This window comes from Cydia amplana, chromosome 19, assembly GCF_948474715.1.
Source record: "Cydia amplana chromosome 19, ilCydAmpl1.1, whole genome shotgun sequence".
Lineage (NCBI taxonomy): Eukaryota > Metazoa > Arthropoda > Insecta > Lepidoptera > Tortricidae > Cydia > Cydia amplana.
The window spans coordinates 1,554,319-1,818,499 of NC_086087.1; the positions used below are offsets into that span (position 1 = coordinate 1,554,319).

The following is a 264,181-nucleotide window of genomic DNA, read 5'->3' on the forward strand; positions in this document are numbered from 1 at the left end:
TAGTAGCCTAAGTTTTAATGTTTGAAGTCTGAAGTTTATTTTGAAACAGGGTGCCATTTTGTATTTTTCCTAATAATGCTTTGATCGAAATTTGAACCTTCAAGAAAAGTTCGTACTCCCATCTTAAAGGCCGACAACGCACTTGCAACCCCTCTGGTGTTTCAGGTGTCCATGGGCGACGGCAATTGCTTATCATGAGGCGATTCGTTTGCTTCCTATATCATAAAAAAATTACTGTCTTTTTTTTAATGGAGGCAATTTATATTATATTTTGAGGTTATTTTAATGAAATATCCTTTTATTTTATAATTTCGATGAGAGCATTGTTTCTGTTTATTAGTGTAGAGTGCTCACGTATATTTTATCTGTGATACATTTTGTTTGTAAAATGTTGCAATAACGAGTATTATAGGTGTCTAGTTTATGGCCATAGTTACGTTAAAGTCGAGGTTACGTTGGCGCTAGCTTTCATACAAACCAAACAAAAACACTAAGGGACTAAGGCCTTTAAGCGCCACTTGCACCATCCCACTAACCCGGGGTTAACCGGGTAAACCGTTAACCCAGTGTCAAATTGTACTGGTAACCATGGTAACTCCAGGTTTAACCGGTTAACCCGCGTTAGTGGAATGGTGGACGTGGCGCTTAAAGGCGTTAAGTAGGTACAACATTTGTAGTGGCAGTTTGACAGCTGAAGTAGATGGCACAGCGCCATCAGTATCTAACATTATGCGGTAACTAGGTTGTCAACTGTTACGTTTGATAATGAATTACCACAAAACATATGGTTCTATATTGCGCCATCTACTTCAGTTGTCAGTATTGCGGTTTAAGTATATTCACTATGTTACAGAATATGTAGTGTCTTAATTATTTTCCATCCTATTTTCACCGGAAAATACGAACGTGTCTTGCTATTTCCGTCAGTCTCGGTACAAAAAAAAGTACCTACTGCTGAGGTTGACTGAAGTAGCATGACAAATACGAACGATTCCGAGAAAATACGATGGAAAACAATTATGCAATACATCTATATGTTACGTCTTGATAAATATAAGAAAAAGCCTGTTTTAACCTTTTCCACGCCGTGTCAAACACAAAAGCTGTCACTCGGACGCCACAATCATTGGAGTGTCAAAACTGAAGTTGAACTTTATGTATATGCACGTAGGTCGATGTTGCTCTGTGGTCTGTGTCCGATTAATCGGTCTTTGGCGTTGAATCTACGGTGCGGATATCTCGGTCATTGGCGTCCAAAAGGTTAAAATGTAATATTGGTGAGTCTTGCCAAATATTTGAGGTCCGGTGTATATTATGATTTTTGTTTGTATGAAAGCTAGGTACACTAATTCCTTCCTATGAATATTTTAACTCATTAACAGTGTAACAACGAGGATTTCCGTCTCCTGCATTCCAGATTTTATTGTATTTAGCATCGTTTAAGTACAAAACAATAAAGGATTATATACGATGTGTTGTTTTCTTGATATTAACACCTTACCCATTTCACGTTTTTGTAAAAGGAAGGTAACGCAGCTACACTTAAAAGTGTCATTCTATGGGACTTGCTAACTATGTAAACAAACCGCCATATCACAAATTGTCAAAAAATATGAATTTACTAGTGACTTGTACATAGTTTTTATTTTGTTTTTAGTTTGTCATAGTTTTTGTCTATCTTACTTTATCAGCTTCATCAGAAGATGTGGGTATGAATAAATACAATAAAGAACCATAAAATATATCTTTATTCAAAAACAAATACAAACGGGTCAACCGAGAGGGCACGACTCAACTATTCTTCTAAATTACCTATAAACTAAACTAGAAACACAGTGTTAACACAATCGTTGAAGTGTACGTTAGCCCTCTCCACACTCGCGTTCACGGATTCGCGCACGAGTGTGGAGGGGGACTTTAGAAATCTATGCGTAAATAGGATACAGAGTGCATATTGTCTTCTTTGGACATCGATTTTCGAACATTAGGCCTCTACAGACGACCAAATTTATTGTAAACACTTTTCAAACCACAATGATGGCAAATAAGCGTGTGGTCTACCTGATGCTAAGCTGAGACTGTAGCCTATGGGCGCATGCAACTTCAGCGGTGTCCCAGGCGCGTCGACCCTTTGTGGTCCGTCTAAGCTAACTATGTGCATCGACTTGAAAATAAGACGTTTATGACACTCCCTCACTTTTCTAGAGTTAGACCAAGATAAGTCTGCTACGATTTTGATAGCACACGCAGTGCAAGTGTTATTTATACGTAATAATTTAATAGAAGTTTGACATTTAAAACAACACTTGCACTGCATGTGCTATCAAAATCGAAGCAGACTTATCTTGGTCTAACTTTAGAAAAGTAAGGGAGTGTCATAAACGTCTTATTTTCATAGAAATTTGACATTAATGATGACATAGCCCGACTTTATCATTGCAAATGCCATGTAGAGTCAGCTTGGTCCGTAGCGTGATCCCTAGGACCTAGGACCTTTCTATAGTTTCAAGTTTTACTTGCACATGTCGCTCCTACTTGAACAATAAAATTGGCCGTCTATGGAGGACCCCGCCTTAAATTAATGACACGAGTTATAGAAGGCTGTAAATGGAGTAGACGAGTGTAAAATTGACTCTGAAATAAATAGCTTTTTGTTCAGTTTTGTAAAACTACATCGAAAGCATTCTAAAAATAACTTTGCAATCAAAAATCTAAATATAGTTCTAGTTCAATTTACTGGTCTGTGTGTAGAGTAAATAAATAAATAATCAGTTATTGTAAATAGAAGCATGGCTACATAATATATACAGCAAGAAGATACAAAAGTGCTGGACGTGCTGATATTAAAGTTATTTCAAATATCAATGGCAAAAACCTTGATGTATTATGTATTAACGTTTAGTAGTACAATTACCCAATCCTAAGGTCGTCTGGAAGATATCGTTCTTTAGCGATAAGACCACCAGTTATCTGTTGTCAATTGTTTTTCTTTAGGCTGTATCTGTTACTGAGCTTTGCCAATAAAGAGTTTTCCATCTTAACTCTTGGCACATTTGGACTTTCTTTTTTAGAGCCCCGACTAGCGTCTTTTGAGCGTCGGTGTCTAGTCAGCGCTATGGAAAATGGCGTCGCTGCACAGTTGCGCCAACGTTGCGTCCAGCAGCAGCCATAGAGTTTACTAGACGCCCACGCTCAGGAGACATAGTGTGGGGTGTCTCTTAAGGGTATTCTAGTTTAGTACATACATAATATATCAATGAGAAATATTTTCGAATTACGATCGTATTTTGAAAAGTTTCGAATGATTTAGTGTAGTGTTAGTAAGCGTAATATTAGTAGGTACATATACTAAGGACAATGTCCTCTCTCTAACTATGCTAACATTCGACTTTTATAGATTAAGTCTAAATGTGTCGTTTCCAAGCAAAAAGTCCCACTTTGTCGGTTGCCATAAGGACGCTTTGACAGATTATTCGTATAAAGATACAAGCAAATCTCGTCCTTATGGTAAGCGAGAAAGTGGGACCTTTGACTAGACTTCGACACAATTGTTCATTATGTTTGTATTGTAGCTTTTTGCACTACGATGGTTATAAACAAGCGTAAAGTCCACTTGATGGTAATACATAGCCGTGGGCAACTGGACATAGAGAAATATAGTAAGACAAGAGTGCTCACTCCATACATCAGTTTAGACTATTAATTTCAGTGTCTACATCTAGCATCGAGTAGCGGAACTATCAGTACTGCTACTTGACAATAGATGCTAATAGTCTTTTTGGTACTAAAACTGATGTATGGAGTGAGCACTCTATGTATTTTTTTCTCTATGCCGTGGGGAGCTTGTTAAAGACAAGGGGTGTCACACGCACCTTGTCGAATGATTCGGGAGCTTTTTATTACGAGTATTATTAAGGTTATCTATAATACAAACATATGAGATACAATATAATTAATATAGGTACCGTTTGGAACTTGTAAAACACATCAAAAATCATATAGGAGCTACGTGTATCCTAGTTCTACGCTATAAACGATAATTTAGATTAGACCTTACCTTACACATAGTATCAGACATGTAGTTTCCTTAAACACTACTAGGTGTAGACATTATATGACTACCTTAAGCAGTGTATTGTTTGTTAAATACATAGCTCCCTTGAGACTAATACATATTAAATAAGAACCAGTCACACGAAAATATTCCGACGAGGAATTTTATCTAGAGCCATTCGCATTGGCTAACTGACGCCAACAGTATTCATTCGTGAGTGACTAGTTTTAAGGTCGGTTGCACCAAACCGCCTGTCACCGTTAAAGCGTTCGCTAAATTTTATTGTATGGGAATTTTCATAGTTCTCTGCCGAGTGATGTTGATCAGTCTGTCAAATGTGGTTGGTGCAACTGGACCTTAATATAATATGTATATTATACAGTTATTAGCAGAGACAAATGTAGTCACGTTAATACAATGACTACAATGTGTACTTATATTGGAGTATTTTATTTGGTAGGTATAATGTTCTGGTGATTTGTTTTAATTTGCGCATTTTTGGAATCAATAAACTGCTTAAAGATAATTTATTGCAATTGCAATTTGGATATCGAATAGGCAAATTTAAGTCGGATCATTGACATAAAATTAAAAATTATGGCTGGCTAACAATATCGCGAACAAAGATATTAACATAAAATAAGAAAACCAAATTATTTATAGATTACGTTGTAATATTTAAATCAATAAAAAAACGCGCACAGTTAAAAATTAAAATATTTGAATTTATTTTGTCTTATTCGATATCGATTAAAAATATGTTATAGGTACATAATATAATCATGCAGTGCGTGATATGTGCATAAAGATAAGTGGGACAAAATTATTGCTAGCTCTGATATTATTTCTCTACATTTATCTATCTACAAATAATACATGCTAGTAAATGCAACGTTTTTGGTAACGTCATAAAAAAAAGCTATAACATACATTCCATATAATATACATAAACTAAAAGCATGCATGAACAATTTTTTTAAATAATTACAATTTTTTGCACGATTTGTAGACAGCAGCTGAAGTAGGTAAGCAGGTGAGGTGTTCAAAATGACCTTCACATGCTCTTATTCTCTAAACAATAAAGACGTGCTCAGTTCATTTTGATCACCTCGCCCGCTTAGCAACTTCTACTGTTGACTGTAGGTGTCGCCTTCGGCTCACGTCACACATGTCTGCAAGCGGAAGCAATCACTAACTTACAGTCCTATCTGTAAATCATATACCTACATTAGAATGGCTCCCGCAAATACATGCTACCGTAGGGGAAATAAGAAGTAGAGTTCTCACTCCATACATCCATTTACAATAAGATCTAGATACTAAACCCCTTTAATACGTAAGGATAACCATTAACCTTTTGAACGCCAAGAACACCTAAAGGTGTCGTTACTAGTCGTGCCCACCACGCCAAGAACCACTATAGGTGTTATGGCGGTCGCTGTCAAAGTAAGGGCCACCCCACATCTGGCGTCTTTCGAGCGTCGGAGTCGGTCAGCGCTATGGAAAATGACGTCGCTGCGCAGTTGCGTCGACGTTGCGTCGAGCAGGGCCATAGAGTTGTAGACGCCGACGAGACGCCGACGCTCGAAAGACACTAGATGTGGGGTGGCCCTAACCTTCACACTTACGAGTAGGGTTTACATTAGCTCGCTTGCGCCCGGGGTCTTGGCGTTTGAGTGATGTTTGTGTTTTTGACATAAAGCGTTCAAAGGGTTAAATGGTATATAACATAAATTTTATGGAGTGACCACTCTAAACTTATTTCTCTAGCGTGTGTACAATTTTAAAATAACCGTCCATACCTTAAGATACGTTCGTATTATCTGACATTCCAATATTACAAAATGTTCTACGATATTGGTATCTGGTGATAAAAGGCCTGACGTTCACAAATAATTAACATCACTCATCGTTTTATTTTATCCTATAGCACGCTATGATAAATTCGATCCAACGCATTCACAAATTGACTACACTCAGAGAGGAGATTTATTCAATTGTGTCAAAGATAAAATTGTTCTATTATTGTGGATTTTAACCACTCACCTTTTTTTTTATTGTGTAGGGGAGAAAAACTTGCTATTTACTTTATTTAGTATTTTATAGATACGATGTTGTGTTTATCTAACTTCATTATAATTTATTAATTATTCTCTCTCTCTCTTTTTCTGCTACGACTGACTGACATTCACATCAATAATTTATTGGAATTTCATTTTACAACGACTCTGTCGTCTTATATAATTAGGCTGGCCTTATCACTTTAAAAAAATGTATAAAGTGAACAAAACTCACGTATATGAAGGTTTGGGTAGGTACATGGGGCAATCACGAAAACGATGAAAAATCAACTGAACTTCATATTATAGCAACACTTCCTAAGACTCCTTGATAAGCAATAAGGCCTAAATGCTGCCAAAGCGTATAAAGTGCTTCCAGTTTCATTGATATTTACGATTTTCGAAATTATTCCTTTGTCGAAGTTACCCCAATATACCTACGTACACAGTTACCTACACTTTCCACAATTTCATATATTTAATTTCATTATCAATATAAGACAACACAATACCTATATAAACATTCATCAAACGACATTTAAATATTGCAAAATATACGTAATCTGGGTATGATTTCACTTATTTGGTTTGACATACAACAAAGCTACATTGCACACCACACATCATACCTCAATTTAAATTGAGCAATTATTAATCAACAACACAACTTTCTTTCTTTGATCAACTAATTTTTTTAAAATAAAAAGTAGGTATTTTTTTCGTCACTTGTATGAAAAGTGTCGTGCGTATTGATCTATATGAGTAGAGTATTTGCGCCAACGTGCGTAACACTAGCTAACGAGTAAGTCCTGTTTCATTAAATAATAAGTATTATACAATAATGATATAATCAAGCTTTTAAATCTCGCACCAATTAAGGCCACTCAGCAACGCAATACTCGACTGAAAAGCATTCCATTATATCACGATTGTATAAACTATTAAATACTATTGCGGAAATCATGAGAGTTTCAGGCAAAACAGTAGGCTTTCTACAATATATGATCAAAAAAGGAAAGTTTCACATTGATTCCCTACATTATTTAAACATAATAAACATCAGTCATTTCACTCACTCGTTTGAGATCACCTAATTAATCTATACTCATGATATCTACTCAATCAGGTCTACAATGTGAGCTCTAAGTCTTATCACGTAAGGTACAATTTCGATTGGGGCTCTTTAGTATACTAAGGTGCAGAATTGCAGATGCCCAATTGCCCAAGTGTGAATATTTTAAGTATCATATATCGTCGTACTATTAATTTGCTATTTTAAGTGTGTTCTACACAGTTGTGTTTTAGGAAATGGTTGCTAAATTATGAAAGTTTAAGTAAGTCCTGAGGTATATTGATGAAACGATAATAATTCTACAACCATGCTTGATACTCTAAAACTAAGTTATTGGCACATAGTTCGATTACTAAAGATCAATTTATTGTTCTTAGTTAAAATCTGTGATGGTTTGACTAGTAATAAGTTCATAAGGGTACCCTAGTGGTGGGTCTAGTGTGTACAGTACTCGCTACTCACCAGTATAATACCGTGGCGGGATGTTGGATGAGAATGCAAGGGAACTATTTTGGAAACTCTTAGGGTGGCATGCGATAAGATCTATTGAATCTTGGGAGAACCTTATCTTCGTATATACTTCCTGTTTAGTCTTTAAACTACGTCCCGAGTGCCCTTTCTTTTGGCCCCATATCTACTTGCAGAAAGTCCTAGAGTCGGGGACCTCACCGTGGCCCTCGGGTCAAAAAGCTGGGAGACTCCTACTTTTGTGTACTGTTTTGAACTTGGCTGTACTAGTCTCCTGTGGGTCTATCGCTGATGTGCCTGCATATGCTGGTCAGCGACAGCCAGCCTCTGCCGCAGTTTAGCAAACTTCCCATGGACCAGCCTCAGCTGAGCCCGCAGCCGCGCCGACAGCTCCCTCTGTAGTTGCTGCACCTCGACCAGCTCGCGGCGGAGCGCCGTGTAGTCGGACCGCACCTGGAGAACTCGCTGTCAGCTCGGGCGGGGAAGGGGGGATAGATGCTCTTATGTACTGATTAAAAATAACTCCCTGATACAAGAGTTGCAGTTACATGTAATACTAAAAAGATGTGATACAAATATTTCACCAGCGCTTATGAATGCTGCTTTCTTTATTTTTCTAAAAATGCTATGAAGCTGAGTTTTTTTTCTTAACTCTGTTTTTGTAAGCTAAGCATTTTTAAGAAGTATAAAAAAGAAGCGTTAAGTAAGACACTGGTGGAATTCTCGTAAATATACACATTTTTAGTGGTTTTCTGAAAGTGAAAACTTCTTATTCAAGTCGTTCAATACTTGCCAACACTTGTTATACATAGATTTATTTTTAGAACAGCATCATAGAGTAGTGACATGCTTATTGCTACACAAAATTATTGTCAGTCACATTGCAGCCTTGTATTCAAGACTCTAGGCAAAATTAAATGTAATTTAGAAATCGGCATCAACAATAAAATGCTACCATTGCATACACTGGCCAAAGCATGCCGCTACTCTGAAATAAAAGCATCTTTCCTCGGTGTTTGAATAAGATTTAAAACAAGACACAGATGGCGCCCTCACTGAAGTATAGTGGGCATGAGAACCAAATACATAAAGCTGTCATAGCTGGATTTCAAGATATAGAAAATAAGTTTACCGAAAATGTTTTAGATATGATATGGCTATAAACATTATTCTGTATATTATAATGCACGACTACGCATAATGTATATACTTACCAATAAAACGTTTATGAAAGGGAGCGCCTTTAAGTTTCGATCGTTAGTTTTGTAAATCTTTTTCAGTTGACTTATTTTCCACTTCTATTCAAAAGTCAGATACATTATCAACATATGTATGTATAACGTAATTTAGTTTATTAAAGTATCATTTAGATACATTTTTGATCTGTTGACTAAAAGATAGATGATACCTATAATTATAATTATTCCACACTGACTTTTGAACCTTTTCGTTTAAACGATGACATTATGCTAAAATAAAGTGCATAACACCACCGGTACTCAAGTTAACGGCTCTAGAAGCTCAGACGACCGAGAATGTATACTGCATATTCAATGAACACACCTTTATTTCACCAACTGTATTTGTTTATCCATGCACCTATATTGCGTAGATAAATACTGTAAAATAATTATCGTGAGAGACCTTTACTCTCCACATCCCAGTTTGCTCGATACAAGTAAGAATGTAGTGTAGACCCGTGTTCGTGTCTGTATTTACTGGAGATAAGATGTTGTTGTTGTTGTCTGTCCTAGGGTACCCCGGAGGTGCATAGGGCTTCCACATGGAGATACGCTATGACATTATATTAACGTTTTTAGACCTCCATGAAGTAAAATTGTTAAAATCCCTAATTTCCGGTTTCCACTTAAGTGGTCGTCAATCAGAACGTATTGTTGAGCAGACGCAGTGCCGCTGCTCGCATGGATGCGCTCGATCGAATATGCACTACACCTTGACGAGCAATACAGTGCACTGCCTAGTACGAATGCTTTGATAATGACAATTAATTAATACTCGTATTTATATCAACTTAGTTATTGTATTTAGTACTTAAACTGTTAAGTTAGTAAATTAATCAATTATTACTGCTTGCCCTTAGAGTTGGTCAAAGACACCTAGTCTTAGTAAGATGGCATATAGTCAAGAAATTGGGACGGTTTCCATCGTGGCGGGGTGGCCAAAGGGTTCAAGGCGTTAGCCCGGATTGCTAAAGACACCGGTTCGAATCCGGCCTTCACCACTGGAGGGCTTCGTCACTTTTTCTTTAATATATGACATCCTATTTCAGTTTATGAATTAATCAAGCTAATTTAGCTTAGTTTTCGGGTTGGGAGACTGAAAATCAGCTGTATCTCTGAGTCTCATTTATTTTGCTTAACAAATATTTGTAAATTGGACCTACATTGTTTTTATTTGGTACTTTTTAGGGTTCCGTAGCCAAATGGCAAAAAACGGAACCCTTATAGATTCGTCATGTCTGTCTGTCTGTCCGTCTGTCCGTCTGTCCGTCTGTCCGTCTGTCTGTCCGTCCGTATGTCACAGCCACTTTTCTCCGAAACTATAAGAACTATACTGTTGAAACTTGGTAAGTAGATGTATTCTGTGAAACGCATTAAGATTTTCACACAAAAATAGAAAAAAAACAATAAATTTTTAGGGTTCCCCATACTTCGAACTGAAACTCAAAAATTTTTTTTTCATCAAACCCATACGTGTGGGGTATCTATGGATAGGTCTTCAAAAATGATATTGAGGTTTCTAATATCATTTTTTTCTAAACTGAATAGTTTGCGCGAGAGACACTTCCAAAGTGGTAAAATGTGTGTCCCCCCCCCCCTGTAACTTCTAAAATAAGAGAATGATAAAACTAAAAAAAATATATGATGTACATTTCCATGTAAACTTCCACCGAAAATTGGTTTGAACGAGATCTAGTAAGTAGTTTTTTTTTTATACGTCTTAAATCGCCTAAATACGGAACCCTTCATGGGCGAGTCCGACTCGCACTTGGCCGCTTTTTTTGATTTTAGTATCTACCTATTGTAAACAGTGCACTGTATCGCTGCCTCGGAGCCCTCGCCATAATAATAAGTAAACGTGTGTGCCGACCGAACCGGCCGGTGGTCGTGAAGCGGGCCCGTCTGCGGGCTTTGCCGGCCAACCGTAGCGTTGGGCGGGGCTAATACCGAGAAGCATGAACCTTGCGGCTTGGGACCTCTAGTTACAATCGTAGCTATTACAAATACAAGTTTATACACATTGTATTACATACAAATAATGGACATAGTGGCGCAGTCGGTTGGATCGACTCCAATACGCTTCAATAAACATTTGAAAAAAGTGTTTCCTATAGAAAAAAAACTATTAAAACGGATTATATCGCGTATATTGAATTTATTCTACATCCCGACCCTTTACAGCGTTCGTGGTCAACAGGGTCTTTCCTATAGATTATTATGTTTTTACTATGTCCCCGCCGCGTCTGTCTGTCTGTATGTTCGCGATACACTCAAAAACTACTGAACGGATTTTCATACGGTTTTCACCAATCAATAGAGCGTTTCTTGACTATTTTGGATTTTCGTCAAGTTTATCTTATAGACAGGTTAGGTTAGGTTTGTTTTATGGCAATCCTGAAAAGTGACGCATTTCTGAACCAAATAAATTATGAGTAACGAAAATGCGGGCAAACAATTCATTATGACTTAAAACAATAGAGACCGCTGCTTAAGGCCAGGATAGTAGAATAAAGATAGGAAAACCTTTGATGAACAGTGGAAACCTTGTTCTTAAATAATTAATTCATAAAAAAAACTGTTTGCATTGGAATAGATAAACCTTGTGTATGGGCTGCTAGTGTCACATACACCAATTGTATTCTGTTGGTTGCTTGACATAATGATAACTCACAATATAGCCGAAATTAAACACTTTATTGATAACTAACTATAAAAGCGCGACATTATGAATGATAGTGCAAATGAGAACACGCGTGATAGGTTCTAATGCTGAACGTGTACTGACTCGTATTATATTGCTTTACGCAATTGTAAGTAATTTCGCTGAGATGGCAATGTGCGGTATGTGGACCGTACATGCTGCCCCGCGAGAGAAGCGAGATGAAAATGATACAAAATTAATGATAAAAGCAATTGATACAAAATAAACATTAAAACTTATAAATTTCAAAGTATGATCATTGATGTCTTGGTGCGTAGTTTTAATGCAAGACCGGTGAAGTTCCTCTGTCTTGCTTCGTTGTCTTACGAAGGCTGGAAGTGTTGGGTGGTGTCTTCACTTCTATGTTAATAGGTGACTCGTGTCCAGACGAGTGACTCGGGATTCGATGTTGAATTTGTGGAACGTTAGTTACGACGACGGTTGGTATTCTCTGCTCCTGAAGTTCCGAATTAATGTCGGCGCTTCCGCTACGGCGACGACGCAAGCGGCGCCAGATGATTGCTCCTGCTGCTATGAGCGCAGCGAAGAGTAGTAGGTAAATGATGGAGAATTGATGCACGTCGTGATATGAAATGTCACCTTGTAGTACTGTCTCTGTCTTCATTTGTTTAATTTGAGTTCGAATTTCTTCGAGTTCAACTCTGTTATCCGTGACGTTTAATTCAGATAGTGGGAGTGAAATATTTATAATGTGATTTATTTGTGCGATTTCTGGCGTATAAATGTCCGATGTAGTTTTTATTTCACTCCATTGATCCTTGTGTGAGAATACGGTGAAGTCCTCGCCCTTGATGACGCAGCTCCGGCCGAGTACGATAACCCCGGCCTTTTCTGTCTGTGCTGCAGTAACTTGATCCTCGCATATGATTCGTATAGTGCATTTATCACAACAGTAGTACAAATAAGTATTCAACTTATTTAATTCTGTCCAACTATTTCGGCATCCTGCAATAGTTGTTTCGCACTTGTTTGTTATCTGATCTTTAATGCAGAGACTTTCATCTGGCTTGAAATGAAATACTGGCTTTTTTGTGTAACAAAGTCGAGTAGAGTCCTCATAACGAAGACACTGTTGTATGTCCTTTTCAGACATAATGAGATATATATCCTTGCGTAAATTGATGGCTACGTAATCGGATATAGGTTTAATGCTGATTGTTTTAGTCTGGTATTGTTGCGGGATCGTTATAATCTTGTATAAGTCAAAGCTCTCTCTGTTGACCAGGGGTATTTTAATTTCAAAGATCAAATATCGCTGCGTAACCCTTGCTTTAACTTTGAGTAAATGATATATGTTCGCCATACCAGTTTGTATGTTGTTGATAGGCAATGATAAGTCTTGAGATAGTTGTCCTGAGATGATGCTCAGTTCGTTGCGTAACTGTTCGGGTGATAGCAGGTGGATATTAAACATGCCGTGGTGAATGTCGGTTATTGTGTCCAACAGAGTATCTTGAATCGATTTTAACTTGGTGAGCATGTTGTTAGCGATGATTGTTGAGAGTGCTAATTCATTCATGATTTCGGCATTTTGAACTTCTGTTTGCAGTGTATTGGTTGCGTTAATTAAACTGTTCAAGTGTTGGTTGATGACTTTATGTTGTTTGTTGATTGCCTCTTCTGTTCGTTTTAGCATATTGTACTCTGCTTCGACTACCGATGTTTGATTCTTCCATAGTAGAGCTAGGTGTTTTTGATTGTCCTTGATAATAGAGATATCTTTCTCGTATTGCTCGGCGAATCTTTGATCTAGGACTCCGAAGAGGCTATTAGCGATATAGCCTACGCCGTCGGCAAGGCCGCGACGTCCTCGTACATGTGATTCAAAACGCTGACTAAGTAGCATGCTGTTATAATATTGTAACTCGCTGTGGCTATGATGTAATTGTAACATTATAATGTCACATAAATGCTTGATTTTTGTTTTGGAACAAACATTGTCGATTTGTTTCAGATATTTTTCAAATGTTGCTGAGCCGTCCCAGTAAGGGTCCATGTCGTAATATACGACCAGTTTCCACTCATCGCGTATTACTTGCATGTTTGATACTTTATCTAAATAAAGTGATTTGCTCAATTTCGTTATGTTGTAGTAGCAGTGTCCCGTCGTCATTACGGTCATAAATAAAAATAGCGATAAGGCCATTGATGCGAAGATTGATGTTCTAGGACCTTTTCTCGAAGTATTATTTTTCTTTTCCATTGCGGGCTCGACGTTTAATTGCTGTGCTTGTTGTTTGTCGGCTTCGTCATCACTGCTTGCTTGCTGAGGTGTTGTCATTGATTTGTATGCTGTGCTTAAGGACGTATCTGTTGATAATAACGCCAATTTTACGACCGGCCGTTTGATAGTACCGCTTTTTGTTTTTAGAGTTACAACGCGGACGAGGCCATCGTTCCCTGGGTGTAACTGTACCACTCTGCCCATAGCCCATTTTCCAGATGGAAGATTGGGTTCGTGTATGATAACTATGTCGTTGATTTTAAGGTTTTCTTGTTGTTGTTTCCATTTGCTTCTGACCGACAATTGACAGAGGTACTCTGATTGCCAACGCTTCCACAGGTCTTGATGTATCTTTTGTGTTCTGTGCCATCTTGTTCGCTCGTCCTGTTCCGTATCTAATACAGTTAGCACAGGACCACTGCTAAGGAAGTGTGATGGTGTCAAGTAGTCTAAATCGTCTGGATCTTCGGATATTGCGCAGAGTGGTCTGCTGTTCATGCATCCTTCTATATTTGCTAAAACTGTATAAAACTCTTCATATGTGAGTTTCTGTTCGCCGATTACACGACGTAAATGATACTTAAGCCCTTTCACTTGGGCTTCCCACTCTCCTCCAGCGCTGGGCCAGGCGGGAGCGTTGAAATGCCATTGTATAGACATTTCACTTACTTCAGAGAGTAAGTCGTTGTTGAAGATTTGCTGTATTTCTGCTAATTCTTGCTGGAGTACGTTGTTTGCTCCTGTCAGATTCGTGCCATTATCACTGTACATGTGACTAGGCTTTCCACGACGGGCAGACATCCTCTTCAACGCTGCTATAAAAGCGGATGTGCTCAAATCTGACACCAGTTCGAAGTGCACGGCCTTGGTCGCCATGCAGACGAAGACGGCAACATACCCTTTTGTAGTTTTCACTCCACGACCTTTGTTAAGCTTTATGTCGACATAACCTGTAAAGTCGACGCCGGTGTGGTCAAAGGGTCGCGAGGGGTTGATTCTGGCTTTTGGTAAATCTCCCATAAGTTGGTGCAGCCTTTTTGCTTTTATCTTTTTGCATGTTACGCAAGGCAGTAACTGCTTTTTTACTGCTCTGTTTCCGCCTATTATCCAGAAGTGGTTTCGGGTTTCTGACAAGGTTAGGCGTGCGCCTCCGTGCAACGTAGTGCGATGTGCGTGATCTATGATAAGCTCGGTTAAGCGGCCTTGATGTGGAATTATGTAGGGATGTTTTTTGTCTTTGCTTATATGTGCTTGCTTGATTCTGCCGCCAACTCTTAGTAGTCCCTGTTCGTCTAGAAATGGGTTGAGTTCTAATATCTTGCTACTTTTGTGTATATGCTTCTCTGTTTTTAAATTGTTGATCTCGTCCTTAAATTCGCATTCTTGCACGTATTTAATGATTTTTTGTCTTGCCCGATCTAACTCCGTTGTAGTCAAATAGGGCACTTGATCTGTTTTGCGCGTTATCACTCGTAATATCCAAGCGAGTACGCGCACTGCTCGCGTCATCTTGCTGAATTTGCTTAATATGTATTTTATTACGTCGTCATCGCTGTGACGTATTGTGACGTTGATTTGCTTTGTTGCGCGGACTTCTTGATCAGTGATGTAAGCCGGGTGATCTATCTTTTGTTCTTCGTTGAAAGACGAGAGTAAAGTGGGTCCTTTCCACCATAATAAATGTTGTTGTAGTTGCTCCCCGGAAATCCCTCGGCTAGCACAATCAGCTGGGTTCTCAGCTGATTTTACATATCGCCAGTTGCGCGACGGGATAATTTGTTTTATCTGCTCGACTCGGTTGGCTACAAATGGCTTCCATCTTCCGCTATCTCCTTGAAGCCATCCAAGGACCGCGGTTGAGTCTGTCCACCCAAAAACCTTGATATGTTGACCTGTCAATGCTTGTTGTATTTTGTTCATGAGTTTAGACAATAACAGCCCTCCTGATAATTCCAATCGAGGCAGGGTGAGATTCTTATTCTCAGGGGTTAATCTTGATTTGGCTGCTACAAGTGTTACTTTGTTGTTCACTTTACAGTATACGACACAGGCAAATGCTTTCATTGACGCATCGCAGAATCCGTGTAGTTCAATATGGTCGGACTCGCAGGTCTGGTACCATCTTGGGATCTTGAAATCGTTGATATATTGGAGATCAAGTCGTGTTTTTTCCCACTCCTCTCTGATGTTGTCGGGTAGCTCATCATCCCATTGTATGTTGCTGAGCCAAACTTGTTTGAACAGGAGTTTGAATTTGGTTGTTAATGGTGCGTACCAGCCCACTGGGTCAAATATTTTCGAAATTTCTGAGAGTAATGCTCTTTTTGTAAGTCTTTTTGACGGCGCTGTGGTATCGTTTTTCATTTGAAATGTAAAGTGATCTTCAATTGGATTCCATTTGAGACCCAATGTTTTTGTTGTTGATTGTAAATGCTTGAAGTTGAATTCTTCTTCATTATTTTGTGCTTTGCTGACATCTTCTAAAAGTTCGGCCTTATTTGAAGACCATTTTCGCAGATGAAAACCCCCTGATTTGAGTAGTTGTATTAAATCTGATTGTAATTGTTTTGCTGATTCTAAAGTGAAGCTTCCACTGACAAGGTCGTCCATGTAAAACTCCTCTTGTAATGCTTTTGCTGCTCTGCTATTCGGGTATTTGTGACCTTCGTCTGTTGCTAGCTGTCGCAAGGTCATCATAGCTAGAAATGGCGCACATTTTGTGCCATAAGTGATTGTTAATAACTTGAATTCTCGCAACGGCTCATTCGGAGATGACCGCCAAATTATTTTTTGAAATTGCTGATGCTCAGGGTTCATTAGCACTTGTCTGAACATTTTTGCTATGTCTGCTGTGTATGCGTACTGATATTGTCTCCATTTCAAAATAAGGCTTAAAAGATCTTGTTGTAAATTCGGGCCTCGATACATTAAATCATTCAATGTGTAGCCAGTAGACATTTTTGCTGACGCATTATATACAACTCTTAATGCTGACGTTGTAGATTCCCGTTCGACACAGTGGTGAGGTAGGTAGCAACTGGGTGTCTCGTTGCTAGTACACTCAGCCATATGATTTAATGATAAATATTCTTTGATAAATTCTTTGTATGCTTCTGCTATTTTCGGGTGTCTGATAAATTTGTTTTCGAGTTGTCGAAATTGTGCTACGGCCATTGGTTTTGAGGCTCCTAATTTTTCTTCAAAATCTGGCTTAAAAGGTATGCTCACGATGTAACGACCTTCATCGTTGCGTTTCGTTGTGTTTTGATAATGATGAAGGCAATCAAGATCCTCTTGAGACATATTTGATGTTTCTGATATATCTTCTACCGACCAAAATTTGTGTATGTCATCAATGTTGTTGCAAACAACGTGGCATCTCTGTGGCTGTACATTACCGCTAAAAATCCAACCTAATAGCGTAGCTTGTGCTAACGGATGGCTTTTTTCGCGTCTGATGATACCTTCTTGCATGATATCTGCATAAACGACTGCTCCGAATATTATGTCTATCTGACGACTGATGTTAAAGTCTGGGTCAGCTAGATTAATTTCTTCTAAGAAATCCCATGTTGGTTTCTTGAATGATTTGTTGGGCAAATTATTTGCGACTTTATGCATAATGTGGACATCTGTGTTAAAGGTGTAGTCATTGTGTAGTGAAGCGCAAGTTATGTTCAAGACGCCTCTGCAATTGTTTTCTTGTTGGCAGACGCCAAAGATGACTCCTTTGTATTGTTGACGCGGTAATCCCAAAATTTGTGCTGCTTTCTCAGAAATAAGGTTTGGCTGAGCTCCCGGATCAATTAAGGCTCGTAAAACCACCATTGTATTTTCCTTTGTCATGACCTTGACTAATGCTGTTCCTAAGAGTGTTTCTGGATATTCTTCTTGAGATACGTGGCTGCTGTTGCCTATGTAAGGTTTTTTGCTTTCGGCGATACTGCCTTTGTGACCCGATGTACTTGGACTCGGGTTTCCGTAGGCATCATGAAGTAATGTGTTATGATTTCCATTACAAACGCGGCATCTTTTGTACGAATGACACTCTTTGTCTTTATGATCGAATAAACAATTTTTACATAAATTGTATTTCGCAATGACTTCCCGTTTGTTGTTTGCTTGTAACCCGAGAAATGCCTTGCAAGCGAATAACTTGTGGTCGTTCTGACAATGTGGGCATTTGTAATATTCATTTAAATTGTTTGATGTCTTTTTAAATGAATTATGTTGATATGAATTGGAGTTCGTGTTTTGATTTGTGTTGTATGCTTTATAATAATGATACTTCTTGCTACTTGTTGAAGGTTCATTTTGCTGTTGATGCTGCTGGTATGATTTAGGCTGGTCAGATTTGCGACGAGATGACTCCAATGATGTGAATTTGTTTTCTAAGAAATCTAAAAAGTCGCTCAACGTAGGTAATTCACGTGGCGTTTTCAGTGATTCCACGTAATCATTGTGTGTTTCCACGTCCAATTTTTGCGAAAGGAGGTGGACTATGATAGGGTCCCACGTTGATATGTCTACTCCAAGGTTTTTGATGGCGTGTAGACATTCATTAGTAGTGTCGTGGATTTTCTTGATTGATGCTGCTGAATGTTGCTGTGAGTTGGGGAGGCTTAGCAAAACGTTGAGTTGAGATGAGAAGATCATCTTCTTATTGTTGTATCTATGATTTAAAATATCCCAACTTGTTTGATAGTTGTCAGAACTGATAAGTAAATGCTGGATTAGTTTTTCTGCTTCCCCTTTTACTTTGCTTTTCAGAAATTGCATTTTCTGGGCGTTCGGAATTGATGGATTTGCATGAATTGCTTCAGTAAACAAGTCCTTGAACGAGGTCCAATGTTGATAACTGCCACTGAAGACAGGAATTTCCATTTTGGGTGTCGACTTTTCTCTGTGTGAGACCGACCACATTTTGGTGTTTATTTCTTTCTTCATTTTGTTAAACTGCATCTCGTAAGTGTTGTAGTTCATCTCGTATGTTAGATTTCTTGATTCTAAAATGCTGTCAATTTCCCAGTGAAGGGTATCTATGGCGGTCCACCGTGCTTGAAGAGTCTTAAGAGCATCCTCAAATTCCCATTTTTCGTTGAGATGCTCTAAGGTTGTGTTAGATACAGTTCTGACGAATGCTCTAAAGTTGCTGGCTTGCTTACGTAACATCTCATCTGTTTTGCTGAGGGATCCACGCGATGCTGTATCTGTTGCTTCTGAATTGATGGGGGCGACGTCATTATTGTGAGCAGTTCCCGCTGAATTCGTAATTGGTACCGGGGTTTGCTCCACTGGCGGCAGCCTGGGCGGATCTACGCGATCACGATGACCTGGTAGGGGTGATAGTCCCCTTTTTGATGTTGTTGCTTCTGATAATATATCTGCTGACTTACGTTCCGCCTTCAAGAAGGTGCTAACGTACTGTCTGGTGGTGTGATAAAATTGCTCCGTGATTCCATATTGATTTCCTGAGAAGTAGGGATGCTCAAAGTCTTCCTCTTCACAAAGTTTCTGATGATTTGCTTGGAATTCGGCCCAATACTGGTCAAGAATTTGTAACCTTCTTGGGATCCTCTCGGGCGTCTTGCGATCCGGTCCGTCTTTTTTAAAGTTTTCAAGAAACTTTTTCATACCTTCCATAAGCTGTTGTTGAGTATCCAACAATTCCTGTATAGACCCCATTATGCTAATAACAGCTTACTGCTTTGCTGTGCTCTTGATTTTATGCTGTTAAATATTGATAAAGTGCTGTAAAACTCTGCTGTTGTTGCTCTATGATGCAGCTGCTAGTGCTGCTTTGCTGGTCAAACAGTGTTCCCGTATCTCCGGTGCAGTGTAGACGCCTTCTCAATCTGACTGGTGGGACCCGCTTGTGGGAGGCCAGTCAAACCGATTCGATACTGCACTTTAGACACTCAAGAAACACTAAACGACACGAAGGACCAAATTGATGTATGGGCTGCTAGTGTCACATACACCAATTGTATTCTGTTGGTTGCTTGACATAATGATAACTCACAATATAGCCGAAATTAAACACTTTATTGATAACTAACTATAAAAGCGCGACATTATGAATGATAGTGCAAATGAGAACACGCGTGATAGGTTCTAATGCTGAACGTGTACTGACTCGTATTATATTGCTTTACGCAATTGTAAGTAATTTCGCTGAGATGGCAATGTGCGGTATGTGGACCGTACACCTTGTTTGTAATATCAACTTTGGGTATATGTTGGGGCAATGTTTTTTTATATTTTAAGATGGTAACAGAGATCCCAAGCCGCAGCAGAGACAGAACGCTAGTATTCTCCTGACCTTCTGTCAGCGTAAACGCAACTGGCTGAAAACAAATTAGTGGGTTGCTTAGTTATAGTATTAGTGGGTCTCAACTCTCACTACAAATACACTTTTTGATGATATTTCTATGTTATTATTAATATATATGTATACTAACCGCGTTATTCATAAACGTCTGCTAAGTTAATCAGCTGATGATCGTCGTTTGTCCCTCTCTATGGCATAACGACAGATAGGGACAAACGTCGATCAGGTTAAGTTAGCAGCCGTTTATGAATAACGGCATAAATATTTATATGTATATTTGTTAGCAAATAGTTCAATATTTCATACACAAATACATTTTTATTAGAATTTATTCTAACTAACAGCTTATAGTTGTTTTAGTACACAAATGGGTTAGAATAAGGAAAATTAGTTTTTGGTGCAATTTAATACAATTTAAATGTTAGATCACTCTGTAGGTTTTTAAAAGACGAAAACAAACAAAACCTTTCATACAAAATGTTGGTAAGCTTGGCAGAATAGTCAAGCCACGGGTTATAAATACATAAAAAAAAATAAGCAACATTTTTTTCGACTGTAGACTAACAAGTTATTGGTTATATAACCTGTTATACCTAATCCATCAAAATACAAAAACAGGAATAGTTAACTCAAATTTTTTCTAAATTCCTGCAAATAATTCAGAAATTACTGTATGCTGCATACATTATATTATAATACAAAATAAATAAATATTATAGGACATTCTTACACAGATGTCCCACAGTAAGCTCAAGAAGGCTTGTGTTATGGGTACTCAGACAACAATATATACAGTGTGGAAATATAAGTCGGGCCCTGGAGGGAAACTACCTTAAATCCTTAAGCTGGCTCATTTTACTTAAAGGAGACATTCCTTTATTTTTAAAAAGAAACAAAACTGCATTCAAAGATTTTATAAAACTCGCTTGCCTCGCCCGGGACTCGAACGGATTAAAAATTCCAAAAAATAAAAACTCGCAATTTTATTCTACTAGTCGATACAGTTAATGTTGATGATAACATTTCTCCAAGAAACATCAGGTCTTAAACTCGTCTGTCGTACAAAATATCCATAAAATGTAATATTTAGTACTCAAGATTTTTTTAGACAACCCAAATTGAAGAAAAAAAGAAAAATACTTTGAATGCAGTTTTGTTTCTTTTTAAAAATAAAGGAATGTCTACATTAAGTAAAATGAGCCAGATTAAGGATTTAAGGTAGTTTCCCTCCAGGGCCCGACTTATCTTTCCACACTGTATAATATACAAATACACAGAACACACTCAAGACTCGGGAACAAATATCTGTGCTCATCACAAATAAATGCCCTTACCGCTATAAAAAGCTACGAACCTCCGAGACTGACTTGAGCAGAGTCATGACGCACATGTCCTGGCTGTTCACAGGTACGGCCAGGTCCCTGTCACCTTCCATCTTCCACGCCAGCATGTCTAGCTGCTCCTCAGCTTGTTGGGCCTGTGTTGATACAGTTCTCGATTAGACAATATCCTGTCTGACCTCACCAGCTTTTTCCACTTGGTGGACTGGATTTTGATGTCATACTCAAAGAATTCATATACAGTAGAGTCCGGTTATAACGACGCCCAAGGGACCGCTGATATTACGTCGTACTAACCGGACGTCGCACTAAACGAACTGCCAATTTTAGTATATTTTTTTAATCAAAATAATTACATAATTTTGTATTTATTAATACTTATGCGACAATCAAAGAAGAAAAAACATTTCTATTAAAATATTTATTTACGTTGGTATTACAACACTTTGTCTTAAATGGAGAGACGTGTGTTTAGAAGAAGCCACTTTTAAGGGTACGCGTACTCACTCGTCATCCGAAAATTACTCGAATCCCGTAAAATAAAAAGTCGTAATTCTTGGGGATCTAATCAAAATGACGTTGTTTTATCACACAATTCCTATAGCCACCTCCTGTGTATTATCAGATCAGCTCGAATGTACCTACCAAAATATTGCATTGTCACCCAACTTACATCGTATGTAGGTATGTAAAGTTTAAGCTCAATTGAATAATCGGAATTGGGTTTTATTTAGTTTGCAAGATTACGAAAAATCACAGGACTATTTCATATTGCTGCGTATAGGCAAAGGGGGGACGGGAGTTGGGTGCGCGGTACGAAGTAAGCTTCTTACCAACAATTTATTTGTAAAAACTACGTCTCGCTCGTCGTTGTAACCAGACTTGAGGGACGGATTTTGAGTCAATTTCCGTCGTTAAAAGCGATCGGTCGTTATAAGCGGAGTCGTAATAAACGGTTGTACTTTCATAGTAGCTCATACTAAAACCAAACAAGTGCCTATACTTACGTCGCTATAAGCGGTTGGTTGTTATATGCGAAGTCGTACTAACCGGACTCTACTGTATATGCTGTATATCAAGGCCCTAGATCACGCAGCCGCGGTAGGCCTTAGAAGCACTGGCTGGATGTAGTGATAACGGATATGGAAGAGAACAATCTCACACCTGAGGATGCCGTAGACCAGGTGAAGACTGAGCAGGAAAGTAGACCCTGGCACTAAGCCGGGAAAATGCTAGGTTGAAGAAGAAGACTCAAGGAATTCATACAAATTAGTACCAGCCAAGTATTGGGGACCACAGAATAACTAATAGTACTACCGTACAGAAAATTCACTCCTTCACAAAAGTCAGGTTTAGGTATAAAATTACACCTATATCGCCGCCTGCAAGCAAAATTGAAAATTATAACCGCGCACGAACCGTGAATCTCCTTTGCGCGCCGCAGTTTTATGACCGAGCTGTGAGTGTCTGTCGGCACGGGGTTATCACTTGACAAGTTTTTATACCTATACCCACTGATTGATTGTTTTTAAGATAAATATGTAGGAATTACAAACGTTGATTATGTAAACATACATTTTTTTATCCGAAGATAGCATGTCTGATTCTCGCGGAAGTAAGTTTCGAAGCCATTGTGTATTTTCAATTTTGCGCGAGCGCCGCGTGACACAACTAGAGCGGCAGCCCACTGCTATACGCCTGTCCGTGGGCGCGCCAGCCAAATGTACCTAAACTGCGGAGTGAAACCCCCCTGGTGGGACTAAAAGGGATAAGGCAAATGTATATTGTATATGCCCTAGGCTTAAGAGGATAAGACAGGGCAGCACAAGGCGGCAAATTTGAAAAATGTAGGCGCGAAGGGATATCGTCCCAAAGAAAATTTGAATTTCGCGCCATTTTCTACTGACAAGATTTGCTTGACCGTCTATATTTATTACAAAATTTATGAGTGCCTTGCCCAATGAATTTGCTGCAATAATCGCATAGTTGTGTATAGTTAGCACTATTCAAATATTTGGCAGCGTTTCATGACTAATGGGCGTGTTTACTATCGCACTCTTGAATGAATCACACCTTAAACATGTACAATTTAGACTGTGATCTGACGCAGTTAACATCGGAGACGTAATTTGAATTTAATAAAACAATTTGGCACTTTAATTCTTTACGTAAAGAGGAAAAGTAACGAAAATAATGTATGATCATGTCAGAAGTATAAAAACAATCGGCGTTGCCGCTTTTCTTGAAATAAAGCTCATACGTGATCTTTAAAACTGCGATTTTTCTATAGAAAGCAGCACATAGAAATAACCAATATCCTAGTATCAGTCGCCTTTGCCCTTTCAGCATCCTAGCATTTATAGGCATATACGGGCGGCTGTGTGACCCACTTCCATAATACCGCTACAAACAAACGATACCAACAAGAACAGGACAAGCTACTCACCGATTCCTCCAGGTCTTCCATCGTAATCTCTTTATCAGTCATCTTTAAGCCGTAATTTCGAATTTTTCAGTCAATTAATTAGAAAAAAAATAAGCCAGAAAAAGCGAGGCGACCATTTTCACGAAACTGACGTTTATTATGGACTTACAGATGCAAAAAGCATTTAAATTTGCTAAAAATACCGAAATAAGATTTGCGAATTGCTTCTTTAGTGTAATAGCAATAAGGTCGAATTATGCTTATGATTCACATAGATATTTTTGTAATTATTAGTATAAATTTACCCATAGCAAACGCACCATGAAATTGAAACTTGAAACGTCAAATCAAATAATGCGTTTAGTTATTGCAATATTGAGAATACCACACGCATCAATGCGCATTACGGTTGAAACGCGAAAATGAAAAAAGGACACGAATATACTGGGTCAACTAAATCTTGTCAGTAAATAGGAACAAAAAACTATACTCATCCTTTTCTTTTGAGTGCTAATACTAGTGTAAGACAAAGATAGTATGATTCTCTCTGTCTATGTTTGAAATCAAACAGACGTTTGTTTGGTTTGACCAACTATATTATCATATAAATTATACTTGGTCAACCAGATCTTGACAGTAGAAAAAGGCGGCAAATTTGAAAAATGTAGGCGCGAAGGGATATCGTCCCATAGAAAATTTGAATTTCGCGCCTTATAACCAGCATTTATTTTCATATTTTGCCTGTTGGTAATTGATTCTGATAATTGAAAATCTTTGAAAATTATTGTACCATCCCCCAACCTGAGATGTAGCGATTTCTTTTTATTTATACCGGAATAAGTTACCGGTATAGTAGAGTAGAGATCACAAGTTCTCCCACTTCAGCGGTAGGACCTACTGTAAAACGTAGTGATTATATTCTCTTTGGGACCTACTGCTATTGTTTATACACATTCACTGCCAAGAACACGTAGGTGTGTGTGTGTGTGTGTGTGTTAATTTTGTAAATAAAAAAACCAGATCGTATTTATATACATTTATTTGTCTTTATTCATGAAGACAGACGAGATTTAAAGTGCCATGACTTGAGTACTTTAGGCGCAGAGTAGGGAAAAATACAGATACACAAATCAAACATTACAAAATTTTCACTTCAATCAAAATGGTCCTCATTCCTTGTGCATCTGGTTTAATCCCTACTCTGTGAGCGGATATTGTAATATTTTACATTATTCCTGTATTACTCGCAATCAGTGCGAGAGACTAACCTCGTAAGAAAAACCGTAATGAATTCAACAATTCCAACTAATAGATATAGTGTGTTGCAGATTTATATAGCAATAATAATGTAGTGCATAATTGTAATCATATATGTTCGTATTTGTCATGCTATATCAGTCATCCTCAGTACTTTTTGTACCGAGACCGCTATTTCAATAGCAAGACATAATAATTATGCACTACATCTGTATGTAGGTATGGCAAGAAATGTTTAAAATCTTAAATAAACTCGAATCGCATTAAAAAATACTCTGTTTAAATTAAGATTATTATAATGCCTAATTTCATGTGTTGTTCGTATCATTATCATACATATAGCATAAAAATAAAATTGACAGTTTTTCTACAATACATCAACTATGTAAATCCGCAGCACACCTAGTGTTATAATCAGATATTTCGCAGTATTACAGACAGCTAACAACAATAATCTTTACCATTAGTCGGTGGCGTTAGGGCCAGTTTTATAACCACTTAGCCTTACCTAGCACGTGCTCTTACTATCAAATATTTGGTTGATTCGATTCGATATCACTAATCATTATTATACTCGAAATACATGCGATTTTAATCAGAACCCCTAGTCACAGAATAAATAATAGTACTAGGTACAGAAGATTCACTTTCAAAACGCGTCTATTACGACAGATATGATATGACCGCTAGGTGGCGCAAGCGCGAGCAGGGGCGTCCGTTCCGTAGCGGTGCGCGGCTACTACTATGGCTAGACAGTGTAAACACCAAAATTGGTGCGGGCCGCATGTACTTGTAGGTACTTGTAGCGACGCGACGAAATCGCGGAGTGAGCCACGCCTGCCCTAGTGTAAATTTCATTCGATAGCGTGACGTGCGTTCGCGTTTGCGTTAAGCTTTGGTTTCCACCGAAAGCGGTGCCGTCATATTGCGGCCGTCTCCATACAAATACAACGACATCCATATTTAGCCGTATTATTTAGTATGGAGACGGCCGCTATATGACGGCACCGCTATCCTAGGAAAACCCATCTTTATGTCTATTTTTGTATGGGATTTTGAACAGCGCGCTAAGCGGGACGTTTTGGAAACTCACAACCTGCGGTGTGGATTCACTTTTTGGCTGTGTCATTCTCAAGGAAGAGTGACCAAGGCATTTCATGATTCTGCAAATCAAATTGTATTGGAAATATGTATTATAGAATTTCGTGTATTTCGAGTATAAGTTTTATATAATTGGCCCTAAGCCAACTCGTATGTCACTAATCTAAATACAAAATATACTTCTCATTAAGTCCACGCCGATGGGATACCTACCTTATCACCGCTCAATAGAGTTCATTTTCGTATTGCACGCGCTATATATGTAATCTATACAATTTACGTAGTTATAGGCTATATGCCGCGTCCAAATAATACAATTAAACAATAAAGAAATAATTCATTTCAAATACTTACTAATAGGAGCTTATTTCTTTTAGGCTACTTTTAATATAGACTTTAATATTTCATAAATAAGGTCTAATTTAGATAGCAAAACGGAAATAAGCACTATCTATAGTATCTTCTCGGAAGTATTCTAATACTCAATTAAAAAGACTAGACTTATCTAGTGTTAGCCAAAGCTAGAACTAGATATCCAGACAATCAACGTACATTGGTTAAATATAAGGATAAGGGAACTTTGTCAGTAAAATATCGCATTGATTGGAGTATGTCGATTACCAGAATACTTTAATCAAATAAGATTAAAAAATATAATTAAAACGATAACTTGCTACATTTTGTACAAATTAAACAATGATTTCAGTTCTGACAGACGCCGACGGTTGAACTCTACACCTGCGCGTCACAATTTGTTAGGTCCTATATAAAATTGTCAAAAAACCTACACATCAACTTGATGTCTATTGGTGCGTCCACACCGGCATATCAAATCATTTTTCCACAATTAAAAAAAAATACTGTTTTGGCAACTAAAGTAAGGACGCTATCACGAAGAATTTCGTACATAGGCCTTCCATTTCTTATCTCTCCCGCACGTGCATAATTATATTTCTGTCCCGCTCGCACAGTGTCATTGACCACCTGCATCATCGACGGGACAGCAATATCGCCGGCTGAGAATACGTTTGTGCCATATCCATTTCTGAGCAAAAGCATTTTTTAATGATTTCTAAAATAACAAAAAATATACTATAATTGACGCTAATCGGTTTTTGAAAAACTATATTTTTCGAAAATGTTGTGCCATATCCGCATTTTACTATAGGATAACTACACTCTGTTAACAGAAAATTATCACAAAAGTGTAAAGCCCCGTCTCCATATTGCGCGGCAAGCTATCGAACATTCGCTCGCGCGGCAGCCGCGCGCAATCGATACCGGGCTGGCTCGCGAGCCAACTCGATCATTCGCTCGCTCGAACGCGGCTCGCGACGAACCATTCATTGTCGGTGTTTCGGCGCGCGGCAAAGGAATGTTCGCGCGCAGTTGGGACGGATGTGTACATATTTCAGTTGGCTCGCGAGCGCGGCAGCAGACATGGATAATGAAAAGTGTCGTACTTTAATTAAATTATACGGAACTAAACAGTTTCTACGGAATAGTATATGTAGTGATTATCGCAACAGATCATTAAGAAGTGATGCATGGAATTAATGCTTTTAAAAGTTCCTAATTTTCTGATGTCATTCTTGGGAAATTTTGTAATGTAACATCAACTTCATATCTCATGTCTTCCATAAGTCTCACACCTCCATGTAGTATTCTATTCATAAACATCTTTTTCATCCACCATCGAACTTTCCGTTTAGGTTTCTTGTGAATAATATGATAAATAATTATAAAAGCGGCAGCTGCACGACGACGTACGTCCATGGTTCCCGAGTACAAACTGGTCGATCGTCGGATTCGTCGGATCGCCTGCCGCGCGAGGCCGCCGCGCTATAGTTCAAGATGGCGCCGAACTTGACTCGCCAAAATACAGGTTTGCCGCGGTCGAACATTGCTCGCGCGGCCGCCGCGCGTAATGGAGACGCGGCTTAACATTTACTCATCAAAAACGGATATGGCAATCATAAAAATGCTTCTATTTCATGATTACCACTATATTCACAATATTTGTATGGTACTAGACATAGTAAACATATTTGCCTAAATGATAAATAAGTTCAATATTTCGTAACTGTAAAACTTTTCGTAAAAAAATTTATTTTGCTTCTTTTCGCTCTCCTGTAAACCAATGAAAGTGGCGTATGGCACAAACGTATTCTCACCCTACGATATAATTATGCGCGTGAGACAGAGACAGGAACAGTCAGGTCAATATATGAAATTCTTCATGCTAAGCGTCCTTACTTTATGTTTAACATCGTTTTTCTACGCCGATATGGACGCGCCATTACAAATCTATAAATAATTAAAATTATATAAAACTAATAATCGATGCACACGCATGACATACACTAACAATTAATTACATTATAGGAAACTGAATGCCAGTTACCGTGACTATACCCTGCCCACCGTGGCCGTTGGAAAACGGCCCTTAATACTTGGAAATAAGACACAATGAACAGGGTTTAGTAAGTCATTTACAACTATAGGTAGGTACTAACGCCGTGCGGCGGCTACATAAATAATATCATGTTTCTATATCAAATCTGAAATTGATTAATCAAAATGAGGTATACAGCCAAGTGTAAAAATGTAGGTGCACACATCACACTCAAAAATATGTCCCATAGCTCTTATGTCAGCGAAATAAGATCTATGGGACATATTTTTGAGTAAGTTATACTTATATTTTTACACTTGACTGTACATGGTCAGCCTACAAATAAACCAATTGCCACGTATTGAGTTGACGCCGAAAATGTATAAAAATATTGACAAATTAGGACCATTCTCGTGCCAGCATACGTTTTGTCTCTTTTCAACACAAATGTGACGTTCCGCGTGTAAAGGTACCTTATGGCGGTTGGCGCTTACGTCGCGTAGCACCGCATTAGAATTCAAGGCATATAGAGTTTCCACAGTTTGGACAAAACGGGAGGCTGAATGAGAAACGATCCAAAGAATCCATAATTGACTACCAGAGCCGTGACCATGGTCCTGTACCCAACGAGGTCTGTCGAGTGTCCCTGTCATAATGTACGGAGCATTTGGTATGTAGGCATATGGATGGATGTAACATATCTGGGTGAATCAGCTTTCTCTTGTCACTCGTTGCCATGGTTACATTCTCCTGAGTCACTTTTTACAACCTGATTTTTAATTTAAATTCACCAAACACGCTTTTTTGCGATACTTATAAACCCTTTCCATTGAGGGTCGTCTACTAGGCATGTCAGAAGGTGGTGTACAATATCGTCTAACAAACTATGCTACTATTGTCTCTTGGCTGACCGGACAGAATAACAACAAGAAATAGTTGATCCACCCATCTAGTCTTGCATAAGATATATATTATCTTTACATATAGATCGATCTAATTTAATTGCAGCATAAGCCACTTTGATATTCAACTGGGATGCTGATGTAAACAATGTTTTTGTATCTCTCCAAAAAACTTACATTTTTCTTTGATGTATATCCAGACCATAGTTTAAATTTTTAAAACAGTTACCGCCAGTTGCATCAACCACAATAGGGAATATTACACAACTCTGCCTAGGGGCGCCTACAGAACACTAGTGTTGTCCTCTGGCGGCAGAACATTGCAGTAATACTCCCTATTGACGTACGTTTAGAATAAATTTAAAAGTGGAAAAATTACTGTCTTGGGTGAGACTTGAACTCACGGTCTCTGGATCGTTACTCCAGCGCTCTGCCATCTGAGCCACCAAGACCTCATCCATAGCCAGCAAATTTTTCCACCATATTCTAAGGTCTAGGGGAAACTAGCGACATCTACCGTAAGAGCGTTACACTTAAACGGCTACCGGAGTTCCATGTCATATTGGAAATTTACCAGTTACGATGTGCCCCTACTAATTTAATTTTACGTACGTTTAGTTTAAGAGGGATACCACAATATATGTCCAGTTGAAGAGTACATGAATGAAGTGTTCACCCGCCAGCCCTCGCCCCGAGGGTTCCGCGTCCTCACTTGAGGTCGGTCTGCTCGAACGACTGCTCCGACACGTTGACGGCGTCCGACGAGAGCGTCTCTTTCAGCGGGTCCACGCAGTTCTTTGGGATCACCGTGCCTGGGGGGGTTAAATAAATACGTTTTTGGCATAAAAATATTTTTTGTATATTTTTTATCGCTGACTGTACTTTTCTTTCCACAAGCAACTAATACTCATTGAGACAATTCTAATAACCCCAAACACAATAAGGTTTCGTTGTTTTATCACAGAGTTCGTATGACCACCAATGTGGGGAACATCAGTCTTCATCATCAGATCATGTCCCATGTCATCATAATATTGCATTGTCACCCAACTTACCTTATATGCAAATGTTTTGCTTCATTGGAAACCCGGAAGTGGGTCAACTTGCAAGATTTGATTACAGATAGACACACAGGCAGACAATGGGACCGGTGAAACTAAATAAAAGCTTGTAATAAGTCGTGAATATTTTTTTGGACGATTATAAGATTGCATGGAGGATTGTGTGGCGCATTCCACCAATCTGTCGCTTACGAAATGCCCGTCTTTTAATTATTGTGGGAAAGGTAGAAAACCAGTCAGTGCGACATAAAACAGTAGAAGATAAATGAGGGCGCCACTTTCTACGTCACATTTTTGATGTAAAATGCTTAAACATGGCAACAATTTATATGTAAATTTTCTAGTTCCATTTTATTTGATTTCTACTATTTTATGTCGCATTATCCTCGTGCCGCCCACCATACAAAATTATAGCCAAGGAAGTTTGAATCTTGTTGTATTCATTTGTTCGAAAATTTTACGAGACAAATGAAATGCTACCTACTTTGTGTTTAATTAAGGTTGACATTCCATCGACACTGAGTGTACATCCTAATGTACATTGGGCGGCACGAGGCTATAGTTTAATTACAGAATAAAGCCCTTGCTACACGGTCGCCGACAAGCCTTCTAACCGTCTGACCTTGGTCTGTCCTTGGTCAGTTTTGGTCAAATTTTGTTGGAAACAACTGTCTACACGGTCCGTCCAGACCTAGGCCACGCGGTCTGAGGGGCTTGTCGGCGACCGTGTAGCAAGGGCTTAAGATCAACGTGAATAGCCAGTGACGTCTCGGTCTCTCATTAGGTGGACCTCTAGCTGAGGTCCCCGCTCACCGACAATCTTGAGCCCCTGGTCGGTCTTGATGCGCACGACCTGCATCTTGTTGAGCTGCGAGCGCTGCGCCAGCACGGCCTCCACGCGCGCCCACACCGCCAGCACGGAGCCCGACAGCACGTGGTACGTGCGCCGCCGCAGTCCCACCTGCACACATTATTACATTATATACACAAATGTGTTTTTATAAAATATGCGGCAAATCCCACCACCAAGGTGCCAGCAGTTACTATAAATAACACTTTAAAAATTCAATTCATAGCATTAAATATGCGTTACTTATGCTTCCCTTGTTCGCCCTGCCGCGTCAGAACAGGTTATAATAGCACATTACAATACAGGGTGGATTTTCTTTTTGGGTCAGTGAGGGCAGCTACCAGATCCCGTGCTGCTACGAGAAAACGGTCTAAGAAGACCTTCCCTCGATTTCAAATTAATGAAGATTGGCTTTTACAGATTTTGGAAAAAACATACAGGGTGCGAGAAAAAGGTCATTTTTGACAAACTTTTTTTTTGATGCCAATCGATCCCATTCCTATTAAGGATCAAAAGCTTGTATGGAACCAAAAAAAAATTTCCGGCTAGAAAAGCCACTAATCTTAGTCAAGCCACTAACTAGTATCAATAGTTTCCTAGGGGTCAACTTACGGTAATGTACTAAAAAGCCACAAATTAAAGAAAACCTTTTCCATACATTTACTATGGGGAAAATGTGAAATGTTATTCTCAATTTTCTATCTCGCCCATCAGTCCTACAGCAATGTCTTCATACAGTATTATGGTCCTTAAATGTAACAGGACTGATTGGCCAGATAGAAAAATGTGAATTAAATTTCACATTTTCTCCATAGTAAATGTATGGAAAAAGTTTTCTTTAATTTGTGGCTTTTTAGTACATTACCGTAAGTTGACCCCAAAGAAACTATTGATACTGGATAGGAATGGAATCGATTGGCATACAAAAATAGCATGTGAAAAATAAAAGTTTTCATTTTCATACAAATTGTATGGGAAAAGTTTTCCTCGATTTGTGGCTTTTCTAGCCGGAAATTTTTTTTTGGTTCCATACAAGCTTTTGATCCTTAATAGGAATGGGATCGATTGGCATCAAAAACAAAGTTTGTCAAAAATGACCTTTTTCTCGCACCCTGTATGTTTTTTCCAAAATCTGTAAAAGCCAATCTTCATTAATTTGAAATCGAGGGAAGGTCTTCTTAGACCGTTTTCTCGTAGCAGCACGGGATCTGGTAGCTGCCCTCACTGACCCAAAAAGAAAATCCACCCTGTATAAGGGTGGTCAGACAGACAGGTGCACGAGTGATCGTATAAGGGTTCTATTGAAGCCATTTAAGCCAGGACTACACTGACCTCGCAGCTGGCCGCGTTCCTGCAGGAGGCGCGCCAGTAGGCGTGGCTGCACACCCGCAGCGAGGCCGCGTGCTGAGCTCGCCACGACGTCTCGGCGTCCTCGGCCGCGACCCGCTTGTATTAGTATATAGCAGCTAGTGACGTCACTATCCGTCTGTGACTCGGTACACTGACCTCGCAGCTGGCCGCGTTCCTGCAGGAGGCGCGCCAGTAGGCGTGGCTGCACACCCGCAGCGAGGCCGCGTGCTGAGCTCGCCACGACGTCTCGGCGTCCTCGGCCGCGACCCGCTTGTATTAGTATATAGCAGCTAGTGACGTCACTATCCGTCTGTGACTCGGTACACTGACCTCGCAGCTGGCCGCGTTCCTGCAGGAGGCGCGCCAGTAGGCGTGGCTGCACACCCGCAGCGAGGCCGCGTGCTGAGCTCGCCACGACGTCTCGGCGTCCTCGGCCGCGACCCGCTTGTATTAGTATATAGCAGCTAGTGACGTCACTATCCGTCTGTGACTCGGTACACTGACCTCGCAGCTGGCCGCGTTCCTGCAGGAGGCGCGCCAGTAGGCGTGGCTGCACACCCGCAGCGAGGCCGCGTGCTGAGCTCGCCACGACGTCTCGGCGTCCTCGGCCGCGACCCGCTTGTATTAGTATATAGCAGCTAGTGACGTCACTATCCGTCTGTGACTCGGTACACTGACCTCGCAGCTGGCCGCGTTCCTGCAGGAGGCGCGCCAGTAGGCGTGGCTGCACACCCGCAGCGAGGCCGCGTGCTGAGCTCGCCACGACGTCTCGGCGTCCTCGGCCGCGACCCGCTTGTATTAGTATATAGCAGCTAGTGACGTCACTATCCGTCTGTGACTCGGTACACTGACCTCGCAGCTGGCCGCGTTCCTGCAGGAGGCGCGCCAGTAGGCGTGGCTGCACACCCGCAGCGAGGCCGCGTGCTGAGCTCGCCACGACGTCTCGGCGTCCTCGGCCGCGACCCGCTTGTATTAGTATATAGCAGCTAGTGACGTCACTATCCGTCTGTGACTCGGTACACTGACCTCGCAGCTGGCCGCGTTCCTGCAGGAGGCGCGCCAGTAGGCGTGGCTGCACACCCGCAGCGAGGCCGCGTGCTGAGCTCGCCACGACGTCTCGGCGTCCTCGGCCGCGACCCGCTTGTATTAGTATATAGCAGCTAGTGACGTCACTATCCGTCTGTGACTCGGTACACTGACCTCGCAGCTGGCCGCGTTCCTGCAGGAGGCGCGCCAGTAGGCGTGGCTGCACACCCGCAGCGAGGCCGCGTGCTGAGCTCGCCACGACGTCTCGGCGTCCTCGGCCGCGACCCGCTTGTATTAGTATATAGCAGCTAGTGACGTCACTATCCGTCTGTGACTCGGTACACTGACCTCGCAGCTGGCCGCGTTCCTGCAGGAGGCGCGCCAGTAGGCGTGGCTGCACACCCGCAGCGAGGCCGCGTGCTGAGCTCGCCACGACGTCTCGGCGTCCTCGGCCGCGACCCGCTTGTATTTCTTTTCGATTTCCGCGAGGGATTCTAGGCGAAGCTGGAGACCGGTGTTAGGCCTGCGAAAAGATATTGCAATTTAGAAATTATAATGAAAATACCGTACCGTACCGTACCGAAATTTGCCGTACCGAAACTGTACCGTTCCGTACTTTTTAGTATTTGTTGTTATAGCGGCAACAGAAATACATCATATGTGAAAATGTCAACTGTGACAGACAGACGGACCAGTGGAGTCTTAGTAATAGGGTTCCTATTTTACCCTTTGGGTACGGAACCTTAAAAATGAGGACTGATACTGAGAGCAAATGTCCAAATTTACAGCAATTGTAGCAGTAGACGTGCCATCAGAGCACAGTACCATTAAGAAGCATCGCGGATAACGAAACAGACAATTGGTCAACGTTTTTTAATGGTACTAAACACAACTCTTTTTTTATTAAGTCCCTTGTAGTGTGCGTTTCTGCCACATTTATACACTCCAAGCCGAGCCCTATGTCATCAACATCATATCAATCATATTAAACTGAATAAAATACATCTAAGACTCGATCTAAGTTGTTTCTCTCAACGTCACATGACGACCCTGCCAAAGTGTCAACTTCATTTGACTTTTATTAGCTTAGGGTGAAAACGGTCCTGTTCTCGCATGCCACCTACCTGTATACACAGCAGTATATTTGTCGTTGCCTTGCGGTACTGTTAGAAGTCTTCCATCTCTGCCACTCACCTGTATATCTGATACATCTGCTCCTTCTTGCTGAGCTTGATCTGTGTTCGCGCGTGCTGGTTGCCTACTGCGATACATAACACGGCGGTATATTTGCCGTTGCGTTGCGGTACTGTTAGAAGTCTTCCATCTGTGTCACTCACCTGTATATCTGATACATCTGCTCCTTCTTACTGAGCTTGGTCTGTGTTCGCGCGTGCTGGTTGCCTACTGCGATACATAACACGGCGGTGTATTTGCCGTTGCGTTGCGCCACTGATAGATAAAAGCCTTCTTTGGGCCCGTCGTGTTGCGAGTGCTTTTCTAGCGCCTCCGTCCAGTCCATGCCGCGCTGGGGACAAATATTTAGTTATATTGAGATTATAAACTGAAGTAGATAACATACACTAAATAAAAAAGCGGCCAAGTGCGAGTCGGACTCGCCCATGAAGGGTTCCGTATTTAGGCGATTTATGACGTATAAAAAAAAACTACTTACTAGATCTCGTTCAAACCAATTTTCGGTGGAAGTTTACATGGTAATGTACATCATATATTTTTTTTAGTTTTATCATTCTCTTATTTTAGAAGTTACAGGGGGGGGGGACACACATTTTACCACTTTGGAAGTGTCTCTCGCGCAAACTATTCAGTTTAGAAAAAAATTATATTAGAAACCTCAATATCATTTTTGAAGACCTATCCATAGATACCCCACACGTATGGGTTTGATGAAAAAAAAAGTTTTGAGTTTCAGTTGAGTATGGGGAACCCCAAAAATTTATTGTTTTTTTTTTCTATTTTTGTGTGAAAATCTTAATGTGGTTCACAGAATACATCTACTTACCAAGTTTCAACAGTATAGTTCTTATAGTTTCGGAGAAAAGTGGCTGTGACATACGGACGGACAGACAGACGGACAGACAGACAGACATGACGAATCTATAAGGGTTCCGTTTTTTGCCATTTGGCTACGGAACCCTAAAAATGACCAAGTCCACCGGTGGCCGAGGCGGGAATCGGCAAAAAACACAAATCAAATTATATTGAGATCTTTTTTGGGTAAATTATTAAATTTATGGTATTTTCAATATGTTATAGTTATAGAATTTAATAGAGCATGTAATATAGCCACTTTACACTAACCAAAGTGAAGACAATTTGTAAACTGGTTAAGGGAGATGTATCATGAAACCTTGTGAACGTCAGCTGCCGCCCGTTGGTGGATTGAAAAACAGTAGTATCCAAAAAATATTGTTTACAAAGGACTGTCTTATTTCAAACATAGACAGAGAGAATCATACTATCTTTGTCTTACACTAGTACTAGCACCCAAAAGAAAAGCATGTGTATAGTTTTCCTTGTTCTTACTGACTGACAAATTGGTTTGACCAACTATAGTAAGTGTCTACCTCAGAATGCACGGTGTGTAGTTCGACGGGTGCTGTGCCGGTCGCGTGCCGGCGCAGGAAGCGCACGCAGCGCACGCGGCGCACGCACTCGCCGGCGCTTCCCAGGTCCAAGATGCCGAGGTCGAACCGCCCGCTGCGTTTGGCTGCGAACACATACTATTGTAAACACTGCTGACATTCACACTATGAAGCCCAGTAAGGCAGCACGCAAAGCAGCGGGCTTTTTGGTTCAAGGCCCGTGAAAACTCTGCGCCGGGCCGCACTGCGCGCAGAACCGCAAAACGAAGAAAGACGGTTTTTTTTAGTGCTAATTAAAGTATTTCCTAGTTGCGTAACCTCGAAATTTGTCAATCGTAAGTCGATAGAAAAAAATACTGTGTAAAAAATAATGACGACGACATTTGTTATCTTTCGATTGTCATGTAGACTATATCCTCTGGACTCGCTGGCTTGAAGTGTTTACAGGCACTAAATGGCTTATTTTTCATCTATTTAGCACCTCCTCCCAATTTTTAATTTAGGGCTCTTAATTAAAGTTTTTACTGATTTAAAACCCATGGATATTACCATAACTCATTTAAATGAATGGTTGTATTATATTCTGGCCGAAGGGTGTCGTGTTTCGGAGGTTCCGGGGCAAACTGCCGAATCCGACACAGGAGCAGCCGATGCAACGGAACCACGCCGTTTTGTCGACTAAATAACTAGTGTTTAGTTTTAAGTTTATAAAATACATATGTATGTTAGTCTGTAAGGTATTTGTAATATGGGCCTTGTTGCCTGAATTAAACTTCTAAATAAATAAATAATACACTCGTACTAATAGGTATATATATAGTTTGTCAAAGGACTGTCTCATTTCAAATATAGACAGATATAATCATACTATCTTTGTCTTACACTAGTACTAGCACCCAAAAGAAAAGGATGAGTATAGTTTTTTTTTGTAATTATTTACTGACAAATTGGCTTGACCAACTATAATGAATGCTACCTTGCTCCATGACAGCGTTGAGCGTGTCCGTGAAGTACTTGAAGAGCCTGTTCTGCAGTTCCACCGGCATGCCCAGTATCCTGTTGAGAAACTTCGACATGTTGTTGTAGTCCTGCAACAAATCTAATATTAGTGTTGCACCCATGTGGTTCAATTCAATCAATTAGCCAGCCAATTAGTCGCCTAGTCTATTCATTAAGCGCCGGCACACATTTCACAACGGCCAGCATGAGATTAAGTTGCTTCTATTCTTGCGATTTGCGATAGCGTAATGCCAATTGCTCACTACCGATGGCGCTTGGCGAAATTATTTTCAACTGACAGGTGGTTGTCCCTAGTTTATGATTTTTGTAATCGAAACGACTTTTACAACAGCGATAAAAAATCACTTAGAACCTATTCGCTACAGCGCCATCTGCGTTAAGATTTGCGCGTTTAACCTGTCTTCGTAAAGTGAAACAATGAATACCGGCTACGATGATTAAGTTCCCGATTCCCACCTTCACATGGCGACCCTGCCACGATGTAAATTATTTAGCAAGCTACGTGCAGACGTACCTTGTCAAGCGTGAGCACTCCGGGCGCCGACTCGCTGTTGGTTATTAGCCCTACTCCGACTAGCGCGCTGGCGATATCCTGTCATACAAACAGAAAGTTTCAGAAATTAATAATCATTGCCAAAAAAGATTATACTCGAGACCAACCTCATTATACTCGGGAACATTTTAATTGTCTTTTAACCTGTCGAATCCCACGATATGACGTCACCATAAGCGTTCTGGCTCATATATGAGCCGTGGGAGCTGACAGATAATTATTTTTCACGAATTTAAAAAATAAATGATCCTAGATTTGATGTACTTTCAGAGATCTTTTTCAAAAATTGTGATATTCATTGACAGACATAAAAGAGACAAAAATAACTCTTTGCAAAACGTATCGTAAAAAAAATATACCAGGTAATTTATAGCGATGGCTTTACATAAGTAGTCTTTCTTCTTTTGGCCTCGATAATGAGTGGTAAAATACATCATCTTCATGCCGAGCGTTATCTTATTTTATAAGTTACCTGGAAGAAATCTCCATTGTAATCCCTCGGCGGGGGCACTAGCGGCGTTTCGTACTTCATGATAGCCTTCATTACAGCTTCAAGCGCCGTCCGGCCTGGTAATCAAAATGCGGTTATAATAATTAAATTATTAGTATTAACTACGGTTTCTGTATCTAGGCGACGTACTTATTATGCCAAATGTATATTCTTGGGACATTTTTTGTATGCTACCTTAGTTTCTGTTTAAGTTATTCTGCTAAAAATGTCTGTGAAAGCAGAACATTTTCAAATTATTATATCACTTTTCTCTCTTTCGACCTCTCGAGTCGAGTAAGAAATGCAGATATTGTGGTTCTACCTATGATACTTTTAGTTTCACTAGACTTATATCGACCGGGATATAAGTCTAGTGAAACTAACCGTGAATCATTCAAAACTTTCAGTTTGAGTTGCTCACCGTATTTGTTGTCGATGTTGAACTGGCTAAGGTCCCTGGTCTCGGTGGCCCTCCTGTCTCCGTGTGTTAGGGCTCCGAGGGACTCGAGCCGCTTGGCGACGGTGGAGGCGAAGCGCCGCTCGCCAGCCAGGTCAGAGATTAGAAAGATGTACTCCGGGGCGTTCACTTGGTTAGATCGATGTGTGCGACCTGGATACATAATAAAACGAAGTTAAATGGGGCCCCTTTGGGCATGGAACGCTACAAATTATTGGGATATGTACAGTCAGCTGCAGAGAAAAGGCACCCCCTGCATATAAATTTGTATGCAAAGGTACTAAGCTATTTATTAGCTAAGTATTGCTGACTGTACCATGAAACCTCGTGAACGTCAGCTGCCGCTCCGTTGGTATTGGCTGTCAGCTAAAGTGCAACTGCAGAAAAGGACTCAAGGCTTCAAGAGGCTACAATGTGGGTTCTGAAATGACCAAGGAACTGAAATTTTACACTCGTCGGACGCAGTGAACAGTACAAAATCTATTCAGAAACGAAGACACTTGATTCACAGTTTACAGTGTAAATGTTTGTCAACATAAACGGTTTTCCAGTTTCAGCCAGTTTTCCTTCGGGAGGGTAGATTATGGCATTAAGTTGCCGATTTTCTTCTGTGTAGTTAATGGTGGTATTCCACCTGTCCAATGTGCGTTTTGCTTAGTGAAAGAGTGAGACGCACAATGCACATTGGACCAAGTTATTGTACAGGTGGAATACCAGCCTAAGATAGACTAAGAAACTTACCGAACTGCTGTATAGCTCTGTCGGCGGACCACGGTAGCTCCAGAGTGATGTGTACGCGCCTCCTTTGGTTTCGCGCCCTACACACAACACGAAATAACAATCACAAGGTATTCATTGGATTAAAATCGCACGCTTATCAGATTAATAGGCCTCAGGCGGTGGATAAAGAAGTTGCGAGGTGATTTTCTAGTAGAAAGTAGATAATTTTTGAGACTAAAACTAGTTTGTATATTACAGTTTTACTTATTAGTTAACATAATAAGAATCAGATTTATGCAGCCAAGCCTTCCACCAATAGCTGACCAAAATCCAACTGACTCAGTTAAATGGTAAACCTTTAGAAAGAAGATAACTCCGTATAAGATGAATAAAGACTAAGAAAAAAATGTGCCTAAGAAATCAATAAAAAGTCATTCTCGGATAGATGGCGCACACACCTTTGGCCTATGCTCGGCTAGATGGCATTGATATTTAACAATTTTAAAACATAGGTGTCAGTGAAAGAACACTAGGGTCAAAACTATATAAAAATAATAAAATCATTTATCCATATATATTTATACATTTTTTTGATAGTTGTATACATTTCCATTTTTAGTTTCAATCGTGTGTCGATAGATGGCAGTAAATTTACTGTGACTATGAAAATTACTGACAGTAACCCTCTATACTATCTATTCTCTTTGCCTTTAGTAAGCACATCGAGAAAATGATTCTTCATAAGAGCTTGTTGCAAGGCCTACTCGATCAAAAAATATTTTGAGTTTGACTTCTAACCTCCTGTCACTCTGTAGTGAGATACCACTCGACGCCGCCTCAGAAATGATGGCGACATCCTTCTCGCCGTCCATGAATCGCTGCTTCTCCGTTAGATTGAGCGTTTCTAGGGGCACGTCGGCTTCGGATCTGCTCTCGTAGAGGATCTGACCGTCCTCCGTTTGCACTACGCGCCCTTTGCGGCCTGTCATCTGTGGGCAAGGCAAACTATTAAAATCTATGGATTTAGACGGTTTAGTTATGTGCGCTAAGTCTGCATCGACTTTGGGGTAGTCAATTAATTACATCACACAAATTTCGATTTTTTTTGAAAAATATAGGTCGTGAAAAATATAGCTGGTTGTAGGAGTACCTAGCTGTAGTTGACCTAGGCGTAGCGAAGGTCTACGTTTTGACTCGGGCATTTTGCTTTTGTATGTCCGGATGTTCTTCTCTACAGGTCACAATTCTCAACCGATTCTTATGAAATTATGTGACCAGATTCTATGAGTAAATATTTTTTTTTTGTCGAGCTCGTTTTTGGAAATTTTCAAAAATGGAGGAGTTGTGATACCTCGCGCTTAAACAAATAGTCGTATCGATATTATAAGAGTATTTTCTTTTTGAGACATATTGTACCAGTCGATGAGAGATGTGGGAGAATTAAAAATGCAGCGTTCATGCAGATAGGTAGTGCAAGACTCTTTATTCAAGTAAACAACTATGCTTGATGATTTTTAGGACCCGTAACGCCATCTATTAGAAGTAATGAGTATTATTACATAAGATTGATACGTTCAATGGTTCACATGCAAAATTAGGACTTTAAAATTATTGTGATTACATAGTAGATGGCGTAAACATCAAATCGTATATGAATTAACTTGAACATACTCCCCCGGAAAGGACGGAGTCCTTTACACAAGGTAAAACACATAATTTAGTTACAGATCTTTGCAAAACACCAGAAATTGTACGTATTTCGTAAGTCCGAGTTAAGCCATCAGGGCCGGGATGTTTCCCTATAATACGGCCCATAGGCCAGCTTCCAGGCGGGAGTCGTTGGTCTTTGACCAGTACCAAATCGCCTATGTCCAGATCTTTGGTTACGCGGTTCCACTTAGGACGTTGCTGAAGACGGGTTAAAAACTCCTTCTGCCACTGTCTCCAGAAATCTTGCAACATCTTTTGCGTTAGCTGCCATCTAGATAGCTGGTGAATCTTAGAGTCTGTATAGTCATCATCAGGGATACTAACAATCTGTTCAGTGGTCAAAAAATGACCTGGGGTTAACGGCTGTAAGGAATCCGGATCATCATTGAGAGGGTATAAGGGCCGAGAATTAAGGCACCCTTCAATCTGGGTGAGGAGCGTCGTTAATTCTTCAAAGGTGAGGGTTGAATTTCCTATGACCCTTTTCATATGATATTTGATAGACTTAACGCCGGCCTCCCATATACCACCAAAATTTGGAGCTGCAGGAGGAATATACTTCCATTTAATCCTCATATTGTCCAACAGGGCTGCAAACTCGTCTGGGATTCTTGCTTGACCTTGGCGCCACATGGCTATCAAGTCTTTCTTGGCTCCTATGAAATTTGTGCCATGGTCGCTCCACATCTCTGCGCATCGTCCTCGTCTAGCTACGAATCGTCTTAAAGCTGCTATAAATGCCTCTGTACTTAAACTGCTCACGAGTTCGATGTGAAAAGCTCTGGTCACCATGCAGACAAATAGAGATATGTACGCCTTGGTGGATTTTGCCCCACGACCTTTGCTCATACGCACGTTTATAGGTCCTGCAAAATCTACTCCGCTGATCAAAAAAGGCTTTGCGGGCTTTACTCTTATAGCAGGCAGATCCCCCATGAGCTGACTGCCGGTTTCTCCTCTCTGCCTGATACAAACGATGCAATTGCGTACATATTTCTTTATTTTATTAGTCATGTTGATTAGCCAGTATTTGGATCGAAGATACATCACCATCAATTGCGGACCGCCATGAAGAGTGCTGCTGTGTGCTTCTGCTAGAAGAAGAGGTAACAGAGCATTGTCTTTCGTGATTATAATGGGGTGCTTCTGTTGGGCTTCTAAATCAGCATGGCGTAGTCGGCCGCCTACTCTCAACACACCCTTTGGATCTAAAAAGGGGGCGAGTGACAACAATCGACTTTTTCTTTTCAGCTGTCTCTTACTCTTTAAATCTTCAATTTCTTCTTGAAATTCGATTTCCTGGGATCGTCTTAAGCAAATGGTAAGTGCTTCATCTCTCTCTTCAGTCGTCAGGTAAGTTGGTAAGTGGTCTTTATTTTCTCTCTTTCTTTTCAGGTGCAGCATCCATCTACGACAGTATGCGATTATTCTAACCAGTTTCCCGAGCGACGAGTATTTAGTTATCAAGGTAAGTATTAAATTCTCTTCATTTTCTTTAGTTGTAGTAACTAATGTTTTAATAACCTTTCTGCATTCTAAGTCTGTTTCAGGTACTTCGGTTCCCGGCAGTTCTATGGCTGGCTCCTTGAGAAACGCCGGTCCATTCCACCAGAGTGTATTTGTCAACAGCTTTCTAGGCATCACTCCTCGTGAAACTGGGTCCGCTGGATTGTGTTTAGTATTGACATAATACCACCCGTTTATCTCGTTCATCTTCTTTATTTCAGTAACTCGGTTTTTAACAAAAGGAGTCCATCGACCTGGGTCGCCTTTTATCCATGACAGTACCACTTGTGAATCTGACCAGGCAAATACTTGATGTTTTTGAACTTTTAATATGCTTACTACATGTTTCAGGAGTCTACACAGCAGAACAGCAGCGCACATCTCCAATCTGGGCATGGATATTTGCTTTAAAGGCGCTGTTTTCGTTTTAGCCGTGAGTAGAGATACTTGTACTTGCCCGTCTGTTTCGATGACTCGGACGTATATTACGGCTGCGTACGCACTCATCGAGGCGTCAGAGAATCCATGAACCTCAATCGAGCTTCTGTCTGCGTTGGTATGTATCCAACGATTTATCTTTACTTCTGTCAATGCAGGAATCTCTTTTCTAAACTTCAGCCACTCTTCCTTCACGTCATCTGCGAGTTCTTCGTCCCAACCAACACCTAATTGCCATAATTTCTGCATGAATGTTTTAGCGATTACTACCGCAGGCGCCAGCCAACCCATTGGATCAAATAATGAAGCTATATCGGCTAAAACATTCCTCTTCGTGACAGGTTGTTCAGGTGAGTCTTTCAAATTATTCGTTATTTGTAACTTGTCTTCTTTAGTGTTCCAAATTATACCCAAAGTCTTAATACTGTCTCTTCCATCTACTTCTCTTTGGGCCTTTGGTGATCGTTTTACAGGTTCAATCTCTTGCATGAATGCTTCACTATTTGAACTCCACTTTTGAAGCTCAAACCCACCCTTTTTGAGAATTGCTGTGATTTCTTTCTGATTTATTTTAGCTTGATCTTCTGTCTCATGCCCCGACAGGACGTCGTCCATGTAGAAATCCTCTAGTATTATACGCTGTGCTTCAGGATACTCTTGACCCTCATCTATCGCAACTTGACGTAAGGTTTTGATGGCCAAGTAGGGAGCGCAAGAGGTCCCGGTGACGGTAAGTAGTTTGTAATCTTCTATCGGTTTTTGAGCATCAGTTCTCCAAACAATTCTTTGATAATTTGTATCTTCTTCATTAACTTCAATCTGCCGATACATTTTAATGATATCCGCGACATATGCGATTTTGTGTGTTCTCCATCTCAGCAGTATGTCGCGTAAATCTTCTTGCAGAGTAGGGCCTACGAGTAATGCATCGTTTAAGGTAACCCCGTTAGTTCCAGCACATGAAGCATGAAATACAACTCTAACTCGTGTAGTTTGTTTGTCGTCTCTTACAACAGCATGATGTGGTAGGTATACGCAATTCTCGGTTAGTTCTTTATCATCTACTTTCTTCATGTGTTGCAGATCTATGTACTCTTGTAAGACGTCGTTGTAATCTTGTTTCAATTTTTGATTCTTATCTAATCTTCTTTCTAGCGACATCCATCTCTTCACTGCTATCTCTCGTGAGTCACGTGGTAGCACAGGTGGTTCTTCTCTAAATGGCAACCTGACCACGTAACGACCATCTTCTTTTCTTTTGTGTGTCTTCTCATAAATGTCTTCTGCCTTCTTTTCGTCTGAGGTTAGTGTATTGCTTTCTTCTTCTATGGTTTCTAACTCCCAGAACTTCTTCAGCATGTTGTTAAGATCAACATTGAGATGCATGCTGACGATGTTTTTTGTGGCAGTGTGCTCTGTCCTCACATTTCCGCAAATAATCCACCCCAGGTGACTGTCTTGTGCTATAGGTGTTCCTGAGGGGCCATTGATCACTCCAGGTTTAATAACTTCGCTCCAAACTTCGACTCCTAAAAGCAAGTCGATGTGACCTGGAGTGTGACATGTTGGATCTGCGAGGCACAACTTCTCGACATGTTTCCAGTTTTCCATCTTCACTTTATTCTCCGGCATAATGTCGGTGACGTGTCGTACAACATAAGTAGTTGCCTTCATCTTCATCTTAAGCTCGATTCTTGATGAGAACTCTATTTCCGTTACATACTTGAGTGTAGTCTTCATTTTCTCAACTCCCGTGACATGCCCACTGACTGAGGTACGTCGTAAGCGAAGCCTTTGTGCTGCGGCCTCAGTTATAAAAGACTCTTGTGAACATGGGTCCAACAGCGCTCTCATCAAGTGTTTTTCTCCGTTTTCAGCATATACTTGCACTAATGCAGTTGGCATCAGCCGCGCGCGACTCCCCGTAGTGAGGTGAGATATAATACTCTTTTTATTTTTATCTTCTTTTTCTTCCTTGGTATCTTCTTTATCCTCTAAAAGCTGCGCTGATGCCTCCGGAACCGGCGCAGAGGTCTGAGACTGCGGGCTCCACGTGCTGTGCAACAGAGAGTGGTGTTTTCTCCCACATCGGCGGCAAGAAGATCGATGTTTGCAGAACTTGACTGAATGCCCCGGTACCAGGCAATTAAAACAAAGCCGCCAGCCTTGCACATATTCCACTCTCTTATCTACTTCAAGCTTCGTAAACTCCTTACAAGTGTATAATAGGTGGTCTTGGTTACAAAAAATGCATTTCTGTTCGCTTTTATTTACATGAAAACTTCTTTTATTTACAGGTGCACTCGACGGCGGAGCTTGTATCATTTCCAAAACACGAAATCTTTTTTCCAGGAACTTGTCTAACATGTTTAGTGTTGGTAATTCACTAATCTCTAGGGACCCGAGCTCGAGTTCCCATTCTTTGTGTGATTCGGAGTCTAACTTATTGACAATTAAATGAATTACCAGTGTATCCCATGTATCTACTTTTATGTCTTGATTTTTCAATTTATTCATACATTCACTTGTGGTGTCTAACAAATCTCGTAACCCTTTCGATGTTCCCGTAGTTAATTTTCGTTGATTTACTAATCGTGCCAAAATTGTGTTTACAATAATTCGTTTGTTGTTGTATCTTTTTGATAAAATATTCCATGCAATGTCGTAATTACTCTCGCTGATAGGTATATGCTTAAGTAATTGTTCCGCCTCACCTGATAAACAACTTTTTAAATAATGCATTTTTAGTGCATAGTAGATGGCGTAAACATCAAATCGTATATGAATTAACTTGAACACATATTTACATAGTAAATGGCAAAAAATGCAGAAAAATTGCATTGCTGGTTTAGGCGGTATTTAGATATTTAGTTTGTACTCGAGAATGAGTAGCCGAATTTCGTTAGCTTAGCTAAGAACTATCATGGCGGATTTTGTAAACAATCGCTTTTTTTGTTTGCACACAGAAAATCTGGGTTCGATCCCCAGTATTATCATGCCGCGATCAGAAAGGGATTAGAAATAACAGATTTCCATACACTTACGTCAAAATCAATATGGATTGACAGCTATCTCAATCCCTTTCTAATCGCGATTCAGTAATACGACATAACTTTTTGTATTTTTTTTTTCACTTAAACTTCGTATTTTTTTTTAATAAATTAAAATCTTTGTATTGTTGATTGATCAAACCGCTGTGTGGCGCTGTCATCGTGCACGGTCCCAATAAGCTATGCTCGCGAGGTCTACAGCTCCCAGAGCCACTAGTATAGTATGGTATACCTCGGCCACGTTCTCGGTGCCGCCCAGCTCGTCGACCAGCTGGTCGAGCGTGTTGGGCGGCAGGCGGCGCGCGAGGCGCTCGATGGCGGCGAGGAGCTCCTCCTTCATGCTGCACGCGCGCTCGGGGGCTGGTTGTAGGAGTACCTAGCTGTAGTATAGTATGGTATACCTCGGCCACGTTCTCGGTGCCGCCCAGCTCGTCGACCAGCTGGTCGAGCGTGTTGGGCGGCAGGCGGCGCGCGAGGCGCTCGATGGCGGCGAGGAGCTCCTCCTTCATGCTGCACGCGCGCTCGGGGGCTGGTTGTAGGAGTACCTAGCTGTAGTATAGTATGGTATACCTCGGCCACGTTCTCGGTGCCGCCCAGCTCGTCGACCAGCTGGTCGAGCGTGTTGGGCGGCAGGCGGCGCGCGAGGCGCTCGATGGCGGCGAGGAGCTCCTCCTTCATGCTGCACGCGCGCTCGGGGGCTGGTTGTAGGAGTACCTAGCTGTAGTATAGTATGGTATACCTCGGCCACGTTCTCGGTGCCGCCCAGCTCGTCGACCAGCTGGTCGAGCGTGTTGGGCGGCAGGCGGCGCGCGAGGCGCTCGATGGCGGCGAGGAGCTCCTCCTTCATGCTGCACGCGCGCTCGGGGGCTGGTTGTAGGAGTACCTAGCTGTAGTATAGTATGGTATACCTCGGCCACGTTCTCGGTGCCGCCCAGCTCGTCGACCAGCTGGTCGAGCGTGTTGGGCGGCAGGCGGCGCGCGAGGCGCTCGATGGCGGCGAGGAGCTCCTCCTTCATGCTGCACGCGCGCTCGGGGGCTGGTTGTAGGAGTACCTAGCTGTAGTATAGTATGGTATACCTCGGCCACGTTCTCGGTGCCGCCCAGCTCGTCGACCAGCTGGTCGAGCGTGTTGGGCGGCAGGCGGCGCGCGAGGCGCTCGATGGCGGCGAGGAGCTCCTCCTTCATGCTGCACGCGCGCTCGGGGGCTGGTTGTAGGAGTACCTAGCTGTAGTATAGTATGGTATACCTCGGCCACGTTCTCGGTGCCGCCCAGCTCGTCGACCAGCTGGTCGAGCGTGTTGGGCGGCAGGCGGCGCGCGAGGCGCTCGATGGCGGCGAGGAGCTCCTCCTTCATGCTGCACGCGCGCTCGGGGGCTGGTTGTAGGAGTACCTAGCTGTAGTATAGTATGGTATACCTCGGCCACGTTCTCGGTGCCGCCCAGCTCGTCGACCAGCTGGTCGAGCGTGTTGGGCGGCAGGCGGCGCGCGAGGCGCTCGATGGCGGCGAGGAGCTCCTCCTTCATGCTGCACGCGCGCTCGGGGGCTGGTTGTAGGAGTACCTAGCTGTAGTATAGTATGGTATACCTCGGCCACGTTCTCGGTGCCGCCCAGCTCGTCGACCAGCTGGTCGAGCGTGTTGGGCGGCAGGCGGCGCGCGAGGCGCTCGATGGCGGCGAGGAGCTCCTCCTTCATGCTGCACGCGCGCTCGGGGGCTGGTTGTAGGAGTACCTAGCTGTAGTATAGTATGGTATACCTCGGCCACGTTCTCGGTGCCGCCCAGCTCGTCGACCAGCTGGTCGAGCGTGTTGGGCGGCAGGCGGCGCGCGAGGCGCTCGATGGCGGCGAGGAGCTCCTCCTTCATGCTGCACGCGCGCTCGGGGGCTGGTTGTAGGAGTACCTAGCTGTAGTATAGTATGGTATACCTCGGCCACGTTCTCGGTGCCGCCCAGCTCGTCGACCAGCTGGTCGAGCGTGTTGGGCGGCAGGCGGCGCGCGAGGCGCTCGATGGCGGCGAGGAGCTCCTCCTTCATGCTGCACGCGCGCTCGGGGGCTGGTTGTAGGAGTACCTAGCTGTAGTATAGTATGGTATACCTCGGCCACGTTCTCGGTGCCGCCCAGCTCGTCGACCAGCTGGTCGAGCGTGTTGGGCGGCAGGCGGCGCGCGAGGCGCTCGATGGCGGCGAGGAGCTCCTCCTTCATGCTGCACGCGCGCTCGGGGGCTGGTTGTAGGAGTACCTAGCTGTAGTATAGTATGGTATACCTCGGCCACGTTCTCGGTGCCGCCCAGCTCGTCGACCAGCTGGTCGAGCGTGTTGGGCGGCAGGCGGCGCGCGAGGCGCTCGATGGCGGCGAGGAGCTCCTCCTTCATGCTGCACGCGCGCTCGGGGGCTGGTTGTAGGAGTACCTAGCTGTAGTATAGTATGGTATACCTCGGCCACGTTCTCGGTGCCGCCCAGCTCGTCGACCAGCTGGTCGAGCGTGTTGGGCGGCAGGCGGCGCGCGAGGCGCTCGATGGCGGCGAGGAGCTCCTCCTTCATGCTGCACGCGCGCTCGGGGGCTGGTTGTAGGAGTACCTAGCTGTAGTATAGTATGGTATACCTCGGCCACGTTCTCGGTGCCGCCCAGCTCGTCGACCAGCTGGTCGAGCGTGTTGGGCGGCAGGCGGCGCGCGAGGCGCTCGATGGCGGCGAGGAGCTCCTCCTTCATGCTGCACGCGCGCTCGGGGGCTGGTTGTAGGAGTACCTAGCTGTAGTATAGTATGGTATACCTCGGCCACGTTCTCGGTGCCGCCCAGCTCGTCGACCAGCTGGTCGAGCGTGTTGGGCGGCAGGCGGCGCGCGAGGCGCTCGATGGCGGCGAGGAGCTCCTCCTTCATGCTGCACGCGCGCTCGGGGGCTGGTTGTAGGAGTACCTAGCTGTAGTATAGTATGGTATACCTCGGCCACGTTCTCGGTGCCGCCCAGCTCGTCGACCAGCTGGTCGAGCGTGTTGGGCGGCAGGCGGCGCGCGAGGCGCTCGATGGCGGCGAGGAGCTCCTCCTTCATGCTGCACGCGCGCTCGGGGGCTGGTTGTAGGAGTACCTAGCTGTAGTATAGTATGGTATACCTCGGCCACGTTCTCGGTGCCGCCCAGCTCGTCGACCAGCTGGTCGAGCGTGTTGGGCGGCAGGCGGCGCGCGAGGCGCTCGATGGCGGCGAGGAGCTCCTCCTTCATGCTGCACGCGCGCTCGGGGGCTGGTTGTAGGAGTACCTAGCTGTAGTATAGTATGGTATACCTCGGCCACGTTCTCGGTGCCGCCCAGCTCGTCGACCAGCTGGTCGAGCGTGTTGGGCGGCAGGCGGCGCGCGAGGCGCTCGATGGCGGCGAGGAGCTCCTCCTTCATGCTGCACGCGCGCTCGGGGGCTGGTTGTAGGAGTACCTAGCTGTAGTATAGTATGGTATACCTCGGCCACGTTCTCGGTGCCGCCCAGCTCGTCGACCAGCTGGTCGAGCGTGTTGGGCGGCAGGCGGCGCGCGAGGCGCTCGATGGCGGCGAGGAGCTCCTCCTTCATGCTGCACGCGCGCTCGGGGGCTGGTTGTAGGAGTACCTAGCTGTAGTATAGTATGGTATACCTCGGCCACGTTCTCGGTGCCGCCCAGCTCGTCGACCAGCTGGTCGAGCGTGTTGGGCGGCAGGCGGCGCGCGAGGCGCTCGATGGCGGCGAGGAGCTCCTCCTTCATGCTGCACGCGCGCTCGGGGGCTGGTTGTAGGAGTACCTAGCTGTAGTATAGTATGGTATACCTCGGCCACGTTCTCGGTGCCGCCCAGCTCGTCGACCAGCTGGTCGAGCGTGTTGGGCGGCAGGCGGCGCGCGAGGCGCTCGATGGCGGCGAGGAGCTCCTCCTTCATGCTGCACGCGCGCTCGGGGGCTGGTTGTAGGAGTACCTAGCTGTAGTATAGTATGGTATACCTCGGCCACGTTCTCGGTGCCGCCCAGCTCGTCGACCAGCTGGTCGAGCGTGTTGGGCGGCAGGCGGCGCGCGAGGCGCTCGATGGCGGCGAGGAGCTCCTCCTTCATGCTGCACGCGCGCTCGGGGGCTGGTTGTAGGAGTACCTAGCTGTAGTATAGTATGGTATACCTCGGCCACGTTCTCGGTGCCGCCCAGCTCGTCGACCAGCTGGTCGAGCGTGTTGGGCGGCAGGCGGCGCGCGAGGCGCTCGATGGCGGCGAGGAGCTCCTCCTTCATGCTGCACGCGCGCTCGGGGGCTGGTTGTAGGAGTACCTAGCTGTAGTATAGTATGGTATACCTCGGCCACGTTCTCGGTGCCGCCCAGCTCGTCGACCAGCTGGTCGAGCGTGTTGGGCGGCAGGCGGCGCGCGAGGCGCTCGATGGCGGCGAGGAGCTCCTCCTTCATGCTGCACGCGCGCTCGGGGGCTGGTTGTAGGAGTACCTAGCTGTAGTATAGTATGGTATACCTCGGCCACGTTCTCGGTGCCGCCCAGCTCGTCGACCAGCTGGTCGAGCGTGTTGGGCGGCAGGCGGCGCGCGAGGCGCTCGATGGCGGCGAGGAGCTCCTCCTTCATGCTGCACGCGCGCTAGGGGGCTGGTTGTAGGAGTACCTAGCTGTAGTATAGTATGGTATACCTCGGCCACGTTCTCGGTGCCGCCCAGCTCGTCGACCAGCTGGTCGAGCGTGTTGGGCGGCAGGCGGCGCGCGAGGCGCTCGATGGCGGCGAGGAGCTCCTCCTTCATGCTGCACGCGCGCTCGGGGGCTGGTTGTAGGAGTACCTAGCTGTAGTATAGTATGGTATACCTCGGCCACGTTCTCGGTGCCGCCCAGCTCGTCGACCAGCTGGTCGAGCGTGTTGGGCGGCAGGCGGCGCGCGAGGCGCTCGATGGCGGCGAGGAGCTCCTCCTTCATGCTGCACGCGCGCTCGGGGGCTGGTTGTAGGAGTACCTAGCTGTAGTATAGTATGGTATACCTCGGCCACGTTCTCGGTGCCGCCCAGCTCGTCGACCAGCTGGTCGAGCGTGTTGGGCGGCAGGCGGCGCGCGAGGCGCTCGATGGCGGCGAGGAGCTCCTCCTTCATGCTGCACGCGCGCTCGATGGCCGAGCGTGGCGGCGGCTGGTTGTTGCGTGCTGGACCTGCGACCAATTCATTCAATACAACTTATAGTCTAACAAGTATAAGTCCCGGCTTTATGGCGGCGGTAAAGGTATGGCGCCATCGCTCGAAAAGATTGCACCATACCTTTGGCCTAGTCTCGATTAGATGGAGTAAATTTTTGACATTTAACAAATTGACAGATATAAGTGAAAGAATAAGGATCAAAGTCAAATGGCGTTCTAACAGTTTTAATCTTCTCTCGGTAGATGGCAGTAAATTTACTGTGGCTACATAATTTAATCCACCTCTATTTCAAATCCTCTTTGCTTTTATTCTCGAGTGCCCCCGTGTGTCCGATCCGGTACAGAGCTATAACCGCGAAAATCGAAGTTCGCAAATTGCGGGCATTTTTCTCTGTCACTCTAATTACGCCTTCATTGGAGTAAAAGAGAAAGATCCCCGCAATTTGCGAATTTCGGTTTTCGCGGTAGCGCCTCTGATCCGAAAAATGTGTCCAAACTAGATAACGCCCATTGGTCCCGACGAGCTGCCTGTGGCCTTCCTGAACATAGTTCCGTATGAAAAGATATGCTCACCTAGATAAAGTCCGTTGGTCCCGACGGGCGTTCCCGTCAGCATCCCGCCCGGCGCCGCGACGGTGACGGTCGGCGCGGTGGTCTTCCTGGTGAACATGTTCTCGATCTTGTCCTGTGTGGTGGACGGTTTCTTCTTGGGCGACGCCGCTTTCTTCTTCTTGAGGGGTTTCTTCTTTCTCATCCAGGGCTCTGGGGAAATAATTATACTGTAGAATATTTAGTGTATATGATAAAGCAAAACTTGCTGTGATATTAGAATATAAACACTTATTGGGGCAGCTGGACAGGTATAAAAGACCCTCCCACCTCCGGACCCTAACCAATGAACCATACTTTAAAATACCTAATAGCACCAATGAATATGGGAAAAGGCTCTGGTCAAAATACCTACCTAATATCCTGAACAGCTTACCCAAACAAGTAGTAGAAACTTTAGAAAAATATCCTGATAAAGCAAAGAGTACACTTAAGAAAGCACTGATTAACATGAATTAATGTAAGATATAACTAGTATTAACATGTAAGCACTAACACACTGTAACAAAACAATATAAGTTCACATATAAGGCTAAGCTTAGTTTAAATAATCTCCAAATATAGAGATTGTAACTGAGATTGATTGTACAACTAACCTCTTGATTGAAAATAAACAGATTAAATTTTAAATTTTTTTTTTATCAGATTAAGACACAGTTACATACAAATAAATGTATTCTTATTCGATAACATTTGGAAAATTGTTTGAAACAGTGCCAGAGTCAATGGCATTTGGCGCGGAACGGATTGGACCACAGAGTCGGATTTCCTTCGCTCGTCCCCCTACTCTGCCTTTGCTTCATAAATAAAGGATTTAGTCTAACGTTAAGACCAAAACTTTAGACAAAATCAACTATGATAATGTGTCCCTAAGCAAAAATGTCACTGTCAAATATTTATTTCCCTGGCTCCGCTTTCGCTTCGTTGTCGGGAGCCACGGAAGCATATCTGTAGATGTAAAAAATAGGTTTAAAACTCACCAGTGTCAGAGTCCGTGCCGCCCCGGCGCGGAACGGATCCGAGTCGCTCTCGGAGTCGGACCGCCTGCGCTCGTCACCCGACTCCGCTTCTGCCTCGTCGTCGGATCCACGGATGAATTCCTCGGAAGAGGAACCACCGCGAGCACGCCTCGCCGCTATGTTGGCTTGTTGCCGCAAGCACGGATCTGTAGACGTGGGAACTAGGTCTATTACTCACCAGTGTCCGAGTCCGTGCCGGATCCGGCGCGGAACGGGTTCGAGTCGCTCTCGGAGTCGGACCGCCTGCGCTCGTCACCCGACTCCGCTTCTGCCTCGTCGTCGGATCCACGGATGAATTCGTCGGAAGAGGAACCACCGCGAGCACGCCTCGCCGCTATGTTGGCTTGTTGCCGCAAGCACGGTTCTGAAGACGTGGGAACTAGGTCTATTACTCACCAGTGTCCGAGTCCGTGCCGGATCCGGCGCGGAACGGATTCGAGTCGCTCTCGGAGTCGGACCGCCTGCGCTCGTCACCCGACTCCGCTTCTGCCTCGTCGTCGGATCCACGGATGAATTCGTCGTAAGAGGAACCACCGCGAGCACGCCTCGCCGCTATGTTGGCTTGTTGCCGCAAGCACGGATCTGTAGACGTGGGAACTAGGTCTATTACTCACCAGTGTCCGAGTCCGTGCCGGATCCGGCGCGGAACGGGTTAGAGTCGCTCTCGGAGTCGGACCGCCTGCGCTCGTCACCCGAATCCGCTTCTGCCTCGTCGTCGGATCCACGGATGAATTCGTCGGAAGAGGAACCGCCGCGAGCACGCTTGGCCGCTATGTTGGCTTGTTGTCGTGACGTTACTGGAAAGATAATTAAATTAAAGTATGATGCTAATGACACAGAAAATTAATAGGAAGATATAAACACTAGCTTATTTACAATAGGGTATTTGACTGTATTAAAAATAAATTATTTTACACCATGCATGAAATAAAGCATCAGAAGATTAATAAAGAAACGTAGACAGAAGTTATTTTTAGACACTATTTCTATTTTAAAACCCGTATAAAATTATAAAGAGTAGGTTATTTGATTGTGGCGTCACATGCTAGTTTTTCATATAAATTCCATAGAAACTAAATCGTTTTGTCAAACCGAAAAAAGAAACTGATTTGACTAGTAGTCAAATACCTAGCGTGATATCAAAGAACACAATATTGGTGAAAACTTAACTCGAGGCCCAAAGGCTGATGGGCTAGTTTTCGTACTTACATTTCCTCTTACTGGACTCTCCCGTTAATGCAGTGACAGTAGGGGTAGCGGTGCGTCCATTGGGTGTGGGCGCTGGAAGAGCCTTTTTAGGCCCCTCGAGGCCTAAAAGCCGGTTGATGCGCTCGCGGTCCGGGGCGGGGAAGTGCTTTTCGACCAGGGATTGGAACACGCCCCTAGAGAAAAAAAACAATTGTCAAAAAATTATAATATTTATGTTGTCATCACAATTTAGTTTAGTTTAGTTGCCCACCTTAACTTAAAGTTTAATATTCATAATTATCTTGTAGTATTGTAAATTTATACTATCTTGTACTCGTATTATAGCACCACCTAGTTGTTAATTCGTTTGGCTGTTACTGTCTCACCACAGTCCTCACGACACAGGCTTGACCTAGTGTGAGGGCTACTGTTAATCCTGTAATGTAACGTGTGTATTATACATGTATAATTACCTACTTTTGTCAATCTTGCTAGCTCTACTTGGTTAATAAAGAAATTTTGTATTTTGTATTTTTTGTATTTTAATATATGTATACCTTTCATTACGATAAAAAACTACAAAAATATTTAGGTACAAATTGAAATCATGACATTCATGACAAATAACACAAACTTTAACTACACTAAAAACATTTTCACAGATATCTGCCACTAAATCGGTTGAATATCAACATTACAAGTATTAGTAGAAACACTAGAAACATACGCTATATATTTTTCTATTTAAAAACGGTACTAGATATAACTTTTTTAAGTTAAAAAGATCGGCGCGTGTTTGAATTTCCGCGCCGCCCCGGCAGCGCGCTACCAATCCGCCAGGACAAACCGTACCGCACCGCAGCGCGGTCATTCGCCCCGACCTTGACTTGCGCGGAACGGAACGCATTGATCGCACGTCAATCGACTAGGGTTTGTATCGTGTAATGTAATCATGCTATGAGAGTTTAGTAACACGCGTTATTTACATTTTGTTCAAAGTTACATTGTTCTGTATTTAGTTTATTTAGTAATTCTGAGTGATGTTTCGCATATATTGGAATGAAAGACACTGGAAAGGATGCAATATTGACATCGCAATGTGCGAATAAAAAAGTTTTTCATGTAAAAGTAGAAAGAAGTTTAATAATTGATCGGTTAATGTGTTTTTTGTTACAAGTACATTGAATAAACGGTTATTATACAGGTAAGTTTAGCAAAAATGATGAAATATTTGAAGTATTTGTACTATGAAGTGAAACATAAACATAACCTCAAAACTGTTTACTTGTTATTTTGTTATTAAAAAAAAACTTACTTTTAGTTATTCAAACACGATATACGTGTAACAATCATTAAACAGATAAATCATTAATTTAAGATGTTATTAAGTACGTTTTAGCCTCAAAATATCAAATATCAAATATCAACATTTATTCAGCAAATAGGCCACAAGGGCACTTTTACACGTCAATATGGAATTTACATACAGCAAAAAAAAAAACACATCAATAGGTAATTATAAAATACAACTAAGCCGTAAATATCAAATCAAACTAACATAGAGATGTATAAAGCCTCTAAATGTCGAATTACAGAAAACGCAATAACAATAGTATTGAAAAAAAAAAAACACAAAGATACAAAAACTATAATCTAAAATTATTTAGAGATGTAAATGTCTCTAAGTGTCATCATAACTAAAAGATTAAAATATATAGTAGTTAATCAAATTATCCTTAGAGATGTATAGGGTCTCCAAGAGTCAAAATCCTGTATACCTAATTAAAACATTCATTAAATTAAAGAAAATGATAGTAAAAATAAAATAGCATACGAGAACCGAATGAGGTGTGTCCATGTAATTATACTCAAAAATAAAGTTACTAAATATAATAGCTCGTGTTAGCTTAAATAGACCAGTCTCCACAAACAGCACCCGTTCACGAGTATGACGCGTATCTCAGCCATCGCCTCTCTCAACCTTCATTCGGGAAAGTGGCGACCCGATCAACAACGCCACCGTAAGCAAAGACTTTTAAGCGAGCATGACATATTCAAGCTGCCGGGCCATATTAATATTTAAATTGTAATAACGTATAGCTGTGAGACACAACATTTTGTTCTTGTATGTTACATGAAAAACGGTATATCTTCACATAATTACTAAGCAAAATGCCCTATATTGACTAAGAGATGTATAGGTCTCTCAAGTGTCAGAATCATTAAAAATATAAATATGTACAAACAAATTAAAAATAAAATTAAAACTTAGAGATGTATAAGGTCTCCAAGTGTCAAAAACTAAAATTAAATTAAGCAATATAAACAATATACCTAATTAATCGAGAACATGATGGTCTCATGTGTCAATTCTACTGGAGACTAGCATGATTAATTCACAATGAAAAGAAAAAAAAAGAAAAGAAAAACAATACATATTAACTCTTATTATACTATCGAAATCAAGCTGCCGGCTTAAAGGCATCTCTATCATCTATAAAATCATTTACAGTGTAGTACGCCTTACTCAACAAGGAGCGCTTAATGTGTAAAAGACAATGAATATTAAATAAGTACCTATAGAAAATAGAATTACAAAGAATTTCACTCCTAAAGTCGCCGTCATTAGAACTTGCAAACTATGTAAACAAACCGCCATATTGAAATTGTCTCTGAATGATGAATTTACTAGTGATGGGCAAGACTCTTACTTACTACTTTACTAATGTCAAACCATATCGAATAATAAAATACCAAAATTAAAAAACAAGTAGTTACTTATTTTTAATTTGTTTAACCACGATCAGCGGGCTCAGCACGGTTCCATTTTTATCCACTATCACTAAGCCCGTCACTTTCGCACTTACATACTTGTTAGAACGTGACAGGCATGGTGATAAATGATAAAACTGCGACCGTGCTACTAGGCCTGAAGACAAATTGGTACTTAAGAATGATGTATTGATGTATTTTACAACCGCGTCGGTAGGTACAGAGCGTGAGTTGGGTAGTGTGTAGCGGGTTTAGTATATCACAAACTGTAGTCACAACACTACGCATCATAGACAATTGTAGAATTTAAAAGAAACAAAAACGTCATTCCATCAGGTCCTTAATAACCTAACTTATGAAACCATTTTAAACTTTTAATTAAATATCCAAGATACAGTTATATATTTATGTATTTTACGGAACGGACCGTTTCAATAGTGTATATGTGTATAGTTTGAATTGTGTTTGATGGGGTAGTGTGAATATTCAAGGAGAAACAGTCACAAAACAAAGTTACATTGTTTGTTTACATAGTTTGCAAGTTGTAATGACGGCAACTTTATATGTTTTTCTTTAATCACTATTGTATACAACACAGGTATACAAAAATAAATTACAGTAATGGAAGTACACAGGTGAACTTATCCATATAAAGGATGTCTTCCAGCTAACCTTCTTCTTTCTTTATATTTACTTGACTAACGAAATTTGTTTTAATATTTTTCAGAAAGATGTCTACAAAAAGGGATTTTAAAGTATTTTTAGAGAAGATATCAGCCGGGGCAAAATTTACGAAATTCAACTACACATCAGCGGAAATATTCACCGTTCTCTTAAAATGTAAGGTAGAAGAGGGTGACGCAGAGCATTACAACAACTATGCAAAAGAATGGATAAGAAAATTCTCCGCCTTCACCAATACTACATGGATTGTACACAACTGTTTTCTAAATTTGAAACGGCTGGTGTACAGGAAAACTTTCTGGTGCCATCGGTCAAATCAAAATAAATCTAAAAACTCAGAACGAACAAAGAATCTAAACTGCAGAGCCAAAATCGACTTCAAAATAAAGATTATGAATAGAAATACTACAAGAAAAGATTTAGATTTGAAAATGGGTCTAAATATGAATATTAGCGTCGATTTTAACCATAGTCACTTAATACGCGACCCGGAGTGTCTGAGCCAGTTGAAAACTTCTAGTCAAGCTGATTCTGCATTCTACGAATATTTTAATGACGGCTACACGCCTTCGATGGCTAAATGTTACCATGAACTGCTCCTGACAGAGCAAAATGGACCAGATAGTGGAATTATCGAGAATGCAAGCGTGAATCCTACTCTTCGACACATCGTATACATATTTCAAAAGAAAAGGACTCGTAAAACGATAGATACCAATGATGTGATTAATAGAAAAATTGAGAGTTTACAGAAAAGTGGTCATATGGTTAAATACGATATGAGCAATCAATTTGCGGTTATTATTACCCCGCTGATGGGGCGAGTTGTAACAGAATTTAATATTGAAAGTGTATTAATAGATGTAACACCGATACATTCTGGGCCTTTTGTAATGATGGTTTACGTGCCTACACCACTCGGTTCGCTGCCTATTGCATGTGTTATATTCAATGACAGAAACCTAGGTATCTATGAACAGATATTTTTGGCTATATCATTAGTTATAGAGACAGGTTTCGATAAAAGCTTTGAGCCTAAATTAGTTTCTTTCGGAAATACATTTATAAAGGAAGCTTTAACTTCGATGTTTCCAAGAATAATAGTAAAACCGGATAGATTTGAGATTTGTAGAGAATTCTGGGAGTTTATTTGCGATGATGGCAGTAAAGTAGAAAAAAATAAACGGCATGAAATTATGCAATTGTTCAAATCTTTAATTTATGCCGATAATATAGAAGAAGCTATTACAATCCATTATAGTTTAGTAAACAATGATATAATGCAACCATTTTTGCAAAAAATGGAATCCGTCTGGCAAGATTGGGAGCAATGGATGGGGGTGAAAGACTTCAACGGGAAACATATTGAAGCAACTATAATATTTATAAAAGAGTTCTTCATACAGAAATGTAAGTCGTTTAATTTTTGTGTGATGATGGACATCGTTACTAAAATTCTAGAGAGTCATTTTCAGAAAATGATAATTGCTTATATAAACAATGAAGTTGTTACTTTGCATACAAAGTTCCTATCAAAACTTGAGCTTTCTTCAGAATCTATACACAAAGTGGGACCTAATGATTATACAGTGACTTGTGATGGAAATACCACTTATAATTTGAATACAGATTCTATTTGCTGTGATTGTAAAGTAGGTGTGAAAGGACGAATATGTGAACATTTAACAAGCGTACTGAATACTATAAACTACAAATACAATAACGCTAGCTATGCCATAGATACTGATGTCGTTTATAAAATAGCTGGTGAGGTCAATAAATTAAAAGTTGAAAATGATGATACGGAAGAAATAGAAGATTGTGAGATGCCTTTTGACACAACTGACAGACCTGTGTCAGCTTCATCAAAAGAAAGTGACATTTCCGAAATAAAGCAAGAAATAGATCCATTAGAAGCCAATTACTGCATAGAAAATGTTGTAACATTAGATTTAAAAGCACAGTACGAAGCAACAATGAAGACATTGAATGACGAGTTTAGAAGACTGAACAGATTGTTTAGAGATAACCCAAACAAAGCTAACATGGAGACGATGGCGCGGTTAGCTAAAGAGTTGGCTAAAATAACACCGGTGGAAGAGTTGGATTTTTCCAATATGTTTGTCCAAATGAACTGAATATGTTGAGTTCGCAGGGTTTGTTGTTATTGAATTATAAAATGATATCAGAGCTAAATAAACGATATTAAGAACTAATTACGTTTTACTCTATTATCATTAAACTGGAAGAAAAAAAACTTTAGATTTTAAGTCTTTTGCAAACGATTCAGATGCCTTTATCAGCGTAGCTAGATTCAACTGATAATGAATATAATGATACATAGAGTAGGACATCACTATAACCTAATCTCGTTGCAATAAGGTCACAAACGTGCAGTTACCCATGTCTAACCATGATAAATAGACACTTCAGTGTGTGCACTTGACGACATACATCATTGACCAAGCAAGCGCTAAGCGTCTCCGTCTCAGCTTGGCCAAAAATGCTTCCGTACGCGCCGTTCTTACCTATAAGTCGCATTTCTCAACTGATTCTCGTGAAATTTGGTAAGCAGTAGGCCTACCACATGATTGGCTAGGCCTACTACTACTATATAGACGGTAGACTATCCGTCTTTATCTATGTTAAAGAGGGAAGGGTAGTCTATCTCGCCGCGAGATACTGTCGCACCTATCATGTGCTAGCCCGGCAGGTACGACAATAATTTTTTCATCGATTCAGTTCTAGTAAATTTGGCAAAATTAGTCACAGAGCTACTACTATATACTCACTTGGCGGTGGAGACGAAGTCGCTGAGCTCTCCGTCGTCCCTCTCCAGCTGGTCCAGGGTTCGAGCCTCGCCCGTGCTCTGCAAGCCGATCACGACGCACTTGCCGCACTTGACGGCCTCTCGCGCTGTTACCACTGCGTGATGCACCTATAGAAAACATCATATAATTTATAAACTAAGCTTGCATAAGCTATGTAAGCTATACACAAATTAATCTAGGAGCATAGAATAATATTAGTAGAGCAAATGGTACTCTACTAAACGTAGCTTTTATAAGCTATGTGGACTGCTACGATTGTAAATAGGTTTTGTACTTGTTACTATACTGGCACTTAAGATGATTTGACAATAAACGTCAGTCAGCAATAAACCGGCTTTCAATTACTACATTGGCGACGAGGATTTCGGATTTTATTTGTGTTTTCAGTTAATATATCGTGCTAGTTAGTACTTCAAAATGCCCTTCGGGAAGTTAGAACCGTTTGACTTACTCTACCTTCCATCTTGATTGGTATTAGTAGATTATATATTTTTTCTACTCCAGCACTTAAATGTGTCAATTAAATGACTGACAGTGATATCTAAAGCAATGTCATTTGAATGCTTTGTCTATAGGCTCATAAGATGACTGCTAGCAGTCATCTTATGAGTATAATACAACTGCTTTATTTTTTTTAAAGATACAAGTTCCGATCATCTTGATTGAAAGAGGTATGTTTTCATTTACAATAATAACTCTTTTTTTTTTTAAATAATAACTCATTTTTTTTTAAATAATAACTCAATTTTTTTTAAATAATAACTCTTTTTTTTTAATAATAACTCTTTTTTTTTAATAATAACTTTTTTTTTTTTCTTTTCTTTTTTTTTTTTGCTGCAGCTGTCATAGAAAAAGTAATGTATGCAACAGCTCATAATTGGTTCTTAAAATTCTCGGGTCTTTTTTTACAAAACTCGACTACGTCTCGTTTTGTAACTTCGACCCTTGAATTTTAAGAACCCTTATTATATCACTGTTGCATAAACTACTATATCAATATACACAAAATAATCTAGGAGCATAGAATAATATTAGTAGGGCAAAAAGTGCAATGAAAACTCTTCTTCAGAGTTCTTTAGCTGGTTTGTCCTTGTTTAACCCCGGGCAGGTTTAACTCAACTCCCAACGAAACGATATCGGTCTGCGAAAAATTATCCGATCTGATATCCGGTCCCTTGACGTATTTAACACATTCATTGCCGAAATCTATCGGGTATTTTATGATTTCGTTCCCAGGCCGGAGTACGAGTACTACAGGTTTATGACGAAATTGTTGTGGCCTGGTGCGGCTGTCTTGTTTGGCTGGGTGGCAATGAATGTGTTCAAGAATCAAAAACGTGTGAGACGTAGCCGTAGATTTAAAGTACTAACATTTCGTTATACATAAAAAAAAACTGAAGATACCTTGGCGGCGATACACAGGTACTTGAAGAACCTCTGATGCGCCGACCAGAACTGTCCCCACATCGTCTTCTTCATGCGAGCTTCTGCGTCGATGAGCTCTGCTGCCTCCGTGAACCGCTGCATGGCTTCCACCCACTACGACAAAACATATTACTTGTTACTTTCTTTAAAAAACACAGACAAAAGTGACTTTATCCTCTAGCCGCCCAGAGACCTATAAAAAGGTCTCCTGTGCCATTCTAATTTGAACATTGTGTTGACAGAATAAAATTTCATTTTGCTTAGCAAGGTTTGACGTATGGGCGTCTAGAGACTCTAGAGGATGGACTTATTACATTGCTGGTTATGGAAAAGAAAAGAACGATTTCTGCATGTTTATGGCAGTAACGCCTCACGGATAACCGACATTGGCACTTGCTTTTGAACGGCGCGAAGGCTCTATTCCACGAATGTCGCAGTTCTAACGAAACAAATTGATCAACAATACTCGCCGATGACACAAGCACCGTAAGTTAACCCGTCAGAACCCGGACATTTATAACTATATATCCAAAGAGAAGTCTGTACAATAGAGAGTCACTGTCATCACGGTAAATTATGAAGCCACAGTCCTGCCATCTTTCAACAGAAGATTAAAACTGTTAGAACGCCATTCCTTCGATCCTTATTCTTTCACTGATATGTGTAAATTTTTGTTAAATGTCAAAAATTAACGCATCTACTCGACAGTAGGCCAAAGATAAGGCGCCATCGCTCGAAAAGATTGCACCATACCTTTGGCCTAGTCTTTCAAATTTACACATATCGGTAAAAGAATAAGGATCAAAGTCAAATGTCGTTCTAACAGTTTTAATCTTCTGTCGAAAGAGGGCAGTAAATTTACTGTGGCTATATAATTTACTTTGACAATCCGCCTCTATTTAAAATTCTCTTTGCTATAACTTATAACAACGATATAAGATTAAACACTGGCACCAAGGGGTTTAAACCCTTTTGACGATTTATGTCCTCAAGCACAAAAGCCTCAGCTATGAAAAAGCGCTGGTGGCCTAGCGGTAAGAGCGTGCGACTTGCAATCCGGAAGTCGCGGGTTCGAACCCCGGCTCGTACCAATGAGTTTTTCGGAACTTATGTACGATATATCATTTGATATTTACCAGTCGCTTTTCGGTGAAGGGAAACATCGTGAGGAAACCGGACTAATCCCAATACGGGCCTAGTTTACCCTCTGGGTTGGAAGGTCAGATGGCAGTCGCTTTCGTAAAACCACGCCAATTACTGGGATTAGTTGCCAAGCGGACCCCAGGCCCCCATGAGCCGTGGCAAAATGCCGGGACAACGCGAGGAAGAGGAAGAAGAGTTTGACAATCATCGACAACTTTAAGCGTTTTTTAGGGTTCCGTACCCAGAGGGTAAAAACGGGACCCTATAACTAAGACTTCGCTGTCCGTCCGTCCGTCCGTCTGTCACCAGGCTGTATCTCACGAACCGTGATAGTTAGACAGTTGAAATTTTCACAGATGATGTATTTCTGTTGCCGCTATAACAACAAATACTAAAAACAGAATAAAATAAAGATTTAAGTGGGGTTCCCATACAACAAACGTGATTTTTGACCGAAGTTAAGCAACGTCGGGCGGGGTCAGTACTTGGATGGGTGACCGTTTTTTTGCTTGTTTTTTGTTGATGGCGCGGAACCCTCCGTGCGCGAGTCCGACTCGCACTTGGCCGGTTTTTCTTTTCCTGTTTAACGCCCCAAAAGGTCTTGTAAGTGTAACTCCGACAGCACTCACCAGCGCGACAGACTTGTCGTAAGTCTCCCGGAAGGCGTCGGACAGCGGTACCTCTTCTATCTTGAACGAGACGCCGTGGAACGAGAGCTGCCGGGCGATGTACATGCCCCGGAGCTTCATGTCCATGGCTACTATTTCCATGGCGCCGACACCCCTGCGAACACGATTTAATATTTATTCAAATGTTAAAATCAGGGATGTAAACTCATAACGATACAAAAAATTTATAACGTTATAACATTACAGTACAGATTTTCCTACTACCACAGATAAGGAAGTTCTCATAGTAAAATTGGTTGTAATAAAGCTGGTCATTTCCTACGGTTTCTGAACGCATTATAGAGCACTAATGACATGTGTGTAGATAATAGTACATTATTGTCGAGGTTCGGAAGTAGCTACTTGCAGGCTGAGGATTCGTTTTAAACGGACGACCTTGGGAGTCCGTTTAATTGAATCAGAAGCCAGCAAGTAGCCTTCCAGCCGAGTCATATATAGTGCTTTTCTCAAAAATGGTGCAAGAAATAGAAATATTTTACAGAAGCAACGTTCTAATTTTCACAGAATAAAGTAAAACCATTAAAATATTTGCTTGTCGCCTTTACAAAAAAAAGACGTGTATTTTTCTGCTGAAAATACGCCAACGTATTTGAGACACCTAAATAGTCGCGGTACCAACATGATAATAATAAGTGCTGATCATCTGTTTGGCTATTGAATGGACCTATGCCTTCATTTGATATGGCCATTTAAAGTTTTTAAAAGTTTGGAACTCATTAAATAATGGTATTTGTATGCAACATTGCAGTCCCGAAATCGAGACTGCAATGTTTTTAACTTTTTAATTTTTTGAATGACCATAAATTACGCACTTCGCAACCTATTTTTTAACCGGCAACGTTGACTTTGATTTGTTATAAAACAAAGATGCAAAATACAATGAAGTGAGATGCCTTTTTGTAGGCCTCTGGGCGGCTAGGTTCGATTCACTCGGAAAGGGAGGGGATCAGGAGCGCTTATTTCTAGACATTTACCTTTTTTCTACAGCGTATACAACGCGAGCCTTGGGGAGTTTGTTTTGGAATTATGAACCTAATGTATATACTTACAGAGTTAAATTTGCTTTGTTTCTATTGCTTAAGGGTCTTACCTCTTTTCTACTGCGTTGATAAAGTCCATGAACGTAGGGAAGGGTGTTCCCTCCCCCCATATCCCAAGCCGCACCATGTACGCCATGTTCCTAGGTTCAGACGCTCCCGTGGCCGAAGCGTATACAACGCGAGCCTTGGGGAGTTTGTTTTGGAATTATGAACCTAATGTATATAATAACAGAGTTAAATTTGCTTTGTTTCTACTGTTTAAGGGTCTTACCTCTTTTCTACTGCGTTGATAAAGTCCATGAACGTAGGGAAGGGTGTTCCCTCCCCCAATATCCCAAGCCGCACCATGTACGCCATGTTCCTAGGTTCAGACGCTCCCGTGGCCGAAGCGTATACAACGCGAGCTTTGGGGAGTTTGTTTTGGAGTTTTGAACCTAATGTATATACTTACAGAGTTAAATTTGCTTTGTTTCTACTGTTTAAGGGTCTTACCTCTTTTCTACTGCGTTGATAAAGTCCATAAACGTAGGGAAGGGTGTTCCCTCCCCCCATATCCCAAGCCGCACCATGTACGCCATGTTCCTAGGTTCAGACGCTCCCGTGGCCGAAGCGTATACAACGCGAGCCTTGGGGAGTTTGTTTTGGAATTATGAACCTAATGTATATAATAACAGAGTTAAATTTGCTTTGTTTCTACTGTTTAAGGGTCTTACCTCTTTTCTACTGCGTTGATAAAGTCCATGAACGTAGGGAAGGGTGTTCCCTCCCCCAATATCCCAAGCCGCACCATGTACGCCATGTTCCTAGGTTCAGACGCTCCCGTGGCCGAAGCGTATACAACGCGAGCTTTGGGGAGTTTGTTTTGGAGTTTTGAACCTAATGTATATACTTACAGAGTTAAATTTGCTTTGTTTCTACTGTTTAAGGGTCTTACCTCTTTTCTACTGCGTTGATAAAGTCCATAAACGTAGGGAAGGGTGTTCCCTCCCCCCATATCCCAAGCCGCACCATGTACGCCATGTTCCTAGGTTCAGACGCTCTCGTGGCCGAAGCGTATACAACGCGAGCCTTGGGGAGTTTGTTTTGGAATTATAAACCTAATGTATATACTTACAGGGTTAAATTTCCTTTGTTTCGACTGTTTAAGGGTCTTACCTCTTTTCTACTGCGTTGATAAAGTCCATAAACGTAGGGAAGGGTGTTCCCTCCCCCCATATCCCAAGCCGCACCATGTACGCCATGTTCCTAGGTTCAGACGCTCCCGTGGCCGAAGCGTATACAACGCGGGCCTTGGGGAGTTTGTTTTGTAGCTCTAGGGCGGTAAGGCCGGTCTTTGTGGCCTTGCCCGAGCCGACGGGGCAGAGGTTCTTCGCTTTGTGGCATTCGTCGAATACGATCTGATTTGATGATGTAAGGTTATAAGGAACACTTACAAGGAAGTAATTTTAAAATGTCTCTGTGTAACGTTAATTATAATTACCCTTTTCCAGGCCACACCAATATACAAGGTTTTCCCGAAAAACCCAAATATATTCCAATTAAGCTTTGATGATCATTTGAAGACATGTCACATTTCCCGAAAGTGTAATCTAATTAGAACCTTAAATCGGAATTCTAAAGTTGAAATTCTATTGGCGCTTATGTGGTCGATAAATCGTACTATGCCTGGAATAAGATTTTATCTACACACATGTCATTAGTGCTCTATAATGCGTTCAGAAACCATAGGAAATGACAAGCTTTATTACAACCAATTTTACTATGAGAACTTTCTTATCTGTGGTAGTAGGAAAATTTGTACTTTAATGTACATAACGTTATAGATTTTTGTAAGGTTATGAGTTTACATTTGGAACAGCAGTTAAAACTCAAGTGGGTCTCTATTCTAGTAGTATCCATAGATATTAAAACAGTTATCGATACGAAACGTCAATTTAGTATGTTTTTTTAATATAAACCGCACGATATTTGATCTCGAGTGACATGAGAATAGGGACTTCATTCTTTTGTCTAGGAATTAAAAAAAAACTACGGATGTGTGACATGCGTGAAAAAAGTTTTCATTCACCGCCATTTGACGTACAGTTTATCTTTTAGTTAGTTTTTTAGATAAAGTAGTGTATGTAACTGTACATAATTAGGCATTAAAACACTCGTGTGATCCTTTTAAGAAACTCACTAACGTTCGTTTCTTAAACCCACACTCGTATCTTAATGCCTCTCATTATGTAGCAGTCACATAAACTACTATTAACTGTTTTATATTGTGTTTGTAAAAAAGACTTCTAAAAATTCTCACTGTTCAATGAAATTCAGTTTTAAAATGTCATTTTAGAAGTTTTTGTATGAGTTTGCTCATTTTCTAACCATCCAACTGCATTATACTACACTCGATGTATTTCCAAAAGGATACGCATCCGTCGAAGTCCTCCCCGCACCACTGCAGCAGCTGCTTCAGCCTCGTCCTGTACTTGGTCGTGTTGGACTGCGTCTCGCCGATCAGCGCCGAATACGTGCAGAACACCACGCCCTTTTTCACGTTGCCGTTCACCGCCGACGAGATCTTTGCGTATTTCAACTGGGGACACAAAATAGTACATTATTGTCGAGGTTCGGAAGTAGCTACTTGCTGGCTGAGGATTCGTTTTAAACGGACGACCTTGGGAGTCCGTTTAATTGAATCCGAAGCCAGCAAGTAGCCTTCCAGCCGAGTCATATATAGTGCTTTTCTCAAAAATGGTGCAAGAAATAGAAATATTTTACAGAACTTACAGAAGCAACGTTCTAATTTTCACAGAAAAATACAACCATTAAAAAAATTTGCTTGCCGCCTTTAAAAAAAAATAGAAGTGTATTTTTCTGCTGAAAATACGCCAACCTATTTGAGACACCTAAATAATCGCGGTACCAACATTTAGCCTGTAACAGACGATCGCACCGCACCGCGACCTTGGAGCGGCGCACCCATAAGTGAGAGCGAGAAACAGATATCTTTCTCCCTCTCACTTATGGGTGAAACAAATATCTCTTTCTCGCTTTCACTTATGGGTGAAACAGATATCTCTTTCTCGCTCTCACTTATGGGTGCGACGCTCCAAGGTCGCGGTGCGGTGCGATAGTCTGTTATAGGCTTTATAATAATAAGTGCTGATCATCTGTTTGGCTGTTTAAGGGACCTATGCCTTCATTTGATATGGCCATTTAAAGTTTTAAAAAGTTTGGAACTCGTTAAATAATGGAATTTGTATGCGACATTGCAGTCCCGAAATCGAGACTGCAATGTTTTTAACTTTTTAATTTTTTGAATGACCATAAACTACGCACTTCGCGACCTATTTTTTAACCGGCAACGTCGACTTTGCCGTCCATTTTTGAGAAAAATATCATTATCATCGCGTTGTCTCTGCATCCACGGCTCATGGGAGCCTGGGGCGTGGGCACTAATTTTTAGGGTTCCGTAACCAAAGGGTAAAAACGGGACCCTATTACTAAGACTCCGATGTCCGTCCGTCCGTCCGTCCGTCTGTCACCAGGCTGTATCTCACGAACCGTGATAGCTAGACAGTTGAAATTTTCACAGATGATGTATTTCTGTTGCCGCTATAACAACAAATACTAAAAACAGAATAAAATAAAGATTTCAGTGGGGCTCCCATACAACAAACGTGAATTTTGACCGAAGTTAAGCAACGTCGGGCGGGGTCAGTACTTGGATGGGTGACCGTTTTTTTGCTTGTTTTGCTCTATTTTTCGTTGATGGTGCGGAACCCTTCGTGCGCGAGTCTGACTCGCACTTGACCGGTTTTCTTTAAATTGTTTAATAGAAACTATAAAGCCATGAATCTAGTATATCTGGATCAGGCATGAGGAGTGGGGGGAAATGACCCAACGGGATAGTCTTATGCATCTTTCAATAGGAGTAGCAGCGAAAGCGCTATTATTGTTTGTCCTTGTCACACAGTCTCACATTTTTATTAATTCCCCACCGTAAATTTAGTATGGATTGTGGTCGGCAACAAATAAATTCGACCAATCATAGTGTCGCATTGCCACCAGTCTCCTGGCCGTAGTGGCAGGGAGATGGGATAGTGCATTAGTTGGGCACTGGACCTCCCAAAATCTTAGTTTAGGTACTAACATAGTAATTTAGGTCTATTTGTAAGTTTGTAACACTATGTTTTGTAGAATATGGATTCAATCGTCCGAAATAAATGTTTTATTTTATTTTATTGCATATCTTTTGTCCCTCACGGACGCACGCGTATAGCACATCTATTAGGATCCTACCATCTATGTATAATGGTGAATCAACCTTTTCTTGTCACTCGTTGCCATGGTTACGTTCTCCTGGGTCACTCTTTAAAACCTGATTTTTAGGCATTTAAATTCATTTTTTGTGCTTCTTATAAACCCTGTCCATTGAGGGTCATCTACCAACCGTGTCAGAAGAAGGTGGTGTACAATGTCTTCTAACAAACTATGCTACTATTGTCTCTTGGCTGACCGGACAGAATAACAACAAGAAATAGTTGATCCACCCATAAAGCACATTTAACACCCCTGGTTGACGTAGACCGTGCGCCTGTTTGCCACCGACATGTATATATATATATATATATATATATATATAGCTGCCTTAGTAGCACGGTCGCATTTTTATCATTTATCACCATGCCTGTCACGTTCTAACAAGTACGTAAGTGCGAAAGTGACGGGCTTAGTGATAGTGGATAAAAATGGAACCGTGCTGAGCCCGCTGGTCAACCAAATCTTGTCAGTAAAAAAAGGCGCGAAATTCAAATTTTCTATGGGACGATATCTCTTCGCGTCTACATTTTTCAAATTTGCCGCCTTTTTCTACTGTCAAGATCTGGTTGACCAAGTATATATACATATATTGACCTTATTGAGTGGGTGAACTTCGAGCTTCCCCGCCCCGATGTCCCTGAGGTCCCTCTCCGCGTCGTACTTGAGGTCGTTGGAGACGGACACCCAGATGGCGCGCTTGCGCCCCTTCAGGTAGTTCTCGAAGATTATGCCGGCGATCGTTCGACCTTTGCCCACACCAGCGCCGTCACCTGACAACATAATTCATTTAAGTATAGTTTGTAGCTTTCTAGTAGAGCCCGAAGGCTTATCCTATTGTCTATTGTTCAGTAAAACCGCACGTGCTACTTACCTGCAAAAAAGGGTCCTAATTATTCTATTTGGCACCTGAGCGCGGGCTAGTCCAACGCTCAAAAAACCAGTGTAGGTGCGCTCTCCGATAACGCGCCTTTGTTACGCATCTCGATGACACATTTTAGACTGGTTCTGTAGCGTTCGACTCGCCGGCACTCAGTAACCGAAGTACCGATTTTTTATGCAGGTGGTTGTGGCACGTGGCACGAGCGGTTTTACTTAACAATAGACAATAGGATTAGCCTTCGGGCTCTATTAGAAAGCTACAAACTATAATAGATCTTAATTGTCTCCGGTTACCGCGATAGTTACTCATGAAATAAAACTATTAAAACGGATTATATCGCGTATATTGAATTTATACTACATCCCGACGTTTCGAATCCTTTAAACTAACTAACTTTAAAGGGTTCGAAACGTCGGGATGTAGTTCATGTAGAAATTCAATATACCAAATATCAACATTTATTCAGCAAATAGGCCACAAGGGCACTTTTACACGTCAATATGGAATTTACATACAGCAAAAAAAAAAACACATCAATAATTATAAAATACAACTAAGCCGTAAATATCAAATCAAACTAACATAGAGATGTATAAAGCCTCTAAATGTCGAATTACAAAAAACGCAATAACAATAGTATTGAAAAAAAAACCACAAAGATACAAAAACTATAATCTAACGCGATATAATCCGTTTTACTAGTTTTATTTCATAATAGATGTTAATATAAAAAAATCAGTACTACTTACCCAATACATCACTATGAAAAACTTTCAGTACTATACAACTTTAGACTCTCAGAAAGGCAGACATTGCTTTAAATGTAATCGATCGGCATAAAACTTTCATTGTTAGCTGCAGTCATTATCTTCCTCGAACCTGGAGTCCGCTTGATAACTAACCCCAAGACTTGGCGTAGGCATTAGTTTTTACGAAAGCGACTGCCATCAGACCTTCCAACCCAGAGGGTAAACTATACCTTATTGGGATTAGTCCGGTTTCCTCACGGTGTTTTACTCCACCGAAAAGCGACTGGTAAATATCAAATGATATTTCGTACATATAAGTTCCGAAAAACTCATTGGTACGAGCCGGGGTTTGAACCCGTGACCTCCGGATTGAAAGTCGCAGCTGCTGTAGACTATGCTTACAATATTTAGGTAGATAAAAACGAAGCAATTCACACAACTTTCATCACCGTTTCTTACCTATAAGGAAACCGGCCCTCGTGCCGTCCGGCAGCGTGTGTTCGTGCGCTTGCGCCGCGTACACCACAGCCTCCAACTGCAGCGCGGATAGCAACCCGTTCCTAATATGGGCGATAACTATTGATTAATTGGTTTATTTGGAATGATCTGGAATAGGAATTACATTTCAAATAACGGCTCGGCCACTACATCACGTCTACATAGCGGCAGCAGCGAGCGGCGAATGTTGTGTTATAATGTGACGATGTAGTTACTACACTTATATCGACCGGGATATGAACCGCGATTACCTTTTGTATTGTTTTCGAGCCCCCGATATTACCGATGAGGGTAGACCGAGCGCGGTCTACACAACTTTGACACCCGCCCGCTATCTTCAGTTACCCGTGAACAAGTTGCATGTAACTGCGTCGAAATATCGGGAGCTCGAAAACAACACAAAAGGTAATCACGGTTCATATCCCGGTCGATATAAGTCTAGTGAAACTAACCGTGAATCATTCAAAACTGTCGATGTAGTTACTATACTGGATCAACCAAATCTTGTCAGTAGTAAAAGGCGGCAAATTTGAAAAATCGCGGGTTAGCAACACTGTGCTCGAATAATTCCAAAATCGCGTGTCATCTGTGTGTTATCTGTGGAATGTGGATCGTGAATGACAGCCATCATCTTATTGTTTACATTCTGAATCGTTTCTATTTCAAGAGAAATTTTTGCTGTCACCATTAAATACGAAGATCATGCATGACCTCAAGCAAAGCTAAGGTGCCTACAATGTACAATCACACTCGTTGACGGTAAACATTACTAAAATTTGAGGTTATGATAATTCACTCGAACTGACGTATGAAGGGCGGAAAAATAAACAGTTTTGGTTCGATGTACATTGCTGCTTTTCTTAGCGCAATTCTGCTCTTTGAGTGTTACATGGCGTTATCCTACTTTAATTTGCAGTACATTGCTACTGACAAGATTTACTTGACGCACTATAGTTCGTAAGATTTCAGTATTTCTTTGTCCGTGGATAGTAAATGTAATGTTGTAAATACCGTATCGTCTCGTCGGGTAAGCTGAGGCTGTAGTGCACGTCGATGGGCTCCACGGAGGAGAGGGAGGCCGTCTCTACGACCGGGTCGGGGTGCTTGCGGCCCAGTTTCACTGGGCATCAACATTAATAAGTACCCAAACTTTGCCAAGAAGTGGGAGAATCTTTAAGTATCACGAAAGAACAAAAAACCTATCTATAGGATAACCTTACGAAAATCCTGAAAAGTTAACGGTATCAGTTTTATGACTAATGATAATATGACAAACAATAAATTATGACTTAAAACATTATGGGAAACAAAGGGACCCCTTGTGAAATAAAATCGAAATCTCCAAGCGCTATTTCGTATTTTTTGCAGAAATCCTAAATTATAACTCATAACAACAATAACGCTATATCTGGACAGACTGCTTAGCAAGTGACAATGTAAAGATCACGACATACAAAACGTAGCACTTTCCGTGCAGACATTATGCCGATGAAGTCAAAAACTTACGTTTAGTAGGCATGTAGTCGGCGTACGTCTCTGCCACGCCCATTTCTTCATCATCCACCTCCTCTTCGTCGCCGTGCATCTGCGTTAACAAAAAATATACGTATTAAATATACCTAATAAGAAAGAGTCACTCATGTATTTTAAGTCGAAAAACGCTCTACATGTTTTACTCCGTACCGAGGAGTGTCATCAGGTGTCTCACGGAAGTTTTGTTCTTGAAAAATACACCATTCACAGATACAGTAAGTGACACTCGATTATTTTGGCATTAATGAGAATTTTGAACGAAAACAAACTTAACTTGAAATTTTAAGCTTTTGACCGCCAAGAACATAAACTGACGTGCTCGGCTACATCCCAATATCAACCTTTGTGCATTGGAACAAGGTTCACGATAACCCGCTGCACAAGATATGCGCAGCGTTTAAAGGGTTAACTAAAAGCATATCTATATTCTGGTCACGGCACCAACTTATCAATCTACTCTCAACACGTTTTGTCATAACTCATAATCATAATTGTTTATTGCAGCCATGGTATTACAAGATGTTCTTATGTTAGTTAGTACATACATGGACCCTACTAGGGCGTGGCAACATTTTAAAACCATAATTAATCTAAGTATAACTAAGTTGCACACAAACATAAGATAAAAAATAGCATAATATATAACATATTACAGAACACGAGTATAACATAATATTTCCAACAATACGCATAAAAATTAAAACAATTAAACAGTCTTAAACTAGAGCTTGAGCTAGTTAGCTCATGCCCATGCTAATTATTAGGTAAGATTTTAATTTACGAGCATAGCGCTCCACCCGACGTGCGGCAAAACAAGGCGAGGCGTCAACACAACCCGCTCTTAGTGCATGAAAATAAATCCCGAAACACGTGAAGCAGGTATGAGTGCATGCCCCGGACGCCCGTTAGTTTCCTCGACTTTCTACAAAGACGAATGGTATGGTTTTGTCTTAAAGAGAATTTAAAATCGAACAGGTACTTTAAAATATAGACACTTACCTTGTCTTGCGGAAAGAGGCCAGCTTTAGGCCCCCAATTTGGTGTGGCGAGCTGTGCAAACTGTCCTAGCATGCCTGCCAAAGGCCCACCCATTCCCGACGCCAATATCTGATTCAGGTTCTGAAGCAAGTACGAGTTCATCCCCGGTATGCCCGCCATTTCCACTGCAAGTGAAATTATAGTTAGTTGTATGAATGGATTAGTGGTTGTGAATTTTACAAGGACCAAAAAGTGATGTTCTACCATCTTTGATTTGTATCGCTCGGCGTATTGAGCCGTTTGAGCGGTTTACAAAAGGATGGATGCTTTTCTTTGATTTTTCAGAATTTCTGGAGGATTAAACCCATATTCTATTCTATTCTATTCTAGAGTCTGGCTAATGAAAGTTGAGCCTGAGATTTATTTAAAACTTTTTATATGGCAACTTTTTTTCCTATCAAATAAGCTGTCATTTAATTTCATAGTAATTTTATTGCCAGGTGCGGTTTTTATTGAAATTCCCGCGTTATCTCAGGCTCAACTTTCATTAGCCAGACTCTATTCTATTCAGATTTAATTCCATCAATAAATAATCCAATTTGTTTAAAACCATACAAAAAGGTTACTGTCTCACTATAAAAATCTACCTATGACTGCAGTCAATTTTTTTTATTTAATATCCAGCTAACATTCTTATGAATACAAGGGAAGTATTCACTCAGATGCAGTGGAGTGGATGGAGAGCGAAATAATAAATATTTGGTCCGTGTAAAATCCCATGAAGTAATAGATAAAAGCATAACATAAGGAAGCTGAACTAAATACTACACATGTCACTGCTAAATAAATAAACTAAACACATTAAACTAGGAAAATAACAGAACCTACGAAAATAAACACAACCATAGAGAAGATAGAAAACAAAAATATTCAAATTACATTCAATGCAAAAAATAATAAATAGGAAATTTCAAAAAAATCTTGCAGTGTTTTAGTTGCTTTCATGTTCCTGTTTATGGCATTATCGGTTATTTTGTATTGGTCAAAGACTTCTACCGAATTGAAATGATTTGGAATAACTATAACATTGACACTAAAAGCTGACAGGAAAGTAAAAGCGGCTAAAACACACAAATAACTACCCAGCTACTTCAAACAATCACATTCGTAATTCAAGTAGAAGATACTGTAATTCAAGTAGAAGAGCCCATTGCTTTGCTTTACGTCTTCCGAATAAAGTTCACGAATAAGTTAACTATATGGAACTTTATAGCCCAATATATCACTGGAGATTCGCCATCAGATATGTCGGAACGGTCAAGGTGCTCAAAATATCTGAACATGCATTTAGAGATAACCTATTTAGTAACTCATTTGTTAGCCGGGTCCACACAGAGCGAGCATACGCACGAGGCAATTGCCTCGCGCACAAAACGGCCAGTGTAGACGTACCTCGCCCGAGGCAATGCGGCCGAGGCACGTCTACACTGACCGACTGACCGTTTTGTGCGCGAGAAAATTGCCTCATGCTCGCTTTGTGTAGACCCGGCTGTTTACAATTTCATAATAAAATGTCTCATATCTGCTTCTTGGTATCTTTCTATATGAGCATGGGGTAAGACGTAAAATTCACAACGAAATCTTTGTCACACTCATATTCGGCTCATGACACAAATGCATGCGGTCATCATGTACATATTCTATAGATTATGTCATCTACAAAATAATGCTAAATACAAATAGTCTCTAACAAAAAACTACTTCAAAATCTGATCCGCCACAAGATTTCCACGAAAATATTAAGTACTACTTTATTTTTCAAGTCAGTTTTTTTTTAAGTTGCACAGTTTTGACAACTAAATGGCGATGCACGGCGCTACGAGTTTTGTTGCATTATTTTCCAACTTTAACGCGCAAATCGTGGTTTTTTATCAAATTTGTCTTCGTTTCTACAGTTCGGTTACCCCGAAATTCGAAATTTTAAGAGCTAAATCCTAAAAGCAACATCCTTATTGCCATGTGTGGACATTATGTTTTGTGCAATAAGCTTTACGAATTATGTGGAACACGGTACAGGGTCCATCTCTATCACTCTTGCATTAGACTAGTTACAGGGACACAAATAGACAATTTTCGAATGTAGATGTTCGTGGTAACCGACCAGGTCAGTAAGAAAACTAAGAAATACTACAAGAGAAAGGATTTACTCTAAGATTAGCTATTTTAAAAGTCGCATTCGTAAATTATGATACTTTATTTCATACTTACATATCCGGGGATCAAATCCGGACAAGTCTTTGAAAAACGATATAAACCCAGGTTATTATGGCAATGTGACTCTGTTGTCAATAAGGTCGAATTATAATTGATTCTTCATAGCAATAGTGCCTTATTGACAACCGAAAATAAGTACAAACAGCAATGTTCTTATTTGTCCATCGGTAGACCTTATGCCTTTTGTAATAAGGTTTACGAACTACCAGTTAACAGTGTGGGCGATGGTACGCTTCTATTTGAAAAAGGTTCTATTACTTCCATAATTTTCTTTATACATATAAGAAACTCGGATTTTTTTAAATTCATACTGGTAAGTACAAGAAATAGTGGAAATCTTATGGTGGCTGTCAACGTCATAACCATCTGCACACTGCAAAGGTCACACATACCTACATTGAATTAGGTACCTATAATAATACATTCCTCGTATTCATAATTTTTTTTTTGATAAACGAAAACAGAACTGTTCTTACTATAGGTAAACCAGAACTTTGGGAGTATTGTCAAGAGGGCGCTCGTTTTGAATTTTATATAGCAACAATTTGTATAGTGGGGACAATGGAAATTGCCAGATGATTTTTGTTTTATTCCGACAACTTTAATAAGTGCGAAGTTTGATGTTTGGATATTTCTTCGGTTTTTACGCTTAAATAGCTGACTCGATTTAGATAAAATGAATAGCGTAAAGTCAATAAGTAACGCAAGAGTTAGGTATAAGTAAGAATTTATATAGATAATTTTACAAATAAAATTATTTAACGTACCAAATATGTTCTAATCAGCATAGTTGAAATCGGGATCTAAATATTCTTCAGTCATCAAGGAATTTGACTCGTTCTCAACATTATACTCAAAATCGGGATCTAAATATTCTTCAGTCATTAAGACATCAACCAAATCGTGACGACCTGACTATAGTGACATTTGTCTATAAGTTTGAAACTTACCCGTCAATTCAGATGCTAATTTCGTTATGTTTTCTAATGGAAGAAATTTCTCTCCCGCACGTTTTTTTTCCAATAAATAACTATATACACTATTTACAACTTTTTTCTCTGTAAAATCTAAAACTTTCGGCATGATTATTGCAGTCTAATAATAATTCACACGAAACTAGACAAAGCAATGTTTACATTGTCAATATTGACAACTATCATAGAGGGTAGATGTTGTCTATTATTAAAATTGTTGCCATTGCTAGAAATTAGTACCAACAAATTTCCGTAACATGGCGCACCCTCAATAGATCCTGGTTCACCTATACACCCCTTTGGAAATCATCACTAACTTCTCACACCAATTTCGTTATACGCCATTCGTAACAGGCAATGCGCAAACGATTCGTAGACGGCGTGCGATTTTGCGCATTTCTTATATCCAGACGGTTCTTTTATAGACCAATTCTAAAAAACCACGAAGCCCCGCACGCGGGCCCTATCCACAGATAGTGCATAATTATTTTCCCACGAAAACGTACGAACGCGTCTTGCTATTTCGGTCAGTCTCGGTACAAAAAGGACTGAGGTTGACTGAAGTAGCATGACAAATACGAAGGAAAACAATGCACTACATACTACATCTGTACCAATTAGATTGAGGGTAAATTTGCAGATACATAGCGATAATGGCGTGCGATTTTACGCATTTTCCATATATGGGCGGTCTTTTTATAGACAAATCTAAAAACCACGAAGCCCCGCACGCGGGCCCTATCTACCAATTAGATTGAGGGTAAATGTGCAGACGTATGACGTTGACAGTACTAGTTATGCGCTGGTACTCACTCTGCGCGAGCAGCGAGGCGGCGCTGTACGCGGCCGAGGAGCCCGCCGCGAAGGGCGACGGCGCGGCAGCTATCCACAACCAATCATCATTAGGATGAAGAAGATGTCTCACGACAACGCGTCTCCGTCACGTCTCGCTAACCGTAAATGGGCCCACAGATTACCAGTTCGTCGGATGATATCAGCCTGTCAGTTAGAACAAAAAGTTGACAGTTCCGAACAACTGTTACTCAGTGGGCCCCTTTGGAGATATTATGCGGGCTGTACCCACTCGTCGAGACACTCCGAAACAAGCCGAGAACGAGTGTGTACATGCTGCTCCCTTCTGGTCTCGCTCTTCCTCGTCTCGCGCTTCTCCGATTGGATCGGAGCGGTGCCCAGACCCTCGGCGAGACACTCTCGACGAGTGTATACAGCCAGCATTAGAGTTTAACGCGCCTATTTACAATCTTTTAGAAATGTCTCGTTTTTGCTAAAGTGTCATTCTATGGAACTTGCTATGTAAACAGACCGCCATATTGAAACTGTCAAAAAATATGAATTTAGTAGTGACTTTTGTTTACATAGCTAACTATACTATAACTATATAAGTAAGTTCCATAGAATGACACTTTACCGCGATAAAGATTTTTGGAGATGATCAACTTGCGTATATATACAATACAGATGTTTACGCCACTTGAAAATTACTCCAGGCGGAGACGCAGTGTCACGAGCATACCGAATATACTTACGTATAAAAAATAGTTTACATTAAATATTAATATTAATTATTTTTTACTTTACATCTTTTCATATCTATGTTTTGTCCTATTTGGCTATTCACCTGGCTCACGAGCGAGTGTAGACTTTAGATTTATTTTCTTTTAACATGCCAAAGTGGACATTCAATTTATTTACAGTCGCCATCAGATATATCGGGGCGGCTTAGGCGCTCACAAATATCTGAACACCCCTCTATTGTCACGGCGTTAGAGTGCGTGTTCGGATATTGTGAACACTTTGGCCGCTCCGATATATATGATGGCGACTGTTCAACACACCTCCATAACCACTCTGTAAACCTAAAAGATAATTATATCAAGGTCACGGCGAAATTAATGGGAATCCCAACTAAAAAAATAGACTAGAAATGCACAGTAAAAACAACCATGAATCTAAACATTTAAGGTTGGTTATCCTTTAATTTGGACGTTTTTGTTGACTCGTTCTGTTTGGCATATCACCGGAAATGCGATGGAAATACCGATAAAAGAGATAATATGACATCATAATTAATTTCGGACTGCCGATTTAAAATCGTGACCTACGCAATCATAGGTACAGGTTGATTCAATAAAGCTGGGACAAATGGAATGAACGAGGCTTTCATTGTGTGAGTGACACCTTTTTCTTTTTTTTTGCGAGGAGGCTTGGAAGGCGATATCCTCCTTCAGTGACGAAATAATGAGTGACACCTGTATCCGAATACGAACAGAGCCACCATTTTATTAATGTGACAGACACAGCTATTTTCATTCAATCATTCATTCCATTCATGCCAGCTCTTGTGAATTGACCTGTATTTAGAGACAGAAATAGTCTTTCTTTCTTTACACTTGGGCCATTGAAGGTCTATGGCTCATGAATATTTTACATTGCCAAGCAAATCTGTTTTTTTTTTTCAGACAATAAACAGAGACTATGACATTCATTTTATGTGTGTGCCCCTATAACGTTTTGCCTCTACGAAGCATTTATTTCCGCTACATACCGGGAAACTCATGCTATTGGCTACAACTGTAGCTCAGCGGTGAATGTGTTAAAGTGGAAACAACTTACCACCGCCGCGAGGCAAGGTGCCGAGGTTGATGGGCTTGGACAAGGAACTGGCCGATATCTTGATCGGCTTTACCTGGTTGGCCACCTGACCAAACGCTACTCCTGACGCGGCTGTGGACAAAAACATGTTTTACAAGTCGCCTTACCACCACGGAAGACCAGCGCTATAGCATATATATTATGTTAGAGCATATGCTGAGTGGTGTCCATTTGTAGCCTCTATAGCAGCATCAATACTACGATTATTATTGCATGTTAGTTTAAGCTACTAATAGTTTTAACTGTTTAGTCTATAAGATCTTCTTTCTTAAATTTATATGTGTGGTGCTGTATGTAGATGGTTTTTGCAATAAACGTTTTTCTATTCTATATTCTATTCTATTCCTTACCATAATTGCTTTAGCAATGCCAATCTGATATACTCGATAACGTCTGCGCACAGACAATCCAACCTCTAGACATAGGATAGTCGCGCTACCCCCTCTGCCACACATACGGTAGCGTTACTCCATCTTCGAGTCAATCCCGTGCCGTGATTGGTCCGTGTCTTTGAACGGACCAATCACGGCACGGGATTCGCTCACCTTGTCCCCCCGCACCCCCGTATTTTTGGCAGCATCGGTTTCATGAAAGAATTGGCCTAAGCTCAGTCTAGAGGTTGGATTGTCAGTGCGTCTGCGTAACTTGCTTTCTATACATCGTACACGCATATTAGTAGTAGTTTCTAAATAGATGCTACTTGCTAGTGCTAAAAATGTTAAAACAGAGGGGAAAATTCTCATGTTTTTTGGTAATAACTCGAAAACCATGCAACTTTTACTGAGGTCATGTTCTTCTTCAGTCGGTCCCTCAATACTGAGGATTGTGACATCATGTCCTTCTGTTGAAAACCAGGTTCCTCCTTAGGGTTCTGTTCCCCGCCAAGCGCATGGCCTCGTGCAGTTTTAATTGCATAGGTGCCGTAATTTGAGAACATGTTAGGCTGGTTAGGTTCCTCTTGAGTTGACCTACCTCCGGTGTCACTGACGCGGTAGTTCTGGGACACCCTGTATATCTACATGAGAATAACAGCGCCCTCTTGACAATGGTCATATATTTCTGGTTAGGCTATAAGTGTAACTTACCAGCTAACGGATTTGTAGTAGCTCTGACTGTGACCGGCATCGGTGCCGCTGTGGCTTTGGGTTTGTTCCCCAGCTGAGCTGCGGCTGCCAGTGTTTTGCCGCCACCTGCAGAACAATATATTACTCTTTACTGAGTTAAAATACTAATATCTGGGTGACCGAGCTTCACTCGGAAAACATATAAAAACTCGAAAATGCGCGTTTTCCCAGAGATAAGACCTAGCTAGATCGATTTTTCGCCCCCGAAAACCCCCATATAGCAAATTTCATCGAAATCGTTAGAGCCGTTTCCGAGATCCCCGAAATATATATATAAATAAATAAATAAATATATAAATAAACAAGAATTGCTCGTTTAAAGGTATTAGATTTATAACAATATGTACAAACTTCATGGACTGCTATAAAAAAACCGGCCAAGTGCGAGTCGGACTCGCGCACGGAGGGTTCCGCACCATCAACAAAAAAATAGAGCATAACAAGAAAACAAACGGTCACCCATCCAAGTACTGACCCAGCCCGACGTTGCTTAACTTCGGTCAAAAATCACGTTTGTTGTATGGGAGCCCCACTTAAATCTTTATTTTATTCTGTTTTTAGTATTTGTTGTTATAGCGGCAACAGAAATACATCATCTGTGAAAATTTCAACTGTCTAGCTATCACGGTTCGTGAGATACAGCCTGGTGACAGACGGACGGACGGACAGCGGAGTCTTAGCAATAAATGATTTACTCTCCCCACAGTAATAAAAGGGTGTACTTTCGTTTGGAACAAATGCCTTTCGCCAAATTTCATTTCCCAACAAACTTATCGCAATAGTTTCATTTCCTAAAGGAACCTTTAGCAAAGTTACACTTCGCATATAATTTATTTGGTCAAATTATCATTTGGCATGATTTTACTTTGTCAAATGTTATTAGGACAAAAACTTATTTAGCAAAAATCTCTATTTGAACCTAAATTTGTTCTGTTAGAATTTTGAATTTATATAATATTTCTACTCAGAATCAGTGTAGCTTTCTCCATTCCTACTGAGACAAATATCCCTAAGTTTTTGGTGCATTTGTATGAAATTTTGGGGACACTTTTTTTCTCATATTAACACCATGCATTATTTTGGGACATGTAAGTTATGCTTAATGATATAATGATACATTTGACTAAATAATACTTGGTAAAATGAAACTTGTCCAAGTAATTATTTGCTAAACAATAACTTGCCAAAAAAGACTATTGCGAACTGAAAAATTGTGATAAGTTGTTTTGCCAAACATTTTTTTGGGAAACATAGTTTGGGATGTGATACTTTGGGAAACGTTTTTGGCCCATTCATTAGTAAACCTAATAAAAGTGAAAAACATGACAAGGTTAAATATTTCAAAGTCAAGGTCTTATTAGATTTTTCATAACCCACTGACCAATACACAACAGTCACATTTTTCTAATATGATATGAATCTCACCTGGGACTTCCAAGTTATCTGGGTCTTCATCATCATCAAAGTCCGAGTCATCAGACGGTGTGGGTGGATTGTCTTCATCATCCCCATATGCTGCCCGTTTAGACTAAAAAAAACAACAGTATTATTTTCATTTTCCATAGCATGCTCATTGTGCAATAAGACCATGGTCCCCTTTAAAAAGAAAAAAAAAATGCAACAATGAAAAAATCTCTGGCCATGGGAATGACAGGTATGACAAAGAAACCAAAACATTCATTTTTCTATTTCTGGCTTCATATAATACTGTAGTTTGATTGCATAACCGATAACAATTGTTTACACCGCAATTTTATAGGTTTTATGCGTTTTCATCACAATTTTATGTTGCAAATTTGACATCAATCTCTTACATGCTTTTTAGTGACATTGCAAGAAAACATGTTTCTTTAAATTCACATGCACAGTATTCTGGTGGTCTTCTGCACTTAATAAGCAGAGATATCCGGTCTTTATTAATAATTGATGAGCTACTGAGCACTAAACATCGATCCCGCACGCTCTAACCGCATTGTTCGACTATCCTCTGCATAGGCTAAGTGCAGCTAACAAGACCTATTCTAACGCTATACCTAGAACTTTCCAAGAAAATCAATACAGCCACACCCAAGCTTGCATAATTAAGATCCCAAATCTCCTAAGACATCCCAGGAGTTGGTCAAAAACATCCCAGAACAAGAAACATGTGATATGTTCTTCACCTGATGACAGTTTTTTTTGGTTAGAATGTTGAAAACAAAGAAAAAAAAGGCAAAAAATACACTTTTGGCTCTTGTCTGATAAAAAATTGTAATTTAACTATCCGTATTTATCATTAAAACTGGCAAATTTTGAATGATAATTACTGTAAACACATTTTTCAAGAGACTCAACTTCGTAAAAAAGTATCAAAACAAAAAACTATCATTACCATTTTTATAGAAGAACCAGCTTTTTCAGCGCACTTTTCAAATAATTATTTGTTGAAAAATAACACATAAGCTTCTAATGTTCACTTTTGTATCACATACACGCGAAATTATTGCGATAAAGTGATTCGTAACTGAATAATGAAAAAATCAGACGTCCCGTCGGCGGTCAATGCTTCCGCCATATTAAATAAAAGAAAAAAAAAGTAAGCAGAAAAATTATGTTCGGATACTATTATGAAGGTAACGCAGGAGGTAATGATATGACGAATTGATTCAAAAATCTTCTTGTGCATTCCATGTAATACTGTGATACACAGATATTTAGTAAAAGTTGTAAAATGTAAATTTAATTGAGAAAAATTATAACTTTGATTCTTATCGAATTGTTACCTGATCTTTCATTAAATGTAGAATTAGTATTCGAACGTATGTTTCGTTCTACGCAGTATAAAAAAATCAAGCAGCGCATGCGTATGAACTACTCTTTTCGGAGGAGCTACCGCGAAAACCGAAATCAGCAAATTGTGGGGATCTTTCTCTTTTACTCCAATGAAGGCGTTATTAGAGTGACAGGGAAAGATGCCCGCAATTTGCGAACTACGATTTTCGCGTTTATAGCGGCTCTACTCTACAACAAATCGCATACGATTTAATATACATTGCGGCTTTTGATTGACAATTGAATTCGTTGCACCTACTTCATCGGCAATGTACAAAACATCGCAAGTGTTTTGTCGCGAGGTCTATGGAGCCCTATGTCTAAAATTCATCAGGCCGTGCGATTCTTGGCTGTTCATTAAAACCTACGAAGCGCCGCTGTCCGCCATATTGCCCAGTTCCCATATTGAACGAAAATTTTCGACATTTCGGTAGTGCGTTTGTTATGTTAATATTATTGTCTAATAATCTATTCTAAGAGTTTGTTACACCTTAGAAGTAATCTTACGAGACATGGATTCTCTGGTAGGCTACGGAAGTGACGATGAGCACGAAAACGATCGCTATGGTGGTCATCACTCATCGGTAAGTTTCTATTTTTTGATTTTCATTTTTCTCAGCCTGTTACCTAAACAAAGTGATCTTTATTAAATTTATAAGAAACATGGTCTATTCAAGATTTCATATTAGTCCATGTTACAAATTAATTAAGCTGCTTTTACTACTATAAACAATAACCATATTAGATATATAGCGTTTATTGGTAAAAAGTAATATTTACATGTCAATAGTTATTTTAAAAACTAGCAAAAAATACATTGTTTATGTCTAAAATAAATAAATAAATAGTTTTTATTAAGTAAAATCTAGAGTTGAAATTATGACTAACCTTGGTAATGTATCTATCTTAAGGTTTTTAGTCCTTTTATAAATCCTTAGGAAATTACCAGGTAAAAGGGTACCTCTTTTAACTGGCCACATGTGTTATGCCACTGCTGTTACAATTACCTATGTGCTTAATTTTCAATGTCACTGAAAGGCCTTGCTTACTAAGTAAATAATTTTTAAACTGTTTGCCGGCATCAAACAAAAAGGATCCCTCAAAGGGACTTTGTACAGCCTATCTTGTGCCATATATGTGACACAATAAAGAATATATACATACCTACACAAATGTACAAACATGTTAGACTATCATATTTAGTAAAAATTGAGATACAGTTATTAATCTGCCTTCTCTTGACAATAGAATGACTTTGTAGGGCGCGGGGCGGCGGCGCGAGGACGACACCAACTACGAGGAAGTCAACATGGACATGAGCGAGGTAACTACCTTCATATTGCCCTTCCATTTACTCCATCATCTTAGCCTTTATCCTGGTCGCATTCTCAGCTACCACTTTTGAGCTCAGCGTCTGCTGTAGGTACTTCTATTTGTACGGTTGTGTTCGAAACATGTTTACAAGCCAACAATCCAAAAATAAATATATTTTTGGAATGTTGGCTTGTAAAGATTTTTGTGCCCTCAACTGTACTCGCAATTCTTGGGATTGTGTCGCTAATAGCAGACCCTTGGCTCTGAGATACAATTAGGAAAGAAATAAGATGAGGAGATTGCTCTTCTAGTTATGCTGTGTATTGTCAAGAGTGTTTCAGGTTGAGAAGAGGTTAAACTAAAAAATATTGGCTGAAGTTAAGATGTTAATACAATGACTAATTGATCCATAGAATAATTAATTAATTGATACAATGGCTGATCAAAATTTGCAAGATGTTTCCTACTAAAGTTAATGAAAGTTTAAAGGTGCGACCACACCGCTGCTTAAAAAACGGTGAAGGTACGGAATCGTGGTGACGCATCGTAAGCGTACCGTTTTGCGTGCCATCCACACCGCTGCTCAAAATACGCTGACGGTGCGGAATCGCAGTGACGTGCCGTACATTTTCCGTGTTTACTATGAGGGCATGCGATAAAATCGTGACATTTATGATGCGTCACTGCGATTCCGCACTGTCGGCGTGTTTTAAGCACTGCTGTGAAGTGCATGCGATAAAAACGGTACGCTTACGGTGCGACACTGCAATCCGTACCGTCACCGTTTTTAAGCAGTGGTGTGGTCGCACCTTACAACTGTAAAAGTACAGTTACAATTAAAATCTGACTACAAATATTTAAAAAAGTTGCATTTCAATATGGTTACAATTCTTTTTCCAAATAATAGACTTTGTAGATTTATATGTATTTGGAACTCAACTCAACCAGAGACCTCATACATGCCCAGCCATTAAGTATAGATTAGCCTATCGCAAGTAAACTTCACTATAGTATACTCTATATATCAGATGTTTTCAAAGATGATATTAACACTTTTATTTTATATGGTTACCCATTTGTAAATTGACACAAAACCAAAGTCAAATCCCGGTGAGGCTTCGCACGGACTGAGGGCTTCTTGCTGCTACGGTTCACGTAAGTACATAGAATAGACATTCTGAGACAGAAACATTATAAACTTAACATGAAAAACCCTTAACTTAAACAGTTAATCGCATTCAACTGTGAGTATGAATATATGAACTCAGCAGTTTTTATTGTAAGGATACCTGTTTGGGCTTATTTTTAGGACAAAACTTATAACATCCTATCAATTGGTGGTGGTAAAACCCTTGCTGTTGGTGGACAAAAATGGAGAATTTTATATATTTGTATCATAGTTTACATCTCTCCAGAATTATACACAGTTGATTCATGTGTATTTGTTAATTGGCTACATAACTGAAGATTTAGGTATTCTTTATATTAATATTATTAATATGTATTGACTGTTGAATATTGGTTAGAATAGAACCATACATATATATCTTTAATTACTTATGTTTTTAAGGTCTTGGGCCTTCCTAAGACAGTCAACTATCTACTATTTTCATTTATTTCAAATAATTTCGTTTAGTATAATTATTTGTTTTCACAATGATAAAGGTGACGGTATATAATCAGATAAAAATATTTTTAAGATAATTTCCAGGTTCATTTGGAGGGATAGAATCTTCAGAAACTTTAAAGAAGGTTACAATAATTTTACGATTTAGACTCACGTAGTCACTCGCGCGAAATGTTTCAAGCACTAACAGGGCGAGTAGCGTTAAAGAAGGATTTTATTATTTTTATTAGGTGTTAGGAGCTTAATAATTGAAAAGGAGCTGTAGTATAACTTTGGGAACAAATTAAATTGTCAAAGACGCCTAGTAAGATGGCATGTAGTCTAGAAATTGGGATGGGTTCCGCCGTGGCGGGGTGGCCTAGGGTTTATGGCGTTAGGGTTCGAATCCGGCCTTCACCACTGGAGGGCTTCGTCAGTTTTTCTTTTGCAAAACTACAACTCGAAAGAAAACAGTCTAAACTGAAACTACGCGACTCTATTTTATCGCCACGGCACGGGAGCGTCTAGCGATAAATAAAACACTGTTAGCCTTATCGCTTTAACTTGGCCACAATTTATTGCGAATACACCGCGTATATATGTACGCGTAGCACGCTATTATATGTGGGTGCGGTATGATTGATTTACTACGTGGGTTGGAAGTTTTTTTGATAGGTATGTTCTTTATGTATGAGTAGTTAGGTACGTCTATGGATACGACGATATGTAGTCAAATTTTGGATTTAATATACATGAACATAAATATATAATCGAAATATTCAATAAGTCCTAAAATCACTAGATTTTCAGCTAGAAACGTGATTAATTTCTATTGAGTGGGGTAGGTAAGGTACTACGTTTCCCTGTAGCAGTTCTCCTTTTTTGTTTGTACGAACATTGAAAATTCGACCTTTAAATATTAAAAACAATAAAACCTGACTTGGCATGGCACAACGGCAATCCATGAAGATGTTTTTCAGTGAAGAACCTACCTACCAATAAATATTAAACAATAAATATAGCATTGTTGTTCGGCGCTTAAAGTATATTCTGAAACTTGTCATTCCGCACAATATGCGTCGAAGACGGATTTTGGGCTCAAATTGTATTCAAAATTGACATCTAAGCGCGGAAAAGTTGCATCCACAGCCACACCGCAGTTAACTTTTATGGAGCAACAGTAGAGCAACACTGGGCAGCAGTTAGTTGCCTAATGTTATCGTGTTGCATAGTGTTGAAGTTCTACAAAAGTTAACTGTAGTGGTGGAACAAAAGTTAAATGCACTTAAACACGTACAGCGGGCTGCTAAATTGCATCGACACATTATGAAATTCATTTTTAGAGTGGCCATGCAGTTTTGCTGCTAGATGTATACATCAGTTAATCGAATAGTTAGGTAAGATAGGAGACCCTTCTGAAAATTCAACGCTTTAAAAAATAAAAACCGGACAAATTAAAATTGAAAATGAAACATTGAAATAATGTTTCGGAGTTGCGATAGGTAACCCTGCCCCATGTACCTGTCACAGTGTCAGGATGTAGCGTATTGTGTATTGTCGCAGGACTCGCAGCAGGAGTCGGAGCCCGAGCTGCCGCAGGCGGAGCGCCCCAACGACCGGGGCTCCGATAAGGGTAATACTTACATCCTTTATTACACTTTGCATTTACATGTTTGTTACTGTAACTATACAACTTGTGTATAGGGTAAGTAGCCAGTAACTGGCCACCCAAAACTAAAAATGAATCTATTCACCTATAAACAGAGATCATTTTAGTATAAGGTTTCAATAACTGGCCAGCCTTCAATAACTAGCCACACTTATACTAAAATGAATTCTGTTTGTAGGTGAATAGAAATAATTTTTAGTTTAGAGTGGCCAGTTACTGGCGAATTACCCCATTTTAAACTAAAAATAAAATCAGAATTTTATAATCGAAGAAGAATGGAAATATATTCACCGTTTTGAACAAAATTCGGCCATGCGACTATTGCGACCTTTGACTTTTTTTCAAAAATTAACGAAAATAATTCAAATCCATTGCAAGTTTGTTTCAAATGTTTTTAACAGTTTACATATTTTGTTAACAGCCGACAGTCGCGATCGCGAAAGGTCACGCGGCACACATACGTAGATTTCCCCAATCTAGGCGGCCAAAAACATTTTATCGTATAATCGAGTTTAATATGGGATATTTAATAAAAAAACCTTGTAGTCTTTTATAATTAAATATTATTTCAATAAATAAGTAAAAAAAAAAGTAATAATTTTTTTTATATAAAAAATTTCTATCAAAAATTAATTTAAGCTATAAAAATACACTTTTGCATCTTAGTCATTTTCATATACAGTATAAAATAAATAAAAGTATACAAAAAACATAAAATTTTACTTTTATTATCTATTCGGCTCAGCAGCCATTAATAATTCCATTGCTTAGCTGGAAAACGTCTTGTGTGCCCTTTTGTTTTTGGTCCTCGTACTGCTCAAAAGTGGGTCCGAGGTTAGCAGTAGCCTGTGGCAAATGTCCAGGTTACACGCTTCCCTAGAAAACTTTCTCGCATAGTTTTGCCTGTAACTCCGAAAATGCTTATTCCGGGCTTCTGCCGCTTCCTCAGACAGTTGACCGATTGGCAATATCGCGTTTTCTATAATTTTCGCACCATGTATTAATACTTTGTGCATAGTTGGCGTCATGGGATTGGTTGGGTTAGTAGCCCTTATTATTTCGTATTGTCGCCGAGTAAGATCGGCTTCCACAAACATCTGGAGTGCTTCAAAAGGAGACAATGGTGCGATTGATTCTGATTCCTTATTACAGCATTTCTTGTACTTAGTGGCTCGTGTTGGAGAATTCGTTATTTCCTTGAGGACTTTTGAAGCATCTCTTTTTCCACCTGTTTGTAAACTTGTGCAGCATGGACTATGATATCATCATCTACAGTAGCTCGGATTTCTTCTGTTTTCCTCCTTTTGGTCCGTTCACTCGATTCCGCAAATAATTTGTTGGGACGACCCTGCCGATGAATCGTTTCACAAGGGATTTCGAAGGTTCCTTCCAACCAAGCCTGATTTTGAGTTAAAAACAGATCTTCTCTCCTCTTTGCAGTTATCCACCTTTGCTTTATTTGTGCCTTAAAGTTCGAAAACTTACGTTTGAGGTTCTTTTTACTTTCTTCGGTGTGGCCAAGAGATTATTTTCCAATTTCTCCAAATTTTCACTGAAACTTGGTAAATTCTGTTCTTTTATCTGTTCATACAAATATTTACGAGTCACTTCTTTAATACCAGAAGCACTGGATAACTCTGAAATAAAAAAAAACGAATTATGTTAAAGTAGAAAAATGTGAAGACGTTTTAGAGTTTTTGCCCTGTTAACTTAGATTGGTTTAGAAATTGCGAGTAGCACGTAGTAGCAGCCGTTTTCACCGGTTTTGTTATGTTTAATATGTAACCAAAATTTTAAAATATTAATGGTCGCTGAGACGGACTAAAATGCATTTCAAAACAACCTTTAAACTTTGATAACTAAGAAAAAGTACCATTAAAAAAGGTCTCAACTTTAACTTATCATTTAGTATGAAAATAAGGTGAAAATAATAAATTTTATGAAGCAAATACATAGATTCTTACCTGAATTATTAGAATCCATCACGTTAACGTCACTTTAGATCGTAAAAAAATAATTATGAACTTTGTAAGTAAGAGTAAATTTAACGCGCTTAAAACTGATATGCACACTGCTAGCGATGATCTAGTTTTGAATACCTGTTGATAAGCACATGCTTTATCAAATAAGTTAAATAGGGTGGGGGTGGGTCCCCAGGAATGTCAACTATATAAGGTAATTAGTAAATTATACCGATAATGAATTTCACTAATTGGACTTTTGGCCGCCTAGATTGGGGAAATCTACGTATGTGCGGCAGTTCCCGTGACCGCCGGGATCGTCGCCGCGAGTCCCCGCGGCGCGACCGCGCACGTGACCGTCGGTCGCCCCGGCGCGATGACAGATCTAACAGGTAACTACTACTTAACATACCTTTAAGCTTTGGATTCCTCCGAAAACGGTGCCGTCATATGACGGCCGTCATATAGCGGCCGCAAAAGACGGCCGTCTTTACGGTGGCGACATGTGGAAAGTACCACGGCGTCATAACACACCGTCATCCACCAAGGTCAAAGCGGCAAATTTGAAAAATGTAGGCGCGATGGGATAACGTCCCATAGAAAATTTTAATTTCGCGCCTTTTCGTACTGACAAGATTTGCTTGATCATCTATAATTTACTTGGAGGATGAAATATCATCAGAAGAGGAAAATAATCGTAGTACGGAATCATTTATTCAAATCTCGTGTCATTTATTCAAAATGGCGTCACCGCTATCTAATAAAACGTTCACGAAACTATCGACAAGGTCATGACGGCCGTCATCTTACGTTACGTTGACAATCAACGTAACGTAACGCCGTCTAGGAAACCGCGCCATCTTGTTTACATAGACAACGTTCTAGTGACGTCAGTCAACGCTATATAGCGGCCGTAACATGACGGCACCGTTTTCGGAGGAATCCAAAGCTTTAGGGAAGGTAGAGAAAGGGCAATAGAGAGTACTCTCTCCAGGCGAGTTATGCCTGGGGACCGAAGTCCATGAGAGATAGTCAGAAGGAGTATATATAGTAAGTGACATTTGAAACTCCGTAAGTGCGATGTAGGTTTCTACCTCACGAACGCCATCTGTTAGAATCATGTGGCAAGTCGTCGACAGTGACAGCTGGAGGAGACGCCACATACCCAGTACCAGTGATCGGAATTGGTAGTGCCATTTCACGGGACTTCGGTGCGTAAGCTTAGTATGGATATACCTTTTCACCCCTAAAGACATGCCAAGAAATATTTTTGTGAAAAAATAAGAGTCTTGCAATCTCGAGTCTTATCCATGTTAAGTACAATGTTTGTGGTCATTCACCCCAAATGGCACTATTTAATGGATCATTGCCCATTACCCAAGTTACCCAACTGTCTTATAAAACAGATGCAGCTAAAAAAGAAAAGCTCGCTCGATGTTATATTGGCATTCTCAAAAGCTGCGTATTATGGCAAGTCAACTCGTACAAGCTTTTGGTAAGACCCAGAGGATAAATCTTTCATTTGTATATATTGCCTATATACTATACAAAAAGGTTGTCTGGAAGAGTTCGCTCTTTAGTGATAAGACCGCCTGTTGTTACGTCTGTCTTAGTGTTTTCATGTATTATTTGTGTCTCTAAATGTTTTATTGAGGTTGTGCAATAAAGAGGATTTGTATTGTATTTTATATAGTATGAATATGGGTCAATCAACTATTTCTTGTTGTTATTCTGTCCAGGGATCGGATACCGGTATTTTTTGTATGGGAACGGAAACGGTATTTTTTCGTTCTTTGCTAATTACTTCATTTCTAATTGGGCAATCAAATAATACGAAGTCGTAACCTAAAAACACAACCGAGTCCTACATTTCGAGTATAAAATAATTCGAAAAATATGGTTATTTCTAAGTTTTTGCAAAAAACCGGTTCCGATCCCTGATTCTGTCCCATCAGCGAGGAGACAATAGTAGCATAGATTGTTAGAAGAACTGCTGTACCATGTTCTACTAACATGCTCGGTAGATGTCCCATTATGGAAAGGTTTACTACCATAAAATGCAAGTTTGGTTCATTTAAATACGAAAAACCTAGAGTTTTAAGAGTGAAAAACAGCATTAATAAAGTTGTTAACTTGTTACAGATCGGACAGACCGGACCGCAGCCGCGGCCACGAGAGCTCCCGCCGCGGGCTGCTGGGCGACAGACCCGATGACAGACCTGACAAGGTATACACACGTCAATTACAACCTCTAGACGCCCAGAGGCCTATAAAAAGGTCTCCCGTTCTATTGTATTATGAATCTTTAGGATATAGTTATTTGTACAACAAGAGATCAAAGTTTGATATTTCTTCGAGTGCTTATTTTGAGTCCCGTGCAAGCGAAAGATTCTATACTACTCGCTACGCTCGTGAATCTAATTTAGAATCTTGAGCGTAGTAAGGGACTCGAAGCGCACGAGATGTAAATAACTTTGATCTCGTGTAGTTCACAAAACTTTTCACCTCAGCAGTGAGATAATATTAGAGAACCCGAAAAATGTATTCCTTCTTCATCACTTACCTATTCACTCATGTTTTCTTAAGATATACCAACAATTAAGTTTTCACCTCAGCAGCTCGAACAAGGGTACTTTGCTACTTAAAAACAGTGAGCAAAATCGCATTTTGCTCATTTTGTCTCACTCAGTGAGCAAAATGCGATTTTGCTCACTGTTTTTAAGTAGCAAAGTACCCTTGTTCGAGCTGTTGAGGTGAAAAAATATGTATCCAAATTACATTTGACTTGGCAAGTTTTATTCCTTGAGTAGCTAGCGGATATTGAAGAAAAATTCATGGATTTTACAAAATTTTATTTAACTTGCAATGTAAAGTTTGTGTATATTTGTACGGGTCAAATCTTGCAAGTTAAATTTGACCCACTTCCAATGAAACTGAAAATTTACATACATATGTAAGTCCTGTGACAATGCAATATTATGGTACCATCGAGCTGATCTGATGATGGAGACAGGAGGTGGCCATAGGAACTCTGTGATAAAACAAGGCAACCTAACTGTGTTTGGGGTTTTTAGATTTGTCTCGATGAGTATTAGTTGCCTGTGGTGAGAATAGTACAGTCAACGATAAAAGCTTGTACCAAAAATGAAATTTTTGCCAAAAACTTATTTATTAAAAAAAACCGGCCAAGTGCGAGTTGGACTCGCGCACGGAGGGTTCCTCACCATCAACAAAAAATAGAGCAAAACAAGCAAAAAAAACGGTCACCCATCCAAGTACTGACCCCGCCCGACGTTGCTTAACTTCGGTCAAAAATCACGTTTGTTGTATGGGAGCCCCACTTAAATCTTTATTTTATTCTGTTTTTAGTATTTGTTGTTATAGGCGGGGGAAGAAAAAATTTTGCTTGCATTAATTCGTACAGTTTCGAAAGCTTTTTCTAATCAATATTTAGGGTTTACAGATGCCCACGATACGATTATCTCCAGTACCGTAATTGAGCTCTTCATGAAATTAATGACCCTAGGGTCAATATCTAGAACACTATACAGACCAAATCATACAGTCGGGATAATGTATCAATTATATGTCTTAAGTTAGTTCATGATTAATAACAAAGAAATCCCGAGAGTTTCCTGTGAGCTGTGTACAGTAAGCTCAATCTATAGTTTTTTTTTAAATAATCGATATAAATGTAACTTAAAAATTCCTACACAATTCGAAAATTTGATGATTAGGTCATAATATTAATCTCAATTGATATGAAAATTTGCACCACTCGGATACCGTGAGATCTATTTATTATGATTTTTTATTTTTTATTTTATGCTTAAAAAATATGTTTATTCATCCTACACTCGAAAATTTTATATTTCTACAATTATCTGTTTATTTAACACGTGTTATCAAAAAAATATTGGAATAATAACAAGTGCTTTGCGAGAAATCAAAATAAATAACAAATAATTTGAGACCAATACTTTTAAAATTGCTACGCTCAAAATAGCTACGTTCAAAAAGCCTAATGACAATACTTTGAAAGTCAATATTAGTAAAAAAAACGTCACCTTTCTCACTTGTTTGACCCTGACATATCCCATCCATACAAGTGTCAAGAGTGACGTTCCTTCAAAAACGTCACTTTTGTCACTTGTTTGACACTGCCATAGCCCATCCATACATGTCAAAAGTGACGTTTCTTCAAAAACGTCACTTTTGTCACTTGTTTGACACTGACATAGCCCATCCATACAAGTGTCAAGAGTGACGTTTCTTAAAAACACGTCAAGTTTCTCACTTGTTTGACCCTGACATATCCCATCCATACAAGTGTCAAGTGACGTTTCTAAAAAAAACGTCACTTTTGTCACTTGTTTGACAACGACATATATCCCATCCATACAAGTGTCAAAAGTGACGTTTCTTAAAAAAAAGTCACATTTCTCACTTGTTTGACCCTGACATATCCCATCCATACTAGTGTCAAGAGCGACGTTTCTTCAAAAACGTCACTCTTGTCACTTGTTTGACACTGACATAGCCCATCCATATGTCAAAAGTGACGTTTCTTTAAAAAAAGTCACTTTTGTCACTGACATATCCCATCCATACAAGTGCCAAGAGTGACGTTCCTACAAAAACGTCACTTTTGTCACTTGTTTGACACTGACATAGCCCATCCATACAAGTGTCAAGAGTAACGTTTCTAAAAAAAACGTCACCTTTCTCACTTGTTTGACACTGACATATCCCATCCATACAAGTGTCAATAGTGACGTTTCATAAAAAACGTCACTTTTGTCACTTGTTTGACACCGACAATCCCATCCATACAAGTGTATTAGTGACGTTTCTTAAAAAAATTTCAGCTTTCTCACTTGTTTGACCCTGACATATCCCATCCATACAAGTGTCAAGAGTGACGTTTCTTAAAAAAACGTCACATATTCACTTGTTTGACCCTGACATATCCCATCCATACAAGTGTCAAGAGTGACGTTTCTTCAAAAACGTCACTTTTGTCACTTGTTTGACACTAACATAGCCCATCCATACATGTCAAAAGTGACGTTTCTTTTAAAAAAAGTCACTTTTGTCACTTTTTTGACACTGACATATCCCATCCATACAAGTGTCAAGAGTGACGTTTCTTAAAAAAACGTCACATTTTCACTTGTTTGACCCTGACATATCCCATCCATACAAGTGTCAATAGTGACGTTTCATAAAAAACGTCACTCTTGTCACTTGTTTGACACTGACATAGCCCATCCATATGTCAAAAGTGACGTTTCTTTAAAAAACTCACTTTTGTCACTGACATATCCCATCCATACAAGTGCCAAGAGTGACGTTCCTACAAAAACGTCACTTTTGTCACTTGTTTGACCCTGACATAGCCCATCCATACAAGTGTCAAGAGTAACGTTTCTAAAAAAAACGTCACTTTAGTCACTTGATTGACACTGACATATCCCATCCATACAAGTGTCAATAGTGACGTTTCATAAAAAACGTCACTTTTGTCACTTGTTTGACACCGACAATCCCATCCATACAAGTGTATTAGTGACGTTTCTTAAAAAACTTTCAGCTTTCTCACTTGTTTGACCCTGACATATCCCATCCATACAAGTGTCAAGAGTGACGTTTCTTAAAAAAACGTCACATTTTCACTTGTTTGACACCGACATATCCCATCCATACAAGTGTCAAAAGTGACGTTTCTTAAAAAAACGTCACCTTTCTCACTTGTTTGACCCTGACATATCCCATCCATACAAGTGTCAAGTGACGTTTCTTCAAAAACGTCACTTTTGTCACTTGTTTGACCCTGACCTGACATATCCCATCCATACAAGTGTCAATGTCAAGAGTGACGTTTCTTTAAAAACGTCACTTTTGTCACTTGTTTGACACTGACATAGCCCATCCATACAAGTGTCAAGAGTGACGTTTCTTCAAAAACGCCACTTTTGTCACTTGTTTGACACTGACATAGCCCATCCATACTTGTCAAAACTGACGTTTCTTTAAAAAAAAAGTCACTTTTGTCACTTGTTTGACACTGACATATCCCATCCATACAAGTGTCAAGAGTGACGTTTCTTAAAAACACGTCACCTTTCTCACTTGTTTGACCCTGACATATCCCATCCATACAAGTGTCAAGTGACGTTTCTAAAAAAAAACGTCACTTTAGTCACTTGTTTGACACTGACATATCCCATCCATACAAGTGTCAAAAGTGACGTTTTTATTTGAAGAAACGTCACTTTTGACAGTTCATGAACGACCAAAAATCGTGATGTTAAATAAAATTATCAGTTTCGTACGGTAGTCCCCACGCTAGCCCAATGCGAATTGGGGACTTCACATACACCTTTGAATTTCTTCGCGGTACGGTAGACTTTTTAAACTTAGGTCAGCTAAACGTGGGACACATGTCGTTACAAGTTTCGCAATTTATACATTTTAAACTTAGGTCAACTGGACGTAGGAAAAAAGGTCGTTAGTATTTTCGTGCACTAGCAGACATTTAATTGCTGGTGACTGTACGCGTACGCTCGTATAAAACGCTACTCTGTAACCGCCCTAAGATACCTTCATCCTATCCAATCCGTTGCTTTGCGGCCGTGCGGCCTTGAGGTATCGCCATCGCTTCCCCTCCCGCCCCGCGCCGATCATTTAAATAATTTAACGATAGCCATTTTTACAATTGTGACAAAAGCTCATTGTATTAATAGGAGATTCTTTGACGTTGTGATAACATTAATTACAGGCTGTATGGTGCATTAAAAAAATATACTGTAGAATTAATGCGCGTGGGGTAAAATACGTTATAATTGTTTAAAAAATAGTAAAAATAAAATCCCCTGGTTTTTTATTTTATTAGATTGAGTAGAATAATTGGTGTAACAATATAGTGGAAAATCACCAAGTGTTTAATTAATGTTGTATTGTAATTATTTATTTCAAACATTTTTATTGCTCGTGACGTATGCACCACTAAAAAAGTGGTGCATATTTTACTTACAGTGTAAAATATTTAGTTATGCCTTTTGAACAAAAAATCGCTACTGTAGAATTTGATGTTTACATCTTTTTAAAAACTAAATTTTTAAATTTTTTTTTCCAAAAATCTCAATATATTTTTTAGAGATTACTTTACACATAGATTCACAAAATAGTGTTCTATTATATTCCAAACACAAATATACTGTAGGATATAATGTGATGCTCTCGAACAATTTAAAGTTTAGTAACCGGCCTATTATAGCGGCAACAGAAATACATCATCTGTGAAAATTTCAACTGTCTAGCTATCACGGTTCGTGAGATACAGCCTGGTGACAGACGGACGGACGGACGGACAGCGGAGTCTTAGTAATAGGGTCCCGTTTTTACCCTTTGGGTACGGAACCCTAAAAAACTATCCGTTATTCCTAGTCCCATCCTTGGGACTGGCAGAACACAGAAGGCATGTGTTAGTGTTAATGTAATGTTGTTGGCAGCCACCAGCGCTCATGGACCTGAAGTTCGGGGACGGGGCTCCGGGGCGCTCGCTCGACGCACGAGACGCCGTGTCGCCCAGGTAACCTATCTGTTTCTTTACACACCTATTATGTTATTATGTCGGCACTTACCGTAAGTGCCTTACGCCCCACGTCTTTCCTAAAACGTTAAATTTTTACGTTTTTTACGTTTATTAGAGCTGTAATTAATTACAGCTCTAATAAACCTTTCAATACACTCACATGTCATCCGTGTCATCGTACGGTAACCTTTCTGTTTCATTAGACACTTATTATGTTATTATGTCGGCACTTACGCCCCACATCTTTCCTAAAACGTTAAATTTTTACTTAATTACAGCTCATTCGTTATTCATTTCAAAATAACCTTTCTATACGCTAAAATTATTTCCTCGCATGTAATCGTAGCGAACAGCTTTATTGAGTACAAAAATTGTCTACATTTTACATATTCTTGGGAAATCTAAAAGGTGTAAAACAATTAAGAATAAGATGGACATATTCGCTGTAGGTAGGTAATCAAATAAGTAAACTTTGGTAATTTATTTATTAGTAGATCAGTGGACCACTGTCTTAAATCGATTGGATTTTTTTTATTCCTTCGTAGTTCAATAGTATTTTCTCCAATATGCTCGGAAATGTTCACCTTATTGTAGCAAAAATAGTACCGGAAGTACTTCTTTATTGACAAACTCTAATTTAAAAAAATAAAACTATCGATGTCCTGTTCTAGCGGACGGAAAGTAAAAAAACACTACAGTAATAACTTATTACTGTAGTGTTTTTTACTTTTTTTTAATAAAAAACGCAAACAGCCAATTATTATAGCCGCGGGCCGCGTCTACACGACCCGCGATCAGCTATCATTTCAAGCTATAGGATAGAGTGAGATAGTAATATAAACGACCTTACATGTCTCGTTCTTACAAGACCATTGTGCTCGTGTATGATCGTGCGAATACTGCTTAATAAAATCAAAGATTATTTTTATATTTTTTTTAAGGATCTCATCCGTGTTCATAAAGCTTATATTGCACAATTATAGTTTCTATCTTTGTCTTACACCAGTACTAGAACCCGAAAGAAAAGGATGAGTATAGTTTTTTTTGTTCTTATTTACTGACAATTTGGTTTGACCAACTATATTTTCAATGAACGAATATTGAATGGTACTGAATGGCAGAATAAGTATGTGCCTTTAACTTTTAAAAATAAATTAAAGAGGGAAATTGTTTTTGACGTTTTTGATGTGAAGTTTCGATTTGAGTGATGCTCGATGCTTAAATAATTATTATTTTACTTTATTTTCTCGCATGATTTGGAGAAAAGCACTATATATGCCTCGGCAGGAATAGCAATTCGTGGATTCGTCTTCTTTGTCGGACTCCGCTACGCGTCGTCCGACAAAATCGAAACTCATCCACGAATTGCCCTTTCCCGGCCTCTGCAATAATGTACTATTTATACAGTCGTGATATAATGGAGAGCTTTTCAGTCTTGTACCGTGTTAAGGCCACGAAGCTTGCTGAGTGGCCTTATTGGGTACGATATTGCAAAGCTTGTTTATATACAGTCGACGAGTAGGAAAAAAAATAATTAATGCTACATTTTTATTAATGATTGTTTGTTTTGTAGGTTCGTAGATCGCGATCGTCGCGACAGAGACAGAGGATCGCGAGAGCGCGAGCGTGACAGAGATAACAGAGAGGGACGTTACAGAGACCGTCGCGATGACGATAGAAGGTAAGGCTGGCTGATGTTTATTAGTTTATCCAAAATAATTATTTAAAAGTGAATTCTACCAGCAAACATAAGAAAACAACTCAAAATTAGCATTTGATTACTTTAATGTGAATAAAATGCAACTTTGCTATCAGTTTTTGAAGTGCAAAGTAAGCCTTTCCGAGCTGGTGTGGTGAAAAGAATCTGATTTGACTAGTAGTCAAATACTCTATTTAGCGTGGTCTACCTACGAATTGTTTGATATAATATGTAAATGTCTCCTGTGTCAGGTCCCGCGAGCCGCGCGCGCCCCGCCCCGGGGCCGCCTACCCGCCGCCCCCGCCGCCGCAACATGGCGCCGGGTAACTATGCACATACCTCGTTCGTTTTTAGGGTTCCGTAGCCAAATGGCAAAAAACGGAACCCTTATAGATTCGGCATGTCTGTCTGTCTGTCCGTCTGTCTGTCCGTCCGTATGTCACAGCCACTTTTCTCCGAAACTATAAGAACTATACTGTTGAAACTTGGTAAGTAGATGTATTCTGTGAACCGCATTAAGATTTTCACACAAAAATAGAAAAAAAAAACAATAAATTTTTGGGGTTCCCCATACTTCGAACAAAACTCAAAAAAATTTTTTTCATCAAACCCATACGTGTGGGGTATCTATGGATAGGTCTTCAAAAATGATATTGAGGTTTCTAATATCATTTTTTTCTAAACTGAATAGTTTGCGCGAGAGACACTTCCAAAGTGGTAAAATGTGTGCCCCCCCCCCCCTGTAACTTCTAAAATAAGAGAATGATAAAACTAAAAAAAATTGATGTACATTACCATGTAAACTTCCACCGAAAATTAGTTTGAACGAGATCTAGTAAGTAGTTTTTTTTTTAATACGTCATAAATCGCCTAAATACGGAACCCTTCATGGGCGAGTCCGACTCGCACATGGCCGCTTTTTTTTAGCATTAGAAAGAACTTGAAAGAAGATAAGCGATTTTGACATGTCTTTTAATTGAAAAACACTTTTTAAAAATCAGTAACTATTACTTATGAAAGCAGAAGACTATAAAAGATCGTATTAGATTCATAATTGTTACATATTTACCGTAACTTATGATTAAAATGTGTTTTTCAATTAAAAGACGCATCAAGATTGTTTACCAAATTTCTAATGCTAAAAAAAAACGAAGTATAGCTAGTACTCTATGAAACTAAAGAGAGCCTCGCAATCTCACGTTGCTACAATTACATGCGGCCCACACCAATTTTGGTGTCTAGCCATAGTAATTGCCGCGCACCGCTACTGAATGGACGCCTGCTCGCGCTTGCGCCACCTAGCGGTCATATCAGTCGTAATAGACGCGTTTTGTTAGAGAGTGAACCTTCTGTACCTAGTACTATTGTTTATTCTGTGTTAATGGGGCTTCGGTAATCGGTGTACAATACACTACCCGCAGTGGTCAAAATTGCAACTTCTCTTCCTTGCATCGCCTTCCGCATCAGCTCATCACTGAAGGTCGCAGTTTCTATCGCTATATTTTAGTAGCTGCGAAAATTATTATTACAATTATTAACCTTATCTAGTATGTAACAGTTTTTCAAAGAACCATACGAATCAAGTCTTATCTTAAAATTGCAAATATACGAATCCGAGAATGGGCCTTTTTAGAGTTCCGTACCCAAAGGGTAAAAACGGGACCCTATTACTAAGACTCCGTTGTCCGTCCGTCCGTCCGTCTGTCACCAGGCTGTATCTCACGAACCGTGATAGCTAGACAGTTGAAATTTTCACAGATGATGTATTTCTGTTGCCGCTATAACAACAAATACTAAAAACAGAATAAAATAAAGATTTAAGTGGGGCTCCCATACAACAAACGTGATTTTTGACCGAAGTTAAGCAACGTCGGGCGGGGTCAGTACTTGGATGGATGTCCGTTTTTTTTTGCTTGTTTTGCTCTATTTTTTGTTGATGGTGCGGAACCCTCCGTGCGTGAGTCCGACTCGCACTTGGGCGGTTTTTTAAATATAAATAAAATATTTTTTTTAATTACACAGTAGCTCCGGATACACCGAGCGTCGCGGCGACGGAGACTACAAGCCTTCCTCGTTCAAGGTCAACAGGAAACTGGATGTTATGGAGAAAATGGGTAAGTCTTATCCATAATAGGGCTTCCAATATCGGGATCCCGTCTTTTTTGGGCATTTTTCAATACCGGTATTTTTGAATGCAATAACGGGATCCCGGTATTTTTAAAAACATGCGAATTGTACAGTATAAACCCTCTATATCCATTAAAATGATCAAATTCGGCTGCATCAAGACACGCCAGTCGCATAAAACTGGTATCTCACTTCTAATGATTATTTCATTTATTTGCGCCCTCTTTCATAATTTTATTGACTTTCCTCTAGTCTATTGTACTCAGTGCTTATATTTGTCTACCGTTCTTCATCAATTCTCATGTACTCAAATGTGAACTGGAAAAAATCCCTTAAAGCCATAAGTTTGCCTTTGTACTGCATATCCTGTGCCATAAATTTGTGTTCTGTGTTTTGTACAATAAAGAGTTTATACATACATGTAGTATATAAGCAAGAACAGAAGAGATCCCGAACAAGGCAGTTGCGCGGACCGTCCTGTACCCGGATCGTAACAGGACTCTGTTCTGGTCACAGTCGCTCTGTGTACAGGCCGGTCCGCGGGACTACCTTATACTCTACACTATCCTGACAAGAAACTGCAAGATACCTCATAAAATACCTTAGAAACACTCCGCGGGATCACCTTATACAGCTAAGCCAGAAACACGAAGAAACTGCTGCTACAGTGGTGGAACAGGGACCAGGTGGGCCGGACATGCGAGCCTCACAAACAGGCCCCAATTTCACATCGGTGACAGGTGCGACGATTGTAAAACATCACTGTTGCTGACGTCACAGGCATCCATGGGCTAAGGTTACCGCTTACCATCGGACGGGCCGTATTCCTGTTTGCCACTATCATTGTATTATTTAAAAAAACTTTATTACATCGGAAAAAACAGATATGTGACGTTCCACGGCAAAAGGTACCTTATGGCACTTGGCGCTTACGTCGCATAGCGCCGCAATAATAATAGCGCGCGGCGGCGGAGCGACGTTAATAATAGCGTAAGCGCCAACGGCCATAAGGTACCTTTACCCGTGGGACGTCACAATTTCTCTTGCGAAGTTTATAACAATTGTCACAAGATTTAAAAGAATTTTCGGGTAATTCTTGACAGGAAATGAGTTCTGTGTCGGAATTTTGTGACAATTGTCGTGTTTCATCGTCGCATCTAACCTAACGCCTTGACAATAGAGGCGTGTTCAGATATTTGTGAGCGCCTTAGCCGCTCCGTTATATCTGAAGGCGACTGTACAGGCCGGTCCGCGGGACTACCTTATAGGGTCTGTGCGGAAAGAGAAGAGTCGTAGAATGTATGGGCTCCCCTACATTCCAGGATCGTGATGTAATGTAGACGACATTACATCACGATCCTGACAAGAAACTTTTTGATGATTGTCATCTCGGCAGGTCAAAGGATTGGTCGACGTTAGTCATAATTGTCATAAAGGTCTTGTTATAACGATCTTACAACAAATCAAATTAATTTTCTCAAAAATGGACTCAAAAGTCGACGTTGCCGGTTAAAAAATAGGTCGCGAAGTGCGTAGTTTATGGTCATTCAAAAAATTAAAAAGTTAAAAACATTGCAGTCTCGATTTCGGGACTGCAATGTTGCATACAAATTCCATTATTTAACGAGTTCCAAACTTTTTTAAACTTTAAATGGCCATATCACATGAAGGCAACAACAAAACACACTTCCTTCTATAATCCAATTACAAGAATGTGCCGCCAATATAACGATTTAACAGCCGGTGATCATCGCGGTAGGGGCATTGATATTTTTGACCCTCACATCGCTAGGTTTAGGAAGTGCTTGGCTGGCGTCCTCTTCTCCTCTTCTCCCACTAAACTGATGACATCTGCCTTAATCCTCTAAGTTTGTTTCATCTGTGATGTTTAATAGTTTTTATATGTAAAGTTCGTTACTCGTTATATTGTAATGTTTAGATAGTTTTTTCTTCTCTGATATTTTTCACTGTAGCTATAATATGGTGTTAATTAGTTTGTAATATTTCCGCTAAATTGTAAAACATGCTGTGTACACTTGTTTTGGATCTCGTGCTAGATTTAAGCCATAATGTACAATTGTATTACCCATGATATTGTACGATGTCTGTTTAGTGTACCTAATAAAGTAAAATAAAATAAAATAAAGGCATAGGCTCATTAAACAGCCAAACAGATGATCAGCACTTATTATTATAATGTTGGTACCGCGACTATTTAGGTGTCTCAAATACGTTGGCGTATTTTCAACAGAAAAATACACTTCTTTTTTTTTTAAAGGCGGCAAGCAAATCTTTTTAATGGTTTTACTTTTTTCTGTGAAAATTAGAACGTTGCTTCTGTAAAATATTTCTATTTCTTGCACCATTTTTGAGAAAAGCACTATATATGACTCGGCTAGGCTACTTGCTGGCTTCGGATTCAATTAACCGGACTCCCAAGGTCGTCCGTTTAAAACGAATCCTCAGCCTGCAAGTAGCTACTTCCGAACCTCGACAATAATGTACTAATTATAACGATCTTACAACAAAGGCCGAACGACCCGATAGTCGGGATCGTGATATTACAGCTTTATATGACGATTTCTTGTGGCTTGGCGCGGACGTTTTGTTTGGCTGGGTGGCAATGAATGTGTTAATTTCCTCAGGTCTGCAGATCAAGACCCCCGACGGTTCCATGGCGACGGCGCAGCAGCTGCGAGCGGCGGCGCACGAGCCCGGACACCCCGCCCCGCTCCCCTCCTACTACAACCCGCAGGCCAATAAAATACTCGATCAGGTCAGTTTAGCTTTACACCGAGTAAGGCGCTGTACGTATCGCGCTTGCATTACACCGCCACGGCTGCTGAAGTGGTGGAGTATGTATCAAATATCAACATTTATTCAGCAAATAGGCCACAAGGGCACTTTTACACGTCAATATGGAATTTACATACAGCAAAAAAAAACACATCAATAATTATAAAATACAACTAAGCCGTAAATATCAAATCAAACTAACATAGAGATGTATAAAGCCTCTAAATGTCGAATTACAAAAAAACGCAATAACAATAGTATTGAAAAAAAAAACACAAAGATACAAAAACTATAATCTAAAATTATTTAGAGATGTAAATGTCTCTAAGTGTCATCATAACTAAAAGATTACAATATATAGTAGTTAATCAAATTATCCTTAGAAATGTATAGGGTCTCCAAGAGTCAAAATCCTGTATACCTAATTAAAACATTCATTAAATTAAAGAAAATGATAGTAAAAATAAAATAGCATACGAGAACCGAATGAGGTGTGTCCATGTAATTATACTCAAAAATAAAGTAAAGTATGTGCACCAGAAGACCGGTTACACGCTGACGGTGTTCCCGCTTCGATCGCGCCACTACGTGCACTTCAACTCTTTTGTGGTGCGCGTGCGCGAGCGCTGCAGGGGACCATCGAGTGCGCCGACTTCTGGCCGAGGGGTGTCGTGTTTCGGAGGTTCCGGGGCAAACTGCCGAATCCGACACAGGAGCAGCAGATGCAACGGAGCCACGCCGTTTTATCGACTAAATAACTAGTGTTTAGTTTTTAACCGACTTCCAAATCTAAAAGGAGGAGGTTATCAATTCGGTTGTATGTTTTTTTTTATTTATTTTTTATTTTTTTTTTATGTTTGTTGCTCCATATCTCCGTCATTACTGGACCGATTTTGAAAATTATTTTTTTGATTGTATGTATATGCATACAGATTGGTCCCGTTTTTGTCAAAACCCAGTTCTGATGATGGGATCCATGAGGAATCGAGGGAACTCCTCAAATCTTAAAGGCACACATATAGTGATTTTTGTATTTTTATCAACAAATCAAGCATATACATTCAAAAAAGTGACATTTGATGAAGTGGAACTGCTGATGATGATCAGAACGGAACTCTTCAACGATGCATAGCACACGTCTGACGATTTGTCCTCTTCGTTATGTTTGTTAAGCAAGTTAAGTTTTTAAGCTACATTTTTGTCAAGCTCGAGTGCTGATGATGGGATCCATGAGGAATGGAGGGAACTCCTCAAATCTTAAAGGCATGCGTATAGAGATTTTTGTATTTTCATCAACAAATCAAGCATATACATAAAAAAAAAGTGACATTTGATGAAGTGGAACTGCTGATGATGATCAGAACAGAACTCTTCAACGACGCATAGTTCACGTTTGGCGATTTGTCCTCTTCGTTATGTTTGTTAAGCAAGTTAAGTTTTTAAGCCACAATTTTGTCAAGCTCTAGTTCTGATGATGGGATCCACGAGGAATCGAGGGAACTCCTCCAATCTTAAAGGCATGCGTATAGAGATTTTTGTATTTTCATCAGAAAATCGAGCATTTTCATTAAAAACTGTCGCATTTGATGAAGTGGAACTGCTTATGATGATCATAACGGAACTCTTCAACGACGCATAGCTCGCATTTGGCGATTTGTCCTTTTCGTTATGTTTGTTAAGCAAGTTAGGTTTTTAGGCACATTTATATCAATCTCAAGTCCTGAACATGGTATCCATGAGGAATCGAGGGAACTTCTCAAATCTTAAAGGCATCCGTATAGAATTTTATATATTTTCATCAGAAAATCAAGCATTTACATTAAAAACTGTGGCATTTGATGAAGTGGAACTGCTGATGATGATCAGAACAGAACTCCTCAACGACGCATAGTACACGTTTTGTGATTTTCAATTTCGATTTTGACTTGGATTGGGCCCCGGACTCCGGACTCGGGCCCGTACTCGGACTCGGACCCAGACCCGGACCTTGACCCGGAAAACCACTATGATACCTAAACTAAATCAACCACTATGATTACCATAAAATGTATACATATTACCAAATAAAGTATAAGCACCGTTAAGTGGGTTAGGCTAGTAGTTAGAGAAGTCGGTTTTTTTCTATTAAAGATTATAAGTTTATAAGATACATATGTATGTTAGTCTGCAAGGTATTTGTAATATGGGCCTTGTTGCCTGAATTAAATTTCTAAATAAATAAATAAATAAAAATTAACACTCACCATCAATATTTAAGAGCTATGCTCTTGTCGGTGGAGTAATCGCCACTCTTCTCTTTGCTGGGTCAGCCTTTTAACTCCCTCGTACGACACGACAGAAACTATCTTTTATTTGGCTGAGATATGTGATCCTGGGCCTTCCTCTGCGTCTTCTACCCTTAATCTTGCCCTCCAGGATGTTTCAAGAGAATCTGTCGTGCCGTATCTGAATATGTCGCCTTGAAGAAGTCGTCATGTATGGGTTTAATATAAAAATGATTAATAAAAATAATGTCAAACAAAACAGCAAAAAAAAAAAAAAACAGGTGGCCAACCATCTTGCCCCTTCTGTTAGCTATTGTGTCTAACAGGCATCTCTTCTCTCATGCCATGCTCAGTACTTATTGAAGACTATCATTTGATATTTACCAGTCGCTTTTCGGTGAAGGAAAGCATCTTGAGGAAACCGGACTAATCCCAATAAGGCCTAGTTTTCCTTCTGGGTTGAAAGGTCAGACGGCAGTCGCTTTCGTAAAAACTAGTGCCTACGTTAATTCTTGGGATCAGTTGTCAAGCGGACCCCAGGCTCCCATGAACCGTGGCAAAATGCCGGGACAACGCGAGGAATATGATGATGATGATGAGGTAATTTGAAGACTTCTAACCACTTACCGTGCCGTGTGACCGGCGCGACAGTATATTGCCCGCGAGATAGACTACACGTCCCTCTCTAATTAATGCAGTTAGAAAAAGACGAGTAGTCTGTCTCGCGGGTGAGATACTGTCACGCCACTCCTGTGCTAGACTTGGGGCCAGTTGCACCAACCACACTTGACAGACTGATCAACATTACTCACCAGAGAACTATGCAAATTCACATACAATACAATTTTGCGAACGCTAACGGTGCCATACGGTTTGGTTGGTGCAATTGACCCTTAGTGCCAGTTGCGCCATCCGCACTTGACAGACTGATCAACATCACCCGGCGCGCCACGGCGGTTTACTATGAAACTAGCGAACTCTGACAGACGGTTTGGTGCATCCACAGACAAGACATTCTCTAGACTGAGCATAGTAACGCTACCCCCTCTGCCACGGTAGTTTTACTCCATCTTCGAGTCAATCCCGTGCCGTGATTGGTCCGTGTCTTTGAACGGACCAATCACGGCACGGGATTCGCTCACCTCGTCCCCCCGCACCCCCGTATTTTTGTCAGCATCGGTTTCATGAAATAATTGCTCTAAACTCAGTCTAGAGCAGTGGTGGGCAAACTTTCTTCATAGGGGGCCAGAAAGTTTAGGAAATTTAAGTGGAGGGCCAGAATTGTAGCCAAAATTTATTTTGTTTTGCGATTTATTTTTGAACCGTGGGCCAATACCATATATTAATTATTTCATAGGACCGGCGGCGGGCCGGATAAAACCATTCACGGGCCGGAGCTGGCCCGCGGGCCGTACTTTGCCCACCACTGGTCTAGAGGATTCCTAGTCTATGGGTGCATCCGACCCATAGAACTTCGATCACTAATATCTGTCTCTTCAGGTGGCGAAACGTAAGCTGCTATGGGCACACAAGAAAGAAGAAAAGTCTGAGGCCGAGAAGGCGGCGCCCTGGACGGGGACGCGGTTCGCGGCCGACCAGGACGGCAAGCAGGCCTCCAAGTTCATGCGGCTCATGGGCATCAGAGACCCTGGTGAGTACTTTGTAGCAGGGATGTTGCGAATATCCGCATCCGCAACCGCGGAACTTCCGCATTATTTTTAACATCCGCATCTGCATCCGCATCCGCATAAAATCGATGCGGATTTAATGCGGATGCGGATGTGGAACAGGTCGGTACAGAAACGTCTTAGCATCGGCGTAAGTGCTAGACTGCTAGGTAATTTAGTCATTAGCCAAAAAAACCTATTAGAAATGAGCAGTCAAGCGTGAGTGGGACTTAATGTACGGAACCTTTGCTTGGAACGCGAGTCCAACTCGCACTTGGCCGGTTTTTTGAAATAAAAATTACTAAAATGTAATATTTGACGTTTTTTTATGTATCTATCTTGACATCCGCATCCGCGGATGTGAGCCGTTAAAAATCGGCATCCGCAACATCCCTGCTTTGTAGTTGGAAATTAGACACATTTCGACCTCGAAAACAGTGAATTTAGGGGGAGACGTGGGAGCAATATCCTGACTTTCTTGTTTGTCTGTCTATACCAAATTTCATCTATGTCAGTTCAGCGGTTTAAGCGTGAAGAGGTAAGACAGATATATCGTAGGTATTTTTATAATATTAAGAGGGATTCGTGCGCGAATTATACGTAAAGATATATTTACAGATGCGGCGTGTAGATTTCAGCACTATTATATAGTATTATACTTCTGTGAAAAACTCATGAAAGTTTATGCTTAATTTTAGTGCATATTTCTAGAAGTAAATAGGTACGTGAAAACTGACGCGAGATTTATATTATTAGTACGAAGTTTAGAATAAGTGTTCAAAACAAAATAAAACACATTGAATTTATTAAACTAGTTGTAAAGAATCGTAACTATTTCCGTGCGGGCGCTCCGCCAAGTGCTATGACGTGCGCTATGATTAATGACGGCAACGTCAGCACGTCAAGTCGAGCACGCTTCCGATTGGCAACGATTAGTCGGGCTGTCTGGCTCCTAATCACCGTTTACTAGGTCCAACAGTTTAAAGGGCTCTTCGTGTCTAATTCGACAAGTTTCTTTTCTGATAATTAACAAATCTCTGTCTTTTTTAAAGACTCATTTTAACCCCTATTAACGCATAAAATTAATATTATGGTAATTAGTGGCCAAGGGGTTCAAGGCGTTAGCCCGGATTGCTAAAGACGCCGGTTCGAATCCGGCCTTCACCACTGGAGGGCTTCGTCACGTTTTCTTTACGATATTATCAGTTTGATGTGTGTATCTCTGGTAAACTCTCAAATAGATGAACATCGGCTGAGTGCGATTTTCTATAAAAGATTGGAAAATTGGAATACACCAACAATGGTTATCAACTTATCAGATAGATTTTTATTCACTAGATGGTATTGTAAATTATATCAATACCATTTAGTGAATTAATTTCAGGAATTTAAATTTTAATGTTTCAGAAATAGATTATCATATCAGTTATAGACTATTAGCATTTATCGTCATTATATACCTGGATAGGGAAGGTTGTTGAGTTGTTACTGTTGTTAGATATTTGTTTCACAAATTTATAAGCCTAAGTAATTAATCAAGTGTGAATCGATTTAAAAATATACTTGACAATCTATCTAAATAGTGAAATTGTGCTAAGTGAACTATGATTTAGACGTACCAGCATCATCTACCTGTCTAATAAATAATTAATTCATACAGACGCAGTCAAACAAGAGGTTCCAGAGAAGACCGTAGACCCCATCAAAAAGCAAGAGGAACTTTTCCAGGCCATGCAGGCCCAGTACGAGGTCGCGCGCGCCACCACGCACACCATGCGCGGCGTGGGGCTCGGCTTCCAGCGCGGACAGTACTAGTGCTAGTGCCTATAGTGAAGGACTGGATCTTATGTGATGAGTGAGCGTTCTAGGATCATAGGGCTTGTTCCAACGGCAGATATGAACTGCAAATCTTCCCTCCAAATCTCAAACGAACACAACAGTCAAATAGGAAGCGCCAGAGATAGCAGACTCCATCAAAAAGGAAAAGGAGCTGTTCCAAGCCATGCAGGCCCAATACGACGTCACGCACACGATGCGGGGCTTAGGGCTCGGGTTTCAGCCCGGAAAGTACTAGTGCTAGTGCCTATAGTGAAGGACTCGATCTTATGTGATGAGTGAGCGTTCTAGGATCATGGGGCTTGTTCCACGGCAGATATGAACTGCAAATCTTCCCTCCAAATCTCAAACGAACACAACAGTCAAACAGGAAGGCCTGGAGATAGCAGACCTCATCAAAAAGGAAAAGGAGCTGTTCCAAGCCATGCAGGCGCAATACGACGTCACGCACACGATGCGGGGCTTAGGGCTCGGGTTTCAGCGCGGACAGTACTAGTGCTAGTGCCTATAGTGAAGGACTCGATCTTATGTGATGAGTGAGCGTTCTAGGATCATAGGGCTTGTTCCACGGCAGATATTAACTGCCAATCTTCCCTCCAAATCTCAAACGAACACAACAGTCAAATAGGAAGCGCCAGAGATAGCAGACTCCATCAAAAAGGAAAAAAAAAAAAAAAAAAAATCGTTTATTCAGATGAAATAAACCCTAACATACATATTTTTTTCTTCTGCCAAACTGCAGGACAGTTTGTTGGCAGAGGGAACTAAACGGAGCTGTTCCAAGCCATGCAGGCCCAATACGACGTCACGCACACGATGCGGGGCTTAGGGCTCGGGTTTCAGCCCGGACCGGACAGTACTAGTGCTAGTGCCTATAGTGAAGGACTGAATCTTATGTGATGAGTGAGCGTTCTAGGATCATGGGGCTTGTTCCACGGCAGATATGAACTGCCAATCGTCCCTCCAAATCTCAAACGAACACAACAGTCAAATAGGAATCGCCAGAGATAGCAGACTCCATCAAAAAGGAAAAGTAGCTGTTCCAAGCCATGCAGGCCCAATACGACGTCACGCACACGATGCGGGGCTTAGGGCTCGGGTTTCAGCCAGGACAGTACTAGTGCTAGTGCCTATAGTGAAGGACTGAATGTAACGCTGGAGGTGAATGGAATGAGTTTTAATTTAGGATTATAGCTAAAAGATATGCTGTATGCATACACAAAAAAGTTGCAAAATATTGTGGCTGCAAAACTTTACAGCTGATGATGGCGCTAATCACTCTGTAGTAGCACCACTCTGGATAATTTCGGCTCTCATAACGCATCTCAGATATAGCCAATACATCATGTTATTCATGTTATGCGGTAACTAGTTTATCAAGCAGTAATTTGACTATCTACACAGTTATCCCAAAATGACGTCTTATACCGCCATTTACTTAGGCTGCGTTTCCACCAGAGATGTGGTACACATTTGCGACTGCAATATTTTGCCCCACTTTGCCCATCTTTGCATATTTTTTGTCTATGATTGTGGTGAGTGAGTGTATATATTTGAATTTTGAATGCTTTGACTGAAATCACAGACAATTGTGCTAATAGACTAGAAATGCAAGCAGTTTTTTTTCTAATGAATGTATCTGGTTTTAGTCCATCCACTGTTTATAAACTCGAAGCATGAGAATAATGAAATTCTAAAATCTAAATGTCTTCCCTCTAGTCCCATATTGAGGTTTATAATATAATCTAAATAAAATAAATAAATAAAATAAAATCTAAAAATCACCCTTGCATACCTAAATGTGTATTTTTTTCCTGGTTGACAGTTGAAGGTAACTTTATTTGACCCATACAAATATTACCATCATCAGACAGATTTTATATTATAGTGATCTATATAGTATGATTACATTTATAATTATAACATTTGAAAACATACCAGGCTGGCAATACATTTTGAAAATATAACCTAATATTTGTTTTCAAAGCAATAATAAACTGGTTTGTGTACTGAACAGGCTTGAAATTAGTTCAAATAGCCAAAATTCCTATTCCATTCTAAAATTTGTAAAAATATGTATATTTTTCAAGAAATAGATTTTTGTATATACTATTACATAATTTTCATTATCTAGATTACAGACATCATCATCTTCAGATATATGGCACTAATAATTTTTTCTTTGTCTATACATTACAGAAGTAAAGTGCGTGTCAAAGTAAAAGTATGGTAAAGTGTAAAATATGTGTATAAATATTAGTGTCCGACCGAAACATGTTTTTTTGCCGAAACCGAAACCGAATGTTCGGCTTTGGCTCTAGTTTCGGCCGAAACCGAAACCGAAACCGAAACTTTTGTAGACTTGTTAAAATCGTTGAAAAAATGTCATAAAACCGCTTTTACACACATATTATGGGGCTGTCAACACCCAATGTCCTTGAAATTGATGTTACTTAAGCAGTTTTTTATGAAAATTACTAGAGTTAGACCAAGATAATTCTGCAACGATTTTGATAAGTTGATAACACACGCAGTGCAAGTGTTATTTTAAAGGTCAAAATTTCTATGAAATTATGACGTATAAATAACACTTGCACTAGTTGCGTATGCTATCAAAATCATTGTAGAATTTTCTTGGTCTAACTCTATTCATTCACCAGTCAAGCTAACATGACTGTAGATACAGGGTCAACCAAAAACGCGAGCGCAGCGAGCGCGAAATTTTTTGTTAACAATATCGCATCGCAAAGCCGGGTACCGATCTTGACCTGGGCCTAAAAGTCCGAAGTGCCCCATTGAGGCGAACTTTCATGCGAAGTCAAAGCCGTGCTTAAGGCTTCAGGATAAGTAGTTGAGCACAGACTCCAACCAATGTCCATTGTATTAAAAAGCGAGACCGCAGGCCGAGCATGGCGCAACGAGGCCAAAGGCTAAGCTGAAGTAGAGGACATGTGGAACACAAACCAATGGTAAATTGAGGTAAAAAGTGAGGCTAGTTTTCTTATCCATGCCCATGCCATGCCATGCCATGCCATGTTTTGTTTTCTCTTGCCCATGGCCCATGCGACAGTGCTATCTCATTCACTTATAGGTATTGACAGCCTCTTAAGACTGCGTCAACCGTCCAGTGGCGCCCTCATTAGTGGAATTGTGTTTTATAATAAACCAATTAATTTCTGTGCCTAATATACATGAATCAGTATATGTAGGTATTAATATTGTTGTCCTACTTATTCCCCAACTTTTGGTCTTTGTCCGAAGTACCATTTCGTAAGTTTCGGCCCGGCCGAAAGGTTCGGCCGTTTTTTGGCCGAAACCGAAACTACAGACGAAACATGATTTTTTGGCCGAAACTGGCCGAAACCGAAAACGAACCTTCGGTCGGACACTAATAAACATGTGAAATTCAGAGGGCTCTGTGGAAGTTTTACAGGTCTGTATGTAAAATTATTGTATCAATACAATTTGTATGATGTGTAACTAAAAGTGTTAATGATAACAGACAATTATGTTTTTTTTTATCCATACTATTGATCAATGCTAATAGAAAATTAATGTTTCGTTAAATGCTTGGAATTTATTTTAATACCAAGAGCATTTTCTACTCTTCACACTCAGTTGTCCCTTTCAACCTAGTCTATTACGAAATGGACACAAAGAGTAATTAGGAAAAAAAATTAACTGTGTGTACCAATATGTTTTTTGATAAAGGCGTGTTAAGTTTGGGTACGTCACTAAAGGACACGTCTGTATCCATAAAAATCACAATGACTCTGTCATTCCTCCAATAGGTATACCACATTTTGTATTTATGTCGTTGGTTGAACGCCAAACTGAATCTTGTTTGTCGTCATTCTTTCGATTTCCACATGTACGAGTAATATAGACTAGAATAAAAGGCACATTTGTGACATCCCACGGGTAAAGGTACCTTGTGGCGATGGCGATTGGCTTCTACGACGCGTAGCAACATATTCGTATAAGAGCGAAGTCAGCGTTAGCTCCAGCCGCCATAAGGTACCTTTTCTCGTGGAACGTCACATTTTTATTTATTTTTTTGCCTAAAGAGAGTGAGCTGCCTTTCTAGAGTTTCTAGCATGGAGACACTCTAATTTCTATAAAAAAAACTATGGTTTGTTATGACTTGACTTATGAACCACGCCTGATAATCTGTTGATAATGCTATTGTAGATACTACCTGCTATTTGTGTGATAAACTATATTCTAGTGAGAAATAATTATTGTGTGGTCACAGATCTTCCTGTAATCCTGATAGTTTTGTAATTCCTATTAGACATAGGAAACGGTAGGCATAGTCCATGCAATGATTATTATTTTTAATTTATATGTAAGGTAATAAATGTTATTATTAATTTATATTTAGTTTTATTACTCTTCTCACAACATTTAGATTAAAAACTACTGACAAAGTAGGTTTGATGGAGTATTCGAGATATATGAGGTATAGTTTGGCCAGGGAGTGTCTCATTTCAAACATCTAGGCAGAGAGAATTATACTGTCTTGTCTTACGCTGGTACTAGCTCTCAAAAGAAAGGGATGAGAATATTTTTAATTCATTTTTACCATCCTTGTCAGTAGAAAACGGCACGAAATCCAAATTTTCTATGGGACGATAACTCTTCGCGCTTATATTTTTTAAATTTGCCGCTCTTTTCTACTGACGGAAATGGCTTGACAGAGTATATCTGAGGGTTGGAGTAACAGAGACAAAAATAGACGTTAGATTATAGAGTGCCAACGGCGAAAAACAAATCTAAATTTCGTTATCTGCCGCTCTTGCACTAAGCCCGTTCCACACTGGTGCGCGAATCGCGACGCGAAGCCGCGAACGCGAGTGTGGAGTCAAGTTCGCAGATCTGTGAAATCAACCCCACATTTCGCGCACGAGTGCGGAGGGGGCTAAAAATGATAAAGAAATTTCGTTTTTCGCAATAAGGCCTCTGCAAATCTTCTTGGAGTAATTCGTAAAGTTACTCAGGATAACCAACATAAGGAAAACACTGCGCGGTATTTTATTTTATTGTCTATGGACAATAACGAGTTCTTGGCTGTCAGTTTCAGTTGACAAGTAACCGTTATAACGTCGTTACTTTCGTCACATCACTACTTTGACAACAACCATTTTCGTCAATTTCGTGGGATTCACCGAGAAATAGAATATAAATTAATTTCAATCGCTTTTTGTGATAAGAGGGTACTTAAACTTTTGTGCGAATATTAACCGACTTCATGTGGATTATTTGCGTTGCGAGAAGCGGCAGGAACCGTGTGATTTATAATTTATTTTGCTGGTTTAAGAAACTTGAGCAGTTTAAGTTTTAAGTTCGTTACTTAATAATTAAAAAGTTAAAACTATAATATGGAGGAGGAGGATACGAAACAATGTCCCAATTGGTAAGTACAACGCCATTAGAGCGTGTTGTGTAAATTGTCCTATTAATACTAACATGCGCTCTCACCGTTTATTTTTAGCCGATGTAGAGATTGTAGAGCAATACAGCTGTTGTAACTGCTCCGGTTGTTTACCTTAATGAAAGAATCGCCGGAAAGATATTGAATACATTCTTGATCTAACATGTAACAGACAGAATATTGCTTACTTTAATATTATTTTTAATTTCACCCATAATTTTGTTTATTAATTATTTTCTTTTAATTATTTAAAAAATATCTTATATTGATATTGATAGTTAATTGAATAGTCTTTTTTGTTACATTTCTCTTAAAGAATTTGTCTTATAATCATGAGTGAACCCTGAAGGGTAGACAGGCAAATCAGGATTTCTAATTGCATTTTGAAAAAAATGCAAAAAAATGGTTAAAAATTTGGTCAGAATCCTTATGGCCAAAAGTGTTCCTTTAGAATTCCTTTTGTTTTATTTATAAGAACATAAGTATGTATCTTTTCCTACCCTTTACCGGTTCGTTCTATTCACACTTCCCTCATATATGTACTTTCTAAACAATAATCTAAAGTCTATTTTTTTATTCGGTAACGGAATAAAAAAATAGACTTTACATTACCAGTGTCATATTTAGACAAATCAAAATGATACCCTTTAAGCACTTCTAGACCATAGTATTACCCTATTTCCAAGGGTTTTCATAAGATTTGTTTTGATTTTAGTTTAATTTAATTAACTGATTTTTTATTTTTACTAACCTAGTTATTAAGTCTTATAGTAGGTATACTAATGTTGGCACCCTACAAGTGATTAATTTGCTTACTCAGAATGAAATGAAGAATAAATTAAATGTTTGATGCAGACTTTCTCATCAAGTATGTATGTATGAAATAATAATTCCAATTTTATTTATTTAATGAAGATAATACTGATCTTATTTTTGTTGGTACATTCTTAAAAATAATGTTAGTACTTAAAAGCTAAATTAGATTTTACATTTAAAATTATGTCATTAAATACAGGACAACACTCATGATCAGCAATCATCTTTGATATAATGATATCCTCATAAGATTGAGATTAGATAAATAAGAATAAATTTTATTTATAATAACTAAGTAATATGCATGCACAAAGCTGTCCGGTAAGCCCCAAACTAGGCTGAGCCTGTATCTTGGGGCTTACAAAAGAGTAGGTAACAGATTGGATTATGAATACATTGGATACTGAATAGCAATTATAAAGCTTGTAATGAGGAATAGGTACGGCAAATTGTATTGCCACTTATATCTCTTATCTTTGCCCTTGTATGGGCTCATTGAATAATGAATTATGCAAAGATACTTTGTTCATTGTTGCTAATAGGAAGTTGTGAATGAATTTATTGTTGGTATTGTTTATTGAGAAAGAGAGAAGGCCTGTGTCAAACAATGAGGTACATATAGATTGGTAATGATAAAGGTTAAGAACAGAAATTAGTAATTTTTTGACAGTGCCAAATAAAAAACATTTATTTTAGTATTCCATACAAATATTATTCATAAAGCTTGTATTAATTAAAATTTCCAACTTACCTAAATTACCAAAATATTGTTATCAGTAAGGACAACTACCTACATCAAATGAATTTTACAGTAATTGCTTACGTAAATTAATTCAGAGGTCTGAGCGCCAAATTGGCTTGTTTTACATTAAGAACAGACTCTAAAGCCTAAAAGGTTAAGGTTCAGGTTGTCTGGAAGAGATCGCTTTTTAGCGATAAGACCTCCTGTTGTTAACCTCTGCTTGTATTTCTGTTTTATTTGTATTGTCTTCTTTTATTGAGGTGTGCAATAAAGAGTATTTGTATTGTATTGTAAAGCCACAATGCATGGCATGTTACAGCAAGCGCGAGATCCCCTCGGTCAACTTCACGACGCACTCCGTGCACTGCGCGCGCAACCTGCGCAACTGTCCCGTCTGCAAGGAGCCAGTGCCCGTGGCACAACTGCAAGAGCACCACGACGCGTTGCACAAAGAAGGTAGGAAGATGTATAGGCATCCTATAGGTCGTAACTAAGGCCATAGTCAATACCTAAGCTAAAGGTTAAGACGCGAAACCCTAGATGTAGTGTAGGGACGCCTGGCCGGAAGCAGGCGGGCTGTCGATCACGTGTCGCGTTCATTCAGCCCAGCTCCCTGGAGGGAGCTGCAGGTTACGGTCCCGGCGGCATTCCCACACCATTCTCCTGAAATCTTCTTGATTTTCTGCAGAACAGAAGGACATCTGTAAGTTCGACGTCCTTTAGTTCTTGTAGTGTGTCTCTTTTCGTCTATTATATCGAGGTGCCGCGTACATAATACATTTTGCTAGTAAGTGTGAAAGCTAGTCTCCTCCTTACCACGGTGTGGGCAGGAGACGTCTCTACTGACGCCAAATCCTAACCTGAGGGCCACTTTCCCGAATGAAGGTTGAGAGAGGCGATGGCTGAGATACGCGTCATACTCGTGAACGGGTGCTGTTTGTGGAGACTGGTCTATTTAAGCTAACACGAGCTATTATATTTAGTTACTCTATTTTTGAGGATAATTACTAGTGGAGTCAATATAAAGTTAAAGTTACATTAATTGCACAGTCAAATGTTTCTACACGGGTGAATTATATATCATATTGAATACCCGGCTGCGAATTAACAACTTGATATCTGTTCCCGTTTTTGAGAAATAACATTTTTTTTATTTTATATTTTATACTACCTAAACAGTAATTTCACACTAGAGATTTTTTGAAGAATGGGCTATGAAGCTTACACGACTACACGGTCAAAATTTCTCCCGACAATAATATTAATTATAGATTTAATGAAAAAAACAATAACTTTGTAAGTTTTTCATGACCGAGAATATCCCACACTGAGAGAAAAGTTTACTATTGTGGTTAATAGTATTTGTTTCGATCATGTTTAATTTATCTGCCTGAGGAACTGCTATATTCGCAGAATAGCAGCATGATATTGGAAACAAACAGCAAATAATGTTCTACACAATTAATGGACACTTCTAGTTTTTTGACAGTAAGTGTACAAGTCATTGAAGAATAACATACTTATTTTTCTCGCAATTATTAAATCAATTTCCAGCATAAAAAGTCAATGAAGTATGCTGTATTTCCAGGCTTCCACAGAGGCCAAGTCAAACTTTGTTTAAGATGTCAAAAAGATATCATTTTGTTATCATTCGCCCAACCGTCTCGCTCGCACCAATACATATTTCATCTAGTACGAGTGAAATGCACGCGCGAATGATATAAAATGACATCTTTTATAACAAAGTTCGAATTAGCATCAAGGTATATTAGGAAAATATACCTTATGACATATGGCATTGCGTTAAGGTTTAATAATTCAATGCATAAAGTGTCTGTGTTTATGTGAAAAATGATAGGTGTCAATTTTTATATCTATTCACAAAACGTTTAGAATACAGGATGCACAGTCAGATATAAATAGACCCTTGAAGTCTTACAACTATCTATGATACTGGATCTCAAGCTTATTTGGTTAGTAAGTACCGTCCACCAAGTTATACTTCGAATAGCCACCCGGACAAATTCCAAAGCTAATTTCGAATTTTAAAATTTGACAATTCACGAGAAGAGTAACGTAACGTCAAAGGATATGTTTGTCCCTTTTCAACGATCCTGTCATCCGATGCTTGAGTAGAGTGAAACTAAAAGAAGCAAATGTCAGCAATTCGTAACGCTTAGTTTTTGTTAGCGTTAGCGCATCGCGACATGAGAACTAGTATGAGCCTGGCCCTCGATTACGTATAATTGCAAGGAAACTTGGGATCAAGTTATCTTAGTCAATTTAGAGCAGTTGGAATTCAACTCATTGTGAAATTTTTGAACGTTTTCAAATAATTTGTTGGATTAAGTAGTAAAAGTGTTACAGTGTGTTATATATTTGTGATCTACTTACAAGGCCCTTTCATTTGGTACCCCACATGGTATGTTTAAAAGAAAAATGGTAAAAACTTTGCGTCATAGCAACTACCCTCACCACTTTCGCGCTTGTCATCTCATATATTTGTGTTCAGGATATTATACTGAATGCACTGATACCAAATATACTCATATCCGAGACGACATGAGCGTAAATTTTTCTAGAAGACTTTTCGAGAAAAGGCCAGGCTACAATATCTTTACAGGTTGATTGATACTGAGTGTATTAACACCATGTTCACCCATATCCAAGACGATATGAACGAAAAGTAACCTAAAGCCACCCTACCAACATTTTCGTAACAATGAGAGATTATTTCTTGGAAATAATGTTGTAATATAAACTCCTTGTAGAGCACCTACCTGCGAAGAGATCGTGCTGTCAAAGTTGTTAATGATTTAATATAATATTGTTAATTAACTAAAGTTTTATTAATGCATCATTTCATTTTATACACCGCGGGATTTAATAACCCGAAAGATTTAAATCACGTATTTTTGAAGACAGTACGAGTAAATAATGTTATATCAACATGGGTCCAATTATATATTTTAATTAAACTACTATTTCAGTACAAATTAAATCATATTAATTTACCGCTTCTTTGTGAACAAACCTTTATTCAGAGAGTGAGCGAGTTTAATTAATCTCAAGTAGAGAAACAGAGAGCGAGCATGACATTTCATGAATCACTCCGATATCATACGATGCACGGCGAATGCAGTGACATGTGTTCCATGACAAGAAGTGTCAAGTTATGTCTAGGATCATGTTTACGTTGAAATTATTTCAATTGATTGGCACCTCAAAATACCACAAATTGTATCAAAACTTTATTAATTACTACAACAGTAGGTATAGTGCAGTTATTATTGTTGAAACTTTGCGATAAAATCTTTTCCTTTGAGGTAACCAAAGCCATTAACCATGATTATATCCGAAAGAAATCATGCCTCTTATTGTTTTAACTCATACTACAGCTGGAAAGGGATGATTACTTGAATGACCTTTTGTTAAAATATCGATCATGCTTATCAGTACGTATTTTAAATTCTCGATGTGTTGATTTATACTGAGTAAAGTAAAATAAACAACTATGTTAAACAATTACGCTTTTTTATTAATTTAATGAATTAGGTTTTCGAAGTGTGTACCACCGTTTTCAGCACAAAGATTTAATTTTAAACGGATTTCATTATTTAGGTTTACAAAAGTGTTCTTTATTTCTTCGGAAGCCGTTCGAATTTTTATTAATAATTCTTCTCCAGAGTTCACTGGTGTTGAGTATTCCTTCCTTATCTTTCAGAGTTCCCCATAGAAAAAAACCAATGGCGTTAAGTCGGGTGACCGGGCGGGCCAGATTAGGACGTTGCTTCCACGGCCAATCCACCTCTCAGGGTATTGTTCGTCTAGCCAATTTACGAACTTCTAGGCTGAAGTGGGTCCGTCGTGCCGGAAGCACATAGTTCTTCGGGTTTCCAAATCCGTACACAAAGTGAATATCCGCTAAATGAATTTTATTTATTACAGTCAATCAAATTTAAAGATGTTATCTTGCGCATATCTTGTGTGACATATGAAATATGTCATTTTATTGACATCAATTTCGTCATTTTCGTCAAACTATCAGCCAGTTATCATAAAGGTAAATAGTTTGTACTCTCGTGATTGAGAACAGAACAAAATTTCGGTAGTGAAACCTTTTTGTAGGATATCAAACTTAATTAAGTGAAACTGGCTAATAACCATGTAGTTAGTGCGTCTGCGTGTAAAATTAGTTGGTGGCTACGTCACGCATAAGGGTGTGTTAGAATTGAGATTTTTTTACTTGTGATTTGTTTTAAATAATTAATATCTCTTAAATTAAGGGTTTTTGGACTATGTGTTATATAACTTTATATACTCTAATTAGGCTCTAAAATCGTTGGTTTAAATCTTTCGGGTTATTAAATCCCGCGGTGTATATAACCCTATTACCCTTTGAATGACCTTTTTCACGTTTTCTACAGCAATGCAGTCGACTGCAGCAATTTTGAAGCGCGACATTGCTACCGACTGCATTACTGTGGTAAATGTCAAAATCGAAGTTCCTATCTGGATTTTGGCGTCCATTAAAAATAAATAATCAAAGGAGGTCATCGATCAAATGGGCCGGAGGACAAGCCATCGTTAACTGGTAGAGAATGCCTTATGGCATTAAGTCCGCCTCTTGTACTATAAGGTTTTTCTTTTGTGCAATAAAGATTAACCACTTTATTCATAAACTTTACGGGCCTGATTTAGTTCAATTATGTTTATCCCTTACTTACAAATACATAAGTTAAAGTGACAGATAAGGACAAACGATTATTACTATTATTAGCTAATTGAGGTTTGTAGCGCGTTTATGAATAACGGGGGTTAAAGAAATAAAATAAATACAGATGATGACAGTAATTATATACGCATTTTATTACGGAAAAAGATTTAATATTGGGTGTAAATGAAACGGGAATTGGAAATATAAAATAAAATGATATTATATTATTCATTTCCGTAAGTCAAACCATCATCTTTATTAGCATTGACATAACGCTCAACTTCGCACAAACCGTATGGTTTTTCACTAAGGAGTGATATATTCTCTTTACGCTAAACTTTATGGTGGGTAGACAAGTCTGTATACTTCTTTGGAACTAACTGCCATAGTCTGTCATAGCCATGTCATAACCTCATAGCTGACATATGTGACGTATAGGAGATACCGCAATGCATGCATGCATTGCGCGTTTTATAGGAGCTTGGCCTGAGGTGTGTTAAGTAAGCGCGCAACGCATACCGATGAAACTGGGTAAGATAGTCATGGGAGAATTAACGGTCGACCGGATCGCGAACTCTCGGCTGTTGAAGCGGAACAATCGTCTGCCGCGAACATTGAAGTGAGACGGAGATATGGAAGTCGATAAAACGTTCTCTACAGCACGGCTAGCACATGATTACCCGCGGGATAGCTCGCGCCGCGAGAGACGGCAGTCGCCCGTCACAAATTTCTATCTCTATCTGTCAATTCCTCGATTTTGGCAGCATGAGTTCGCACATCGAGAAAAGAGTTCCACGAGAGAGAGCCATCCCGCGCGCGACTTAGCCAATGTGGCCATTTATACATGGAACAAACTTTTCATTCGTGGCAACACTGAATCGGTAAAATAATAATCGGATAAGTAATGAATAGTCAGCCTTAGAAACGGAGCGTCCCTAGTCACGATAACTTTGTCTCTTTCTCGCAGTATGAAGAATAAGAAATAGCAAATATTATTTTTAAGTCGAAAATGTCAGTGTCAATACTGTCAATCAAAATTTGATTCGCTTTGTCGTTACAAGTTGGGATATATTATTATAATTATCTAAAGATTACCTACCTAATCATTAAATAAAATACAACTCCTTACGAATAATTGGCGTTTTGTTAAAAGTTTTGGCTAACAAAATACCATCTTTACGAAGAAGTCAAGTTGTAAGTACGTACACAATTCAATCTTCATAAAGCTCTTTTCCGTTGTCTTTTGCAAAAAAATTACATTCCTTTTAAATCTTACTTACAGACTAAATATCTTATGCTAATCCCCGACATATCTCCCTTATGGCTTCGAAGATAGATTGAATGATAATCATGCACAAGCCTGTCATCAAACACGGAGGTATTCTCTACACCTAAGCATGCTGCTGCTAACCGCAGCCCTCCTGCCATCACGGAGGACATAGAAGGGCTCAAGTTGGGAACCTACTCCGTGCAAGGACAGTCGAGTGTTGATAACACTTCTCAAATAATGTGACTTTTAAATAAATACTACCAAAAACTTTAAATGATTTTATTTACTTTGACCTTTTTGAGATAGGTACTCAGATTTAAGTACGATTCGTCGGAGTCGGAGCGCATTTCACATTTGTATGCCCAAAGCCGGTCGGCTGCTTGCGGATCGGATGGCTCCGGACGGATTCTATCGCTTCTGCCACACATTATGTAATAGGTACACTGAAAAAGCACTCCGGCGCGGCCCAACTCTAGCCGGTCGGTGGAAATCGTAACTTAAGGATTAGGCTAGTACCAACTCGTACACTACAAAGTAAGTATTACGGCTGTGGTCTTCTGTGAGGTGGAGGTTGAGTTGAGCTGCCAGATTCATTATTTGCATTATTTGTGGAATGATGTTTCACAAAATTTCGTCTAAATCGGTTCGGCGGATTAAGCGTCAAGAGGTAGCATATAGTCAGCAGCAATAGTTGCTAAGCGGGCGAGGTGTTCAAAATTACCTTGACGCGCTCTTATTCTCTTAACAATAAAGTCGCGTCAAGATCATTTTGAACACCTCGCCCGCTTAGCAACTATTGCTGCTGACTGTACATAGGTACATATTTACTTTTGCATGTACTTATTATAAGTAAGGTTGATCGCAATATTCAGGTCGGGATTGTGTTGTTTATATCCCGCAATGAATGGAAACACCTAAGGAGCGACATAATATAGGTTGTCAACAATAATTGCATGTAAAAATACGCGTGTAAGTAAATATAACGGGTTAGCACTGATTGATAGCACGTAATTGTTTCGCGGATTAGCAATGTACTATTTTTGTATCAATTATTTATGTTTCTATTAATTATCCCCCAGTCAATTCGCCACCAAAGGTTTGCTTTGTTGATGAGGTCGTGGTCGTACAATCTTAGGCTTAGATTTTTTTCTGTCGGATTTTCGTTTAACTTAAGAGAACAAACAAGTCATTGTGAAAAAATATAATCATTTTGATATTAATGGCATGATCATGAAACTCAAGATTCAAATTATACTTAAACAAAAAAGTGTTGTAGTATGAAATAAATATAAAATATGGAAAATTATCTTTCTTTTAGAACAAAAGTCAACAAAACTTCGACCAAATACGCTTGTCGCGACCCTCTAGCCTCGAAGACAATTTCTCTCATTTTAACGTTCAAACGCGGGACATTTTGTCTCCCATAGTACACTCGTGCTACGATTTTCGAGAGTATCCCGCGTGGAACTGTCAAACGACAAAATTATGTCGCTTTGACATTTGTCCGCGAGACAGCGGGTTGTCGCGCGGTTCTTATGCTACCGATTCGCGAGAGAGCTCTATGTCGCGGCATTTTCTCGCCTGTCGACTGTCGCGCCCATCATGTGCTAGCCGTGCAGTGAATCAGTACCCGCCATTTAGGGTAATTTAAATAGCTTGGATGATTTAATAATGGTTTTATTCCATACAATATTACATATACGTGGGAGATTTTTTGTTGTTACACTAACATGAGAAAGAGATTTGAGAAAGTGAAAAACAAACCCACTGTCCATTTTCTCGAAGCAACGAAAACATTTTCAAAACAAAAATGGTTAATAGTAATTAAATGGATTAATTTACGTGAGAGATTTTTTTGTAGGATATAGTAAATATACAGAGCTTAATTAACATGTAATTGTTATGTACACATAGTTGTTATTTTTATATAAAAAAATATTTTTAATAAAGAAAATTATTGGGAGCTGGTTTTGGTGTCAAGCTGGGAGAAAATATAAATACATAATGAGTATATGTTTGAGAACTGCATATTAAAAAATCTCGAGTGTCGGATTCATGTTTTGATATATTTTTTCTATTTTAATAATAGTTTGGATTTATTAAAACCATGTGACATATTTTGTGGAGATTTTTTTTTAAATATAGTATTTGCAACATAGGTTATCACATCTCAAAAAATCTCTAGTGTGAGAATTCATGTAGAGCTCTCATACATTATGAACTGTGCTGACCCGCCTATACATGGACACAGACACACCTCATTCGGTTCTCGTATGCTATTTTATTTTTATTGTCATTTTCTTACTTAATGAATGTTTTAATTAGGTATACAGGATTTTGACTCTTGGAGACCCTATACATCTCTAAGGATAATTTGATTAACTACTATATATTGTAATCTTTTAGTTATGATGACACTTAGAGACATTTACATCTCTAAATAATAGTAGTAGTGGCATAGGTAGTTTTGTATCTTTGTGTTCTTTTTTTCAATACTATTGTTATAGCGTTTTTTTTTGTAATTCGACATTTAGAGACTTTATACATCTCTATGTAATACTTTAGTTTGATTTTATATTTGCGGCTTAGAAAGTTGTATTTTATAATTGTAGATGTGTTTTTTTTTTGCTGTATGTAAATTCCATGTTGACGTGTAAAAGTGCCCTTGTGGCCTATTTGCTGAATAAATGTTGATGTTTGATGATGTATGTTTGCTAGAAGGAACGTACAGAGCATGGACGCTCGACGCTGTCGCCGACGGCCATACATTGCTTAAAAGAAATATATAGAGGTCGGCGTCAGCCGTTCGTTTGTTTATAAAATTTGCATCGTCGAGATATTAAAGAGGGCTTTTTTGACCCTCTGGTGAAGTTTTGCTCGTCTTCCTTTGCCCTAAATGCGTCACTTATAGAGTCGTGCGGAAAGAAGAGTCGTGGAATGTATTGGGCCCCATACATTCCACGACTCTTCTCTTTCCGCACACTATACGTATGTATATTTGAAGTTTCTAAATTTGCCAGTCAATAAATCGAGCAGATTTTAAATGTAGAACCGAATTTTGATTGTCATTTCATGAGCTAAATAAATATTTTGTTTATGAACAGTGCCGTGTAAGAAATGCGGCGAGAGCGTCTGCGGGACGGACCTCGAGGACCACATACGAGATTCCTGCGCTCAAACTATCAAGCCATGCAGGTCAGAACTTTACACTCTTTCTCATACTTGAGCATTTTTATAAGTTGGGTAAATGTATAGGTATGAAGGGAGGCTGAAATATTCGCGGCCTAAGCTAAGCGAAAAAAATAATAATTAAAAAATAAAATAAATAAAAAATAATTAAAAAATTAAAAATAAACAAAAATAAAACCAAAATAAAATAACTTAATATAATATCTTTTTTAAAAGGGAACCGCCTTCAAAAAACCAACTCACTGAAAAGTACAAAATAATTTTTATATGGCACCCCTTTACGTGTCCAGTCCCTATCCCACGGCGTAAAGCAATTTTTTGCCAAAAAGTAATTAATACCTAATAATAAGAAAATTAATTTTATAATATGTTTATAAGTATTTTGTATTGTTTTTGTAAGTGTTTTTGTATTTTATTTTTATATCCATATTATAAAATAACCTAACTTAAGACCAAAAATAAATAAAGAAAATTAATAATCATCCGGGTAATTACTTAGTTTTTGAAGTCGGTGCCAAACCAAAATTTTTGAGAACCGATATTTTATACAACGAAGAACGCTGCACTTACTTGCATTATAAATACATACATATTACTTAGTTTACTCATTAATTTAGTTCTTGTAGGTTAAGTACTACGTACTCGTATTGTTTTTCTGATTGGTAGTAAAGACTGTTTTTGTTGGTTTGGCACCGCCTTCAAAAACTAAGTAATTACCCGGATGATTATTAATTTTCTTATTATTAGGTATTAATTACTTTTTGGCAAAAAATTGCTTTACGCCGTGGGATAGGGACTGGACACGTAAAGGGGTGCCATATAAAAATTATTTTGTACTTTTCAGTGAGTTGGTTTTTTGAAGGCGGTTCCCTTTTTTTAAAAAAGATATTATATTAAGTTATTTTATTTTGGTCTTATTTTTGTTTATTTTTAATTTTTTAATTATTTTATTTTATTTTTTACTTTTTAGTGATAGGTAGATACTTCATTTATGGTTTTGGGCTAAAATACTAGTTTGTTAGGCTCTCTATTTAGTCTACTAATGTTGGTGACGGCCTAACTCGATGATAATCGCGACATTCGCGACACACATAATATGACGTTTTGGTGCTAAACGATTTGTATGTATATTGCTCCCACTCCCATTCCCAGTCCCAGTCCGAGTCCGACTCCCACTCCCACTATTTTATCTAAATCGGGTTTAGCAACATAAATTTGTTGGTAGGTATACCGAATACCGATAGCATGGCCACCTACCGGGTCCAATTGGTTTTTCAAACCATCCATGTACTGTACACTAAAACCTTCTCCAGAATGTAACAAACACTTTTCTGAAAACCGCATCCAAATCGGTTCAGCCAAACGCGAGATAATCACGAACAAACATAGACACATACATACGTACATACATACGGGTCAAACTGAGAACGTCCTTTTTTTAAAGGCAGTTAGAAAAAAGTTCATCGACCCACCTAGTGGACCTCTGCAACATAGGCAAACGACGACAAGTCGGTTAACCAAAACAAAGTGTGCCTATGTTGCACCAAACCTAAGTTCCACTAGGTACAGCAAGGGTTTAGCATCAGCTCTATCTTGGGTACTGCTCTCCCAAGTGCTCATCAAGATGTGACGGATGGCCAAAATAGCGTTGGCCTATGTTGCACCAAACCTGAGTTCCACTAAGTACAGCCAGGGTTCAGCATCAGTTCTATCTTGGGTACTGCTCTCCCAAGTGCTCATCAAGATGTGACGGATGACCAAAATAGCGTGGGCCTATGTTGCACCAAACTTGAGTTCCACTAGGTACAGCCAGGGTGAACCCTGCCAGCCAGGGTGGTTTGATGCATCAGCTCTATCTTGGGTACTGCTCTCCCAAGTGCTCATCAAGATGTGACGGATAGCCAAAATAGTGTTGTCCTATGTTGCACCAAACCTGAGTTCCACTAGGTACAGCCAGGGTTCAGCATCAGCTCTATCTTGGATACTGCTCTCCCAAGTGCTCATCAAGATGAGACGGATGACCAAAACAGCGTGGGCCTATGTTGCACCAAACCTGAGTTCCACTAGGTACATCCCGATTTCCACTAGGTACATCCAGGGTTCAGCATCAGCCCTATCTTGGGTACTGCTCTCCCAAGTGCTCATCAAGGCGTGTCGGATGACCAAAACAGCGTGAGCCTATGTTGCACCAAACCTAAGTTCCACTAGGTACAGCCAGGGTTCAGCACCAGCTCAGATCTATGTATACTAAAACCTTCTCCAGAATGTAAGAAACACTTTTCTGAAAACCGCATCAAAATCGGTTCAGCCAAACGCGAGATAATCGCGAACAAATATACATACATACATACATACATACATACATACGGGTCAAACTGAGAACCTCCTTTTTTTTTGAAGGCGGTTAAAAAGCTATGCTACTTTTTCCCCCGCCTCTTAGAAAAAAAAACGAAAAATTAAACAAAAAAAACATGCTACTTTTTCCCCCGCCTCTTTGGCAGTTTCAATATTGCCGCCATTACTAACGATTAATAATTAGCATTTACTTTAATACTTTTTTAAAAAAAAATTCTAAGGCCGCTAACTTTTCAGCCCCTCCCTCGTATTATTATTATTTATTACAATATATTTACACAGCATTACAGTTCGCACCAAAGCGCTGGCAAATTTATACATGCAAATAATATAAATTAAAAATATGTCAAGTTATTTAAAATATACAACTAGGTAATATACATTTTATTATTATTAGGTATTATGTAGATGGTACTGTAATCACGCGTTAGATTCTAGCGAGATATTTCTCTGTCTTTCTTATACTGCTCTTAAAAGACATTGTAACTTATAGGTATTGTGTCTCGCCGATTATCAACCTGCCTCACAAGTATTCTGTGTCCCCAGATATTGCGAGTTAGAGCTGCCACGGCACGCTCTGCCCCCGCACGAGACGTACTGCGGCGCGCGCAGCGAGCAATGCCCCGAGTGCAAGGAATACGTCATGATCAAGTACCGACAGCTGCATTTGGACTCTAACCATGGCTTCATTCGGCTCTCTGACGGTAACTATAACTAGTGTTTCCCCAGATATTGCGAGCTAGAACTCCCGCGGCACGCTCTGCCCCCGCACGAGACGTACTGCGGCGCGCGCAGCGAGCAATGCCCCGAGTGCAAGGAATACGTCATGATCAAATACCGCCAGCTGCATTTGGACTCTAACCATGGCTTCATTCGGCTCTCTGATGGTAGGACTTCTTGAAGTATCTCTTTAGCGCTACGACATGAGATTCTTCAAGTCGATATCCGATGTTGCTTATGTCCATGGGCGACGGTGACCGCTTCCCTTCAGGCGGCTTGTTGCTCGTTTGCTGACTATTACATAGAAAAGGACCATTTGCTATATGGCTCTTTTTGTATTCTCATACTTCAAGGAATTATTTTAAGATTTTTTAAATCGTGTCAGGGGTACCTTTATAATATTGTAACTTAACACGCATCTTACACTTGACGTGTCAAGAGGCTAAGGGACGGAAATTTAATTCTTTTTGAAGTGAAAACTTCTTTAGCGGCGCTGGGCACTTTTTGAGGGCTTTTTTTATAGATAGAGTGATTCAAGAGGACGGTTTATGTATAATTTGTTAACCCGTGCGAAGGGGCGGGTCGCTAGTAAAAATATATAATTATCAATCTTATCATTCATCTAATAATCTAATCTAATGTATACATTCTTCATTTCAGATCCTGTGCCAATAGAAATCAAAGCAAAGCCGAAACCCATCACCAACGGTTTCGTAGCCTCCACCAGTCGCCAGACCGAACCCAGGGCCAGACCTCAAACTGAGACCTCTCAGACCGGACCCACTAGACCTGACCTAACCAGACATACTGAGACACCTCAGACCGGACCCACTAGATCTGAACTAACCAGACATCAGACTGAGACCTCTCAGACCGGACCCACTAGACCTGACTTAACCAGACATAAGACTGAGACATCTCAGACCGGACCCATCAGATCTGATCTTAAAACCAGACCTCAAACTGAGATGCGATATTTTCCTGGGTCAAGCCAAGACAATAGGGGTGTTAATGGGGTTAATGGAGGTAGAAACATGGAACATAGAGCTAGCGATAGTTCTAGAAATGAAAGAGTATCTAATGTGAGAGCGAGTGGGGAGAGGAATGGGAAGGCGAGGGTGAAGAGGACGAACGATCAGCCGCAGATTAATACGAGTGTGGAGCCGAGAGAAAAGGTGCATAAGGAGTTGTAAGTAATTACTTTTTACCACTGTCTATATTTAATTTAATCTACACAAGTATAAAATACAGAATATTATAAGATTTATATGTACTTATAGGTAATATCTGGGAGACCGAGCTTTACTGGGGAAACATATAAAAAGTATAAAAACTCAAAAATGCGCGTTTTCCCAGAGATAAGACCTAGCTAGATCGATTTTCGCCTCCGAAAACCTCCAGCATATAGCAAATTTCATCGAAATCGTTAGAGCCGTTTCCGAGATCCCCCAAAGGTAAATATAAATAAATAAACAAGAATTGTTCCTTTAAAGGTATGTATTACAAGAGATTAGATATGTATAGGATTTAACAAAAATAGTGGGGATCCGTTAAAGGGTATATTCGGTATTGTGTTCTGATTAGGAAAATGTAGAAAATAATTTTTTTAGACTCGATTTTTTTTCTATGGGGCAGGTCATCCAACTCTCCATATAAAGGCCAAAAATTATCTTTTTCTCAAAAATGGACGGCAAAGTCGACGTTGCCGGTTAAAAAATAGGTCGCGAAATGCGTAGTTTATGGTCATTCAAAAAATTAAAAAGTTAAAAACATTGCAGTCTCGATTTCGGGACTGCAATGTCGCATACAAATTCCATTATTTAACGAGTTCCAAACTTTTTAAAACTTTAAATGGCCATATCAAATGAAGGCATAGGTCCCTTAAACAGCCAAACAGATGATCAGCACTTATTATTATAAAGCCTAAACCTTGACCTTGGAGCGTCGCACCCATAAGTGAGAGCGAGAAACAGATATCTCTTTCTCGCTCTCACTTATGGGTGCGACGCTCCAAGGTCACGGTGCGGTGCGATAGTCTGTTACAGGCTTAATGTTGGTACCGCGACTATTTAGGTGTCTCAAATAGGTTGGCGTATTTTCAGCAGAAAAATACACTTCTTTTTAGGGTTCCGTAGCCAGAGTTGGGCAAAATTTATTCGAATAACGATTAACGATTAAAATTAACCGATTTAATCGCGAGCGCCGATTAAAAGTGGCGATTAATTAGTTTTATTCGAAGAGCTTCGATTAACATTAGTCGCGATTAAATTAATCGTCGACTAATTTCCGCGATTAATTTTTTCATTCGAATAATTATTCGACTCGGTACGTAGATGTATTCTGTGAACCGCATTAAGATTTTCACACAAAAATAGAAAAAAAACAATAAATTTTTGGGGTTCCCCATACTTCGAACTGAAACTCAAAAAATTTTTTTTTCATCAAACCCATACGTGTGGGGTATCTATGGATAGGTCTTCAAAAATGATATTGAGGTTCCTAATATCATTTTTTTCTAAACTGAATAGTTTGCGCGAGAGACACTTCCAAAGTGGTAAAATGTGTGTCCCCCCCCCCCCCCTGTAACTTCTAAAATAAGAGAATGATAAAACTAAAAAAAAATATATGATGTACATTACCATGTAAACTTCCACCGAAAATTGGTTTGAACGAGATCTAGTAAGTAGTTTTTTTTTATACGTCATAAATCGCCTAAATACGGAACCCTTCATGGGCGAGTCCGACTCGCACTTGGCCGCTTTTTTTTTTGAAAGGCGGCAAGCAAATTTTTTTAATGGTTGTATTTTTTTCTGTGAAAATTAGAACGTTGCTTCTGTAAGTTCTGTAAAATATTTTTATTTCTTGCACCATTTTTGAGAAAAGCACTATATATGACTCGGCTGGAAGGCTACTTGCTGGCTTCGGATTCAATTAAACGGACTCCCAAGGTCGTCCGTTTAAAACGAATCCTCAGCCTGCAAGTAGCTACTTCCGATCCTCGACAATAATGTACTATTCCCATTCAGACCGTCTCGCGGCGCCGTCAAGAAGCGTCCAGCCCCACAGCCCCCGGCGTCCCCGGCGGACCCCAAACGTGACCTCCCTTATTGGAGCGCACAAAAGCGAGCGCAGGACGAAGAGCGCAAGCGACAAGAAGAAACTGCTTACAACCTCTCTGTCGGTAAGTCTACAACTCTTGATATGCTAGGTTCTTAGATATAAGATAATTTGTGTGCCCTGACAGGGTCATGGAAGCTTCCTGGATAACTGTAATAACATCCCATGTACAGTCACCACACGGGATTGTTAAGCCATTTAGGGTCCTAGCTAAATTGGTTGTTCCATGCGGTATGGAATGTCCAATTTAGCTAGAGCCCTAAATGGCGTAACAATCGTGGAGCGTGATGGTACATGGCTATACAAATAAACATCTTATCTTATCTTACAGTGCCGTAAAGCAACGTCTCGCTTCGTGGCCTCCCTTACTGGAGCGCTCTAAAACAAACTTAAATTATGTTCATCGTCTTATTTTTGATGCCCTGATTTAAAGACCCCCACTTTTTGGGTTATAACTTTTCAGTATTTCAGTACAGAACGTTATTTTCTAGGTCTCCCCCCCGTCCTCTCACCAGCGGCTAAATTGGACAAGCTACGCAAAATGGACGCGCTCCACAACCGAGAGTTAGAAGAAGACTACTGTCACAAGCTGCGAGGCCGAGTATGGCAACCCACAGAACCAGGGGGCCATAGACTAGGCGAGCCTGATAGAGTGGGCCAAGACGGACAGATCGACGACCTAAGCCACCTGCGGCCGATGACCGCGCAACAGTTTATGGACAGGTTAGTACACAAACTATGAAGCATGGAGACGTATTAAGAATTCTACAAGCTGCGCAAAATGGATGCCCCCACAACCGAGAGCTAGGAGACTACAGTCACAAGCTGCGAGGCCGAGTATGGCAACCCACAGAACCAGGGGGCCATAGACTAGGCGAGCCTGATAGAGTGGGCCAAGACGGACAGATCGACGATCTAAGCCACCTGCGGCCGATGACTGCGCAACAATTAATGGACAGGTTAGTACACAAACTATGAAGCATGGAGACATTATATCCCCATATTAAGAATAGGGAATGCAAATCGGTTATTTTTTGTATGGAAATAACCGCGGTTTCGGTTAATAACCGATTATTTCCATACAAAAAATAACCGATTTGCATTCCCTAATTAAGAACTCAACATGCTCCGCAAAATGGACGTCCTCCACAACCGAGAGTTAGAAAAAGACTACAGTCACAAGCTGCGAGGCCGAGTATGGCAACCCACAGAACCAGGGGGCCATAGACTAGGCGAGCCTGATAGAGTGGGCCAAGACGGACAGATCGACGATCTAAGCCACCTGCGGCCGATGACCGCGCAACAGTTTATGGACAGGTTAGTACACAAACTATGAAGCATGGAGACATTATATCCCCATATTAAGAATAGGGAATGCAAATCGGTTATTTTTTGTATGGAAATAACCGCGGTTTCGGTTAATAACCGATTATTTCCATACAAAAAATAACCGAAAATAACCGATTTGCATTCCCTAATTAAGAACTCAACATGCTCCGCAAAATGGACGCGCTCCACAACCGAGAGTTAGAAGAAGACTACAGTCACAAGCTGCGAGGCCGAGTATGGCAACCCACAGAACCAGGGGGCCATAGACTAGGCGAGCCTGATAGAGTGGGCCAAGACGGACAGATCGACGACCTAAGCCACCTGCGGCCGATGACTGCGCAACAATTCATGGACAGGTTAGTACACAAACTATGAAGCATGGAGACGTATTATTTATTAAGAAATTCACAAGCTCTGCAAAATGGATGCCCCCACAACCGAGAGCTAGGAGACTACAGTCACAAGCTGCGAGGCCGAGTATGGCAACCCCAAGAGCCAGGTGGTACAAACCTCATGAACTTACATCTGGAAGGAGCACGCATTTTGCGTGGAATGTTAACATTCTTTATCTACTTATTGTTATTTTCTCTACTTGTCGGATTAGGTTACCGGTTAGAGTAAGACTATATATTTAAATAAATAGAAGGCTTTTGCCCAGCAGTGGGACACTCAGATAGGCTAGGAAAAAAATTTGTAACGGGACATCTTACACAGATCAACCCAGCCCCAAACTAAGCAAAGCTTGTACTACGGATGCTAGGCGCCGATATACTCGTACATACTTAATACTTATATAAAATACATAGCAAGGACAATCTCATTTCAAACATAGACAGAGAAAATAATACTATCTTTGTCTTAATAGTACTAGCACCCAAAAGGAAAGGATGAGTATAGTTTTATTTGTTCGTATTTTACTGACTATATGGTTTGAAAGAGCTACGAATTTGTATGATTCCATGTACATATGTATATTTTCTGAATCAAATTTCTATTACACTTTATGTGTATAATTGCATGAATTCTATAGTAATTTAAATTGTATTTTTTCCCTTATTTTCTCGTAATGCATGTTAATTATAAGATGTAATTATTTTTGAAAAGATGTGTCCCGCCGAGTTTGTTGCCGGTCCCATATTGGGATACCCTCCTCCAATTGAGGGGGGATTTAAATCTTCTCGGGGCAGAGGTGTAGGGTTGGAGCCGGTCTACCTAGCTTTATTTGACGTTCATAAGCGCATTGTAATTATGCCTACTTGAATAAACTATCTTTTATTTTTTATTTATTTTATTTTTGACCAACTATATATACATATTTACTGTTGTTTTTTACGTTTAGGTTCCAAGAGCTGCAACTAGGCGGCGAGCGTCCTCTAGCCACGAACGGTGCCACGTCGCCGGGGCGCTCCGGGACCTCGCCGGGGCGCTCCGCCGCGAGCGGAGACCGCTTTAGTGAGATCAAGTCTTCACTAAGGGAGCTGCGACGCGGGCTCAACGAGGTATTACCACTTAGGGCCACTTGCACCATTAACCCGGGGTTAACCCTGGAGTTACCAAGGTTATCAGTACAATTTGACACTGACACGGTTTAACCGGTTACCCCCTGGTTAGTGGGTAGTTGAGCTAATAGAGTAAAGCAACCAACGGGGCCACTTCGCCGGGGCGCTCCGGGACTTCCCTGGAGCGCTCCGCCTCGAATGGGGACCGCTTTAGTGAGATCAAGTCTTCGTTAAGGGAGCTGCGAAGAAGGCTCAATGAGGTATTATAACACTTAGGGCCACTTGCACCATTAACCCGGGGTTAACTCTGGAGTTACCATGGTTATCAGTACAATTTGACACACCCTGGGTTAGTGGGTAGTTGAGCTAATAGAATCGCCGGGGGGCTCCGGGGCTTCCCCGGGACGCTCCGAAGGGAGCTGCGACGCGGGCTCAATGAGGTATTACGATTTTTTTAAGGTGCTGTAGGAGTTTTAAAAATTGTACCGCTTTATTAGATCACAATATTCACAATACGGTTGCCAAAAATGTAATTAACATTCTAAAGGATTATCTCTAAAGTCTATTTTTTTATTCGCTAGCCTAAAATGACATTTCATAGTATGAAATGACACACCGAATTGTCTACCGAATAAAAAAATAGACTTTAGTGACTTCATCAAAAGCGTTTTATTTCAAAAAATCTGATTGGGGAACCCTACATCTTAACTAGTCTCCGCATACGACGTCATCTGCGTCCGCGTACAAGTCGTTAGAACAGGGGTCACCAAATGGCGGACCGCGGTCCGCATCCGGACCTATTTTATTTATTTGCTTATTTAATAAACTCAAGGAGAAACGGACCGCGATGGTCATTTTATTTGAAGAACCGGACCCCTGAAGAAACTAATTGGTGACCCCAGCGTTAGAATAAGGCCAAAAATTTCTAGTTACAAGATTTTACCTTCTACCGTTTAAACCCTTTACCGTGTCTGTCAGTATCTGAGTAACAAAAATGTTTTATTTATTACCTATACATATTCGATTCACCTAGTAGTTATTTATTGTAATGTTACCATTAACTTATAAATAATAATAATAATAATAATAAATAAAATTCTTTATTTCAGGCCAGTTTGCCCATAGATTTTAGTTACATATTTACAGACTTACATTACTAGTGTTAGTAGATCGTAACCTAGGTCTCACAGTTTCAAAAAAAAAAAAAAATCATCATTTGGGGTCTTGGTACACAGGACGATGAGCAGACGCCCAGTGACTATAAAACGGACAGTCCCATCTCTCAGCTATATCTACCAGCAAGCTGTTGGTGCTACCCCGCAGGCGATACATTTGAGAGGCGATTCTTTTCCTCATTATGGCATGAAAATCGTCCAGTCGTGCTTGCGCAAACATGCCTGACGCACTGCAAAAGCGTGGTAGCCCCAACAGCATCCTGAAGCCGTTATTGAACTGGACACGCAGAGCACTGTAAGCGCGCTTCGTATAATTGATCCACAGGCTGCACGTGTAGAATGATTGGCAATACGACATGAACAATGTTTTCTTGACCTCCACTGTACAACGCGCAAACCTGCGAATCAACATATTAACTCTTACTGCCAGTGCCCTGCGTTCCCTTTCAATATCCGCATCGTCCTTTAGAGTCTCGGTAATTACATGTCCCAGGTATTTAAAACTGGACACTCTGTTCAAGGCAACACCGCCGAGTGTCACCGGCTCAACTATTGGTAGGGTCTTATTACCAGCTCGAAAGATGAGTATCTCGCTTTTTTTAATATTATAGATGAGCCCGTGAGACTCCGCATACGTGTCACACACCTTCAACAATTTATTCATAGCACTGATCGACGGGCTCAACAGCACCATGTCGTCGGCGTAACTTATGTTGTTTATCATTTTGCCACCGATCGAACAGCCAACCATAGTGCTGCTGAGCTCGACAATCTTATGCAGTACACATATGGCCACGTGTATGTTATTGACCGAAGCGTAAGCGAAGGTCTACGTTTTGACTCGGGCATTTTGCTTTTGTATGTCCGGATGTTCTCCTCTACAGGTCACAATTCTCAACCGATTCTTGTGAAATTTTGTGACCAGATTCTATGAGTAAATTTTTTTTTTGTCGATCCCGTTTTTGGAAATTTTCAAAAATGGAGGAGTTGTGATACCTCGCGCTTAAACAAATAGTCGTATCGATATCATAAGAGTATTTTCTTTTTGAGACATATTTACATAGTAAATGGCAAAAAATGCAGAAAAATTGTATTGCTGGTTTAGGCGGTATTTAGATATTTAGTTTGTACTCGAGAATGAGTAGCCGAATTTCGTCAGCTTAGCTAAGAATTATCATGGCGCATTTTGTAAACAATCGCTTTTTTGTTTGCACACAGAAAGTCTGGGTTCGATCCCCAGCAAGACATAACTTTTTGTATTTTTTTTTCACTTAAACTTCGTATTTTTTTTAATAAATTAAAATCTTTGTATTGTTGATTGATCAAACCGCTGTGTGGCGCTGACATCGTGCACGGTTCCAATAAGCTATGCTCGCGAGGTCTACAGCTCACAGAGCCACTAGTAATATTTAGTATAATAATATCATCAAATAAAATAAAACGTTTAAAAATGTTTAAAATAAATTGTTTTTTTTTTTAGGTGACAGCACCGTACAATTCAGCGTCAAATGCTACCAACAATACTAACATGTAAGTATAATAGTATATATATTGCAACAGTTACATAACAAGGGTTCTTGTCGTGTTTTAATGTATCGCCACTCGTTTCGAATTCCCGTTTTTCGCACTTGTATCGTAATGTACTATTGTGTATCAGAGACAGCAACCGGCTGTGCCCGCCCGACGCCGACGCCGCTGAGCTGCGGCTCCCGTGCGAGTTCTGCGGCGTCCCTATACTAGCCGACAACTTAGTATTACACCAGGTAACCATTTTAAACAGGGATGTTGCGAATATCCGCATCCGCATCCGCGGAACTTCCGCATTATTTACAACATCCGCATCCGCATAAAATCGATGCGGAGTTTAATGCGGATGTGGAACAGGTCGGTACAGGAACGTCTTAGCATCGGCGTAAGTGCTAGACTGCTAGGTAATTTAGTCATTAGCCAAAAAAACCTATTAGAAATTAGCAGTCAAGCGTGAATGGGTCTTAATGTACGGAACCCTGGGAACGCGAGTCCGATTCGCACTTGGCCGGGTTTTTGAAATAAAAATGACTAAAATGTAATATTTGACATTTTTTATGTACTTATCTTGACATCCACATCCGCGGATGTGAGCCTTTAAAAATCCGCATCCGCATCCGCGGATGTCAAAAAATCGGCATCCGCAACATCCCTGATTTTAACACTTTCAGCACAATAAATGGTAGTACTAAGTACAGAAGACTCACTCTCTAACAAAACGCGTCTGTTACGATCAGCACAGATATGGCCGCTAGGTGGCGACAGCGCCACGCGCGGCTTATGGCTTTCCCCAAAAGTGGGGCCGAACGGATGTACTTTTAGCTACCTGTAGCAAAGCGACGAAATCGCGGAGTGAGCCATGCCTGCTTTCAGTGCTAACCGCCCCATTTCCAATATAGCTGTAACTATATAATATATGATAATTTTAATAAAATGTTAAAGGTGTTTATAGTCATTAAGTTTTCAAATGTAATTATGCCTTCATGGATTTGCATGCTGTTGTATACAGCCGAAAAGGTGAAACAACCTACTGTTTACTTACATTAATACCTGTAAACGTTACCCTTTTTTGCAAATAAATTATTGTTTGTGTTTGTTTGTTTACAAAATGAACACGCTTGTGTCTTCTTGGCAGTGAAATTTCAAAAACAACAATTTACTGTCAAAAATACTTTTTTTTATATAGTTTTTGCTGACTGTACTTCCTCTTTTTTGGGTTCCGTACCCAAAGGGTAAAAACGGGACCCTATTACTAAGACGCCACTGTCTGTCACCAGGCTGTATCTCATTAACCGTGATAGTTAGACAGTTGAAATTTTCACAGATGATGTATTTCTGTTGCCGCTATAACAACAAATAGTAAAAAGTACGGTACCCTCGGTGGGAGAGCTCGACTCGCACTTGTCCGGTTTTTTGCATGTCTATCATACTTTCTAATGGGCGTGAACTAAATGTGTTTGTTATCCGTTTATATTCATTTGGCCACCTCCCGACTCCATCGTCATATGTCCACTATCTATCTTATGTTATCAATTTATCATTTGTCATTTGCCAAATTTCATAGTGGTTCAAATTAAAGTTACAAGATTTTATAAGAATCAAGGGGAACTAAGTATGTAAAAGTGTATAAAATCTGATCATCTGATTTAATAAAATAATATCTGGGAAACCGAGCTTTGCTCGGATAAGATATAAAAAGTCCAAAATGCGCGTTTTCCCAGAGATAAGACCTAGCTAGATCGATTTTTCGCCCCCGAAAACTCCGATATACCTATAGCAAATTTCATCGAGATCGTTAGAGCGTTTCCGAGCTACCTATGTATATGTATGGAATCCGGATCCGAAATGTATGAAATTATCCCGATCCGGATCCGGATCCGCGGATATTCTCGTACACTTCGGATCCGTCGTAAAAACTATATATATATATATGTATACAAGAATTGCTCGTTTAAAGGTATATTAAGATTATACATTTTATTGTCTTTCAAACCTTATATATTTACTGTCATATTTAAAACAAAACAAACTCCAATATGATTCAAATGGTCGTCAAAAAATAACCTAGTTTTAAATATCAAACGCAATTCAACTGGCATTGTTATCAGACGCGTCTGCTGTTTACATTATCAGTCAAAAGGCTAGTGTTACCGAATATAATGGGCCTTCCAAATTCAAAGGAAATATTTATGTAAACATGTAAACAACCAATTTGAATAATCGGAACAATATAAATGCTAGATCGGAGTTTATAAGAGCACAGTCGTACAACCAATTTGAATAATCGGAACAATATAAATGCTAGATCGGAGTTTATAAGAGCACTGTCTACGACTGAGGCGACAGCAAGACGGTTATCTTCCTATTTTCCACGAAAATTTTGACGTGAAAATATAAAAAGTGTTGTGTTCCAAGTCATAGCCAGGCATTGATCAGACCAAATGATACATTTCATCATTTTATTCGTAGAATAAAATTGTCCTATGTGCTAAAATTTACAGGCTGATCAACGGCAATCAGTGATCAACATTCCTATACGACGTAATAGAACGTTTTTAGATGGTTTGGCGCAACCCACGTTAAGAGTTATTGGACTTGTATATACAGCTGTGAGTGTAATAAGTAAGTGAAGTGTATACCGTGTCCGTGAAACCATGAAAGGCATCGCGACCTGCGTTTTGTGTTTGACATTCCTTGGTAAATTTAACGCAGAAAATATCTCCGAGTATATGGAAGAACGATCAAAATTACTCTCGATGGACTCCCAAATGTCAGTCGCAAACAAACAGCTTCTCACACACAGGGAGGAACTTGTCAACAATCAAGTGATGTTTTTCAAAAATGCAGATTTGGATAATGTACCGTTTTTTAGACACTATTTCGCGTATAGAGATAACATGAGGCGCTCGAGATTGTATCAAATAATTCGACGTATGCCAAAGGGAGCCGCGCTGCACGTACACGGCTCGCTAATGCTCCATCCAGATGACTTGTACAAGTTTACTTACGAAGAGTTCTTGTACATTTGTCTTACAGAAAAATATTTGCGTTTTCACTTTTCCCGCCACACCCCGAAGAAACCCTGCCCAGTCGCATGGAAACTCGTCGAAACCATCCGAATGCATCACCCAGATGTTTCGGCATTCGACAGGCAGCTAAAAGAGCGTTTAACTTTAGGCCCCGAGGACGGTTTAAACCTTGACTCTGACGAAAATGAAGCGTGGAAGCAATTCAGACGAACTATGGCTGCGATCCTTTCCTTGATAGAATACCGACCGGTACGCGAGAAATACATTTATAACTCGTTGCGCAACTTCTATGACGACAACGTCATGTACGTCGAGATTAGAATTAATCTGTTCCCTTTGTATGAGTTAAACGGTACAGTTCACGACAAGATGTACATGGCGTCGCTGCATGATAACGTAGCGAGGCGATTCATGGAGGTGAACCCTGGCTTTGCCGGTTTGAAGATTATTCTCTCTCCTAGTAGAAAACTTAGTACGGAAGACATGCAATATGAAATAGACGAAGCTCGCGCGGCGAAACAGGCTCTGCCTGATGTTATTGCGGGTTTAGATCTTGTCGGCCACGAGGATAGAGGTAGACCCCTAAAGGAGTTTCTGCCAATTCTGTTACAAGCGAAAAATGGAATAGATTACTATTTTCACGCCGGCGAGACCAACCAGTACGGTACGTCGACGGATGAGAATTTATTCGACGCTATATTACTCGGAACGAAAAGGATAGGCCACGCGAATTCTCTGATCAAGCATCCCGTGCTTATTAAAACGGTCCACCGTGATGACATAGCTGTGGAGGTGAACGTGGTATCGAACTGTGTGTTATCGTTGGTGAAGGATGTCCGTAGTCATCCGCTGGCGACATTTCTGTCGCTGGGACTCCCCGTGGTGTTATCGAGCGACGACCCCGGCGCGTGGGGCGCGCCGCCGCTCACCGACGAGTTCTACATCGCGTTCACGGCCGTCGCCAGCAAACACCACGACCTGCGACTCCTGAAGCAGCTGGCTATCAACTCTATAAGATACAGCGCCTTAGATGACAGGGGAAAGACGAACATGTTTATAACTTTTGAGAAGAGGTGGCTAGAGTTTTTAACCGCTGTTATTGGGGAATATGACATGTGTGAATTTTGTTGAGTGTGTTGTTTTAGTTTAGTTATATGTGTTCTTTTATTAAATAAATAAATTAACAGGTAATTGTACATTAAAAAAGAAATAAACTAACTTAACTAAATAAAACTAAATTAAAACTAAAAACTGATACTAAATAAAATTAAAATAAATCTAAATAATTGGACCCCTTTGGCAAGGTGCCGAGGACGCTGGCAGCATTTCCCCGCTGTATTGTTTAGTTTATATGATAATGTGTAAATACATATTGCATTCTTTCGTAATAAGTACTTGGTTCTAACAAAAGTTGTTTCTTTTAGTACAATAAGTATTTTTCGATCGGGACAGGCTATGAATATGTAAGTTTTTTTTCTCCATTTACAGCGCCTATTTACCAGTCTAATGCGTGTTTTATGTACATTAACTAATTGCCCCGAATACCTACAATACATAAATATATAGGTACTTTAAGATCCATTGGTAACAATAGGTAAACATCCATTGACAGGTTTTTAAATTTTGTAATATGGTACAGACAGATTCAAACTGAAGAATAAAGGTAAATAAAACAAAAGATTGACTCATCATCAAATTATCATCACAAAGGTTGTTATTGACTGGTGAAGTGAACATGCGCCGAATTCAATAGACAAAAATTAGATTAAATTTCTTTTAGCGTAAACAGATAACAGCGCAATCAAAATATTTCATAAGATAATTTGATTTGTTGCCTAGTCAGATTAATACAAATGCGTAAACTTGATATGTTTTAAAAACAGTGCCCGAGTCTTTCGTGACGAATTAGGTAGTCGCCGTCAAATATATCGGAGCGGCCAAGATGCTCACAAATATCTGAACAGGCTTCTATGGTCAAGGTGTTAAAGTCTTAGGGTCAGTTACACCAACCACATTTGACAGACGGATCAACGTCAGCCGGCGCGCCCCGACGCTTTCCTATGAAACTTTCCATACATAAAAAATTTGCGAACTCTTTAACGATACGAACAGTTTGGTGCAACCGACCCTTAGAGTGCGTGTTCAGATATTTTAAGCACCTCGGTCGCTCCGATATATTTGATGGCGACTCGACTGTACCTTATTTACCAACAGATTATTTTCATGTACAATCGCCCACACTTTTAACTTACAGTTTGTACGAGGGGTATTCAAAATATTCTCGGTATGAGAATGAAAACAAACAAGTACGAAAAGTTTGATATTTTTATTTTTCAATATACTCCCCCCCTATGTTCATACACTTAAAAGATCGATCAATTATTTTTTTTAATCCCTCGTAAAAATATTTTTTATCTTTCGTGTAAAAATGCTCCTCCACTGCCGCCTTCAATGCTTCATCGTCAGAAAATTTATTTCCACGCAGATCCTTTTTAAGATTGGGGAGCAAAAAGAAGTCGCTGGGGGCTAAGTCCGGACTATACGGTGGGTGAGTAACAGTTTTAAACCCACATTCAACAATAGCTGCCTTGGCAATATGAGCAGTATGGACGGGGGCGTTGTCATGCAGAAGCAGAATACCTTTGGTTAACTTTCCTCGCCTCTTTTCTTTAATTACATCCTTTAATTGACGTAGAATGTTAGCGTAGTACTGTCCTGTGATATTTACACCTTTTTCTTTATAATCGATTAGTAATACTCCTTCACAATCCCAAAATATCGTGGCCATGACCTTGCCAGCTGAAGGGATGACCTTGAACTTCTTGGGATGAGCTGAACCCTTAATGTGCCACTGCATGGACTCTTGTTTACTCTCTGGGTCATAATGATGAACCCAGGTTTCATCTCCAGTAACTATTCTTTGCAGCACCTCATCAGGATTTTCACCGCACAGGTCAATAAAATCGGAACAACAAGCTACACGCATGTCTTTTTGAAGCCGAGTCAGCATTCGCGGAACCCATCTTGCACTTACTTTTGACATATTAAGATGGTCATGTATAATATCATGTACGGTACCAATAGAGAGATTGGTTACTTGTGCTATAGATTTTACCTTCACTCGACCATCTTCCAATATAAGTTTTTCCACTTTATCAATATTTTCTTGTGAAGTAGCTACTACAGGCCGGCCAGGTCTAGGGTCATCTTCAATACTCTCCCTTCCGCGTTTAAACTCGCTTGACCACTTTTGAATGGTAGATAAAGAAGGAGCAGACTCACGGTAAACACAATCCATTTCCTCTTTTATGGTTTTTTGATTTTTACCCTGTTTTGTCAAGAATTTTATCACGCATCGATGTTCTAATTTAGTTAACATTGTCAATTCGCACAGGATGTTCATGTTTGTTCAGCAATTGCAGAAAAACAAAAGACTATCTCGGTTCGAATTATACTTTTTTTTAATGTCAATGAATAAACCTTAGCGGCCAGTAACGAAAGAAATTTTAGAAGAGGTCGTAAGATATCAATACCGAGAATATTTTGAACGCCCCTCGTAAACCTTATTACAAACGAAATAAGGTCCACCGATGGACAGTGTCGCTGTTTGTACTTCTGAGCCGGCCGCCTGAACAATTACTGAGCCATTTAGTAAAAGCGAAATATGCAATTATACTTGGTCAACCAGATCTTGACAGTAGAAAAAGGCGGCAAATTTGAAAAATGTAGGCGCGAAGGGATATCGTCCCATAGAAAATTTGAATTTCGCGCCTTTTGGTTGACCAGCTATATAAACGGACATTGATTTTAGGGGGCAAAATCAAACGACAGCTAGGGATTTTGCCCTTGATGATGAGAGACATTGATATAAACTCAATAATCGATGCTTTTGATACTTGAAGCACAATTCTTATAAAAGCACTGTGATACTCAAGGAGTCATTTCACAGCCACCTAAGGCCCAGCCATACAAGAAAAAAACTTAAAATGCACCAGTGAAATTTGAAGCTATAGCGTACGAAATAGAATTGATTTTTCTTTGTTTGAAAGTTTTTATAAACAAAAGAAATGCCACTCGGTTCATCAAACTTAATAAGACAAATACAGTCAGCAGCAGAAATGACTAAGCGGGCCAGGTGTTCAAAATGAGCTTGACCCGACTTTATTGTTAAGAGGATAAGAGCGAGTCAATGTAGTTTTGAACACCTCGCCCGCATAGCAACTACTGCTGCTGATTGTAAGTGTGCTAACACACCCATAACGCACCCATAAGTGAGAGCGAGAAAGAGATATCTGTTTCTCGACATCCAAGGTCACGGTGCGGTGCGATAGTGTGCTACCAGTTTAATATACGTAGGACCTTGAGCCTTAGGAGGATACTTCTAGTGGTACATATTTCCAGACCGGTTGCCGGCCCGACTTGACCCAGTACCGGCCGAAGAAGTCGTCCCGCTCGCGGTCCCCGCGGCCGCGCCCGCCGCGCCCCCGCACCGCCTCCGAAATGGACGACCCCGTCATACCGTGCGAGTTCTGCACAGAGTCGCTGCCCGTCTACCTTATTAGTGAGCATCAGGTAAGACGCCTACATTGTCGCTCTTATTAGTGAGCATCAGGTAAGACGCCTATATTGTCGCTCTTATTAGTGAGCATCAGGTAAGATGTCTACATTGACGACTGGTCTGGCCTAGCGGGTAGTGACCCTGCCTGTGAAGCCGCGGTCCTGGGTTCGAATCCCGGTAAGGGCATTTATTGTGTGATGAGCACAGATATTTGTTCCTGAGTCTTGGGTGTTTTTATGTATTTATGTATTTGTATATTATATATGTCGTTGTCTGAGTACCCACAACACAAGCCTTCTTGAGCTTACTGTGGGACTTAGTCAATCTGTGTAAGAATGTCCTATATTATTATTTTTTTTATTTATTTATTGTCGCCCTTATTAGTGAGCATCAGGTAAGATGTCTACATTGTCGCCCTTATTAGTGAGCTTCAGGTAAGATGTCTACCTAATTAGTGAACATCAGGTAAGAAATGTATTCATTTTCATATTATTTTAGCAATGTTTATTCGGAATATTCTTAGAAAACATCTTATATGGCAATCTTGTTGGCACGATATTGTCTTGTAAAATCTGAATAACTAGGTACTTGAAGTATGATTATCTTTTACAGGAGCGATGTCGTCGAGATCCGAACGTGTTATTCCCGGACTGAGAAAAATGATGACGTTTAACTAACTATACTATATTGTGGCTTTCCATCAGAGAAGCACATGCACATGTGCATAAGGAACCTTTTCATTATGTCGCCTGTACACACTCATCGAGAGCCTCTCGCCGAGATGCTGGGCTATAACCGTGAAAATCGGAGTTTGTCAATTGCGGGCACTTTTCTCTGTCACTCTAATTAAGTCTTAATGAGAGTAAAAGAGAAATTCGCTGCGAATTTCGGTTTTCGCGGTTGGCTCCTGCACCGCTCCGATTCAATCGGAGAAGCGCGTGACGAGACGATTAACGGCCACGCGAGAAGAGAGCAGCATGTACACACTCGTTCTCGGCCTGTCTCGAGGTCGCTCGACGAATGTGTACAGCCCGCATTAGAAATGGGTTCTTATCAAATAGTAGTATACCTAATATATAGGACAGTTCTTATGCACCATGTGCATAAGGAACCTTTCCATTAGAGAAGGGTCCTTCTCTTATGGAAAGCCACAATACGACTTGCATGACAATTATTTTTAAACCCTTCCACGACAGTGTTCTAGCTTAATTAACTGAGTGCTAAGATGCATAAAATAGTCGTTAATTTGACAGCGGATGTAGATGCGCCAACGTTTGTCAATGCATTTACCAAAACGTGTAAGTTTAAATTAAACAGAACATAGTGAGGGAGTGTCATTTTAACTTTATTTTTTCTTTAACGATGACACTGCCACACTGTGTCATTATAAATGTCATGCAGAGTTATATTGGTCAGACCCTAGTGCAATCTTCTTCTGATACATTTCCATGCGGCTACATAATTTTTGCACTATTATATGCGTTTTAGTATTTTGTTTATGGTACTTTTATTGTTTTTTATACCTGTATTGTTAAACTTATTGCTTTTGTTAGTTAAGTATAGATAGAAAATGAGCGGTTCTGTATTACCTATAAAAAGCTATATTTGTAAATTGATAATACAGTCGGCTGCAATTCAAATACCTTTATCGAACTTTATTCAACAATTACAATGTTCCGCTCACATATTTATTTACATCGATTTTGGGACATCATTATTTTATATCTGTTTACTTACAAAACCAACAAGTTAATTTTCACCTCAGCAGCTCGAACAAGGGTACTTTGCTACTTAAAAACAGTGAGCAAAATCGTATTTTGCTCACTGAGTGAGACAAAATGAGCAAAATGCGATTTTGCTCACTGTTTTTAAGTAGCAAAGTACCCTTGTTCGGGCTGCTGAGGTGAAAATTTAATTGTTGGTATATCTTAAGAAAACATGAGTGAATAGAGGTAAGTGATGGAGAAGGAATACATTTTTCGGGTTCTCTAATATGTTCTCACTGCTGAGGTGAAAAATGTTGTGTATTACACGAGATCAAAGTTATTTACATCTCGTGCGCTTTTGAGTCCCTTACTACGCTCAAGATTCTAAATTAGATTCACTCGCTACGCTCGTGAATCTATTATAGAATCTTTCGCTTGCACGGGACTCAAAATAAGCACTCGAAGAAATATCAAACTTTGATCTCTTGTTGTACAAATAACTATTAAATCTTTCTAATACATAATGCTTATGAATTGTGTCAAAATTGACACAACTCATCGAATCCTCCTAACTATTTATATGCTATTCACTGCCTTAAAATATATTTCATTGGTATTACTATAAATACGATCGAATATAATATAAAACCATTTATGAGAGTTAGTAATTGTAAATTAACATATATGTATCTCTTAAAATTGTAGCCATCTTGACCCCAAAATATGCCAAAATGCGACAGTAAAGAATCATAGATCTTTGTCTCAAATATCAATCATTTCGATTTATACGTAACGTAAAACTTTTGACTACTTACCTATTTTAGTTACTGTTATCTTTATGTAATTTCAAACTGTGTCCTCATTTGAGCAGCCACTGTGAATGCGTCGTGTGCATTTATTCTTGTAGGTGAGGAGGCAAACGTTATTCTCAAAATGCCTCGAATCTTTACGATGCTTCATGCATTTTTCGGTAAGGCATTTGGGACGCAAGTAGCTGTTAACTGCTCAAATAGAGACATCGTTTTAGTATCGGAAATTAAGAGAAATAAACCAATCACAGAGGCTTTGCGGTTGGTCAAATAACTATATTTTTTGTAGGCTATGAATATTTAGTATTTAGTAGAAAAAGTGCCAAGCGTAAAACGCATTTTAGAATATATGACTATAGGGTATTGAAAAATATATTTAGATAGGAATGTATAACAACTATTTTTCAAAAGATAATATAAGAATTGACTGTTTTCTGTTAAATCTTTGTAAAAAGTATAATCTGTGTTGCTATTATTCTAATAGATTATTTCTAGTGTTGCTATTATATTCCAAAATAAAATAAAATCCAATTGTTTTTCTATGTTTTATTTTTTATAAATTAACAATTATTTTAAAGCCTGTACACATATTATTGCTATCATTGTCTTATAAGTATTACCCCCAGTTGTGGTTTAACCTTTTGCCTGCTACAGTCTGTCATAGCCGACAAAAATTACAATATAAAATAACCTTAATAATACTGGCGGTCAAAAGGTTAAATTTATTAAAATCGACAAAGCGTATTGCTTATTCAATTTTACAGGATCTTGCTTAGATAGTAAGGTTCATATTTCAATATTTTTTGTTTCATTTCAAATTATTTTCTTAGTTTATTGTGGGAATAATTATGTATAAATATACCTAACATTCTGAAACTGTATTCGGTGGGGTTTAAAACACAATTTATATTTCTAGCTGACAGACGGACAGACGGACAGACGGACAGACAGACAGACAGACAGACAGACATGACGAATCTATAAGGGTTCCGTTTTTTGCCATTTGGCTACGGAACCCTAAAAACGAATGTGCCTTCACGTTGACCTTTTTAGGGTTCCGTACCTGAAAAAAAAACGAAACCCTATAGAATCCCCCCCCCCCCCTTTATATCCGAAACTACTGGGTCTAAAATTTTTAATAAATAGTTCTTTACCTATAGATGACTGGTGACAGGAAAACCTATTAGAAATGTGCAGCCAAGCGTAAGTCGGACTTAATGCACGGAACCGTCGGAACCTCTCACTTGGCCGGTTTTTAGGGTTCCGTAGCCAAATGGCAAAAAACGGAACCCTTATAGATTCGTCATGTCTGTCTGTCTGTCTGTCTGTCTGTCTGTCCGTCTGTCCGTCTGTCCGTCTGTCCGTCTGTCTGTCCGTCCGTATGTCACAGCCACTTTTCTCCGAAACTATAAGAACTATACTGTTGAAACTTGGTAAGTAGATGTATTCTGTGAACCGCATAAAGATTTTCACACAAAAATAGAAAAAAAACAATAAATTTTTGGGGTTCCCCATACTTCGAACTGAATCTCAAAAATTTTTTTTTCATCAAACCCATACGTGTGGGGTATCTATGGATAGGTCTTCAAAAATGATATTGAGGTTTCTAATATCATTTTTTTCTAAACTGAATAGTTTGCGCGAGAGACACTTCCAAAGTGGTAAAATGTGTGTCCCCCCCCCCCTGTAACTTCTAAAATAAGAGAATGATAAAACTAAAAAAAATATACGATGTACATTACCATGTAAACTTCCACCGAAAATTGGTTTGAACGAGATCTAGTAAGTAGTTTTTGTTTAATACGTCATAAATCGCCTAAATACGGAACCCTTCATGAGCGAGTCCGACTCGCACTTGGCCGCTTTTTTTTAAATGCCACCTTTTTCTTACCTTTAAATATGTAAAAGCTGGATTGCCAGAGTATAACGAATTAACGACTTAAAAGCAGCACAAGAAATACTCCTCCGGGCACCGTGGCACGGTGATCTGCAGCTTCGGGCAGTTGGAGATCTTCTCGCAGCGGCAGTTGGAGCGGAACTTGCGCTTGGCGGAGCGGTCCACCAGGTTGGTGGGCGCCGAGTAGCTTGGCTTCTCGAAGTACCTCAGTTTGGAGTAGAATTTTGGTGGGGATTTCTTTACCTGAAACTGAACAGAGAAAACTTTTAACCACATTTAACTGTTGAAACAAATTTTATCATGCAATGATTACCATCTACCTATGTACACAGCACTGCAATAAATCATCGTTATTCTTATTCTTAACAGAGAAAAGTACCTATACCTGCCTACCTAAATACCCATCAATAAAATATCAATTTATTACAATTTCCCACAAAGTGACAAAGAAAAGTAGCTAATTAATAAAAGAGTGCCTCGGCTCGGCTCTCAAGTTCCTGATGCGGGCTGTACACACTCGTCGAGAGACCCCGAACAGCCCGAGAACGAGTGTGTGTGTACCTGTTCATAGTTCATACTGTTCCTTTTTCGTCTCGCCTCGCGCTTTTCCGATTGGATCGGAGCGGTGCCGAGACTCTGCGAGAGGCGAGTGTGTACAGCCGTCATAAAGGATGACTCACGCTAGACCGGGCCGGGGCCGGGCCAGAGCTTCCGGCGCTACGTTTTCTATGGAAAGCACCATGTGATCACCGATCAGCCGAAAATGACATGTCGGACGCCTCGGCCCGGCCCCGGCCCGGTCTAACGTGAGTCATCCTTAACACCGCGCACCGGTGATTGCTACCTACTGCTGCAATTCGCTTTTTACAAGCTTTTTTTCAAAAGTTTTCCGACCCGAAGTTTAGATGTTTAAATGGATATTAGTTACCTTAGGTGTACTCGTAGTTTTAGGCAGGTATCTCTCCGTAGCCGTAGTGGCCTCGTTGGTTTCCGTGGACTCTTCCAACGTGGACTCCTCCGTGGAATCCGTGGTCTGCTCGTCCTGGCTCGTGTCAGCCGACGTGTCCAGGTACTCGTGCTTGCTGCTGTCTTCTGTCCTGTAAACACCAATGTTTAACATCAGAAACATGTAAAAATTAGGTTAGTGGCCGATTTAAAGGAACGGATTTTCCTTCTGGCTAGTGGGTGAGTTTGGGGTATTTTTTTTAATAATCTAAAACTATCATTCTAATTGGCGTGAAGTAAAGCCAGTGAAGTATTATTCTAATTCTCTAAAAAAACCCTGCAAGTAGACCTCAAGGGCTCTTTTACAAGTCTCATAATGTTTCTTCTTAATCTAGGCTCCGCAGAAGAAGGTTCTCTAAATGCGAGGAGGCATAGGAGGGCGCTGACAGCGGCTCTTCGGGAAGAGGCAGGCTCTTTATATATGATATGCTGTTTTTACTCTGATAAAAACAGTGAGACTAGCTCTAACCTGTAATCCGAGGTTTCTTGGCTGCTCAAAGGCAGGTTCTCTATATGCGAGGAGGCGTAGGAAGGCGCTGGGACCAGCTCTTCGGGCGGAGGCAGCGGCTCTTCTGACGGAGGCAGCGGCTCTTCGGGCGTTGGCAGGCTCTTTATGAAGGTTATGCTGTTGTCCTGCGGCGCGCCTGCCGCGGCGGCGATCAAAAGGATTACTAGTCTGAAATATAAATGTAGATGCAATATTAGGTCGTAGGTACCTATTAAAACTGAAGTTAAATTTAGGAATCCTATTTATAAACTGTTTAATCTACTAATTAATTATAAAATAGCAGTTATAATTATAATTACGAATAATCAGTTAGAAATTCAATTAATCCATTTTTGGTGTTCTTAATATTGTACATAGTAAATTCCTAGTAGGTAACAATTTAAGACAGACTAATCTTATAGCTATTAAGGTTTACTAGAATGTTGCTAATAATAAATTATTATTAAATTAAATGACTTTCCGTTACCCATATTGTAAACAACCGGTTATATTAATTAATGTTATGGTTAATTAAAGTCGAACTGGCCGTGATAAAATGTGGTTTGGTGTTACACTACGACATTAGACGTACATTTACCTTATACGTCGTTGTTATTTAATTTAAATATTACCTAATATATTTAAGTTTGATAATATCGAATAGTGTCACATTATTTTTAGAGTTTTAAATGCTAATTGTAGAATCGTAAACTTCATAGGTATAGGGTGTCGTGTTTTGGAGGTCCCAGGGCAAACTGCCGGTGTTAAATTCCTGAGATCATAAAGCTTTAATAATTATAATGTTAAGTACTGTAATATAAGGTAACCACTAAAACGTAACCAGGAAAACAACAATACGTGCGTGATGGAGTAATAGTACCTACCTATAGGGAATATTTAATTGGCTATAGTAGACACATTATTTATACCTAGCTGCAACAATATGGTCAAAATGAATACCTAGCCTAGCCCAGATGACAATCGTTAATAAAAATGCCCATCTAAACTTCAATAATGTAGTTTGGAAATAATGGAAATGAAAATTTTATAGTCACGTAACCTGATATATTTTTTCTTTTCATTTGAAGTTGATTATTGATTGTCATCTTGGCTTGGCCCCAAGTTCTGTCGTACAATCGTTAATCGTACCTGTGTAATCCGAAGTACAAAGTCGCACTCGTTTTATTAACATTAGATAGTCTCAGATTCCCCATCATGCTGTGCTTAGGGAGCAAAGTGAAACTATCAATCTGCGTGTTGTTTTTGACGCATCAGCAAAAACTATGTCAGAAAGTCTTTAAATGATATTTAGAATGTTGGACCTGAAATACAAGATGATTTGCTGTCCATTTTTTTTCAGAATGAACCTGTTTCGTTTAGTATTTAACAAGTACCTACACTTTTTCCCGTGACTGCATTTTATATACCTACTTAATGGATAAACTCCCATGGCTTATTTATTGCTAGGTGCTTTATTTACTTTGATCTTAGTCGCGAGAGGGGGAATATCTCTTCAAAAAACATACACATACCTATTTTATTGCATGAAATATGCAAAGCAGTTATTTTAAATTTAAATAAATTAACGAATATTAAAGTACAACGACCGCTCGTCTGTTGGTTTATCGAACTTCATGGCAGACAGTATAGATTGATAAATGGTGACATTTATTACATAACCTGCAATTGTGAGGTTATTAGCTTTGACTGTGAAAAACCAGTTCTATAAAAAATAATATAATTAGGTAGCTTTGCCGCTTCATACCCTGTGAGACATGCTTGAAACTACTAATCAATAATTTTTATCAGGTTTTATGTAGGTAAAATACCTACTAAAATAGTAATATTAATAATGATAATTCTTTGTCTCTTATTATTTTAAATTATGCTTAGGACAAGACTTGTATTCATCATCTCAATCAAACTTATTAATTCAAATTATAATATTATAAACCAAACTATGTTATGGAATGATGCAGGTGTGTAAAATTAAGGCATATTCAGAAACGTCAAAATAAAAAAATGATTAAGTACCTAGTACTTTTAAAGAAAATTATTTTCAACATGACCTGTTGACTGTTGAGCCGTTTTTGATGTTCCTCACAAAACTTTTCTTTTTAGTTAAAGTACTTTTAGTTATTTGTAGGTAGATACTTAATTGGAAAAACAATTGTTATTAATATAATCTACCTTTTAAAATATGTTTCACACTATTTTTAACCGTACTATCGCTTTAGTCTGTGGGTTCAAACAATTACGCAGTGTGGTAAAAATGTCTGCAAACATGGCGGACCCTGACCGTCTTCCATCCAGTGTCCACACGTTTGTTTGACTTATACAACACACACGAAATCGTACTAAGGATTCGTAGCAATTACATAACACAGTACATAATGTAAATATGAGATCACGACAATTTGCATGCTCAACGTGTCAAAAGTTATGATATATCCTGTCTCTCCAACATAATTTGATTTATTTCTTATATTTCGTCCCTGTGAACTTAGAAGTTATGTTTTGATACAAACAAACAACCAATAATTTATTTGCAAAAAAAAGGGTAACGTTTACAGGTCTCAATGTAAGTAAACAGTAGGTTGTTTCACCTTTTAGGCTGTATACAACAGCATGCAAATCCATGAAGGCATCTTAAAAATTATTACATTTTTTTACAACTTTAATTATTTGTAGGTAATATTCTTGTAATCTTTTCGGATTATTCCCACTAGTTACCACCAAGTTCTTACCAGTGGTAACTACTGGGAATTTTTTCCCACCTTTTACCACTGGTAACTACTGGGAAAAATAATTCCCAATAATTAATTAATTAAATAATTTTTGGTGGTAACTAGTGGGAATTTGTATTCCCAGTAGTTACCACCAAAATTTTGTTAGAGTTAAATACTAATAAAAACAGTATAAAAAATATAAAATAAATATAGAGTGATTTAATAAATCATTATTAAGTCGATTAGTGCCTTAAAAGTGACGAAAAAATATTGAAACAGTTTAACCGGTACTAGTACAAAAACTATAATATATTCAAGGATAAATTTAATAATCCATTTAGATTATTTTTAAGTCTAATTAAAAATTAATTAATAATAATAAATGTAATTTAATTTTAATGTCTAGTCATGAATTTTTATGTTATACCTATACCTAATTTTATTTATTTTTAATATTATCTCAAATGTATACATACCTATAGATCGTTGTTGTCTGGAATAAATGATTTATTTATTTATTTATTTATTCGGTAATTCAAAATCACTCTATATTTATACTATACTATTTTATACTGTTTTTATTAGTATTTTACTCTAACAAAATTTTGGTGGTAACTACTGGGAATAATTTTTCCCAGTAGTTACCAGTGGTAAAAGGTGGGAAAAAAATTCCCAGTAGTTACCACTGGTAACAACTTGGTGGTAACTAGTGGGAATAACCCATCTTTTCGCTTGTATGGGATTTAATGGGAATGTCCGAGCGGGTAAACATTTTTAATAACTATATGGGCCTATTTGACTTGAGACAATTACAGAAGATAACGTGCCTATTCAGCAAATTTAACTAAATTTAGTTCGAGTTCTAACAACACTAGGGCTTCCAATACCGGGATCCCGGTATTTCGGGATCCCGGGATCCCGTCGTTTTAAACGCACTTTTCAATACCGGTATTTTTAAAGGCAATACCGGGATCCCGGTATTTAAAAAAATGAAGGAAATGCGCAGTATAAACCCTTTAAATCCATTATATTCGGCTGTATCAAAAAGCTTAATAAACGTCAGACGCATCTAGAGTTAGACCAAGAAAAGTCTGCAACGATTTTGATAGCACGCGCAGTGCAAGTGTTATATTAAACGTCAAATTTCTATAAAATTATGACGTACAAATAACACTTGCACTGCTTACTGCGTATGCTATCAAAATCGTTGCAGACTTTACTTGGTCTAACTCTAACTGGTCTCTAGCCCGCATTTTATTATTGAAATTGATCGTTGCCTAATGCGTCAGATAAATATTTGGTGGTTGGTGGTGGATGAATCCTGAAGTTATGTGAGTGATGAATATGATGATAGTGACATTAATATTAACATAATTAGTTCTAATAATTTTATTAAAAAATAAAACGAAAGAGCAAGGATAACTGTAATAATGGCAAACCAATTTTGACGGAAATTTGAAAAAATGTTGTCTGGTTGGTTAAGTTGGACTACAAATGTGACTGGTGAGGTGAAGTCAACAAATTGGATAAAATTATTGCCAACCTGGAGTGTGAAATAAAATTATTGCAGATGGTGGCATTGATTGTTTATTGTTGTAATAGCTTTTAGGGCATATCTGGTATTGCAGTGAGCCTTTCTAAGACCTCTTTTTAATAAAACTATATATTTTTAAGCGATTCATATCCAATACCGGGATCCCGGGATCCCGGTATTGATGAAGACATTTTCGGTATTAATACCGGTATTGTGAGAAGTCCGGTATTTGGAAGCCCTAAACAACACTTATTATATAGTCTATATACGAAGCTGATTTTAAAAACGAGTTGATTTTGTCTGTAGGTATAGGTATGTTCATCTACAGTATACCTATGTAAATTAAAACTTTATAGGTATCAAATCATTACTTGCCTACGTATTATAGACAAGTAACGATTTGATCGATCATTTTCAGAAAGCCTAAAGTCTAATTGTCGCAACATATAAAAATTAGAAGTAACCGTAGACATATTTCCTGAGAACGTCCGTTACAAGCACAGTAACACCGATAAGCTTGCTCATTAAAACTAACAAATATTAACCATTAGTATTGTTTGATAGTCGGAGGGTCACACTCCTGTTTACATGCAGCAGCCTTGTACAGTTGAGTTCACAAACATCTTTACAAGCCAACGTTTCATAGGTATATATACTATACACGACCTTATTGTCATTGTCTCAGAGGCGTCAGTTAATGTTGAGTATATTGCCAACAATCGTTCAAAGTAATTGAGACAAGTTAACTTTAGAACAATGGAGACAAATTTGCCGATAATATACGTTATTCACGTAAAGTGAATGACCTTTTTCATTAAGCATCTTAAAAATGATAAAATCCTGGCCACTGTGAAGTTGAGACATGAACCAGTGCTATCGAGCACTATCTCAGTGCTTCTCTACCTGTAGGTCTCGATCTCTTGAGTTGTTGTGAGTGAGGCCCATAGGTACATGAGCATCGCGGAGGCTCATACTTCACAATGCTTAAAAAATAAAATACAGGTTACAGCAAGGGACTTTTTCTTTCGAAATGTTTCGGTTCCTATGATATGCATTGCGGTACATTAATAAGTAAACGACCCTATAGTTCAGTGTATACCTAGTTATATTAGTTACTCAGATTTAATTTTGAAGGAAAAAGTCACCACTACATTTGAGGTTATAAAATGTCTAATCTGAAAAAAGGGGTGTGGAGCAGAAAAATATCAGTTTCTGCACACTTCACCTAGGTACCTACAGACTAACTAATGAATTAGTTACTTTCAGAGCATGAGAAATGAAAATGCAGTTATTAAAATCTAGTAAATTTGTAAAAAAACTTGTCGAAAAGACCTAAGCAGTTCAAATTGTTTATACGACAACGGTTTCATTCACTTGAATTATTAGTCGCTATTGGCGGCATGTTTCGGGCCCTTCTGGGGTCCTTCCTCAGGCTCGAGTGCTCGCGGCGACTGCACACACACACACACTGAAGTGAGTGAAACCGTTGTCGTATAAACAGTTTGAAAATATGTCTCACGAAAGTTTAATATCGACCTAAGCGGTTGTTAAGAATATTGACCCGTCTGACGAGTTATTACGAATTTTTACATATTTACGAAGAACTCTTAAGTCGTAAATAAATGATTTTTGCACAGATATGGGCATGGCTTTTTCCGCTCTCCACTCCTCATGACCAAAACAATTTGTAATTCACCGGAAATATTATATGTATGCGAAAGTAATTCTGTTTGTTCACAATTTCTCTACTATGCTACTGGACCGATTTAGATGTAACAACTTATTATGTCTCGTCTGAACCGGTTTTGACACGACCTTAACTTCATTTCGCATGCACCAATCAGCGTCGAGCAATCTTCATGGTCATATCAAAATAAGATCTAAAATGTAACAATTTTATATATCTGAATCGGCTCCTGTTTTAAGACCTACTTATGATAGAAATGTAGGTTATTTTATCAAAATCCACCCCGTGCCCGTAGAAGAAGGAAAAACCCCAAATTGAATCCCATGCGGGCAAAGTCGCGGGTTTTATCGAGTCTAATAATAACTTTCTTCGGAACCTTATCATCTCCAAATACCGTAATCGGTAATAAGTATCAATTACGTGTGATGGCCAAAAATGCAAACTGTATAATAATTACTTAAGCGCATATAATGCGTTACACAAGCGTTGCATGTGCATTGCACACGCACTTCCTCTGTTACGAATATCAATGAATATTTTTTTTTACACAAATATTTAACTGAAGAAATATTAAGTATTATATATTTACGTTTTTTTGTGTATAACTTGAATAAATACTTGGCAAAAATGACATTGACTGGCCAATTTGCATCCTGCTTTTGTACCGATTTTGTATTAGGTATACTCCGTTTTTTTAAAGATTAAAATTTGTCTAACCTCAAAAGTAGTGGTAATTAACTTTTTCTTCCGAAATGCTAGGGTTCCTATGATATCTAATATTGTGGTACAATATAGTAAACGACACTATAGTTCAGTGGATATCTTACTGAAATTTAAATTTGGTGGATTTTAAAAAGATACTTATATGTAGCTCCAGATTAGTAAGAAACGTGGATAATACTAGGACGGTAGTCATTAAACATTGCGCTGTCACTGTGATGATGATAAGTGATAATTTTAATTGTTTACTAGCAGTATTGTGTTGCACATTGTCGCAAGTCGTTGAACTCGAGTTCTAACACAACTGGGTCATAAAAGTCATAGACGGAAGTGTTGGTTTTTATTTGTTTTCCTGTTACTTGGAAAAGAAGTATATAGGTACCCACAAAACTTTGCTGAAAGAGTTGTGGAGCAAAATCTCACATTAACACAAAAAAAATTTGAACACAGGTTGGAGTAGGTATTTGGCTTTGACACGCTGCCGCGTGAACCTATTGAGTTGTACCTATCAGAGACGCAATTCAACACGATTTTTTGATAGGTCATGACTTCGCTAACATGGTGTGACAACGATTGTCACGTTGGCTAGGTTCCCTGCAACATCAGACTTTACTTTTCGATTGGCGTTTGTCAAAAAAACTATTGTCATCTTGGCCTCTACGGTGTAAAGGTAATTACTTCAAAAGTTGCCAAATGTAGATAATTAACGGAACATAATTAATTAACATCGTTGGCTAATGAACAAGCGGATGTGAAAAACTTTAAGATAAAACTAACGACTTTCCGTCCATGCAGAACTGTACCTTTAATTTTTTTTTTATATTTTGACGACGGAGTTTTAGACAAGTAAAATAAAAAATAAGGATCTACGTCATTGTAAAATTTTCATTTTTTTAAGTGAAAACTTCTTTAGCGGCGCTGGGTACTTTTTGAGGTGGGGAAAAAATGATAAACTCGAGACAGCGTAAGGCGATCACGTGACCGTAAGCCCCTGTAAGGTGGCCACTCATAATTTAAATGGCATTTAAATCAACAAAGTAAAACTCAAATGTTATTTGACATGTATGTTGCGGACTCCTTTTCAAGACTCTTTACCTATGTTCAAATAATTTGACGTTGTCATGGCAGTATGTAAATAAACATGTCAATGAAAAAGTGTGATATTATTTGAAAATGATAATAATACATATATAATATAAGTAATAAATAATTAGAATATCTCCGCTAAACGTATGTATGGTGTTACCGGGCGTCGGTAACATAGTGAGGTGAGTTTTCACTTCTATCGGCACTCCCGGAGTGCAACCGTTGTTGCTTGTTTTTTACTTATGACAAAATCATACATACATAATCAGTATAATCACATAAACACATTATTTTTCTGAACTTGGACTGCTGACCCTCACATCTATATATATATTAGACATGTGTAAGTTCGTTCGAAAGAATAGGGAATTATATATAAAACGAGAGGACCTACCTTCTACACGATCGATACGAAACAAGAATAGACTAATCCCACCACCTTGTAAACTTAAACTACTGTCATCGGGCCCTTTAGTAATGTCTATTAAAATATATAATAAACTCCCGGACTCTATAAAAGAAGAAGAAAATTATAATATATATATATAAATAAAATTAAACAGTTGCTATTAGCTAAGTCATATTATACCCTAAGCGAATTTTTTAATGACAGATTATAATTAAATAATATCTATAATTACAAATACATTGAAATTTACATTTTTAGGGTTCCGTAGCCAAATGGCAAAAAACGGAACCCTTATAGATTCGTCATGTCTGTCTGTCTGTCCGTCTGTCCGTCTGTCCGTCTGTCCGTCTGTCTGTCCGTCCGTATGTCACAGCCACTTTTCTCCGAAACTATAAGAACTATACTGTTGAAACTTGGTAAGTAGATGTATTCTGTGAACCGCATTAAGATTTTCACACAAAAATAGAAAAAAAAAACAATAATTTATTGGGGTTCCCCATACTTCGAACTGAAACTCAAAAAAATTTTTTTCATCAAACCCATACGTGTATCTATGGATAGGTCTTCAAAAATGATATTGATGTTTCTAATATCATTTTTTTCTAAACTGAATAGTTTGCGCGAGAGACACTTCCAAAGTGGTAAAATGTGTGTCCCCCCCCCTGTAACTTCTAAAATAAGAGGATGATAAAACTAAAAAAAATATAAGATGTACATTACCATGTAAACTTCCACCGAAAATTGGTTTGAACGAGATCTAGTAAGTAGTTTTTTTTTTAATACGTCATAAATCGCCTAAATACGGAACCCTTCATGGGCGAGTCCGACTCGCACTTGGCCGCTTTTTTTTTTGTTAAGGCTTGACTTTGGTATTTTTGACATAAATTTAATCCTTATTTTTACATTTGCTTATAATTATTGTTTATATTAAGATTTAATCACTTTACATTAATCACAAATTCTCCTCTCCTTGGAATTGTAAATAGTATATTGCAGTGCCCAACAGGGTTCACAAAGACCTAGCTTATAAGTTTACCACCTGTACAATTACTTTGTGAAATTGCAATAAAATATTGAGTATTGAGTATTGAAATAAATAAATATTTCTTTTAATGTCTTATCTTATCTTCTTATTATTTTCGGGGGCCCTTACGGATACACTTCGACCCATAGGGATCTTTTGTGCAATTACCCCCTGGAGAAGATCCGTCAGCTACTCAAGAGCTTTTCCCACCATATCCATGTGTCGGATGATGGAGCTCATGGGTAGCGTTTTAAAGTCCTTTGGTTCCAGATATCCTGCTCCAAAGTCCTTCATTCTTTGTCTGGCTAGGGCGTGACATTCACACATTAAGTGTTTCACTGTCTCTTCCTCTTCGCCACACATACGACAATCGGTGTTGTCAGAGTGTCCCATCTTGGTCAGAATTCCCTTGACCCCGTAATGGCCAGTGAACACCCCCGTTATGATTTGGAGTTGTCTTTTGCTAAGTTTCCAAAGCTTTTTGCTCCAGCCGGAGTCTACGGAGTCTTTTAATGTCAATGTCATGTAATGTTTTTACATGTCAATTAAGTCCTTTGTCTCGGCTAAGCACGGCGCGCTAAACTCAAACTTCTGTATGTAGGTTAAATTAAACCTAACTATGTTTTTATCGGACATTGTAGACAATCGTACACAAAAACCGTGCATTGTGCGTACACAATAGGTGTACCTACGTGTACATGTAGGAAATATTTAACTTTTCTAAGCGGATATTTAACATTGCACAGCATGTTGTCACTGTCCGATGTATTTTTTCAGGTGCATATATGGGTATTTTTGGTATCTATTCTATGCTATAGAGGCAGTTATAGAGGCAATAAAATACCTACCTACCTACCTATAGGCATGGCAGAATGACAAACAATCAACGTTTTTATATTTACGACCGTTTCCGTCCGGCAAAATAAAATAAAAAAATTGCCGATAATGAAAATATTACACTTTTTTGCCGGGCTTGTCCCTTAGCCGATGATAACATGAAATGGGTTGATAAGGCATCCATTCTATACACTATATTGACTTAACCCAAACTCTACGAACCTTTTCGTATTAGAAGAATCCTAGAGTTTAAATGCTTGCTATTAAAACTGTTTTTTAATTTATTTTTAAATTAAATGGTTCATTGTTTAACCTGTCATAAATAAAAAATACCTAATGTAAGTTTATGAAATCTAAAAACGTTCAATAAGATCATCTGTATTTAGTAGTATTGTGTCAATTTTGAAAACGTTTATAAACTGAAGACAATTACGAAAATAACATTAATAATATTATCACACAACATTTCTATAAAAAATTAAGTTCTTATCATTCATCACTATTAAAAAAGTTAAACAATGTTCTTTCATTTCCCGCCAAACAACCATGAACTTGCCTCGTAAACAATAAACAATAAAAAGAATAGCACTAACCGGTACATGTCTCGGCGTCGTGTCTCGCACAGCGGCTCACGCGGGGAGCATCCACTATTTATAATCTACGTAATTTAAAAATAAAACGATACTTTTTAAATCGACGGACGCGTTTTTTCGCGGGCAACGGTAAAGGTACTGTGGCTGAATGGCGCGAGTGCGAGTGGGGAGTCTCCGAAGTCTCCCACAAGCCGATTAGTTTTCATTATCTGCGATAATCGAAGTTTAGAAAAACATCGGCCGGTGGCGAGTTGCGTAATAGGTGGTACCGCTGGATGCAATCGAAAAAAAACCGGCCAAGTGCGAGTCGGACTCGCGCACGGAGGGTTCCGCACCATCAACAAAAAATAGAGCAAAAAAATCGTGTTTGTTGTACGGGAGCCCCCCTTAAATATTTATTTTATTTTATTTTTAGTATTTGTTGTTATAGCGGCAACAGAGATACATCATTTGTGAAAATTTCAACTGTCTAGCTATCGCGGTTCATGAGATACAGCCGTGACAGACGGACGGACGGCCGGACAGCGAAGTCTTAGTAATAGGGTCCCGTTTATTACCCTTTAGGTACGGAACCATAAAAAAGGTAGGTGCGACTCTTACTCGCGGAAGAAGGTTCCCGTACCATTACAAGAAGATTAAGTATTCCTTATAATATATTGATCAATGGTATGTTTTACCACTATAGTTAGACATCTATATACCAAAAAAAATGTTTTTGTACAGGCAATAGAACTATCTTCATATTAGGAAACGGGTTATAATATAGCTCACTGAACGACGGATCATAAAAAATACCAACACCACCATGTTCTACTTTGACCATATATATTTTTTTTATTAATTAAATTAAATAATCGTTGTTTAACTTAAATAAAATAAAACCCTGACAAAGTTTTATTTAACTATCTACCTATAAATGGTCCTTTGTGATCTTGGAGGATACAACTAAACGGAGTAGCCATTAACAGGCTTTCCCCTCTGTCGAAAATAGGCGGCCAACGGTCATACACAATGTATGGACTGACGTTTATCTGACATGGCTATTTTTACGTTACGCATACATTTGACGTTCCCCTCCCCCGCAAAAATTGGCAGACTGTTTTGTACAGAAAATTACAGACATGGCGTCTCCGTTTGATTATATCCTCCAAGTTTGTGATGGAGCTGACCGCTGACGGACAGATAGACACCGTAATACCGATTGCCACCCTTCAGCTACAGAACCCTAAAAAGTGGAATACAACGAGTCTGTTAAAAAATATATGTATCATCAAATAAAAATAAATCAGCGTTAATTCTTAGTATTATTATACGTACCTATAAGAGCGTTTTCGCGCAAGTTACATTTTCCATTTGTTTTTAATTTTTAGAACATACAGCCAACAGCCATCATACAGTTTGATATACCTAAATAAGCTGTCTCTTCAACTTCTTCAATTTAATATTTTATTTTCAAGTAAATTTGGCCATTTTTTTGTAGTAAAACATATATTCTCAGCCAGAAAATACTATAAGCAACTAAGGAAAGCTATAAACTTTCAATTTTTTTAGAGGATGGGTATTTGTTGTGATATTATTATAATGTCTATAAAAAAAAAATATCCGTTCTCAACGCCTTGACTCCTTTGAATGTCATACAGTCTGGTCTAGTTTATACCAAAACAAAATATTTTTCCAGCAATGACTCATTAGGAACTACGTTGTTTTAATAATTTCTTATAAGGTTAGGGTTTTATTTTAGTTACCTATAGAAATTATAAGCCATAAATAAAATAAGATTACACCATAAGATTAAGCCATAAATAAAATAAGATTACAAGAAAATAAAATTATACAAAACAAACCGCTCCCTGCTGCTGCTAGCGGCATTACAGCGCTGGATTTTTTTTTATGATATAGGAGTGTACAAATGTTAATATGTGTTAAGAAACTACTGTTACAGTACAGTTTTATTTAGGCTTTTAGCGATTAAGGTAAAGGGCCCCAAGTTCGTGTTAGTACGTTATTTCGTTAGTTTTGTTTCTGGCGCAAATAATAAGGAATTCAAGTATTTTTTATTTAAATTATACATATGAAAAAAATCTGTATTATTTAATCTCTTCAATAAAATAATAACCAATATTTTAGTGATTAAACTGAGAGTAATACGACGGTCGAAACTGTCACACGGCCGCGAACAGCTGTGTTGTATGCGTGCACTTTTCTTTGGCGTAAGGTGCGCGCTCTCACTTGTTAAGCTTATAGGAAGGAAAAGCTAAACCCATTCGAATAAAAGTTTTTGGGAGTGTTTCTGTGGGTTCCTTAGTAATGGATTTGATAAGAAAAAATATTGAATATATGTATAGAAATACCTTAAAATTGCAATAAATCGACTCACGAAATAGCGGTCACTTTATTTTTCGTGTGTCTCCTATTTCGTGCCACTAACGAATCAAGGATTTTCTAGATACATTTTGAGTGCTGGTTTTTAAATAGAACAACGAAGATAATTGAAAAAATAAATTAGAAAACAATTAATGTATTTCATGAAGTTTCGTATGACCGAAATTCGGTATATGTTTTTTTCACTAGAATTCTCATAAAACGAGTTTGAATGTGACCCGAGTTTAAATTTTTAAGGTATATTCCACGTATATTCTCATATTAACTACTAGCACAATTTTATTTATAATTCAATTTATTTGATTTATTTTTGTGTATGTTTATATAAACTTGGTCAACCAGATCTTGACAGTAGAAAAAGGCGGCAAATTTGAAAAATGTAGGCGCGAAGGGATATCGTCCCATAGAAAATTTGAATTTCGCGCCTTTTTCTACTGACAAGATTTGGTTGACCAGCTAAACGTATAAGATAGTAAATTTTTTTTTGTAATTTTTTTTTTGTTTTATTTTTTTTATTTATATAGTTCGGCTTTTAATCAAGTATTAAAGTACCCATATGGTTTACGAAGTCTTAATTCAACCATTAAAGACGACGAGTACAAAAAACTTTAAGCTAGCTCTCAATTTAACATTTTACTATTATTACTATTTTTTTTATATTATTACTAATTTGACCTTACAATTACTCGTAAGTAGGTAAGACCGTTAAATATTTAAAATGATTATCAGCAAATTATCACCAATTACTCTAAGAAAACTTTATTCCGAAACAGGGGACACGAATTCACGAACTTAGGAGCCGAGCTAAATTTGTATCACGAAATGGGAGCCAAATAAGAGGTTCACGAAAAAATTCATATAAAAAAAAGTTTCAACTAAAACCCTATAGTTTATACATTAAATTATTAACAAAGAACTAATATAACTCACTCAAAAGATTTCAAGGTATTGATATGCTTATAGTAATATTTAAAAAAATTGCTTAGTAATATACAAATTCTCAAGAGCCTTAACCTGCCGAAACAGGGGCCCTTTACCTTATGTCCCCAACGTTTTATTAATAAAATCTTGCCCTTACTTCATTGGTATCTGTGAGAAATGAAATGACATAAGAAGTTTAATGAATGTGCGACCTTGTCGCGTTATGTCAATGCGTCGGCGCAAGTATGGTGGATATACGAGTATGCAGTTTTAATAATTGTTCCCAGGATTATTATGATTAGGAGCAAACATAGGTGCAAAATACCTATGAGTGGGCTAGTCTCTCAAAGTAGTTCATGTAGCAGAAAGGCTTGTAAATTCAAATATTATGTATATGTGTGTAGGTATGTAGTAGGTTAAAATGGGACTAGGCACGGGCACGTTTACCGAATCAATCGAATCATAGAGAAATAAGTAAGCATAGAGTGCTCACTTCTTATAAAAAACGCTTATTATTTTCGTAGTCGACATCTAGCGTCAAGTAGCGGATTTATCAGTACTGCTACTATATAGACTGATATAGGTAGCGGGGCTCCGTCGACTCAGGGAACGGGTCAAAGATTTTCACGTTTCACGATATGCCTAGGAATTTCACGTTATGCCTGATCTTACGATCGGCCGCCGACATAATCATTTTTAACGACTTTGTTAATTTTTTTGTATACTTACCAGAATTACCAGAATAAATATACCTATAAATATAAAGCGAGAAAAAAAAAATAAGTTTAAGAAAAGCCCTACATTGATCTTCATCTTCATTGCGACATCGTCATCGACGTCATCTCGTCCAATAATGTCCGGCATCTCAGAATGAAGCTGCTGCTAATAGCTTTAGATTATATTTATTATTGCATGCTTAGGTATTCTTACTAAATTGTTATTCAATGACTCTTATCTTCTAGAATTTCTAGGTTCATCAGCAAATACCTACCGTTAATTATTTTATTAATTTTCTTTGAAACCTTGTGGTGAATGAATCAATGTTCGATTGAGGTTACTCATCTTCATCATCATCAATGGGCTCTAGAATCTGTCAGGCTCTATTTTAGACTGCCAAATTTTTCTTAACTACTTTTTAGGGTTCCGTACCGAAAGGGTAAAAACGGGACCCTATTACTAAGACTCCGCTGTCCGTCCGTCCGTCCATCCATCCGTCCGTCCGTCCGTCCGTTTGTCACCAGGCTGTATCTCACGAACCGTGATAGCTAGACAGTTGAAATTTTCACAGATGATGTATTTCTGTTGCCGCTAGAACAACAAATACTAAAAACAGAATAAAATAAAGATTTAAGTGGGGCTCCCATATAACAAACGTGATTTTTGACCGAAGTTAAGCAACGTCGGGCGGGGTCAGTACTTGGATGGGTGACCGTTTTTTTGCTTGTTTTGCTCTATTTTTTGTTGATGGTGCGGAACCCTCCGTCCGCGAGTCCGACTCGCACTTGGCCGGTTTTTTTAATCATTCGCTTGTGTAACATATTAGGTAAGTTGTTAGAAAATATGACAACTTTTATGAGTATCTTAGCTAACTGTATTTTTTGTACGACAATAAAAAAACCCTTTTTAAAAAAAAGGTCAAAACATGGTAATAGCTAATATATGATGTATTGATATTTCCCGTAAAGTAACGTAAAATACCGCTGGCATGTAGCTCTGGCTTATAGCCAGGAATGGATAGTCGAACGGACACTTACAGTTTTTGGCTTTAATCTTGTATACTTATCTAGGAATGAGTAGAATGCTAATGATGATGATGGTGGATTGACGTAGCTTATATATGGCACCGTAAGATTGTGAACCCGTTAGTTTATAATCTAACGTAGGTTAGGTTAGGTTAGATTATAATCTCCCTACCGTCAGTTTATAATGTAACTAGCGAGATTATAATATGACGAGTGTTTACAATTTTACGGTGACATATATATATGAAAATAACTCCGAATAAGAGACTGTATTGTATTGCAAGCAAGGAGCAAAATGCGTCATGTGAGGAGTGTTATTCATCATCCTGTGAAAATTGACATTTTTGCTGCGTTGTCGCCTTGTCGCAATCGTATTTCCGTTTCGTTTCGCACTTATTGTGAACATACTAATAAAGGTATCTAGACTACAAACCAGATAATTGGTACCTACTCAATAAAAATAGTTTTGTAAAACTAAATTAGTACAAGGTACTTTTCACATAAATGTCTGAAATGTGACTCATTTTAATAAGTACCCCACCCTAATGAAACTCGCGGACTCTGAACGTATATGCGAAAATAAAAAACGTACTCATACGCGTACTCGTAATCGCTGCGAAAACTTTATTTAATATTGAACCTTATCATATGCGAATAAGATTGTTTTGCTATGGTGTTGTTTATATTATTCAGATAATGTTCCAAGATTAAAACGTCGTAAAAACCGATGACAATAATACGCTTAAAGGGTTCCAAAGTCGAACCCAAAATCGACCAATTAAGAGGCTGTAAATTTTTGTTTATAAGTAAGTAAATTCAATAAGTTGAAGTAACATTTCATTAATGTATGTTCAATTTTAATTTGGCTTTCTGTTTATTCCACACCCCACCCCACAATCCCCACACCTCTTCCCACCTATAGCCCACAATATCTCTGCTTTGCCTTAAAGTTGACTGGTAGAGAATGCTTTTGGCATTAAGTCCGTCTTTGTAGGCATTATTTTTTTGGTCTCATGGTTTTAAGTTATTAGACAGAGCTACTTTCGCATTTACAATATTAGTAGGGGTGACAGAAAACCCTCGGTAATAGGTACCCGAGTTCGATTCGCACTTGACGGAGTTATTTTTAGTTTTCATAGCAGAATAATGGTTATGATACGTCGCTCGCTAAAATTAAAACAGTCAATTAAGTACCTACCTTATAATTAAAATGGTAGGTCGTGTTTCTGTGTAGCATCTCTGTTATTTTTAGGGTTCCGTACCTCAAAAGGAAGAAACGGAACCCTTATAGGATCACTCGTGCGTCTGTCTGTCTGTCTGTCCGACCATTCTCCCCGTTTATCTCCGAATCTACTGGGTCTAAATACAATTAAAAAAAAAAAACACAAAATAGTTCTTTACAGGAAAACCTATTAGAAATGTGCAGTCAAGCGTGAGTCGGACTTAATGTACGGAACCCTTGGAACGCGAGTCTGACTCGCACTTGGCCGTATTTTGTTTAATTTTCGTTGACTGGCCGAAGGCAGTGCCTGCGTCCATAAAAAGGGCCGCTTGGAAGGGATAATTATTTGAGTTATGGCCTTTTGTGGCGTTTTTAGTTTTACGATCCAAGATGCGCTCGGCCTTTAGGTTTACTGCACTAGTTATTTTGCAGTTTTCCATTTGTGTTGACAAGGCTTGGCGTACATGTGAATATACACGAAAGGGGAAACACGAAAGTCCATATTCTATTATACTACTACTAGGTACTACTATTCTATTCTATTCTTTAAGCTCTTGTCTGTGTAGCAGGGATGTTGCGAATATCCGCATCCGCATCCGCAACCGCGGAACTTCCGCATTATTTTCAACATCCGCATCCGCATAAAATCGATGCGGATTTAATGCGGATGCGGATGTGGAACAGGTCGGTACAGGAACGTCTTAGCATCGGCGTAAGTGCTAGACTGCTAGGTAATTTAGTCATTAACCAAAAAAACCTATTAGAAATGAGCAGTCAAGCGTGAGTGGGACTTAATGTACGGAACCCTTAGAACGCGAGTCCGACTCGCACTTGGTCGGTTTTTTTAAATAAAAATTACTAAAATGTAATATTTGACGTTTTTTATGGTACTATCTTGACATCCGCATCCGCATCCGCATCCGCGGATGTGAGCCTTTAAAAATCCGCATCCGCATCCGCATCCGCGGATGTCAAAAAATCGGCATCCGCAACATCCCTGCTCTGTAGGACCGAACTTTTAGTCATCTTTTTAGGGTTTCGTAGCCAAATGGCAAAAAACGGAACCCTTATAGATTCTTATGATTCTGTCTGTCTGTCCGTCTGTCCGTCTGTCTGTCCGTCCGTATGTCACAGCCACTTTTCTCCGAAACTATAAGAACTATACTGTTGAAACTTGGTAAGTAGATGTATTCTGTGAACCGCATTAAGATTTTCACACGAAAATAGAAAAAAAACAATAAATTATTGGGGTTCCCCATACTTCGAACTGAAACTCAAAAATTTTTTTTTCATCAATCCCATACGTGTGGGGTATCTATGGATAGGTCTTCAAAAATGATATTGAGGTTTCTAATATCATTTTTTTCTAAACTGAATAGTTTGCGCGAGAGACACGTCCAAAGTGGTAAAATGTGTGTCCCCCCCCCCTGTAACTTCTAAAATAAGAGAATGATAAAACTAAAAAAAATATATGATGTACATTACTATGTAAACTTCCACCGAAAATTGGTTTGAACGAGATCTAGTAAGTAGTTTTTTTTTATACGTCATAAATCGCCTAAATACGGGCCTAACCCTTCATGGGCGAGTCCGACTCGCACTTGGCCGCTTTTTTCATTTTTTCGAGAACGATTATTTCAGCTTAACAGACGTTTATTAGGGACATATTATGAGAGGTTAAGAGATTGAAAAACGTCAGCACATATTGTACCATAGTCCATAACTATTAAATTAAAATATTTGGGGAAGGAGTTAAAATTAGCCTGCATAACAACAAGTATTACGATAATTTAAAAGTAGGTTATATATACTTATCTTAATGCAAATTTTTTTTTCCGTGTTTTACTTGTATGAGACTTCGATAAATACTTTATTCTAAATATCTGGGTGACCGAGCTTCGCTCGGAAAACATATAAAAACTCGAAAATGCGCGTTTTCCCAGAGATAAGAACTAGCTAGATCGATTTTTCGCCCCCGAAAACCCCCATATAGCAAATTTCATCGAAATCGTTAGAGCCGTTTCCGAGATCCCCGAAATATATATATAAATAAACAAGAATTGCTCGTTTAAAGGTATTAGATAAATTAGGTGCATCACCAGGACTTTTCGACCATTGAACCGAGATTGAGATTTACCACACCAAAAAAGAGATGATTCGACTCAGTAACTCAGTGGAGAGTAGCAAGACGTCCTTGTCAGTTCATGGCGCTCGGCAACCAGTCCTACGGCACAAGTTAAACATTATTATACGTATTTTAACTTCCTTTTTAAGAAATGCCATATTACCGAAAAAGAAATGATTCGACACAGTAAGTAACTATCATTGGAGAGTCGCGAGTCGATCTCGCGAGTTCACAGTTCTACGACACAATTTAAAGTATTTAAACGTTTTAAAGTCTTTTAATTTTTAGCCTAGAAGGATAAACTAATAAATTGACGATATATTAACACATTGCAAAAACATCACTAGTGCTTAAGATTTTTTTTTTTGGCATTGATTATAATATGTTACTATCGTACTTTATTTAAAAATAATAATTTCAAGGTTATGAAAGAGCCGGCTTTTTCAAGGCCCATTCATCCGGCTCTTTCACTACTGGTTCCAGAAAAAAATATAACCTTCAAAATAACAACAATATCAAACCTTTTGCAGCTTAGTTTTTATGAAGCTATAAGGCCAAATATATGCACAAACTGAATCTATAATCCTATATGTAATTGTTAACAAAAAAATATCCAAAAACGACTTAAATGAAGCAAAAAACGTACTTTTGAGTGCCAAAATCTTTGACTCGATGTACCTACTACGTACAGTAAAAGTATTCGACTTTTCCAAATAACTCAGAGAATATCTATGCGGTTCGCGTTCGTAACAAATAACATGTAGGTTCTCATCGGGTTCTCAAAAACAAAGTAAAGACACACACAAACACAGAGTAAGTTAAGTCAATTACTAAGTTTTATTGTATTTAATTTTAATTGTAATATATAGCTTGCATTGTAATTTGATTTTAAGTTGTAATTGATTTTGGTTATGTAATATTTCTTAATTTTGTCATAATGTATGAAATTAAGTAAAGATAAATAACTGCGCATAATTCTTTAACTGTTACGAATTCGTTATTAAGATCGATAAAATTGAGATGCACATCCACCCTTCCGATGGCATTGCTCACGCGCAGGTTATTTTAGCAGGCTAGACTTAAAAGCAGCCCGTAAATATCTGACTCATAGGATAGGACAGTATCATCATCGATACATACTATAAAACAAAGTCCCCTGCCGCGTCTGTCTGTCTATGTTCGCGATAAAATCAAAAACTACTGTACGGATTTGCATGCGGTTTTCACCTATTAATAGTGATTCTTGTGGAAGGTTTTGGTGTATAATTTGTAAAGGTTTTGTGTAAATTCGTTGAACTACCCGTGCGAAGCCGGGACAGGTCGCTATTAACCTTTTAACCGCCAGCAATTTTTGATCGAGCGTGCTCGTGTCGCCACCGACAGTAATTGTACCACGCAGAGTAAGGTTGGCATAGTTACGGGAGTTCCGTAAAACGGGGTGAGTAGGTTTCACGGGGAGAGGTGGGTTATGAATGGGGAGAGAAGGTTTGAGAAGGGGGTGAGAAGGGATTTTAAGGCTACTGTTACAAAAATAATGTATTCCAATTTAAAATGGAGCTATAGTAATACGCATAATAAAAAAAAATCGATCCAACAATCTTCCAAAATCACCTTTGTATGAAAACCCCTCTCACCCCGAATACGAGGCACTACGGGGTGAGGTGGGTTTTCCTCTTTATCGTCAAAGTTATGAAATGGGACTACCCAAAATAAAATAAAAACTAAAATACAAACGTCCGGAACACTTATTATATACACCATTCAGTTTTCATATGTAAAAATAAAATGTTATCGAGGTTTGAATTTCAGTTTTGACCCTACTCACCCCATTTTACGGTTATAAATGTGCTGTAAAAACCAAATCGGAACTTTGTCTTATTTATCAGACTGTGGCGAAATGAGCTGGATATGTAATGTCTTATATATCAGACTCTGGCGGTTAAATGGTTAATAATGTAAGTAATATTAAGCTTTAAAAAATATCCCCAAGTTTAGATACAATATGTACGGTCGGGCCCCAAAAACATTTCTCGCAACCTCCGGAACTTTGCCGATAAAAGCCCTAATCATGCTGCTGTAATGATTTGATAAGACACGACCAGCTGATATGTCACACGTGCTGTGTAGTTTATTTTACATATAATAAACTTAATATAAGCAGTACCTACCTATCACTACATAGTATAAAAAAAGTCCCTTCCCGCTGTCTATCTGTCCCTATGTATGCTTAGATCTTTAAAACGACGCAACGGATTTTGATGCGGTTTTTTTAATAGGTAGATAGAGTTATTCAAGAGGAAGGTTTATGTATAATTTGTTAACCCGTGCGAAGTCGGGGCGGGTCGCTAGTAATACATAAGTAGGTACCTACCTAACAACAGTCACAGATATATAAATATAAAATCTGAAAAATAAAATGTTAAACATCCATTTTGGCACTTTCTGAAATATCTGCAATAACCATCTTCTGCAAATCTTGTTTCCGTAGATCGACTCTGTCTTTTGTTGCCCTTCGCTAGGCAGCTGGCAAAACCACAAAAGCAAACTGCCATACGATGAGCCGCAACTGACTACGAGCTTTCTTCTCTTCTGTTCTCTTCTTTATTGAGTAATCTTCTTTTTAGAAATTGGTTCCATGATGAATCAAGGAGAGTATAAAAATATATAGATCAGATAATAAATAAAATATATGGGAAAATCTACAAAATAGTAAAGTAATAACCAATAAGCAGAGAATATAATAATATTTGTCGTCTGCAAATTAAATAATAATACCGTTGAAATATCTCTTACATGTTTAATTAAATATTAAGAAATTTAATCTATGCCTAGTAATTTACCCCGACTTTCCCTTATCATCACAAAACGAAAATTAATTAATTTGTAATTAAAAATAAATAAATTTTATCTCAACTTAGGACAGCCTAAATAAATTCACCCATATTGACTACGATGCCACAAATAGATACACTTTTAACCCCCCCATTTGCGTCACTTAAAATTAAATATAACTAAAGGATTTCTTATTCCTTTCCAAAAGTTAATTAATTTGCAATTAAATAAAAATAACTTTAATCCTAATTTAGCACATACCCAGTCATATTTAAAGTCTATGACCAAATCAATCCACCTATTTAACTACGATCTCACAAATAAACACATTTAACCCCATTTGCGTCACTTAAAATTAAATAGAACTACCTATTCCTTTCCGAAAGGTAATGAATTTGCAATTAAACAGAAATAACTTTAATCCCAATTTGGCACACACCCAGTCATATTTAAAAGTCTATGGCCAAAATCAATCCACCCATTTAACTACGATTTCACAAATAAACACATTTAACCTCATTTGCGTCACTTAAAATTAAATAGAACCTATTCCGTTCCTAATGTTAATTAATTTGCCATTAAATAAAAATAACTTTAATCCCAATTAAGCACACACCCCGACATATTTAAAAGTCAAAACTGTGGCCAAAATCAATTCACCCTTAACTACGAAGTCACATAAACACACTTAACCCCATTTGCGTCACTTAAAATTAAACAAATAATTAACTTACCCTATTCCTTTTTCCTTGAACCCCCATTGTTGGCGGCGGCGGGAATGATGGCGGTACCGCAGCCCGCCGGATTATATAGAGGGTTATCTATAAGGAAAGCCGCGTTATTATAATAGCTAATAATAACCTAATTAGGTGCGCTGCCAATGTCATGTGCCACTGAAATGAAGTTATACTGTTGTAAATGTAAGGACTAAGGAGCGACGGACACTGGATGGCAACCCTCCGCAATGGTTTTGTGGAAGGATCAGAGGCCGAAAATTGAAATATCGTTATCTGCCTCTTTATCGCTCGAATATGCTATGCAAGTGTGTTAGAGAGACAGATAACAAAATTTCGATTTTTCGCTGTAGGCTCGTTAACCGGCGCTGTATACTTTAAATTGGATTTTACTATTTCATTTAAAGACTGTAGACTATATCACAAACCGCCTTGGCTAGCACATTTTTTTTAATTATTCCCAAAAATTTAATGGACAAAAACATTTTTAAAACTTACTCACAATTTTTTTACGGGAATCGTTTAAGAAATACGGCCTGTAGAGGTGTAGAGTAGAACAACCGGGCGGACAGTCAGACATACGAAAGCATTTTTGCCCAAGCTTTTATAGAGCCGCATTGCTCGGTCCCTTGCTACCTTGACATTAGAATTATATTTTTTTTTTTACAAAATATTAAGGCAATTAATTCATCGAAAAAATCTATTTTGATTGTGTTAAACACTTTTGGAAAAAATATTATTCCTGAATTTTGTTGACCAAAACCTAAACATACTCATATACATATATCTACCTTAAGGTCCTTAAGTAACGGGAAAAGTGTGCTTCGGTATAGTTACCTAATGTTTCTAATTGTTATAATTAAAAGTAAATCAAAGGAAAAATAAATCTCAGTGTGCGCCGCTCTTGAAAACTAGCTTAAATCACCCTGCCAATCAAAAATGATTTTTATTATTTAAGCTTAAAGTCCTTATCATAAAAAAACAATACGTTTAAGGTTAGGGATGTGACTCAATGTTGACCACATCGCCTGTTTAGTTTCCAGAAATATGAACAACCATTTTGCTAAAGAAGTACCTATAGGTACCTACTATGCCTAGGTACCTACTTAAATTACGAATTGAAGAAAGATAACACATCGATGGCAAACCCCGCCATACCCCGCATACCCCGGCCCTCCTGATGGTAAGCAGTCACCGTAGCCTATGGCTATGGCTATTTCTGATTGCTGTGTGAACTGAGAAATAATAACTAGATATTTTATATTGTATATATATGTGGTGTATTTTTGCTGTGAGTCCTATAATAATCGGAACCGAGATAGCGAAAGTTAATTCATTTCGGAAAACTTGAATTTAAAACCCGAAGTATTATTAACTTTTTTCTTGTTATTGCCGTTTTTTAGGGTTCCGTACCTCAAAAGGAAAAATCGTGCGTCTGTCTGTCTATCCGTCCGTCTGTCACAGCCTATTTTCTCCGAAACTACTGGACCAATTAAGTTGAAATTTGGCACACATATGTAAGTTTATGACCCAAAGATGGACGTGTAACGTAAACAAATGAATTTTAAATATGGAGGCCATTTTTGGGGGGTAAATGAGAAAATTGAAAAATAAAGTTTTTCAAACTATATCGCGTTACATATCAAATGAAAGAGCTCATTGTAAGAATCTCAAATACTTTTTTTAAATAATTTTAGGATTAATAGTTTCGCAGTTATTCAAGAAAATAGGCAAAACCCCGCCCCTATCTCCGAAACTACTGGGTCTAAAATTTTGAATAAAATACACAAAATAGTTCTTTACCTATAGATGACAGGAAAACCTATCAGAAATGTGCAGTCAAGTGTGAGTCGGACTTAATGTATGGAACCCTTGAAACGCGAGTCCGACTCGCACTTGGCCGGCTTTTTTATTAAATCAATTGTCCGTTTTCTATGCTTAATTTAACTAGTAGTATAAAAACTTCAACCCAAATTAAAAGCTCCGGTCATCACTATTGGCCGTTATCGGCGGAAGTCACGCAGGAAGGCCCAGCAGCCGCAGCCCTGATAACTGCGACACTGCTACAAAACATGTACAACACCCAAAACAATGTGCTTATCCCGAGAACCGGTATGGCAAAAAAAGTTATGGAGATATCACTCGACTTTGCGAGAGCGATAGAGAAACATATATAATGAGATAACTTATTTCCATCCTTATTGTTGTATTAGAAAGAAAGCAGGAAAGAAAATACATTTATTTACTTCAAACCAAACCAGTTCATTACATAGAATACATAGAGATGAGATAGACGTTAAAAAGGACTCAGCGTAAAGCTATCGGGTAAGCCGCAGCGCAGATTTTCAGTTTTATTAAGTGGAAAATGACTGTTTGATGATGTTTAACCGCTACCTATATGTTGTGTGTCTATCTGTGACCCCGTAGGTAGCTCTAACTGGTATAGTATATGATTTGGATACTGTATTTAGAGCTCCGTTCAAATAAAAAATACTTTTTATTTGAAACAGGTTTTTTAGCGTTGGCTTTTAGAAATGTTTTATCAAAATCGGCTCATCAGTTACATCACGTTGAAATTTTTTTTTACTTTTATTGTAAAACAATAATTTTCTAAGTTTACTTTAAATTAACATGGAATAAGGAAGGAGTAAACAACATACCATATACCATTTATGGTAATTATCGGTTCAGCAGGAATTTAACGAGGGCTTGTGGTTTTCCGTCCCGATACTGGATATCCATTGTCCCGGTTTAACAAAAAACAGGAAAACCAGAGGGACACGTGTTTTAATTCCATTGCGCAATATACGGACTCTATTTACCGACTAGTAGGGGCCCATTTCAAGAAGTCCACGATCTGTCAAATCGTATGGGTTGTCATGACATCACACTAATCGAACGAGCGAGCGAAGCGAAGCGAAGTTCTTACATTCGACTTTGAACACGCGGCTGGCTAGCGGCACGTCTCGGCATTTCGATGTTTTTAAGCTGAACTGTCAGAAGATAGTTTGATACTCAATAACTTAAGTAAATTTGTTCTAATTTAAATGAAATTGGGTAAACGTGTAGTCGAGGGCATTATATTTTAGTCATTAAATTATGAGCAGGCCCGATCAAGAGGTTATTGAGCTAGAAGAGCTTAGAAGGCCAAAAAGCTGTTTGTGAGGGGTCTTGCTATTCTGGTCAATTTTTTGCAAGAAACATGGTCGAGTTTAGTATCAAATGAAAGTGCTCGACTTACACTTTTATAATATCGTTTTTAAATTTACCATTTTGAAATAATTAGCAAGATAAAAATAAAATAGAATAAACATAATATATATGTATGTGACATTTGACAAGAAATATTTCGGCTTAGCACAGATACAGTTTATTTTAATCTCTATGGTGGTGACTTAAATCCAGGGGAGGGACAGCCGTATACGAAGCCCTTTATTCGAAAAAATAGCGCCATCTATATTACTTAACGCTAAACTTGTAAATGGCGCTTCAAAATTGATGCAAAAAAGCAAATCTTGTCAGTAGAAAAAGGCGCGAAACTCAAATTTTCTATGAGACCATATCCCTTCGCGCCTACATTTTTTCTACTGACAAGATCTGCTTGGCCAACTATATATACATATTAATCTTTGCTTAAATCAATCAGTTAAAGGCTCCACAGACCTTGCAATAAATCCACGCGATCTTTGATCCATTGCCGCCTATAGAGCGACATAAAATAATAGAAATTAAATAAAATGGAACTCAAAAATGTCCATACTAAATTGTTGTCATGTGTAAGCATTTTACGTCAAAAATGTGACAGGTACGTAGAAAGTGGCGCCCTCATTTATTTTCTATTATTTTATGTCGCACTATACGAGTACCTAAGTAGGTGCAACAAAGTCAATCGCTATATAATTTTTGGTTAACCGCGAGTTCTCAGTTCGGGGCGAACTACTAGTAATATTAGACTATAGTCTAATATTTTATACCGTCCGACGGTATTATAATACCATTCGAGTAATGAGCCTTTGTTACGAAGGTAAGTATAAGGTCTACCAAATAGTGGGTTAAGAGAGGATAGTGGACGACCGCTTTTATATAGAAATGTAGTCCCCATTTTCCCCTTTGAATATTAACATTAGATATATGAAATATTTATACACATTTTTTCTGTTTGACTGTGTGTTTGAAAGGAATAATTAAATACATTATACAATAGATATGTATAGCGGGCGCCTACTAGTAAATAATACCTACCTAAGTATTAAATTATTTTTTTAATAACCCCTAGGTACCTACGCTATATATGCCATTCAAATCCATTTCATGCCATAAATGCGTTACATTATTTTGGAAAAGAGCTGATACTCCTCAAATTGCTGGATCGATTTCTAGCAAACAGAGCTAAGAACTACTGCAACGAAACTCGCTTTCACGTAAAACAAACCGCATCGAAATCGGTCGATCGGTTGGAGAGCTACGATGCCACAGACAGACAGACAGACATTGTCGTCAAACATATACCACCCCTCTTTTTGCGTCAGGGATTAAAAATACGTGATATTAAGTAAATAAAATAAAGTATTACCTACCTATTTATAAATAAATAACAGGCGAATAGCATCAATACATTTTTCACCACACCAGTTGGTACCTAAAGGTTCTCTTGATTGTTCAAAGACTGATAAGAAAGATGCATTTTATTCACATGTGAGGCAAAGTAATCAAATGCAATTTTTGAGTTGTTTTCTTATGTTTGCTAGTAGAATCGACAATTAAATGATGATTTTGAACTAAAAATATTTAATACATTCGTTTTGAACTAATTATTCGGCATAACCGATATAGAGTCTGTGCGGAAACAGAAGAGTCTACTAGTGACCTACTTTGATTCCGAGGACAGGGACGAGTCAAGGTCCCATGTAGAATCTCTTTTCACCACCCAATAAACTTATAATCAATAATCAACATCGATCAATCACAATAAGAACACAAAAACAGCACTTTTCACTTACACATTGGATTAAAACCCGATTTTTATACATAATAAAGTCAATACCGGGATTCGCGTTTTCGAGGTCACATCCCACTGTCAATGTCAAGTTCTGGGTCAAGGTCGGATGCCGCGCAAGTCAGGGAGGGCTGACATTGTTGCCAGTGCTACAAAAAATACAACGCCTGTGGAAATTTAATAGCAGCATTTTGCTAATTTTTAGGGTTCCGTAGCCAAATGGCAAAAAACGGAACCCTTATAGATTCGTCACGTCTGTCTGTCTGTCCGTCCGTATGTCACAGCCACTTTTCTCCGAAACTATAAGAACTATACTGTTGAAACTTGGTAAGTAGATGTATTCTGTGAACCGCATTAAGATTTTCACATAAAAATAGAAAACAAACTAAAAAAAAAAAAAAAAAAATAGAAAAAAAAAAACAATAAATTTTGGGGGTTCCCCATACTTAGACATTTTGTTTTTCATCAAACCATACGTGTGGGGTATCTATGGATAGGTCTTCAAAAATGATATTGAGGTTTCTAATATAATTTTTTTCTAAACTAAATAGTTTGCGCGAGAGACACTTCCAAAGTGGTAAAATGTGTCCCCCCCCCCCCCCTGTAACTTCTAAAATAAGAGAATGATAAAACTAAAAAAAAATATATGATGTACTTACATTACCATGTAAACTTCCACCGAAAATTGATTTGAACGAGATCTAGTAAGTAGTTATTTTTAATACGTCATAAATCGCCTAAATACAGGACCCCCTTCATGGCGAGTCTGACTCGCACTTAGCCGCTTTTTTTTTTGCAGGAGCTGTGAAATCAGTACATAGTATAAAACAAAGTCGCTTCCCGCTGTCTGTCTCTATGTATGCTTAGATCTTTAAAACTACGCAACGGATTTTGATGCGGTTTTTTTAATAGATAGAGTGATTCAAGAGGAAGGTTTATGTATAATTTGTTAACCCGTGCGAAGCCGGGGCGGGTCGCTAGTTTGATAATAAATTGTTGCGTTTACATCGGTTGCTAACATCACGCTGTATGATTCACAAAGGTCTTATGCGGTAGAATAATATGGATATATCATCGAACATCCATATTATATCGAATCCGTTAAGGGGCCCACTGATTATCAGTCCGTCGCACGACATCAGCAAAGAGTATAATAATACATATATGGACATCAGCCTGTCAGTCAGTACAAAAAGTTGACAGCTCCGAACAACTCCGGTTGGTTTCATGGTTTTTTCTGTTAGAGAGGGTAAAAATTGTATGTGTCAAAATTTCTTTAACCCTCGTGCCTCGAAATCCTCGCAACGTTCAAGATTCCAATTTTAGAACCACTCGCTACGCTTGTGATATGAAATGCAAAATACTAACTGTAATTATTATCATTGATTAACCACTCTTTTTCGTTTAGTTCTTTAAAATAAAATATAATATCCATGCCAAATTTCAACTTTCTAGCACTAATGATCATGGAGCACATCATGGAGCAGTCTCGGACGGACATGGCGAAACTATAAGGGTTGACTAAGCTACGGAACCCTAAAGGAAAACAATGAAACAGTCATGATATAGTAACGCTATAATTATCATTTAAAGTAACATTGTTAAAATAAAATAATACATAAACCGTCACAAAAAAATGTAGAATAAACAAGGCGCTTAAGAGGCCGGTATCGATTTTAGTAGCAAAAATGTAAAATTGATAGATTTAGTCGATGAAATTGTACGTTTACGTTACGTATGTACTTTTGTTACGTAATAGAAATAACAAGTACTGGTATCTATTAGCACGTTACACGTCTTCTTATCTTGCACTTTTACAGATCATTTGTTTGAAAACAGACTCACTAAATTAGTAATGATTTTGATGGACGTTTAGGTAAACGCGCGTAAAGCACTGATTTTGTCGATCTTATTTGTAAATTTCGTAAAGTTTGGACTGCTAAAAATAGTAATTTTGTATTACACATAACATATCCTGTACTCCACCTTTGATAGACTACATTTTTTGTTATATGATGTTGAACAAGAGTAAATGAAAGTTATGTGAAAGTTAGAAGAAATCAATTTTCACCAGAAATTACTTCAAAACAAGTGGCAATAAACATCATTTTGTATAATTTACCACTACAATTTTTTTAATGATTTTTTAAAAACTGCCCCTTCTCGTCATATATTGCCGGTGACGCACGCTCGGGACCTCATTATTAAAAGGCAAGATGAGAAGACGTGCTAATAGAAACCAATACTTGTTATTTAGATATTACGTAACGAAAGGTGTACAATTAACTACTAAATCTATCAATTTTACATTTTGGCTCTAAAATCGTTAACGGGCTCTTAACGCGCTGATCAAAATATTTTGTCTTTTAGGTTACACCCCACTGGGACCAGTACATCATTCATACAATGCTGTCATCTATAATTTTTGTTTTACAGATAGTTTTTTTTCATATAATTCATGTTATTTCTTGTTATATTATAATAATTACTTTCCATCGTATTTTCACGGAAACGTACGGACGTGTCTCGCTATTTCAGTCAGTCTCGGTACAAAAAGTACTGACACTGACTGAAGTAGCATGACAAATACGAAAGTTCCCGGGAAAATACGATGGGAAACAATTATGCACTACATCTGTAAAACACCAATCAAAGATAATACAGGGTGCTTCCTGTAACAGGAGCAATAAATTAAACTAAAGGCTTTACTCCTCAAACTGACCAACATTTGTTCAGCAACTTTTAAAAATTATGAATCCTTTAGACTTCCTCTTTTTCATACAAAATAAATATTGCCTTCAATGTACGCTGACATCAGTGTGTTTGACGTTGCTTGTCACCATCTTGTCACGCTTTAAACATAACAAAATTTGCAATACATTGCGCCTTAGAATAAACTTTAAAGTGTAATAAAAATCAAAACATGAGTTATTTTCAAAAGTTGCTGAACAAATGTTGGTCAGTTTGAGGAGTACAGCCTACAGTTTAATTTATTGCTCCTGTTACAGGAAGCACCCTGTATATAGCATTGTTGATATATTTAGATTAGAGGCAACCACAAACAAAAATAGTTGTCTGTGCTTCCCGATATGATATGACAAAAAAAAAGTAAAATCGCTCCTCATTTTTCTATTAGTCCCTAAAATAAAACATCGATATGAAATATAGTGAAATATTATATTTTACAACCATATCTGTATTCCTTACAAAACGTCGATTATAAAATACATTTCCAACCGAGATCATGGCGCATTTACAAAGATACAGAGGGCTTAACAAGAACAAGAACATGAAAAAGAAAAACTAAATGTATCTGCCTCTCAATCGCTCCAATAAATAAATAAAATAAATAAATATTGGGGGACATCTTACACAGATCAACCTAGCCCCAAACTAAGCAAAGCTTGTACTATGGGTGCTAGGCGACGATATACATACGTATATAGATAAATACATACTTATATACATAGAAAACATCCATGACTCCGGAACAAATATTAGTGTTCATCACACAAATAAATGCCCTTACCGGGATTCGAACCCAGGACCATCGGCTTAGCAGGCAGGGTCACTACCCGCTAGGCCAGACCGGTCGTCAAGACATAAGAATAAGAGCGATTTAGAGGCAGATAATTAAATTTCGCGATGGGCCTCAGAACTATTCGTTTTGTTTTCACTTCTATATTTACAGTCGCCATCAAATACATCGGAGCGGACAAGGCGTAGTTACCACCGATCACTGACAATCCAACCTCTAGACTGAGCTTAGGCCAATTCTTTCATGAAACCGATGCTGCCAAAAATACGGGGGTGCGGGGGGACGAGGTGAGCGAATCCCGTGCCGTGATTGGTCCGTTCAAAGACACGGACCAATCACGGCACGGGATTGACTCGAAGATGGAGTAACGCTACCGTATGTGTGGCAGAGGGGGTAGCGCGACTATGCTATGTCTAGAGGTTGGATTGTCTGTGCCACCGATGTACAGTTAACAGTGTGGGCGATGGTATATGTCAGAAAAGACGAATGTGTACATTGCGTTTGCCATACTACGTGTAAATGCGCCATTTGCACACACCAAGGAGCCGAATTTCGCGTGATTTTGATAATTTTACAATTGAGCAACAATCACCTGGACAGATACGCCAAAAATCGAAATTCTAATATAGATTGCCATCTCTATCTGGCAATATTCGAGGGACGCAGACAAATTGCGAATTTCGATGTTCGCAGTAGCCCTCGCAGTTGATATCGAAAATCGTCCTTTCGCAACCATCATTTATCTAATTAGATAGGTACAGTTGAGGTACAGTCGCCATCAGATATATCGGAGCGGCTAAGGCGCTCACAAATATCTGAACACGCCTCTATTGCCAGGGCGTTAGAGTGCGTGTTCAGATATTGTGAACACCTTGGCCGCTCTGATATATATGATGGCGACTGTACAGAAACATTCGCAGTTGGGCTATCCGTCTCGCCAGTTATTATTATTATTATTTATACAGGCTGAAATATTAAATTTTGGCAAGACAAGACATCGCCCGCCCAGTTGTGCTAATATTTCTGAATGTTTTCAGTCTCTATTTGAGTTGGTCATTTTAGGTAAGCCGGTAAATAATTACTCCTAAGATAACACAAAGTTATTAAATTTTCAGGCATGCAATTCATTTCCTTCGGTTTTAGTTTTTAATAAATTGTCTCGCATTACAGTATTTATAAGTTTTTTTATGTTCAAATATGGCCAAGAATCTTCCAAAAAAATTATGTAAAAAATTATTACCCAGCTCAAATAGAGACGCACCCTAATGGACCCCCGGTTACCATCTTACAAGCTGCCTCTTTTACTAACTAAATCGATATAATCACTTATTTTAGGCCTTCCACATACATACATTTTTCGTCCCGTTTGCTTTCTTACCGCCATAAAAATAATATGAAAATTGGTAACAGAAGAGGAGAAAAACACATTTTTTTTAAGTTGTTCCAACTATTTTTTTTTTCTCACTTTTACCACTGGGATCAATTCAATTGGTAACAACTGGGAATGGCCCATAATAATCTGATCAGGACCGAAAGATCAAAACTCTGTAGAGCAACAAAAATTTTTTTAATGAAAAAAGCGTGGAGATTTTTTTCAAATATTTTTCATTATCATTATAAAGTATACTCTAGATTTTTTGCTCTCGCCGTCCTTTTCTGAACTTATTTGTTCGAAGAGGACGATGAGAGTTGAACAGATTCCTCGCTATATAAAAGTTTTACAACATTGCTATTTGAATTTAGTTTTTAAGCCAACGGTATATGATATACAGTAAAACTACACCAAGAACGCCAGGTGTTTATCGTTTATCTTTCCATACTGGACCTTATCTCAATACAACAAGGTCTATTTTGATACGTGACAGTGTAAACCTATCTAACCTCATTATGTATAGGTATGTGCAATGTTAATATTAAGGATATTGTTGTATTTATGTACAGTCAGCAACAAAAGCAGCTACGCAGACAAAGTTTTCAAAATTATGTCTTCATTTAGAAGATAACAGGGATTTTGTACCGGATCTATATCTAAATCCCTAAAGTCTTTTCTCCTATCGATGCATTCCCTAATATTGTTTGTCATAATGATCAGTTGTCCTAACACTAAAACCCCTAATTTTGGTTATCCTAATATTGATTACTTATCCTGATGTTATTATGCATATTTTCTTTTTTGCGAGGGTCGCAGTTGAACCTTAACCTAACCCACTTTTGTGGCAGCAAGTTCTAAAACCTAACCATTTTTCAGAACTTTACATTATGGAAAATAATCGTTATGACAATTGATCGTTATGGCATGTGCCCATTAGGACAAACCAGTTAGGGCAAGTGACTTTAGGACAAACGTTGTTAGGGATTCAGAATGACACCCTTTTGTACCGATTATAAGCACTTTGCCTGCGTAGTTATTTTTGCGGCTTGTGTGTGGGTATTTGGTTATGATTTAGAAACCTTTGACAAGTGTTTTATTTGACAACATGCAACTTTCGGACACTGTAAACTTTTTAGACAATTTTTGTTTATACAAAATGGACAGGATAGCCTCGGCGACTAACACCCTGATGTTATTGTTCTTCTAGTTCTTAACCAAATAGTTAAAACATGACAACTATTATCGTTCACGGCGTTAATGAAGACTAAATTCAACTTTGTAGTTTAAATGGATAATACTCGTATTAGATCAGAGTTCATTGCATATGCATAAATTTCTCATTAGGTTCACACATCGTGCGGAATTTTGGTTAAAAATAAATTGTTTCAACACACAGCAATCAAAAAATCTCTAGTCTGTAAACACATTACCGGTATAATTGAAACCGGTTCCAAGACCTGGCTGTACCCAAAGATTAATATGTCTCTGGTTTATATTTCTAGTCATTAAGGCTGTCAAACGACATGTTTTTCTGAACGACTGCAGTGCCATTTATATTATATATCAGGGATGTTGCGGATGCCGATTTTTTGACATCCGCGGATGCGGATGCGGATGCGGATTTTTAAAGGCTCACATCCGCGGATGCGGATGTCAAGATAGTACCATAAAAAACGTCAAATATTACATTTTAGGAATTTTTATTTCAAAAAACCAGCCAAGTGCGAGTCGGACTCGCGTTCCAAGGGTTCCGTACATTAAGTCCCACTCACGCTTGACTGCTCATTTCTAATAGGTTTTTTTGGTTAATGACTAAATTACCTAGCAGTCTAGCATGCTAAGACGTTCCTGTACCGACCTGTTCCACATCCGCATCCGCATTAAATCCGCATCGATTTTATGCGGATGCGGATGCGGATGTTGAAAATAATGCGGAAGTTCCGCGGTTGCGGATGCGGATGCGGATATTCGCAACATCCCTGTTATATATGACACCGTAAGATTGTGAACCCGTTAGTTTATAATCTAACGTAGGTTAGGTTACGTTAGATTATAAATATAATCTCCCTACCGTCAGTTTATAATGTAACTAGCGAGATTATAATATGACGAGTGTTTACAATTTTACGGTGACATATATATAGCTATCCATGCCGTAATCGGCAACGGCGACCCTAGTTATTTACGAGCGTGAGCTCTGATATGGCTGGCAAAGCCGAACTCACATTTAAAAACTCTATCGCAGGTGGGGCAGTAAAGTTGACCATCCTCAGTCTACGCGAGGCAGTTGTTCAAATTAAAAGTTTACAGTGTCTGTCAAAAAATAATTGTCAAAATACAAATGACCATGAGCTCAACTAACAACCTTTATCCGCTCACGTCCCGTCACCTGTCCGACTTGCCCGCGTTGAGGTGGTTCTTGGTGGAACTTGAGGGCGTCATAAAATCAACTGTCAAAAAGCTATTACCAAATACAAAATTACCATGAGCTCGATTTACAACAACCTTTATCCGCTCACGTCCCGTCACCTGTCCGACTTGCCCGCGTTGAGGTGGTTGGGTGCGTCGGCGAAGGCGAACTTGAGGCGGTAGGCCTCCGCCACCAGCAGGCTGATGCTGGAGTCCGTCCAGTTGTGCGTGGGCACGTTCTGCAGCAGGATCATGAGGCCCTGGAAGTCGCGCTCCAGCATCAGACGCTCGCGCCAGTGGAGGAGGAACGCTAGAACGCAAGTGGAGGTCAAATGTTTAGTTTACACATAAAATACAGGGGTTTTTAGGGTTCCGTACCTCAAAAGAAACAAACGGAACCCTTATAGGATCACTCGTGCGTCTGTCTGTCTGTCTGTCCGATTTTCTCCCCCCCCCCCGTTTATCTCGGAAACTACTGGGTCTAAAATTTTGAAAAAAATACACAAAATAGTTCTTTGCCTATAGATGACAGAAAAACCTATTAGAAATGTGCAGTCAAGCGTGAGTCGGACTTAATGTACAGAACCCTTGGAACGCAATCCGACTCGTACTTGGCCGGTTTTTCATGTTAAATGTGTACCCAAAGCTGGGAACCGGTTTAAAATATACCGGTACCGGTTAATACAGGTATAATTTGACTTTATTTTAAAATTGGTCAATCTAACTATTATTTTAGAAACTGGGATATAAAAACAGAAGTTATGGCGTCTACTCCGAATGGAAAAGAAAGCACTGAAAGCCTTGGTCACTTTTTCTTTCGTATATGTGCCGTTTCAACTAAAAGGTACCACATAATTGAAGCTTTATGGAAATAGCACCTTATTTACAACCGACAATAAGACTTGTGGTTGAAAATGGCACATACGTCTTTTTCAGTTTATAAAAACAGGCAACTGATTGCACAAACATATGATATGAGCAAAGCTATTAGATTAGATTCAGCTAAATCAGTGTCCAACAGGCGAATGGTTCAGGGGAGCGGTATTTATCTGATGAGGGGGTTGTTTATCCGGCAGACCCTGGAGGTAGCTATGACCTACCTTCACACACGTACAGCTGGAAGGTAGCAAAGCCGTCAGACTCAGCCAAGTACGTGTCCCACAGTCTAATGGTGCAGGGGAGTGGGATCTCCCTGGTGAAGAGGTTACAGGTAGTCTGATGTGGACCTACCTGCACACACGTACAGCTGGAAGGTAGCAAAGCCGTCTGACTCAGCCAAGTACGTGTCCCACAGTCTAATGGTGCAGGGGAGTGGGATCTCCCTGGTGAGGAGGTTACAGGTAGTCTGATGTGGACCTACCTGCACACACGTACAGCTGGAAGGTAGCAAAGCCGTCTGACTCAGCCAAGTACGTGTCCCACAGTCTAATGGTGCAGGGGAGTGGGATCTCCCTGGTGAGGAGGTTACAGGTAGTCTGATGTGGACCTACCTGCACACACGTACAGCTGGAAGGTAGCAAAGCCGTCAGACTCAGCCAAGTACGTGTCCCACAGTCTAATGGTGCAGGGGAGTGGGATCTCCCTGGTGAGGAGGTTGTTCATCCAGCGGAAGGAGAACTGCAGGTAGTCAACGCCGTGGTTCTGGAGGTGCGTGTGGAGCGGCAGGTCGATGCGGCGGATCAGGTCTTTCAGCTGGTTCACCTGGAAACAAAGAATTACTTGTTTTTAGACTGAAAGAGCTATCCATGAACATCTAAGTAATCTTATGTTTAACAAGCCGATGATTGTCGGTTTTCCCTGTCATTTTTATACTTGTGTTTATACATTTGTAACCGTATTTTTATCACCATGGTTTTAGTCTCTAAATTTTCTCTCCGCTTGGTCATTTCAAAATGTCCGGGACACTATCGTTCCGTGTACGGAAAAGACATTTATAATTTATTTTTAAACTTAAATCTTTTTCGTTGAAATTCCGTTTTCCTGTTCGTAATCTTCATTTGAACAAATTCAACGAGGTTATCTACTTATACATTGATTTTATTTTTTCCTTCTGTATATCATTCCCTGTAGTTAAGCAGCTGCAAGAAAAATAAGAGAACATTTTCAAATGTAATATAACTACTAACCTTATACTGAATCCCAAGCTGAGCAAATATATAATTATCCTGTATACTGTCCAGAAACTTAGACAGGCACCAAAAAGAGTCTGCTTCAATAACATCCCGCTGCGCTTCCTCCAGCTTGTCCAGAGGGTAGTTATCCAGCTCTTCGCCAGGTATGGCCTCCTGGAGGAACACCATGAAGAAGGGTGTCACGAGGTCGTTGATGCCCTGCACGTATCCCGAGGCGGGGTGCCGGATCGCCCAGATGTAGAGGATGCGTTCGAACATCACCTGGAAATAGAGTTATATTTTATTTATTTATTTATTTAGCAATAAATATTGTTGGAAGGTTCATCACTCATCTCACTTTACATGGTGGTGCTGCCAAAGTGACCTCTCTAGAAAATTTAAATATAAAAAAATATAAAAAGGTCTCATCACGTGGTCTATCCGTATCTGCCTATAAGTATTGTCGTCGTACATGGCGACCCTGCCAATGCAACTCTGAGAACACTCTATAAATGAACTAAGTAACTAACCAGTACTGTGTGCTGTTGAAACAGGGCTACAAGTGGACTCGTACGTGCCATCCGTAGTATATCAATGTGTATCTGTCTGTAGGTATCGTCGTCTGACATGGCGACCATGCCAATGCAACTCTGAGAACACTCTACAAATGAACTAACCAGTACTGTGCTGTTGAAACTGCGCTACAAGTGGACCCATCCGTGGTATATCAATGTGTACTTGTCTGTAGGTATCGTCGTCTGACATGGCGACCCTGCCAATGCCACTCTTTAACTCAAGAAATGGACTTACCTGAACTGTGTGTTGTTGAAAGAGTGCAACCAACGGGCTCATCCGTGGTATATCAATGTGTATCTGCCTGTAAGTATCGTCGTCCCTCTCTGCATCGTAGTACTGTCTCACTAGATGCTTGTAATCCGCTCGCTTGCGCTCTAAAGTCTCGGTGCGACGCTCGGTGTTGGCGGGAAGGTAGCCGGCTAGCAGGCGCCATGTGTTTGCACGAGCCTGCAGCAAGGAAACGATTATCACTACATAATTAGTATAAAACAAAGTCGCTTCCCGCTGTCTGTCTGTCCCTATTGTATATGCTTAGATTTTTAAAACTACGCAACGGATTTTCATGCGGTTTTTTTAAATAGATAAATTCAAGAGGAAGGTTTATGTATAAGTTGTTAACCCATGGGAAGTCGGGGCGGGTTGCTAGTTTACAACAATTCATAATTTAATTTAAACTGTCGTAAGACATACTTAAAATTCAACTAATATACTTGGGCTGACTAAACTGATTTGGCTGATTCAGGCTTCAATCGTATTTTTACGACGGCGAAGTATGCCGTGGAGATTTACGATAAGAAAACTGGACATTTTAAAGATGGTGATAGCACCAAATATTTCAAATATCTTAGAATTACAAAAGCATAGGCTTTTCTAATTCTAACATATTTGAAATATTATGGCACTATGATATCCCAATATTCACTCTGATAGGAATGGATAATTTAAACCTGCAACCTCTGGATTGAAAGTTACACGGTCTAATCACTAGGCCACCAGTGATTCTTTACAATTTACAACTATTTTTCATATAAATAATTAAATATACAGAATTACATTGTTACTGCTTGCAACTCTTGCAGCATACTGTTTTAACATTTTCCCTTCTTACGCATAAAAAATTCAACTACATATTTATAAAGTAGTTTATATCCAATGTTCTGTAAAAAGCTACCAGTCCCCTGTTTATCAAAAGCTTGTAACATGTAATACAAATGGAAGTCCCTTTCTAACAAAAGCTGTCAAAAAGGGACTTTCACTTGTATTACAAGTTACAAGCTTTTGATAAACAGGGCACAGTTGTTACATTACTTACATTTATAATATTAGTATTGATTGCCTGACTATGAGTATTATATTCTTTGTTGCCAGACAAGGCTACATTTGTCTGATTCAACTAAAAGAAGCCTTATATGTAATTCTAATTCTATCTATACAAGATAATTACAATACATCCAATAATAACAAATTGTCAAGGTTAAATATAGCACACTTTATAATTATAGCATTTAATTTCTGTTAAAAACATCCTCATATAATTTATCTTTAATGTAGCTGTGTACTTAGTAAACAAACATCTTCATTTATGTAAACTGAAGTGACGACAAGTGTTTTATCACATCAACAACTAGTTTGATGAAACAACCACTCCCACTCATTAATAATTATTAATTAATTATGTAAAAATGACTAGACAAATGGTGTATTGGTTTACTTTATAATGTTGGGTAATTACAAAAGTCACCAATAAACCAATAATTAATTACACAACATTCTAAAGCATGCAGATTTACCAAAATATACCTTTATTTAATATCAAATACCTATAGGGGACTACAAGTCAAATCAGTTTCCGTTTGAAGATGATGATGACATCATCATCATCCTGGCGTCAATCCCAGCTGTGCCCCCGCGCGGGGCGCGGGGACCCGGGGTCCGCCTATGACAGTCAAATATTATTCATTGACTATTTATTATTATTAACTGTACATACCAAAACATTCATGAAGGCTTATCATAATAATATTAGATGATTATCTTGAAAGGCAGTTTTTAAGCCATTAAGCATAATTATACTGATAACAATTTAGCCAAAATATAATATGTTAGAGTCTGTGCGGAAAGAGAAGTCTTGGAATGTATGGGGCCCAATACATTTCACAACTCTTCTCTTTCCGCACAGACTCTATCTGGCTTGGCAGATTCTGACAAGTCGATAGTAGTTTTTTTTTCACTGTTACGATTAAAATCTAAGAGATCAAGCCTTGCTTGGAAAACATATAAAAACTCAAAAATGCGCGTTTTCACAGAGACAAGACCACTCGATTTTTTCGAGTCCGACTCGCACTTGTCCGGTATTTTAGAAGTATGAAAGCGAACTGGATAGTTTTTCCTCAAAAGTATTCTCTGGCGGACACAATCATATTGGAATGACAAACATATTTTGTGTTTTAGAATATCACATTGGGAATTCTATCTATCTATCTATATAGCCTTTTATTCCGATCCTTGGGTACAACGGTTATTAAGACGATTTTATTTATTTTTTTACAATATGTCCCGCAGTTCGGTGTGCCTCTTGGCATAGGCCTCCTCCAACCTTCTCCACTGTACTCTGTCCTCTGCAACTCTGGACCAGTAAGGCCCCAGGGTTAAGGGAAATCCGCATTGGGAATTACTCAAACACTATTTCTAGTTATATCTGTGTTACCTATTTGTTGACTTGTTGAGACTTAAGCAGTTAAGCCATTCAGAATCAAGGAATTCGCTTTGTTTAGACTTGAATCATGTCGCCAAACACCAACTCAATATTAGCCAGCAACAACAGAATTAACTCTGTTTAAAAAACCAAACATCAGCACTTACACCAAGGCTTTAAACAAGTTGTCTATATTATAAATAAATAAATATTATAGGACATTCTTACACAAATTGACTAAGTCCCACAGTAAGCTCAAGAAGGCTTGTGTTGTGGGTACTCAGACAACGATATATATAATATACAAATACATAGAAAACACCCAAGACTCAGGAACAAATATCTTACCGGGATTCGAACCCAGGACCGCAGCTTTACAGGCAGGGTCACTACCCAAGTACCCACTAGGCTAGACCAGTTGTTATCACTACATTATACATAGATATAGTTGGTCAAACCAATTTGTCAGTCAGTAGCAACCAGGAAAACTATACTCATCCTTTTCTTTTGGGTGCTAGTACTAGTGTAAGACATAGATAGATACATTCTCTCTATGTTTGAAATGAGACAGTCATTTGACAAACTATAGGGTTATATTTATTTGTATCTAATAAATAATATCATGTTAATGTTAATGACGATCATAATATAAATTCATGTAGATTAGTTTAGCATAATTTATAATGTAATTTCATATTATGAGAATAAATATCTAAATCTAAATCTATTATGTATCACACTTACCTTTACTGGGATCCCAGACCAGCTGAGCTGCTTCAGCTCATCCAAGTTAATAACGGCACTGTCATGCAGCTGCTGAAACCTTTCCAGCTTAGATTCACTGCTCTCCTCTCGAGAAGTGAGCGCCGACAGCCGCACCGCCCGCGGCCGCCCAGGATAGTGCCTCAGCGGCCCCGCGCTGCCCCCGGGCCCGCTCCTTCGCCCCTCACTCCTCCTCACTGGCACCGCATCCTCCCTCTTCTCCTTTTCACTTTCCACTTCAGTCTTCACTGTCTTTACATTCTTAGTACTATTCCTATGCGAATTTATAACGTTCAAAGCGGCGGTATGCGATATGGCTTTCGATATCTTCGTCTCCGCGATCCCTGATATGATCTCGTCGTCCCCCAGGTCCCAAGCGTCGTTCACCGACGCCTGGAACTGCTGGTAAGAGGAGCCAGACATAACCTCCACTCCCCGCTGGGGCCTGCCCGGTACGCGCTGTGGGGTCTTCCAAAACGTGTCAGGCAACCCGTTTTTGTCATGTTCGGGTTGGTGACTTTCCATAATAATATACAGCAAGGAACATTCTAAATAACTTTGTTGAACAACAAAATAGTAGAAGGAAAATGTTTTTGATATGACATGACACTTGGACATAGACAAAATAACTCTTGGTTACGTACCCCATGGGTGCGTTTTCTTTGCGCAGTTTTTGCAATGCAAGTTTTGCAGATTACTAAAAACAAGAAAAGTTTGTTTATAAAAAGGAAATATTAAAAAATAAGTCGCGTAATTATTGGATCTTTTTTGAGGTAGACAGAAGTTATGTGTCAAATTATTTCAATCTTGGACTTGGTATTCCGGTTATTTTTGTAAATATTGTAAAAAATGTTTATTTATTAATCGTTATTTAAATGTTGATACGACATTTAGCAATTAAACTACAAAATTCATAAATATAATTATCTCAAAATCACATGAATAGTAGTCATCAATTTTTTTTAGAAAAACGTTTTTCGTGCAAAGATCACTGTTTCTAGGTGGCTTGTTAGATCAATATCAAAAACTGGAATCTTTCAAAGAAATTCATTCGAAAATTAAGGAAAGATGGCTAGCCCGAGCCCAGAAGGCGATGCCACGTCAATGTTCATGGCCCGAAGAGAAAAGCAGGGCAGTCCTTTACTATCAGATGAAAATACGAGAAGAAAAAGTAAAGAACAACCTCCAGTAGAAGTTATAACAGTGAAAGACTTCTTCGACTTTATGAAGACGGCGTATCAAGTTTACGAGCATTTAGAAGGTGATGAGGATGAAGGAGCGAAGATTGACTGGGAGGAATTAACGAAATTAACGGTTATTAACCACGTTATCGAACAACAGGAACGAGACTTGTTGTACCAAACTGCTTGTGCGGAACCCAAGCCCATCACTAGCAAGAGCGACACAACTTTGGAAAAGAAGAAAACTGAAAATAAAAGTATTGAGAAACGAATGAGTTGTAGTGAAATTGAGCGTAAGTTTAATTGCAATATTTAACTATTGTAACTCCCTTTTTAGAAATACTTAATCACATACATATAAAAAAAAATTACTCATATGAGGGAATTTTCAGAGGGTGGTTCGAGAAGAAAGTCTTTAATTTGTGAAGCCAAGGTAGAGATGCTTGGAGTTTGGACTGAGGCAAATCTGAATTGTAAATTAAACGATGTAAGTAATGTAAGAAACAAGAAACGTAAAAAAAACATATATTAAATAATTGCCGACAGATGGCGCTAAATTCAATATTGTTTTCAGGTTATAAATGAAGGCATTTTGGATTCAATTTTGCCTTACTTAGTCGGATATAAGAAACCCACGAAAAGTGCTAGTGTATACACACCGATTATAAAGAAGGCGCTGTCAACTACTAGCACTGAAGTGAAAAAGCCGGCAAGTTTTGGAAGTCAGTTCATTTCTTTGCTTTTTAATATATAAAACAAATAATACTTCGAAGTGGTGCAAATAACGTATATTTTTAGGTTTTGTATGCGAAAAGGAATCAAGAGACCGATTGGGAAGACGCAAATCGTCAATAATAGCATTACAGGAAAAAATGAACCAAAAGCAAGAGTGAGTTTTTACAAACTATTACTAGATGGCGTTTTTGTCAAAAATCTTACTGTAGATTTTGTTTTTATTTTGTAACAGCCCTGTTTCAACTGTTTTTTTTTTATGTATCAATTATTTCCTGCATAAAAAATAATGACCATGATGATTTTTATAAAAAAAGTATAAAACAAAATAATTCTTGTACTGCATTTAGATACGTAAAATGCTTGATCATTTTATACTTTTAATTGTGCTATAAAATAGCTTATCTTTATTCTTGCACTTACCAATTTCAACTCTCTTAACAATTTATTAACTAAAATAAAACAACTGTATCGTAATTTCGACTCCCTCATCAACATCCGATATGGTCTAGTGGCTAGGATACCTGGCTCTCACCCAGGAGGCTCGGGTTCGATTCCCGGTATCGGAATAACTTTTTGTATTTTTCTTTTTTAGTGGTGACGTAGAAATTCACGTATGCGACGAAGTGAAAGGCCTGAAGAAAGACTTCAGGTGTCCGCAGAAGCTGCTGGTGTCTAAAATGGGGTACTTCGCTGACGTCACGGCGGGGCAGCGGTTGGAAGACATGGATATATCGGTGCACTGCGATATACAGGTTTATTTTAATCATTTGATGCTTTTCGTATACCAAGCCGAGCCGGCAAACAAGCATACGGGCCGCCTGATGGTAAGTAGTCACCGTAGCCTATATGGACGCCTGTAACTTCTGACGTTTTGCATGCGCGGATGTGTTTTACATAAACTTAAATGTATGCTGGTTAATTAATTGACTATTGAAGTAAATTGTGCTTACAATTTATTAGCTGAAATAAATGGTGCCGTGCACCGTACTTTAAGCCTTGCGGTAACTTAGTTGTCAAGCGTGTAATTTGCACACTTATGGACCAATAGGTAGGTGTTATCAATGTTTTTTCTGTTCTAGAATTTAATAAAGTTAATTTTTTGTAAAGAATAAAACTTAATTGAATTTGGCCTTTGGAAATATTTCATTCGATATAATAAAAGGGCCTTTTGCCAGTAATCAGCCCCCTGTACCTATACCAATACAATTCAATTCAATTCAATTCAATTCAATATTTTTATTGTTGCAAATTATTATTTAAATAAATAAATGTTACAGATTTTCGATTGGTTAATGCGCTGGGTGAAGCGTGACTCCATCCTGGTGGCGGACTGGCCGCTCCTGGACCCTCACAATGTGGTGCCTATACTGGTCTCCGCATCTTTTCTGCAGGTTAGACAATAATATAAACCATCAAAAACATTACATGTAAAAAGGTGCAAGTCTCGCAATTATAAAAAAGCGGCCAAGTGCGAGTCGGACTCGCCCATGAAGGGTTCCGTATTTAGGCGATTTATGACGTATTAAAAAAAAACTACTTACTAGATCTCGTTCAAACCAATTTTCGGTGGAAGTTTACATGGTGAACAAATCAAGGGTGAACAGGCACCTTCTGGGCAGACTCGGTCCATCGTAGGCCACGTCTTCGCCCCGGCTAGTCTGTGGCCATGAGTAAGCCCATTTTTAATAAAAAAAAAAATGTACATCATATATTTTTTTTAGTTTTATCATTCTCTTATTTTAGAAGTTACAGGGGGGGGGGACACACATTTTACCACTTTGGAAGTGTCTCTCGCGCAAACTATTCAGTTTAGAAAAAAATGATATTAGAAACCTCAATATCATTTTTGAAGACCTATCCATAGATACCCCACACGTATGGGTTTGATGAAAAAAAAATTTTTGAGTTTCAGTTCAAAGTATGGGGAACCCCAAAAATTTATTGTTTTTTTTTCTATTTTTGTGTGAAAATCTTAATGCGGTTCAGAGAGTAGATGTACTTACCAAGTTTCAACAGTATAGTTCTTATAGTTTCGGAGAAAAGTGGCTGTGACATACGGACGGACAGACAGACGGACAGACAGACAGACAGACAGACATGACGAATCTATAAGGGTTCCGTTTTTTGCCATTTGGCTACGGAACCCTAAAAAGTGGCCTGAATCGCTTCGAGAAAAGGATGGTACGGCCGCCTCTTTATTTTGCTAGACTTGGCGGGGGCACTGCCGTGCCCCAGATAAAAAGCGTCGACAACGCGCTTGTTACACCTATAGCAAGTGCCCAAAGGATCATCATCTTCCTCGCGTTGTCCCGGCATTTTGCCACGGCTCATGGGAGCCTGCTGGGGTCCGCTTGGCAACTAATCCCAGGAATTGGCGTGGGCACTAGTTTTTACGAAAGCGACTGCTATTCTGACCCTCCAACCCAAAGGGGAAACTAGGCCTTATTGGTCAAGCAAGCAAGCCCAGAGCATATTGAATGGTAAAAAAGCAATGTAACATTTTCTACAAAATATTACTTTTAGAAAGGTTATGGACGTAATGGTACATTTTATCGCGTTGCAATAAAATCCACGAATGCTCCTTTATTCAGTCTATCTTAGTCAGTTAACGGAAATAAAACAATCTTAGTTAACTGTTGTTTACATAGATGGAGCCACTGCTGCACGACTGCCTCATCTACTGCCACGCACACATGAGCGAAATTGTAAAAACGTCCACCAACTTAGCCTGCCTCAGCGATGCTCTGCTTACCAGGTAACCACCCCATTATGTAAGTATTGTACCTATAGGGCAGCCATTCTCAAATTGTGTTCCGCGGAACCCTAGGGTTCCGCGACACCCCTGCAGGGGTTCCGCAAGAATTTAGAATAATAAAATAAGCATAATTATTATGCTTATTAATAAAAAAATACACTTTTAAAAACTATTGTTTTATTGTAGGGTTCCATCAAGTATTTCGCTTTACAAAAGGGTTCCGTCAAAAAAAAAGATTGAGAACCGCTGCTATAGGGAGTATTTACTGCAATGTTCTGCCGCCAGAGTGCAGCACTAGCACCCATCGTAAGCCATAGAGTAACTTATACATACTGTGCCTTAAACTGTTTATTGACAAGTTTACAAAGACAATAAAATATGACATTGATACCTATATCAAGGCGGTTTGTTTACAAAGGGTCTACCGGGAAACGCGAAAGTCGAAACTCAGCTACCGCCAATTTTATCGCCTCTTATCGCTCGAATATGCAAGAGTGATAAAGAGTTTAGATAATAAAATTTCGACTCTCTCGTTTGCGGTAGACCCTTAGATTGTGACTGATTGTGGGAGTGGCGCCCCCTACGCAGAGTTTCGCGTAATATTCCCTATTGTACGCAGTTCTATGTACTACTACTCTACTGGATATCGTGTACTTTATAAATGCACTAGCGACCCGCCCCGGCTTCGCACGGGTTAACAAATTATACATAAACCTTCCTCTTGAATCATTCTATCTATTAAAAAAACCGCATCAAAATCCGTTGCGTAGTTTTAAAGATCTTTTAAGCATACAGACAGACAGACAGACAGGGAAGTGACTTTGTTTTATACTATGTAGTGATGCGGTCTATATCTATCAGATTGGCAGCAATGTACACGAACGCAGAGCTAGAAGCCATTCGCGACCGCAAGGACAAGATCCAGTCGCGCCTCTACTGCAAGATGATCCTGTCTCTAGCCGAGCCTGTGCCCGAGACACTGCGGGGGCATTATGCCACGCTAGCCACGCTGTTTAAGTGTAGCAAGTAAGTTAGTTAACTACATAAATTCTTAAGAGATTCGTTAAATCTGAACATACTCCAAGAGTTCCAAAAACGCTCATCATACGATCTTCTGCCCTAGAAGCGCTGGTGGCCTAGCGGTAAGAGCGTGCGACTTTCAATCCGGAGGTTGGAGTTCAAACCCCGGCTCGTACCAATGAGTTTTTCGGAACTTAAAATATGGACGAAATCTCATTTGATATTTATCAGTCGCTTTTCGGTGAAGGAAAACATCGTGAGGAAACCGGACTAATCCCAATAAGGTCTAGTTTACCCTCTGGGTTAGAAGGTCAGATGGCAGTCGCTTCCATAGAAACTAGTGTCTACGCCAATTCTTGGGATTAGTTGGTACCCGCACCACCCGCTACCCCCGCTTACTGCGATCGTGAATTTCGAGTTTTTCTATCCCTAATGGACCAGATGAACGATATGATCCGTATATTAGTTGCTCTATGTACGAGTGTCTCCTGAACACCAGATGCTGCAAGTTGCTGGGCCGCCACATCGCCGAGCAGGTGCCGTGCCAGCCCGCCAGCATGCGCATAGACCGACGCGGCAACGTCATCTCTTCACACACCAAGTGAGTGCCTTCATCCATCATCAGACCAGATAAATGGGCCATTTTATTTAAAGTTGTCCCCTACACTTTCTTTTTAAATTTGTGAATTCCTATGGTACCTATTTCTACTCAGAATCACGAGCTCTTTCTATCCTAATAAGGTGAAAAAAAATCTCACAAGGTTTTCTTCCCATGCCGTTACCATTTTTCATAGACTTTGTATGGCGGTTTCGGAATGGAAAGATCGAAAAATGTATGGAAATCTTGGGACACTTTTTTTCTCCTATTAGGATCAAAAGAGCTCATGATTCTGAGTAGAAATAACATTAATAAATCCCAATTTTGAAAAAAAAGTGTAAGGGACATCTTTAAATAAAATGGCCCAAATGTGGTCTACAATAGCCGGGTCCACACTGAGCGAGCACGCACGTGCGAGGCAATTTCCTGCGCACAAAACGGCCAGTGTAGACGTGCCTCGGCTGAAGCGGTGCGCGCGAGGCACATCTACACTGGCCGTTTTCTGCGCGATGAAATTGTCTCGCACGTGCGTGCTCGCTCAGTGTGGACCCGGCTATCACACATGATACCTAAATTATTCGGTTTTCTTTCATCTCGTTAAAACCGCCATACCATCATCTTAATAAGCCTTGAATTGTTGAGACCAGACGCTGCGTAAATACAGCTAAACGGGTGAATAAAGCGGTGGTAAGAAGGGCTGCTAGGGCTCCACATTTGAGCAATATGTTTCCAATTTCAAGGGTATTTCAAGGTTGTCTGGAAGAGATCGCTCTTTAGCGATAAGACCGCCTGTTGTTACCTCTGTCTTTATGTATTAATTATGTATGTCTCTCTGTAAATGTTTTATTGAGGTTGTGCAATAAAGAGGATTTGTATTGTATTGGCCTATATAATCTTCAACGGTTTAGGTTGTTCAATTGCCTGTAAGTATCTAAGTACCGGAACTATTGTAGTATGTAGGTATATATGTAAGAAATAGGTTACAATCAAATGTATTTCTTGCCAGAGACCCATCGTGGAGCCTCAACGAATACATCACCTGGCTATACGGTGAGCTGCGCTCCTGGCGGCGCGTGTACTGGCGCCTGTGGGCGGACTGCCACTTCCTGCGCTGCCAGCTGTGTGACAGCCACTTCCCCAACTACCAGGTATTGTGGCAGTATGACTAGATCTGTTTCTTGCCAGAGACCCATCGTGGAGCCTCAATGAATACATCACCTGGCTATACGGTGAGCTGCGCTCCTGGCGGCGCGTGTACTGGCGCCTGTGGGCGGACTGCCACTTCCTGCGCTGCCAGCTGTGTGACAGCCACTTCCCCAACTACCAGGTATTTTGGCAGTATGACTAGATCTTTCTTGCCAGAGATCCATCATGGAGCCTCAACGAACACATGGCGTCGTGTTTATTGGCGGTTATAGGCAGACTGCCAGTCTCGCGCTGTCAGCTGTGTGGTATGATAGATACCTACTTCCCTAACTACCATATTTACTTACTGAATTATCCTCTAAATGTTGGTGTACTATGCTTGAAAAAGACTACTTCGAGCTGTTAAAAAAATCCGAGAGACCATGACCTCTGACCCTTGACTTGCGTAACTTGCGTAACTTGCGTTTGAAGAGAAGACATGTCATACTCGAATTTAAACTGTTGTGAGACATACTAACATTGAAAATTATTCACATGTCATACTAGAACAGAATAAATAATAGTACTAAGTGCAGAAGACTCACTCTCTAACAAAACGCGTCTGTTACGATCAGCACAGATATGGCCGCTAGGTGGCGACAGCGCCACGCGCGGCTTATGGCCTTCCCCAAAATTGGGGCCGAACGGATGTACTTTTAGCTACCTGTAGCAAAGCGACGAAATTGCGGAGTGAGACACGCCTGATACTAGAGAATCTGACCACTAGTAATCATTGTTTAACTTCAAAGAGCACTGTTCTGTCTCAGAAGTGAGATCCCTAATAGGTTTTGCAACATACATACAATTCATACAATCATGAAATCCAGTTGGACTGCAGCTGCGGAAATTATACAGTTTGCTTCTATCCTAAAGGGGCCCACAGATTACCAGTTCGCCGACGAAATCCGCCTGTCAGTTAAACGCAAGGTGACAGTTCCGAACAACTGACAGTCTGATATCGTCTGGTAATCTGTGGACCCCTTTAAGTCGACGTTGTTTACAGATGGAATGGTGTTCCTACCACGAGCAAGGCGCGCATATGTTCTCGGTGGACAATCGTCCAGCGTTGCCCGCTGGTCGCTACCCGTGCTGTGGCGAACGGGCTTATCGCTTCGAGACACTCACACGCAACACGGTAAGATATGCAACCTGCTTTCTTCTGGTCTCAATCTCAGAGGCATAATATTGAAGCTAATTCAGAATGGCGGTGAGGCTAACTGAATATACTGCACATATATTGACACTTGCCATTATTCGTCTGAGTTGTCCATAGGTAGGTTAAGTAGGTATACCTATAGGTAATCAATGTTGGAGCAACAAGCAAATTAAGCTCGACTTGTTTAGAGCACATGCCTAAAGTACCAAAATTTAAGGGCGAACCAGGTCACCAGATAACAAACTCTTAAGGCCCCAGTACACAATGGGCCATCGCCGGCCACTCCAAGGGACGCATTTATGCGTTAGAGGGAGCAAGTGATATTGCTATCTCATTCTACCGCATGGCTGCGTCCCTTGGAGTGGCCGGCGATGGCCCATTGTGTACTGGGGCCTTTACAATGCGCTGCCATGTATCATGTATGTCGTCCTCAGTCCCCAGGGTTGTCAATTACATAAGTTCTGCCGCGTGTCTCCCTAGGGTTATCAGTTACATAAGTTCTGCCGCGTGTCTCCCTAGGGTTATCAGTTACATAAGTTCTGCCGCGTGTCTCCCTAGGGTTATCAGTTACATAAGTTCTGCCGCGTGTCTCCCTAGGGTTATCAGTTACATAAGTTCTGCCGCGTGTCTCCCTAGGGTTATCAGTTACATAAGTTCTGCCGCGTGTCTCCCTAGGGTTATCAGTTACATAAGTTCTGCCGCGTGTCTCCCTAGGGTTATCAGTTACATAAGTTCTGCCGCGTGTCTCCCTAGGGTTATCAGTTACATATGTTCTGCCGCGTGTCTCCCCAGGGCTGTCAATTCCGCGAGCACGTCCCAGACGAGCGCCTCCCCACGGACGCGGCCGTGATGGAGCTCTACAGCCAGTTCCGCGAGATGATCGCCATGAGGCCGCCACAACTCATGTTCCCGGAGCGCCTCACCAGGCTTGTACCCAGAGGTAACATGTTGAAGACAAGCAATTCTCTCCTGTACTCTCTGTATTACGGATTTTTCACTACATTTCGCGCAAGAGGTCCGAGGAAACACAATAGCCCCTGTTTGGCCCCAACGCCTCTACGCAAATCCCTATATTGTAGGTACTTACTTTGCTAATTTCTTTGGACATGTGATCAGATCAGAGAGTTTGGCGAAGAAAATATAAGGATGGACGTATAAAGTACCTATCCACGCGTTGGGCGGACAGAATACCTTTAGAACATCGGAAAGTAAAGTCATATTAGGCTCTTATAAACCAAGATATTAGAGTGCATTATCATTTTCCATCGTATTTTTACGGAAATGTACGAACGTGTCTTGCTATTTCAGTCAGTCTCGTTCCAAAAAGTACTGAGGTTGAATGAAGTAGCATGACAAATACGAACGTCCGAGAAAATACGATGGAAAACAATTATACACTACATCTGTAGCCCGAAAGTCTCGAAACTGGATCACAGAATAAGTAATAGTATTATCATACAGAACGGACACGCACCGCCCCGCCCCGATTCGGATTACCTCGCCCGCGACAGGCCGCGACATGAATGTGTGCGTAAGTCGCTCTACTGAGAGCATGTCAGGATTCCGTCAGAAACTCAATGACGCGTGTACAGACGTGCCGCGCACACATATAAACGCAAATCACTTTAGGGTTCCGTACCCAAAGGGTAAAAACGGGGCCCTATTACTAAGACTCCGCTGTCCGTCCGTCCGTCCGTCTGTCACCAGGCTGTATCTCACGAACCGTGATAGCTAGACAGTTGAAATTTTCACAGATGATGTATTTCTGTTGCCGCTATAACACCAAATACTAAAAACAGAATAAAATAAAGGTTTAAGTGGGGCTCCCATACAACAAACGTGATTTTTGACCGAAGTTAAGTAACGTTGGGCGGGGTCAGTACTTGGATGGGTGACCGTCTTTTTGCTTGTTTTGCTCTATTTTTTGTTGATGGTGCGGAACCCTCCGCGCGAGTCCTCGCACTTGGCCGGTTTTTGATGTATGGCGTGTCCGCCCTGTGACTGGATGATGATCATCTGCACAGAGACAGCGGAGGACAGCGCCGGCCGTCTGCAATGCAAGGAGGTGTTCTGGTGGGAGGGCGTCCAGCTGGCGCCGCCGAGGCCGACGTTAGGCCTCCTCGGGAAACTCTACACCAGCGACACCAAGTTCAACCGTGAGACTTCGCTTCGGCTTACCCTTTTCACATATAGTGCGTCAAGCAAATCTTGTCAGTAGCAATGTACTGCAAATTAAAGTAGGGTAACACCATGTAACACTCAAAGAGCAGAATTGCGGTAAGAAAAGCAGCAATGTACATCGAACCAAAACGTGTTTATTTTTCCGCCCTTCATACGTCAGTTCGAATGAATTATCATAACCTCAAATTTTAGTAATGTTTACCGTCAACGAGCATGATTATACATTGTAGGCACCTTAGCTTTGCTTGAGGTCATGCATAATCTTGGTATTTAATGGTGACAGCAGAAATTTCTCTTGAAATAGAAACGATTCAGAATGTAAACAATAAGATGATGGCTGTCATTCACGATCCACATTCCACAGATAACACACAGATGACACGCGATTTTGGAATTATTCGAACACAGTGTTGCTAACCCGCGATTTTTCAAATTTGCCGCCTTTTACTACTGACAAGATTTGGTTGATCCAGTATACCTACCTACGCGCTGAGTGTTGAGTGTTGCTCATCATCCGTTTCTGTTTTTAAACCTATTGGGAAAATGTCCATCTCATTGCAAAAACTCCGGTGTTTAAAAACATGTTTCGCAGATTATTATGTTCTTTTCGCAAAACATAAATATAAAAGAGAAATCTTTAAAAATTAGGTAGGTACCTACTTTGTTTCTAACAAAAATTGCAAATAAAACATAATTTTAAGATTTTACGATCCAAAATTAGGTACATAGAAAAATTAACGCTGTACATTTGCTATGCCCCATCGATTAATTTGGTTTATAAGTTAACGACAATAAGTAGTTCGAAATAAAATTCACAGCGACTTTTGACGTTGACTGTACATACACGTAAACGTAACATAAGAGTAGTATGTTCATGGTTCAGTCATAGAGAAATGTTCGGTATAGAAGCGTCACTTCGTTATATCGTCACTGATTCGGACGGACTATTTTTTTATTTTGGTATTTATTTTAGTTTACTTAACGATTGTATTACTCTTATGTCACTTCATTTAATTGGCGATAGGCATTGGGGTACTGTAAATACACAGTGTAGAGTGAAAGATATACCGAGTTGTAATTGTAGTTACTTATCCGATTATTATGTTCATGAAAACTTCCGCGCGCAAAACGAGTGAACAAAGTTGTTGTTTTGTAACCTAAAAGAAAGATTCCATTATGAAAAGCGTGTAAAATGTTGAAAATGTGGAATCTTGAACATTTCGAGGGTTTCAATAAGGCTAAGCTAACATTTAAAACGCTCGTTACCACTCGGTGTAAATCCTTTAAAATAACCCACGTACTTCTGTACAAACACTTTTAAAAACTGAGCATTCGTAGCACTTAGGGTCGGTTACACTAAACGTTAAAAATTAAAATGTTCCCTAAATTTGCTATTGCAAGACGTTAACCAGTCCGTCAATTGTACATATAGTGCAACTGACCCTTATTAGTGTAAGGCCTGAGTGGACGCTCGAAGCGGAGCGTTCGGCGGGGCGTGCAGCGTGGCTGTGGGCTCACGCGTGATGTGAGCAGCGTGCACTAAGGCCGCTCCTATACGTGCGCATTTGTTTAACATGCACGCCGCACGCCCCGCCCCGCTGCACGCCCAACTCGAGCGTCCACTCAGGCCTTACACTTAGTGTGCGTCTTAGAGCTGGGTTGTTTCGAGTTTTCCGTGAAACGAAACGTAACCGTTTCTTTAAATCACGTAACTGTTTTCAAAAACAGTTTCTAAAATAACTGGATTCCCAGTGTGTGTCGAACGAAACGAAATCGCATTGAATTTAGAAACGTACGTACTAGTTTTTAAAACAAAATTATACAATCAACTTCCCTTTGCATCGTCTCACAAATGTCTAATATAACTTGACCCCTAACTTCAGTACTTTATAAAGATAAATCGATAGGTCACACATAAAATGGCCCCTAAATTCGTGATGCTAGCGAGTGTTTGTTAAGCGTCGTGAATTATTTTTAAAGTAGTCCAACTGGCGCCAATTTCGCTACTTGCTTAAATTTTACGCATTAAAAGATTCCTTAATTTAAACCGAGCACTTATTTATCTAACGAACATTGAAGTTTTTGAATATAATGCCTGCTAAAAAGCGCGACTAGCGTCTACCTGACAAAGCTCAATACGTTTCGTTTCGTTTTTATCTTTTCTCAAACATGCAATGAAATGTCGTCGGTCCGGGCGTTATATCAGGCTTCGAAGTATCACGTTTAGGGCGGAGCAACTCCAGAGAACTGTAAAGGAATTTCATACGAAATTTAAGGCCTAGGCCGGGAAGTAATTTTTTTTTTAATTCTAATGTAAACATGGGGTCTGTGTCCATGAACAGACTAAACAGCCGAATTATATTTTTTTTTTGGTGAATGAATGGTTATCGGACCAAAATATCCGTGTTAACGCCTGTTATACACGAACGTACTGATATTAAGGTGACGGTAGAGGTGGGTAAATTTTCAGATTCTGTCAATTTACCCCATTTCACACACAAGCGCACTTCACGCACACTACCTCACTTTACTGGGACAGGTCATTGACCCATCAATTTTTTTTAAGATAGCGTTTTGAGTTTAGTGTTAACCACTGACCTCTTTTGAGGAACAGAAACTGTAAAAACGTTCCATTGAAAGAAGAAAGAGAAACAATACATTAAATCTTGCTCTCCTTGTCTGTTCATGTCACACGTGACGTATTTAAATTCTAATTTAATTCATTTGATTGTTAACTATTTTCTGCATATTATGGCTTTGTCGAGATACGCGTTTTGTAAAGTTAAACCGAATAAACCCAGATGTCATTAAGTCAGATGTAAAATGTTATTTACTACTCTATACGGTTATTCATAAGGCGAAAAATCAATTCAATTAAAAATTTAAATAAATAAAGTTTCGGCAGGGTGGAAATTTAATTAAAGCCGACAAAATAAAATTTAATAATATATGTCGGCTGATGTACCCCTAAGATCTTTACAGATTTACTTGTACGAGTATCGTATATTCGCTATTTATTTTGCTATTAAATTTATAAAATTAAAATAAATAATTAAATATTATACTGGCATTCCACCGCTATTATTTCAGTGCTGAACTGATTATCTTCGATCGTAGCCTTGATGATGTAGTTGTACTTACACTTACGGCGGTAGGAGCGGCAATGAACCCCGCGCAGCGTAGAACGAGAGGTGCGTTGGGATAAGTGCATATACATATAATTCTTCGTGCGTCTGTCTGTCTGTCCATCCGTCTGTCACAGTCTATTTTCTCCGAAACTACTGGACCAATTCAGTTGAAATTTGGCACACATATGTAAATTTGGCACACAAATGTAAATTTGTGACCCAAAGATGGACGTGTAACGTAAATAAAATGTATTTTAGAGAATTTGAAATACGGTAGCCATTTTTGGGGGGGGGGGGGGTAAATGAAAAAATTAAAAAATATGTTTTTTAAACTATATAGTGTTACATATCAAATAAAAGAGCTCATTGTAAGAATCTCAAAGATATATTTTTTTTATAATTTTAGGATTAATAGTTCAGCAGTTATTCATGAAAATAGGCAAAAAATGATCATTCTCCGCCCACTTTCTCGGAAACAACTGGATCTAAAATTTTGAAAAAAATACACAAAGTAGTTCTTTACCTATATATGTCAGGAAAATCTATAAGAAATGTGCAGTCAAGCGTGAGACGGACTTAATATACGGAACCCTTAGAATGCGAGTCCGACTCGCACTTGTTTTTGTTTAGCTCTTATTAGGTTTAAGGAGTTTTATGAGTGAAAAAAGAAGTTTTTTGTTTTATGTGCCCGCGTTATTGCCGATCGATTGTGTTTTAAACGATAATTAGACAAAAAAACTTGTTTTTCACCCAACGAATATAGATCCCCATGACACATCTTCCAAGTCGCCTTTGGATAGGCTTAATTTTAAAAATAATTGAAATAATGTTCTATATCATTCATACTTGCAAAAAAAGACTAAAAATAATTTACGTGACCAATGCTTATTATTAGTAAATATCTTACAATTTAATATCTGATATATCACACGATACAAAAAAATGGCCGCAAAGTTAAAAGTTTATTTATTTACGTTACTAGTCCATCTTTGGATCACCGACTCTTTGTCATATGTGAAAAATGTGTACCAAATTTCAATTGAATTAGTCTGTTAGGGGCAGACACACGAGTGATCTTAAAAGGGATTTTTTTCTTGAATGATTTGTATGTACTTACCCCAACGCACCTCACGTTCCACGCGGCGCAGCGTAATCAGTAAGTACCTAATAATTAGTGTCCGACCGAAACACAAATTTCTGTATATATATAAATATAGTTGTCCTACTTGCTCCCCAACTTTTGGTCTTTGTCACATAGTTTAGTTTCATAATACGAAGTACTATTTCGTATGTTTCGGCCAGGCCGAAAGATTCGGCCGTTTTTTGGCCGAAACCGAAACTACGGCCGAAACATGATTTTATGGCCGAAACTGGCCGAAACCGAAACCGAAACCGAATCTTCGGTCGGACACTACGAATAATCACAATGGTCTTAAGTACCACAGACCCTACTGTCACTTAAGTCCTTTATGACAATCTCTGCCTATTAGAACTTATAAAAAAAAAGAAACCGAGTAATTATATCCAACTACCGAACCTGCTTACAAATTTTCTCGAGATATTTGAGAAATGTGATATGCAAAGGAGAACATTCGAACAAACGAAAGTATTTTTGCCCGAGCTGAAACGGAGACCTTCGCCTACGCTCGGTCAGTGATGGTTTAGGTACAGTCAGCTGCAGGTCACCCCTGCATAGAAGATTGTATGCAGGGGTGGTACCTTTTCTCTGCAGCTGACTGTACACCTATAAAAAATTGTTGTACCTGCTGCAATTTTATACCGGTACCGTACTTTATATTTCAACAGGTATAGTACCTTCAAAACGAAGCGGTATTGATAAATAATAACGGTACCGTACCGCCTATAAATAATAATAATAATTCAGCCTATATACAGGGTGGTCCAAACCTTGACGTCCAAAAATTTTTTTTTAGATTCCTCACGTCGTGGGCTATCAGAATATACCCCATGTATGTTAGCCGATTTTTCGTAGTTATCGAGTTATGATTTTTTTTTACTTTTAACTTTTCATATGAAATTCCGTGGTTCCCATACAGAGTGGCTAAATTAATTAAAAATTAAAAAACACGACTGCAGTTTAAAATCGAACTGAAAAGCTAAAAATAATTTTTAGTTATGTTAGGTACTCAACTTAATGAATGTAAAATACAATATAAGTGTTCAGTCCGGGTCATAAACAGCAAACGGAAAAGTTTAGGCTCATTTAGGATCGTGACTGTACCTGCATATTTTATTTCTATTGCAGTCGGGGACCTTGATATATTGAAATTTTCCCATTCACAGGTCCCCGACTGCAATCGAAATAAAATATACAGGTACAGTCACGATCCTAAATGAGCCTAAACTTTTCCGTTTGCTGTTTATGACCCGGACTGAACACTTATATTGTGGAGAATACAAAATGCGCTTTTATGTTTAAATTAACTTTTATTGAAGTTTAGAATTAAATAAAATTACAGTGATCGCGGGACGTGTCGGTTAGTTCGGATCGAGAAGGAAGAGAGAGAGTTGCCATAAAAATTTTTAAGGCAACTACAAATGTGTTGCTATATACTAAAAATACTTAAGCTAAGTTTACACTCTATATGTTTTGTATTAAACATAGTTGGGGCCAGGCAATATTACATACAGGTAAAGAGTGGACCCGCCAATAGAAACCTAAACATAAGACAAGTTATTAATACTACATTACAGGTAAAGGACATAATTTAGTTATGGCTCTACGAAATATCTTATTATTAATTTTAACATCAGCTACCCTTACTAATCCGTCCCTACCAGGGAACGTTTTTACTATTCGAGCCATTGGCCAATTTAATGGAGAGGTGTTCATATCCTTTACAATTACCAAATCACCTTCCTTTAAATTAGTTTGCTGGTATTTCCATTTGGGGCGGCTTTGGAGCTGACTCAAATAACTTTGAGACCAGGTTTTCCAAAAGTCTTGCTTAAGCTTAGTGCACATTTTCCAAAATGGAACCCGATTTACTGAGGTTTCAGTGAGATCGATTTCCGGATAAGCAGTCAAGGCTGCGCCACAAATGAAGTGTCCAGGAGTTATATAATCACAATCATTAGAAATAGCAGATAGTATAGGTCTACTGTTCAAAATGCCTTCAATCTCTATGATTACAGTGTTTAGTTGTTCGTAGGTCAAACATAGATTGCCTACTATTCTTTTAAAGTGGTGTTTTACACTTTTGACGCCACTTTCCCAAATTCCTCCAAACGTTGGAGAATAACTCGGTATCCAATTAAATGTTATATAGTTATTTGAGCAATATTTGTTGACAGAGTCTCTACAATCTTTGGAGGAAAATAGGTCATACAAATCTTTTAATGTATTAGAAGCACCCTTGAAGGTTTTTGCATTGTCACAAAATATGTTTGTGGGCATGCCACGCCGAGAAATAAATCGTTTAAGACATGCTAAGAAAGTTTCAGCCGTGAGATCAGAAACAAGTTCTAAGTGTATCGCTTTTACAGCAAAGCAAACAAAAAGCGCGATGTAGCCTTTTGTAATAATAGGTTTTCTAATGCGAGAAACCTTTACGTTAAACGGACCGCAGAAATCAATTCCTACATGCTGAAAGGGCCTGCTCTGAGTGATTCTTTCTTTAGGAAGATCTCCCATCAACTGCTTTGCTGCTTCCGCTTTCATACGTATACATTTTATACATTTATGCACCACCTTTTTTACCTCTCGTATACCATTCACAAGATGATGTCTCTGAGATAGAGAGCCTAATACTAGCCTAGCGCCTGCATGCATAAGTCTTAAGTGCTCTCGTTCTATAATGAGATCGGTAATAAAGGAGTTTTTTGGAAGTATAGTCGGATGCCGCTTGTCATAAGACAGGTTCTCTGCATTTTGCAGTCTCCCCACGGCTCTAATTACACCGTTTTTATCTAGAAATGCTAATTGATCACTAATTGTCACAGGCTTATTTTTTGAGAGCAGGACTAATTCTTTACTAAAATGCTCTGCCTGTGTACAACGTACTATCTTCAACATAGAGTCACGCAATTCCCTAGAAGTTAAATTTCTACTTGTTATTTTGTTGTCTTTGTTCAAGCAGTTATTGTAAAATCTATAAATAAAGCCTATTACTCTTTGAAGTTTATTCAAGTTAGAATATTTTTTTAATAAATCTAGAGGCTCTACATTTGTGGTATGGCACAAAATTCCCTCTACATCGTTAGAAGACGCATCCAATGAAGCACCATGCGAGTCTACATGTGTCATGATATCGTCATAATTAAATTCTTCTAAGTTTGTATGTGTATAATTTACATCACAAAGACTTGGCGAACCATGCCACCATAAATCACACTCCTGCAGCTTATGTGGTTCAACTCCCCTTGATAATAAGTCGGCAGGATTATCTTTTGACCTAACATACAGCCATTGCGAGTTTTCAGTAAGCTCTACTATTTGTTTGACTCTATTTTTTACATATATAGTACTTTTTACTGCCTCTGTTTTGATCCACCACAATACGATTTGGGAATCACTATAAAGATACATTTTATGAGGAACTCTATCTTTTAAAATCTTACTGACTCTACTTGCCAATTGCGCTAAAAGTAGAGCAGCAGAAAGCTCCAATTGAGGTATGGTGTGAGATTTAGAAAGTGGGGACACACGGGATTTGGAACACAATAAGTTCACTTGAACCGAGCCATCAGTCATAAAAACTCTTAGGTAGAGACAGCTCCCGAAAGCTTTAAGAGATGCATCGGCATACCCTACTAGCTCTACATGTGATACTAATTTAAAATTTACACATCTATCTATTTTTATTTGACCCATTTGTTTTAAATTATTTAAAAAGTTTGACCAGTATAGGAACTTTTCATTTGGGATTGTAGAGTCCCAATCTTTACGCATAGAGCTATGGAGTTCTTGCATGAATAGTTTGGCCACCACAATTACTGGGCCAATTAAACCAAGTGGGTCAAACATTTTCCCTATATAGCTGAGAATTTTTCTTTTTGTATTCAGTATTGTTGCCTCATCATGTGCAGGACAAGAGAAACTCAATTTATCTGAGTTTATTTCGAGTGTGAGACCTAATGTCTTCACGGTGTCGTTTTGACCTATCTCTACACTATCAATTTGTCTGTGCTCAACTGGTATATCGCTTAAAATTGGAGCATGGTTCGAGCACCATTTATGTAACGAGAAACTACCTAACTCCAAAAGCTCTACAATTTGCCTTTTCAGCTCTTGAAGTGTCTCTACATCATCAGCGCCAGTCAGCACATCATCAACAAATGTATTTTTGTAAATAGCCTGAGCGGCCAAAGGAAATTGATCCTTATGCATATTTGCTAGCTCATTTAGAGCTCTTGTAGCTAAAAATGTACTCGATTTTAAACCGTACGTAACAGTTTGAAGCTGCAAGCAGTTGATAGGGTCTTTGGGCGATTCGCGCCATAAAATGTTTTGAAGTCCGCGTTGATGTTCATTAATAAAAACATTGCGAAACATTTTTTGAATGTCACAAGTTAAAATAAAGGGATAAGTCCTGAATAAAATAAGGATATCAAAGAGCTCACTCTGTACAACAGGTCCGTTCAGCATGACTTGATTCAGCGATGTCCCATTTCTAGATCTCATCGATCCATCAAAGACCACACGATGAGGTGAGGTTCGACTGGAAGGATTGAACACGCAGTGGTGTCCTAGAAAAAACACAGGACCATTTAAATCATAACACTCAATATCAACTATCTTTGCATGTCCTAATTCCAGATATAGGTCAATAAATTTTTTATATTGTTCAAATAACAAAGGATCTTTTTGTAACCTTTTTTCTAACATTATGAATCTATTATAGGCAACAGAAAATGAGTCACCTAGGCCTAACTCTTCCATGGGGAAAGCTAATGGCATATCAACATAAAATCTATTGTCTTTTAGTGATACAGAGTCCTGAAATATTTTTTCAGCTTGCATAAACTCATCATTTGTAGATTTTTCCACTACAGGAAGCTTTTCAGAGAGCCAGAATTGCTCCATTACATTTTCCAATTTTTCACCATCAGATATATTAATTAAATTTGTTACAATATTACATGTAGTACCTTGCTCGGGGATACTTCCTCCGACAACATATCCTAACATGGTATTCTGAAATACTGGTCCATTTTCAGTTTTAATGCAGCCCTGTAACAATATAGCAAAATAGATGTTTGCTGCAAGCAACAGAGGGATATCATTTGTTATGTAAAATGTGTCATCAGCTAAAGTTATATTTTTTGGGATATGATATTTAGATACATCTAATGTTCTTTGAGGCAGTTTGGAAGTAATTTCATCACTAATATGACATTTTAATATTATTTTAACATTATTTTTACAAGACTGAAGAGTCAAAATTACATACTCATTCACTTTACATAGTTGTTTACGGAAACCAATAATATTGTTTGGTTCCATCATCGGTTTTAAGCCAAGCCTGCTTACTAAATCTGAACGTATAAAACTGCCTTGAGATGCAGTATCCAGTAATGCCTTGCATGTCACCTCTTCATTATTTTTAGTTATTAATTTAACCTTTATGGTTGGCAGCAAAACACCACTATCGGACACACAATTTAAAATAGTATTAACAGCAATGTCAAACTCACCAGCATCGGATGATAGTGGCTGCTGACTGTCATCATTATTTGTCCTGGGCTTGTCCACATGCACATTGCGCTCCTGATGCAGCAATGTGTTGTGGCCCTGTTTACACATTTTACATTTAAAAGTAAATTTACATTTACCATCATGGTTATTAAGGCATACATTACACATGTGCTTTTCATTTACATAAGATTGCCTCTGAGCGATAGGCAAAATTTTAAATATGGGACAGTTATATATCTGATGGTCTTTATTATCACAATACCTACAGGGCGGCAACGACTTCGATACCACGTTTGTAACCTTAGGTATTGATTTATGAGTACCTTCATAGCAAGTACTTTTATTATTAACATGTTTGTTAGCACCATCATAGTAGGTACTATGTTTATTTTGATGACTATCTTCGAGCGCTATAGCACGCTTTTCTAAATATTCAATGAAACCAGCCATCGTAGGCATGGTGTCTGAGTCCCGGTCTAATTGGTATGCCCGGTGTGTGAATTGATCTAACTTTCGAGTCAAAATTGATATCAAAAGCATGTCCCATTTATCAACGGGTTCATCTAAATTTTTTAATGCATGCATCTGTTGATTTATTTGTGAAACAAATGTTCGTATGGAAGCCGCTGTGCCCTTTTGTATATTAGAAATATCTAACAATATGCCTATATGATTTGCAACTAATCTAGCCTTGTTGTCAAATCTCTTTTTTAATAATTGTATTGCTTCTTTATATGACTCATTTACCAACGGCAAATTCAGAATAACCGCCAACGCATCGTCCTGTAGGTACTTTCTCAAATAAAAAAGCTTTTGCACATCAGACAGCGAGGTATTCCGATCAATGACAGCAGTAAATAAGTCGAAAAAGGGTTTAAATTTAGTGAAATCCTTTCCGTCGTAAAAGGGTATTTCAATTGTGGGTAACTTACATGTGGATGCGTTGTGGCACTCCGAAGTCACTTTTGAGTTTAACATTTTAAGAGAACTATTTATTTTTGCTAATATGGAATAGTATTTCTCTTCAATATCTCCCACCTGCTCACCGTCGCCTTCATCAATGCTTAGGATGTCCATTTGCACCTTTTCGTAATCTTTTAAGGTGGAAATAAGCTTCTCTTTACGCGCCTCTAATATATCGGCGCTGGCGGCTGCCAAAGCTACGGGATCCTTGACAAAACTGTCGATTCTTGTAATGGTTCCTTTGCACTGTGAGCGTATAACACGTAACTTTTTTAATTTCTCCATTTCGGTAGACATTTTAACCTGTATTTATGACGAACGAAGGCACAAACACTTTTAAACGAAGGCACAGAGACACGATTGCAGTTTGTTTTGATTTTTATTTGAACGTCAATGTCAAACGTGACAGATGACACAAAATGTCAAAAACCGCTGCGAAGTTCCGCAAGATGGCTGCGGTCCGCGCCAACTTCACTTTATATTGAAAAATGAGGAATGCCGGTGGTCGAAAAATTCGACATAAACCGAATTACTTGCGATTTTTGATGATGCTCTTTTCTCCAATCCGTGTATGATTTTCGTTCTATTATAGATAGAACGAAGTTGCAGGCCAGCAGCGCCAGCCTAGGCACTGCCACGACGAGATACTAGCCGGTATAGACGGCCAGCCAGCTCGCGCACACACTTGCCGCGAACACTATTTCGACGAAACATCGTACACTGATACTTTTCCTTAGAAGGACCACTTGCGCATGGAGAATACAAAATGCGCTTTTATGTTTAAATTAACTTTTATTGAAGTTTAGAATTAAATAAAATTACAGTGATCGCGGGACGTGTCGGTTAGTTCGGATCGAGAAGGAAGAGAGAGAGTTGCCATAAAAATTTTTAAGGCAACTACAAATGTGTTGCTATATACTAAAAATACTTAAGCTAAGTTTACACTCTATATGTTTTGTATTAAACATATTGTATTTTACATTCATTAAGTTGAGTACCTAACATAACTAAAAATTATTTTTAGCTTTTCAGTTCGATTTTAAACTGCAGTCGTGTTTTTTAATTTTTAATTAATTTATTTTATTTTATACATTTTAGTGACCATACAAACCAACCACATTTTTTATGATTTAAGGAAATTTAGTTGCTTGAAGGAGCTTTCATCATGTTGATCTTTGATATGTTAGCATAAAACGTGCTTAAAAACCTAAATAGGTCGGACCCAAAAACCAGACGTATTTAAAAGTGCTATGGCTTAATATCTCTGTAACTACATAATTATTTCCTATTAGTTGGCTTTCGGCCTTCGCAATTAAGATACTTGGGGAAGCTGCAGAATGCGTGCACCTTTCTTACGCTCCGGGCCTTCGGCCCTACGCGAAGCTCGGCCTTCGGCCTTCGCAATTAAGATACTTGGGGAAGCTGCAGAAAACATGCACCTTTCTTACGCTCCGGGCCTTCGGCCCTACGCGAAGCTCGGCCTTCGGCCTTCGTGATTGAGAAACTTGGGGAAGTTACATAAAGGGTGCACCTTTCTTACGCTCCAGGTCTTCGGCCCTACGCGAAGCTCGGCCTTCGGCCGTCGCAATTAAGATACTTGGGGAAGCTGCAGAAAGCATGCACCTTTCTTACGCTCCGGGCTTTCGGCCCTACGCGAAGCTCGGCCTTCGGCCTCGCGATTGAGGAACTTGGGGAAGTTACATAAAGCGTGCACCTTTCTTACGCTCCGGGTCTTCGGCCCTACGCGAAGCTCGGCCTTCGGCCTTCGCAATTAAGATACTTGGGAAAGCTGCAAAAACCGTGCACCTTTCTTACTCTCCGGGCCTTTGACCCTACGCGAAGCTCGGCCTTCAGCCTTCGCAATTAAGGAACTTGGGGAAGCTGCAAAAACCATGCACCTTTCTTACGCTCCGGGCCCTCGGCCCTACGCGAAGCTCGGCCTTCGGCCTTCGCAATTAAGATACTTGGGGAAGCTGCAGAAAGCATGCACCTTTCTTACGCTCCGGGCCTTCGGCCCTACGCGAAGCTCGGCCTTCGGCCTTCGCGATTGAGAAACTTGGGGAAGTTACATAAAGCATGTACCTTTCTTACACTCCGGGTCTTCGGCCTTACGCGAAACTCGGCCTTCGGCCTTCGCAATTCAGATACTTGGGGAAGCTGCAGAAAGCATGCACCTTTCTTACGCTCCGGGCCTTCGGCCCTACGCGAAGCTCGGCCTTCGGCCTTCGCGATTGAGAAACTTGGGGAAGTTACATAAAGCATGTACCTTTCTTACGCTCCGGGTCTTCGGCCTTACGCGAAACTCGGCCTTCGGCCTTCGCAATTCAGATACTTGGGGAAGCTACAGAGAGCGTGCACCTTTCTTACGCTCCGGGCCTTTGACCCTACGCGAAGCTCGGCCTTCGGCCTTCGCAATTGAGGAACTTGGGGAAGCTGCAAAAACCATGCACCTTTCTTACGCTCCGGGCCTTCGGCCCTACGCGAAGCTGGGCCTTCGGCCTTCGCGATTGGGAATCTTGGGGAAGCTACAGAGAGTGTGCACCTTGCTTACGCTCTGGGCCTTCGGCCCTACGCGAAGCTCGGCCTTCGGCTTTCGCAATTGAGTTATTGGGGAAGCTGCAAAAACCGTGCACCTTTCTTACGCTCCGGACCTTCGACCCTACGCGAAGCTCGGCCTTCGGCCTTCGCAATTAAGATACTTGGGGAAGTTACAGGAAGCACGCACCTGCCTTACGCTTCGGACCGTCGGCCATATGCGGAGTTCGGCCTTCGGCCTTCGTAATTAAAATACTCTGGTAAGTTGCAGGAAGAGCCCATCTATCTCAAGCTCCCAGTTTTTGCCCCCTACGCGGAGCTCGGCCTTCGTAATGAATATTCTTGGGAAATTTGGAAGCGCGCACCGAGCCTGTCTTATGCTCCGGGCCTTCAACCCTACGCCGAACTCGGCTTTCGACCTTTGCAATTTGAATACTCGGGGAAGTTGCAGGAAGAGCCCATCTGCCGTACGCTCCGGGCCGTCATCCCTACGTAGAGCTCGGCCTTCGGTCTGACACTTTTACACCTTGTTCCGTCAAAGTGGGTGCAGAGTTATATCTGAAGACGGACTCTACAATCTCAGACTCTCTACAAAGAACTTTTACACTTTTCTATTCCTTTAGCGCAATTTAGAACATATTGGCTTGGTTTCAAAACAAGTAAAATATGATTAATATAATACCTACCTATGTATAATTTTTTTTATGATCAGCGGTCAAGCCACTTCCTTTGAATATCCCAACAATAGGATAATATTTGGTTTTATAAGATTAGCTTTTCTTAACATATTTTGTGAATTCTTACTTTCTCGAAATTAGACTTAAACCCTCATATTGTATATATATTATTGATCGTCTTTCAAAGCGCTTCATTTTGATGCCCTACTCGATGGGTTTGCAAGATATTTTTTTATACATGTTTCGCAATATGGTGTATTTAGTCCGCCATATTGTTTTTATAATGACGTCATATAGCCTATGTCACTCGGGATGACGTAAGGATTCTAATGATACATCATACATCTAAATCGGTTCAGGCATTTAGCTGCTAGGGTGGAACAAAGAAACTTACATACCCACAAACATGAACGCTGAAAACAATACACTCCTTTTTTTGGGCAGTCGTGTAAAAATAACTGCATTTCCGTTGCCAGGGAGGTTTTGGGATTATACTGAGCAACTTTTACAATGGGGCCAACCCCGAAACCGCGAAAAAAAATTACCCTTCCATAGAAAATGGACTAGCCAAAATGTATAAAAAGCCAATTTTTTTTCGCGATTTCGGGGTTGGTCCCATAATAAAAGTTGCTCAGTATAATCCCAACACCTCCCTGGCAACGGAATGCAGTTATTTTTCAGCCACTCTGTATGGGAACCCCGGAATTTCATAGGAATAAGAATAGAATAAGAATAAGAATTGTTTATTGCCACATACATGAACATAAAATAGAGTTAGAATTACTTACATAATAAAATAAAACAGTTGTTATCATATACAAAACAAAAGTGAGAAGATCTTTGTATTAGGCAAAGGGTTCCAGTCTCAGCGTGTGCCGGGCCTAGGTGCCCGGCGCTGGTTTTCAGACCGGTCCCAGACTAAGGACGGTCGGAGAATATTACCTACATAGGAAAAGTTAAAAGCTTAAAAAATCATAACTTGAAAAGTACGAAAAATCGGCTAACATACATATGGGGTACATTATGATAGCCCACGATTTTTGGACGTCACGGTTTGGACCACCCTGTATAGACAATAATCTCAACGCTAGCCCAATGCGGATTGGGGACTTCACACACAGCTTTGAATTTCTTCGCAAATGTATGCACTACGAGTATGCAGGTTTCCTCACGATGTTTCCTCCTTCACCGAAAAGCTAGTGGTAAATATCAAATGATATTTCGTACATAAGTTCCGAAAAACTCATTGGTACGAGCCAGGATACCAATGAGTTTTTCCTTACCGCTTATACCGTAAAGAAATAATGCAGTCTCTGCTTTGCACGATTATTGTGTGGACATAATTCTTATAATCACCGAAACATACATACCTCTACGCACAGAATGTCATTGAAATAAAACATTGTTTTTTATAGTGAATTAATATAACATTCGATTTATACACATAACAATAAGCAGGCCAGGCCGCAGCGATATTGGCCTGTAAGCTTCATCTCGGTCTCCAAATCCGCAAAACTCGCTGGTACTAAATGCTGGTCTTGCCGTTATTAATTTTCTTGATTCTTGAAGATTATCAGAACAGCACGTTACGTAATCGCATACATAGACGGAACGAACGTCAACAAAGTAGGTGTAGACACTGCAAGTCTTTAGGTATTAAACGAATTACGCTTCGTATTAATAGATGAGTAATATTTAAATGAACATATAATATTCTCTAACATAAATACAAGATTACAATTAATTGACATCAAAAGTCATTGACGTACAGAAGTCATATACATTTTTATAATGACGCAAAATTGATACCAGCATAATGAAAATCAATCCCAATCAGTAAAACGAGTCTTTAAACTTTTTTCATTTTAAGCGGGTTTTGAAGGAACAAGTTACTTAAATTCGATTGTAATCGTATTGTTTTAGGATAATTTACTGCTGTTTTCGACCGTTACGACCCGTAAATAACAACAACTCACATTTAAAATTTGACTGGAGCTCGACGTGATTATATTTATTTACCCTATTTTATGAAATACAATTTATCTACTGGTATACATTTTCGTATGCGTATATGATGAAATGTCTTTATTAATGTCAAAAACGAGCTATGACGACGTACACGTCTGCTTCGATGCAAGGCCAACGGCCATCTGACTCGAAGAAGAGTTTTGAGTGATGTCGTCAATGTATGGAAATTATACGAAAGTTTACATTTGGGATTGAATTTCTGTGTTGTATTTGTGAGTAAAAATATAAGTAGATAATAATCTGGTAGTTTAGTTATCTAGCCTTCAAAATCCCACAACAACTCAATTACTGTCAAAGACAAAACTGTAATGCGTCTTGCTCAAACGGAACTCCATATTTTGATTTTTGGACACTTTTAGTGTCGATTTGTAGAGAATTACAGGAAATAAAAAAAAATATGGCGTGAAGAGCCGGTACACGGCTTCTTCGTGAACAGATTTACGTATAATTTAATGCAGTTATTAATCATTCATTGAACAAATTGATTGCACAAAGTGAGGTCTAAATCGAAAACGTCATATACCGTCCCCTTAAGAATACGAATCTGTATGATTCAATGTGTTGATGAATAAATTTAAAATTTTGTCTATACGTAAGTCACCAGAGACCATAGACAATATTTAAAATCCTCTGCATTTATTTTATTTATAGAAATAGAAATTGAGATTCTTATTATCAGATTGTGTATAATGGCCCTAATAAGGTCTATTCGAACACCACACACGCGAAATATGGACGACTTCCGTAAAAAAAAAAACAATTATGGCGGGATTGGAAGGAAAATTAAAAAAAAATTGTTGTGAAGTTGGATTTTTATTATAAAGATTATAAATTTGTTTTTTTGAGTGGTGTATTTTTTTATTTCATTGCATGTTTGAGAAAAGCACTATACATGCCTAGCCGTGAAAAGGTCTTGCCGGCTTCGTATCACTATCCGGCCTCCCTACGGTCGGCCGGCTATACCTACTCACCCGGCAAGCCCTTCTTTCCCGGCGTCTGCAGTAATGTACTATTATCTCGCTCTTTCGTTAGCCGATAACCTATAACTGTCCCTGCTCATCGGAAAACGAATAAAACAGTTTTAGAGCTGCATTTTGCTTTGCGATAGTTGCGTCCGTTATGCGTGGTTATGAGCGACTATGTTATCGTATGCCGCCGCCTCTTTGTCATCGTTTTTATAAAAACAGTTTGTCGTTCCTACCACAAACTGTTATTTCGTTACAGCACAAGAAAGTGTTTTTAAAAACACTTACGGAAAAAAACGCTCAGCTCTAGTGCGTCTTCAGAGCGTCCAGCAGCGCGTTTGGCGGGCGTGTAGCGTAGAGTCGAGCGTCCAAGGTATTTACGTACCTACGCAGCGTGTACCGCGCCTACGTGTCTATTATTTTTATCATGGACACCGCGACAACAGTCCGCTGGTCGTGCCGCTCGGGCGTCCACTCAGTTTGCACACTCCTACAATAAGGGTCACTCCACACTAGCATCTCGCGAGCGTCAGCGTCTAATAGCCAACTCTGTAGCTGCTGCTCGGCGCAACTGCGCAGCGACGCCATTTTAAAAGACACTATAGTTCGTTTTTTTAGCAGAAAGAAGGTAAGCGATCTTGACATGTCTTTTTTATTAAAAATCACCATTGAAAAATAAGTCACAGCAATTATGTTAGAATTATAAATCATATGCGATCTTTTACATTATTTTGCTATAATATTTTTTTAAATTGATTTATTAAGGCGTTTTTCAATATATTTTTATAAAAAGACACTTTCTAATGCTAAAAAAACGATCTATAGTGAGAGGCTCAAAAGACGCTAGTGTAGGGAGAGATATCTAAGTACGAATGGTTAGTTATGACCGCGTGTGCACGTTAGCGTCAGCCCGGCCGGGCTCTCCGGCACTGGCGGCGCGCGCGTCGACGTCCTCGGTGGCTGCACCTGCCGCCGTCACGGACAAGAAGAGGCCGAAGGACGACTCGCCGAGGAAGGTGAGATTGGGGCGCTGTGATAGTAGGTACCTACTGGGGCGGTAGCCAAGGCACAGAATAAATAATAGTACTAAGTACAGAAGACTCACTCTCTAACAAAACGCGTCTGTTACGATCAGCACAGATATGGCCGCTAGGTGGCGACAGGGCCACGCGCGGCTTATGGCTTTCCCCAAAATTGGGGCGGAACGGATGTACTTTTAGCTACCTGTAGCAAAGCGACGAAATCGCGGAGTGAGACACGCCTGGCCAAGGTGACAATTCGTTTACCGAACAAAATATTCACTTGGCTAAGCTCCCATAGGTAGTCAAGATAGAAAAAATACCACGTATTTAGTATTATATTATTACTTAGCCACTTAGGTACTTACTTAGACTTCATATTACTAGTATTATTACTAGCGAGCTAGTAGCGCACTCTAGTGAGCGAATGAGTCGAACTTCACTACAAAGTAAATCACAGTATAATAGTAGGTATAGAGAAAGAAAGTAAACTCCAACCTTTACATAGGTAGTACATACACAGTCCTACCTATAATATACCTACCTACTTGCAGCAAAACTAAGTGGCGAGTCAGGTTATAATGGCACCTCTTTCATTCTTGGTTGTTCTTAACAAGGGTAAAGGAGATAGCATTATGATCTCATGAATCTCATCCCAGTCGTCACTTGGTATTCCGGCAAGTAGCCAAGCACACTAGAATTAGGCTTTAGGAAGGTAGGGCTTTTATCATCAATCACATTTGAAACCTAAAGCTTATAGGTTAGGTTGGTAGGTTTTTTCTGGGTGCTATAATACTATAGACTATTTCAGGATTTTGTTTAGTTTAAGTAGGTACAGTCAGCAGCAGAAGTTGCTAAGCGGGCTAGGTGTTTAAAATGAACTTGACGCGACTTTATTGTTGAGAGAATAAGAGCATGTCAAGGTACTTTTGAACACCTCGCCCGCTTAGCAACTTCTGCTGGTGACTGTACCGTCAACCGGGGTGAATAGGGACAAAACTTAAAATGTGATTTGAGCGTTTTCCAAAAAAAGTGTACATTTCATTCATGTCTTCAAAATATTGACTTCTTGGGCTTATTTTACTCAGAATCATTTGTACATTCACGCCTCATAAATGAAAAATGTGTCCCAAAATGTTGTATGAAATTTTTTTTTCCAGTGCGTCCCGTTCATACAAATAAAAAAACTTTCATACAAGAATGTGACGATCAACCCTATTAGCACGGTAGCATTTTTATCGTTTAAAGATAAAGATATATTTATTTGCAAAAATGTAGTGATAGACATAGGTGGACAATAATTTTGGAGGCGTACATTTCACTTGAAGAAGCATGCAAATTTTTCTTACTAGCTAGGTACTAAAACTAAATATATACAAATTGAAGCTAAGTTTACCACCATGCCTGTCACGTTCTAACAAGTATGTAAGTGCGAAAGTGACGGGCATAGTGATAGTCGATAAAAATGGAACCGTGCTGAGCCCGCTGGAAAGGAAATCTTTGGACACATTTTTGTTATGTATGAGGCGTGAATGTACAAATGATTCTGAGTAAAATGAGCCCAAGAAGTCAATATTTTGAAGACATTATGAATGAAATGTACACTTTTTTTTGGAAAACGCTCATTTACCTGACAATTTCTTAGAAAATACCCATACAAATTGTATCATACAAAATCTACTGTTATTTCTAATCGAATGGTATAATTTGTGTATTTTTTAAGAAATTGTCACGTAGGTAAATCACATTTTAAGTTTCTGTCCCTATTCACCCCGTTTAACGGTAGTTAAAATGTAACCCGCCGTTGAAACAATAATGAACAAATGCTTCACACAAAGAAAGGCACCCCCGGCGGCGGCGACTCCCCGGGCTGCGAGGAGAGCCCCTCCTCGGACGAGAGCGAGCAGAGCTCCGGGCGGAGCGACGAGGACGCCCCCAGGAGCCCGAGGAAGCGCCAGCCCCCGCCCAGAGTCAGGTGACTCATGGCATCATTTTTACCCCATCAGCTTGACATCTACCCATCTACCTATTAGAATAAGGAATAACATATCCCTCAACTGATAGATGGCGCGCCGCACGTCGAATACAATGTTTGATATATACGAGGGGTGTTCAAAATATTCTCGGTATGAGAATGAAAACAAACAAGTACGAAAAGTTTGATATTTTTATTTTTCAATATACTCCCCCCCTATGTTCATACACTTAAAAGATCGATCAATTATTTTTTTTAATCCTGCATAAAAATATTATTTATCTTTGGTGTAAAAATGCTCCTCCACTGCCGCCTTCAATGCTTCATCATCGGAAAATTTATTTCCACGCAGATCCTTTTTAAGATTGGGGAACAAAAAGTAGTCGCTGGGGGCTAAGTCCGGACTATACGGTGGGTGAGTAACAGTTCAAACCCACATTCAACAATAGCTGCCTTGGCAATATGAGCAGTATGGACGGGGGCGTTGTCATGCAGAAGCATAACACCTTTGGTTAACTTTCCTCGCCTCTTTTCTTTGATTGCATCCTTTAATTGACGTAGAATGTTAGCGTAGTACTGTCCTGTGATATTTACACCTTTTTCTTTATAATCGATCAGTAATACTCCTTCACAATCCCAAAATATCGTGGCCATGACCTTGCCAGCTGAAGGGATGACCTTGTACTTCTTGGGATGAGCTGAACCCTTAATGTGCCACTGCATGGACTCTTGTTTACTCTCTGGGTCATAATGATGAACCCAGGTTTCATCTCCAGTAACTATTCTTTGCAGCACCTCATCAGGATTTTCACCGCACAGGTCAATAAAATCGGAACAACAAGCTACACGCATGTCTTTTTGAAGCCGAGTCAGCATTCGCGGAACCCATCTTGCACTTACTTTTGACATATTAAGATGGTCATGGATAATATCATGTACGGTACCAATAGAGAGATTGGTTACTTGTGCTATAGATTTTACCTTCACTCGACCATCTTCCAATATAAGTTTTTCCACTTTATCAATATTTTCTTGTGAAGTAGCTACTACAGGCCGGCCAGGTCTAGGGTCGTCTTCAACACTCTCCCTTCCACGTTTAAACTCGCTTGACCACTTTTGAATGGTAGATAAAGAAGGAGCAGACTCACGGTAAACACAGTCCATTTCCTCTTTTATGGTTTTTTGATTTTTACCCTGTTTTGTCAAGAATTTTATCACGCATCGATGTTCTAATTTAGTTAACATTGTCAATTCTCACATGATGTTCATGTTTGTTCAGCAATTGCAGAAAAACAAAAGAACATCTCGGTTCGAATTATACTTTTTTTTAATGTCAATGAATAAACCTTAGCGGCCAGTAACGAAAGAAATTTTAGAAGAGGTTGTAAGATATCAATACCGAGAATATTTTGAACGCCCCTCGTATGCGCGATTGTGCGTGGTACAGTTGAGGCGCTCGCGCTACAATCGGGAATTTTTGAGCTCTGAGTCCAGACTTCTAAGTTATTCTAGTTTGTTCCCTATAGGGGCCGTGCGCGTTGGAGGGTGTGCCATCTTGTGGCCTAAATCGGAAACATAAACATGTACATTGACACTTCACGCCAAAGCAATTGCTTTGGCGTTAAGCACTGCTATCTACCGTTCTCGTACGTTTTTTTGTGCATAGTAGGTTCTACCATCTTGTGGGCTACATCGGAAGCATAAACTTCACATTTACGCCTCGCGCCAAAAAATCTGACGGCTTCTGTGCTGCCCCCTATAGTTCACATGCACGCTCCCTATACTCACTTGCAACTGTAAGAAACGGAGCACAGACAGTAAACCATATCTATTAATAGTATTTTATGCAACCGTTGTTTAAGAGAGGTCAAAAAAGGCGAGTGGCGTGAATAACAATTTGAGGCGAAGCCGAAAATTGTTAATAAATACGCCACGAGTATTTTTTGACTCGGTTAAACAACGTTGCATACAATACTTTTTCTACGACCAAGCACTTACTTTGAAATAAAATTTTAAATTTAACAAATATTTTTAATTCAAGAAGTAGCAGAAATGGTGGCTACGGGCGGGAAAAGAATGAATGAATGAAATTAAAAAAAAAACATGTCTATGGTTCACTTATTTGTCAGAGATGACATTTAAAATAAGGTTGGCAACACTGTATTTCATTCAATATTCTTAAAGTGATCATTACACGAAGTATCGTAAAATCGCCAAAAAGATACTGTGTGTATGCACAAATTCTTTTTCGGGGAATAGACTAAAGACTTGTCTTGACAACTATAAGGTAGGGTTTTAAAGATGTGTGCACGACCCTTTAAATGACAAATAAAAGTACGGGAGTAGAAAAAAATTAATAATGTTTCTTGTAGCCGCCGCACCCGGGTGATAGGGCGGCAGTGGGTGACGTCACTGTCAGCGCGGAGCAACCAAGACGGGCAGCGGCGGTTTGAAGAACGCGCCGGGCGGCAGATGCGCACGGCGCTCGCTCGCCGGGGGAACACCGCGCCGGGGAAGCCGAAGACGGCACCAGGTGGGTGTTATATACGGGCAGGATAGGTCAGAAGCAGGGATGTTGCGAACATCCGCATCCGCAACCGCGGAACATCCGCATAAAATCGATGCGGAGCTTATGCGGATGTCGAACAATCGGTATGGATCGTCTTAGCGGCGGCGTAAGTGCTAGGTAATTTCGTCATTACCTATAACGAAATCGTCTAGATCCAGAAAAGTCGGCCAAGTTAATGTTTATTAAATATAACGCACCTATATTCTTGCTCAAATACTAAACGTTTCGTTTTTTTAAATAAAAAAATACTAAAAATGTAATATTTGACGTTTTCTAAGTACCTAATCTTGACATCCGCATCCGCATCCGCGGATGTGAGCCTTTAAATATCCGCATCCGCATCCGCGGATGTCAAAAATTCTGCATCCGCAACATCCCTGGTCAGAAGTTAGGCAGCGGCGGTTCGAGGAGCGCGCCGGCCGGCAGATGCGCACCGCGCTCGCTCGCCGGGGGAGCCCAAGGCAGCACCAGGTGGGTGTTACAGGCAGGATAGGGCACAAGATAGACATTCGAGATTACAGTGAAATCTCGATAATCCGACACTTCTATGGTCCGGTGTACCCAGTAATCCGGCACTAAAATTGGGGTATAAAATGATCGATTGATAATTCTATGTTCCAAATTTACGATGTGCAACTACATTGTCGCACTTCAATCTCTTTGTAAATGGCTATTAAGTTCCAGATAACAGTAAATTTGCTTTGAATTTAGTATCTTAGAAAAATGTATATCTACGACATACTAAAAACACTTCAAAATAATATGCAGATTTGCTCTATCTTGACTGGATTAGTGAGATTGTACACGCACATATTTATTAGTTATTGCATGTTTAGTTCGTTTTTTTTAGCATTAGAAAGAACTTGCAAGAAGGTAAGCGATCCTGACATGTCTTTTAATTGAAAAACGCTTTTTAAAAATCAAAAACTATTACTTATGAAAGCAGAAGAATATAAATGACCATATTAGATTCATAATTGTTACATATTTCCGTAACTTATTTTTAAAATGTGTTTTTCAATTAAAAGACACATCAAGATTGTTTACCTTATTTCTAATGCTAAAAAAAACGAACTATAGTTGAAATGTTCTTTTGTGGACATATGTTATTTGCCGTTTTCCGTTCACTATCCCATGTATGTATTATGTGGTATTATTATTATGTTGATGGCGTTGATGCCCCAAATACACACGTGTGTTTCAGGCGGCGTGTACGCGCGCCTGGAGGCGGAGTGGCGCGAGCGGCACGGCGCACGCGCACGCGCCGCTACGTCCGCGCGCGCGCGCCTGCCGCCGCGGTACAAGTGAACAATATAATATATACTGCTCAAACTTCTCTACTAAACGAGTTTCATTTCTATTTGCCATGGAACCCAAAATATACAAGTTACTATACTGACATTATGACAGAACACCATTTTTTTGTGAACCAATTTCACCAAGTTATAGAAATTTAGAAAAAAGAAAATTATGTCAAATTACGTCGTTTATCGTAGAAGCGAAGTGGCGCGGTACGAGTGATCAATATAATGGTTCTTCATAACAGAGACGAGTTTCATTTGTGTATTAACCCCTGGGGGCTTAGTCAATTGTTTGCAGAAAACGAAACGCTATTGTCTCTATCATTATTCCATATGTTAGCTTTTTAGCATTAGAAAAATACTACGCAATCTTGACGTCTTTTAATCGAAACACTCTTTTTTAAAATCAGTAACTACTTATGAAAGCAAAAGACTGTCGATAATAGTATATGATTCATAATTGTTGCATATTTTCCGCGACTTATTTTTCAATAAAAAGCCACGTAAAGATAGTTTTTCTACTCCAGCACTTAAATGTGTCAATTAAATGACTGACAGTGATATCTAAAGCAATGTCATTTGAATGCTTTGTCTATAGGCTCATAAGATGACTGCTAGCAGTCATCTTATGAGTATAATACAACTGCTTTATTTTTTTTAAAGATACAAGTTCCGATCATCTTGATTGAAAGAGGTATGTTTTCATTTACAATAATAACTCTTTGTTTTTTTTAATAATAACTCTTTTTTTTTAAAATAATAACTCAATTTTTTTTAAATAATAACTCTTTTTTTTTAATAATAACTCTTTTTTTTTTTTTTTTTTTTTTTTTTTTTTTTTTTTTTTTTTTTGCAGCTGTCATAGAAAAAGTAATGTATGCAACAGCTCATAATTGGTTCTTAAAATTCTCGGGTCTTTTTTTACAAAACTCGACTACGTCTCGTTTTGTAACTTCGACCCTTGAATTTTAAGAACCCTTATTATATCACTGTTGCATAAACTACTATTAGCTTTTTAGTAATGCTAAAAAAAACGAACTATAGTGCGATAAAGACCGATAACGTTTCGTTTCTCTGCGAACGATTGTCACCTTGGCTAGGCCCCCAGACCCAAATTAGTCCATTGATAAATAGGTACTTCGTAGTGGTGCTAACAGGTGTTTCGGTTTCATCTTAAAAAAGCGGCCAAGTGCGAGTCGGACTCGCCCATGAAGGGTTCCGTATTTAGGCGATTTAACCCGTATAAAAAAAAAACTACTTACTAGATCTCGTTCAAACCAATTTTCGGTGGAAGTTTCCATGGTAATGTACATCATATATTTTTTTTAGTTTTATCATTCTCTTATTTTAGAAGTTACAGGGGGGGGGGGGGGGGACACACATTTTACCACTTTGGAAGTGTCTCTCGCGCAAACTATTCAGTTTAGAAAAAAATGATATTAGAAACCTCAATATCATTTTTGAAGACCTATCCATAGATACCCCACACGTATGGGTTTGATGAAAAAAAATTTTTGAGTTTCAGTTCGAAGTATGGGGAACCCCAAAAATTTATTGTTTTTTTTTTTTATTTTTGCGTGAAAATCTTAATGCGGTTTACAGAATACATCTAGTTACCAAGTTTCAACAATATAGTTCTTATAGTTTCGGAGAAAAGTGGCTGTGACAAACGGACGGACAGACAGACGGACAGACAGACATGACGAATCTATAAGGGTTCCGTTTTTTGCCATTTGGCTACGGAAGCCTAAAAATGAAAGGCCACATTTAGTCAACGACATTTATTTAGGCTAGAAGTTCATCCTGTGCGGGAACTGCGAGGAGCGCAGCCCGAAGGCCGACTTGAGGTACCCGCGCAGCGCCTTGCGGTCTGCGCGCGCGCTGATGGCCTGCACCACGGCGTCATCCACCAGCTTCTGGTCCTTCTTGCGCTGTTCTGATGGAACGTATTTCTGGAAGAGACAAACTGTTAGTTTCCATGGTATTCAAACATTAATGATAAAAAAAATTGGTTCAACAGGGGCCCGTTTCTCAAAAGCTTGTAACTTGTAATACAAGTGGAAGTCCCTTTCTCACAAAAGCTGTCAAAAACTGACATCCGCTTGTATTACAAGTTACAAACTGTTGGGCCCCAAGTGTCCAACTCGCAGCTATAAATAAGTAAACCCCTTTTGGCCCTAGGGACAATAAACCTCTGGGAGTCGTACGTAAAAAAATCTAAGCCTAACTATCGCCACTGGTGGAGTACATTCAATATCAAAGTTACGCTATGTTTTTGTGAAATGTAAACTTAACTTTGATCCAATTTAAACTGTTGTGAGACATACTAACATAACATACACCATATAACTTTGATGTTGACTGTACCTTACATTCAAAACGACATTTCATGAAAATTTACGTTTTATTTGAAATTATGTACCTTCAAACTTCCGCTTGACTTAAATAAATTAATATTTTAATTAGCATCAAACAGTATCTCCAGTGTCAAATAATGTTAGTAAATTTCTTCAAACATACATTGAGAATATCAGCTACAATAAATTTATAGGTAATTTTACAAATCAGCATAAAAGTTTGAACATGGCAAATTATAAAAATACACACAAACACATTCCATACAGGTGTTTAGACTATCAAAACTTTAAAACAAAAAGAAACAATATGTATAGTTGGTCAAACCGATTTGTCAGTCAGTAAGAACCAGGAAAACTATACTCATCCTTTTCTTTTGGGTTTTACTACTAGTGTAAGACAAATATAGTATGACTCTCTCTCTCTATGTTTGAAATGAGACAGTCCTTTGACAAACTATATATTTCGAGACGAAACACTTATTATTCCTAGGCAAATCTTCATAATCATCCAAACATCCTGTAATCGGTTAACACCCATTACAAATCTTGTTGAAAGTCGATTGTTATACCTATTTTGTATTAGGAGACCTCTATGGCCATAGAAGAAATAGTCTTTGTCATTCGTGTCAATGTTATTCAATAAAATAACGTAAACATTTAAGTATGTTATTATTAATCTAAATAATGAATACATAAAATCGATGTAATGCTGACATCGCCTCTCCACCTCCGTAGTGTAGCAGCTAGTGTTTCCAGGCAATATGGCTCGGTAGAGGGCACGAAGCCAAACCATCTCTCCACCGAGCCATACTGCCAGAAACGTGTAGCATTAGGTTGAGTCCATGCGGGTTAGATGAAGCTGGTTTCCGGTAATGTAAACCACTAAATTTTTAATGTTAGTAAATGGAAAAAGAGCAGAAACTGACCGTAGTTCTGCAGAAAGTGACCTAACTTTATTTGTCATTTTTGTCAAACACTGGTTAGTTTTTTTAGCATTAGAAAAAGGCTACGCGACCTTGACATGTCTTTTAATTGAAAAACGCTTTTTAAAAATCAGTAACTATTACTTATGAAAGTAAAATAATGTAAATGATCGTATATAATTCATAATTGTTACATATTTGCTGTGACTTATTTTTCAAAGGTGTTTTTCAAAAAGCGGCCAAGTGCGAGTCGGACTCGCCCATGAAGGGTTCCGTATTTAGGCGATTGATGACGTATAAAAAAAAACTACTTACTAGATCTCGTTCAAACCAATTTTCGGTGGAAGTTTACATGGTAATGTACATCATATATTTTTTTTAGTTTTATCATTCTCTTATTTTAGAAGTTACAGGGGGGGGGGACACACATTTTACCACTTTGGAAGTGTCTCTCGCGCAAACTATTCAGTTTAGAAAAAAATGATATTAGAAACCTCAATATCATTTTTGAAGACCTATCCATAGATACCCCACACGTATGGGTTTGATGAAAAAAAAATTTTTAAGTTTCAGTTCGAAGTATGGGGAACCCCAAAAATTTATTGTTTTTTTTTTTCTATTTTTGTGTGAAAATCTTAATGCGGTTCACAGAATACATCTACTTACCAAGTTTCAACAGTATAGTTCTTATAGTTTCGGAGAAAAGTGGCTGTGACATACGGACGGACAGACAGACGGACAGACAGACAGACAGACAGACAGACATGACGAATCTATAAGGGTTCCGTTTTTTGCCATTTGGCTACGGAACCCTAATAAAAAGACACGTCAAGATTGTTTACCTTTTTTCTAATGCTATAACTTGGTGAAATTGGTTCACAAAAAAATGGTGTTCTGTATAACTATGGTCAACTCTGTTATGGTCACAACACAGACAAGACATCCTCTAGACTGAGCATAGTAGCGCTACCCCCTCTGCCACAAATATACGGTAGTTTTACACCATCTTCGAGTCAAAGTGTCTTTGTGTGACGTCCGTGTCTTTGAACGGACCAATCACGGCACGGGACTCGCTCACCTCGTCCCCCGCACCCCAGTATTTTTGGCAGCATCGGTTTCATGAAATAATTGCTCTAAACTCCGTCTAGAGGATTCCTAGTCTATGGGTCACAAGCACCAAATATTAGTAAATGGAAAAGGAACAGCTCTGCATTATAACGGCATTTAGAAATTGGCATATTGGCTATGGCTGGGTACAAGATTTGAAAATGACACGAATTTATTTGATGAATGTAGTTTGTACGGGTCGGCAAACTTGAGAAGAGCACCCCAGCGTCAGGAATCTCAAAGATAAGTGTTTAGTGGTCTAAGAATTCAGTTTAAGTTTTAATTTTTAACTTTCAAAGAGCCAAAGTCGTCTGGTCGAGGAAAACACTTCCAGGGTTAGTAATGTAAGCAATATGAGCACACAGTTTAAAGGGGCCCACTGATGATCAGTGTGCCGGACAATAGGCCTGTCAATTGTTCGGAACTGTCACCTTTTGCGTTTAACTGACAGGTCTATCCAGCTGTATCCAGACGAGCTGGGCAAATAGACCCATTTGATCAGGAAAATAATTAGCGCCAATCTCATCTAGCGTCCACACGTACACAATTTAATCACCAATTTGCATTCCATAGATACTAACTTCGAAAATTGGCATTTTTGTGTCCGTACCTGCTGATTTGATCGGGCAATCAAATTGGCGTTTGCGTCCGCACGGCCTGATTCGATCGGACAATTTCATCAGATTGGCGAAAAATTGTCTCGTCCGGATTCCACTTATATCGGCAGACTGATCATCAGTATCCCCAAAAGCCTAACGCGGCTCACCCTAAAGACCTACTGTCAATACACAACAATTCAACTCTGGAGGGAAACAACAGGTTTGAACCATTCCAAAGCGCTTATCAAGGCCTTCAGCAAAAAGGCGTCCTCGAACGCCTTAGCGCTGTCTAGGAACCAACTGCGCAACTTGGTAAGGGTGCTTACTGGGCACTGTTGCCTAAATAAGCACATGCACACCATGGGGAAACGTGACATGGGGCGGTGCAGACTCTGTATGGAGGCAGAGGAGACGCCCTTGCACATCCTCACAGAGTGCCCTTGCCTAATGCGTACTCGTGACTTAATCCTGGGCGGGCACATATTGCGCCCGGACATAGAGAAAAAAATACATAGGGTGCTCACTCTATACATCAGTTTTAGTACCAAAAAGACTATTAGCATCTAGTATCGAGTAGCGGAACTATCAGTACTGCTACTTGACAATAGATGTAGCACCGACCGGAAAGTCTTATCTCAACAGCATAAGACTTTCCGGGCGGTGCTACATCTATTGTCAAGTAGCAGTACTGATAGTTCCGCTACTTGATGCTAGATGTAGACACTGAAATTAATAGTCTGAACTGATGTATGGAGTGAGCACTCTTGTCTTTATTTCTCTATGGCCCGGAGGAGGTAAAGTCTCTCGAGATCAAAAAGATCCTGCAGCTGTTTGAAGTTGCAGGTTTGGATCGAGAGTTGTAGTAGGTGGCGATCACAATAGATCAGCGATGGTCGCAGTGATACATAGGCTTTAGAGCCTTATATAGCCCCTAAGCGCCACTTGCATCATCCCACTAACCTGACTAACCCGAGGTTAACCGGTTAACCCAGTGTCAAATTGTACTGGTAACCATGGTAACGTTAGGTTTACCGGGTTAACCCGGGGTTAGTGGGTTGGTGCAAGTGGCGCTTACAAGAAGAAGAAGATCACCAGTGGACCCTTTAGATAGAGATGCAACGGATAGTTGTTTGGCCGGATACCGGATATCCGGCCTGGACACTGGCCGAATATCCGGTATCCGGCCGCCGGATATTCGGCCGGCGGAACTATACCTATATTTTGAGTTTTGCAGGTGCGCGTCGTGAAGGTTTCGACCTGTTTCGTAGTGAACGTTCGCGCGGACACATTTCTAGGATCGTAACGAGTTTTATCATGACATTACGTAGTAAGTTCGTTTATAGTTACAAGTGCGCGCGCGTATTTTCGTGTAAACAAACAAGTGTATTGTGTGACATTGGTTACGTATTCATTTCTATCTACTGTGTCGTTAGCATTATGACCGTGATTGTTTTTAGATTCAATTTTTTACCCCAAAATGTGCTAATTTTACTATCCGGTACCGGCCGGATAGTAGGTCACTATCCGGTATCCGGCCGGATACTAAAATTACGGCCGGATAGGCCGGATACCGGATAGTAACCGGATATCCGGTGCATCTCTACCTTTAGAAGTATGAATTAAAACCAACTTAAATTAGGACCAACCTCTTTCTTGGTGGCAAAGATGTCTTCCCCCTGTTTACGCTTGACGCTGCGCTTGGCGGATTTCTTGTTTTTCTTGAAGTATGCGTCGTCCAGGTGGTCGGGCAGCGGCGCGGCGCTCAGGTCCAGCTTGGTGGAGGTGCCGATCACGTAGCGCTGCGGGATGCGCCGCAGCGGACACGAGTTCAGCTGGAAATTCACAAAAAATGTCAAGTTTTATAAATGGGAATTTTCACTTAACAACTTAACAAATAACACTTAACTCATCATCTTCCTCGCGTTATCCCGGCATTTTGCCACGGCTCATGGGAGCCTGGGGTCCGCTTGGCAACTAATCCCAGTAATTGGCGTGGGCACTAGTTTTTACGAAAGCGACTGCCATCTGACCTTCCAACCCAGAGGGTAAACTAGGCCCGTATTGGGATTAGTCCGGTTTCCTCACGATGTTTTCCTTCACCGAAAAGCGACTGGTAAATATCAAATGATATTTCGTACATAAGTTCCGAAAAACTCATTGGTACGAGCCGGGGTTCGAACCCGCGACCTCCGGATTGCAAGTCGCACGCTCTTACCGCTAGGCCACCAGCGCTTTTAACAAATAACACTTAACTATAACTTAATAATATATTATATGTAATATATGTTTAGTATTTATGTATGTAGCATGTATTTTATTTTATAATAATATTTATGCATTTTATTTACTTTTGGACATTTAGGTTAGTTTACTTTTAAAGTGTTACTGTTCATTCCGTAAGTTTGTCTATCTAATTTGAATTCTCCCCTCATCTACTCGAAGGTTAGCTGGAAGAGATCCCTTACAGGGATAAGTTCGCCTTTGTACCTTTATTTTTGTGAACATTATGTAAACCTGTATTGTGTACAATAAAGTGATTACTACTACTACTACATAAATTTTGTCAGGAATGTAACGGTTAGACATTACTGAAACACACAAGTCGCGCTTTAAAGTACAAATTAATAAATAAAATACAGGTATTTTGGCCAGGGCCAAGTGCGAGTCGGAATCGCGCACGAAGGGTTCCGTACCGTTACGCAAAAAAATCACGTTTGTTGTATGGGAGCCCCACTTAAATATTTATTTTATTTTTAGTATTTGTTGTTATAGTGGCAACAGACGTACATTATGTGAAAATTTCTACTGCGTAGCTATCACAGTTCATGAGTTACAGTCTGGTGACAGACAGACGGACGGACAGACAGCAGAGTCTTAGTAATAGGGTCACGTTTTTACCCTTTAGGTACGGAACCGTAAAAAGGTAAGCAAATACGGGCGTTTTTTTTTTGTTGTCCCCTACACTTTTTTTTCAAATTTGGGATTGATTATGTTATTTCTACTCAGAATCACGAGCTCTTTCTATCCTAATAGGAGAAAAAAAGTGTCCTAAGGTTTTTATTTCCATTACGTCACCATTTCTCATAGACTTTGTATGGCGGTCGCGGAATGGAAAGATCTAAAAATGTATGGAAATTTTGGGACACTTTTTTTCTCCTATTAGGATAGAAAGAGCTCGTGATTCTGAGTAGAAACAACATAAAAAATCCCAAATTTGAAAAAAAAGTGTAGGGGACAACAAAAAAAAATCGCCCATATGACTAATTGGCTATAAGCCCAGTTTGAATGGTCATCAAAACTTCAGTGTATGAGACTCACCGCGAAGGGTCCGGTGACGAGCAGCAGGCCGCTGGGCAGCACTCCGACGAGCACGACCCGCTTGCCGGCGTGGCGGCCCGCGAGCAGGATGCACACGGTGCCGCGGGTCAGGTTGGGCCGCGTCCGCCTCACGTGCTTGTTGAAACACTTGTGGTGGGGGAAGGAGCGGATCCTGAAAAGAATGTTTCATTTGGACCTTGGAGCAGCGAAGGCAACGCGGCGACTCGATAGAAACATATAAAATACTCACAGGACACTACAACGTACCCGGGTTAAGCGATATTTTTACTCGCAACATAAATGACAGACTGAGAGGACACTCTTTGAAACTGACACGGACGCAAAGTAGTAGCAACCCCAGACGACACTTCCTATCTAACCGCGTTGTGAAAGTGTGGAACAGTTTACCCGAGTCGGTGATCAGTGCACCCTCGATAAACTCTTTTAAAAACAAACTCGATGAACACTTTCGTAGACTACAAAACACAAGTGGACATTGATGTGCACGTATCAGCTTTAAACTGCCTGTGCATTCACATATAATAATAATATAATAATAATTTACATAAGAGATCTTAACATGGCTTTATGTAATGTGGCCATGGGTCTCTATTGTTTCCCAAATAATGTATTGTTTGCCCGCATTTTCGTTAGTCATAATTGATTTGGTTCAGAAACGCGTCACTTTTCAGGATTGCCATAAAACTAACCTAACCTGCATATAAGATAACCTTACGAAAATCCTGAAAAATTATCGGTTTCAATTTAATCACTAATGTTATAATATGACAAACAATACATTATGACTTAAAACTTTATGGGAAACAAAGGACCCCCAATGTGAACTAAAATCTTACACAAATGCCTTTAGATCATTTTCCACTGAGAGGTAATTGGTAGCCAACTTACTGATAGTCGTGCAACATACAACTTTTAACATGAGAGTTATGAGTAGGTATACTAAACACTACAATAATAACCGTCCAGATGACCAGTTTGGCTTAGTGGGTAGTGACCCTGCCTGTGAAACAGATGGTCCTGGGGGTGAATCCCGGTAAGGGCATTTATTTGTGTGAATAACACAAATATTTGTTCCCGAGTCATGGGTGTTTTCTATATATGTCACCTAGCACCCATAGTACAAGCTTTGCTTAGTTTGGGGCTAGGTTGATCTGTGTAAGATATCCCCTAATATTTATTTATTAATAAGTTTATTAGTAAAATTATGACAGTTAAAGTAGACACAAAGTTAATAATCACTACATAGTATAAAACAAAGTCGCTTCCCGCTGTCTGTCCCTATGTATGCTTAGATCTTTATAAAACAGATTTTGATGCGGTTTTTTTAAATAGATAGTGATTCAAGAGGAAGATTTATGTATAACTTGTTAATCCGTGCGAAGCCGGGGCGGGTTGCTAGTAGTGTAACAATATGTACTTGTTTAAGCAACCTAAAACATACAGATTCTGATTCTCCTGTTGTTTTTGTTTTTAAATGTAAATAAATATTCCAATTACTCATTTTACATTTCAGAAAATTCTCAATTAAAAATGAAGAGGTACTCACTTGTCCTGTGTGGGGTAGAAAGACCTCCTGCGTTTGAGCAGCACAGTACGGGAGCCTCCGTTCTTGTCACCACCGACCTGCTTCACCACCACGGAAGGCTTCTTGGGCTTCTCGGCTTTAGGGTTCTTCTTGCCAACAAACTTGTAAAGGGCCTGGAAGAAGACATTTAGATTTAACAGAAGAATAGTGTAAGGCAGGCTTTAGACATTATAAAATACTAAAAAATCTAAGTCTATGGGCTCCATTATTAGTCTGAAAAACTACAGTAGTTGATGAGTACTGCTGTGACTATGCGCCAGTCAATCACACATGATATAATTATATTGCTAATACTTGTTTTCTTGCACTAGTGGCAGAGTAACTTTTGAGGTTATAAATACATTACACACAACAATTAATTCAATTTATACACAACAGATCGAAACAACCTGTAGCAAAACAAAGCAATGTTTTGGTAATGCTGATAGAACTAAAATACAAGAAATTCAGAGTACGAACCTTCTTGTGGTACATCTTGGACTTGGAGAATCTGACAACTCCGTTGCCCAAATCGTAATTCCTGGGCTTGCCAACCTTGGCCTTCTTGACGCCGCCCGCGGGCGCCGCAGCGGGCTTGGCCGCCGCCTTGGGCTGTGGTGGAGCCATGACTTAACTGTAGAAACAGAAACCAACCTCAATAACAACACACTTCAAATCAATTTTAGGTTACAATTGTTTTGACACGACACAACATGAATTGAGACTTAAAGCTATTAAGTTTGATGTTTATTGTGATCTGAATTCAATGTTTTAGAACTAGAGAGAGGGTTTAATCACAGTGGAAGCACTTTTTGGTCGTGAACGTCAAATTTTTAAGTTAACATTTTTCGTGAAAAAGATAACGTTTAAATCAAAATACGCCACAATACCACTTATACCTAGCCTTAAGATTTATAATCATACACGGCAGTCAATAAATAACACTAATTCGATAGTATTCACATGGATTTCTTTTCATAAAATATTATTTCAACTCACATTACAACCGGGCTCAAGCAAAAGAATTTGACAGAAAGAGAAATGCTTGTCTATGGCATGATAGTGATGTATATTTTGTGACAGTTACCGGTTTTTACGATTCGTTTTTCTTGGCTATGGAAGACTTTTAAGGGATAAAGTAAAAAGTAACGTGACAGAAATACATGTATTTTATTAAAGTAATGAAATATAAACCACTTCTATTTTTATATAATTTTCTAAACATTGGGTTGATCAATTTCATTTTTTTTAGTTTTGTATTTGCTAGCAACCCTACTGAAAACGTCAAATTATTTGAAAAAAAAAAAAAATTAGTGATGAAAAATGGCTTCTTTGAGGAGCCCGTCTTCGCCGTCCGACGGCTATAAAAGGTTCAGTGACGATTTCGCAAACACCAGCATCAACAATTACGGCTCGAACGTCACAAGTAAACGAGAAGCTAAGATTTTACTATGCACTGTAGCCGCATAACCTATGTACGCTTTCCTTGTACTTACAATACATTTTTTTATGCATATTAACATTTGTTTTAATTTTCTACGCTTATTCTATGCCTAAACTCATAGATTTACTACAGTACCGCTACCCTTTCCGATCGATCAAGTGTTCCTGTAATACCTTAAATGGATAATGACGCAAATCTATGACTCATAGCCACCTAAACACTAACTTATGTATATTATAAACAATGCACATTAGTTGACCCAAATTCTTTTTTGCAGCGTTTAGTTTCTTGAAGAATCCTTCGCTAAGCTCTCGCATGGCTGTAGTCGCTTTTTGCATGCTCACAAACGTAACAAATGTATTAAATATAGTGTAAATTACAGTTTTAATTCATAAGTAAGTGTATAACCTTGCAAGTATTACAATAGGGGCAACTAGCGGTAGCTGAAGCCCCGATTACGCGTGTCTGTTGACCTCTAATATTATATCCAGTTAGATCTGACCTAGACTGCTTAGAGTCCTGCAAAAATCCAGACCAAATCAGAGAACCTAAGTAGTAGTAATAATATATTCCATGACTAGGTCTAGGTGGTTCAAAAAAATTGTTCTACTACCTGTGTCAAAGTGTTAAACCTACGAAATTCAAATGAGAGAGGAGGTATCTACTAGATTATATAAGTGAAATAATGAGCATTACCATCTCATAATCAGATCTGTCTCCCAGCATAGAACAATGAATACAACATGGTTTAAACCTGGTCAAATCATCAAAAACTAAAACAAGTTTGTTTTTACTGTTATTGGATTTGTTTATTGTTGTTTATTTATTACAAAATATATAAGCATTACAGTCCAAAGAAACTAATTCGCTTTTATACTAGGACTAATCATATATGTATATATACATTTAGATAAAATTAACCAAAAAATATTATAATAATACAATTGTCATAAAATTAGGGCTTGTGCCTGCTCGTTCACAACAGAGAGCTCTCCACTCTCGGTCAATCGGTCAAACAAGCTAGTTCAGTCGTTTAGTTCCTTTAGTTCAGTTCGGTCATTGAATTTGTTGAGAGCCGGGAATGAATAGGAATTGGTTTTACTCTTGATTTTGTCCCAATCTTTGGTAACTAAATAGAATTAAATTTGTACTATAATATATGATTAGGTTGATATTAAACATTAAATTAAATTAAATTCATTTATTTCAGGACCATCAGGGATTAGTGTTAGTACTTACGACTATGCCTTATAAAATATTGTTAGTATTATGCTCTATAACTATACAAATTAAAACACTATAAAGAAAATTAAAATACATAGAATAATATTTGATTTTCCTTCAAACTTTTCGGGATTTGGCATGTCACTTGATTCTTTCATCTCGTTCGCACTTGTGCCAGCGACATTGTGAAACGTTTCGTTCCGACCGTTTTCTGTTTCACTCAGCAAGCGCTCTCCAATCCCACTGAACTAAAGGACCTAAAGACCGATTAAGAGCGCGCAAAAAGATTTAGTTCCTTTCGGTCCTTCACGGGATTTCATTCTTAACAGTCTTTAGTTTGCGACCGACACAAGCCTACATAAAATCTAAAAAAATTACATGTCACAACAATAACAATGTATAAAACTTGACCAAAAAACTGTAGTTTAACGCATACTCATTATAACTGTGACACTAAACATTAGGTTTGCTTGGCATTTAAGAATGGGGTCAATTTTTCTAATGTCACAGACATTACTAATGACCTAATAATTAGAATAAAGGTTATCAAAAATAATTATACAATCATTAGATCTTCGAATATACTCCTCTATTTAAACTATTGTCCTTTTTAGGGTTCCGTACCTCAAAAGGAAAAAAACGGAACCCTTATAGGATCACTCATGCCTCTGTCCGACCATCCCCCCCTTTATCTCCGAAACTACTGCGTCTAAAATTTTGAAAAAAATACACAACATAGTTCTTTACCTATACATGACAGGAAAACCTATTGGAAATGTGCAGTCAAGCGTGAGTCGGACTTAATGTACGGAACCCTTGGAACGCGAGTCCGACTCGCACTTGGCCGGTTTTTTATACCACGTCGGTGGCAAACAAGCATACGGTCTGTCTGATGGTAAGCGATCTCTGTAGCCTATACCACGCCTGCAAGTCCAGAGATGTTACATGCACATTGCCAATCTTAACACTCCGCACCCTCGTTGAGCTCAGAGGGGCTACCGCGAACCACGTTCGACGTGTTGCCTCTCTGAAGCACTTGTAAAATCGTACCTACGTAAGGTTGCCCTCTGGCAGCACCAGCAGGAACACAACACTACAACCTTCTACTCCTTTATCTCAGTTATACTACATTCATATTTCCACACTCTTATCCTTATCAGGCGCAGCTGACATCTATTATCAGACAGCTGTACAGCACCTTTGGTTTTGTTTGGAATTTCATTGTCCAAACTTGAGCAACAAAATATTTGTTTTTTTAAAGTTTAATGTAAATATACACATCACTCAAAAATGTTAAAGGTACAAGGATTTATCAAGAGTGGAGGTTTTAAAATGACTACAATATGGGTAAACTTTTTTGGAATTTCGACTATGATGACATTACTGCAGACGCCGGGAAAGAAGGGCTTGCCGGGTGAGTAGGTATAGCCGGCCGACCGTAGGGAGGCCGGATAGTGATACGAAGCCGGCAAGACCTTTTCACGGCTAGGCATGTATAGTGCTTTTCTCAAATATGCAATGAAATAAAAAAATACATCACTCAAAAAAACAAATTTATAATCTTTATAATAAAAATCCAACTTCACAACAAAAGTTTTTTTAATTTTCCTTCCAATCCCGCCATAATTGTTTTTTTTTTACGGAAGTCGTCCGTATTTCGCGTGTGTAGTGTTTGAATAGACCTTATTAGGGCCATTATACACAATCTGATAATAAGAATCTCAATTTCTATAAATAAAATAAATGCAGAGGATTTTAAATATTGTCTATGGTCTCTGGTGACTTACGTATAGACAACATTTTAAATTTATTCATCAACACATTGAATCATACAGATTCGTATTCTTAATATCAGTACATTCGTGTATAACAGGCGTTAACACGGATATTTTGGTTCGATAACCATTCATTCACCAAAAATAATAAAAAAATATATATAATTCGGCTGTTTAGTCTGTTCATGGACACAGACCCCATGTTTACATTCATTTTACATTAGAATTTAAAAAAAAAATACTTCCCGGCCTAGGCCTTCAATTTCGTATGAAATTCCTTTACAGTTCTCTGGAGTTGCTCCGCCCTAAACGTGATACTTCGAAGCCTGATATAACGCCCGGAGCGACGACATTTCATTGCATGTTTGAGAAAAGGCATTTTACTATAGGTATTTTGCCCTGGTACCCGTTTTAAATAGGGCTCTGTAGACTTTGTAACTCTAGACTTTGGACGTCAAAGGTGCTTAACGAATATACAGAATCTTAAGAGGTCCAAAGTCTAGAGTTCACCACAGAGCCCTATAAACAGGTACCAGGTATAAAAGTACAGGTACAGGTACCAAGGCAAAATACCTATAGTACAGAATTATGATATTACGAATAAATAAATAAATTATATGTATTACGTAAAATTTGGTTAACTAGGTGCTAAGTTGTTTAAAGGATTAGGGTGATTGGTTAAATTGCAATAAAAATATCTGATAAACAGCAAAAACTTATAAGAAAGTGAATGAGGCCATCTCATTGTTTGTCTTAGTCAGCAAACATCGTAAAATGCGTCAACCCAAGTTTAAATTACGTAAGGCTTTTGATGTCATTCGGATTTTTTAGAATCACGTATTATGTAGGTACCTACTCGACTATGGCAAAGCAAAGAGAAAAGTTAGGTATTGGGTTTAGGAGCCTGTATGTATAATACTTACCGCTGTGGCGCAACGACCCGAAGTGGATCTTGGCCTCCGACACCAAAGACCGCCATGCTACTCTGTCCAGTCGACGGCGCCGAGTTCGCTAAGGTATTTCTGCACTTCGTCTCTCCAGCGGTACCTAGGGCGTCCAAAAAGTAGTAGTAGAAGTAGTAGGGGGTCTAAAAAAACGACGATCGATCGGTCGATATAAAATACTAGATAGGTCAATCTTTATGGAGTCAATGGAGTGTTCCTCCGTAACGACAAAGCTACAAACTTCCAGGCCAATTTTTACGAATGAGTTTTGAATCGGTTCACTACGTGACTATATATAACCGACTTCTAATAAAAATGGGAAAAGTCTAATTTCCAAATTTGTAAATAATATGGAACCTAAGGTTGTTGACCACTGCGCTTCCTCGAGGTGTGATTTTCCCTTATGATTCAGCGTTTGCAGTAGACATTAACTTTAAAATGTGACGATATTCGCGAGCCAAAGTATTTCTAAATAAAACAATGGCCAAAGTGAATTTGTCAGACCAAGTATTTTATTACTTTAGAGACAAGTGGTATCGATTGAAGTCATGTGAGTAATCATCATTGTGAAACTGTATTTCTTGATGTTTGATGCAGACTAAGTACATAAAGTTTGTCAAAGGACTGTCTCATTTCAAACATAGACAGAGAGGATCATACAATTTTTGCCTTACACTAGTACTAGCACCCAAAAGAAAAGGATGAGTATAGTTTTCCTGGTTCTTACTGACTGACAAATTGGTTTGACCAACTATACAAAAAGTGTCTTCTATTCGAACGAGCGAGCGAAGCGAAGTTCTTACATTCAACTTGGAGCACGCAGCTGGCTAGGGGCAGGTCCCGGCATTTCTATGTTTTTAAGCTGAACTATCAGAGGATAGTTTGATACACAATAACTTAAGTAAATTTGTTCTAATTTAAATGAAATTGGGTAAACGTGCAGTTGAGGGCATTGTATTTTAGTCATTAAATTATGAGCAGGCTCGATCAAGGGGTTATTGAGCTAGAAGAGCTTAGAAGGCTAAAAAGCTATTTGTGAGGAGTCTTGCTATTCTGGTCATCTTTTTAGCAAGAAAGTATGGTCGAGTTTGGTATCAAACGAAAGTGCTCGGCTTACACATTTATAATATAGTTTTTAAATTTACAATTTTAAAATAATAATGTAACATTTTGGCGAACCGCGAGTTCTCAGTTCGGGGCGAACTACTAGTAATATACTCGTATTAGGTCGAATAGGTATTTCCTTATAGTTTCGGAATTAAAAACTAGAAGTAAAATTGGCAGCAGTCGTAAACCTTTTGTATACAAGTTTCGCCACGTCCATTGCTATTGCTCAGCACAGCATGGAACAGCCTTGTCGATCCATCCTGACAATTGGGAAAATGCATCTCAAATCCCTCATTTATATACCTATTAATATGATTGTCTTTAGATAACTAAATAAACATTCAGTCTCATTTCGTTGTCTCTAATTGAGTTAACGCAAACGCAGAAATTCGCGGCATTGTGCGACCTCGCACAGTCGTCACGGCTATCGTTGAAAGCGATTCGTTTCAACTGTCGCCAGCTATTGTAATGTAATGCAATACAAATAGGGTAAAAAAATGGAAGTCGCCTCTAAAACGTAGTGGCCCGGGTATTCTCTTTGGTCACCTCTTTGATTATTCCACACGTGTCGAATGTTGATGACAGTTCTTCCAATGCCCATTTGGTTGGGCTTAATCACAGACTTTAAGTCTGTGGGCTTAATTTAATAGTAGGTACATTACGATACAAGTGCGAAAAGTAGGAAATTCGCAACGAGTGGCGATAAATTAAACCACGACCGAAGGGAGTGCTTTAAATCCACACGAGATTCTAATTACCTATTCGCATGTATTATATCGTACAACGTTTTACAGTAGTAAACCTTTTAAATTTTCGACATAGGCACGTAAAGTGCTAATTACTGCACTAGTCCGGTAAAGTAGCACCATATGAGCTGTAAAAAATAATTAATGTGCTAAAAACTTCCAAAAAAATCTTACGTGACACTTGTCCTGCCGACCAATTAAGTGTCCATTTTTCATTGCTCTTTAATGTACTAACAAGTCTAACAATATCAATGTAAATACATCAGTGTAAATTTAATCTTGCATTCCAAGCTTTTGCGCCTGGTCCTTTTGTAATGGATTGCCCAACAACGGTCGAAAAAAAATGTTTAAAAAAGAAATACGGGATTCTTTATAGGCGAAGCTTTTCACGCTTGTTTGCTGTTTACAAGGTTCCACCCCAAGGAGACAGATATTGCCTGCCTCAATCAATAAACCATCTCTCTTTTGCTCGTCCGCCAATTTCTTGATTACTGAAAGAACACCTATGTTATTATGCCCGTTACTCGTTTCCGTTTACCTAAATGTTTGTTAAATGTGTATAAGGATGCGAGGATGGTGAGTAATATATATAACGTCTGATTGCAAATTGTTGATATTATTTATAAGTAAACATTTGCCGAGTGTCAAGATCATTAGATAGTGAAGCAAGTAACTTCTTATCTCCTATTATGAGATCAGCAATGGAAAAGTGAACAGTGCTTATAATAAAATTAATTAGGTATTTATATATTTTATTGAAAATAATGATGAGATTCGATAAAATTTTGTATTCGTCAAAAAGTGCAGTTCCTGACACAGTGTATTCGAGTACGTTCTCTTACTTCTTAAGTAAGTTGTCTATTTATTTCCACTCTGACTGCCATCTGTCTATCTTAGCAGAATTTAGTTTTAACGAGTGATGTAATAAAGTGGGGTGATGTTTGGTACTTATTGGTGCGCACGTTTCTATTTGTTTCCTCACACACATTGGTGTAGTGTAGCGTAGTGAAGCTATTAGTTTGCTAAATTCTGATAGTGACTTTCAAACATTTTATTACCAATTTAAAAAAATAGGCTGGCTAACTTATGTGTTCTGTAGATTTTAAGTAATTAACTGATTTCACTCGAGTAATAACTCGAGGTTACCGATCTGCGTACCTACTAGAACAAAGTTTAAACATATTTACTTAGGAGTTTTATAACCGTAAAAAAACGAGCGAAACGTGAACTAAGTGGCTAAATATAGGGAAAACTATTAAACTAATGGCGTTATTAATAGGCGCGCTACAAGCCTCAATTAACTAATAATAATTTGTTTTAATTTGATTGTTAAGTATTATTTATAATTATTTATTGCAAATCCTATAATTACGTATTTGTAAGAAAGGAATAAAACATGAGAGAGAGAAAGAGACCGGTAAAGTTTTATAAATATTAACAAGCGAGATAGAGATTTCGAGGTCACTTTAGGTTCCTACATCCCGTACATCCAGCCGGAAAATGGCATGGTATCCATGAATTTACCCTATTGGACTTATGTGCTTATTGTGTCTTTTTTCTTTTACTTGTTTGTTTTATTTTGTTAGTGTGTTTTGCGACAATAAATGACTTTTTATTTATTTAATTTACGACTCACTGTACCTACTACCGCAAAAATGCGTCTATCAGATTTTTACGAATTTAGATTTGAGTCATTTGTCTGAGTAATATGTGTACTGTGGTCGCCGTGCGCCGGAGCGTATCAATCGGATGCGCATACGCACTTCACGGTTCGCACTCCGGTAGATCGCTGCGATATGGATAAAGAGAATCATATTCAATTACAAGGTAGGCTACATTTATTAATATAGGTGCTAATCTAATAGACGTTAATCCTTAATTATGAAAAGGTTACTGTTGGATCGTGACTTAGAACACGATTTTTGTTTACCTAATTAGGCAACTTTCATACCGCCGACGACAAGGGAATAGCGGCGAGCTAGTGTTTTATATTGCATTTTAGAACATTGCGATTAGGTAGGTACATTAAAATATTATAAGAGCCAACATTTCGATAAAGCCAACATGTCTAAGATTTTTAAATCGAAATTTTGTTATCTGCCTCTATCGCTGGAATATAAAAAATAAAAATATATGCAAGAGTGAGCATTTGGCCCTCAGTATAAGCTAGTGGTGTCCCCTACGCAGAGTTTTGCATAATATTCCCTATTACGTATTTCTTGGTATTTCCAAAACGAATCGAGCGATTGAGTTGCGATTTCCTGTGAGCTCAACAGATGGCGCTATATTTTAATTTTAGTGATAATAAGCGAGCAATACGATGTTTCCAGACACACGGACCGGCGATGGCGGCGGCGACGGCACCCTGGACATGGGCAGCCGCTCCTCGCTCCACACAGGACTGCACATGTCGGAGGACGAGCATTGGGAGATGAATTATCATGAGGCCGCCATTTATTTGGAGGTATAGTCAGAAATGTCCAGATGTCGTAAACCTTGTACAGCGTAGATTGTGTCACAAGGGAGCAAAATTACATACTTATTTATGGCGAGGGCGTACATTGAATCCTGAATGCTGGCGTAGCGAGGGATTCAATTATAGAATCCTAAGCGTAGTGAGGGATTAAAGTGTTAACGCCCAATGTGGAAATATTTTTGCTACCATGTGACTCATAGGTACCTACTGCTTTTCACATCACTCATGAGGAAATAAAACAGATAAATATATTAAATTGGTGTGAAAAAATTTAATTTAATAAACAACGTATTAAACTATAGTTCGTTTTTTGCATTAGAAAATTGTTATGTTCCAAAATATAATTTAACCTAAAAAAATGTACGTACTTATGCAAAAATAAAAAAAAAATATTTTCCTAGAACAGAAAAGTACCACTTTTATTTATTTTATTTTAGTTATTTATTACACAAAAGTTACAACTTTTTTGTTAAGGACAAAGCTCCACAAAACTACATTTGTTTGACTGTGGAGTCGCATTATTCTATACTTAAATAAATTTATGTTATAAGTAATAGGCTTACATTGGGAGTTATAATACTAGGTAATGTCATGAATACTCTATAGGGCAACACATTCCCCTATAGTGTATTCAAGAGATACATTTTAAGACTCTTTTTTAATCTAATTTTTTGGGTTCTTTTACTATGTCTGCGGGCAAAGTATTCAGTAAATAGGGTAACCGTTTCTTAAGTGTCCTATCGCCATAATAATTATACACCCTAGGTACTTCATATTTGCCCGCCGTTAATGCTCTGGTGTTATGACTATGTTTGACTAGATCCCTGTGTTCTTGGCTGCCATGACTGTTTATAGTTAACATATATTTAAGTTTTAATCCCACTGGTAAAATTTTACATAATTTAAATAATTGTCTGTAGTCAGTTTTGCAACTGTGTTTTATCTTTTTATTAACTAGTAGTTTTAGAAAACGGATTTGTAACAATTCTAATTTATCTATGTTAGTTTTAAACGTGAGGCCATAGCAGTCAAGTCCATAACTAATAATAGACTCTACTAAACAAGTATAAATACATTTCAACGTGCTAACAGGAACTTTAAAACTAAGATGGTAAAATATGCTTAAAAGTATTCTTAATTTATTACAAATGAAATCTACATGAGTTGTCCAGGAGAAGTTTTCGTCGATTTTCATGCCAAGATACGTAAAACTGATAACTCTTTCTATGGGCTGGCATTTACAAGTTACGGAATCAATACTATGTATACAATGGAAACTATGTGTGAAAATGGACGGGATATCGTTTTTAGGTACTAAGTATGGAGAATGTATTAGCATAAGTTTTGTCTTATCGGCATTTAATACGATTCCATTATCATGAGACCACTTGACAACGGCATCGACGTCCTCCTGTACAAGCCTGCAGGTCTGCTCGAGGTCGGTGCCGGCGCGCAGCACGCACAGGTCGTCCGCGAACATGTGCGCGGAGCAGTGGCGCAGCACGCCGCACAGGCTGTTCACGTGCATCAGGTAACAGAGGGGCCCGCAGCCCGAGCCCTGCGGCACTCCGCAGCGGACGGCCTGCTCGTCACTGAGCGCCGACCCGACCTTCACGCGGAAGGACCGCATGGTGAGGTAGTCGCGGAACCATTGGTTCAGCGGCCGCCCCACCCCGCACTCCTCCATAGCTTTCAGCAAGGTATCGGTCTCTAGGGTATCAAATGCCTTTTTAAAATCAAAAAAGATAGCTACCACAAACTGTTTCTCTGCTAAGTAATTGTTAATCTCATCTGTAAAGGCAGATAATAGAGTATTCGTACTTCTCTGTTTTTGGAATCCATGCTGACGACTTTGATCCCTCCTAGCAGGGAAGAAAAGTGCCACTGATCCCTCCTAGCGGGGAAGAAAAAGCCCTTTTTCGAATAGGTGATGTGATAAGATTTTTCCATATCATTGCTCCTAATGTGTAAAATGTAACCACCAACTAACGTGTCTCGTTCCAGGAAGGCCTGAACAACGAGAAGTTCGATTCCCACCCATCCAGCCCTGAGGAGCTGCCAGCTTACCTGCGGGTCCACAACCCTTGGTACCATGGGCTGGACCTGCTGGCTTCCCTGGTCTTAATCCTGCTAGCGTTTACTGAAGACCCTGCGGTACCAGCTTTTGAGGTAAATTAGCATTCAATCCACTTGTGCCCCCTAAAAAGACCAGAATAATACCACCCCGAGTCCAGAAACACTGTACCATGAACTGTACATAGTAGCACATGCCCTTGTGTCTAAGATTGACCATAGACTATAATCCATTGGATTTAGATCAGGCGAGTAGGGTGGCCACTCTTGTAACTTATGAATCCGAGAAAATTAGCAGTGGTAAGATAATTTTCCCGGATTCATAAGTTCAAAGAGTGGCCACCCTACTCGCCTGATCTATATCCAATTGATTATAGTTTGTGGTCAATCTTAGACAATAGGGCCTGTGCTACTAAACACAAAAGTGTAAACGCTCTAAAAGCAACACTTATCAAAGAATGAGAAAAAATATCCTTGGAGGAGCTGGAGGAGTGCGCATCAGTTAACTTCTTTGGAGGTTAAGAAACTCTCGTTATAACCTACAATTTAAAATCTTTTTTGCAGTTGCCAGTATGGGCCCACGGCACGATAGAACTGTTGGCCCTGACAGTGATCGGCGTGGAACTTCACCTGAAGCTGAAATGGATCGGATGGAGCACCATCCTCAAACACAAGAGGACCATGATCAAGGTAGAGTATGTCATGTCCCCCATAACCTAGCGCCTGGATCCCCGTATACTTGGGCGTTTTTTTTTTGTTGTCCCTTACACTATTTTTTCAAATTTGGGATTTTTTATGTTATTTCTACTCAGAATCACGAGCTCTTTCTATCCTAATAGGAGAAAAAAAAGTGTCCCAAAATTTCCATACATTTTTCGATCTTTCCATTCATTCCGCTACCGCCATACAAAGTCTATGAGAAATGGTGACGTAATGGAAATAAAAACCTTAGGACACTTTTTTTCTCCTATTAGGATAGAAAGAGCTCGTGATTCTGAGTAGAAATAACAAAAAATCCCAAATTTGAAAAAAAACGTGTAGGGGGCAACAAAAAAAAACGCCCACTTGCGTTTATTTTGCGCTTCCTTTGTGGTGATCCTAAAGGAGCCCAAAACCAAAAATGTTAACTTTCAGATACATAGTGTAAATTTCAATTCGATAGCGTAACGTGACGTAGGTACCGTAAAAGTATAAAACTTTGCCCTATCATCACTGTTTCCACCACGTCACAGTTCAGTAAAAGCGAAATAACTTAAAAGTAGTTACAGATACACTACTTTTACGGTACGCGTTTGCGTTAATAAGTGTCATTTCGTATGGGATTTTGAGTGTCCAAAACGTCCCGCTTGACGCGCTGTTCAAAATCCCATACAAAAATAGACATAACGCAAACGCGACCGCTCGTCATGCTATCGAATGAAATGTACACTAAGAAAGGATTCCTCTTTTGTGTTTTTCGGCGTACTATAATTATTTTTTTTGTCTTTTTCAGGGCGTAACCCTACTAATAATGGTCCTGGAAGCAGTAGTAGTGCTGTGCAGACAATCATCTCACTTCCGAGTGACCAGAGCCCTGCGGCCCATCTTTCTGGTTGACACGCGGCATTGTGGCGGCGTCAGGCGGTTTATAAGACAGATCCTGCAGAGTTTGCCGCCCATTTTAGACATGTTAGGTAAGTTGTTTTACTTATGTACCTTTCTAGTACAGGGCTAGTACTAGTACAGTCACGCTCCGTGATAGTTACGTCATTTAGGGTTCTAACTAGATTGGACATTCCATAGCGTAAGTATGGAACAACCAATTTAGCTAGAATCCTAAACGGCGTAACAATCCCGTGTGGTGACTGTACATGTATATTTGCTGGCTCAGATCCGCCATTTTTAATAGTATCACTAGTTTATTGTAACTACTTCAACCAATACTTGTGTCGTTTTCAAGCAAAAGGTACCACATTGTCGCTAGCCATAAGGACGCTCTGACAGATTATTCGTATAAAGATACAAGCAAATTTCGTCCTTACGGTAAGCGACAAACTAGTACCTTTTACTTGAAACTCACATTTATCTCGATTATTTACAGGGCTCCTAATGTTTTTCGTGGCCACGTACTCTCTGCTGGGCTACTACCTGTTTTCGGAACACCTCGACAATGGTCACTTTTCCACCATCAGTGATTCGTTCGTCAGCATGTTTGTGCTGCTCACCACCGCCAAGTGAGTAAAGTTACCTACTATCATTGTCAGATCTTCCTAAATTAGTAATAGCGCTTTTTTATACACAAAACATACCTATATAAGAATTAAAAATAAGAAGAAAGGTTAACTTAACCTTTAACACATTCAGTGCCAGCGTAGCCAATAACACGGGAAAAACCGTATGTAGCGAAAAGCGCCTACGAACAGTGAACTCACAGTGTTAAGCAAATAAGTGCACAAATATTGTAAGAGTTAAGTTATTATAGTAACACTCTTACTTAACTGACTGTCAGTATCAGTAGGTAGATATAAAGAAGGTCAAATCAATATCTAGGTATCTGGGTTTCCTGGCTAAATTAGTATTCATTATCAAACAATATTATTTTACTTAACAAATATTTATTAAATGTTATTCAGTTCAGCACAATGTCGTACTGTGGCTTTCAAACGTGCATCAAACACTACCCTAATTTTTGTTGTCTTGTGTACAGCTTCCCGGACGTGATGATGCCGTCATACGCCAAGTCCAAGTGGTACGCGGTGTTCTTCATCTTGTATATCATCACCGTGCTCTACGTGCTCATGAATTTGGTAAGTTTAGATTACATACGTATTTAACATAATGACAGGTTAACCTTAACACCAACTAATGTATCGAGGAACCTGATTTTCTCAATTGACCGAAAATAAAATCGTCTAAATTTGAGCTGAATACTCTTTTTTTACCCAACTACGGAAAAGACAAAAGGAACGTATGGTTTTGGCAATTAACGCATTATCTTTGTATTTATGTACACAGGAAAGTTAATCATCTTAAACGACTTTCAAAGTAGTTTAAAAGTAGATCGTCATCGTTAAATAATAGCGGCGATATATAAGTTTTTAATGAGGTTTAGAGTCGGTCCAATAAAAAAACTCTCTCCTCTTCTCTGAATGTCTTTGTGTTGTCAAAATTAGTGTGAGTTAGCTCAGACTTATGTACTTAATAAAGATCTAAACTAAAAACTAAACTTGTTTAGCGAAATGATAAAACTAGTTGACTTTTTAAGTTCGTTTCGTCAATTTACTATCGTGGTTAGGGATTTTGTCAAATTCCTAAACAAATCTAGTGAAATGAAAAAGCGTTTCGCGTTTATTGGCCGATTTTGTCTTTTCACTAAACAGAGTCAGTGATTTGGTCAAATGACTGAATTTTTCTAGGGAAATGATGATATGGATTCGCCATTTTAACATCCTGCATGATTTGATCATATCCCTTAGAGATTTGTTCAAATCTCTGTTTTGATCATTTCCCTGCGACATATAAATATGTACAAGAGATAGAATCATCAGTATAGTGTCATTATTTCAGATGTTAGCCGTAGTATACGAGACGTTCACCCGCATCGAGCGCGAGAAGTGCCGCGCGTTGCTCCTGCACCGGCGCCGCGCCGCGCGCCACGCGTTCCGCCTGCTCGTGTCGCGCCGCGCGCCCGACGCGGTGCGCCTGCGCCACTTCGCCGGCCTCATGCGGCACTACGCACCGCACTACAGTACGTCACACTCACACTCTAATCAAACCGTACAACCAACAAAACGATTTGGTAAGGATGGTTAGGGAATGGAATGCGCTCCCGTCATCGGTATTCCCTGAGAAATATGACCTCGGTCTCTTTAAAAGTAAGAGTGAATAGGCTATTACTGAACCGGTGAGCTCCATCTTAGGCTCTGTTTTCACTTGCCATCAGGTGTGACTAGAGCCAATCGCCGATTAGTTTATTATTATAAAAAAAAACCTAGGAGACCAAAATCTATCAATAGGAAATACTTAGTACTGTACAAACCGTTGGGTAATATTAGGTACTCGAACCACGAATTACTCGTAAGATTGCCAGTGTAAGGTCCGTGGCATTATTCCCGCCTTTTTTATGCGTTATGTGCAGGTGCAGTGGATAGTTATTTCCATCGTTTTTTCACTGAAAAGTACGAACATGTCTTGCTGTTTCAGTCAATCTTGGTACAAAAAGTATTGAGGTTGACGAAGTAGCATAACAAATACGAAAGTTTCCGAGAAAATACGATGGAAAACAATCATGGACTACATCTGTAAACGGTGTCATATGCCTTGTAACTGGATTGCCAATCCTAGATACCGCATAATATACGGGATCGTAGAGCGCCATCAGATAAAGTGTGAATTTTTCTTTATTTATGGTTTTGTGTTTGTTCGCAGGCGGGCTGGACGTGTACCTAATGTTTAAGCAGCTTAATCAATCCGGGACCGGAGGTCTCTCTCGCTCTGAGTTCGCTAATCTATATGAGGTGAGTAAAAATTGTAAAAAAGTATTTCGAAAGAAGTACAATTTTTTTTCTCGAACCTGCGTGGAAATGCAAAATATTTTTTCTGCGCGCATAAGCAAGTAAATACTACATTATCTAGCTAGAGCGCAAAACATGTAACTTTCAAATTACTATTCCGTTTTAGTTTACATTTATATGCAATTTCACAAAATTTGAGAATACATACTTCAGCCGAACTAGGAATTATTTAATCTTTATAAAAATATCACCCCTGTGCTGGCAATTCCCTATTTCCCGGCTTTTGTAATAGTAATGTATAGTTTGTAGCTTTCTAATAGACCCCGAAGGCTAATCCTATTGTCTATTGTTAAGTAAAACCGCTCGTGCCACGTGCCACAACCACCTGCATAAAAAATCGGTACTTCGGTTACTGAGTGCCGGCGAGCCGAACGCTACAGAACCAGTCTAAAATGTGTCATCGAGATGCGTAACAGAGGCGCGTTATCGGAGAGCGCACCTACACTGGTTTTTTGAGCGTTGGACTAGCCCGCGCTCAGGTGCCAAATAGAATAATTAGGACCCTTTTTTGCAGGTAAGTAGCACGTGCGGTTTTACTGAACAATAGACAATAGGATAAGCCTTCGGGCTCTACTAGAAAGCTACAAACTATACTTGTTGTGTAGGTGTTCGCGCTGCGCTGGGCGCCGCAGACGGCGCGCGCGCCGTGGTACGCGGAGTCGTGGCTCGAGCCGTGCGCGCGCGCCGCCAGCCAGCTGGTGCACCAGCCTTACTTCGAGTACATCATCTGTGAGTACCTACATACAAGTTTTTCTTGCAATAAAGTTTGTTCGATTCCCCAAACAAAGTTTGAAACGCCAGATTGGTTGTATAGGGTATTTGGATACTAGTCAAATCAATTTCTTTTTTCGAAATGTCAACGATTTTGCTACTATGGAATTTATATGAAACACTAGCATGTGACGTCACAATCAAATCACCTACTCTTTAGAGTTTTATACGGGGTTTAAAATATAAATTGTGTCTAAAAATAACTGCTGTCTAAGTTTCTCTATCTTCTGGTGCTTTATTTTATTTCATGCATGGTGTAAAATAATTTATTTTAATTACAGTCAAATACCTTATTACGTAGTTGGTTTACCAGACTATATCTGGTAACACAATATTTGATTAAGGCCATGTTAAGGCGAAGGTTACCAAATTCTATTATTGATGATTTTATGTTGCATTATTAATATTTTCAGACGCACTAATAGTAGGCAACGGCGTGGCTATGATACTACGGGTATTAGAAGCCGGCGCGGGCACGGACCCCAACCTGCCGGGCTTGCAACACAGCGCGCGGTTACTCTGTGCCTCCTGGGATACCTGGCTATTCCTTTCGCGTAAGTCCTTGCGAATTGTATTTGTGTGAATATAGTTTATGCTAGTGTTTGATAATTTTGTCGTGTGCGTGTGTAGCAACGCATGCAAAAAATGCATTAGTGTTTACATTATTTGTGTGCGTTCCTCGCCCCCCGCGCCGAAAACGGCAGAATTTTTCACATAGAAATTAGTGCGAGTCACCACTCCATATTGGATTATTCCTCCGAGTTTACGGCTTAGTTGTATTTTATAATTATTGATGTGTTTTTTTGCTGTATGTAAATTCCATATTGACGTGTAAAAGTGCCCTTGTGGCCTATTTGCTGAATAAATGTTGATATTTGATATTTGATAATTCTACTTTTATATAAACTAAAACCGTACAACGGGTCGAATCTCTATTGTTTCCCAAATAGTTTTAAGTCGTAATGTTTTGTTTGCCCGCATTTTCGTTAGTGCATTCATTGGGTTCAGAAACGCGTCACTTTTCAGGATTGCCATAAAACATACCTAACCTAAACCTATCTATAGGATAACCTTACGAAAATCCTGAAAAGTTAACGGTTTCTGTTTTAGGACTAATGATAATGTGATAAACAATACATTATGACTTAAAACTTTATGGGAAACAACACTACCAATTGTTGTACTGTAAGGTTCCATAAAAAAATGCTCCAAAAGTAGTAATAATAGACAATAGTTATTTGTACAACAAGTGATCAAAGTTTGATATTTCTTCGAGTGCTTATTTTGAGTCCCGTGCAAGCGAAAGATTCTATAATAGATTCACGAGCGTAGCGAGTGAATCTAATTTAGAATCTTGAGCGTAGTAAGGGACTCAAAAGCGCACGAGATGTAAATAACTTTGATCTCGTGTAGTACACAACATTTTTCACCTCAGCGCAGTGAGAACATACCTATTAGACAACTTGAAAAATGTAATCCTTCTTCATCACTTAATACCTGCACTCATGTTTTCTTAAGATATACAAACGATTAAGTTTAATTACCGCAATGGAACACAAAAACAAAACGTAATAATAAATTCCAGTAAAATAATATAGAAATAACAAACATTAACTGACACTTCAATTGCCAACTTTGACAACAAAAAAAATCTTTGTAAGATACGGTCCGAATTGCGGATACGTACTATTTGTCAACTATGGTAGAAATTCTTAAAAGTAAAATAATTAATTTTGCGTGATGATCTGTGTATTTTTTGAGTTCGTTATTTTAATTGTACAATAAAATACCTAAAATATAGTATTTTATCAGGTTTTATGAAATCTTAAACTTTATTTTTATTTATTAATTATTAAGAATTCATACTCGTACGTGGTTTGGAACGATGCGGTCTGAAGTTTTTCGGGGGTCTATTATAAACCGTGAATATACCGTTGAATGTCGTTTTAACTTTTTTTTGTCTGTTTCTTTGCTAACAGTGTGAAAGGGACAGAGATAATAGAACCCAAGTATTTCGAACTTTTATTAGACCCCGCATGTTGAAATGACATTTGACAATAAAGGTCACTTGAATGTCATTTTGTCTCACTCAGTGAGCAAAATCGCATTTTGCTCACTGTTTTTAAGAATCAAAGTACCCTTGTTCGAGCTGCTGAGGTGAAAAAATAAATTCATGCTAATGCTCTGTTTTGTTTTGTCCGTTTTATTCTAATATTTACGAGGTAATTTTGAGCGAGACCTGCTTTTTTGCGAATGAAAATTAATGTATTTGAAAGAACCTAACATAATTCAACATGTGATATAGTACTGGCGAAGTCGGTAGGATCGGAATTTCGCTCTGTACAATTAACTTAAGTTGGTGTCTTATTTCAGTAAATAATTCCTGAATTGCCTTCTTACTCAAATTCGTAGAATCTAAGCGATAAATCAGAGTAAGAACACGCATCATGTTTAAAAAAAATATTGTGTTTCCACAGTATTCTTGATAGAAGCAGCCCTCCGTATGATGGCTTCCGGCGCGGCGGCGTACCTAGAGAGCGGATGGAATGTGTTCGATCTCAGCGTGACCTTACTAGCTCTTATGGGGGCTGTCATGCTCACTATAGCGCCCAAACTGTATATCGTCGTCATATTCAGACCTTTAAGGTAAGGATTGTTACTAAGGCCCACTGCCCTACACGTCACACTTGACGAAACCATGAAAGCATATTATAATATAGATCTAGCACCCCAGAAACCACTAAATTACTCTTAATCGTCTATCTGGTAGACATGAAAATCGTCATGAAGTCATGATAGATTCTAACATGACGTCTTTTGCGAAAAATTCACGGACAGCATCTTAAAATACAAAACAGACTTCATTTTTAAAATCTACACGCACAAGAACCTAGAAAACGACTACCACATCAATTTTCAAGTAAAAGTATGTCCGCTATGTCATTGTTATGATTGTATTTTCGTTGTTTTCTTATTTTAATTACTTTACGCACTTTTTTCTCAACTATCTAATAAATCAAATATTATATTAAAATCCTTACATGTGTGGAATTTTGTTTGCCAAATGATTGTTTAATTATAATACTCCTTTCTACTTTCAGGCTAATGCGTCTGTACAAGTTAAAGAAGCGTTACCGCGACGTATTCGGCACACTCGTGCTACTGTCACCTCTCATGTCGTCAGCGGGCTGCGTGATGCTGGTCATGTATTATTTCTTCGCCATAGTCGGTATGGAACTCTTCGCGGGGTTAGACTTGAAGAACTGCTGCGTGTAAGTTTCACTACTAGACGTTAGATGGCATTAGCATGTGCTTAAGGCTTCGTCACACAGGCGCGTTTTCCGGGCGGGGCCTGAGCGTTTTATATGTAAAAGCGGCGCGCCCCGCTCACGAAGCTCACGTGCCTGTGTGACGGAACCTTTAGAAGTATACGATTTGATAAATAGATGGCACCTCTTCAGCGCTTCCAAACTAACTAACAAACTAAACAAGCCTGGGGTTCGTGTTGGCAAGGGTTGATACTAGGTTTTGCTACTTCACGATAGGTGGCGCCAAAGTAATTTTACTATTTTAAGTTGTGAAGTCATCGCCGTGTTATTTGGAATTTTTTCCATTTTTGCGTTTAAAAATGACTAGATTTTTTTTAAATTACAGAAACACAACAGTAGAAGACTTCTACAAATACTCTGAGAACAGTTCAACAGCTCTCGGCTACTACTACCTCAACAACTTCGAGAACCTCATCACGAGCGGCGTGTCTCTGTTCGAGCTGACAGTTGTCAACAACTGGTTCATACTTATGAATGCGTACGCGACGGTCGCGGGCCAGTTTAGCAGGATTTATTTTATGGTAAGCTTTCGTTTTGTTAGTTCAGCCGCTGAGCGATAGATGGCGCTTTCGTTTCCAAACGCTACTCTTTTGATTGTAGATGAAGATGAGTTTTATATTTGATTGACAACTGCTTTATATCTCTACTATCTATTATCTCCTATTATTACTCGGTGCATTGGCACATACTGTTATGCCGTGTAAATGTATTTAATAAAATAAATAAATAAATCTATGACTAAAATCACTTATTTAAAAGTTAGTGTTGGTACATACCTACTACTACGTGATACCGGTAGAATGCTCCTGTAACTAAAATCGTTAACTGCTTTCTGGATTCAGCAGGTTTATGAATCTGAGGGTCTTTAACCTCGTTTAACTTTCTGTGACTAATAAGCTGATCTAGATGTTATATAGGTACTAAAATAAAAAAAGTGACCAAGTGGTTCAGTAGCGGAGGCCGGATTCGAACCGGCGACTTCACTCTTTCACGGCTCACGCCCTGGACCTCTAGGTTACCCCATTACGGACCTCCGTAATCACTACATAGTATAAAACAAAGTCGCTTCCCTATCTGTCTGTCGGTATGTATGCTTATATCTTTAAAACTACGCAACGGATTTTGATGCGGTTTTTTTAAAAGAGAAAGAGTGATTCAAGAGGATGGCTTATGTATAATTTGTTAACCCGTGCGAAGCCGGGGCGGGTCGCTAGTATTTAATAAAATAACTTGATTTGTTCCTTGTAACTTTTTGTCTGTGCTAAAGTTGACGTGATCTATTGTTACCAGTATTGTTACTCAACAGATATAACTACTTACCAGTAGATGGCGCTGAATACAGTACAAGTTTACTTTACATCATTACTGACTTGTTCTAGGTGTTCTACTTGTTCACGATGGTGGTGCTGACCATCGTGGTGGCGAGCGTGCTGGAGGCCTTCCGGTTCCGGATACAGTACAAGCGCTCTACTACCAAGAGGGACGGTAAGTTAACTACAACCGCATAGACACCAATTTGAAAAAAAAAATGCTATTCACAAATGGGGTTGGCCGGTCGAAGTATTTAGCAGATGGTGCCAGCATAGCTTGCCCTGTCATTCCCTAGAATTGTGTCAAATTTTTGTTTTTAGGGTTCCGTACCCAAAGGGTAAAAACGGGACCCTATTACTAAGACTCCGCTGTCCGTCCGTCCGTCCGTCTGTCACCAGGCTGTATCTCACGAACCGTGATAGCTAGACAGTTGAAATTTTCACAGATGATGTATTTCTGTTGCCGCTATAACAAAAAATACTAAAAACAGAATAAAATAAAGATTTAAGTGGGGCTCCCATACAACAAAGGTGATTTTTGACCGAAGTTAAGCAACGTCGGGCGGGGTCAGTACTTGGATGGGTGACCGTTTTTTTGCTTGTTTTGCTCTATTTTTTGTTGATGGTGCGGAACCCTCCGTGCACGAGTCCGACTCGCACTTGGCCGGTTTTTTTTATGCCCTGGATGCCAGCCCTTTAAGTCAAATCTCATAGAAAAAGGGGCAAGCTATGGTGACGCCATCTATGCAAACCTTTGACAGTTGCCAACCCCATTGCGAACGTCGAACTACCCATTACGTAAGACGGTTTAGGGGGGGAGGGGGTCGAACATATCTTATTTTTTCTTACAACGGGGTAGAAGGGGGTTTTCATAGTTCTTACGGTGGTAAAATCATAAAGACGCAGTTTTTTTTTTAATTTCGATGAAATTATGACTTTATATAACACTTTCACACTCTATCGGCTGATCTAGCCTAACTAGCGGCGTTTCAGGTGCCTTTTTATCATGCTGTAAGCTTTATTTTCTGTGTGCAGAGGAAAAGTTACTCCACGAAGAAGTCCACACGAGTTGGGAGGAGGCCACAAGACTCGGCGCCGGCGGGGAGCTGGCCGACGAACTGCGGCCTTTCCTGCCTGCCGGGGTAACTACTATTAGTTCGTTTTTAGGGTTCCGTACCCAAAGGGTAAAAACGGGACCCTATTACTAAGACTCCGCTGTCCGTCCGTCCGTCTGTCACCAGGCTGTATCTCACGAACCGTGATAGCTAGACAGTTGAAATTTTCATAGATGATGTATTTCTGTTGCCGCTATAACAACAAATACAAACAACAGAATAAAATAAAGATTTAAGTGGGGCTCCCATACAACAAACGTGATTTTTGACCGAAGTTAAGCAACGTCGGGCGGGGTCAGTACTTGGATGGGTGACCGTTTTTTGCTTGTTTTGCTCTATTTTTTGTTGATGGTGCGGAACCCTCCGTGCGCGAGTCCGACTCGCACTTGGCCGGTTTTTTTTTAGCATTAGAAAGAACTTGAAAGAAGGTAAGCGATCTTGACATGTTTTTTAATTGAAAAACGCTTTTTAAAAATCAGTAACTATTACTTATGAAAGCAGAAGAATATAAATGATCGTATTAGATTCATAATTGTTACATATTTGCCGTAACTTATTTTTAAAATGTGCTTTTCAATTAAAAGACACATCAAGATTGTTTACCTTATTTCTAATGCTAAAAAAACGAACTATAGAGTCTGTTCGGAAAGAGAAGAGTCGTGGAATGTATTGGGCCCCATACATTCCACGACTCTTCTCTTTCCGCACAGACTCTATTAATTTCTGACTAGCCCAAACGAATCCTGACTTACTTTCAAGCTGTACCAAAATTATGGTCTTCAATTTACAACCTAACGCTGAAACGTACGAAACTATCGACACCGTCAAGACGGCCGTCATGCAAATGGCGGCACCGCTTTTTGACGTTACGGTGTCAATCGCCGCCCTCTAGGAAACCGCGCCATTTGGTTTAAAGTGGTAACACACTATCGCACCGCACCACGACCTTGGTGCGCCGCAACCATAAGTGAGAGCGAGAAAAAGATATCTCTTTCTCGCTCTCACCTTATGGGTGCGATGCATGTTACGGCTTTTACATAGACAACGTTCTAGTGACGTCATTCACCGCTATATTACGGCCGCGATATGACGGCACCGCTTTCCTAGGAAACCAGAACTTTATTCACATGTCTGTATACGACTGGTGTCGTCATTGATATAGTATAAAGAACTGGATACCCAATCAGCCGCCAAAAATGGCCCCACAAAAGTGATGTCAAAACAGATCATGCATTACTTTTTCGTTTAGTCTTGTTTGAAACGCTCAAATGTGAAGTTGTCAATAATTACGAAATGTGCCGTTAAAATATGTAAAAATAACAATGATAAAACAAGGAAAAAGGATGGAATGTATTTCTTTCGGTAGTTCTTTGGATAGCATTACTTAATTTATGTAATCTGGTGGTAATTTTATGGTTTTGAATAAATTAATTTGTTAGTACCAAAGAAGGGATGTTAAGGAACAAAAATCTAATGAGTCGATGTGAGGTCAATATTTTTTTATATTTTTATATGGAATTCATAAGAAATAATATTATGTTTAAATTCAAGATTTCCAAGAAAACCTATGCGACGTGCAAAGTGGACTGCTATTTAATTATAGCAAGAGATAGGGGTGATGCAGTTTTAAACAAGGCAAAACGGCACTTGTGTGTTCGGCCCATTTCCCTGTTTCCGACATATACACCACCAATAAGGGCTTATATCGACTAACTGTAAATGCTAAACCTGTCGGAACACAGTGACAACCACAGGATTTTTTTTTATAAAGTATAGGTAGACTAGACTTTATAAAAAAAATCCAATCAGTATCTAAATGTCCCCGTGCACCCGCGCTATGAGTAAATGTAGATTTTAAATACACAGTTATTTAATAAGTAGAATTTATTTCAAGGAAATTAGTATTTAAAGACGTATACTTACGAATTAAAAATTTAATTTGTTTGAATTTGAACCACGAATTAATTTTATTTGAGCTCCCGATTAAATTAAATTTGTTTTATTTATTACTTCAATTGGTTTTCCTGTACAGTAATACATATTAAAGTGTACCAAAGTGACTCCATTCGTTCATTATTCTCGTTTGACGTTGTTTGACGTAAATACGTTACGTTTAGTGCCATCGGACTAAATTTTTTAACAGTGTTGGTACTTATGTTTGCAAATTTGACACTTAATGCTTACGACATTAAGCTCTTTTCTGTACGAAACATTTATCTTGACTCAAAATTTACGTAAGCGTTTTTATCATCAATGCAAATGGTGCGAAACGTCATTGGGATCCACATTTCTTGACGTTTTTGTTCTGCTTTGTGTGTCTATTTCTTTTATATTAAGTCAGTGGGTGTTGTAATGTCTCCGCAACGTAATGCACTTGTTTTGTTTTGCAGACGGAGGTAACATTCATCGGGTCCCGGCCTCGCACGAAAGAGGTGCTTCAGCGGCGCATGTACCACCAAGATATACAGAAGTGGCTCGCTGAAGAGGATGATAACGAAGGTAAATACATGATTATAGTTTGTCAAAGGGCTGTCTCATTTCAAACATAGACAGAGAGAATCATACTATACTAGCACCCAAACGAAAAGGATGAGTATAGTTATTTTTGTTCTTATTTACTGATAAATTGGTTTGACCAACTATATGTACATGATTATTAAACTTCAAGTTTGTTGGCTACACAAGCTTGTGGGTCAAAATTCCACGTTGTCTTGTTTCTGACCACTCTGTCACGCTTCTATTTTTGTCTTTTATCAAATAAATAAATAAAAGTTGAGTGCTATTGCATGTCTTTCTAGCTGCAGATTATAATTCTCTTGAGAAAAATTTAAACTAAATTTCACTCATACAAAAAGCTCCACTCCGTCACATTTTTGGGGACAAAACACAAGGCAACGAAGATAATGTTGAGCCTTGTACTAATTAATGTGCCTATGAAGCAGATGGTTCTTCTGGAACCCAATCCCTGATTAAAATCTTTGTGTGATATTGATATGCATTGATTCGCTTGACTTATATTTTTTTATGTAAACATTTTATTACACGCCTTATTAAATTTACGGTAGGATTAGGGCGCTTAAGCTTTGGTTTCCTCCGATAGCGGTGGCGTCATATAGCGACCGTCTCCATACAAATACTACGACATCCATATTTAGCAGTATTATTTAGTATGGAGACGGCCGCTATATGACGGCACCGCTATCCTAGGAAAACCGATCTTTAGAGTAACAACGTCTTTATTTATTTAATTTTGAAGAGTTGTATCCATTTGTTTAGATTCTTTTAGAATATTAAGAAACTATAGCAGAATGTATTATTGAATAATTTTACAGTTTAGGCTCACTTGTTTAGTCAAAAAAAAAATTACCCGTATAATTATTCAATGTTAGTATGTCTCACAACAGTTTAAATTCGAGAATATATTATGTGAATTTTTATAACAGCTACATACTCAACAATACAGCTTTCAATTTATTAGACCTGAACTATTATGCAATTACTGCTTTTATAAAAAAAAAAACTTTTTCTCAGTCCCACCGTCAACAACTCTAACCTCAAACGACCCCCTGGCCCCGCCCCTCATCCAGCAACCGGAAGCGGAAACCAACCACCAGCTCCGACCAGGCTACCAGTTGTAGAACCTACTCATCTACATCCTGTACTATAGGCTAGAGGCGCTGTGGGGTGTGGTGCGCGCCTTATGATCCGGCGTGGCGCGCTGGCTGAATGCTATGTTCCGATGCCATTTGTGAAAAAAAAAAACATAAGGTTTGTCTACGATTTTAAGGGCAACCGCAGACATTTTTAAATTACCGATCTATCGTAACGGAAATCGGATAGATATAGCTGGTCATGCAAATCTTGTCAGTAAAAAAAGCCGCGTAATTCAAATTTTCTATGGGACGAAATCCCTTCGCGCCTACATTTTTCAAGTTTGCCGCCTTTTTCTACTGACAAGATCTGCTTGACCAAGTATATACTCTGGCATGGCGACCTTTTTATATAAAAAAGACGACAAATTTAAAACAATGTAGGCGCGAAGAGTTAACTTCCCACAGAAAATATAAATTTCGCGCCTTTTTCTACTGAGAAGTTGGGTGTG

At 39.3% G+C, this 264,181-nt stretch overlaps 10 protein-coding genes and 2 non-coding genes across 21 annotated transcripts; 5 read left to right on the forward strand and 7 right to left on the reverse strand.

Annotated features, from left to right (window-relative positions):
• Positions 1 to 7,910: 7,910 nt before the first annotated feature.
• Positions 7,911 to 24,099, reverse strand: LOC134657271 (uncharacterized). 2 transcript variants are annotated; one of them, XM_063512851.1, is made up of 4 exons: positions 23,959 to 24,099; positions 21,527 to 21,649; positions 20,164 to 20,188; positions 7,985 to 8,107 (listed from the first exon to the last, which is right to left on the reverse strand). In XM_063512851.1, exons 1-4 carry the CDS (start codon positions 23,998 to 24,000, stop codon positions 7,992 to 7,994), a joined length of 306 nt encoding a protein of 101 aa, XP_063368921.1. In that variant the 5' UTR covers positions 24,001 to 24,099; the 3' UTR covers positions 7,985 to 7,991. The 2 variants fall into 2 exon arrangements, with proteins under 2 accessions (XP_063368920.1, XP_063368921.1); XM_063512850.1 differs by lacking the exon at positions 20,164 to 20,188 and having other exon boundaries at positions 7,911 to 8,107.
• A 5,872-nt stretch (positions 24,100 to 29,971) lies between these two features.
• Trnav-aac (transfer RNA valine (anticodon AAC)) lies at positions 29,972 to 30,044 on the reverse strand. Its single transcript has one exon. It is a non-coding gene; the product is annotated as a tRNA-Val (tRNA).
• A 251-nt stretch (positions 30,045 to 30,295) lies between these two features.
• Positions 30,296 to 83,540, reverse strand: LOC134656829 (protein strawberry notch). Its single transcript, XM_063512357.1, has 30 exons — positions 83,302 to 83,540; positions 82,356 to 82,458; positions 80,892 to 80,996; positions 79,768 to 79,878; positions 77,947 to 78,015; positions 73,907 to 74,070; positions 72,881 to 72,959; positions 72,386 to 72,494; positions 71,336 to 71,436; positions 69,842 to 70,017; positions 67,353 to 67,517; positions 66,095 to 66,336; positions 63,840 to 63,993; positions 62,047 to 62,181; positions 60,604 to 60,749; positions 54,377 to 54,549; positions 53,782 to 53,964; positions 52,113 to 52,301; positions 51,391 to 51,554; positions 40,521 to 40,711; positions 39,744 to 39,820; positions 38,967 to 39,155; positions 38,528 to 38,622; positions 38,017 to 38,094; positions 37,459 to 37,570; positions 36,465 to 36,607; positions 35,217 to 35,404; positions 34,228 to 34,402; positions 31,467 to 31,614; positions 30,296 to 30,404 (listed from the first exon to the last, which is right to left on the reverse strand). The coding sequence occupies exons 1-30, from the start codon at positions 83,302 to 83,304 to the stop codon at positions 30,301 to 30,303; spliced, it is 4,071 nt and encodes a 1,356-aa protein (XP_063368427.1). The 5' UTR covers positions 83,305 to 83,540; the 3' UTR covers positions 30,296 to 30,300.
• A 610-nt stretch (positions 83,541 to 84,150) lies between these two features.
• On the forward strand, positions 84,151 to 110,315 carry LOC134657091 (arginine/serine-rich coiled-coil protein 2). The gene is made up of 12 exons (XM_063512644.1): positions 84,151 to 84,325; positions 85,003 to 85,065; positions 88,225 to 88,294; positions 90,563 to 90,683; positions 92,434 to 92,518; positions 97,806 to 97,885; positions 99,462 to 99,569; positions 99,839 to 99,910; positions 101,610 to 101,701; positions 104,360 to 104,490; positions 108,275 to 108,425; positions 110,102 to 110,315. Exons 1-12 carry the CDS (start codon positions 84,254 to 84,256, stop codon positions 110,254 to 110,256), a joined length of 1,200 nt encoding a protein of 399 aa, XP_063368714.1. The 5' UTR covers positions 84,151 to 84,253; the 3' UTR covers positions 110,257 to 110,315.
• A 5,118-nt stretch (positions 110,316 to 115,433) lies between these two features.
• LOC134657092 (uncharacterized) lies at positions 115,434 to 145,798 on the forward strand. Its single transcript, XM_063512645.1, has 11 exons — positions 115,434 to 115,693; positions 117,589 to 117,725; positions 126,361 to 126,451; positions 129,347 to 129,504; positions 130,181 to 130,709; positions 132,547 to 132,701; positions 133,129 to 133,360; positions 135,306 to 135,465; positions 138,121 to 138,170; positions 138,298 to 138,403; positions 145,598 to 145,798. The coding sequence occupies exons 1-11, from the start codon at positions 115,659 to 115,661 to the stop codon at positions 145,796 to 145,798; spliced, it is 1,854 nt and encodes a 617-aa protein (XP_063368715.1). The 5' UTR covers positions 115,434 to 115,658.
• A 4,409-nt stretch (positions 145,799 to 150,207) lies between these two features.
• Positions 150,208 to 162,447, reverse strand: LOC134657094 (uncharacterized). Its single transcript, XM_063512646.1, has 4 exons — positions 162,278 to 162,447; positions 151,641 to 151,847; positions 151,095 to 151,269; positions 150,208 to 150,415 (listed from the first exon to the last, which is right to left on the reverse strand). The coding sequence occupies exons 1-4, from the start codon at positions 162,283 to 162,285 to the stop codon at positions 150,209 to 150,211; spliced, it is 597 nt and encodes a 198-aa protein (XP_063368716.1). The 5' UTR covers positions 162,286 to 162,447; the 3' UTR covers position 150,208.
• A 24,217-nt stretch (positions 162,448 to 186,664) lies between these two features.
• On the reverse strand, positions 186,665 to 193,357 carry LOC134657235 (TBC1 domain family member 22A). The gene is made up of 5 exons (XM_063512807.1): positions 192,677 to 193,357; positions 189,472 to 189,684; positions 188,677 to 188,943; positions 188,041 to 188,251; positions 186,665 to 186,860 (listed from the first exon to the last, which is right to left on the reverse strand). Exons 1-5 carry the CDS (start codon positions 193,310 to 193,312, stop codon positions 186,667 to 186,669), a joined length of 1,521 nt encoding a protein of 506 aa, XP_063368877.1. The 5' UTR covers positions 193,313 to 193,357; the 3' UTR covers positions 186,665 to 186,666.
• A 136-nt stretch (positions 193,358 to 193,493) lies between these two features.
• On the forward strand, positions 193,494 to 227,388 carry LOC134657282 (SANT and BTB domain regulator of class switch recombination). Its single transcript, XM_063512864.1, has 17 exons — positions 193,494 to 194,168; positions 194,268 to 194,362; positions 194,450 to 194,597; positions 194,674 to 194,764; positions 195,203 to 195,362; positions 195,888 to 196,001; positions 197,259 to 197,365; positions 198,227 to 198,391; positions 198,885 to 198,986; positions 199,990 to 200,131; positions 201,172 to 201,303; positions 202,117 to 202,264; positions 203,349 to 203,480; positions 221,363 to 221,475; positions 223,317 to 223,453; positions 225,826 to 225,986; positions 227,227 to 227,388. Exons 1-17 carry the CDS (start codon positions 193,763 to 193,765, stop codon positions 227,328 to 227,330), a joined length of 2,457 nt encoding a protein of 818 aa, XP_063368934.1. The 5' UTR covers positions 193,494 to 193,762; the 3' UTR covers positions 227,331 to 227,388.
• Positions 195,105 to 195,176, forward strand: Trnae-cuc (transfer RNA glutamic acid (anticodon CUC)). Its single transcript has one exon. It is a non-coding gene; the product is annotated as a tRNA-Glu (tRNA).
• On the reverse strand, positions 209,173 to 214,604 carry LOC134657211 (uncharacterized). 8 transcript variants are annotated; one of them, XR_010097587.1, is made up of 3 exons: positions 213,291 to 214,604; positions 212,745 to 212,826; positions 209,173 to 212,342 (listed from the first exon to the last, which is right to left on the reverse strand). XR_010097587.1 is itself a non-coding variant. In XM_063512770.1 (3 exons), exons 1-3 carry the CDS (start codon positions 214,347 to 214,349, stop codon positions 209,338 to 209,340), a joined length of 3,606 nt encoding a protein of 1,201 aa, XP_063368840.1. In that variant the 5' UTR covers positions 214,350 to 214,604; the 3' UTR covers positions 209,173 to 209,337. The 8 variants fall into 8 exon arrangements, 7 of the variants coding, with proteins under 7 accessions (XP_063368840.1, XP_063368841.1, XP_063368838.1 ...); XM_063512770.1 differs by having other exon boundaries at positions 209,173 to 212,826; positions 213,291 to 213,387; positions 214,330 to 214,604; XM_063512771.1 differs by having other exon boundaries at positions 209,173 to 212,826; positions 213,291 to 213,387; positions 214,224 to 214,604.
• A 1,701-nt stretch (positions 227,389 to 229,089) lies between the features above and the next one.
• Positions 229,090 to 238,319, reverse strand: LOC134656822 (large ribosomal subunit protein eL6). 2 transcript variants are annotated; one of them, XM_063512348.1, is made up of 6 exons: positions 238,212 to 238,319; positions 237,693 to 237,846; positions 237,195 to 237,346; positions 235,628 to 235,799; positions 233,956 to 234,141; positions 229,090 to 229,275 (listed from the first exon to the last, which is right to left on the reverse strand). In XM_063512348.1, exons 2-6 carry the CDS (start codon positions 237,837 to 237,839, stop codon positions 229,114 to 229,116), a joined length of 819 nt encoding a protein of 272 aa, XP_063368418.1. In that variant the 5' UTR covers positions 237,840 to 237,846; positions 238,212 to 238,319; the 3' UTR covers positions 229,090 to 229,113. The 2 variants fall into 2 exon arrangements, with proteins under 2 accessions (XP_063368418.1, XP_063368417.1); XM_063512347.1 differs by lacking the exon at positions 238,212 to 238,319 and having other exon boundaries at positions 237,693 to 237,865.
• Positions 238,320 to 238,484: 165 nt separating this feature from the next.
• LOC134657216 (two pore channel protein 1-like) lies at positions 238,485 to 263,861 on the forward strand. The gene is made up of 18 exons (XM_063512780.1): positions 238,485 to 238,638; positions 246,783 to 246,916; positions 248,933 to 249,097; positions 249,566 to 249,691; positions 250,494 to 250,674; positions 251,082 to 251,214; positions 251,688 to 251,787; positions 252,548 to 252,728; positions 253,409 to 253,497; positions 254,160 to 254,283; positions 254,739 to 254,879; positions 256,803 to 256,971; positions 257,427 to 257,597; positions 257,980 to 258,175; positions 259,034 to 259,139; positions 260,000 to 260,106; positions 262,470 to 262,578; positions 263,611 to 263,861. The coding sequence occupies exons 1-18, from the start codon at positions 238,536 to 238,538 to the stop codon at positions 263,715 to 263,717; spliced, it is 2,442 nt and encodes an 813-aa protein (XP_063368850.1). The 5' UTR covers positions 238,485 to 238,535; the 3' UTR covers positions 263,718 to 263,861.
• The last annotated feature ends 320 nt before the right edge of the window (positions 263,862 to 264,181 follow it).

Excerpts from the sequence above, each read along its gene's own strand:
- LOC134657271 (XM_063512850.1), bottom strand. The coding sequence starts at position 24,000 with ATGACTGATAAAGAGATTACGATGGAAGACCTGGAGGAATCG. Across the intron at positions 21,650-23,958 it reads TGGAAGACCTGGAGGAATCG|GCCCAACAAGCTGAGGAGCA; the intron begins GTGAGTAGCTTG and ends GTATCAACACAG. Across the intron at positions 8,108-21,526 it reads TGCTCAAGTCAGTCTCGGAG|GTGCGGTCCGACTACACGGC; the intron begins GTTCGTAGCTTT and ends CGAGTTCTCCAG.
- LOC134656829 (XM_063512357.1), bottom strand. Across the intron at positions 62,182-63,839 it reads ACGACAAGTCTGTCGCGCTG|TGGGTGGAAGCCATGCAGCG; the intron begins GTGAGTGCTGTC and ends GTTTTGTCGTAG. Across the intron at positions 39,156-39,743 it reads CAGAGCTATACAGCAGTTCG|GTCGCACACATCGATCTAAC; the intron begins GTAAGTTTCTTA and ends TTATGTATCCAG.
- LOC134657091 (XM_063512644.1), top strand. The coding sequence starts at position 84,254 with ATGGATTCTCTGGTAGGCTACGGAAGTGACGATGAGCACGAAAACGAT. Across the intron at positions 85,066-88,224 it reads TCAACATGGACATGAGCGAG|GACTCGCAGCAGGAGTCGGA; the intron begins GTAACTACCTTC and ends GTATTGTCGCAG. Across the intron at positions 99,911-101,609 it reads CCGCCGCAACATGGCGCCGG|TAGCTCCGGATACACCGAGC; the intron begins GTAACTATGCAC and ends TTAATTACACAG.
- LOC134657092 (XM_063512645.1), top strand. The coding sequence starts at position 115,659 with ATGGAGGAGGAGGATACGAAACAATGTCCCAATTG. Across the intron at positions 117,726-126,360 it reads CGACGCGTTGCACAAAGAAG|TGCCGTGTAAGAAATGCGGC; the intron begins GTAGGAAGATGT and ends GTTTATGAACAG. Across the intron at positions 132,702-133,128 it reads TGCTTACAACCTCTCTGTCG|GTCTCCCCCCCGTCCTCTCA; the intron begins GTAAGTCTACAA and ends GTTATTTTCTAG.
- LOC134657094 (XM_063512646.1), bottom strand. Across the intron at positions 151,270-151,640 it reads CAAGAAACCTCGGATTACAG|TTACAGGACAGAAGACAGCA; the intron begins GTTAGAGCTAGT and ends AAACATTGGTGT. Across the intron at positions 150,416-151,094 it reads AAACTACGAGTACACCTAAG|TTTCAGGTAAAGAAATCCCC; the intron begins GTAACTAATATC and ends TTCTCTGTTCAG.
- LOC134657235 (XM_063512807.1), bottom strand. The coding sequence starts at position 193,312 with ATGTCCAAGTGTCATGTCATATCAAAAACATTTTCCTTCTACTATTTT. Across the intron at positions 188,252-188,676 it reads AGCTTGGGATTCAGTATAAG|GTGAACCAGCTGAAAGACCT; the intron begins GTTAGTAGTTAT and ends CTTTGTTTCCAG. Across the intron at positions 186,861-188,040 it reads CCAGCTGTACGTGTGTGCAG|CGTTCCTCCTCCACTGGCGC; the intron begins GTAGGTCCACAT and ends CTTGCGTTCTAG.
- LOC134657282 (XM_063512864.1), top strand. The coding sequence starts at position 193,763 with ATGGCTAGCCCGAGCCCAGAAGGCGATGCCACGTCAATGTTCATGGCC. Across the intron at positions 196,002-197,258 it reads TCTCCGCATCTTTTCTGCAG|ATGGAGCCACTGCTGCACGA; the intron begins GTTAGACAATAA and ends TTGTTTACATAG. Across the intron at positions 202,265-203,348 it reads CACCAGGCTTGTACCCAGAG|AGACAGCGGAGGACAGCGCC; the intron begins GTAACATGTTGA and ends TCATCTGCACAG.
- LOC134657211 (XM_063512767.1), bottom strand. The coding sequence starts at position 214,551 with ATGTCTACCGAAATGGAGAAATTAAAAAAGTTACGTGTTATACGCTCA. Across the intron at positions 212,343-212,744 it reads AGGAAGTATCCCCGAGCAAG|GACACCACTGCGTGTTCAAT; the intron begins GTACTACATGTA and ends TGTTTTTTCTAG.
- LOC134656822 (XM_063512348.1), bottom strand. The coding sequence starts at position 237,839 with ATGGCTCCACCACAGCCCAAGGCGGCGGCCAAGCCCGCTGCGGCGCCC. Across the intron at positions 237,347-237,692 it reads CCAAGATGTACCACAAGAAG|GCCCTTTACAAGTTTGTTGG; the intron begins GTTCGTACTCTG and ends GTCTTCTTCCAG. Across the intron at positions 229,276-233,955 it reads TCTTTGCCACCAAGAAAGAG|AAATACGTTCCATCAGAACA; the intron begins GTTGGTCCTAAT and ends TGTCTCTTCCAG.
- LOC134657216 (XM_063512780.1), top strand. The coding sequence starts at position 238,536 with ATGGCTTCTTTGAGGAGCCCGTCTTCGCCGTCCGACGGCTATAAAAGG. Across the intron at positions 249,692-250,493 it reads ACAAGAGGACCATGATCAAG|GGCGTAACCCTACTAATAAT; the intron begins GTAGAGTATGTC and ends TGTCTTTTTCAG. Across the intron at positions 257,598-257,979 it reads GACTTGAAGAACTGCTGCGT|AAACACAACAGTAGAAGACT; the intron begins GTAAGTTTCACT and ends TTTAAATTACAG.